General features: G+C 43.6%; 1 protein-coding gene across 1 annotated transcript; it reads right to left on the minus strand.

Moving 5' to 3' along the window:
• Positions 1–93205: 93205 nt before the first annotated feature.
• Positions 93206–213761, minus strand: LOC126292204 (esterase FE4-like). The gene is made up of 10 exons (XM_049986056.1): positions 213530–213761; positions 201725–201862; positions 190812–190971; positions 185199–185384; positions 163991–164190; positions 154175–154349; positions 143845–144017; positions 132595–132760; positions 122626–122758; positions 93206–93564 (listed from the first exon to the last, which is right to left on the minus strand). Exons 1-10 carry the CDS (start codon positions 213677–213679, stop codon positions 93405–93407), a joined length of 1641 nt encoding a protein of 546 aa, XP_049842013.1. The 5' UTR covers positions 213680–213761; the 3' UTR covers positions 93206–93404.
• Positions 213762–241380: the final 27619 nt, after the last annotated feature.

Genomic DNA, 241380 nt, shown 5'->3' on the forward strand with positions numbered 1-241380 from the left:
TTAGTTTCATTCGAATTGTGGTCTGCACAATTGAGGCTGTTAACAAGGAATGATCCCATGTATGTAACGGTTTGTTTGTGTCCAATTTTGTGTGGCCCTCAGCATAGATATTTTTCCAAATCATGGAATTACTTCAGTAAACAAAATATAAGCTGCTTTTGGATAAAACGAATTGTTAGATGCTGGTTACATGTGATGGATACCTCAAAATATGTGTATGGCATTTCATTGCAGATGTTCCTCGAGGTCTCATATCAAAGGTAATAGTTGAATCCATGCTTATCTGTTGAAGTATTCCTTATTCACGTCCAAGAAGTAATGTCACAGCTGCATGCTCAGAAATGATTACAGCTATCTTATCAGCATAATGAATGGTGCAGGAAATGTCGGCATACAATCTGAAGTTGTATTTGTCTATATCCATGCATCAACCATGTGACTATTTCTATAGCTACCTGTATCTGTCAAACTGTTGAAATCCTATGGCATGTGAGACAATGGTGTGAATTGCTATTTTATTTATGTCTACTTTGCTATCTTTGTTCCATATTGCAGATGTAAGTAGTTGCTTGATTGTATGTTAAAATTTGTTCATTTCACCATTTTGGCTGTAATGATGCTTTCTAATGTAACACAATTATTTCAATTTCAGTGCAAGTGAGACAAAAAAACATGGCCTCAATCCAAAGGCGCCAATTTTCGTGAGGTACGGTATACTCATTTTGATACAATTAAATCTCCTCTTGTCCACCTAATACTCATGCTTGATGCTGTGCTAGTCTTCAAATGTAATTGTAGTGTGTCAACTGCCAATAGAATTTTCTGTTGGTAAACTGTCTCAAATTAATATCAGCAACTTTTATGTCTTTTCAGTGCACTCAGCGAGACAGGTCCACAACTTGTGGACCTTTATCCTGCGTCTAACTTAAATCCATGGGCACCGGTATTCCACGGGTAGAGTATAATTGTGTTCAATGCATCATTGATAGTTGCTCGTCAAACTGTATCCTAGTCTTTCAGTAAAATAACTGAATCAGAAAGTGACTTTTCAAAGTAGGTACTGATAATTCAGACATTGGGACTCGGGATGAGGTGTAAATGTGAAAGACCATTTTAACAAGGAACCCATATTTCAGAAGTGAGACAAGAGATACAAAAGGAGACAGTTGTGACAGGCTAGTCAGTGACTGGCAGATGTGATTATACTACTGATGTTGCAGTTTGCTGGGCCCATTTGGTACATGACCATTATTGTTGGTGTGTGTGCATGTACAACTGAGAGCTTGGAACCCGAGAAACAGAGGGGCAGTTTTATCATTCTGCTGCATTATTGTAAACCTGTACTGAGGGTGGTGGACTGTCAGCTTAACGCTGTTCACTGACAATACCTATATTAGCCTTATTTGATATGTCTGTTCAACTGGATGAGTAATTGCTGCTTCTCCTTTGTAGCTTCATACCTCCAATTCTGCTCCACCACAGTGAGACAGTGTTTGAGACTGATCTGTCTGAGATACCAGTGGGATTCATAAATTTAGTACACATTACTTCTTGCACTACATTAATAATTTATTATCTACACTGCATGGTGATGGTACATTAATGTATCATGTACAATGTTTGTCAGATGAAAAGCCTATAATCATCAACACGAATGAGTTAATGGATGGGAGTCATTAGAATTCAGTAAATTGCTCTGTCTTCAAGTAATAATTATGACTACAACTGATAAGTGGTTCCTAGTTGTATCGAAAAATTGTGAGATAAAACATGTACTAAAAAGGTCAGACCATTCTTAAAATAGGTCCTGCATCATTAGATAGCATGATGGATGGATAATAAAATTCTTTAGTACTGATACTTGTGCAGTATGTGAGGATACACAGGGTGGCTAAAACAAATGTGGACTAGAAACTAAATCAGACTGCAATGAAATACATTGATCTAGTCAATGAATGTTACATAGAACATGCCAGAAATTGGCACTGTTTTGAAAAAGCTACCAAACTGGTATCACAAAACTTGCATTGTGATGGTTTTATTTTAGACAGCCTTTATCCTAGTAATAGTCTTGCATTCACCTGCTGTCATATTCTGCTCTAAATAGTGTGCCGCTATGGCAAACTGTCTACTGCACCAGATTGTTGCCAGTAAGTGTGCCACAGTAAAAAGAATTAGCAGAGTGTATATCCTCCAAATTCAAATGGCACAGAATACTCACCCGAACATTAGTGCCATCTTTTCCACATGTTAGACATATAAAAAATTACAGTCTTTAATGTGTTTCAGCCATATCCTGTCGCCCAGGATGATGGAATTATATGAAAAGTTTATTTATTTGAAAGATACGGTATAGTTATTGGTAGTTACTGATTTGATGGCAGTTGAACTAACGAGTGTAGTGTTGCAGGTAAAATGTGGCATCTGTTGGTGTAAAAAGGATTTTGGATTTTCCACCCCACTGAAGCAGAGGATGTGGCTGAATCTGTCATAAGGGATTTACGGATGTGGAAGGGAAGTACTGACAAAGGATGTTAATCCTGAACACATACGGTAAGAATTAAATCGATATGACCTTGCTTTTTGTGCACGATTAGTTACATCATTTTTCTTTCAAATAATGATACTTGACACATCATGACTACATATAGTTCAGAATTACAGTTACATGAATATGTAAATAAAAGAAGGGATTATCTGTATGTTACATAACGTTTAGCTACCAGGTACTGTTACACACTGGATTAAAGATTTTCTTTGAAAACAGCCATATTTTGTTTCATCTTTATGTACTATGGCAGATTACTGTGTAGGTAGCATGTTGGGTTTATGGATTCTGTTGGTCTATTTTAGATGATTAGCTTTAGCATGATTACAATTTTCCCTGTGTTAAAATCATATGTATGTATTTAATAGTGCAGCATACTTACTTTTTACATAAATATTGGTTTCCTTTAAGTGCAGTGATCATACTGTTTATTCTTTAGTAAAATTGCACTTAGTTTTTTGGTGGCCTTAGCATTGTGTACTGATTTTAGTAACAACTATCTTGACAATGAGAACTGAATCTGATGAATCAGGAGTCGCTTGTCAGTAGCTAACCTGAAAGCTCATACCTATATTTAATAGTTCGTCAGTATAGTTAGCTGGTTTTTGTTCCATTACATCAGAATTGAAGTTGTCAGAATTCGAGGCAAACTCAGAAATAAGAAGTGGCAGTACATTATTGCAATGATCAACATCTCTCTTCAGCTGCGCTACATGTCAAGCTATTAGAACTCTCACATTTTCTTGTTGGCTCTCGGTAACTCAGCCAAAGTGTTACTTTCAAACGTAACATAGGCCTCGGGCTATGCTACTGTACTTCGTAACGAAGTACATGAAACATTAAGCAAATCTGCAGTTCCTAATAAACAGATACGCAAAAAATTACTCTAGTGCCCTGCATATCAAAAAGAAATGTAATTAATTTGTGTGTTCCTCTGAAGGAAACCATTCTCATTGGCTCCTGAATACAATCACCTGTTTGGCTGTGACCAACATTCACAATATGCCAACATCTGTGCACAGTGCGGGTGCTGCTGACACTGAAAGTGCCCTTTAGCTTTAATGTTTAGTTCCATAAACATATGTCTTTAAGTATATTTAAGAAGTTATATTTTAGTATATCTTATAGCTTTCATTTTTAACTTCTTATGTTTGTATGAGTGTATTTGCAGAACTTCCACAGGCCACAATACCATAAAATAGTTGTGAATTAAGTAGCCCATTGTACGCTGTTAGTAGCGTCCATGTGTATGCTGTAGTGACATTTTTTCATCAGAAATGTTGTTGAACTCGATTCACGGCAGATGTTATTTATTATTGTCCCATCTTGAGTACATATCCATTACCACATCCAGGAATTCTTTTAGCTCAAAACAATTTTTCAAATTGTTTGGCTAAAATGTATTTGCTTACATGTGGATTTGTTAATATTTTATAAAAGATCAATATTATTTAAGTGACTGTTCAGAGTTCCATATTTTGAGAATGTTATGTTTGTAAGTCGACTGTTAAACTGAAATTACAAGAAGTGAAGCATTTCCACCTACTTTGAGGCACATCATTTGCATGTAAAAAAGAAAGGTAGTAGGTCAAGTACTCGCACACATTCTTGGGAAATGCCTGAAAAATGATGAAACTGATTCTTGTTACTATGTTGATTGTGCTAATATACACAAGCAGAATGTTGTTTAGATAGTATTGGTGTACATTTTAATTGTCCATCATTAATTTCTGGATGTCAGTTTGATGTACTGACTCACTCCATGACTTGGACATTGGCTCTTCCTTTTCGTCCTACAGAACCAGATGTGTAAGACGAGGAACGAAAGAAATTCAAACTTAGTATGGAGAGGATAGATTGCTATTCACTATAAAGATGATATCCTGATTTCGAGGCAGACACAATGAAAATATATATATATATATATGAACAAAACACACAAACACAAACACAGAATTACGAGCTTTCGCAACTGGCAGTTGCTTCGTCAGGAAAGAGGGAGGGAGAGGGAAAAATGAAAGGATGTGGGTTTTAAGGGAGAGGGTAAGGAGTCATTCCAATCCCGGGAGCGGAAAGACTTCCCTTAGGGGAAAAAAAAGGACAGGTGTACACTCGCACACACACACACACACACATATCCATCCGCACATACACAAACACAAGCAGACATATTTAAAGGCAAAGAGTTAAGGGCAGAGATGTCAGTCGAGGCGGAAGTACAGAGGCAAAGCCTCTGTACTTCCGCCTCGACTGACATCTCTGCCCTTAACTCTTTGCCTTTAAATATGTCTGCTTGTGTCTGTGTATGTGCGGATGGATATGTGTGTGTGTGTGTGTGTGCGAGTGTACACCTGTCCTTTTTTTTCCCCTAAGGGAAGTCTTTCCGCTCCCGGGATTGGAATGACTCCTTACCCTCTCCCTTAAAACCCACATCCTTTCATTTTTCCCTCTCCCTCCCTCTTTCCTGACGAAGCAACTGCCAGTTGCGAAAGCTCGTAATTCTGTGTTTGTGTTTGTGTGTTTTGTTCATGTGCCTGTCTGCCGGCGCTTTCCCGCTTGGTAAGTCTTGGAATCTTTGTTTTTAATATATTTTTCCCATGTGGAAGTTTCTTTCTGTTTTTTATATATATATCTCAATGCCGTATATATACGTGTGTGTGTAAGCTTTCAGTCAAAGAATTAATCAGAAAAGAGAAATTTGCACTCATTCACCAAAGCAGACGTGTGTACACATAACTGCTACCTCTGAACTTTTTTTTTTTCTTCCAGTAGTCTCTCTCATACTAGCTGTTTGCGAAAGGATTTTTTTCTACTAACATCGTATTCTAGAAATGAAATGGAGCAAAGAGGCATTAAGTGTCCGAAATCAGGCATACAGTGAAGAAAGGTGTATGCATGACCCACTGTATCCTAATAAGAACATAGAAAATCATTTCTTTCATAGTAGTATGTGTGTAATGTTACATGGTGATTTTCGATTTGTATCATAAGACCTTATCTTACGAAAGCTCATATTTAATTTGATTGCATCTTGTCCTTTATTTCAGCATGCCAGAAAAGAAACTGGCAGTGAAAGGGAGAAAGTCAATGCAGTTTCACCTAGGGTGACAGATGACTGCGAACTTAGTAGCACCCACACATACATAGTCCAAACTTGGAAGAGTAGCACAAGTACACATTTAAGCACTGGTTCTTTAAAGTGTTGCAATCTGCAGTGTATATATCCACAACTACTTTAGAAATAGTGTGCTGTGCTATTCTGTGGCTAAAAGCCAGGCTCTTAGAATTCCCCAGTCGCCAGTAAACATAATGTTAAATCCAGCGTGCAACGTAACAGGGCATTTCTCGGTTTTTATTTGTGATTTAGGTTGGTAAAATAACAAAATGTGTAAACCTATGGTTTTATTGTAATTTCGAGAATGTGAGACAGCCTTCCTCGTGACTGTCACACTTGCTACTTCCATCCTCTATTATAGACAGCAGCTTCTCGGAGCAGGCCATGTTCATCCTGATGAAGCCCTGAAATTTGTGCAGATCTTAGACCCTCAGTTCTTTTGTAAGCAGTGAATATAATCCCCTGCCTTTGCCCCTTCTTTTCGGCCAGGTTCGAACTTGATGACGTCTGGCTTTTTATTTTTATCATCGTTCTGTCGTAATGCAAAGATTAACTGTCACTACCAGGACATTAGCTCCAAACGCAGATGGGTACTCAATGTGCAAAATGTTGTATAAATACATTTACCTGTGCAACAGAGTTTCGTAATATAAAAGCAACTGCTGAGTCTTTAATTCAGAACAGTAGTAACCTACATAAGAGAATAACGATCACTTAATAAATAATGGTACGCATTTTCTTATGAATAATTCAAACGGATGACATTCCAATATGTTTAACAGTCCACCTTTGTTTCATGCAGTAGAACGAACGACATCAAGAGATCAGACAGTTCTGTTCATGTTTAATGCATTACCATTGTTTACTGCGCATGCATGCCGTGTATATCCCAAGTGGTTGCTGTAATGGGTCTTTGTGAACCTGCCTGTAGTTACAGATAGGCACACTTGGGATGCTGGTGCACAGGTGTATGGTTTAGGCACATTGTGGAATCGGGACTTGAGTGTCTTTTCTGATGAAAGTTTTGGCTGAAAACTGATAAGTCAGTCTTTCCATCATGTCTATCTTTATAGGAATGGTTAGTCTTCACAGTGAGTACCAATGTATCCTTTACATAATAATGTTTATATTCTAACCTAGAATTTCCGCTGTTTAAATAAATTTAAAAATTGAACAGATACTTGTAATAGAGCTGTTAACTTTTCTTTCCACACATCTTCATTTTCCATGGATAATTTTATACGAGCCCCTTTCCCCAGTACACAGTCAAGGAGAATATCTAGTAGTATATGTTGTGGCACACACAATGCCCACTGAATAGTCAAGAAATATGCCACAAATGTCTGTTTACCTAGTGCCTTAGTTACAAAAACTAAACAGACAGCTGTTGTTGTTGTTCTGGTAGATCTAAAATCCCTAAACCAATGCTGGGCATATTTCTCCTATAAAATTAACTATTGTCTTTAATTACATTCTGTTGTTTTAGATAATGTTGATGCAATCTCTACTGGTCTGTAATTTCCTGTATCTTCCTGACTGTCGTCTGCAGTGGCTCTATTTAAGACCTGTAACTCTGCTGTAAAGTGGTAAATTGACAATTATATGATCTGTGTCTCTGTAATTTCACTGCACCTTGTAGGGCTGTTCCAGTATCACAGTTGTCTTTCAATGAGTTAATGTTTAGCTCACCTTCTGCCATTATGCAACAGAATTCACTGACAGTCCTGTGTGAAAACATTTCTAGCTCCTTCAGAAACCCTATCCCTGATATCAAACACTTTTCTCTTTTCAGCATTGTCAGTATTGCTGCTAATTCAAATTATATTACTTTTCACTTGTCCACTGATCATGGAATGCAATTCCCCCTTTCATGTGCTGCAGCTCTTCTACACTTCTGTTCATGTCTACAGAAATCAGCCACCTTTTTATAGTTCTGTTTGTTAGAAAATATTTGTGTACTATAATAGTGAAATTTGTTAGTTCTGCTGCTACTGCTGCTTCTGTTTCATCTGTTTCACTCCATATATACCGTAGTGTAAAATGTCAACAGTAAAACATTTGTATTTCTATCTATATTTTTGTTACCCCCACCCCTCCTGAGGCTGGTGCAGAAAACCTAGTCATTTAGATTTTTGTGTTTCTTGGTTCTTTCTCCTCCTTCCCCAATTTCCTGTCATGAGCTCTGTGGATGACAGTGCTTTTTCTGGTGGGATCAGTGATGCCTTCTTCTGCAGGGCTGATGAGGTTTCTCCTTCATTTTTTCTAAGTCAGTGATGGTTGTCGTGGGGATATTGATTACCGTTTCTTTCCTTGTTGACATTGGGATTTCTTAAACAGCTTATACTATCTGGCATTTCTTTGTGCACAATGGTTTTTCAAATCCTTCCTGTGCAGGACATGTTCCATGATATGTTCCTTTTCTGAGCTTGTAGCTCCAGGAAAGAACATAGCAACGTATATTCTTCAACTTTGTTTCTTCTTTCAGTCTTTATTTACACACCAAGCTTCATTTGGACCATGCCCTCTGTGGTATGCTTACAAGAAAAAACACTTGCTGCACGTGGAATTCTTTCTGACGTTCCTTTTACCCTGTTTGCATTGTTTTTCGGATTTTTATAGACACCTTTTTCTCAGCCATTAAAGTTCGTTGAATCCTTTTCACTCCTGTTTCACATGTTTTAGTGCTTCATGTAGAGGGACACCAAGCTTTTTAATGACACTTTGTATTTGATTTTCAATGTAGCCATAACACCTGCAGAGATTCTTACATAGATATCTGAAAATATTTGATTTTGTCACTTCTTATTCATATTTGGTGACTCATTTTGCTGATACACGGTATTTTCTTGTATCTTGAAAACGCACATTTTCTTGGTTGTGTGGTTATCATGGTTTATAGGCCTACTGGGGAACTCACCATCTAAAATATAGAGTAACCCATCAATCTTGGTACCTCTATGGTGATGTGGAAACAAAATGGTGTTAATAAGGTAAATAATTTGTGTAACTGTTTCTCTTCACCTTCATTGTTCACATCTGTATCCTATTGTGTAACTAACAAGCCTTAACTGAAATATATAGCAAATTTTAATTATTAACTGGACTGAGTATTTTCTTGTGACAGTGGCTTCACTGCTGTTCACATGTCAGTATCCACTGAAGTCCCATAAAAAAGTGTATTGTGAACACTGTAATACATTGTTTGTCGCCATTGCAGCTCTATACACTGTACTGCAATGTTGTACTGTAAATTGATCCTATCTTTTAGTCAGATGATGCCATAAATTGTCCTCCTCAACTAGATTCAGTACCACCTCACTAGCTGTTAAATTTATTCATAAAGCTTTCACCATTCTCCAGTAACATTGATCAAAAAGCTATTTCTTACACATTCATAAAGTTAATGATATTTCAGCCTGTGTAAATGATTTTCTTTTTCATCTGCCTAAGTGAATACTTGCATAACATGATGGAATATGTATTTAAAGTACTGCATGGATGCTGCCGGTGGCTTTCTAGACATGATGGATCACCTGTTGGTGCTTTCATTCTGCCACCTGCAATAATAAAGTGAAACAGTTGAAGTAATCTTTGAGTGTTTCTGTATAAAGTGATCAGTGTGTTATGGTTATCTTATTCTGCAGAACCTTCAGAAGTGGTACTACCATCCTCTGCCAGTTTAGAGCCACTCCTGAAAGTCACTGACTGCTGAACTTAAGAAGGGCTATTAATTGAACCAAATGTCTGGATTCACATTGAAGTTGCTCTTGTAGCACTAATGACACTCATGATTAGTCATTTGCATCAATAATTGTTAAGATTATCAGTGTGCCATATTCCTCTAAATCAGCTGTGTTTATTGAAATGCCAGAGCCGAATTAACTTGGGTATCAGAGACTACATGTGGGGTTCAGTGTGTTAGTACTGTGCAGGCTCACTAATTTCTCCTTATTCGTGGTTGTGGTGACAGACCAATCTATAGTTCAGACCTAGGTATAGATAAGTTTGAAAGGTGAAAAAAATTGTTGCACAGCGAACAAATCTGATATGGAAGTAATGATTGTGGTTACAAATTGCAAATTGGTTTGTAACCTAGCTTGATGTCTACATTTATACCATATCCAATGCACTTGCTCATTATAAAAACTGAAACTGCCAGGTGAATTGAGTAAACCTGTATAGAGTAGAAGAGGAGTTGCAGAGAAGTATTTTGGTGGATATACAGAAGACATGCATAAACTCAAGGAGGGGTTGGAAATCACTTTCAACCCCGTGTAGGAAGAAATTCCAATTTATTTAAGGGCAATTTGTTAAGAACATGAAATTTAGTATAACACTGCTCATACCCTCTACAACAACTGAAATTTTAGGTACTGTAATAAGGGTCCATTTTTTTCACTTTTGCTGTTTCTGCTGCAAATGCACAGACAGATAAATGCATTGGTGCAATAACCATATAAGTCAAATTTTTCATACTTCCAAATAAAACACTAATTCCTGCAATAGAAGAACTTCATTAACTGGTGTTGTCTTCTTCCAACCTTATTTAGACTACCAACACAATTATAATTGCCTACAATATAACCAAAGAATTATCATATTTATTGAATTGAAGAAATTGGACTAATATCACTTTTGCACCAAAAATTTCTCTTCAATGTTCAAAAATTAAAGTAAATAAAAGAAACAACTATTGGCACTTGAAATCTTACTGAATATTATGGGCAGTATGAGGCTTAAAAAGAATTGATACCCTAGTGAATCGTAAGTATGTATGATACACACGTTCATTATGCTTCCCTTTCTGACAAACTGCAAGTGGCATCTGTAACTGTTCCGTCACAGAGGACCTCGTCGTATAATCCATCTGTGATGATGGCAAGTTCTTGTCCAGCCTCGTGATCTGTTTGTCTGATTTAACTATCAGAGGCACTTCCTAAACGTCCTTCTCAAGCAATGTAGCTGAGGCTTCCTGAATGACGAAATGATGATTGACAGGTTGTCATAATGACACACTACAGCAAACTACATGCTTATTTGCAATGGAGTACTTACAGACGCTTTATTTTGGAGAAGTAAGCTTCTCGTTATCAGCCATCTTAGTGTTAAGCTGATACAGCAGTTCTGAGGGAGACAAGCAGTGTAACACTACATCTCGTATAACATCAACCACAGTGAACTCCTTGGATGTATTTCAAATGCCAGAATGGCTACTGTTTGTTGCAGTGACAGTGCAAGCTATTGACATTTATGGCTCTTGCCCCAAGACTCAGTGTCAAAATCTCCGTTTCCTGTGCTACTCTGAATTGGTTACATGGAGAGGTCTCAATCGTGCATCGTGTGATGGAACGATTTTCCAATGTTGTAGTGGTACTAAAACTGTATTTTTGGCCAAAACTGCTCATTCCTGGCTGATGCGCCATTGCCTTCATGAAAAGGGAGACAGTCAAATTTCAGAGGCAAGTGATACTAAGGTCTTAATACATTGCGTTTATAACAGGTTGCAAAGCTAGGTACCAAGAAACAGTTTGAAAGAACTTTTACTTGATGTAAGCTAATTGTAATTAAAAAGTATGGTATGGTACTCAAATATTGATGTATACAATCATAATTTGCTAAATGCTAGTTATTAAGCGTATTATCCTACTTCAATTCTTGCGATACAAATTTGACTTGATCCATAAAATGTATGTTGTATATGGATCCAATGAAAATAAATAAAGCAAATAAGATACTGTGTCTACCAAGAGAAGAAATGCTCCTGAAAGCAGCACTGGTATCTTTGTCTCAGTAAATCATTTTACTGACAGGATCCAGATCTATTGCAATCAAGGATCTAGGTGCAGCTGTAAGTACACACCCCGTATGATAGGAGACAATGTAGCGAATGTGGATGGCTCATTATTCCTGTGACCAATAAATATTGTCTTTTGAAAGTGAAACTGATGGTGATTACATGTTGATCAAATGATTAGCAAGCATGAACTTTAACAAAAATGTTACTGTGGTGAATACTAAAAACTTCCACAAAGACATGTGTCAACATTTTAGGTTACTGACAGAGGTTGAGGCTAGGAGGGTTGCAGAGACACAGGGGATGTTGCAGGAAGAGTTCCCACCCATGGAATTCAGAAAAGCTGGTATTGGTAGGTAGAATCCACTTGGCAGAGACTGAGGCAGTCCTTGAAATTGAGGTTTTGTTTGCAGCATGCTCACAATTGAATGGTCCAGCTGTTTCTTGGCCATAGTTTGATGGTGACGATTCATGAAGACAGGTTGTTGCTTGTCATGTCACCATAGAATATCCTTCCCACTACAGCATTCTCTCCTACAAGTGTGCACAGTCTTCTTTCTTCTCCTTTCCTGCTGCTCCTGCCCCCGCGCCTGCCCCACCCTGCCCTGATCCCCATCTAACCTCCTGGCTGCACCTAGTTGTACTGTCTTTTCTCCACCTCATTCTGGTCGTTCAGTCCCAATAAAGACCTCACTTGTTTCCTTTTCTTGTGCCTACCTGTGACTCATCTCTACTGTAAGGTGAGTAGCAACATCCTTTCCATAAAACTGTCAATATACCATCCTAGATTTTGCATTGTTAAATACAGATGAGCAGCTCATTACCTCAAAAATACTTTCTGGCTCATCTTGATACATGGTATGGGTTGGCAAGGGGCATGTCAGTCTTTACAAAAGAAACATTATGTGCTCTGAAGTTGTCTGCATGTTCATCTTGAGATTTCAAATATTGTTTATGTGAAATCCACTTAGCCTTGCCCTCAGGGGGCTCAGCATTTTGTTGCTGCATACGGGCTTGGTGGCCCCGGGGTCCCTAGCTGGGGACTGGGAAGCGCCCCCAGTTCTTAATACCGTAAGCTCTGAGCGTGCTTAAACGACCACCATAGGGTGCGACAGTGGAACATTGAACGGTACAGAGTTGGGGATCTTGGCATAACTGCCTGGGTCGTGAGGATGGTATAAATCTCTATTAAAAAAAAAACTCAATCTCAAGGTGTGCTGCACACCAAGGAGACGCATGGCTGTTGAGGTAGAACAATTGCTAGTGCGCGACCTCTGGGAACATGCCTCCCAGCCCTCCCCCTCCCCCCCTCCCGCCGCCCTCCCCCTCCCCCCCTCCCGCCGCCCTCCCCCTCCCCCCCTCCCGCCGCCCTCCCCCTCCCCCCCTCCCGCCGCCCTCCCCCTCCCCCCCTCCCGCGTGACATATTCCCCCAGGTTTTTTCATGTCTCATAGTCGGATACCATTATCCTTCAATGGAATTGCTGTGGTTTTATCCACCACCTTACTGAGTTGAAACAGCTTTTGTGCCACTTCCCTTCCACTTCTGTGGCTCTACAGGAAACCTGTTTCCCTGTTCGGCAGACCCCCTCCCTTTGTGGCTAACTATGAGACCCACGTGGAATAAGACAGGGTGTCTGGTGGTGTTTGTGTTTATGTTCTTGCCATTGTTCCTAGTGCTCCAGTGCCACTTCACACGGCTCTCAAGATTGTGGCTGTTAGAATCTGGGCAGGAATGGAGCTTACCATCTGTTCCGTCTACCTTCCCCTGGATGAGGTTGTCCCTCTTGCTGGCCTAGCTGCCTTGTTCGCCCAACTTCCCCCACCATTCCTCCTTTTGGGGACTTTAAAGCCCACCATCCATTATGGGGTGGGGCCCATATCTCGGACCAGGGTAGGACCATTGAGGCTCCCTTGTCACAGCAGGACATTTGCCTCCTTAACACTGGTGCTCCCGCATGTTTTAGCTTGGCTCATGGCACATACTCGGCCTTTGACCTCTCTCTTACTAGCCCAGGTCTTCTTCCATACCTCAGTTGGAGGGTCCACGACGACCTTTGTGGTAGCGACCGCTTTCCTATCCTGGCTTCTTCAATCTCAATCCCCTGAACGGCTGCCACAATGGTCTCTTTGTGGAGCTGATTGGGCAGGTTACAGCTCAGCTACTATGGCCACTGCTCCGCTTCCTGGTGACATTGGTTTGGCAGTGGAAGAGGTCAATATGGCCACTGTTTCTGCTGCCGAGGCAACTGTCTCCTGCCCTTAAAGTACCCTAAGGCATAAGTCCGTCTCTTGGTGGACACCAGAGATTGCAGAAGCTAACCAGGACCGCCGGTGAGCCCTGGAACGAGACGGGCATCATTCTTCCCTAGAGAATCTGGTTGCCTTTAAATGGCTGCAGGCCTGGGCTCGGCAGTTAATCCGGCAGAGCAAACAGGGCTTCTGGGAATGATATGTTGCCACCATCAGTTCTCACTCCACCCCATCTCAGGTGTGGTCGCAGGTTCGGCGTATTTTTGGCTTTTGCTGTCATGTGTCTGTCCCTTGCCTTTCTCTTTGGGCTACACTTTGTGCTGACCCAATCGTCATCGCTGAACATCTGGCAGAGTACTTCGCCCGTAGTTTCACGACAGCAGGTTACAGCGCAGAATTCCGCGCCATTAAAGAACAGGCTGAGCATACGCAGTTGTCATTTTGCTCACACTGTTGGGAACGATACAACGCCCCGTTTAGTGAATGGGACTTCCAAAGTCCCCTTACAGCTTGCCCCGATACCTCTCCAGGTCCAGACCGAATTCACAACCAGTTTCTTCGCCATCTCTCGGCGCACTGTCAGGGCGAATTACTCGCCCTGTTTAACCGCATCTGGATGGAGAGAATTTTTCCAACTCGTTGGGAGGATAGCGATGCTGAAATCTGGTGCAGATCCACTGGTGGTAGACAAGTATCGCCCTATCAGCCTTACCAATGTTATGTGCAAACTCCTGGAGTGGATGGTGAGTGGGCGGCTCATGTGGATCCTTGAAGCTCGGGGCCTCCTGGCCCTGCAGCAGGGGGGCTTCTCTCAGGTTCGCTCAGCGATCGTCAGTTCAGTCACGCTAGAGTCGGCTATTCGTACAGCTTTTACTTGGTGAGAAAGTCTAGTTGCTGTTTTCTTTGATCTTTGGAAGGTGTACGATACCACCTGGCGCCATTATATCCTTGCTACGCTTCACAAATGGGGCTTATGGGGTCCCCTTCCGATTTTTCTACAGAATTTTCTCTCCAATCGCTCCTTTCGGGTTAGAGTTGGCACTTATTTTAGCTCTGCTCATATTCAAGAGAATGGTGCCCCACAGGGCTCTGTTCTCAGTGTTCCCCTCTTTTTGGTGGCATTTAATGGTCTTGCGGCGGCAGTGGGCTCATCGGTCTTATTACAGTTCCTCAAGCATTAGGGTCGCTGAACGGTGGCTGCAGGGAGCTATCCATAAGGCACATTTTTGGGCATCCAGGCATGGTTTTCAGTTCTTGGCCTCAAAGACCAGAATGATGCATTTATGTCGTCGTCGAACGGTCCACCTCCATCCAGAGCTTTACCTTGCCAATGAACTGCTTCATATTGAGGAGACGCATCACTCTCTTCGCATGCTGTTTGATGCTCAGCTCACTTGGACACCTCATCTTTGTGCGCTTAAACAACTGTGCTGGCGGCACCTCAACATCCTTCACTGCCTCAGCTACACTGTTTGGGGGCTACACGAACAACTCTCCTACCGCTCTATAAGGCCTTAGTCCAGTCCCATCTCGACTACGAGAGCGTGGTGCGAGACTCAGCAGTACCTTCAACGTTGCAGATCCCCCTCCTAGGGGGTCCACAACTCTTTTGTGGATACGTGCGTAGTGAGCACGGAACAACAAGCTAATGGGGCCTTCATTCCTTTTCCGGGCTGCATACCTTCCCTTTCCACATTCTCCCCCATCCCCCATCTTCGCCCCCCCTCACCTCCGCCTCTTTCCTTCCCTTCCCTTTCTCCCCCTCTGGGAGTATGTTTTGTGCCTACGTCCGGAGATGGACGCTCTAAACTGTAATGAATTCTTTGCTTACTCCACTTGCAAGTCTTAGTCCTTCTCTTTGCCCTTTTCTCCGCTGCAGCGTTTTGAGACCTCTCTTATTTCCTTTCCTTTTCCCTTTTTCCCCCCCTGTGCGTGTCTGACGGCCGACCCACGCATTTCCATGCGTAGCCGGTGACGGGGTAATGCGTAATTCCCCGCCCGGGTAGACAGATAGGACACGTACGTACCCCCTGCTAATGGCCAGGCCCAGGGAGGGGTGATTACCCGAGCTGATACCTTCCGAAAGTGCCGATTGGTCCCTCCGTCTGTTTTTTGGGATGTGTGACCTGAGGTGTGAACAATCACCTAAGGTGGGAGTGCCCTCAGAGAGGGCCCCCACACGGAAGGAGCGCGCCATCTGAGACGCCGGTAATCATGAGGGATTCTTCCGCAATGGTTTCCTCATTTTCTACTATGTCGGCTAGCAAGCGTAAGTTCATTGGATCTCAGCCACAGACAGTTCTTCCATCATTGCCACAGTTCCTTGTTGTTCCTCGGTCTGACAAAGGTCACGACTTCTCCATGGTCAACCCTTTTATTATTCAGAAAGGTGTCGACACAATTGTAGGTCCTGTAAAGTCGTGTTCCAGATTACGAAATGGCACCTTGTTGGAAACAGTCAGTGCCCTCCAGGCACAAAAATTGCTGCGTTCTTCGCTGCTATGCACCTTCCCTGTCCAGGCGGAACTGCACCGTACTTTAAATTCATAACGTGGGGTCGTTTATACAAGCTCCCTCGACGGATTTTCCGATGAGGAAATTCAACACTATCTGTCTGACCAGGGTGTAACGGCTGTTCATAGTCAGGAAAAGGGTTGACACCAACATCATTCCAACCCGTACTGTCTTCTTGACATTTGACAGAGTTCAACTCCCATCGAAAATCAAAGCAGACTATGAAAATTTCCATTCGCCCTTCCAGCCCAAACCCTATGCGTTGCTATTGGTGTCAGCGGTTCAGTCACACTAGCAAGTCCTGTTCCAACCCAGCCAAATGTGTTACTTGTGGCAAGGATGCCCATGAGGGTGCTTGTCCACCTCCATCCCCTCGTTGCATCAACTGTATGGGTGACCACGCTGCTTCCTCTTGAGATTGCCCCATTTTTAAAGACGAAAAGGTCATTCAGAAAATCAGAGTGAAGGAAAAGATGTCGAACTTTGCTGCCTGAAAATTATTCGCAAGTCGACAGCCCGCCGTGCCTCAGACAGGAAAATACACCACTGTCCTTGCCTCTCCTTGGCCAACAAAGGAGGTGGCCACGCAGAATTCTGACCTCACCTTTAGTGACACGGTCGTCAGATCAGCCAGCGCAAAGATCGCCCGTTCAACCTCCCCACTTTCGCCTGCCCACTCTATGGCTCACCCTTCATCGGGTTCTGCTAAATCTCGAGCCCACAAGTCAGACACCAAGACTTCCAAAAAAGAGCATACTCGTGAAGATTTTTTTATGCAGCCCCACTTCAGAACCATCGGTTCCTCCTTCATCTAAACATCATGTTTCCAATAGGGCTAATAAGAAACCCAGTTCCTCTCCTTCTCCTCCACGGCGAGTCTCATCTACAGCACCACCTGGCGGTAATCGCCCTCGGCTGTCTTCGGTGTCGCCGGCCGATCGTTGGTGGCAGGAGCTGCTCCTGAACAACCTGTGAATCAGAATCTTCTGCCTTCGGCTGAATGCCATTCCACGCTGCCGGTCACAAGCTCTGAGCAGTTGTTGAGTTGATGGCAACCTTGGTCACATTCCTCCATTTTCTGTTCACCCTATGTCCATTATCCACAGGAATATCCACGGCATTCGAGCCAATCGGGATGAATTGTCAATCCTCTTAAGATCCTACTCGCCGGTCATCTTCTGTCTTCAGGAAACAAAGCTGCATCCTCACGACCGCTTTGTTCTCCCCCATTTTCAGTCCGTCTGATTTGATCTCCCCTCTGTTGAAGGCACTCCAGCACATGGAGGACTCATGATTCTTCTCCATGATACTCTCCATTATCAGCCAATCCCCTTAAACACTTCCATTCAAGCTGTCGCTGTCCGTCTTTCCCTTTCTGGATATACCTTTTCTCTTTGTACTGTACACATTTCATCGTCCACACCAATGGCACGAGCTGATCTCCTTCATCTTCTCGGTCAGCTTCCACCCCCTATTTGCTCGTTGAGGACTTCAACGCCCACCACCTGCTTTGGGGATCTCCACATCCTTCTCCGTGTGGCTCACTATTACTAGACGTCTTCCACCAAGTGGATCTAGTTTGCCTCAAAACACTGGTGACCCTACATTTTTGTCTGCCTCCACGACAACTTTCTCTTATTTGGACCTTTCAGTCGGTACTGTTCCGCTAGCTCGGCACTTCGAATGGTTCGCCCTTGATGATACACACTCGAGTGACCACTTTCCTTGTGTCCTTAGACTGCAGACTCAACTGCCATATATGTGCCCGCGACGCTGGAAGTTTGCCCAAGCCAATTGGACACTTTTTTCCTCTGTAGAGACATTCGATGACACTTTCCTAGTGTCGATGATGTCACACAAATTACAGACGTTATTCTTACAGCTGAGAAACATTAAATACCTCGCACCCCCGAATTGCCCCGGCGCCCCCCAGTTCCTTGGCGGACCGAGGATTGCTGTAACGCAATACGTGAGCGGCGACATGCCCTTCGCGTTTTCCGCCACCATTCTACTTTGGCAAACTGTATCCGCTATAAGCAGTTCTGTGCACGATGGGTCAACACTTTGCTGAGATTTCGAGCTCTTCAAATTACCCACCAGTGTTTCTCCTGAAGAAACGTGCAGCAGAAGTGCAACCTCTTGCTTTCTCCTCTCAAAATCGCAAAATCTATAATACTGTCTTCTCCATGCGGAACTCCAACATGCATTCTTTTCTTCTCGCTCCACCGCCCCAGGACCGGATGGTATCCACATCCAAATGTTGCTGCATTTATCATACCATAGTCTGCCTTACCTCCGCCTTTATAATCGAATTTGGACTGACAGTACTTTTCCCAGACAATGGCAGGAAGCTGTCGTCATTCCTGTTCTGAAACTTGGAAAGGACAAACATCTCTCCTCTAGCTATCGCCCCATCTCTCTCACGAGCAGTGTATGTAAGGTTTTGGAGTGTATGGTGAATTGCCGTTTAGCTTGGTGGCTGGAGTCCCGCAGTCTTTTAACACCTGCCCAATGCGGTTTCGGAAGCATTGTTCTGCAGTTGACCATCTTGTTGCTCTCTCCACTTATATCATGAACAATTTTCTCCGGAAACACCAAACAGTAGCAATATTTTTAATCTGGAGAGAGTATATGATACCTGTTGGAGTACAGGCATCCTCCGCACACCGTTCTCCTGGGGCTTCCAAGGTCGGCTGCCCCTTTTTCTTCACGAATTTATGGTAGAGCACACATTTAGAGTGCGGGTGAACACCACTCTCCCGTACTTTCTCCCAAGAAAACGGGGTACCCCAGGGCTCCGTGCTGAGTGTTGTACTGTTTGCCATTGCCATAAATCCGATTATGGATTGTCTCCTTCCCAATGTCTCAGGCTCACTCTTTGTGGATGATTTTGCAATCTACTACAGCTCTCAACGGACCAGCCTTCTTGAACGTCGTCTTCAAGGCTGTCTTGATGGCCTCCACTCTGAGTCTCAATCTCCCAGTAAGACCGTTTGTGTTAATTTTTGGCGACGTAAGGAGGTTCTTCCACCCTCCTTACATCTAGGACCTGTCAATCTTCTGTTTTCGGACGTTGCTAAATTCTTGGGTCTTATGTTTGACAGAAAACTGTGCTAGTCCTCCCACGTTTCCTATCTTTCGGCTCGCTGTCTGGGATCCCTCAACACCCTCTGTGTCCTGAATGGTACCTCCCGGTGAGGGGACCGAGTGGTCCTTTCCCGCCTCTATTGCGCCTTAGTGAGCTCGAAATTGGACTATGGAAGCATAGTTTACTCCTGCTAGGCCGTCTATTCTTCGGCATCTCGATTCTATCCACCACTGTGGATTACGTTTAGTGTCTGGAGCTTTTTAACCAGCCCTGTGGAAAGCCTTTATGCTGAGCCTGCTGAACCTCTGCTGTCCAATCGGCGAGCTGTCCTGAGTCGTTATGTTATCCATCTGTCTTCCATGCCTGCTAATGTGGCCCATGACATTTTTTTCGATGCCTCCTTGGAAGTAGGGTATGCAGGCCGCCCTTCCTCCCTACTACCACCGGGAGTTTGCTTCCGTCAAGTGCTCCATTCTCTTTCCTTCCACTTTCCTAAAACATTCTTGACAACTTGGAGTACAGCACTGCCTTGGGTCCGTCCCCAGATCTGCCTGCTCCGTGACCTTTGTCAGTTTCCCAAGGATGGTACCCCTTCACTTGTTTATCGTTGAGCATTTGCTGCTCTATGTGCACAAATGAAGGAAGCCACTTTTATTTACAATGATGGCTCAAAAACATCGTTAGGTGTAGGGAGTGCCTATATTGTTGGCGACACCCCAAATCTATTTCAGCTTCCCGACAAGTGTTTGGTTTATACTGCGGAGCTTTACGCTGTTCTCCAGGCTGTCCAATACTTCCACTGCCATCAGCGGATACAGTATGTTATCTCTTCCGATTCTCTCAGCTCTCTCCTCAGTCTCCAAACTCTCTACCCTGTCCACCCTCTGGTCCACCGGATTCAGGACTGCCTACGCTTGCTCCATTTGGGGGGCGTCTCGGTGGCGTTCCTCTGGCTCCCAGGACACGTTGGTATCTGTGGAAATGAGGCAGCCGATATAGCGGCCAAGGCTGCCGTCTCTCTTCTTCAGCCAGCTATTCGATCGATTCCCTTCGCTGATCTATGGAGCGTTCTATGTCGTCGTGTTGTTCTTTTTATGCACGCACATTGGTTCACACTTCCCCATAATAAATTGTGGGATGTGAAAGCTCTTCCCTGTGCTTGGAGGTCTTCCTCCCAAACGTGTTGTCGGGAGGAGGTAGTTTTAACTAGACTCCGGATAGGGCACTGTCTTTTCAGCCATCGACATCTTTTAAGTGGCGATCTTCCCCCACTCTGTCCTCACTGCTCTCAGCTGTGGACGGTAAGACACCTTTTAATTGAGTGCCCCTATTTTACTCTGTTATGCGACCATCTACAGCTGTCGCCTGATATATCGTCCATTTTAGCAGATGACACGCGCTCGGCCGATCGAGTTCTCGAGTTTATTAGTGCCGGTGAGATGGCATCAGTCATTTGAAGCTCTTTTTGAGGACAACCAACCCCTGTCTGTAGTGGATTTTTAAGTTTTCCTTCTGCTTTTAGTTTCTCCAATTTTTTTGAGCTACGTCCCTAATGCTGCTGCTGCTGCTTTTCATTTTCATTTTTTCCTGTTTCCTAAGCCACAGACCAGGTGCTAATGACCATAGCAGTTTGGCACAACAAAACCAAAACAAAAACATTGCAGATCCTCAATCCGATTATCCATTGTGGCATCAGACTGAAGACAGGTGCCTTCCGCACTAGTCCAATGACTAGCCTTCTTGTAGAAGCTGGAATCCCTCCCCTACGATTCTGCTGACAACAGTTGCTTGCATCATACATTGCCCGCGTCCATGCCTTGCCCAACCACCCAAACCAGAGGCTCCTTTTTCCATCTTCTGCACTCCCCTCCCCACGACGGCGGCCTAGGTCGGGTCTCCCGATCGCTGTCTGCGTTCGTTCCCTTCTCTCTTCACTAGAGTCCTTTCCCTTTCCTCCATCCTTCCGGCCCTCTTTTTCTACCCCTCCTTGGTTCCTCCATCACTTGCGGCTTTGCTTGGATTTGTCCTGTGACTCCAAGTCATCCGTTCCACCCACCGGTTTTCGTCAACAGTCCATGGCTCTTCTTGCCTTTTTTTGCAATGCAGATGTAGTCTACACCGATGGTTCTGTGGTCGATGGATGCACGGGGTTTGCTTCCACCCTTTGCACTCCAATGTCGAGTGCCACTAGACATCGTGAAATTTCTTTTCCGCTCCGATGTCGAGCCTCATTCGACACAACTATTTGAAGCTCTCAGATATATTTTGAGTCTACTAGGCATTATTGCTTGCAGTGTGCTGTCGTCTAGGAGAACTAGTGTTAACTAGGTGTCTAACAGTAGCAGATGTGTTATGTCAGATTGTAATTATTATGTTAAAGTCCACGTGCTCGAAATGGCTAGTTCGTCACATACAGTCTTTTCTGAGGAAGGGATTTTAGATCTTTTAGAGCAATCTCTAAGTGAAAACGAGAGTGAAAATGATTTTGATTATGATAGTGATTCATTTCAAAACAATTAGTGACAATGGCGAAGAAAACAGTGACAATGTTGTGTTTCTTGTGATTGAGCAGAGGATTCGTGGCTAATGTGGAGCGACACTGACACTGACTTCACAGATTTTCCTTTTGACAAATCAGTGTGGTTTTATAACAGAAAGTAGCTCTGTTCCATCATCGCCCGTCGGATTCTTTCAATTAATTTTTACAGATAACCTATTTCAACAAATAGCAGGTGAAACGAATAGGTATGCTACATCAAAAATACATAAAGTGACACCACTTCCACAACATTCTGCATGGTGGGACTGGAGAAATGTTATCATGGAAGAAATGAAACGCTTCCATGGTGTGCTACTCAATATGGCATTAGAAAAGTGTAAGAACTTGCAGGACTTTTTTTTTTTTTTTCAAGAGAATGGTTACAATCATCCAACTTCTTTCCAGACTGTTTGGCGCCGACGATTTATGCAAATTTTCTGGGCACTTCATGTTTCTAATCCTACAAGTGCTACACATGTCAGCAGTCGGGTTCAATCATGCCTGAGTAAAGTGACAAATGTACTGAATTACTTGCGTGGCACATTTCTTGAAACTTATAGACCATATCAGTATTTAGCTGCTGATGAATCTACAGTATTGTTCAAGCGTCATGTGTTACTCAAAATGTACAATCCTCAAAAACCAAAAAAATGGGGTCTCAGAGTTTATGTAATTTCGGATTCATCAAATGGTTATATCTGCAGTTTGATACCCCATTTTGGCACCGTAACAACTGAGTCATTGATTTGTCCACACTTAAATTTTTCTGAGAGAATAGTTCTTCAGCTGCTAGCTAATATCAGAAATGTTACAGGGCAATCAGGGTATCATTTGTACACTGGCCGTTTTTATACAAGTGTTGCATTAGCTGATGAGCTGTTGAAACAGAACATTTATCTCACAGGAATGATTCAGGCCAATCGCAAGAACCTTCCGGCTGCAATCAAGAAAGGAGCTCTGCGTCTAAGGAAGCAGGAAATAAAATGCCTCCGTAACAACAAAATGATGGTTCTGGCATGGCAAGATAAACGAACAGTTCCCATGCTTTCTACAAAAGCCAATAACTCAGTGTCACTTATAGAAAGGAGAAACAGAAAGGAAAGGGAAGAAATAAAGAAACCAAATGTGATTATTGATTGTACTTCAGTACTTCAAAGATGGGTGTAGTTGATCGATCTGACCATTTTATTTCCAGTTATGGTTTTCTAATGAAAAGTCTCAAGTGGTGGCGAAAACTTTACTTCTGGCTGTTGGAGGTAGGACTTTTAAAAAGCTATCTATTGTATAAGAACCACTGTGAGAAAAACAACTTAACAATACTGTCTCACAAAGCATTCCATAAAAGTGTTAAGAGGATTAGTTGCCGAAGAAAGATCTCAAGGACAGAAATGAGGTCACGTTCAACTTCTGATGACAAGGAATGCTTGAATGGAAAGTTGCACATTATCAACAATCTTACTGGGAACAAGCATAAGGATTGTGCAGTGTGCTCAGACAGAAAAAGAAAGGTGTCAGGCGTGAAACTGTGTATTACTGCGAAATGTGCTCACGAAACCCAGCTCTCCACCCTGAAGAGTGTTTCAAAAAATACCACACAATGGAAAGTTTTGTACTGCAAAAGCTTACATAAATATATGAATGAAAGCACACATTTTGTTTTAATGTATACCCCAATTATTGGCCAGTGGCCATATTGTTTCCACAAAGAGATCCGTGCAAATGTCTGTGGTGCACTGCTGCCCAGGCAGCGATTTAAATAAGAGCACGCTGAGCGGCCCTGTGTCTGCCTTATGGAGTGCAAAGGGTTCATCCACGGCGACTACGTTGAGCAGCATTCCCTGCCTTGTGGGAGCAGTGTTTTCACTGAGGAGCTGGTTGTTCTTTATCATGCACTCGCTCACCTTTCCTCCTACCCTGGGGAGTCATTTGTCATATGCAGTGACTCCCTGAATGGATTGCAGGCACTTGACCACTGTTTTTCTCGGTACCCTTTGGTGCACGGTATTAAAGGTGCTGTTTTTGCTCTCGCCGAGTGTGGTCATTCAGCGATGTTTGTGTGGACCCAGGCCACATCGGCATTCCAGGAAACGAACGTGTGTATCAGTTGGCCAAGCAGGCCACCACTTCGCCCTCCCTGGAGCTTGGTCTCATGGAAAGAAATCTCCCGTCACCCCTACATCGCAAGGTCCATGATGTCTGGCGCTCTGAATGGTCTGTCTAGAACACGTCAAATAAGCTCCGCATGGTAAAGTCGTCCATGGCCGTATGGAACTCATCCTTAGGCATGCATAGGGACTCAGTTGTTCTCTGCTGTCTCCGAATTGGACATATGCATTTGACCCACAGCTATCTTCTTCGCCGTGAGAAACTGCCCAAGTGTCGCTGTGATGCAGGACTGACAGTGGTCCATCTTCTGATGGCATGCCCCCTTTTAGTCCCCTTGCGTCAGTCCTTTAATTTACCAGCTGCACTTCCTTTAATTCTAGGTGATGATGCCTCTATGGTAGACGCAGTTTTACGTTTTATCCGTGCAGCTGGGTTTTATCACTTGCTCTAGTGTGGGGCTATTGCATTCTCAGGCTACACCCACTTCAGCGACTTTTAATTGCGACGTGGATACCAAAATAGTGTCTTTCATGGTAATAAGTTGTTGGTACCTCTATCCATGCTTTCCGGCTGGAGATTTTTTGTTTGTCGTTGAGTGGTTGACCTTTTACCTGATCCATCAACCACTGTAGTCTGTTTTACTCTAGTCAACTATTTGCTGTGCTCCTTTTAAGTATTCCCTATTTTGTGTTACTGTGGTGTTCATTTTAGCTCTGTACCCCTTGGTTTTCCCTCCCTCTGGGTGCAGAGGTTACGCTTCTGCTGTATATGTCTGTTTGGAACAGGGGACTGATGACCTCAATGTTTAGCCCCCATCAAACCCCAAAATCAACCAACCTGCCTTTCGTACTGACGCCAAATGGAGAAAATGCTAGACATTGTAAAATAGCCTCCTGACTACAGTTTTGATCCAAAAAAATCTACAAAAAATTATTTTATCACTTTCTATTTATGTACTTTCTTACACCAAATTTTTACAAATATCTGTGATATGATGGCAAAGAGATTTCTTTGTTTTGGGTGATTTTAATGAAATGAGCCTATTTAGAAATGGGCTTCATGGAGACAAAGGAGGGTAAAGCTCAGTGTATAATTTTTATGCGAGTCCTTCTGAATAGTTCAGTGGTTTCAGTTAAATTGTGCCATCTTTTTGAAGGTACTTAACTGGATTTACAGTATAAAGACATAAGATTTTTCAAAAGGAAGAGTGATGAGCTAGCGTGCTTCTCAGCATTTGCATGAAAACTCATGCAAAAACAATTAATGAAAATTCATTAAAAGCTTCTTTCTTGGTTAGTTATCAAGTGGCAAAAACAGGCGAAGCTCATACCATTGCAGAAAATCTCATAAAGCCGTGTGTTAATGCTATTGTTTCTTGCATGCTAGACGAAAAGACACCAAAGCTTGTATCTTTGGTGCCATTATAAATAAAATACTGTCAAGAGACGCATTGTTGACATGTCAGATGATGCGAAAGACACTCGTTTCTCGCCTCCAACACAATTCATTTTTTCTGCACATAGATCAATCCACTGATGTCGAATGATTAGAGATTTTATTGGCTTCTGTCCATTAAGAATATTCTGGATGTTTTGAGGAGGACCTCTTTTTGTGCAGACCACTACCTGCCAACACAACAGGTGCAGTAATATACCGTCTATTGGATGATTTTTTTTAAGGTCTAACAAAGTTTCATCATCTAATTTCATAGATTAGTGCATGGATGGTGCAAAAGCCATGATGGGTCCTACAGTCAGAGCAACAACGATGATGAAAGAAAATGCCAAGAATTGCAGCAGTAGTCATTGTGCTCTCCACAGATACGCTTTAGCTATGAAACAAATGTCTTTTTCATTCAAGAAAGTTTTAGACGAATACTTTCAAATCATTAACTACATAAAATAAAGGCCGTTGAAGTCAAGACTTTCACGATACTGTGTGAAGATATGGGAAGCTTTCATCGTTCCCTGCTTCTCCACACAGAAGTGAGGTGGCTCTCATGTGGAATGCACTCTCTTGGTTGTATGAATAAAGATTGGAAGTCTTAGCTTTCCTTTTGAAGCATAACACCAAATTAGCAGACTTTATTAATGACGAAAATTGGCAGTGTATACTTGCCTATTTGTCAGATATTTTCTCCAAAATGAATGAAATGAGTATTTCACTTAAAGGGCAAATTGAAACAAAGGTCACTGCTACCAACAAAGTTTGAGCATTCAAGAGGAAAATCTATTTTTGGGCAAAGAGTTTAGAGGATGGGGAGGTCGAGTGTTTTCCTCTTCTCAAGGAGTTTTTGAAAAACAAAACATTGGCGCTTGGGAAGAACCTGTTTCATCAGATCCCGGAGCATCTCTGAAGCTTGATGTCATTGTTGGAGCATTATCTCCCAACAGCTGAAGAGTAGAAGCTGCAGAAATATGAATGGGTGGTTAACCCATTCACTGTATCCAAAAAGTCGAACATTCTATCATCAAATGAATATGAGTTGTTGATAGAAATTGCCACAGACCCTACCTTGAAATCAAGTTTTGACATTGACGGTTACTGACACTTTTGGATCCGTTTGTATAACAAGAAATACTACCCCCTTGTTGAAAAGGCAAAATGTGTACTTCTTCCGTTTGCCACAACATACATGTGTGAATCTGGATTCTCGATCTATACTGTCCACAAAATTAAGTACCAAAGCTGTCTAGGTGCAGAACCAGACATCTATCTCCAGTTGTCAAGAACTGAACCCAACTTTTCAGAATTGTCAGCAGAAGCACCCTCAACCATCACATTAGGATTCTGTTAATATTCTTAGAGACTCATCTACAGTAAAGAAGAAAGCATTTTTCTTTGCAGATGCTCAGTCAACTTGCCTGAAATATAGCTGTGTAGGAATTTTGTTTCTGTCTTCTATTATTTACAAAATAATTATTAATTGAATTCTGTTGGCATTGATATTTTTCTTAGGAAAATTAAAATGATCTGGCACTTGGCTGCGAGTGTAAACAAATGAGGACTTTGACGTGCCACCTTATAGCAGGTAAACTGCCTCTGCCACAATTATTTCCTTTGAGAAAAAGGTCTTACGTTCTGCGAGATGCTTTGTCGTCTTATATAGAAATAAGTGTATGTTCCCCTAATTTGTTTACAGTCAAGGCTGACTGCCAAGATATAGTGTCCAAGTAGTAGTCGAAGTTGGCAACTACCAACTGACAGTACACTGTTGCAATGCCGCCTGCTAGCTGCCGGCTGTGGACTTACAGCTGCCGTTCAGTAGGGCGATCACGGCACTTACGTTAAGAATCTTTCAGTTCCCGTGGGAATCACTCTGAAATTTAAAGTTGCTGTGCTCTTGACTGACTATGGATTCGCCATGGATTTTTGACTGAAGTAGTAGTTTGCCAGCTGAAAAGGTTGGGAAGTCCTGCTCTAGGCTAAATTCCTACTACTCTGCTTTCTTTTTCTTTCCTTTCTCTCAATCAATGTTTTACTATTTTCCCATCTCTTCCTACTATTGGATTCAAATCTTCTATCATAGTTCAAATTTTTGTATCATGGAACTATATGAATAATTTCTATTTCATCAAACATTCTTTCAATCTCATCAGCACATTTAGTTGGCATATCAACTTGTACTATTACTGTGTGTGTGTGTGTGTGTGTGTGTGTGTGTGTGTGTGTGTGTGTGTGTGTGTGTGTGTGTGTGTGTGTGTGTGTGTGTGTTATTGGACTAGCTCGTGCATTATTACTTTTTATTTTGTGGTACTCACCTGTACAAAAATCCTGTTCTTCCTGGCACGGCACTTAATTAATTTCCACAATGTGACTTCTGAAATTTTCCCGGCGTATTTGTTCTTCTAATAATTTCCGGGTATGCAGCCGGATCCCGTCGACATTCTGCCACGATATTTCGGCCCAGAGACGTCCGGCCATCATCAGGTGAGTACACAACTACTGAAGAGCCCAGGTGCAGTCGCGGTATTTATACCGATTCTCGCGCACGTGTTGACATGCGCGGCATAGCCGAGTTGTACGTGCTGCCCTCGGTGGTGAAAGTGAAAGATCATCTAGTCATTGAGTATCGAATGACGCTGTCTATTCCGCTGTGAATGTATAATTTTAATAACAGGATTCCAAGTTTTATCCAGTTGAAAGCCGTTGTCACGATTTATAAGATTATCGGCAAGATGTATTTCCACTGATTCCTTGATTACGGAATCCCAAAATCCGGAAACCGGAGCTAAAATTTTTGTTCCATTGTATTCCATTGAATGTCCCAATGAAATACAGTGCTCTGCTACTGCCGATTTTGACGGTTGCCGCAGACGGGAGTATCTTTCATGTTCTGTACATCGTTCATGGACAGTTCTTGTCGTCTGGCCAATATATGCAGAGCCACATTCACAGGGAATTTTGTAGACGCCTGCTTTCTTCAGTTGTAAATCGTCTTTAACGGATCCAACCAGGGCCCAGTTCTTTGCTGGTGGACGGAAGATAACCTTGATTTTATTCTTCTTCAGTAATCGGCCTATTTTCGACGACACATTCCCGGCGTATGGAAGAAACGCAGTTGATTTAAAGTCGTCATCATCGTCCTCAGTGCGCTGCTTCTTGTTATGACAGTTGCGCATGGCCTTTATTATTTGGCGTGAAGTGTAGCCATTCTCTTTAAAAACCTTCTCTAAGTGTTCTAATTCTGCGTGGAGGTTTTCATCGTCCGATATTACATGCGCTCGATGTATTAAGGTACTGAGAACACCGGCTGTTTGTGCTGGGTGGTGGCAGCTTGACGCCTGGAGATACAGATCTGTGTGAGTCGGTTTCCTGTACACAGAATGTCCTAATGACCCATCATTTTTACGGCATACTAGGACGTCTAGAAATGGTAAAGTGCCATATTTTTCACGATGGAGATTGAAAAAGATGGCACTTTACCATTTCTAGACGTGCTAGTATGCCGTAAAAATGATGGGTCATTAGGACATTCTGTGTACAGGAAACCGACTCTCACAGATCTGTATCTCCAGGTGTCAAGCTGCCACCACCCAGCACAAACAGCCGGTGTTCTCAGTACCTTAATACATCGAGCGCATGTAATATCGGACGATGAAAACCTCCACGCAGAATTAGAACACTTAGAGAAGGTTTTTAAAGAGAATGGCTACACTTCACGCCAAATAATAAAGGCCATGCGCAACTGTCATAACAAGAAGCAGCGCACTGAGGACGATGATGACGACTTTAAATCAACTGCGTTTCCTCCATACGCCGGGAATGTGTCTTCGAAAATAGGCCGATTACTGAAGAAGAATAAAATCAAGGTTATCTTCCGACCACCAGCAAAGAACCGGGCCCTGGTTGGATCCGTTAAATACGATTTACAACTGAAGAAAGCAGGCGTCTACAAAATTCCCTGTGAATGTGGCTCTGCATATATTGGCCAGACGACAAGAACTGTCCATGAACGATGTACAGAACATGAAAGATACTCCCGTCTGCGGCAACCGTCAAAATCGGCAGTAGCAGAGCACTGTATTTCATTGGGACATTCAATGGAATACAATGGAACAAAAATTTTAGCTCCGGTTTCCGGATTTTGGGATTCCGTAATCAAGGAATCAGTGGAAATATGTCTTGCCGATAATCTTATAAATCGTGACAACGGCTTTCAACTGGATAAAACTTGGAATCCTGTTATTAAAATTATACATTCACAGCGGAATAGACAGCGTCATTCGATACTCAATGACTAGATGATCTTTTACTTTCACCACCGAGGGCAGCACGTACAACTCGGCTATGCCGCGCATGTCAACACGTGCGCGAGAATCGGTATAAATACCGCGACTGCACCTGGGCTCTTCAGTAGTTGTGTACTCACCTGATGATGGCCGGACGTCTCTGGGCCGAAATATCGTGGCAGAATGTCGACGGGATACGGCTGCATACCCGGAAATTATTAGAAGAATTTCCACAATATCTAACTTCAGCCTATGGTTTGTATTTGAATTCTCTAACCTGTACAGCTGCATGCTCTTCGTAAAAATAAGTTTGCCAACTATTCCCTGTACCAGCATAGCAAGGACATTTGTGTAATTTTACAAGACCAGATCAGTCAGTCATGTAGAATCTTGTGCCCCCTCCCCCCCCCCCCCCCCCCCCCATGCAACCTGTGAAAAGGCTGTTGCCCCATTTCAAGTAATACACATTAGACTTTCACTTCCACAGGTACACTCCCAGTGTGGTTGTGACCATGGTATGGCAATTTGGTGAAGTAAGCAATCCTCCCTATATTGGCAAGGTCACCAGTTCCATAGTTACATAACAAAAAAAAGAACACAATCAAAATAAAAACTTCCTCCATCTACATGCACTCAAATAACCACCCCTTCCCCACCCTAACTAAACCCCTTCAACACATTACCATACACCCATGAAATTAAAATCAAATGTAGTTAATTATTTTTTAACCACCACCACAGGTCCCACTGTCTGCCACATACAGTTAGTTCAAAACTCACTTCTGTGCAACGCTCACTAGTGGCGATCTTGTGATGAACCCATATATAAAAAAGTCAAATAAATTATATTTTGGTTCACCTGTCTCAATTTTTTGATATCATGTTCCACCCCATATGAACATCCACAGGTTGTTTTATGCCACATGGAATTGTCATTTTCTTTACTTCTCAATACAGTAACACTTAACTGCAGTGTGCCAAAATGCTATATTTTTTCAGAAAACTTACTGTACATGGCACATCGCCTGTCACGTGGTTCAACAATTGAATGTATTTCATTAAAATGAATCTCTCTTACAGTTAGAAGATGTTACACCTCCTCCACCCCACCTCCCTCAAAAAAGTGTAGGCAGAGTCTCTCCAATAGCAGGAATTCTGTTGTGTATTTGTGGCTCTTTTGCCTTCACACCTAAGGCTGGTATTACACTATCAAATTTCTTTGTCAAAGATTTGATGAAATATTTGTCACATTTGACAAAGATCCTCGCCTTGGTGCTAAAAAGGGGTATTACACTGTCATATTGTTGTCAGCCATCTTTAACTTTGACAAAAAATAACTTACTAACCGCAGCAGTTGCATATACCACAATTGCACTGTGTGCACATGTGAGAGGCAAGCAGAGGGAAAAGAGGAAACATACCTGGGTGAAGCCGTGGGTTTTACGGCAAGACTATAAAAGCATTCAACAAAACTTGGTACATGAGCTTGTAGGGGAGGATGTAAAGTAATACATAAATTACTTAAGAATAGATGAGCATACATTTCAGTATTTGCTCAGTGAAGTTTATCCTCACATCACAAAGTGCAGTACTCACTTAAGAACTGTTGTATCTGCAGAAGACAGGCTCACTGTAACCCTCAGATTCCTTGCAACAGGAGATAGTTAGGTTAGCTCTTCAACCTTCATCTGTTTTTGTATTCAGGATGCCTCACATTGTAAAGTGCCTCATCAGCTTGATACACCTATTAAGTTTTGTAGTTGCCGGTACACACCAATTGTATTTACCGGCCATGTTTATAAACACACTACAGATGACAACACGCTGCAGTGATGCTAGTGTTCCATGTGGTAACATCACATTGCAGTGAACAGAAGACAAGCAACTTTTCTGATAAAATCTATAGTGAGGCCCTAGATTTGATCAAATTTGATGACAGATGAGATTTGACAAAATGCCCTATTACACCCTCAAACTTCTTTGACACAAATATTTGACATATCAACAATGAAATTTGATAGTGTAATAACGGCCTAACAAATCTACTAACCTGCATTTCACCCTCCTATTAAAGTGTAGTCGATGCTGTGTGTGTTACCATCTGCACAGCTTGGCACTGATCCGAGGTTAGCCTTTTTCTAAGTCACTCTGTTAAATTCCCAGGTATTTTAGTATAATGCATTATTGTGCAGCATAATAAGGTACCTGCAAATTGAACAGGGTGACTTAGAAAAAGGCTAACCTTGGATCAGTGCCAGATTGTGCAGGTAGTAACACACAGCAGCCAAGGCCATCCATGCCAATGCACAATCTCAAAAAATTCCACACTTCTGAGTACAGTAGTGTGCTCCTAATTTGTCCACATTATTTGAGATAATGTATCTCAAATTCTTGGCTAAGCTGATACCTGTTCTTGATTATTAGTGCCGCATCTTTATTTGAATATCTGTTTGGTGGCTAGGTACCTGAGAAAGGCTTAATTCCACAGTGTGTGTTAGTGGGATCTGTGAGCCTATTTTTCTTGTAGATTTTGCCTACATACAATTACTAGCTAGCAGCAAGAGTTGTAATTTCTCATCTTGTATCAGATAATTTGATGCATGCATGCATGTATGAGTAGTTTTTCAGCAAGTCCTTACAGCAGTATTTGCTCTATCTTTGCTGTTATTAAAATCAGTTAAAATCAGTTGTAGGTGGTGACACTATTTTTGAATGAAGCAAATGCTACTGCAGTACAGCCATTTCTTTATGCTTGCATACCTCCCCTCTTTTTACACCCACTCCTCCATCCCTCTCACCACCACCACCACCACTACCACCACCAAACAGTTTATAATTTCTGATAGTTCTCCCTGCAACAGACGAGATCAGCTAAAAAATAAAAAATAAAAAAATTGGTTTGGTTGGGATGTCTACTCTTTAATGTTCTTTCAGGTTAAATAAATGTTGCATAGCAAAGCCAGCCCAAGTGAATTGGATGAGCTACAAATGACATTTTTAGAATGCTTCTTTAATGGTAGTAGTCAGTTGGTGAACAACAGACTTTCAGAGCAAACTCAACTTTGACAGTGTCATAATGTGTCTAGATTACTCAGGATAATGCATCTCAAATTCTTGGCTAAGCTGATACATGTTCCTGATTGTTAGTGCTTCATCTTTTTTATTTGAGTACACTAGTCGTAGTATTTTTGTATGTTATTATGCACAGATGAATTTCTCCCCCCTTCCTTTGTTAGAAGCCATAATTCTTCTTTAAATGTGGAAAAGAAGAGTTGGCTGATTCGTTTAAAGTATTTGGCCTGGGTGTTGGCCTAGTTTCTCTAATGAAGTAATATCCTTTGGAACACTCCTGTGATTCAACTTCAATATAGCTAATTCAGGGTACTTAATAAATTGAAATTAATGAAAGAATCGATAAAGTTCACAGAAAAAGATGTGCAGTTCTTGACATGTACAAAGGCCTTCATAAGACCATGACAGATAATTAAGACTCATTCAAGAAAGTGTGTTTCCATCACATTAAAAATTACAGGACTATTTCTTCACACATTAGCCAAGGAACACACATTTATCTGCCATTCCTTTACTAATGTATAACATTTGGATCAGTGTTAAAATCAGTTTGGGGCATTATTATTGGCGTTAGTTATTCCTTTTCAGGATATGTAAATGGATACAGAATGGGCTAATAATTATTTTGTGCCTTTTGCAATCACCTGATTGCTTGTGAATTTTTAGTAGATGTAGTTCAGTCATTCAGAATCTCATTTCTTTATTTTGATTTTCTTTCAGTGTAGTACCATTCATTCTCTTAAGAGCAGATACTAAATACTAAAGCTAGCAGAAAAATATCTCAGATTAGATGCTTATGAAGGAGAGTGTTCTTCAGAAACAAAGCAGATTTAAGTGTTCCACAGTATTTGGTATTGTAGAGGTCATTGCCTGGACAATATTAGAGCACGAAGCAGTAAAATAGTATATGTGAGAGAAAAATAGATCTGTTAAGGTGAACTGTCATCTACATTAAGGCATCAGCAACCTATAGAAACTGTGTATGAACAATTGTGTTGGGTAGACTCCAGAATGAGACTAGAGATCAGTTAATTTCCATAAACTGTGATGCTCATACCCTACAGTCTTGAAGATTTTGTGTTGCATAATAATATGATGGTTGGAAAAAAACTTTGATCAACCCATTGATGATGCTAAAATCAACAAAGTACACAACCAGTGAGTTGTCAAATATGCTAGTTTTTAGTATAAATATTTGGGTAATTTGACAGCTGCTCATGTGAGTTGGACTTGGATACCTCCATTTCACTGTTGGGTATGCTACAATTGAACAGTGTAAGTTTGGCACGTACACTACCTGTACACTGTAACTTGTCACTGGCTTCTCAACATTCCTTCCAAACATGGTAAGGGCTCCATTGTTACGATGCTTATATCCTTGAGGGTAGTTTTAAGATATGTCTTTCAGAGCAGTCACAAATACTTGACAGCTTTGAGCTAACACATTTTACAGAGTTGTCATAGATACTTATAATAATGTTCATTTCTGCCACATTTATTTATCAGGATGGCTTGTGGACCTGCAAGTAATTTGTAACAAATGCCAAGTTTGGAAGACCTAGCTTTTGAACCAGAAGTTAAATCCAGTTCTTCACAAGAAAATTCTAATGGTGCTCAGTCCTCACATAAGAGTTGGGACAAAGTTCCCAAACTTAAAGTAGCTCTTATGCAAGGTATGTACAGTATAACCTTGTTAGCACAAAATACGAACTTGTAGTTAAGTCAAAAAAAAATATATTGGGCCCGCCAGGAATACATTAGTTCTTATGGTATGGTTTATCAGTTAACACAAATTTCTGTTAAGGCGAGTTACGAACTCTGTTTTAGTTCGTAGCATAATTAAATTTCACTGTAACACAAACTTCCGACCTTACAGTATTCTAAAGTGTATTTTTTTCCGAAATGAATGTAGGAAATTAGGTACAAAGCTAATTATACTTATTGTTGACTCGTTTTTAACGTATTGTAGGTCGGTAGCTGTGATTATCACCTCAACAATCAGTGTATGCTGCACATTGTAAGACATTCAATAATGTGTGCAGCCGCATTTAGGAATGTACTCAGTGCCAAGTTTGACATGTGTTCTGTTAGTTACAGCCATATAGAGTTGGAATACTGAATAAAATCTACAGTTACAACCAGTACTGTAGCACGCGAAAATGGCAAAGAGGAAGCAGACAGCTCTAATTGTACAGTTAAAGCTTAAGATTCTAGATGAAGTGGACCATGGTACCAAGAAAACAGCAATTGCAGAGCAGTTTGGAATACTGAAATCTACTTTATCTGTGATTATTAAGAATCGAGAAAAAATTATTAATGCTGAGACATCAGGTTCTGGAAACAAATCTAAATGACTTTGTACTGCCAAGTATGATGACATAGAGATGTTACGGCTAGAATGGTTCAATCATATGTGTGCATCTAACCTAACTTTAACTGGCCCTGCGATTCAGTAAAAAAAAATGTTGCTAAAGGTATGGGCATCGAAGGCTTCAGTTGTTCTGCTGGTTGGTTGTATCAGTTCCAAAAGAGACATTCAATTTCATCTGTACAAATTTGTGGTTCAGCAAATAAAGTTGATGAAGAAAGTGTGAACAGCTTGTTATATGAATTAAACCGAGTGAGGGAAAAGTATGCCTCGTGTGATATGTTTAACATGGATGAAACTGGATTTCTCTACAGTATTTTTCCAAATCGCACCCATCTTTGGTGAGTCCTCTTTTCAATCCTCCATTTTTCTTTGTATTCTTCTACTATCCTCGTCGTACAGTGTGATTGCAGTGTCCTTCTATATGCTTTGTTCTTTTCTTCAGTTTCTATTTCGCATTCAGTATCTAACCATGATGGTCTTACTTGTCTTGTCCCAATTCCAAGTATCTCTCTTGCCGATGTCTCCACCGTCGTTTTTATCGCTTCCCACTGATATTCAATATTGTTATATTCTCCAGCATTTTCCAGAATCCGAGTTATCTTCTCCCAATACTGTTCACATACTTCCACTGATTCTAAAGTTGTTATATTTCTGTGCCCTGGGTTGGTCTCCTTTCGCTGCATTAGATACCCTTGCCCTCACCCGTGCCCATACCAGAAAATGATCTGTATCTATGTGTGACCTCTGAGACTCCTCAAGTCCAATAGGTCCGATTTGTGTCTCGCATCTATAAACACGTGGTCGATCTGTTTTACTGTTTCCATCCGGTGAGTTCCATGTTCCCTTATGACTTTATGTGGGAATGGTGTCGATCCTATTACCATATTTATAGATGCTGCGAGCAGTATAAGCCTTGTTCCGTTATCATTACTTGTTGCATGTTTGCTGTGGGGGGCCAATTATCAGTCTATAAATCTGTTCTTTCCCCACCTGAGCGTTTAGGTCTCCAGCTATTATTTTAATATCGTGCCTTGGGCACTCATCATATACTCTTTTCAAAGATTCATAGAATACTTCTTTCTTTTCTTCTTCAGATTCTTCTATTGGTGCATGGGCATTAATTATGGAGTAGGTAAAGAATTTCCCCTTTATCCTGAGTGTTGATAATCTTGGACTAATGGGTGTAAACCCTATTACCAAATGCTTTAATTGATGATGTACAACAAATCCTGTCCCCAGCTAGTGATTTCTTTCACTGCAGCTATACAATATATTCGCCTCTTTTTTTTTTTTCTAAAACTCCACTCCCTGGCCATCTAATTTCTTGTAGTGCTATTATACTTTACTTCAGACTCGTTATTTGATCCAGCATTACTTTCAGTGCTCCTGGTCGATATAGGGATCTCACATTCCAATATATAGATCTCATCTACACCTTATATTTCTCCTCTTCCCAATTTTCCCTCCTTCACTTACTTGTATTCCATCTTCTTTATCCTTTTCCATGCCAGGTCCATCTGCCTTCATCCGTCCGACTTCAGTTTGTAGAAGTTTCGCAACAGCTGTTTTTTACAGAGCGGCCTGTCAACCCTGCGTACAACCCCTACCAAGGGAAGGGTGATTTTTAACCAGGGTTTCCTTCTCTTAACCTTTGGAGACCCAACTCCCAACTGCAAAGCAGCAGTTATTGTTTTGCTAGTTTTGGTCCGCCCCAGATATTTTATTTCCCCAGTGTCCACCATATCTGGTGAACATTCCCCAATCCGCCACCTGAGGAGGCACCCGATGGGAGACTAGCAACTCCACATGGGAAAATTGAAATGTGCTTGATGCAATAAAAGGCATCGCAGCAGCCTGGAACTCAGTATTGTCACATCATATAGGGAAGTGCTTTAACAGAGCTTGGGGACATGGCAACACTGAAGATGTCTCTGAGTCAGATGATGTCACCTCACCTGATGAATGGGCAGTTCTGCAGGACATTGCTAACCCTGGGATTAGTTTTGAAGAATTCATTAGTGTAGATGACGATGTTGCTGTATGTGCTTCTGTGGAATCGGATGTGGCAAAAGCTGTGAACGAGGTGCAAGAAGGGCCATCAGAAGAAAGTGAAGAGGAAGAGTGTACAGATACCATTCCACATACCCATCAGGAGATGTTTACAGTCTTTGACTGTTTAGAACGGTTCGTTTCAACATCCGACGTCACTGCTGGGTTTACGGACACTATCATTACAATTGGTTGTGAAATTACAAAATATTATCATTCCCATGAACGTTAGCGAACAATGACCGAATTTTTGCAAGAAAGTAACGTGCATAATTTGTGAGTACTTGGATTTTACAATCACTTTATAGTGTTATAAGTCTACAATAACGTGATTGATAGTGTTGTGTATTACGCATTAGTGTACTGTTGTACATGTATACTTATTAAAATCTGTGTTTTTTCGCTTAACACAAACTTTTTTAACATGAACTCCTGATTTTTGGTTCCTTCGAAATCGTGTTAACGAAGTTTTACTGTATATATTATTTGTCTCGCAATATTAATTTTTGTGTCTGTGGAAATAAATAAAATTTGAAAATTGTTGGAAGGTGACTATCAACAGCTGTCAAGTAATGTACAAAATGTGTGTTTGACCGCCAGCTGTCATTTATTTTAAACCTAAATATTGACCAGTTTCAGTCGCATACCATATTCACAGATTCTATATATATTAAAAATTACATGTAGTATACAGGAAATGTTACAAATTCTGTCCCAAGGAATGAATACTTACAGGTTTAAGACAGTTTAAGCCTCATCACCACATCTGTCATTACTTAAACAAGGGCCATGTCTCATGTATAGAGCAAGTCACGAACTCCAGTATACGATGTTGGATTTTTAGAAACAAATATACCAATAACAAGTGTAAACAGAGCAGTACTGAAGAGATCAGAAGTATAAGTATTATAATTGTACAAAATATTGAGGAGTTTAAGATCTTTAGAAAGTATTTTCGTCGTAGGATATTAAAATACCTCAATGACAAAATGTCTTGCTAAATGCAGAGGACTAGACTATCTTTAGTGAACATCTCTGGTATAGCTTCATATGTATCCCAATACATAGAATAACATCAATCTTACTATGAGGAAAAAAGCATTATAGAAACCTAAAGTTAAACAGTATTATAATCATTGCATACACTCGATGAAATGTGTATAAACAATGCCAATTGTATCATAAATGTAATGAGAACAATATCATTAACATATAAACAAGCTAAAAAACAGTGCTCAGAAATAGATTGAAATGTCACTCAGCATTCATGTGCATCCAAGTTTTAGTAGTGGAAAAATTACTGTAAAATATTGACTACATTTACATAAAAACATCATACGTAAATAAAGGTTTGTTAAGTGCTTAATTAGAAGCCTAGTATGTCAGTAAGGGGTAAATAACACAGCATAACCAATCTGTTGTCCAAATTTGTCTTTAAGGAATATTGACAACACATTGCCTCCCAAAATATTTACATAGTGACTGAGCCTCTAGCCTTTTAGCAAAATGTTTGCATTGGTTAAAGTGTGTAACTCGCCACTGCCACCATGGGTTGTCTAATACTTACACTCCTGATCTTCTCATTGGTACTGGTCTGTTTACACTTGTTATAAGTATTTTTCCTTCTAAAAGTCCTGTGTTGTATTCTGGAATTCATGATATGCTTGACATGAGACATGGCTATTATTGAAGTAATGACAGACGTGATTTTGCAGCTAAACTGTTTTAACCTGTAAGTATTCATGTATATTTTGCACTTCCTTGGAACAGAATTTCTAATACTTCCTGTACACTAAATGTAATTATTTTTTTATTATTTGGGAGAATCTGTGAAGATGGTCTTTGACTGTTTGATATTGGGGCTTAAAATAAAAATAGCTGATGGTCAAACATGCATTATGCGAATATAATTTGTTCCGTGGCTTTGTAGTTTTGTATTAAAATTTGTTTACATTGAGTCCAAAACATGTTCTGCAATGTTGTTCACAACTGGCATAGTCCATATCAATTCAGGTAGACTAGGAGAAAACTCCACCTTCATAGTCTCGGACGTTAGTGAATTTAGCATATATTATAATGGCAAACTAAGTAAGGAAATTGCCCCCACCCCCATCCCCCCCCCACCCCCCTTCGTGCTGATTTTTACCATGTAGTTATACATTCCCTGAAAAGGAAGGTTCAACAAGTTTTATAAACAATTGAAATTTTTGCCATACACAAAACCTGTTTTATTACCACATTATCGCATAACAGGCTCATAAAAATCAAAACCTAGCCCTATTTAACATAATTTAAGTTTTGAAAGATGAGTAAGAGACTTATTTTTGGATTATTTTAAATGGTTCTAAAATGTGTGTGAAAGGTCCAATGACTTAAAAGGTTTCAATTTATACAACTTCTGTGCACTCAGTTTTGTACTGAAATTAGTCAGCCAATGAACTAAAAATGAATTCCACTGCTTCAGTATCATCCTTTGATACAGTGATGCCTTCCAGTTGAATCAATAGGAACTGGAGCACTTAGACAATCTTCAAAACATTGTGAACAGGAAGGAGCACTGATGACAATGTTGCTGTCCTACAGCTGGAAACCTATATCCAGCAGCTGGTCCATGTGGTCGTTTAATTCATAATTGGTGTCTATAATCTCTGCAATCCACCAGTCAGTCACACACACATCACAAACATTCCCCTTCTCAGGTTTTGAATCTGAATATTATCCTGCTGTTTCTGAAGTGTAGGCCGAACGAACAAAATTTCTTCTTTCATTGCTCTTTAAAGTGTGTGCAATATGAGTTAACTCATCACTTAGTCTAAAAATATCTTCTGAATTCCTCTCACAGGAGTAGTTTCTTTGGACCATTCTTATTTTTTCTGCTCACAGAATTCTCAGATTTCCTCTTCGGGTAAAAGTGAGGGCTGTGGTTGTGTAAGATATCACGACTCTCAAAAAAATCCACTACACTTTAAATCACAACTGTATTTTGTCTGGAAAGATTGTTTAGAAGCATGGTGCTTCAGAAAGCCTCCTACACAATCACAAGGCCCTTTCCCATGACCAGTAGCACTGTATACCCAGTCAGTTGACCCACTGTGGGTCTGGGAGGTTAGAAAAGGCCTGAGGTATTCCTGCCTGTCGTAAGAGGTGACTAAAAAGAGCCTCACACATTTCGGCCTTTATGTGATGGTCCCCTGTGTCGTTAGACTTCCATTTTTCAAAATTTTCCCATAGTGAGTCAATTGGGGAGGGTTGCTGTACATGGTGCATTATGTCCATCATGAATTGAGATCCATCCCATCCTTCGTTGACGTGGATCTGCACTTTCGCTCATTCTTCAACTGTTGTGCGATGTCACATTCCTAGGTGCATATTTGCCCATCAACTGTGCAGTATCGTTTTCTACTCTAGCAATGATAATGGACTTGTTTGCTTGATTGCACCCGATATCGTGCATGATAGCCAGTCTGTTGTGGTGGGGCCACCATGTAACCTGTTGGTTTTAGCCCCCTGACCACACAGGGATCGCTCTGCTGATGCCTGCACTGTTAACTCCCCACATACGCCGAGGAGTAGATGCCCATCATCCTGGTGCATCGGGACTCCCAGCAATGGCCATCCTACCAGGTGGCCTTTGCTGCGGCTGGGTGGCACCCATGGGAGGCATCAGGGTGGATGACATGCGATGAAGCATAGTACATCATCTCTTGTTGGTGGTCAAACACCGACAGTCTCTAAGTGATCAAGGGGTCAATTCAATGCACAGAAGTAAGACCCCAAATTGTTCCCCTCCATGGCCACAACATGGGAGGAACGTCACACTAAGGATGGCAGCACAGTCCCCCCCCCCCTCCCCCCACTCCTCCAGTACCTTCATCCTCATCTACATCCATACTCCGCAAGCCACCTGACGGTGTGTGGTGGAGGGTACCTTGAGTACGTCTATTGGTTCTCCCTTCTATTCCAGTCTCGTATTGTCGGTATGCCTCTGTGTGGGCTGTAATCTCTCTGATTTTATCCTCATGGTCTCTTCACAAGATAAACATAGGAGGGAGAAATATACTGCTTGACTCCTCGGTGAAGGTATGTTCTCGAAACTTCAACAAAAGCTTGTACCTAGCTACTGAGTGTGTCTCCTGCAAAGTCTTCCACTGGAGTTTATCTATCATCCTCGTATCGCTTTTGCGAGTACTAAATGATCCTGTAACGAAGCGCGCTGCTATCCGTTGGATCTTCTCTATCTCCTACATCAACCTCATCTGGTATGGATACCACACCACTGAGCATTCCTCAAGCAGTGGGTGAACAAGCGTACTGTAACCTACTTCATTTGTTTTCGGATTGCATTTCCTTAGGATTCTTCAAATGAATCTGTCTGGCATCTGCTCCCAACTACCAGTAAGCCCACCCTCTGTGACCGCCCAGATCTTTCAGACTGAGGGGCAACCTCTGGAATACGACAAGCAGCCATGTCAGGCCGAAGATCAGTATCAGCCTGAGACAGAGCCTGAAACCGGTTCATCAGACAGACCGGAGAGGCCTTCCGTTCAGCCCTCCGGAATGTCTTTCGCCCCCTGCCACACCTTTGAGACGACCTCCCACTCTACCACAGGTGAGGGATCAGCCTCAATGCGGGCAGTATCCCGGGCAACCACAGTATTAGTCCGATCGGGGGATGCGTGGGACGAGCTGGCCGTCCCCGACAAACCCCCATCCGGACCCCCACAGTGATGCCCATTGGCAACAGCCTCAAGCTGTGTGACCGAAGCCAACACAGCCTGAAGCTGGGAGCGAAGGGATGCCAACTCGGCGTGCATCCAAACACAGCAGTTGCAGTCCCTATCCATGCTAAAAACTGTTGTGCAAAGAACGTCTGAGCTAATCTACAGAGAGCACAAACAAATCAACACAAAATTTAAGCGGTTATTAAAATACAAGATTTCCTAGTAAATGCAGTAATGCTGCTACTTGCGCACTGCTGACACTGCTCGGCGGCGGTAGGAGACTACGCGATTTTACACTATTCAGATACTAAAACGCGATGTTACAACTCTCAAATACTATAATACACCCGAAATTTATGAATTAAACAATGCAGGTGCCAAAAACACACAAAGAAACTAAGAATTAAAATATGTAACAAATGAGTGAGCTAGGAGTATACGACTTGCTGCTGCAGCTACTTATCCAACGGCGGCAGCGAGCCCACTCTTTATGTATTCACAGCACATTACACTTATCTACCTTGAGATTCAATTGCCATTCCCTGCACCATGCGTCAATTCACTGTAGATCCTCCTGCATTTCAGTACAATTTTCCATTGTTATACCCTCTCGATATACCACAGCATCATCTGCAAAAAGCCTCAGTGAACTTCCGATGTCATCCACAGGGTCATATATGTATATTGTGAATAGCAACGGTCCTACGTCACTCCTCTGCTGCACACCTGAAATTACTTCTAAAGACTCTCTCCATTGAGAATGAGATGCTGCATTCTGTTATCTAGCAACTTTTCAATCCAATCACACAATTGGTCTGATAGTTCATATGCTCTTACTTTGTTCATTAAATGACTGTGCGGAACTGTATCGAATGCCTTGCGGAAGTCAAGGAACACAGTATCTACCTGGGAACTCGTGTCTATCGTCCTCTGAGTCTCTTGGACGAATAGTGCGAGCTGGGTTTCACACGATTGTCTTTTTCGAAACCCATGCTGATTCCTACAGAGTAGATTTCTACTCTACAGAAAAGTCATTATACTCGAACATAATACGTGTTCCAAAATTCTACAACAGATAGACGTTAGAGATAGGTCTATAGTTCTGCACATCTATTTGATGTCCCTTCTTGAAAACGGTGATAACCTGTGCCCTTTTCCAATCCTTTGAAACGCTACGCTCTTCTAGAGACCTACGGTACACCGCTGCAAGAAGGGGGGCAAGTTCCTGCGTGTACTCTGTGTAAAATTGAACTGGTATCCCATCAGGTCTAGCGGCCTTTCCTCTTTTGAGTGATTTTAATTGTTTCTCTATCCCTCTGTCATCTGTTTCGATATCTACCATTTTGTCACCTGTGCGACAATCTAGAGAAGGAACTACAGTGCAGTCTTCCTCTGTGAAACAGCTTTGGAAAAAGACATTTAGTATTTTGGCCTTTAGTGTGTCATCCTCTGTTTCAGTACCATTTTGGTCACAGAGTGTCTGGATCCTCCTCCTGCTTTGACATAAGACCAAAATTTTTTACTATTTTCTGCCAAGTCAGTACATAGAACTTTACTTTCAAATTCATTGAGCGCCTCTCACATAGCCCTCCTCACACTACATTTTGCTTCGCGTAATTTTTGTTTGTCTGCAAGGCTTTGGCTATGTTTGTTTGCTGTGAAGTTCCCTTTGCTTCCGCAGCAGTTTCCTAACTCGGTTGTTGTACAACAGTGGCTCTCTTCCATGTCTTACGATCTTGCTTGGCACATACTCGTCTAATGCATATTGTATGATGGTTTTGAATTTTGTCCACTGATCCTAAACACTATCTGTACTTGAGACAAAACTTTTGTGTTGAGCCATCAGGTACTCTGAAATCTGCTTTTTGTTACTTATGCTAAACAGAAAAATCTTCCTACTTTTTAAAATATTTCTATTTACGGCTGAAATCATCGATGCAGTAACTGCTTTATGATTGCCGATTCCCTGTTCTGCTTTAACTGTTTCAAATAATTCAGGTCTGTTTGTCACCAGAAGGTCTAATATGTTATCGCCATGATTCGGCTCTGTATAACTGCTGAAGGTAGTTTTCAGATAAAGCACTTTAAAAAATTTCACTGGATTCTTTGTCCCCGCCACCATTGTGAACGTTTGAGTCTCCCAGTCTATCCAGCAAATTAAAATCTTCACCGGGAACTATAACATCGTGGGGAAATCTACTTGAGACATCCAATTACCATGTCTGAGCCTGCTTTAACTGTGACCTTAACCCAAATTTTTTCACATTTTGGATCTCTGTCAATTTCCTTCGATACTATTGCACTTTTTATTGCTATAAACATGCCTCCCTGTGTAGCCTGTCTCTGTGGTATACATGCCAATCTCAGTTTAGAATTTCATTACTGTTTACATCTGGTTTCAGCCAACTATCTGTCCCTAGTACTATGTGGGCATTGTAACCGTTTATTAATGAGAGCAGTTCTGGGACCTTTCTATAGACGCTCCTGCAGTTTACTATTAGCAGATTAATATTGTTATTCCCTATTCCATTTTGCCTACTCCTACCTTGCCGCGTCTCGGGAGCCGTCTTGTCGGGCCTAGGGAGGGAATTCTCTAACCTAAAAAACCCACATGTGCACTCCACACATACTCGGCTACCCTTGTAGCTGCTTCCTGCATGTAGTGCACGCCTGACCTATTCAGGGGGACCCTACATTACTCCACCCGATAGCGGAGGTCGAGAAATTTGCACCCCAGATCTCCCCAGAATCGTCTGAGCCTATGGTTTAAGCCTTTCACTCGGCTCCAAACCAGAGGACCGCGATCGGTTCTGGGAACGATACTACAAATAGTTAGCTCTGATTCCACCCTGTGAGTGAGGCTTTCCACCTTCACCAATTCCGCCAACCGCCTGTATGAACTGAGGATATGACCTCTGAACCCAGACGGCAGGAGTCATTGGTGCTGACATGAGCAACACTTAGCATACAGGTGCACCCCGTGCTCTCTATCTATCGCCGCTGGCAGGGCCTCCTCCACACCTTGAATGAGACCCCCCGGCAAGAAGACAGAGTGAACACTGGCCTCCTTCCCGCTATTTCCCTAAGGAGCTCCATCACCCGCCTAACGTTGAAGTTCCCAATCACTAATAAACCTCTCCCCCTGTGTGCCTGCTCGGACCTAGCTGAAGGAGCATCCACATGTCCACTTAGTCAGTGGGCGATGCCACATGGCCAGCCTCCACATTGACCCTCCGCCTTGTGTGCCGCGAATGCCTCTGAACAACCCGCCACTCCCCTTGGGGAGAGGTTGGCCCAACCGCACCAGGTACCTGCAAAGATCTCTCGACAGCAGGGACAGTGGGTGAAGCATGTAACACCTGGGGTGTACCATGCGATGCACCAGAGTCCCCACTGTTGCTACACTCTGAGGCAGCAGCCTGAAGACGGCTGACCACGGACGGCCATCAGCACGTTCCACTGGTTGCGAACAGTGGCCAGCTCCTCCTGCGTCCGTACACAGCAGTCACACATCCTATTCATCCTAAGAAATCAATTTACTGTAGAGAGTTAATCATCTTTTAACTAGACTGCTAATTCACTAAAGGCGCTAATAGCTGACTAAACTGTGGTTACTAGACACCTCTCATTGAAAACAATGAAAACAGCTCTACCTGTCTCTGGACTGTATTCAAAACAAACACGAAATCTATGGAACACTATTAATAGTACTCGACAATTAAAGCTTCCTTAAAAGAAAAAGCACATGGAAGTAGCGACAAGTAAGAAAAATACTTGACATTGACTTAATTCCTTTGTCCCCTTTGGGGGCATAGGGCATCCAGGAGAACACGCCATCTGTCTCTGGCTTTTGCCATTTGCCTCAATTCTGCCCAGGTCTAACCAACTCTTTTTGCTTCCCATTCCACTGTCCTCTTCCATGTGCCCCTTGGTCTTCCTCTCTTCCTTGTTCCCTGGGGATTCCATTCCAATGCTTTTTTTCTCGATGGCTCCATCTGGTTTTCTCAAGGTGTGCCCCCAACCAGCCCCACTTTCTCTCTCATATCTGGTCTTCTATAGGTATCTGGTTTGTTATACGCCAGAGCTCCTCATTACATATTTTTTCTGGCCACCAGATATTCATGATGCGTCAGACATCTATTTATGAAGCTTTGTAACTGGGTTGTTATCTTTTTATCCATTTACCAGCTTTCACTGGCATACAGGACAGCCTTCACATTTGTATTAAAAATACGTATTTTTGTTTTGTATGTGATATTTCTATTTTTTCATATTGGATACAATTGTATGAAGGCAGCATTTGCCTTTTTAATGTGGTTTTAACATCATCTCCAGCTCCACCATGAGTTAAGTCTCCACTTGTTGCTCACCTATTAACAGGGGCTCCTCCATGTTCCCTGAATTTACTCTCATTTCCTTTGTTTTGCCTTTATTTATCTTGAGGCCAGCAGTATCTGCTTCTTCTTTCAGCAAGTTTAATTTAGCTTGCATATCAGTCAGCCTTGGAGCTAATAAAACTGTCTGCAAAATCCAAATACTCCAGACGCTCGTGGATCCCCCACTGGATTCCTCATCTCCTGCCTGCTGTGACTCTTCTCATAACAGTCTAGAATGAGTAGAAAAAGTGTTGGTGACAAAATGCAACCCTGCCGGACTCCAGTTGTTACTTTTATGGGCTCTGTCATATTTCCCTTGTGGAGTACGCAGCATTCATAGCCATCATATAGATCTTTTATGATGATAAAGATCTTCTGTGGTATGCCATACTTCCGCAACATCTGCCAGAGCACTTTATGTTTCACGGAATTGAAGGCCTTTTGGAAATCAATGAATGCCAGGTACATGGTTGCTTGGAATTCTTTGCTTTGCTCTAAGATGATCCTAAGAGTGTTAATAAGATCAACACAGCTGCGTTGTGCCCTAAACCGGCCTGTTCTTTACGCAGTCTCTTTTCAAGGGATTCTTTTATTCTGTTTAAAATAATTCTGGTGAGGACTTTACTGGGCAGTGACAACAATGTAATACCACGCCAGTTATTACAGTTTGACAAATTTCCCTTTTTTGGGAGCTTTACCACCAAGCCATTTTTCCACTCTTTTTAAGATTTCTCTTAAAGCCAAATATGCTTCGGCAAAGGATGGAGCATTTTAACAGTACTTTCAATATCGGCTTTAAAGAGATCTGGTGCTATGTTGTCTAGGCCTGGAGCCTTTGTATTTTTTGGTGTTTTCAAGGCAATCCTATTTTTGTCCATTGTGGGGCACTGCAAATTTATGTCTTGATCTTCTTCAACTTCCTCTGGAACATCTCTTACCTGTTCCTCTTGATTGTCTTCAGAATTTAACAGTTCCCTGAAGTGCTCCTCCCATCTCTGTAGCTGTGCCTGTTCAGTCGTAAGCATCACACCATTCTTGTTTTTAACTGGCCCTTCATGTCTGAAGTTCTTCATTGACAACTGTTTGGTAATGTTGTAGAGCTCTTTCATATTTCCTTGTCTTGCTGCCTCTTCTGCTTATTTTGCTTGCTCATCTATCGATTTCCTTTCATCTCGAAGTAGCAATGTTTTCACTTTTTTGTTCACCTCCAAGTATTCTTTGTGTTTTGCTCTTTTGCACTCTTGTCTTACAAAAATTTAACTCAAGTTTTAGTTCTTTCCTGTGGCTGATTTCATTCCACATAGCATCGGAGATCCATTCCTTCCTTTAATGTGCATTAAATCCACAGATTTTTTTCTCCCACAGCTAAATAACTGTTTTTGATTTTTTGCCAGCATGTTTCAATTCCCTCTTCCATAAAGTTTTCTTCAGAGAGGACCTGGAATCTGTTTTGTAGTTCAAGGGCAAATGTTTCTTTGATATGTTGGTCTTCTAATCTTGCCACCTCTATTTTCTTGCACCTATGATTGAGCTTGGTTCTATTTGCCACTATCTTCAGTCTGAATTCCGCCAAAACTAGGTGGTGGTCACTTCCAGCATCTGCCCCTTTCCTATTTCTGACATCTAACAGTGTGTCGGAACTTGCGGCTTATGACTATGTGGTCTATTTGATTTTTGATAACGTGGTCTGGAGAAACCCATGTTATCTTATGGGAGTTACGATGTGGAAACAATGTGCCTCCAATGACTAGGTCATGTTCAGCACATGTATCTATTAACAGTTCACCATTTACATTCCTGATCCCCATGCCATGCACGCCCAAGATATGTTTAAGCCCTTCATTTTCTGAACCAACTTTTGCGTTCAAGTCACCCATTAAAATTTTTATGTCCCTAGAATTTGTTTGTCTAAGGACTCCGTTAAACTCTGTATAAAATGCTTCTTTTAATTCTCCTTTAGCTATTTGAGTAAGTGCATATCATTGAATTAGTGACATATCGCACATTTGTTTTAAAGCGTGCAGTTATTATCCGTTTCCACTCCAGTAAGCTGCTCTTTCTGCTTTTAGATACTAAGAGCCCTGCACCATTCCTATGCATCGTGTCTTCACCTGTCTGACCCCCATACGTCCTTACATTCCAAAAACCGATACGGGTTTTCCTTTTCAGGCCAAAGGTCATATCCTTAAGATCCATCCGGCTGTTTCTCCTTCTACTTTCTGTGATGTGTTTTTTGGTGATGTGGGTTATCAGCCCACAGCCTCCCCGAGTGTCCTGGTAGGGCTGCCATCTCATGGCCTGGACACCTGCCGAGGTTTTATTTCAGGGCCTTACCCCTTAGACAGCTTGTCTTCACCGCGGCTACAGAACGCTATCCATCCCTTCGCATTAAGACCTATGTGCATCAACGTTGTCCTGGTTTCCGTGGATCTTCCGCTGTCCACATTAGGGGACTGTGTCTGCTGCCACACAATCACAAGGAGGAAAAGGAAAGGAAGGGAATGTATAGGATGGGACAGAACAGAATAGGATAGGACAGGACAGGACACTAGACGGGACGTTGTAAGACACACTTTGTCTGGATCCTCTATGGAGACCTGTCCGGCTTGGGAGGCCCTGCTGGTAGTTACACCACTGCTGGCATAGCCCTCCACTTCATTGGATCACACAAACCCCCTCGTCCACATGGATAGTGTTTTGCTAAGGCGGTGTCTCCTGAGGGGGAAGAAAAATACAGTTAATACTTAAATTAACGTAGCTTGCTGCACAGCAGACGAGACACAGATGGCACTTATGATGACACTGACCTTGTATGTTAAAGAGCTGATCGGGAATCATTCGTGATGATGAAGCTTCAGTTTTTTGTTGAGGATTTAGAGGACAACTTTTGGGAGGTGGAGGGCTAGTCCAAAATGAGATCTGAGTCAGTCCTGACCAAAACAGCATCATCTGCCCAGTTACAAGCGTTACTCGCTCGTGACAAATGTGGGGGGGGGGGGGGGGGGGATGGTTCTGTAACCATCACACCCCATAAGATTTTAAATATGGTCCAGGTTATCATATTTCACAGGGACCTTCTTTTGCAGTCTGACAATGAGTTGCACGCCAATTTAGGGCGGCGAAGTGTACAATTTGTGCAGTGTGTCCACCGGGGTCCAAGGGATCATCAGGTTGACACAGGTGCCTTCATCTTGGTTTTCAAAGGTGATACTTAACCCGAGAAGGTCAAGGTGATGGTCTACCACTGTGATATAAAGCCTTATATCCCTCCCCCAATGTGGTGCTTTAAATGCTGGAAGTTCAGCCATATGTCTTCCTACTGTACTTCCAGTGTCACATGTTGAGATTGTGGACGCCCATCACATCCCAGTACTCCATGCGCCCCACCTCCCATCTGTGTCAACTGCAGAGAGCACCATTTGCCTTGCTCGTCTGACTGCAGGATTCTACAGAAAGGAAGGAAAATCATGGAGTAAAAGACCATATACCAAATGAACTTCTCTGAGGCTAAGAGGAAATTTGAATGCCTACATCCTGTACATATGAGATCGTCGTATGCCACTGCTACAACAGTTGTAGCCCCATCAGCTCTGCCAACCCCTGTCACCTCTGAGCAGGAAGCTACACCTGCCCCCTTGATTGTGGGGGTCACTTCCCTCCCTGTTGCTCCTGCACCACCTACTTCGGGAGCAGCAACCACCCCCCCTCAACCCCAACCATCAGAGATATCAGTCCCCACTTCTGTGCCAGAGAAATGTAAGTCTTCTTCGGCTCCTCTTGCTACGAGGGGGACTCTTCGGTCACTCCCTTGCCAGGTTTCTGCTAGTGGGAAATATGACACCCACCAGTGGCTGAAGAGCCCAAAAACAGCTGGTAGTAGGGCTTCACACTCATCCTCAGTCCTGGAGACTGAATCAGTGAAGTCTTCCCAGCCAGACAAACCCAAGGAGCAGCGAGAGAAATCCGAAAAGATCTCCAATACCAAGGGAATTGTGGTGGCACCCACACCACCACTACCTACAAGCTCTAGTCTGTGGATGAGGTGGAGATTCAGCATCTGCTGAGGACCTAAATCTCACTGGACCCTCACACAATGGATATAGACTGCGCAGGCAAAAAGTCAGTGGCAGCAGGTGACCCTGAGGTGTAAAGTGCCTCCTTGAATGTTCCATGCCTTCCCAGTCTCACAGTGATATCATCCTCCAGTGGAATTACGGCATTTTTTCCACCGCCTGGCTGAGCTACAGCAACTGTTAAGCTTCACACGTGCTTCCTGCATTGCCCTCCAGGTTACCTGGTTCCCAGCAATGTGGACCCATGCCCTGCGTGGCTATAAGGGATACTACAAGAACCGTAGCGACTATAATTGTCAGGTGGAGTTTGCGTTTGTCCTTCGCTCAGTCTGTAGTGAACCTGTGCCCCTTCAAACCCCTCTTGACGCTGTGGCTGTCACGGTAAGGGCAACACAGGAAATTACTGTTTGCAATGCATATCTTCCTCCACATGATGCTGTATCCCTGAATATATTAACTACACTGATTGACCAACTCCCTAAACCTTTCCTACTTTTGGGAGATTTTAATGCCCATAACTTGACCTCTGCCTCCTAAATACTGGGGCTGCCACACATTTCAGTGTTTCTCATTTATCACTTTGCAGCCCATGACTTCTCCCATCTATCCACTGGAGAGCACATGACATCCTATGTGGTAGTGACCACCTCCCCACCATCCTGTCACTGCCCTGGTGTCAGGCCCATGGCCACCTGCCCAGATGGGCTTTAAACAAGGGGGACTGGGAAACTTTCACCTCTGCTGGCAGCGTTGAATCCCCCCTCACACGGTAACATTGATGGGATGGTTGAGCAGGTGACTAAAATGTTTCTGTGGCAGAAAACACGCACCCTCACTTTTTAGGGTCGTCCACCCCCCCTCTCCCCCCTCCATCTCCGGCAAAAGGCAGTCCCTGGGTTGTCACAGGAAGTCACTGAAGCAGTTAAGGAGCATCGGTGAGCTCTATAGTGGCATAAGTGGCACCCTTCCCTGGAGCACCTCATAACCTTTAAATGGCTCCATGCCTGTGTTTGCCATCTTGTCAAACGATGGAAGCAGGAGTGTTGGCAGAAATAAATCTTGACCATTGGGCACCATATGTCACCTTCCCCGATCTGGACAAAGATCAAACGTGTTTTCGGGTAGCACACCCCAAGAGGCGTTCCTGGTGTTAACATAAATGGTGTGTTATCTACTGACGCAAACACGATTGCCGAGCACTTTGCTGAGCACTATGCTCAAGCCTCTGCTTTGGAGAATTACCCCCCAGTCTTTCACACTCTCAAACGGTGGCTGGGCTGGAAGGGAAAGTCCTCTTGTTCAATACACACCACATTGAATCCTATAATGCCACATTTATGGAGTGGGAGCTCCTCAGTGCCCTTGCACATTGCCCTGACACTGCTTCTGGGCCAGATCAAATCCATAGTCAGATGATTAAACATCTCTCATCTGACTACAAGCAACTGTATCTGGTGCGATGGTGTCTTACCATCGCTTTGGTGGGAGAGCACCTGGTTGCCATCTTTCTCGATTTACGAAAAGCGTATGGCACGACCTGGCGACATCATATCCTTGCCACATTATACGAGTGGGGTCTCCGAGGCCCACTCCAGATTTTTAAACAAAATTTCCCGTCGCTTAGTACTTTGTGTCGAAGTTAGTGCCTCCCATAGTTCCCCCCCCTCTTCCCCCCCTCTTCCCCCCCTCTCTCTTCCCCCCCTCTCTCTTCCCCCCCTCTCTCTTCCCCCCCTCTCTCTTCCCCCCCTCTCTCTTCCCCCCCTCTCTCTTCCCCCCCTCTCTCTTCCCCCCCTCTCTCTTCCCCCCCTCTCTCTTCCCCCCCTCTCTCTTCCCCCCCTCTCTCTTCCCCCCCTCTCTCTTCCCCCCCTCTCTCTTCCCCCCCTCTCTCTTCCCCCCCTCTCTCTTCCCCCCTCTCTCTTCCCCCCCTCTCTCTTCCCCCCCTCTCTCTTCCCCCCCTCTCTCTTCCCCCCCTCTCTCTTCCCCCCCTCTCTCTTCCCCCCTCTCTCTTCCCCCCCTCTCTCTTCCCCCCCTCTCTCTTCCCCCCCTCTCTCTTCCCCCCCTCTCTCTTCCCCCCCTCTCTCTTCCCCCCCTCTCTCTTCCCCCCCTCTCTCTTCCCCCCCTCTCTCTTCCCCCCCTCTCTCTTCCCCCCCTCTCTCTTCCCCCCCTCTCTCTTCCCCCCCTCTCTCTTCCCCCCTCTCTCTTCCCCCCTCTCTCTTCCCCCCTCTCTCTTCCCCCCCTCTCTCTTCCCCCCCTCTCTCTTCCCCCCCTCTCTCTTCCCCCCCTCTCTCTTCCCCCCCTCTCTCTTCCCCCCCTCTCTCTTCCCCCCCTCTCTCTTCCCCCCCTCTCTCTTCCCCCCCCTCTCTCTTCCCCCCCCTCTCTCTTCCCCCCCCCTCTCTCTTCCCCCCCTCTCTCTTCCCCCCCTCTCTCTTCCCCCCCTCTCTCTTCCCCCCCTCTCTCTTCCCCCCCTCTCTCTTCCCCCCCTCTCTCTTCCCCCCCTCTCTCTTCCCCCCCTCTCTCTTCCCCCCCTCTCTCTTCCCCCCCTCTCTCTTCCCCCCCTCTCTCTCCCCCCCTCTCTCTCCCCCCCCTCTCTCTTCCCCCCCCTCTCTCTTCCCCCCCCTCTCTCTTCGCCCCCCCTCTCTCTTCCCCCCCCTCTCTCTTCGCCCCCCTCTCTCTTCGCCCCCCCTCTCTCTTCGCCCCCCCTCTCTCTTCGCCCCCCCTCTCTCTTCGCCCCCCCTCTCTCTTCGCCCCCCCTCTCTCTTCGCCCCCCCTCTCTCTTCGCCCCCCCTCTCTCTTCGCCCCCCCTCTCTCTTCGCCCCCCCTCTCTCTTCGCCCCCCCTCTCTCTTCGCCCCCCCTCTCTCTTCGCCCCCCCTCTCTCTTCGCCCCCCCTCTCTCTTCGCCCCCCCTCTCTTCGCCCCCCCTCTCTTCGCCCCCCCTCTCTTCGCCCCCCCTCTCTTCGCCCCCCCTCTCTTCGCCCCCCCTCTCTTCGCCCCCCCTCTCTTCGCCCCCCCTCTCTTCGCCCCCCCTCTCTTCGCCCCCCCTCTCTTCGCCCCCCCTCTCTTCGCCCCCCCTCTCTTCGCCCCCCCTCTCTTCGCCCCATATCCAGGAGAATGGGGACCCGCAGGGCTCTGTATTGAGTGTGTCTCTGTTTTTAGTAGCCATTAATGTTCTTGCAGCGGCTTTAGGGTCATCTGTCTCACCTTCTCTGTGTGCAGAAGACTCCTGCGTTTTGTACTGCTCCACCAGTACTGATGTTGCTGAGTGGTGCCAACAGTAAGCCATCCTCAAGGTGCAGTCATTGGCTCTAGGCCATGATTTCCAATTTTCGGCCACAAACTCAGAAGTTATGCACTTCTGTCGGCATTGTTCCGTTCATCCAGAACCAGAACTTTACTTTAATGATGATCCACTCACTGTAGTGGAGACACATTGCTTCTTAGGACTGGTTTTAGATGCCTGATTGACTTGGCTTCCTCACCTTCATCAGCTTAAGCAGAAGTGCTGGCAGCATCTCAGTGCTCTCAGCTGCCTGAGCAACACCAACTGAGGTGCAGATTGCTCTACGCTGCAGCTCTATGGAGCCCTTGTTCAATCCTGCTTTGCCTCTGGGAGTCCGGTATATGGTTCAGTAGCACCCTCGGCATTGCGTTTACTTGACCCAGTGTACCCTTGTGGTGTTCATCTAGCGACAGGAGCTCTTAGTACATTGGATGAGGATAGAAACTGTCAGGATGCGCCATATTAAAACTCGTCAGTTTCGCAAGTGAGTGATTATTTTCAGCTACACTGCCTCCGTTCCTCTCGGTCTGCGTCACCGGGTCCTGCACTGTTGTGGACACCACTTGGCTGCCTGCGAAATGGCTCGGAATGGCTGCCTCGGTGACCTGAGCAATGCCCTGCTGTGTGTCAGCCTTGTGCAGCTGCGGAGTTGTGACAGTCAGAATGCGCCAGCAGTCAACTCGACAGTATTCTGGTATGAAAAAATGAATGTTCCTCAGTATTGCTGAAGCTATTTGTCCGTTTTTCATCTCCTCTCTCTCTCTCTCTCTCTCTCTCTCTCTCTCTCTCTCATTGGTAATAGTTTTTTGGTTAACTTAAGACAGGGTGTTTTAAGGGAAATTACATGTGGGTTTCTTTAGTTTAAAGATATTATGTATGCCAAATGAGTACTAAAATGTTTTCTGCAGCTCCTTCAGAGAGGGATGCATGTGCTGTGGTATGAATTTCTTTTTCTGAGGAGAGTGGAGTGAGATAGTGAGCACAATTTTTTATACGCTTGTTGAAGGTATTTCATGATAATTAAAAATAACAATCCAGCATTATGATACCATGAATGTGTGTCAGAAGTACATTTTTAAAATGTGAACTTATTTATATCATATTAGAAGTTATCAGAAACTCAACACGGTATCTCTTGCTAAATGTTTTAATGCTGTTTAGGGTAGTAACTCCCTTCAACCCTTGCCTGTCTTATCATTATTTGTTCATTAAACATCATTTGCCAGTGTTTTTGTGCCCTTGCTTTAAATTAGTGATGGTTGCAATGGACAAACATCACTCATCACTTATTTTCTTTCAAAACACTAAAAAATAATGCCGTAAAAGAAGACAATGTTGAGTAACAAGGTGTACGTAATACTGTTTGCAATATTTGGCATATGTACACTTTAGATAAATACTTCAGATTTGTGCTGATCCTGACCTGTGGAGCAAGAGATCAAAATGGGGGTGAATACTCTGGAGAAATGAGCATTTTAAGCAAGAAGGTTATGTATATTTTCTAATCAGAGAATAAATACTTAACTGCTGGGACCTTTACTGTAAGATCCCAGAATTACCATCAGTTCAGGCTGAAACCGGAAATTTAGCAGGAAAATATTTTTGAATTGTATGTGCATAGAAAATAGAGGTTAGATGCCAATAACTATGGTGTATTTATTGTATTAAAAACTGCAATCTTGAGTCAGGAAATAAATAGTGATTTAGAATATGAGATATTCCATTTGAAGTTAGACATTAAAAATGGGCAAATGCTACTGATCAATTCCTTCTCCTACCCATCTTCATCAAGCATTCAAGGCATTGGACACATTGGAGAAAGCTAAACATATTCTTGTAAACAGTGTGAGCTACAGTTGTAAATGGAGACTGAAATTTGCAGCAGCGGTGTGAAAAGTGCACATTTTCATTAATAATGCTAGGGGTGAAAATTCACATAGTGCCTAAACAACATATTTGCTATGGTAAGAACTCAAATATCCTGACAAGAGCCGCACACGGTGAATTTAGTACAATTTCATGATTGTATCACCAACTATATCAGACTACTGCAGTTGTCGAGGGGATTCTTAAGAAAGGTATAAAATATTTCTGCTTAACAAGTGTGATACGAACCTAAGTACTAATTATTCAGGCAGCTGGCACTCTCATGGGAAGGGGAATATACATAAAGAATCAACAACAAAAACTAAATTATTCCAGGACATGTTAGATAATTATGTATCGAGTAAGGTAGTCATGGATAGAAAAGGTCCACCCTTGGCCAGTACAGTAACGAAGTTGGTAAGCTAATATGAACTCTCACATATTTTAAATGCAGTTTCAAACAAAACTGTATACAGCAGAGAATCAAAAGCTGAATGAAGTGAGAGTGAGTAAGAAAGCAAACACTTTACCTGCCAAATTTTCAGGAAAAGAAATAAAAATCCAGTAATGTGTTGTCCTATGTAGTCAGTCAGGAAATTAAAATCTGTTCTTCATGTTGCTTGTTCGTCACACTGATGTGAAGGTGGAACATAATGAAATGCAACCAAATAAACTATATACTGTCCTCTGAATTGATGTCTCCTAAACAATGGTGATCACAGTTCTTATTGAATGCCACATGGGCACAAAAATGATGGACTTAAAGACTACAAATTCAAAAAGCAAGTTCATTGCTACAGGAAAAGTATGGACATGATGGAATATCCATTAGAAACATATTGATTATGCAAAATAATCAACTACTGCTCTAGCAAGTGTTTATTGTATTTATTATAGATCTTCAGATCAGTAGTGTGGCCAATAATAATGGAATAAAACACAGTTTATCCATTTTAAGGAGTGTTGACTTTTGGTGACAAGGATCAACTTACTGTACAATTATGGATTTTGGCTGTGTATTAAATTTTGAAGACCAAACTACTACTCTGTTGGAAGCAATGTGATTCTATATATGAGGAAAAGTCCATTGCAGTTAAAAAAATTGTTAGAACCTTCAGAGAAAGTAATTTATCCATGAACGAAGTAAGATAAAATGTTAATGTGTTGGTCTTAAAAGTATTGTCTGTCAGTTTACAAGCTCTACCAAGGTGGACTAATTGAAGATAGGTAGCAATTAAGACCTTCAATTTGTTTTATTTATTTATTTACATTTTATAGCCTTCATTGGACCACTCTAGCCAACTTTATACAAAGAATTTTTCAGTTTCCTGGCAGCCTAGTACTTTATTCTCTCTGATCTCTTCATCAGAAATCACACTTCCCATTGTCTGTCTGTTGATTCTCTTTTGCATTCTGGTTTGTCTGTCTGAGTTTCCTGATTTTGTCAGTTTTGTTTCTTAGTTCTTCAAATATTTAGCTCGTCCATATCTTCCGTGATTTCTGTAATCCACTTAATGTTGCATTTACTATTCCACAATTTTTCTATTATTCTCCTGATGATCCTGTTATCTGGTGTTCCGATTAGATGTTCGAAAAATGAAATACATTTCTTCTTGGTTGTACTCTATACAGGTTCTATTTCCTTGTAGACTGTATCATTTGTAGCTACTCTCCAGTGTCCATCTTTCTGGTACGATTTGTTGATGCACATTCTGATGATTCTTCTCTCTATTTTGCGGATTTTGTCTATTTGGGCAGTGTAAGTTGTTTTGAAGATTGTTTCACTTGTGTATGTTATTTCTGGTTGAGTGACTGTTTTGTAGTGTTTTAATTTTGTTGCTATTGAAAAGGTCTTTTTATTGTAGGTGTTCTTGGTGATACATTGTGCTCTAGTCAATTTGTTTATTCTGTTATGCCATGTCGGCTTTTCATTGAGGTTTTATGTTATGATTTCTCCCAGATATTTAAATTTATCTACAATGTTCATTTCTTGGTTTTTATGGCAATTTTGTTTGAGTTGTGAGTCAGATAACATGACTGTTTCTTCGAAGGATATTCCAAGACCAATTTTCTGTGCTATTTCCTGTAGTGAGATAACTTGTTGCGTTTCCTGAATAATGTGTAACAAGAGAGCAAGGTCATCAACAAATCCTAGAAAATTTAAACTTATGTTGTATTTGGGTCTTCCAATTTGGATGTTCTTTATGTTAATCTTGCAACATTCCCACATTATGCATTCTAAAGCACAGTTGAACAGCAGGGGTGCCAAGCAATCTCATTGTCTTAAACCTGTTTTTATAATAAAGGGCTCACAGAGCCCCCTCTCCCCCCTTCCCCCTGAACCTGACTTTTGATACAGTGTTGGTTAAGGTGAGTTCTATCAGTTTGATTAATTTTGTATGGAGCCCAAAATTTAATATTTTTAACATTGAAGGTCTATGGATACAGTCATACACTTTCTTAAAATTCCACGGAGGTTATTACAAGACGTTTATTTCCTTTCTTGTAACATGTATGTCTAATTTTAAGGTGATGATCTGTTCTGCACAGCTTCTCCAAGGTCTGAAGCCTCCTTGATATTCACCTAATTCTTCCTCTTGTATAGGATCCTGGAGAAAATCTTGTATGTGCAATCTGAGAGAGAGAGAGAGAGAGAGAGAGAGAGAGAGAGAGAGAGAGAGAGAGAGAGAGAGAGAGAGATACCTCTGTAATTATCTGGGTTGCTTTCATCTCCTTTTTTCTGGAGTGGGTGGATTGTGGCTGTGGTCCAATGTTTGGGAAACTTTTCTGTTATCCAGATTTTTTTTAGGGCTATGAATAAGGATGTTCAAACTGTATCACTGGCATATTTCCACATTTCTGCAAACTCTTGGTCTTCTCCACATGCTTTAGAATTTTTCATCTCTCTGAGTGCTCTTGGATTGTTGGAGTACTTATGGGATCAGATGGAGTCTTGATGGATGTGTCAATATTAATTGCTAAAATTCCTGGGTTTCTTCACAATTCAAAAGTTTACCAAATGCTTTTGCCATGATTTTGGCACTTTCCTTGTCATTATGTGCCATTCTTACATCTTCCCTTTTCAGCATTAATGCAGGAGAGGTGAATTTATGTAATCGTCTTTAAAACATTATGTAAAAATGTCTGGAATTGGTTTTATGGTAATTTTCTTCGATTAAATAGATTAGATCTTTCTGCAATTGTCTCTTGGTTTGCCTGATAATTTGTGTGAACTTTTTCCTGATTTTTGAGGTTGGCTGCATGTTCTTCTGTTTTGTGTGTTTGAAATTTTAACTATGCATGATGTCTTTTTTCATGAATTTTGTCACATTCTGAGTTCCACCAGACATGTCTTGTATGTGGGTTCAATGGAGCTAAATTTTCTCTGAGAATTTGAACCAGTTCTCCTAAATTATAGGTCAGTTTTATGTTTTATGTGACTAGTCTAAATTTATAATTTCTAATTAACTGATGGGGATCGAAGTTCCTCATTGGTTTGTTGCATTTTGGTTTCTTTTTTAGTGGTGTGAACTTAATTTTGATTTTGACAGTGTAATGTTCTGAACCTGTATCTACCCACCTTAATACTTTAACGTTGTAGATTTCTTTTATTGTGCTAAAGTAGTTACATTCATGCCTTATATTAATGTATTAAACTATCTTTAAGAAAATGGGAATTGGTATTAAGTGAAAATATCTCTGTTCTTGCATAACACTGTAGCAAGCAGTGGTAAAAAAGGTGACACTAAAATACCAGTAATGAGATTTCAAAATCGAAGCAGTTCAGCCACAGCTCTGCCATCCACACAGTTGAAGATCAGTGGAAAGGTATGTGATGCCATAATTTCACTGAGCTGCCAGTTCACTGTTTAAGCATTAATGATGTCGACAATTTCATGTTTTTCAGGTTACAGGGCACCTTCCTCGCCTTGCAAACTTGGAAACCTTTGTTAATCTCCTTGTTAGTATATTGAACAGTTATCTCAATTTAAATGCCATCTTGTTTCTGTTTAGAATACAATTATTTTAACTTTTATCCTCAAACTACTTGTACCACAAATGTTGTTGTAGGACATGTCATAGATATATTTTATTTTTGCAGGTTAAACATTCCATTTAGAAGCGAAAATATAGAAACGACTGGATTCACTATAAAATTAGACCATACTGCCTCGTGAGGAAGGTTATATAGTGCACTGTAATGTGCGTTTTGTCATTTTCTGTAGGTTCCAAATAAGTAGTTAATTTTACATCTTTTTGATCTGTCATTCATAGTAATTTTCCAGTCACATCTGCTTTATGCTAGACACCCTAGACAACAGTATTTTCAAACAGGTAATTAGTATCCTTGGGAAATAGTATTAATGAATGGTACACACACACACACACACACATGCAGTGTACTGTTGACCACATATCAGAAATATCACAAGGTTAGTATGTGACACTTAACCAGAAAACAAACTACACGTTTCCAAAAATTGCAAGATGGGAAATATAGTTTCTGTGGAGTCAGTTTGATCATAGTGGCTCCAATTACAGTGACTACTGCATATTATCTGCTTCTGCACCAAGGTGACAAAAGTATAAAATACCTATCAACATTGTGCCAGACCTCCTTTTGCACAGCATAGTGCAACAGCTCAATGTGGCATGGACTCAACAAGTTGCTGGAAGTCCCCTGCAGAAATTCTGGGCGAAGATGTGTCTATAGCTGTCCATAAATGCTGGCGCAGGATGCTGTGCACGATTGTGTCCCATATACTCGGTGGCAATCATATTGGGTGATCTGGATGGCCAAATCATTTGCTCATATTGTCCAGGCGAGTCACAGACAGTTGTGGCCCGGTGACATGTTTGGGAACACAAAGCCCACGAATGGCCGCAAATTGTCTCCGAGTGACCTGACTTGACCATGTCCAGTCGGTGATCAATTTAGTTAGATTAGACATAGCCCACACCATTATGAAACCACCATCAGCTTGCTCAGTGCCTTCTTGACAACTAGGATCCATAGCTTCGTTGGTTGTGTGCCACACTCAAATCCTAACATTGGCTCCTACAAAAATTGGGTAACTGTGGCCTGGTCAGGTGAGTCCTACCTGGGGTCCAACTGAAGGTCATGAGCCCAGGAGAGGTGCTGCAGGTGATGCTGTGCTGTTAGCAAAGCACTCACATCAGTCTGCTGCCATTGCCCATTATTGCTGAATTTTGGTGCACAAACCTAACCAATACGTTGGTGGTACATCCCACATTGATTTCTGTGGTGATTTCACACAGGGTTGCTTATCTGTTAGCATTGACAGTTCTACATAAACACTGCTGCTCTAGGTTGTTAAGTGAGTGACATCGGTCACTGCATTGTCTGTGGTGAGAGGTAATGCCTGAAATTTGCTATTCTTGGTACACTCTTGACACTGTGCATCTTGGAATATTGAATTCCCTAATGATTTCCAAAATGTGATGTCCCACGCATCTATCTCCAATTACCATTCTGTGTTAAGATCTGTTGTTTCACGTTGTGCACCCATAATAATGTTTGAAACCTCTCCACATGGATCACATGACAGTTTTGCCAATGCACTGCCCTTATATACCTTGTGTACACATTACTACTGTCATCTGTGTATGTGCATTTTGCTGTGTCATTACTTTTGTCACCTCAGTGTACACGTGTGTTCAAAACATGAAGATGAAAGTAAATTTTGCATCATGTCAGTGCCATGTAACATAACCCAATGAAACTTGGATGATACACAAGATGATCTGCTACAGTATAGTACAAAAGTTAACTGAAAGAAATATCCAGTGCAGTTAACAGAAATGACACTTTCAGTAAGAGATAATTATTATACTGAAGTCTTTATCTACATCAATACCCTGCAAACCACTGTGAGGTGAATGACAGAGGGTACGTCCTTCAGTTGTACCAGTTACTCCTGTTCCATTCACGTATGGAGCATGGGAAGAATGTTTGAATGCCTCTGCGCTTGCAGTAATTATTCCGATCTCATTTTCACAATCTCCGTGAGAGCCCTTTGTGAGCTTTAGCTTGGTCTTCAAACTTAAACTATCCTGAGAAAGTCTATTAACTCTCTTAGTCTTCCAGTTCAGTTCCTTCAGTATCTCTGTGCCTCTCCCATGGATTGAATGAACCTGTGTAAATTCATGCTGTCCTTATCTGTACACGTTCAATACTCCCTGTTAGTCCTATCTGGTATATGTCGTACACACTTGAGCACTATTCCATAACTGGTTGCATGAGTGATTTCTAAGTACTCTCCTTTGTAGACAGATTGCACTTCCTTAGCATTCTACCAATAAACCGAAGTCTACCACCTGCTTTACCCACAAATGAACTTATGTGATCATTCCATTTCATATTTCTACAAAATGTTACACCCAGGCATTTGTACAAGTTGGCCAGTTCCAACAGTGACTCATAGATATTATAGTCATAGGATACTATATTTCTTTTTCGTTTTGTGAAGTGCAAAATTTTGTATTTCTGATCATTTAGAGGAAGTTTCCAATCTCATCATCAAATTGAAATCTTATCGAGATGTGACTGAATATTTATGTAGCTTGTTTCAGATAGTACTTCATTATAGATATGCAAAAAGCCTGATTTTACTATTAATATTGTCTGCAAGCTCATTAATATACAACATGAACAGCAAGGGTCCCAACACACTTCTCTGAGGCACACTCAAAGGTACGTCTACATCTGATGATGACTCTCGATCTCTCCATACAGGATAACATGCCATGTCCTCACTCCAATCACAAATTTCATTTGATACACCATATGATCATACTTTTGAAAATAAGTGTAGGTGTGGCTTAGTTAAAATTGAACAATTTCAGCTGTTTCTCAACACCTCTGAGACTAATACCTATTTCATCCATGTTTTCAGTGGTATGGCCTTTAAATTGGGGCAATTCTCCTGGGTTTTCCTTTTAAAGGAACATTTGAAAATGGAGTTCGGCGCTTTTGCTTTGCTATCCTCAGCTTCAGTTCATGTCTCATTCATTAGGGTTGGGCACTAAGTTGGGTGCCACTAACAGCCTTCACATAATGACTAGAATTTCTTTAGATTTTGTAAAATGTCATTTGACAATATTGTGCTGTGTTAGTCATTGAAGGCATCACACATTGCTCTCTTGACAGCCAAACACATTTTCCTTACAGTGGCTGTATCATGGAGATTCCCTCCCAATATGAACTGTTGTACTGGCACATATCAATCCAGTGCAGTATTACTAAGATTCACCCAGGAATGGTCTCTTCGACATCATAAAACCAGAGACATGGCTCTTAATAGGGTGTGTGTTCATTGTGGACAGAAGTGCATGTTCTGCAGTGTACTCCCAAGTTGGCCACAAGGTTGGTAAGGAGTTCTTATTTGTAGGGTATTTCATTTTCCACCAGCACAGCTGTCAAGTAGTGGATGGTCATTGGCACATGTGGACATGCTGCAATATGTCTCCTGAATGTACCCCACTCATCCACGCATGCTCAGTGATATTTTAGTTGGGAGGGTTTGCAGGCTAATCCATTTGCTGAACATCTCCTCATTGAGAGCTCTGCTTAACCTGCACTGTTCAATGCAGTCGCACATTATCATGACTAAAATTTAAATAGGGGCCAAACACACCCTTGGAAAGATGCACATGTGGAAGTAGTACAATGTCATAGTAAGTAACGTTGACTGGTGAGTGTACATGTTCAAAGATTTGGAGATTGGTATGCCCATGCAACATTATGCCTCCCTACAGCATAACACCTGGACCACCAAAACGATTATGTTCGGCTGTGCTGGATGCGTCCTCATGTGGAACGAGAAGTTTTACGGTGTGGGGGACCATAATATTGCACGAGAGATTTACTGACCTCCAAACTTTTGAGCACAGTATACTCACTGGCCAATGTTATTGTGACATTGTACTCTTTCCACATGTGTGTCTTTTCAGGTGTGCATTCAACCCTGACTTCATTTTTATGAACAACAATGCCTGACCACATTGAACTGTAAAAGTGGGAGAAGCTCTGGGAACGAGAGTCTATTTGGCAAATAGACTTACTTGCCTGTTCCCTTGACTTAAATCCCAACCACATCCACATGCACCAATGACTGTGCAGCAGTTCTTAACTGCACTGGTGAAGGAATGGAATGCCCTATCACAAGAACTCCTCGCCAACCTTGTGCCCAGTATTGGAGCATGTTCTAGAGTGAGGATTGCTGTCCGTGGTAATCACATGCACTATTAAGAACCATGTCCCGTCTTTCATAATGTTCAATGGACCATTGAGAACCACAGTAACTGCACTGTAATTACTATCTTTGAATAAAAGTGTCATTTCTATTCACCTCGTTGTAAATTACTTTGTTACCTTCAGTACTGTACTGTAGGGCTTCTATGTATGCCCAGTTTCATTGAGGTATGTTACTTGACAGTGACACATCATGCAAAATTTACTTTCATCCTTAAGTATTACACACCATTATTACCATTTCAGTAATATGTTACTTAAATTGAAATTTAAATATTACTTGCATAAGCACATTACAGTGCATCTTCTCACTTTAATGAAAAAGTCACAATCATTATGACTTTGTAGCATTCATCACCCTTAATGTAATCTTCAGATAACTCTTCAGATAACATAGCAATACATTTAAAGAGCTAAAACTCTCATTGGGCTGGATGTAATGTTTAAAAAATCATATCTTCACCATTATTTTATTTTCTGGGCTGCTGAGCTGGCTACCACTTCTTTTCTTTCAGAATGTGTGAATATGAATGATTTAATCTCTGTAATGTAGGCCACACAATTATAAAAGAAACTTAAATTTCTTTTTTTAGCTTTGTTCTCTGTCCAACAGCTCCAATTAATTTTACATCAATTATTGGTAATGTTAATATTTTCTTTTGTCTTAGTCTACAGAATCATACTGAAATCTGCACCTGCATCCAGCAGCTGTGACCGTTATCTCATTTACATTAAACACTCAGTTGTTTGTTTATTCTGCTTTGACTTGTTACTTCGTTGTGTGGTAATAGTTGTCACTGCATTTGTATCTTTGCCCAGCGATTTGCAATGAAACTGACCATTTTTTAGTTTTTTCTGTCCATTTTGTATATGTCCACCTTCATTCCTATTTGTTTCATCATTATCGAGTTCTTGTCCATTATTTCTGTTGTTGTTCTAACATATTTTCAGTCCACATCTCCAATTTGTGTCGTTTCAAACAGGTTGGCGTCTGTGATTACATTTTGACGGTCAATGTCTAATTCTGTTATTCAAGTGTTCAGTGGTTTCTCTTTGGTTTCTGTCTCTGTTCTCATGTCACATATCACTTCTGTTTGATCTTACTGTGTCACACTTTTGTTGATTCCATGATTTACTGTGTCACCTTGTGTTGTGTCAACTTTGAGTATGTGTGGCTTTGTGATTTTCCTTTGGCTAGTGTTGTTGAGGACAAGTAAAACTGTCTGTCATGGTCTGGTACCATTAACAATTGTTGTCATGTGTTTAGTGGAAGTTCATTATTCAGAACTCTAAAAGTGACCAGTTTTGATATAACTTGGTGTCCTTGTATGGCCTTGTTTGGATATTTTTAACAGTATCTGCAGAGGACGGAACTTTACATATGACCTTCGACAAGTGTAATTTTCTCATTATCGTTTAGTTTTGTAGCAGTCCATTGTGGAATTACTTTATAAGTATCGCTGGGTGTACCTTGCATCTTCCAGGTATAAATGTAGAAAATGGATGGTTTAGTTAGATCATCTTGTAGCACATACGTCAGTAGTTGCTTCTGCCCACATACTGCCTGTTAGTTCTTGGAAAATCTCCCACATTTATGCCATTTTTTTACTTGTTTTAGTTGAGATGGGTGTTCAAACACCCATTTCTTTTACTTGGGCTGTGCTTTCATTTACACCTTTTTTGACATTTTCTGGATATTGATAATTTCCATGACTGTTTTTAATTCCTTACAAACTGTTCATTGCACCTTGTTCATATTTTTGTAAATTTCACATGGGTATTCATCTGCTTTTTTCTTATGCATAAATTTGCTATCTGATTAGTGCTATAAGATGTAAATCTGTTTGTGACTTGAAAAGCTTCTAGACCCTCACCCTACAATTCTTTGGCTTGTGATCCTGTCCATTTGGTGTAATTTTGTCATGTGGGTCATGCCATTCTTTGAAGTTGCAATTGAACATTTTTACAGATGGATTGTACTTCTGAATCTCTGCCATTGTTACAGTTAAATCTTTTGTTTGATCAGCTTACTTGTCCACTTGAAATAGTGTTTTCCAGTTAACACTTAACTTTCAAACAAATTATGTAATTTTAACTGTTGTGTGCTATTTCATTTCAGTTGCAACAAATAAATATTTGTAGATTACCAATTTGTATAATTAACATAGCTGCAGTTCAGTAATGTTTGTGATTGCATGCATGGTTGCTCATGTTCTCAGTTCAGCATCAACCATTACTTGAAGTGCATGGTCTAGCTATATCTTTTCACTCATCAAGGAATAAAAATTTCTACCATAGTCCATGCACTATCTCCATATATTCCATAATTGATTTGCACATTTTCATTCATGTGGTGGTTGTTCTTCATTGTTGCTCGTGGACTGCTTCCATCTTTGTTGAAGTAAAAAAAAGATTAGTTTTACATAAATTCACTCTCATTATATTCTAAATTTAATTCTAGTTGCAAAACTATTCTTATAAATCCAAAGTAACAGTGTTTTGAAGTTCTTGTCTGTTTTAAGATATAATATAAAAGAAATTTCACTCTTTCTGTTAACCTGAGCCAGCTGCTGTTACTTTTTGTTCAAACTATGTAAATATGAGAGTTGTCCAAAAAGTGTTCCACAATTTTTGTCAGAATGTTTGTTCTTAAGAGTTAAAATTCGGCAACAGTATAAGCATAATTTATTTTGCATGTTGTCTTTTATAACGTGCTCAAAAAAAGTGTTGAATACTTTGAGAGCTGGTAGTACTCATTGAAACAAGAAAAATAAGTCCAATAAACATGGGCTCAGAAATGCATTCATCATGCAATAAACACCTTTAAAGAAGGCGTTAAACATGGCATCTGTTCATGACAATGAACCTCTCTGTCCTCCGGCATAAGGAATGATGCACCCACTGAAGTACACCCGGTTGTTGTTGTTGTTGTTGTTGTTGTTGTTGTTCATAAATGAAAAAGTCCAGAGCATGTGCCCCAGTTAACCTTTGTGGTAGTATATATGGCCCTATTAATCTATCGCCAAGTACTCCTGCCCATTCTTTCATTGAGAATCAGTGTGGATGCCCCTTGCCTGAATTGCTTAGGAATGTACATCTGGGCATACATGCCGGTCATTTGACATACATTTATATACATGTAAATTCAAAATTATAGTTATTACTGGTGTGTACTTATGTTTAAGCTGTTGTAACATAAATAATGTTAATACTTTTTCAGAATGTTGACAATATAGAAGAAGAATTACGGAAAGAATCAAGTTTTGAAATAATTGAAAAGCTAAAAACATGGATAAAAAGCTGGATGAAATATTAAATGAACTGGCAAATTTGAAAGAAATTGTTAAAAAGTCTTCAAATCAGGAAACTGTTTGTAGAAAATGTTCATGTCACTGCCACTCCACACAAGCAACTGCTAGAAAAGCAGTGGCAGTAAAGAAACAAATAATTTGGAACAGATAGGAATTAAGGTCAGCGCTTGAGCACCTTTGTTGTTTAGCCTTCAAGCCCTCCTTAGTGGAGGTGCTCAGGCCTGACCTTCATTCCTATACCTTAATTCCTATCTGTTCCAAATTAGTTTCTTTACTCAGTATGCATTTGAGTCTTAGGGAGAGTACAAAATTGTTTAAAACTCCTCGACATGGATCTGCTAAAAAAGACGAACACCCAAGGAAGAATTTCCCGAAAATTCACTCTCCAGTTGATACATTGACATGTGTAAATGGCTGAAGTTCTTGAAAAGACTTGTATTTTATTTTTTTACCATTTTTAGCTCTTGTATATTTATAATGATCATTGTGTAAAATAATTGTGAAAATCGTTGATGGAGGTTTAAATGCTTAATTTAATTTTGTAAATATGTATGAAAGGTTTAATAAAACTCACCTTTATTAAAGAGAAATGCTTTGTTTATATAATTTTAGATTGTACCCTTGCTGAGGAGGGGAGCAGGATCATTTGTAATTTTAAATACCTTTCCTCCTATGTTACACAATATAATGCAGTAAAAGCCTAAGCAGTCACTGCGGTAAAGTCTGTGTTACATGTGTTCATACAGCAGGCATTAGTCAATGATAGGTGAGTGGTTGCCATTCCTTCCATCTGTTTGTCATCTCCATCGTGGAATTTCCAGTTCCATAGAATACAGTTAAAACTACTCAGACTGACATACAGTGACAAATGTTCAAATGGGTATAGTTTTTAGTAGAGCAGTTTTACCCATTTCCAATCTGATTTAAACAGGTTGTACATGTTGGATGTTCATTACATCGCAGTGTGATTGAGACTGCAGGCTCACACTTTTGTTATTCAGTGGTCTCCTTATCTATACAACATATACTACATCTTGCTGTTTGCACTGTGAGATCTTTATTCTTAAAACACCACATAGCAACTGTTATTGGAATAAGTTTGTTAATTAAACTCATCTGCACTTGCTATTTGTTTAAATTAAGTCCAGTATATGCACTGTCTAATCTGAAAGGGCAAAACTTGTCTTCGTTTTAATGATACCAAGATTCAGGAACACACGATTGCTTTTTTCCTTCTTTTATTTACATTGTTTATGTTGTATTTCTTTTCACTAGCGTAAACAGTGAACATAGAAATTTGGTATGTCATAAGGTAATGGCTGGTGATTTTTTTGGGAGCTGTTGAATCATGATAGTTAAAACTCTTTCCAGGGTAGTTAACTGGAAGTGAAATAATCACATGCTCTTCTGAGATAAATATGCAGCCATATATAATTTGGCTAAAATTGCAACATGAACATTTGTTTTTACATACGAGAATGCTGCTGGTTGATGTCCTCAGTTGACCCGGTGTAGTGTAACACGGGTCATTTGCGAGAATGACTTCTGTGCCATTGAAGATGCTCATGTCTTTTATAAACATTTTATGTAGTGTTTAAAATATACTTATGCGCCACGGTCTGTGATTGATAATTGGATCTTTATTCACAACTGATGTTATTAGTTGAATCAATACAACATGTTATCATTGAAAAAGTATTCATCATTCAGTAGTGGGAAATAGACCCACACTTACAGTATCACCATGCCTGGACACAGTAAAGAAGAATAAGTTCACATATGGCCTAGGTATGGGGTAGCTGGACCACAAGAATAAAACAGAGGTGACTGTAATTGGAGAACAGTCAATAGGTAACCTATCCCAAATCAAGCTGACAGATCGCCAATTCAGTGTTCCCTATCCATGGTTTTACATACCTACATGTGCATATATTATTGATATTGGCTGTAAACATGTTACTTACCACTATGTGCTTCCATTTGATGTCACACAAAACACCAATTCAGAATAGAATGATTACCGTAATTGCTACTAGAGTCATTCACATTTGATTCTAGATTTTCACACTTTGACATCTGTTGACCACAAATTCTGTGTAGCTGTTGGTGGAAAGAACAGTGCTTTAATATTCCAGCAATTAATAGTGTGTATCTTGTGAATATAACTGTAATAATACTATTTTTTTGCATCATATTTTCTATTAAATTTCAAATAGTTAAAAACGAAGTCCAGCACGTGTTGGTTTAAAAATCATAACCTCGTAAAATTTATATTCGTAGTTCAAACATGCCCATAATGTTGCTACTGAATCGCTATGTTTGATTTAATAGCGTTTTCTATGAGTAATTATTGAAGTAATTTGTTACTGTGTAGGGTAAAGTCGTTAATGCTGAGCATCAGTGAAAAATGAATGTGCCTTAAATACTATTTCACAGCTTCAGTTCCTTTCACCCATTAAACAACCATCTCAGCTATTTCCAACAACTTTCGTTTTATTTCCATTCCCATTTTTCTGACATAACTGATCATTTTTTAGCAGCTTCCCACAGGTTTGAACGTTCTTATTTCTTCGTCAAACAGTTGTTAGCCTCATTCTCATAATCTGCCAGTACATAACCAGTCCTTTGAATACATTTACACACAGTTTTTTCGAAATTTTCCTGAATTTCCCCACCCTTCGTGTTTTGGAGACAACACAACTACCTTACCTTTGCACCCATTGTTGTTCACCAACCTGAGTTCAGCACAGGATCAATCAACATAGCTCATCTCAAACCAACACTACCATATTTTATTTACTCAGGCTTGTCTGACATTTGGCATTACCCCCAAAGGCCTCACACTTAAAGTTCCCATCTCTGGCTGCAATCCTTCTTTCCATCAGTCCTTATACCAGTTCCAAAGTGCACAATCCATAGCCCTCACCCGCCCAATCCTTCACCTATACATCGACGCGGCCAATGAACACACCCGTCAACTCCTATCCCAAATCAAAGTCATCAATCTTTCCTCTCCCACATCCACACCGGCTGTTCATAGCATCCTCCTACAGGCCAACAGCAAATTAGAACAGCATGACACCCTTCACCTCAAAAAAAAAAAAACTATCCAATCTCCTGGTTTCCCACCTCCGGAAAGGCAACTCACTCACGCTCCACAACCTTTCCAACAAACGTCAACCTCCTCTCATTGCACACAGACCCAATCTCTCCCATCTACTCAATCTCCCACTTCCAGCTCCACTCCCCCCAACACCTCAAAATTCTAGTCAACACAATCTGGAACCACAACACCCCAATTCAGTAGTTAACCTTTCCTCCAAACCTCTCTCCCAATCCGAAACCTCTGTCCTATCCAAAGGCCTCACCTTCAGCCCAACTCCCAGATTCAACCAAACTGCCCTTGTCAAAGATTTACTGTCCTACACTCGTCTCTGCTGGAAATATCACTTTGCCACGAAGAAAAATAATCCTGATCCCACTCCTAATGATCCAACTACCCAAGACACTATGCAAATTGAACCCTGCCTGGAACAGTTCCGTCCTCCATCACAGCGGGACCCACCTCCTCTTCCTCAAAATCACCCTCTCCAAACCTTCCAGGAATTTCTCACTTCCAGCCTTGCCTCTGTCTTTCTTAAAAAACCTTAATCCTACTCCCAATATCACCACAGCCGAAGCCCAGGCTATCTGTGATCTGAAAGCTGACCGGTCCATCATCATTCTTCCGGCTGACAAGGGTTCCACGACCGTGGTACTTGATCGTCGGGAGTATGTGGCTGAGGGACTGCGTCAGCTTTCAGACAACTCTACATACAAAGTTTGCCAAGGTAATCCCATTCCTGATGTCCAGGCGGAGCTTCAAGGAATCCTCAGAACGTTAGGCCCCCTACAAAACCTTTCACTTGACTCCATCAAACTCCTGACCCCACCGACACCTCGCACTCCTACCTTCTACCTACTTCCTAAAATTCACAAACCCAAACATCCCGGCCGCCCCATTGTAGCTGGTTACCAAGCCCCCACAGAACGTATCTCTGCCTACGTAGATAAACACCTTCAACCCATTACATGCAGTCTCCCATCCTTCATCAGACACAAACCTCTTTCTTGAACGCCTGGAATCCTTACACAGTCTGTTACCCCTGGAAACCATCCTTGTAACCATTGATGCCACTTCCCTATACGCAAATATCCCGCACGTCCAGGGCCTCGCTGCAATGGAGCACTTCCTTTCATGCCGATCACCTGCCACCCTACCTAAAACCTCTTTCCTCATCACCTTAGCCAGCTTCATCCTGACCCACAACTTCTTCACTTTTGAAGGCCAGACATACCAACAATTAAAGAAAACAGCCATGGGTACCAGGATGCCCAGCTCGTATGCCAACCTATTTATGGGTCGCTTAGAGGAAGCCTTCTTGGTTACCCAAGCCTGCCAACCCAAAGTTTGGTACAGAATTATTGATGACCTCTTCATGATCTGGACTCACAGTGAAGAACAACTCCTGAATTTCCTCTTCAACCTCAACTCCTTTGGTTCCATGGTCAGCTTTACACATCCGTCCACATCAAACCCACCAACAAGCAACAGTACCTCCATTATGACAGCTGCCACCCATTCCATATCAAACGGTCCCTTCCCTACAGCCTAGGCCTTTGTGGCAAACGAATCTGCTCCAGTCCTGAATCCCTGAACCATTACACCAACAACCTGAAAAAAACTTTCACATCCTGCAACTACCGTCCCAACCTGGCACAGAAGCAAATAACCAGAGCCACTTCCTCATCCCCTCAAACCCAGAACCTCTCACAGAAGAACCCCAAAAGTACCCCAATTGTGACAGGATACTTCCTGGGACTGGATCAGACTCTGAATGTGGCTCTCCAGCTGGGATAAGACTTCCTAAAATCCTGCCCCGAAATGAGATCCATCCTTCATGAAATCCTCCCCACTCCACCAAGTGTCTCTCCGCCATCCACCTAACCTTCGTAACCTCTTGGTTCATCCCTATGAAATCCCCAAACCACCTTCCCTACCCTCTGGCTCCTACCCTTGTAACCGCCCCCGGTGTAAAACCTGTCCTATGCACCCTCCCACCACCACCTACTCCAGTCCTGTAACCCGGAAGGTGTACACGATCAAAGGCAGAGCCACGTGTGAAAGCACCCACGTGATTTACCCACTGACCTGCCTACACTGTGACTCTATGTGGGAATGACCAGTAACAAACTGTCCAGTCGTATGAATGGACACAGGCAGACAGTGTTTGTTGGTAATGAGGATCACCCTGTGGCTAAACATGCCTTGGTGCACGGCCAGCACATCATGGCACAATGTTACACCGTCCGGGTTATCTGGATACTTCCCACCAACACCAACCTATCCAAACTCTGGAGATGGGAACTTGCCCTTCAATATATCCTCTCTTCTCGTTATCCACCAGGCCTCAACCTCCGCTAATTTCAAGTTGCTGCCGCTCATACCTCACCTGTCTTTCAACAACTTCTTTGCCTCTGTACTTCTGCCTCGACTGACATCTCTGCCCGAACTCTTTGCCTGTACAAATGTCTGTGTGTGTCTGTGTATGTGGGGATGGATATGTGTGTGTGTGTACACCTGTCCTTTTTTTTTCCCCTAAGGTAAGTCTTTCCGCTCCCGGGATTGGAATGACTCCTTACCCTCTCCCTTAAAACCCACATCCTTTCGTCTTTCCCTCTCCTTCCCTCTTTCCTGAAGAAGCAACCGTCGGTTGCGAAAGCTAGATATTTTGTGTGATGTTGGTGTGTTTTATTTATTGTGCCTGTCTACCGGCGCTTTCCCGCTTGGTAAGTCTTGGAATCTTTGTTTTTAATATATTTTTCCCATGTGGAAGTTTCTATTTTATTAACATCATTAATTTGAATATATGTTGTCAGCAGCTGAAGCTGTGAAATTGGGTAATATGAGAATCGGAAGGGCTTCTAATGAAAATGCTGTGCTATATAATACACTTGACAGAGTTAATAATAGGCATCCTTGTAAGTTATGGGTGGCAGACAGTGTTAACCTGTGATGAATGACATTTGGTGGAGGTATTTATGACATTTGCCGAGTGGGGATTCCATATGACAGACATTTGTGACTTAGGTCAAGATTATTCAAGTAATAAGGAAGATTTATAGATAACAGACCAGGAAAGAAATCGGTAAATATATTCATTTCCACTCTGCAGCGGAGTGTGCGCTGATATGAAACTTCCTGGCAGATTAAAACTGTGTGCCCGACTGAGACTCAAACTCGGAACCATTGCTTTTCGCGGACAAGTGCTCTACCACCTGAGCTACTGAAGCACGACTCACGACCGGTTCTCACAACTTTACTTCCGCCAGTACCTCGTCTCCTACCTTCCAAAGATACTGGCAGAAGTAAAGTTGTGAGGACCGGTCGTGAGTCGTGCTTCGGTAGCTCAGGTGGTAGAGCACTTGCCCGCAAAAGGCAAAGGTCCCGAGTTAGTCTCGGCCGGGCACACAGTTTTAATCTTCCAGGAAGTTTCAAATGTATTCATGTTACGGAATAAAATATTAATGGCCGACTATTAGAGATTGTACAAAGATCAAGATGTGTCATAGCGAGAGATATGGGACTATTTTATCAATCTAAAGGAAACCCTCCAAGACGTGCCACCATCCAACATATTTAACTTTGACAAACTCACTTTTACTGATGACCTGGGAGTCAGCAAATTTATGATAAAACATGTGGAGCAGATTGCAGACACCTGTAAGTCAAGCATCAGTTTCTTGATTTGTGCATCGGCTGATAAAGTGGGTCCTTCCACCTTGTATGGTGTGTAAGGCAAAATACATATACCGGAGACGGTGTGACAAGAGTAGTCTACGACTGAAGTGCTAGTGGTTGGTTTGACTTGCGAGCAGTTATACAGGAAACTTTAGCTCCCATTTGCAAGAAAATTAGCTTGTGTAAAATTGTAATTTGAAACAATCTATCCAGTCATTTGTCTTTGGAGGTAGTTAAACTTTGTGAAGGAAAGATATATCTTTTGTTTTACCACCTCCAAACTCGACACATCTGTCAGCATTTGGAAGTAGCATATTTCAGATGTCTGAAGAATGAAGTCGCGGGGTCCAAACGATATGTATCCAATGTGCGATTGTAAATCGATCATGCGACTGGTGGCGGGTGTTATGATCAATTATTTTTGATTGTCATTTTTGTCTGTTTTCGTCGTTCCCTTAGTTGCCCTAAGTTACATTCCTCCACGAGTTATTTGTGAGTCGCTAGGGAAACCCAGACGATTTATGTCGGTAACGAGTGGGCTGTCTGGTGTTTCTTCAGTGGATTCTCTCACATGGAAAAATCTAATTCCATGCTTATCCAGCGTAGAAAATTCTTTCACTTTTTGTCGCAAATGTGGAGTACTACCGCATGAAGCAAATGTGGAGTACTACCGCATGAAGCAAATGTGGAGTACTACCGCATGAAGCAAATGTGGAGTACTACCGCATGAAGCAAATGTGGAGTACTACCGCATGAAGCAAATGTGGAGTACTACCGCATGAAGCAAATGTGGAGTACTACCGCATGAAGCAAATGTGGAGTACTACCGCATGAAGCAAATGTGGAGTACTACCGCATGAAGCAAATGTGGAGTACTACCGCATGAAGCAAATGTGGAGTACTACCGCATGAAGCAAATGTGGAGTACTACCGCATGAAGCAAATGTGGAGTACTACCGCATGAAGCAAATGTGGAGTACTACCGCATGAAGCAAATGTGGAGTACTACCGCATGAAGCAAATGTGGAGTACTACCGCATGAAGCAAATGTGGAGTACTACCGCATGAAGCAAATGTGGAGTACTACCGCATGAAGCAAATGTGGAGTACTACCGCATGAAGCAAATGTGGAGTACTACCGCATGAAGCAAATGTGGAGTACTACCGCATGAAGCAAATGTGGAGTACTACCGCATGAAGCAAATGTGGAGTACTACCGCATGAAGCAAATGTGGAGTACTACCGCATGAAGCAAATGTGGAGTACTACCGCATGAAGCAAATGTGGAGTACTACCGCATGAAGCAAATGTGGAGTACTACCGCATGAAGCAAATGTGGAGTACTACCGCATGAAGCAAATGTGGAGTACTACCGCATGAAGCAAATGTGGAGTACTACCGCATGAAGCAAATGTGGAGTACTACCGCATGAAGCAAATGTGGAGTACTACCGCATGAAGCAAATGTGGAGTACTACCGCATGAAGCAAATGTGGAGTACTACCGCATGAAGCAAATGTGGAGTACTACCGCATGAAGCAAATGTGGAGTACTACCGCATGAAGCAAATGTGGAGTACTACCGCATGAAGCAAATGTGGAGTACTACCACATGAAGCAAATGTGGAGTACTACCACATGAAGAAAGGAGGGGCTGAGTAGACCGTGGTGTTGCAAAGTGTGTAAAACTTTGGAAGAAGATTTTTGATGCTGAAATACCATTACGATTTCATTGTGGACAGTGCGGAAAACAAACGAGTATCAGGAAGAACACATGGTTCGACTTTTCCAAATTATCCACCCAGACCATCGTAATTCTTCTATATTGCTGGATTCGAAGCTGTACCTTACAAGCAACAGCATCGGAGACTGACTTATCTGCTACTACCGTGTGCGACTATTTCGGGTTTTGCAGAGAAGTGTGTTATGTGGTAGTGACGAGTGACAGTGTACCTATTGGTGGACCGAGTAAAGTTGTTGAAGTGGGCGAATCTCACATAGCTAGACGGAAGAAGCAGAGAGGACGAGAATCAATCATATTTGGGTATTCAGTGGAATAGAACTAGGAAGTGTTTGTCACAGTATTGTCCATAGACAAGATCACTTTAGTGCGTCTGATCAAGTACTTCATACTGCCTGGTAGTAAAGTTATTAGACAGGTTTCAGTCCTGCAAGACACTCAAAGCAGGAGGATTCGACCAATAGTTCATCAACCACTCCGTAGAGTTCGTGTCTTCGGTTAACCCCAGTGTGCACACTCAGAACAGCGAGCGGCTATGGAAATCTGTGAAGCCTTCCATTAGAAAAAAAAGGGCGTCCAAGACAAACAGATGAACTATACTTGTTTCAGTACCTCTACTTTCTCAACTTGCATTTGCAGGTAAAAGTTAATGCAAGTGACTACTCGTATTTTTGCGGGATATTGAGAAGACTTTAACTAGGCTATGGCAAAAAGGGAATTGTTCCCTTAGCGTACACATCACACGGACTTTCACATGACGACAACACCGACGACTAGTAAATTCAAGTCATCTCCTTTGTAATTACAAGTATTTTTGTAACGCTCTTCTATTGCCGTTGCTTCAGTGACCACTGTAAACATACTCAAACGCTTGCCACCAGAGTCGCATGATCGATTTACAGTCACACGTTCGATATTCATCGTTTAGACCCCGCGACTTTGATAGGCATAGGAAATTGCCGTTTTGGCGAAGAAGCGGTGCAAAGCTGGATTGCGAACTTCACACTTGTCTTACTACTGGATGTACTGCTGCGTCAATCTCCACAACTTCTTCTCTGAAGAAATAATGCTGGTTAGAGCATTGATAACGCACGCACACGCACACGCACACGCACACGCACACGCACACGCGAGAAATAACTCGGTAACCTCATACTTTCAGTTCATTTTTCAGGTACATTTTCATCTCCACAAGTTTCACATAAACATAAAAGTCCATGTAAGCCAACTACGACGACACCCGCTAGATACAATTAAACATAATCACATTTGCCTGGTTTTAGCAACCAAATAATTTGTAGACGTCCACTGCGTCTCGCTTCGTTCAGAGCTTAGCTATGAAGTAAGTTAAAAGTCTATAGCCAAATGTTCGTTTTTCGTTTTTTTTCATAACAATCACATTCACTAACACAGCAAAGAGTAGCATTTAATTAGTCCGTGTCTTCTCCTACAGCGTCTGTGGCGCTTGTGGCGGTTCCACCTGATTTTTATTTCTTCGTTTGATGTCCTCAGTGTCGTCTTACTGGTTGCACTCTGTCAAAGTTGGTGGCTACAGTAACAACATTGTTGTCATTCCAATGTACAATGGAAATCCTGGATGCTGAGTCAGAACAAACTTCATATCATCCTCTATTTTCTTTTATCATTTTATCTACAGATGACAGAGTACAATTCTTAACTCTCTTATTGTTCCTGTTGCTTCAATGCCCCTCTCTTTTAGGTCATGTAGTAGTTCAATGCTGGTAAAGAGGTTATCAAAGTATATTCGATATGGAACATGTGGAAGTAACTGGTCAACATAAGTCATTACCTCACTGTACCCCATACCTTCCGTTTCATAACCATTACTACACGTGCCAGCTCTTTGATAGGGTTCGAGCCAAAAAATATATCCACCACTTGTACCTCCACACCAAAATTTGAATCCGCATCGGAATGGTTTCCCTTTTATGAATTGTTTGCACCCCTGACTTCCAAAGTATGGGGCCATTGATTCATCGACAGAATGATGCCGCACGTGATGCCCAAATTGTTTGAATCTATCATTCAGCATACACATTAATGGGCGGATTTTCCCAAAACGGTCTGATTTATCTAAATTGTCAATGTTGTATCCATGCAAATTGGAAAAGATAAAGTCAAATCGATCTCTGGACGTGGCATTTGTTACGAGGTCGTTGTGACAGTCTTTATCTGATTGCCAGTACATCTTAATGTGTGACCTTGTTACATATCCACTTAGCAGAAGTATTGCAATAAACACCAACATCTCACCTTCTGATCCATCACCTAGTCTATTTCTCTTGGTTGCGTACTGATTCGTGTAAGTGATCATCATATGAAGCACTTCGTTATCAAAACACTGTTGGAAATATTCAAGCGGTGTTCGCCCTTTCTTCACTGCAACTGTGAACATTAGAGGCCATGCAGGTGTTGGATTAACTGTTTCACCACTTTTCCAGTTATATTTCTTAAGGTTTAGAACTTTATTCTTCGATTCTGGTTTGTTTGTTGTTATTGTTGCTGTTTTTGTACTGCTGGAGGGTCCTGGATCAACATCAGAGGTAAAGGATTGTTTACTTGTTGCATTCACAGCATTACCAATGGTAAAAATGGCCAAATTACAAAGCGCAGTAGCGTTGAGCTGACTTGCTGGTAATTTATCTACACTTGGATTTTCTTCAGCACCCGAATCTTCATCTGTTACGTCATCAGTTGAATTTAGAGGAGGGTGTAATGTTGCATTCACATCAGATTAGGTATTTCCTCATCTTTTGATTCTAACATGTCCAAAAGTTCCATCAGTGTACATCGTTTTCTGTGAATACAAAATGACATATTACCCTGACGTCCTTCTGGAAGGACAGTTGAAAACATTATTGGATTACAACTGACGAAAACTTTTAATATGAACCCATAAGTAATATACACTCCTGGAAATGGAAAAAAGAACACATTGACACCGGTGTGTCAGACCCACCATACTTGCTCTGGACACTGCGAGAAGGCTGTACAAGCAATGATCACACGCACGGCACTGCGGACACACCAGGAACCGCGGTGTTGGCCGTCGAATGGCGCTAGCTGCGCAGCATTTGTGCACCGACGCCGTCAGTGTCAGCCAGTTTGCCGTGGCATACGGAGCTCCATCGCAGTCTTTAACACTGGTAGCATGCCGCGACAGCGTGGACGTGAACCGTATGTGCAGTTGACGGACTTTGAGCGAGGGCGTATAGTGGGCATGCGGGAGGCCGGGCGGACGTACCGCCGAATTGCTCAACACGTGGGGCGTGAGGTCTCCACAGTACATCGATGTAGTCGCCAGTGGTCGGCGGAAGGTGCACGTGCCCGTCGACCTGGGACCGGACCGTAGCGACGCACAGATGCACGCCAAGACCGTAGGATCCTACGCAGTGCCGTAGGGGACCGCACCGCCACTTCGCAGCAAATTAGGGACACTGTTGCTCCTGGGGTATCGGCGAGGACCATTCGCAACCGTCTCCATGAAGCTGGTATACAGTCCCGCACACCGTTAGGCCGTCTTCCGCTCACGCCCCAACATCGTGCAGCCCGCCTCCAGTGGTGTCGCCACAGGCGTGAATGGAGGGAAGAATGGAGACGTGTCGTCTTCAGCGATGAGAGTCGCTTCTGCCTTGGTGCCAATGATGGTCGTATGCGTGTTTGGCACCGTGCAGGTGAGCGCCACAATCAGGACTGCATACGACAGAGGCACACAGGGCCAACACCCGGCATCATGGTGTGGGGAGCGATCTCCTACACTGGCCGTACACCTCTGGTGATCGTCGAGGGGACACTGAATAGTGCACGGTACATCCAAACCGTCATCGAACCCATCGTTCTACCATTCCCAGACCGGCAAGGGAACTTGCTGTTCCAACAGGACAATGCACGTCCGCATGTATCCCGTGCCACCCAACGTGCTCTAGAAGGTGTAAGTCAACAACCCTGGCCAGCAAGATCTCCGGATCTGTCCCCCATTGAGCATGTTTGGGACTGGATGAAGCGTTGTCTCACGCGGTCTGCACGTCCAGCACGAACGCTGGTCCAACTGAGGCGCCAGGTGGAAATGGCATGGCAAGCCGTTCCACAGGACTACATCCAGCATCTCTACGATCGTCTCCATGGGAGAATAGCAGCCTGCATTGCTGCGAAAGGTGGATATACACTGTACTAGTGCCGACATTGTGCATGCTCTGTTGCCTGTGTCTATGTGCCTGTGGTTCTGTCAGTGTGATCATGTGATGTATCTGACCCCAGGAATGTGTCAATAAAGTTTCCCCTTCCTGGGACAATGAATTCACGGTGTTCTTATTTCAATTTCCAGGAGTGTAGGTTAATTCTTTAAGACATTATATGACAAGTTTTTGAATTATTGACGCAATATGAATAAAATATACATACCCATCGATGACAAGGTCAGTCAGCTCATCCATGGTAAAATCGGCCTTATTTTCAAGACACAGTTTCTCACTCACTATGAATGACAGCGTCAAACTGACTGTCGCAGCACGCAACTGACTCTGCCTGCTTCATTTAACAATGCGTCATAGTCTGTTGCAACAATGCGTTATTCGCAAAAATAAATAATTTCAACAGTGAGTTACGTCGTCCTTTCAGAAGGCCATCAGGGTTAACTGGTTTAATAAAGCTGTTCAAACTTACTTCTCGTGCTCGCATATTGCGTACCTCAAGGACCCACTGCTCACAAATCCTGACAAATATTTCGCCTAATTATCGTCCGCAACAACAACTAAAAAAAAAAACCTTATAGAAATGGTTTCAGAGTGGGGATAATTATGGAAAATCTGCAGTCCTGAAGAGGTGCAGAACAACATGAACTTCGAGCAGCATGAACATCTTCCGACTAGGTGGGGACATCCAACGTTGGAATTCAGGTTGGTGTACTCCAGTTTGGCTAGAATATGAAAGGCAGTGATGGGTTTTTATTTTACATTTGAGTGACTCATTGGCGTTAAATTAGACGAAATGTCGCAATCCTGTCAGAGTAACGTTGTCGATCTACAAATTGTTATTAAAAAATTGCAAGAAGAGATTCGGCAGTTAAAAACAGAAAGAAGCGAGCATAACATTCGGAAAGACTTGTCAGATGATAGTTCATTCAGTCCAGGTACACCTACGATAAAGAATTTTTCATTATTGCCATCAGTACCAGTGTTTAGCGACGTGAAGGTGTTTTTTCGTAAAATTGAAGGTGTGTCTACTGCTGACAAAGGCCTTAATGGCCGAAAGGTATGATTGTGTGAATCTTTTTATTGTGCCCATCGCAGCTCAGCATCTCCGTTATATGGTGAGTAGCAACTTTCCTTCTCTCGTATTGCTATATTCCATCCCAGATTTTCCATTGTTTGGTTAACCATGTTCATTTTTATTCTAATGTTTGCTATGATAGCGTATTCTGCTAATGCTGTAGTGGTAGAACCACAGTGTGCAGGTGTTTTGTTTGAAGCACGATCAGACATGCCAGTTTCAACAAGCAATGCAAAACTTATCCTCAAGTACAATCTGGGTGAAATCCAGCAACAGCTCAATTCTGTAAAGAAGCAAATTGATCTAATTCGTTGTGTTAAGGGTAATGATACAATTTTGGAATTGGGTACACCTTGGTATAATAACTGGATCAAAGCCAAAATCCAGGTAGAGTCTACATTTGCTAATTATGAACAAAAGATTTACTGTTTTTTTGAAGCTTTTGCCACACAAAACTATAATTAGGCATAAACGTGCCTGGTTTGATTTTAAAGGGAGTATCCTTCATACTGTATTTGGTACTTTAACTAGCCGTGATCTACTGGAAATTAAAGGCAAAATATTAGCTCTTGAACAACAGTCTAGTACAGATTCAACTAACCTCTCTAATGAAATCATCGTATTAAAGAATGTGCAAAAAACCACTACTAACCACTCAGTTCTCATTGAACAGATTGTAAAGCAATTTATCTCACATTTCCATGCAATTCGTAATGAAACGAACGCAAATATCCAAGAACTTTTCGAAGGATTAAGTGCTGTTAGTGCACACTTAGATTTAAACACTCTTTCGTTAAGAATTACTGATAGTTCATCAAATGCTAGAATTGATGCCCTTAACACAAGAACAGCCTTAGAAAGTAGTTCAAATGATTGATTGAGCAGTGTACTACTACATCCAGAATAATTTTTACAGATCCTAATATAAATTGAACGAAAGCTAGATGCAACATATACAATTTACCCTGCTAACTCTTACAATTTGTATGCTTACTACAAGTTAACCACAATACACTCTTTAATGAAGATGAATTAACTGTTATTGTTTCTATACTCGTTGCTAGATCAAAGAATAATTTTGAAATGTATTAGATTTATACTTACCCTGTGAAATGGAGACACGCATGAATTCATGTAAAGTACGTACTGAATGATTATCTACTGATCAGCAAGGATCGAAGATATTTTGTGTCCCTAAATGAAAGTGATTTGCAAATGTATAAACGTTGTCATAAGTTAATTTCCTGTGAATCGGCAGTATTCTTAGACAGTAGAGTGTTCAGCTGTGAGAAAGAATTGTTTATGAATCATCCCCCAAGAGATGATTGCCCTATAATTTTAACGCATCTTTATCATCCATTTCTTAAACAATGTTCTGAAGGTATAATTTTCTCATTTAACTTCACCCTTGATGTGACACTTACATGTAAAAATTATGATACACATGAGCTACCCTTAACACTCAAATTGAATAATAGTGGATTAATCTTGAATGCCACACATTGTGATTTATTATGTTAACTATTTCATATGCCTAGGGTATTGCCAACTACATTTCATGCAACTGGACATTTGCCATTAATGAGAGTGCTATCTGTTTATTACAATGATTCATACATATTAAATTATGGAAAGCATTCCTTATCAAGTTTTTCTGAAGACAATAATTTAATTAAGGACATCCATAAAAATGTAATCTCTTCCAATAATGAGTTAAACTTCATTGAAGCAGGGAACGGAATAAAGTCCTTCGATTCATCCAGTAATGTTGATGCGTACTTGATTGTCAGTATTGTGTTTTTACTGCCTTTATTAATTTGTCTTTTGTCAAAAGCATTTGTCATGTATGAAATTGTCATCCTAAAGGCACGCTTCTCTGCACTGAATGTTACTGTGTCTGCAAATAAAATACATGTTGCAATGCCTTCTCATGCCACAAATGGCGAAATAGATTCATAACGCCCAGGATGTCGTTTTGGTTGTTCTTTTTCTCTGGAGAGGAAGCTGTAGGGGTCTACAGGTTGCACGCAGCCATATGGTACGTAACACGTGCTCGCCAGCCGACCTGTGTGGAATGCTGACAGTTTGCTTGGTCAGCACATGTGCAACTCGTGAGTAAGCCACTGTCCGCTGTCCGCAGCGCGTCATATTAACTAGCGTGGCATCGGGCGCGAATATGTCTCTGTCTCTTTTTTAGCTTACCATGGAGCCTTTCGACACGACCGTAATTAGGATGTCAGACACAGTGATAATGGGTAGTGTCCATGTTTTATAATCAGCCTTTGTTAATAAAACTGTTCAAACTTACTTCTTGTGATCGCGTATTATGTCCCTCAAAGACCCACCGCTTACAAATCCTGAAAAATATTTCGCCTAATTATCATCTGGGACAACAACTCAGACAACTCGCTTTATAAAACGAAACAATTTATAACAAACAACTGATATGTCACGACAAAACAAAATATGGAGATGTGCACATGGCCATCTATCGGGTGGGAATGAGCTTAGGGATCACGAGATCAACAACTAGCAGTTGAGGTCAGCCGTCAAAATTTTCTTGCGGATAAACCTGGATGGGATGGGATAGGCAGTGTGGATGCTGCTATCTGAAGTCCATTTCAGAAAGTTTTGACGAGATGTGACGTGACGTGACAGGCAGTGTGAATTGGCCACGAGTATGAAGTTATTTGAATATTTCCTACAGTTTATAATCAATAAATAATGTACTAGTTAATAATAATAATAATAATAATAATAATAATATGTTAGTAAAGGTTTTTAAGTGATTTTTATTATGTATTTGTTCAACGAACTTTAGTGTCAAAAACTTCTGCAAGAACTTCCTGTGTTATTTCAGTGGTGATCGACTTTGGCAGCCTCCTTTACTACACTCGATCACTGCTCCATCGCTTAATATGTATCGATGATTGCAGATATAACTTAATTTTTATTGTGTTATGAAATAAGAAGGATAGAAAATTAAATTATATTTCCTACATTTTAATTAATTTCTGAAAGAACAATAATGTAAAGAAAATCGTAAATTTTGATTGGCTTTAGCAGCAGTAACGGCATCATAACATTCATGCTTGCAAACTACTTTCCTGCCGTGCACTGCTTACATCGCGTAAGTTATATAAAAGTGATGAGATTCAGTTGCTTCATGGTGTACTCTGAAATTTATTCATAACTACAAAGTGGCCCACAAACAAAATACACTACGCCATACAAGTCGTCTCGCCAAAGATACGAGGGTCAGTCAAAAAGTAATGCCTCCTATTTTTTTTCTACGTTTAATTGTCAGGAAATTTAAATGCAATTACATAGGTTGAAAACCACAACATTGAGGATCATTTTGTCATTTTTCAATGTAATCTCCGCCCATCTCTACAGTTTTGGTCCATCTTTGAACAAGATCATGTATCCCAGCACGGTAAAAATTACAGCTCTGCTTTCTAAGCCATTGACGCACAGATGTTTTGACGGCCTCTTCATCTTCAAAATGAATCCCACGATGAGCTTCTTTTAGTTGCCCGAATAGATGGAAGTCTGACGGTCACCACGAATGATGTCATCAACTTGCTGAATGTTGTGTGGAGTCACTGCACTCACCGGCCTGCCGCTCCGCTTTTCGTCAGTCAACGGTGTTTGCCCTTCAGCTTCCTTACAACGACGAACCCATCGTCTAACAGTGCTGACATCCACTGTCACAACACCATACACCTTCTTCAGTCTTTCATGAATGCGTATGGGCGTTTCACCTTCTGCATTCAAGAATTCAATCACACAACGCTGTCTCAAACGAACATCGATGTCGGCCATCTTACAAACTTCTGCTGTGCTGCCACCTGTTGACACAGAAAGTTACTACTGCAGTGGATTGCAGAAGAAGGTTTGAGGAATGGCGCCAAATTCAAATTTTTCACTTAACTTAATTTTTTTAAGTAGAAAAAAATGGGAGGCATTACTTTTTGACCGACCCTCGTACATAATGCTACCCATGCGAAGCTGGGATGGGTTGCTAATTTGTCATGTATCGACAAACTGATTGTTCGAGAATGTCTTAAAAGTTTATCAGTTAATGTTTTATTGACTGATAATGTTTTAAGGTTGCCACTACTGTTTCTGATCTGAGATATATACACCTCCCATTTATGTGAGTCCAGTCTTAGTTCATTTTGTATTGCAGTTGATGATATTAATTCTTCTGTCCACGCAGTAGTTCATTCCTAATAGAGGATTTTTTTTCCACACTCATGGTTTTGTCTGTCCGTACACTGTAGTGAAGTTGAAATGTTGAATTAAGCGTGCATATATTTCCTTTATCTTCTGTGTGTTTATCTCCATATTCATCTTCATTCACTGTGATGAGCAGGCTTCATAGTAGATGGGAAATTAGAATATTGCATAATTTTATTTATATATTTATCCACTAAAGTGGGAAGGGTTGAGCAAGTTTGTAGAAGTAAAAACTGAGGAGGTACTCCTGATCTTGGCAGTTAACAGCCGGTACACTAAGATAACAAGGGAGGATGTATCGAGCAGTAATGATATGCCCAGCTAGGGTGATAAGCACCAATCCGGACCTGTGCACAGTGCAGTTATTTTTAGCCAGGAGGAAAGAAATAGACTGTCCAAGGGACATCATGGAGCCAAAATTGAGCTTGCCATGGGTCAGGATGCATTGAATCTTCTCCACCTACGAAAAATCGATAGTAGTAGCAATTTGTTTTGTGCAGGGAGTATTTGCCAAAGCGAAACGTATAGAGCTCGAGGAGAGCGGAATTTTAATCAATGGAACTAAGTGTTAAATAATAGGATCCACCTTCCATCTGCCAGCATCAATTTCAAGAGTCATGCAAATGAATGTTACACAGCCATAGTTGTACTGGCCAGAAGAAACTACAGAGTTTTCGGCAAGGCAGAATCTAACCTTGTTAAATCAAACATTAGCGTCAGGTCTGTTGAGATCCACAAACCAGCTCATTTCAGAGCAAGAGGGGTGCATATCAGCTGAACAGCTTGTGCAGCATGTCGCTCAATGTAGGAAAAAGCAACTGAGCCGTGACTGATTCGCATCATGCCTTGTTTTTTTTGTTTTTTTTTTTTTTTAATCATTGATTGCAGTCCAGTGGTGTCTCATTTGTTCTTCAGTTACCGCCATAATGTTGCTGTCTTCTCCCAGTGGCAGCAGCAGCGTGTATCAATACTAGTACTGCTGTACTATCTTTCATGTGCCGGATATATTTTCCAGCTGTGCTGTGTGTGGCAGTTGGTCTGTTGGGGCAGAGTAGCAAGAAAGTCTCCATGGTGCGTAGTCAGGCTGGAGCCGCTGGTGGCGTGCACGTGCAGTTGCGGTTGTGAGGCGCTTCTTGCGAGGGTTACGAAGTTCGTCGTCCACCGATTCCGAGTGCTCTCTCAACCTACTATCAAGCCTCAACTGCTATCTCATCTCTGCATTTGATCCTGGTTGTCGCTTTCTGGGAGATTCCTGCGAGCAACAATATGTGTGCATTGAAGTCAGCTAGAATACAGCCGTCTTCCTGTGTGGTGTTTAATTTAATTCATTCCTTCATTAATGAAGTGTACCAGCGGTATCTTCTGCCTTGTGGCCGTTGGCGTTCCGGTTATCTGCCCTGGTCGTTGACGTAGTTTTCGGCAGTGTATTTTCCTCATTGTGTCGATGCTGTCCAGCACAGCATGTAGTTCGACAGCTGAGGTGTTGTTGGTAGTTTTGGGCATTTATTCTGACTAGGCTGGATTGGGCACCAGTATCCAGAGTGTTGCGCTATTGACATCTTGTTGTCTTGCTGGTCGGGTGGAGCAGAACTGATCTTGTTGGTTGGTTCGTTGGCTGGCTTTCGGTTGGGTTGCCTTCCGATTAAGAGGTTGTCGATCTGGCTGCCTGTCTCTACCTAGACATGCGTTAATGGTACCTTCCCAGGCTGATCCTTGAAACCTTCTGAGCGCCGGTCCTTGTGTTTTACATAGTGATTTCCTTTTTTAGTCTTAAGTACTCTGTATGGGGTTTGGTTGAGTTGCCTTCCAATTAAGAAGTTGTCGGTCTGGCTGCCTGTTTCACCTAAATATGCGTTAGTGTCACATTCCCAGGCTGATCCTTGGAACCTTCTAAGCGCTGCTTCTTGTGTTTTACACAGTGATTTCCTTTTTAGTCTTCAGTACTCTGTGTGGCCTTCAGCCGAATTTTAGCTTATTAAAATTGCAAGACTTTTCTTCTTAGACCTTAAGCTATAAAAAGTGTTTCTTGTTTGGTATGTGGCCTTCAGCCGAGTTTCAGCCTTTCAAAATTAAAACTGAAAATTCCTTGTGCCTCGGCCTTAAACTGTAAATTTGTTTTAAGCTGGTATGTGGCCTTCAGCCGAGTTTTCAGCCTATTTAGATTAAACATTGTTCTTGATTAATGTGAGGCCTTCAGCCGTGTTCTACAGGAAAAATTTAAGCTAAGGCTTTCAGCCTATATATATATTGCAGATAATTTTTTTTCTAAAGAAGTGAAACCTCCAGGATAACTCCAGTACCTCAATTCCTTGCTTAGGCCTTGTGCTTTGGATTTTTGATGTGTCCTTCAGCTGATCTAAATTAAATCAAAGGAGGACTTTCGTTAAAACCTTGAGAGTTTTTGATTCTTGCTTGTGTGATTGTCTGTGTTAAGAAATAAAGTTTACATGTTGAGTGCAACTGACAGTAACTTATTTTGGCCCCTTTCCTCAAGTATAACCTCATCTGCTCTGTCCTGCTAGCCCAGGGATTTCAGCAACGACAAGTAACGATCGTTTTGAGCACCTCTGTACCAAGTGCCATCGCATCTTTACCTTTTTTGCTTGTTTTTTTTTTTTTTTTTCATCTTGATCAGGCGGAGAACCAATTTCCAGAGGGAACCGACGGTAGTCCAAATCCCAGTGGATTGGATACCAAGAGTGTAAGATGGGTAAGTAAGGCGTTGATCGAGCATTAGGTGGAGTGGTCATCCAGTAAGGAATTTTTACGTTTTGTCTCATGTCATGTTTTTTTAGGAGGATAGGTCCACATCAAAGTTTCGTAATCATAATAGTAAATATGTCATAAGTATGTGCCAACCCAAACAAGTTTAAGAGCAGTTAGAGGTCGACGCTAGGACCGGGCCTTTCCAAAGGGGCGAATAATGTAGTTGCACCACCGTTTAATATGGGAAAAGGCTAGCTTTGGTGCAATATTTCTGAGTGCACGAGTTACAACCAGGTGCGGGCCTGTTGACAGTAAGTTACGCTACCAGCGGTTGTGAAGTAGAATGGAGGCCACAGGGTTGTATACCTACTGAAAAGAGTAAAGACAATCGTGTGCATGTCGCAAGTTACAGGCAGAAGGGGACCCCTGGCCCAACCCAGGTGTTATGAGTATGTGACTCGGAGCAGTGCGTCAGCAAAACAGAGGCGCACAGCCACGTATAAATAGGCGCCTGGTTCACTAACAAGGCATTCAAGTGTGACAGGTCTCCTGGATGGCGGGGCATGTCACACCACCGGCTACACACAGCAACAGATGGGGCACTAGCATTCCAGTCCACGGCAGGTCGCTAGTTCGACCCTCTGAGGCCAGTATGGGCTCTGTAACCAGCCAGTGGGGGGCCACGCCACAGCTCGCTACTGAGGGCAGTGTTGTTTGCTCCTAACACACGCCGGAGGCATCTAGACACAGATTCGGATGGCGGACCTTGGGCGCTTGTTGTCGCCGCAGTATTAGCCACACCGGCGAGGAAGCACGCCGCGGGCCACTTTGCAGCTTCCAGCAGGCGGCGCTGAGATGGCTGGGATGGAGACCACTGAGTCGACTGCCGGTGCATTCTGACGTCGTCACGACTCTGTGACCGTACAAGGCTGACACACAGCAGGGCATTGCACAGGTCACTGAGGCAGCCATTCCGCACCAAGCCGTTTTGCAGACAGTGAAGTGGTGTCCTCAGCATTATTGGACCCAGTGACACAGACCAAGAGGAATGGGGGCACTATAGCTGGAAATAATAAATCACTTGGGAAATTCGGACGAGTTTTAATACGGCACGTACTGATAGTTTCCATCCTCGTTCAACATACCTCTACAGTACACTGTCGCATTGACGTATTGAAATTTTCCACGAAAATAAGAGAATTTTCACGTCAAATCAAGACACCATACCATTGGACATATACATCAAAGAATCAAATTTAGTTAGCCACTCAGCACTATCCATGCTGCACACGTGATGTCAGAAGTCTCCATACGATCTGAGAATGGAGAAAGGTGACATGCGTACAGAAAGTGGTTGAATGTATGTTGGACAACTTGTGGCAGAACCATCCTCTGAATTATCACGTTAAGATTTTCCGATTTCTGCTACAGATCCAAAACCAATTGAGTTTTCACCTGCATTTCTGATGCATACTGGTGCTAGTGATACAATGGCTTGTTATTGTTTGCAAGAAATCTAATTCTTCCTTCCGCTTCTCCTGTGCTTTACGAAGCCGAAGAACGACTAAGCACTAACTGTGAAAGGTTTTCATGGCCATAATAGTAACAGTCTGATACCTTTCAAGTAATTTCACGTGTCTAGCGGTACTACATCTTTCAAATATGCTATGTTTACATATTTAGCTGTTGATACACCTTTCAATTCTTTGGAAGTTTCGGCGTTTTACGCCTGAACTTAAACAGTATGCAACAGTAACGTTGAAAACATGAACAGAACAGAACACTAGATCACCACAATCTCCCCCTTTCTCTCCCTCTTTCACATAATTAAAGGGTCTGTAGGAGACAAAATTTGGTCTTCTCTCCTGTCCAGGAAAATGTGCTATACTAGCTCATACATACAGATAACTGAATTGCGAAGTAGTACTCAGTATGCATTGGGTTGTCTCTGTGATCGCGTATTGCATGTATTCTCTGTATAAAATTCAGCGATTCAGTATCAGTCACTGCCAAGTGCTGATCCCGGTCATATTGGTAACATCCGATTTCCTTCCAGTCCAATCATCTTCGGATGCCTTCCACAGCCAGGGTGGTGTAGTCTGGCATATACGCACGTCCACGACTGTGGCAGGTTTCTCCGGCCTATGAGAGTTGGTGATGTACCAGGGGATGTTCGCTTTGCATTTGGACATCTGGGAGGTCAGTTGATCAATTTACTGTTTCCAATAGTTGTATTGCATGCGCGCACACCGCTCCAGCGCCTCCCACAAATTGTTTAAGGGGACCACGCCCTGCCTATCTAACTCATGTTAATTAAGGCAAATATTTGACCCATTTCTGAAAGAACTATTTGATGAAGGACCTTAATATTTTTACTGTATGTTACATGATGCTAATAGAGTTAACTGTACCAAAATCTACTTTATCCATTTTATAGTTTTTAAGACATATGTTTTTGAATTTATTAACAAAAAATATTAAGTTTTTTCTGTAGAATATATTTTTTTAAACTTCCTAATGGGGGAATATTAATGAATTTAGTACCAGAGGTGGCTTTGTATGTTATGCAGAGTCTCTGAATATTTCATTCATTTATCTATGATAGTTTCTGATGTAATGGAACATATGTATTGGAAATTTTAGTTTGTGGGAAATTGACTTTAAAGAAACACTTTTGAAATTTGTTACTTACAGTTAATTAAAACTGCCCTGCTACATATGATGGCCCTTCTTTGTGCCCTAGCAGGTGTTCCAGCTTCTTTTTCACCTTCCTGGATGTTTGTCTTGTTTTCTTTGCCATATTAGATGCAGACCTATCTGCATCAGCTATCCTCATTTTATCGCAGTGTTGCAGCCCAGTGATCATATTTTCACCAGGATTAATTCCCAGCTTTTTCAGTACCCAAAACTTTCCAATATTACCACAATTGAATGTAATAACAGCATCATGAACTCCTAGTTTCATTGTATGAATGCCTACAAACACTGTTTCAGGAAGGCGGTTCCTAATTATGCTGTTGAAACATTCATTTGGGTTCTGTGTCTGCCCATGCAGATATTTCCTTAGAAGGCCAGGATGAGCCAAGTCTCTGAAAATAGGTTTAATTTCTGTAATAACAGCAGCAGGAAGAGAATGCTGGTGAGAATAAGATTCTCTAGTTGCCTGAGCCCTATTGTATTTGCACCACGAATTTTCTCCTGATGGACACAATCCACGACATGGCTTATCATCAGTAGAGGACTTATGGAAAATATGACCCAAACATCTCTCTTCATTGCCTCCAGATTTTCTTTATTTCTCCTGATTGCTTCTCCATAGTATACCTGCAAGTTTTCTATTTCTGTTTCAGTTAACTGACCCTGTCTGGTCAACAATTTTCTTCTAATTTTTTTAATCTCATATCAACAGTTAGTTTTCTCAGCCTTGTTCCCAAATTCTAGTTTGCTAATAATGACATATTCTTATGGCTCAGAGTTCACCACAGTGTTGTATGCCTCACTGTCACAATCCTCAAATATTTGGTGTAACGTACGCCTCTTGTTTCTATGGAATGGTGAAATATTTGTTGTACTCGATGAACTTCCATACCACCACTTGTTCCTCTAAAATTAGCCACACAGTTGTGTTCTTCATGTTCATTGACTTTACAACATTTGCAATATTTAGACATTATCTCCACATCTAACACTTTACCGGTGTCTACACTCATGGCAGTCACTACTCCATTCAGAGAAGTATGTCCTCTTTTCTGCCAACTTCCATCAAGTGCAACTGCAGTATCCGAATACCCATCATTTTCTTCCACTGCTTCCCAAGCAGACAGTTTCATGGAGCTTTCTCAAATATTGCAGTCAGGTTTTCAAATTTATTTGGTGGTTGATGTAAGTTCATCACTGAACAAAATGTTTTCCCTGCATCCATGCCCTTGCCAATGGATCATAAGGCATAAACTAATCTAGTATTGATTTCATAAGTGCCACTTGCACCTGGTTTTGAAGAATTCATAAATGAAATCACAGCTAAGTATTTAGTGCAAATTAAATCCAAAGCAATTGCTAGGCCTCTTCTCCCGCTGGCACTCTCACAAATTTTCACACTCTGTGACTCACCACACTGTCTACATTGTACAAATTTAGAAATTACATTTGATAATACTCTCAAATTTATAATAATGTTATTGCACCCCTTGTCACTTACAATAAATTCGTTGTAACTCTCTTGAAATTGTGAGAGCTTCTTTGATGATGAACTTGTTGAAGAATTACAATTAGAAGCATCTTGTATAGAAAGATTTTTAAACTTGTTTCCTCTAAATTGTCGTTTCTTGAAAATGCCTTTACGTTTCGTCATCTTCTATAAACACAACAAAACACACTTAAAGAACCACTGCAAACGCAATCACACTTGAACGAAACTAACGACATATTTGAAAGTGTGTTGTTTACAAACAGCATAAACAAAAGAATACCGACCGTTGAGTTCCAAGGATAGCCAACACACTAGGGAGTAAAAAAATCCCTAACGTTCAATGTAGGGGATATAAAGATCTAAAATATATGCAGAAAAGTGAGTGACAGAAAAGTGGGCGTGGCACATGAACACACGTGGTATGAAAATGCTCTTTAAATGCTCGAAAATATTTTTTCCCAGCAAAATACTTTTCAGAGTACTTAAATAAAACCTTAACCTATCGAAATATGATGAAAACCGAAAATCAATTTTTTTCGACCTGATCCACGGTGTGGTCCCCTTAAGAACATAGCCTGAAAACTGAGTTGAAATTTCAAATTTTCAGCTACGTCTAACGTAATGGACTTCCTACCGAATGACCTATCAGTGCCAGTATCCTCTGATAGGTGGCAATGAGAAAAAATATAGTAGGCTTTGGAAATCAGGTGGTTGCTGGACCGAATCCCACCAAATATTCCAATATAATTCTTGGAGAAGCTGTTCCACACAAAGTACCGATTTCATTAATCTGATAAAGTGCAGGGATATTTCCAAAACATCCAAGACCGAAGGTCCTGGATCATTTATGTTGATTACAAAGGATTCATAGAAGGAATTGATAGAAATTTGTCTGATATCGTATAAAAAGCCACAATTATGATTCTATCAGGCAAATCGTATAACAAATGATTACATGCTTCTTACCTCAGTACATCAGAAAAAGGAAAAGAAAGATTTTAATTCATTAATTGGTTAAACAATACCTTTGATAGGAAGGAAGTGAGATATTTTTAAAGAAATTAAAATTTTTATGGAATTAAATGTGTGAGCATACATTGCCCCTGAATACTGCCTTAGAAAACTAGAAACAAAAATGTCATTGTCCGTTTACGAGTAACTATAACAAGAATACTTAATGGCTGCAGTTTGCTTAATCCAGATTTTATTTTACATTAACAGTACTTCACAAATCGTATTCTATGAAATATTCGTTGGATTTCTGTGTCTGAGGTGTGGATTAATCACAGAATTTTTGACGGTCGTGGTCGAAGTATGGGAAAATTCTCTCTCGTAAAAGATTTCGGCGATTTCCCTTGATGCTGCTGGGTCTGCGCTGCTGCTAGCTGCCATATCGGTCGTAGAGTTTCTCCCAGAAGGCCACCCGCTCCTCAAACGGCCGCTTGGCTATGGACAGTCCGTCGCTGGTGACGTGCAGGTAGGATTGGTTCTGCTCTGTGAAAGGCGGCCATGACACCTCCACCTTCGGGTCTGCTGGTTGACTGCACACACAAAAGGAAAGGTTCCTCACAAGAAGTAAACAATGCATTTAGTTTGTTCAAAACATATTGCACCAAAATTATACAATCTGTAGAAGACTCCTTATTTACAGATCCGCATCCAAGATTCGGTTTTAGAGAGGGAGGTGGGTATATTTTGTTACAATTTCCGTGTAGCTCCACCTTAGTCCTAAAATATATATTGTCATCACCCCTACTAGTAATGTACCACAGACATGCTCAATTTTACTAATAAGAACGATGTGTATATTAAACGTTTTAATACAGGGTGGTTCCGCGATGTTGTTGAAAACTTTCAGGAATGATGGAGAAGAGTAATCTATCAGTTTAATGTAAGGGAAACCTGGTCTGGAAGCGAGCGAGTCGAAAGTTGTATGTGAAAATTGTTGTGATACCTATGACATCTATAACACAGGAGAGATACCGACAGACTTCCAGAAACGTATCATTGTTCCTATACCGAAGAAGGCAGCAGCTACAAAATGTGAACAGTACCGAACTGTAAGCCTAATGTCACATGCATCAAAAATTCTCATAAAAATAGTTCTATAGAGAATTGAAGAGAAGGTGGAGGATATGCTGAGTGAAGATCAGTTTGGCTTCAGAAGGGGATTGGGAACAAGAGAGGCGATTCTGGCACTGAGACTCGTTATCGAAAAGCAATTACAGAAAAATAAACCAACTTATATTGCTTTTGTAGACATGGAAAAGGTATTTGATAACGTTACCTGGCAAGAGATGTTCTGAGTTCTGAGGAAAAGTGGAATAAAGTACAAAGACATCCGTGTGATACTCAGTTTCTATAAGAATGAGGTAGCAATGTTTAGGAACTGTCACCAGGAACAAGAAGCAAATATTAGAAAAGCGGTAAGGCAAGGATGTGCTCTCTCTCTCCTCTTATATTTAATGCTTGCATCCAGGAAGCTATAGACCAAGTTCGAGAAACTACTGAGGTGGGGATCAAAATTAATGGGCAGAAGATAGATATGCTACGTTATGCAGATGATAATGCTGTAGTCACGGAAACAAAACAAGATCCAGAGGAAGTCCTCAGAACAATGGAAAAAATCTATGCAATCAGTATGGAATGAGAATAAAGAAGAAAACGACTAAAGTGATGGTATGCAGTATAGGAGCAGAATATGAACCTCTGAGAATGAGCATTGGAAGAGAGGAGGTGGAAGTGATAGAGGAATTTACTTACCTGGGAAGCAAAATCACAAGGGATGGTAGAGGCTGGAAAGAAATTGCGAGCAGAATACAAAAGGATAAAATTGCATTTAATCGGAGAAGGAACTTACTCATCAGCAACAACATCAGTCTGAAAATAAGGAAACATATCATGAAAGGTTTCGTTTGGAGTGTGGCCCTATACGCATGAGAAACTTGGACAATTGAAAGAGAAGAGAGAAGACAGCCAGAGGCCCTGCTGGTGCTATAGAAGGATGAAGAAGATCAGTTGGGTAGACAAAGTAACAAATAAAGAGGTGCTTAGAAGAGAACAGGAAACCAGATCTCTGTGGAGGCACACCAAAACAAGAAGAGAGAAACTTGTAGGGCACATCTTACGACACAACAACATCACTGGAGCTGAAGGAGCTATTGAGGGAAGGAATCGGCGGGGGCTATCATACATGCAACAGATCATGAATGACGTTGGATCTAAAACATACGTGGAAATGAAGAGGAAGGCAGACAGAAGAGAGGAATGGCGCTCTGCTGCGAACAAACCTCAGGGTTGAACAGAAAAAGAAGAAAAAGACCTATGACAGTGGATTACATCTTAAATTCCTCCTGAGTGCTGAGTAATTTGGGATATCCCACATTTCAGGCAGTTCGTGGTTTGTCTCCACCTTGCCCCCCACGACACATTTACACTAAGCTGGCATGGGGATACCTTAATATCGTGTGGAACCTCCTTTTGCCCAGTGTGGTGCAATAATTCGACATGACATACACTTAACAAGTCGCCTGAAGTCCCCTGAAGAAATATGGAGCCATGCTGCTACTGTGGCTATCCACAATTGTGAAATTGTTGCCAGCGCAGGAATTTGTGCCGGCACTGACCTCTCGGTTATGTCCCATAAATGTTTGATGGGATTCATGTTGGGAGATCTGGCTTGCCGAATAATTCGCTCGATTTGTCCAGAATGCTCGGCTAACCAATCACGAACAATTTTGACCGATAACATGGCACATTATCATCCACAAAAATTCTATCACTGTTTGTGAACATAAAGTTCATGAATAACCATTTCCAATCAAAGATCTATACAGCTGGACCAGAGGTCCCAATTCATTCCATGTAAACACAGCCCACACCAATATGGAGCCCCTATTAGCTTGCACACGCCTTGTCGACAACTTGAGTCCATGGCTTCGTGGGATCTGCACTACACTCTAATCCTACCATCAGTTCTTACCAACTGAAATCGGGACTCATGCCATCGGAGCACGGTCTTACCGTCGTCTAAGTTTAACCAATATGATCACGAGCATTGGAGAGGGGCTGCGGGCCTTGTGCTCTTAGCAAAGGCTCGTGTGTCGGTCGTCTGCTGCCACAGCGCATTAACGCCAAATTTGGCCGCACTAGTTTAACGGATGAGCTCTGCGGTAATTTGACGCCCTGTTGCTTGTCTGTCAGAACTGACAAACGCCGCTGCTCTCGGTCGTTAAGTGAAGACTTCCGCCAGTGGTTGTCCACGGTGAGAGGTAATGCCTGCAATTTGGTATTCTCAGCACGCTCGTGACTCGGTGAATCTCGGAATACTGAATTCCCTAACAATTTCCGAAGCGCTTGAGCTCACATAAGGGTTACACAGTGATGTTCGAGTACACCACACATGCGCCAGAGGGTCTCGAACAGGGGAGCTCAGTATACTTTTGCCAGTACACATCAAAGTTGAAGAAGTAGACCTGGTGAGGAATCAACGCTGCAGAGGAGGCTTTAGCTTCATTCAGTGCAGTCCTGACATCTGGAGTCTAGCCAGAAGCGTGGAACCAAGCAGAGGGCGTGGCAATCTCCGAACCTGGGAACGACACACGATGCCCTAGGAGCTATAGGCCCATAAACATACTTCTTATTGTTCTCAGCTTATTTGAGTGACTGTATCTGAAGAGGCAGCGACACATCCAGGTCGATCGGTTCCTCTTCATTGAGAGCCAGGTCCTGATGTGCAGCTATTCCATGACGCACCAAGTGCTATAATACCCCACAGAGACTAATGAACGGTGAGAGTATACTACTCGATGTCCCCAGAGTCCCTGGCGGCCTGATGGCATCCCACTCAAACCTCTGCTGCTTGGAATCCCTATGTCAGTTGCTCCCTTTCTATCTTCTGGGGCTGCCCTTCCACGACAGCGCTGGATTGCGTGTGTCGACTAGTCGAAACAGTCGCGCCACAGTTCCAGGAAGTCCTATACCTGCCCAACTGTTGTATGTCCGTTACTAGAGCGGTATGCTTCAGACCAGAAACACCTAATTGGATCTCTACGCTGACGATACAGCTTCCCTGAGTAACAACAGAAGCCCCTGCATCGTCCAGCGCCAACAAGACCTGAACTGGAGGAACTTACCATGTTGTTGTTGTTGTTGTTGTTGTGGTCTTCAGTCCTGAGACTGGTTTGATGCAGCCCTCCATGCTACTCTATCCTGTGCAAGCATCTTCATCTCCCAGTACCTACTGCTGCCTACATCTTTCTGAATCTGCTTAGTGTATTCATCTCTTGGTCTCCCTCTACGATTTTTACCCTCCACGCTGCCCTCCAGTACTAAACTGGTGATTCCTTGATGCCTCAGAAATGTCCTACCAACTATCGCTTCTTCTAGTCAAGTTGTGCCACAAACTCCTCTTCTCCCCAATTTAATTCAATACCTCCTCATTAGTTATGTGATCTACTCATCTACTCTTAAGCATACTTCTGTAGCACCACATTTGAAAGCTTCTATTCTTTTCTTGTCTAAACTATTTACCGTCCATGTTTCACTTCCATACATGGCTACACTCCATACAAATACTTTCAGAAACGACTTCCTGACACTTAAATCTATACTCGATGTTAACAAATTTCTCTTCTTCAGAAACGCTTTCCTTGCCATTGCCAGTCTACATTTTATATCCTCTCTACTTCGACCATCATCAGTTATTTTGTTCCCCAAATAGCAAAACTCCTCTACTACTTTAAGTGTCTCATTTCCTAAACTAATTCCTGCAGCATCATGCGACTTAATTCGACTACGTTCCATTATCCTCGTTTTGATTTTGTTCAAGTTTACCTTATATCCTCCTTAAAAGACACTATCCATTCCGTTCAACTTCTCTTCCAAGTCCTTTACTGTCTCTGAATGAATTACAATGTCATCGGCGAACCTCATAGTTTTTATATCTTCTCCCTGGATTTTAATACCTACTCCGAATTTTTCTTTTGTTTCCTTTACTGCTTGCTCAATATACAGACTGAATAACATCGGTGAGAGGCTACAACCCTGCCTCACTCCCTTCCCAACCACTCCTTTCCTTTCATGCCCCTCGACTCGTATAACTGCCATCTGGTTTCTGTACATATTGTAAATAGCCTTTCGCTCCCTGTATTTTACCCCTGCCACCTTTAGCATTTGAAAGAGAGTATTCCAGTCAACATGTCAAAAGCTTTCTCTAAGTCTAAAAATGCTAGAAACGTAGGTTTGCCTTTCCTTAATCTTTCTTCTAAGATAAGTCGTAAGGTCAAAATGATTCAAATGGCTCTGAGCACTATGGGACTTAACATCTGTGGTCGTCAGTCCCCTAGAACTTAGAACTACTTAAACCTAAGTAACCTAAGGACATCACACACATCCATGCCCGAGGCAGGATTCGAACCTGCGACCGTAGCATGTAAGGTCAGTATTGCTTCACGTGTCCCAACATTTCTGCGGATCCCAAACTGATCTTCCCCGAGGTCGGCTTCTACCAGTTTTCCAATTCGTCTGTAAAGAATTCGCATTAGTATTTTGCAGCTGTGATTTATTAAACTGATAGTTCGGTAATTTTCACATCAGTCAACACCTGCTTTCTTTGGGATTGAAATTATTACATTCTTCTTAAAGTCTGAAGGTATTTCGCCTGTCTCATACATCTTGCTCACCAGATGGTAGATTTTGTCAGGACTGGTCTCCAGGATAAACGCTATTAAATAATTCGATGTCATGTCACACACACAAATCACGCGGAGTGATCATGTCGAGCCTCCTGGCTGCCCCACTATGGGACACTTGCACCAATTATACCCACTTCTACCTCCCCACTCGACGTTGTCACCAGATTTCAGTTTCACTGCCTACAACGTCAGATTCGGAGGTCAGTACGCCCACGCAACATTGTGCCTCTCGACACCATAACAACAGGGCCATGAAAACGATTTTGTTCGACAGCGCTGTATGTACCTTCATATGGCGAGAGATGGAAACATGTAATACATCCAAGGAACATTGTCAAATATGATCATTAGCAGGTGCTATGTTGTGGGGTTCAAATTCAAAATGGTTCAAATGGCTCTAACAGCTGAGGTCCTCAGTCCCCTAGACTTTTTTTTTTTTTTGGTCATCAATCTACATCAATCTACTGACTGGTTTCATGCGGCCCGCCACGAATTCCTTTCCTGTGCTAACCTCTTCATCTCAGAGTAGCACTTGCAACCTACGTCCTCAATTATTTGCTGACGTCTGTCTTCCTCTACAGTTTTTGCCGTATCATCCTGTCCCTTCTCCTTATCAGTGTTTTCCACATATTCCTTTCCTCTCCGATTCTGCGTAGCACCTCCTCATTCCTTACCTTATCAGACCACCTAATTTTCAACATTCGTCTATAGCACCACATCTCAAATGCTTCGATTCTCTTCTGTTCCGGTTTTCCCACAGTCCATGTTTCACTACCTTACAATGCTGTACTCCAGACGTACATCCTCAGAAATTTCTTCCTCAAATTAAGGCCGGTATTTGATATTAGTAGAATTCTCTTGGCCAGAAATGCCTTTTTTGCCATAGCGAGTCTGGTTTTGATGTCTTCCTTGCTCCGTCCGTCATTCGTTATTTTACTGCCTAGGTAGCAGAATTCCTTAACTTCATTGACTTCGTGACCATCAATCCTGATGTTAAGTTTCTCGCTGTTCTCATTTCTACTACTTTTCATTACCTTCGTCTTTCTCCGATTTACTGTGTACTCATTAGACTGTACATTCCGTTCAGCAAATCATTTAATTCTTCCTCACTTTCACTCAGGATAGCAATGTCATCAGCGAGTCGTTTCATTGATATCCTTTCACCTTGTATTTTAATTCCACTCCTGAACCTTTCTTTTATTTCCATCATTGCTTCCTCTATGTACAGATCGAAGAGTAGGGGCGAAAGACTACAGCCTTGTCTTACACCCTTCTTAATACGAGCACTTCGTTCTTGATCGTCCACTCTTATTATTCCCTCTTCGTTGTTGTACATATTGTATATGACCCGTCTCTCCCTACAGCTTACCCCAACTTTTTTCAGAATTTTTAACAGCTTGCACCATTTTATATTGTCGAACGCTTTTTCCAGGTCGACAAATCCTATGAACGAGTCTTGATTTTTCTTTAGCCTTGCTTCCATTATTAGCCGTAACGTCAGAATAGCCTCTCGTGCCTTTACTTTTCCTAAAGCCAAACTGATCGTCAAATAGCGTATTCTCAATTTTCTTTTCCATTCTTCTGTATATTATTCTCGTAAGCAGCTTCGATGCATGAGCTGTTAAGCTGATTGTGCAATAATTCCCGCACTTGTCAGCTCTTGCCGTCTTCGGAATTGTGTGGATGATGCTTTTCCGAAAGTCAGATGGTATGTCGCCAGACTCATATATTCTACACACCAACGTGAATAGTTTTGTTGCCATTTGCCCTAATGATTTTAGAAATTCTGATGGAATGTTATCTATCCCTTCTGCCTTATTTGACCGTAAGTCCTCCAAAGCTCTTTTAAATTCCGATTCTAATACTGGATCCCCTATCTGTTCTAAATCGACTCCTGTTTCTTCTTCTATCACATCAGACAAATCTTCACCCTCATAGAGGCTTTCAATGTATTCTTTCCACCTATGTGCTCTCTCCTCTGCATTTAACAGTGGAATTCCCGTTGCACTTTTAATGTTACCAACGTTGCTTTTAATGCCACCAAATGTTGTTTTGACTTTCCTGTATGCTGAGTCTGTCCTTCCGACAATCATATCTTTTTCGATGTCCTCAGATTTTTCCTGCAGCCATTTCGTCTTAGCTTCCCTGCACTTCCTATTTATTTCATTCCTCAGCGACTTGTATTTCTGTATTCCTGATTTTCCCGGAACATGTTTGTACTTTCTCCTTTCATCAATCAACTGAAGTATTTCTTCTGTTACCCATGGTTTCTTCGCAGCTACCTTCTTTGTACCTATGTTTTCCTTCCCAACTTCTGTGATGGCCCTTTTTAGAGATGTCAATTCCTCTTCAACTGTACTGCCTACTGCGCTATTCCTTATTGCTGTACCTATAGAGTTAGAGAACTTCAAACGTATCTCGTCATTCCTTAGAACTTCCGTATCCCACTTCTTTGCGTATTGATTCTTCCTGACTAATGTCTTGAACTTCAGCCTACTCTTCATCACTACTATATTGTGATCTGAGTCTATATCTGATCCTGGGTACGCCTTACAATCCAGTATGTGATTTCAGAATCTCTGTCTGACTATGATGTAATCGAATTGAAATCTTCCCGTATCTCCCGGCCTTTTCCAAGTGTACCTCCTCCTCTTGTGATTCTTGAACAGGGTATTCGCTATTACTAGCTGAAACTTGTTACAGAACTCAATTAGTCTTTCTCCTCTTTCATTCCTTGCCCCAAGCCCATATTCTCCTGTAACCTTTTCTTCTACTCCTTCCCCTACAACTGCATTCCAGTCGCCCATTACTATTAGATTTTCGTCCCCCTTTACATACAGAATTACTCTTTCAATATCCTCATACACTTTCTCTATCTGTTCATCTTCAGCTTGCGACGTCGGCATGTATACCTGAACTATCGTTGTCGGTGTTGGTCTGCTGTAGATTCTGATTAGAACAGCCCGGTCACTGAACTGTTCACAGTAACACACCCTCTGCCCTACCTTCCTATTCATAACGAAATCCTACACACGGACCCCTACTATATCTAGATTGAACCTTTGCATTTCCCTTTTCAGATTTTCTAGCTTCCCTACCACGTTCAAGTTTCTGACATTGTACGCCCCGACTCGTAGGACATTATCCTTTCGTTGATTATTCAATCTTTTTCTCATGGTAACCTCCCCCTTGGCACTATTCCGGAATCTTTTGCCAATGGAGAGATCATCATGACACTTCTTCAACTACAGGCCACATGTCCTGTGGATACACGTTACGTGTCTTTAATGCAGTGGTTTCCATTACCTTCTGCATCCTCATGTCGTTGATCATTGCTCATTCTTCCGCCTTTAGGGGCAATTTCCCACCCCTAGGACAAGAGAGTGCCCTGAACCTCTATCCGCTTCTCTGCCCTCTTTGACAAGGCCGTTGGCAGAATGAAGCTGACTTCTTATGCCGGAAGTCTTCGGCCGCCAATGCTGATTATTTATCAAAATTAGGCAGTGGCGGGGATCGAACCCAGGACCGAAGACGTTTTGATTATGAATCAAAGACGCTACCCCTAGACCACAGGTACGATTTAGAACTACTTAAACCTAACTAACCTAAGGATATCACACACATCCATGCTTGAGGAAGGATTCGAACCTGCGACTGTAGCAACAGAGAGGTTCCGGACCAAAGCGCCTAGAACCGCTCGGCCACAGGGGCCGGCTATGTTGTGGGGAGGAATAACGTTGCATGGATTGACTGACGTCGAAGTCCTTGAACATGGTGCAATCACCAGTCAATGTTATTATGACACTGTACCCCTTCTACGGGTGTATCTTTTCCAGAGAGCATTTGGGCCTTTTATGGATGACAGTATGCAACCCCATCAAAGCGCGCAGGTGGCGAAACTCTTGTGACGAGAGGATATTCGGCCAATGGACTGGCCCGCACCCGTTTTCTCGTCTTAAATTGGGATGCTTTGGGGAGACGTAGCGGAGCACGTCCGCGCATGCACTACCGGCGATCCAGCTGGTCTCAACCAAGTTGGCAGAGCAATAGAACTCCCTGCCTCAAGAACGCCTTACCAACGTTTATGCCAGCATGGGAACACGTTGCAGAGCATGCACTGCTGACCATGGTGACCGCACACACTATTTTAGGAACCATGTTCCGAATTTCTAATGATCTGGGCACCATCATGAATGGTCATGACATCAGTGTAATTATTATCTCTGAATAAAAGTGTCATTTCTGTTTCTCTCATTCCTTACTGCTTCCAGTTATATTTTACTAGTCCTTTCGATGTATGGTCCAAGTTCCATCGAATTATGTTTCTTGGCAGTGACTCATCACGCGAAAGTTTCTTTCGTTGGAAGGTGCTTCACACCAGTGTGTATACATTGCGCAATAAAATTAAAGGGTCACTTTTTCGAAACACCATAATTATCCCCCATTGTGACGTGAAGTTCGAAATTTAGCTCATAGATACCTCTTCGTCGTCGGGACGTGTGGAAAACAGGCCACGGCTCAAGCGTTCATGTGAGGCGTAAGATGTTTTAATGATGTCACATTGGCACCAAATTTCACCGCAGTTCTGCCCAACGCACAGTGAACGTGCTACACGATGGGAAGGTCATCACACCCCCTCTTTCCCATATTCCATCCCTTCTTTTCCGCCTATGCGATGGAAGTCAGAATCGCGACGCACAGCAATGATATCAGGCGGTTTTCATTCGGGTAGGTAAGAAAAATTTTCAGAAATGCCGCGAAACAACGGCAGGGGTTTGCGTAAAGGATACCAATGCAACCACTCCCCCAATTGGGCCTCGATTCGCACATATTTCGCGATCGAAAACGAAAAAACCTTATGTGGGGGCATAAAGGGTATCAATGAAATCGCTCCTTCCCACGGGGCGTTGACTCCCGCATATTTCGAGATCGGAAAAGTGAGTTGGCAATGTGAGGAGCAACCGGATAACGACTTAACCCTGCTCCAAAGACACCATCGGCCAGCAACCCCAATGAACGCGAACACATGCCTTTGTAGTCCAGTGCGAAGCCAGATTTTTCTCTGCTACACGGGATGGAACCACTAGGTAACTTTCAAAACCATACGACGAAACCTGAACGTGATCCAAAGCAGTGGAAGGATGGTTGTGCTTTTCCAGCTCTTCTGTTTCACGCGCTCCATTGGCGTGATCTGGGAGCGATGCGACATTGACACACGTGTGAATAAAATTGCAAAGGGTCTCTTTATTTGTGTTGCGGTTCTAAGCGCTACAGTCTGGAACCGTGCGACCGCTACGGTCACAGGTTCGAATCCTGCCTCGGGCATGGATGTGTGTGATGTCCTTAGGTTAGTTAGGTTTAAGTAGTTCTAAGTTATAGGGGACTGATGACCACAGCAGTTAAGTCCCATAGTGCTCAGAGCCATTTGAACCATTTTGAACCGCTAATCGCATAAGGAAGGGGGATATGTTTGTATAATTTTATTTAAAAAAATAAAAAAAAACGTGATAACCCCCGCCGTGGTGGTGACAGCCACCCCAGAGGCCTCCACCGCGTTGTGAGGGGAGGGGGGGGGGGGGGGTAGCTGGACTTCGTGATGTTTGAGGGACGCCTTGACATAGATGGCCGTCCGGCCATCGTGGGTTTGCCGCCGATAGTTGGCCGCCGTGACATGAATTCCCGGCTTCAGGAATGAATCGCACACGAGGCAAATGTCAATTGCCTCGTCGCGCATGAATGCCCCGAATTCCCCCTGCCGGGGGACCGAGCTGTTCTCGTTGAAGGCGCAAACGGTGAGGCCACGGATGTGGCGATCATCCGTGGCGGGGAGAAGTAGCAACGCCGGTCCGGAGGGCCGTCGTGACGAGCACCGGGAGTTACACTAGCAGCTGGCTCAACGACTGCAAAAGCGATCGGAGCTCAGCTGCGTCGGGAGCAGAGGGGGCGGCGGGGGCGGTGGGGCGGCTTGTTGCAACAGCTCCGTAGAAGGCGACAGCCGTGGAACATCGGCCGCTACTTTCGGTGGCGGCGCAGCACGAGTTTCCGGCTGCCGCCGCGGCAGAGTGTCAGCAGAAGTCCGTTCCGCAGCCGCAGAGGTAGCCCGGAGCGCGTGCCGGAGACGCCTGCGTGGGGCGGCATCCCGCGCGCCAGGCGGAGTGCAGCGGTTGCCAGCCGCCCGGGCGAAGCCGTGGACAGCGCAGTCGGCTGCTGCCTCTCGCCAGCGGACTGCTCCGATCGCTGGGTGGAGGAGGCAGACGGTCCGCCCTCGGAGGATGCAACAAAGCTGGTCGACGGGTGTACTTGACGAGAAGGACAGCCCTGCCCCGTTGCTGGCTTCGGCCCTGTCTGAAGGCCGAACAACCGCAGTTGCAGCCCGCCGCAGTTGCAGCACGTCGGTGTTCCTTCTCGGGTGAGCCCGCAGGATGTGCTCTCGTGCTGTCCCGCGCACTTTACGCAGCGGGGCAGCACGGAGGAGTATCGGGAGACGTGGTCCAGCCTCTGGCATGAGAAGAACTGGGCTCCCTTGCCTCTGGCCCAAAGCGGTTCCACCTCGAACTTTACGCGGCCGACTCGACGCACCTGGAAAATCCTCCGGTTTTCCGGGTTGTCCACGAGGTCAACCTGGTACAGAGGCATGCATATCTCGGTGAGTTCGAGGGGACTTCATCAGGCCGGTGGACGGGATGCCAAAGCCCATGTCCTAGAGCTCCTCGCGGAGCTCCTACTACTTTACCCCTTTAGGGGTTGAAGTTCTAAAAATACTGAAATATATATATTCCTGACTGATAAATCAAATACCAACTTTCGTAATTCTGGCTTCAAAATTGCGTTACTAGCCACATATTTTCAAAAAACCTTTCATCCCTTAATTGACCCTCTTAGATGTGGAATTTCGAAAAGTTCCTTATCAAATGACGCCTACGGTATAAGATCAACACCCGCGCCACATTCCAAGTTACTATCCTTAACGGTTTGGGCTGGGCCACGATGAGTCAATGAATGAGTGACATTCGGAAAATTGTCTTTTAGGTATATACAGGGTGTTTCAAAAATGACCGGTATATTTGAAACGGCAATAAAAATTAAACGAGGAGCGATAGAAATACAACGTTTGTTGCAATATGCTTGGGACAACAGTACATTTTCAGGCGGACAAACTTTCGAAATTACAGTAGTTACAATTTTCAACAATAGATGGCGCTGCGGTCTGGGAAACTCTATAGTACGATATTTTCCACATATCCACCATGCGTAGCAATAATATGGCGTAGTCTCTGAATGAAATTACCCGAAACCTTTGACAACGTGTCTGGCAGAATGGCTTCACATGCAGATGAGATGTACTGCTTCAGCTGTTCAATTGTTTCTGGATTCTGGCGGTACACCTGGTCTTTCAAGTGTCCCCACAGAAAGAAGTCACGGGGGTTCATTTCTGGCGAATAGGGAGGCCAATCCACGCAGCCTCCTGTATGTTTCGGATAGCCCAAAGCAGTCACACGATCATCGAAATATTCATTCAGGAAATTAAAGACGTCGGCCGTGCGATGTGGCCGGGCACCATCTTGCATAAACCACGTGGACATTGGCGTCATTTGGACCGCAGCTGCAACACGGTGAACGGAAATCCGAGGCCGCTGTTGGATCACCTGCTGCACTAGCTGCGCGTTGCCCTCTGTGGTTGCCGTACGCGGTCGCCCTACCTTTCCAGCACGTTCATCCGTCACGTTCCCAGTCCGTTGAAATTTTTCAAACAGATCCTTTATTGTACCGCTTTTCGGTCCTTTGGTTACATTAAACCTCCGTTGAAAACTTCGTCTTGTTGCAGCAACACTGTGTTCTAGGCGGCGGAATTCCAACACCAGAAAAATCCTCTGTTCTAAGGAATAAACCATGTTGTCCACAGCACACTTGCACGTTGTGAACAGCACACGCTTACAGCAGAAAGACGACGTACAGAATGGCGCACCCACAGACTGCGTTGTCTTCTATATCTTTCACATCACTTGCAGCGCCATCTGTTGTTGAAAATTGCAACTACCGTAATTTCGAAAGTTTGTCCGCCTGAAAATGTACTGTTGTCCCAAGCATATTGCAACAAACGGTGTATTTCTATCGCTGCTCGTTTAGTTTTTATTGCCGTTTCAAATATACCGGTCATTTTTGAAACACCCTGTAGATGTGTATATATACTTCATAAAAGGGTCATCGTTATTAGGAAAAATCTCGAAATGTTCTTGGCCAATTTACTTCAGATTTTTACAAGACACTTTACTTTGATGTAAACAGGACTTATTTTTTTAAACAACAATGTACAAGTTTCCTGTCAAAGGCGACTGCGAGAAAGAAAATACTGTGCAATTCAGTGCTGTGAAAAGTTGGGAATTTGTTTAATTTTCCGCAGTCCCCTTCGCAAACACCAAAGGACCGCTGAGAATGACACACCCATCCAAAGGAGGGGCACCATCAACACTCAACAGCGACCCATGCCCTCACTTCATGGGAAACTGAGGACAGGAAGTCAATCCAGAACATTGGCGTAAAAAGACTGGTGATCAGGGAGTTTACCAAACTTGAGGGGAAGGTGGCGGAATACCACCTTCAGAAGTTTGAGAGGCTCGGAAGGGTGCGTGTAGCACGGGAGGTCTTCCGACCAGATGGTGTCCATCACCGCGCGGTACTCTGCAGTGGACGTGACTGTGACCTCGTAGAGGTCACGGTTGGCGGCCTTGACAGTAGTGGTAGTGGCCACCCCGTCAAGTTTCTGTTGCAATTCCTTGTAGACGCCGTCCCATTGGAAGACGATAGGCGGCGGGGGCGGCGGCCTCTTCTGGGGCGGCGCCAGAAGCGCGTCGCCGTCCTCCGCCGCGTCTACGCTGTCGCCCGCAAACGTGTTGGCGGTCGGCAGCTGCGGTTGCCGCCTGGGTGGGGCAACAGAGCCGTCCGCATCAGGTTGCCGGGAGGCAGCAGACGAACGAGGGGGTCGCTGCGGTTTCGTTGTCGGTCTCGGCTTGGCGATGCTCCGGGAGGAGCCCGCGACCATCTTCACTGCCTCTGTGGTCGAGGCGCGGGAGGCCCTAGACCAGGCTGTTTCAACCGAGCTCGATGGAGCCGGAGCGCTCCGGAGCGCTCACTGCGGCAGCTCGGAGCCCGCGTGGAGGGGGAAAGCGAATTCACTGCCCCCTGGCCGCATGCAGCCGCAACTGACGCAATAATCAGTGTTCAATGACAGATATGACTAGGCGCAGGAGCCCTGTACCTCTGTTGGAGGATACCTTCCTATTCATTGAGAGGGTTGGTGGTCAGCAGTGTCTTGTATGTTATAAAGTATTTAATTCTGCGAAGAGGTACAATATACAACGACATTATACACGTCTTCACGCAGCGCACTACGATCAGCTAGAAGGCGTTGCACGCAGAGAACTCGTAGCCAGCCTTAAGAACGACATACCAGGAGACATAAGTTTAAAAACGGTTTCGTAGTACGGAGGGTATCAAAACGTGCAACATAGTTCGTATTCTGTAATGCGATTATAATTTTCAGGTGAATGAGAGCGGAGAAAACACTACTGAATCTGCAATTCGAGCAAGCTACAGGGTCGCTCACATGATTGCGACGAGTGGCAAGCCGTTTTCGGTGGGACCACTCGTAAAATCGTGCATGGTAGCACTTGCAGAATGGTTGTTTCCAAGGGAGGTGTAGGCAATTGAAGGGGTTTGTCTGTCGAAGCAAACAATGTGTCGTCGAATCCTGGACATGGCAGCAGATTTCGAGACACAGCTCAGGAGAAAGGCGGAGAGCTTTGTTGCATTTTCGCTAGCGCTTGACGAAAGTACCGACATATCGGACTGTGCTCAGCTTGCAGTCTTTGTGCGTGGTGTCGACATGGAGCTGCAAATAACCGAAGAACTCTTGGATGCGGTACCACTCGATTACACCGCAACAGGAAGCAGTTTGCGAATCAGTGGACAATATGAATTTGCCGTGGAAAAAGCTCCATTCTGTAGCGACAGACGGTGTACCACAAATGATCGGGCGTCACGAAGGTTTTGCTTCTCGTTTGAAAATTAAACTCAGGAATGAATTCGGGAAAGACATTTTGACTCTTCATTGTTTTATTCACCAACTGGCACTGTGTGCTGAAACAGTAGAGCTAGGTGGCGTAATGAAAGATGTCGTGAAGTGTGTGAATTTTGTGCGGCGTCACGGTATGAATCATCGCCAATCCAAAGGATTCCTGAAAGATATGGAAACGGAGTATGGGGATGTACGTCACCACAGTACAGTTCTTTGACTGAGTCGGGGTAAAGTTCTTGATGTTTTCTTTGCCATTCGTGAGGAAATATCCCTTTTTCTCGAAATGAAACGGCAAGAAATGCGTTGTCTGAAATATATAAAATGGATGTCAGACCTGGCGTTCCTAGCTGACATAACTATGCATCGGAATAATTTAAATCTGTCATTGCAGGGCAAAGGGCAGCTAATCGTTGACATGCACGACCAGATCAAATCAATCATGGGAAAGGCAGATGAGTAATGGACATTTAACGTTCTTCAATCGTCTTGCTTATTTAAAACTGCCTGAAGGTACGACTTTCGGCGAATACCAAGCAAAGTTAAAGCAGCTCATCACGTCGTGTGAAACACGATTCCGAGACCTCACTAGTTTAGAAATGGAACTTAAGGTGCTCAGCACTCCTTTTTCAGTTTCCCCCGATGACTTGTCATCGTCACTTCGATTATTGATTTTCAAAATTCAACTTTGTTGAAAGAGAGGTACTACAACACATTGGATTTGTCACGATGGTATCGTTCATTACAGCAAACAACATTTCCCGAGGTTCACAACAATGCCGCTCAGATCATGTGCATGTTTGGATCTACGTGTTGTTGTGAGCAGCTTTTCTCAGCAATGATAAGAGTAAAAAGTTAGGAACGATCTTTTCTTCAGGATGCAACAATGAAGGCCATCCTCCGCATTAACGCTTCGAACACTTTGACGCCAGATATTTCCGATCTTGTAACGAAAAGAAAACGTCAAGCTACAGAGACCCAATAAATTTAGTGTGCAATTTCTTGTAGAAATCGTCAGGGTCGATGTCTCGACGCTCTGCCTCGGCAATAGCCTCAGCGAGGTTTGCGTGCGGCAGTTCGATGGCCTCCGTCTCGGTGGCCTCTGCAGCTGACTGTGCCCCCGTCCAGACCTCGCGGTTTCCCCTAGCGCAGGACGGGGCATCAACTAGCGCAGCCACGGGCTCTTCCTGTGTCTCTGGGGCCAGAGGGCAACCGGGGGCACATCACCCTCTCGGGTGGTCGAGTCCCGCGGCACAACACCCCCCGAGGCCGCCGCCGCCCGGCCCGCAAACTCTTGCACCGCGACCAGCGAGGCTCTCGGTGGCACGTCCTAAAATATTCGCCATCCGCGGATAGGAAAATCTCAGAGTGTGAGTTATAGCGTTTTTATTTAAACAAAATTATTTCGTCAAAATTTACAAAACAATATTCGTGAGGTAGGACTGATCCTCCAAGCCTACCAATGACTAGATCAGAGATTCTTCCAAACATAAACTGTCTGTAGTAACCATACAACTTCACTAAACCGAGCCTCGGGCGTCTCATGAAGAACGGCGCGGAGTCCACGTTGCCGTCACCTAAGTCCCCTGCGGGGATGGCTCCGGTACGCTGAAGGCGGTGGACGATGACGCGGCGGCTACGGTGACACCAGTGGCCTCGCTCGGCGTGAACTGCCTCTCCAGGCTCCTGCGCCAGCCTAAAATACTGCCCGGCGCATGGATATGGCTCGCTCTAGTTGCAGTCACGTGTCGAGCGCAGGGAATGAGGACAGCGACTGTAGTGACCTCTTGCGGCGCCGTGGACGCCTCCTGGTGATCTCTGGAAAGCGTCTATGTTTCCGGGACGACCGGCCAGGCTGAGCACTACTTGGACAGGGGCCCGCTGTACCGGTCTGCTTCGCTGGAAGCGAGAATTGCAGGCGCTTAGTCTGAACACAGTACACCCGACTCTTGCTGACCCGTGTGCGGTAGTGCAGTAACCTTCCGAATATTGCAGGAGGCTAGTATGGCCGCCTCATCGTCTTCTCGGTCAAGGTAGGAGCCCCTTGCACGAGCTTGTTCATAATAATGAACGCTCGGTCACGAGAGTGCAAGGCAGAAGTAAAAGAGTCGTCAGCCTTGTCATAGTCAGGAGTCGGTAGCCGCTTCGTCATAAGGGGGGGGGGGGGGCAAATGGGGCTGCCACCGGGATAAGCTCGGTCGCCTGAGCTGGCCCCGACGATCCGCCACACCGTTCACATGAGAAGGCATATCGAGCAGCACTGCTCTGCGTGCGTTGCCGGCAGTGCGCCGCCTTATAAAGCTTATCAACCCCGTTGGCGAATGTATCTGCCAGAACTATTTACGATCACGTGCCTGGCGTAGCGAAGTAGTTCCTAGCCTAGCTGTTGTACAGCCTCCGCGAACGGGTAGCGGTCCCTGATGGCCGTTGGTGGAGACCTAGTGGTGTGTTGTGTTGTGGCCACCGGTATGTCTTTGTTTTGAAAACACAGACGACGTAAGTTTTCCTGGTGAATATACACCCTGTGATGCAGGCATCCCGTGATGTTTAACGTAAAGTGGGATGCCGATACAGTAGGCGCTACGACGTCCGAAGTGAGCGGCCACAGCAACGATGATGAAGACAACTCAACACCTAGTTCCTGAGCGCTGACCTCTCTCAGCTATCGAAGCGGACTCACGGGAGATAAGGAAATGAAAGCTACTTTATTTCAGTTTCGATAATAGAAGGTTACATCACTAGAAACTCGATCTCCTTTAAACCAAACAGCAACGAACTCGTCTTAACTGCAAAGAGTATGGTACACGTAAAATACGACTGTCCCACGTCCCGACTGTACACTTCGTTCACTTGAAATATGTAATAAGGAATCACATCTTGTAACGGCTTTCATGGTATTACCAGGATACCGCACAACTGCAGCAGTGATCCAACCATTACCATGAGAAGCTGCATCATTGCATTCGTAACTGTAAAGTTACTCACTCGCAAAACACGTACGGCCGTTGCTGAATCACTTGCGCTCCGACGTTACTACTCGAAGTAACTTCAACGTTATTAATGGCCTTATACACAACAGGCCGAGAATGCCTAAATCTCCACCTGTAGCGAGGCACCTCTGTTCGCCGTCCAGTGCTGTCGCACGCGCAGCTGCACAGTAACTGACGCCGTCTTTCCAGATTATTTACTTTTATAGCCTCGCGCCGGCCATCAGACTCATCAACTTCTGCCTTGGCCGGATGCACAATAAAATCGCGCGAGACTCTCACAAGGGAAATTCCCCATCGTCCTTCACTCAGATTTACCGGTAAGGGAAACCTGTGGACAGCCCCTTGAAAACCTGAACACACATCAAGCATGACAATAGGAAGAAGGTGTACCGAACTGTGCAGAAAATCAAAACAGAAACAGTGAACGGCCCGAGAACAGAAGTGTAATACGTAGTAGGATGAAAGAATAACGCCGTTGTGGGTAATTGGTGGCGGGCGAGCTGTGTTCAAACCTCCCTCGTGCCAATCCATCCCGCTCTTCGCTGTATTCAAATTTATATATGAGGCGTAAGGATCTATAATAACAGTTGATTTCGCACAACTACTCTATTAGCAGCCGAAAGGACGTGGGTTTCGAATGGGAACCGCAAACGTTTGATACGTTGACTGTGGTATAGCATGTCAGATACAGTCTGAGGCGCAGCGCCTTTGCATCGCTCCTGTCACTTGTTAGGACGATAACGTTATAGGCATGAGTCATCGACAGATGTCACCAGCTGACTTGGACCTGAGTTACAGAGCGGCACGTAGTTGTACTAGTAGGCGGCAGAGGTCAGCAGTTGAAGAACCTTGCTAGCAGTCATGGTCAAAACAATGTTGTAAAGTTATGTTTGACTAATATTTAATGTATTTGCATAATTATAATTGTTTATATGTGTAGTAATTAGCAGTGTGAGTGTTGTATGAGTGAAGAAGAAAATTGTTTTGTTTATTCACGAAGTACCAGTTAAAGTATACAGGGGATTTACTATAAATCGTGAGTAGAACACAAATTAATCGGTAATTTCGGAAGGAGTGAATTTATATTCGATAATTTTCGAAATTTATTTATTTAGCAATTGCTATTGAAAGAAATGTTTTACTATGATTGGTCATTGAAGTAAATCGCGGTTTAGCGCGGGATAATACTGCAATCTGATCTGCTGTTTGTGATATCAGCCAATCAGAAAAATGCAGGCTCGCGCCAATCTATGCTGGGAACAAAGCCTTTCGTGTGATCCAGGAGAGTCGGGGCTGAGGGTTCGAACTAGCAGGATCTCATTGAAAGCAGCTCCGACGAAAGTACTGGAAAATCGCGGAAACGTGCTAATTACGAGTTCGCGGAGTAGTACAAAGTGTATTTAAGTGAACGGTATAGTGGAAGTCGTGTGGAATTTCGGACGGAATATCCAAATTATTGCTTTTGACTGTTAGTTAAAACCGCGTGGCGTGTTGTGCGGTCTAAGACTGGACCAGGCATTACGTGTAGAGCAGAGTGCACAACTTTTGAGCGAGCATTTTCATAACTAAACGATCCAGTGAAGTCTATTAACTTCGGTAACGGGTGTAAATACCATAAACTGGCTACGTGTGTGATTGCGGTGTGTGTGTGAACTTTACATTGAAATACACCTGAAAATTTACATTGCCAAGTTAAAACTTTTATTTCAGTACTAGCCACATCCAGTTTACCGGACAATTCTGTGTATGTTGCGAGCTGCAGTAGACAGTAGTGGTCTAGTATTTTCTACTACACCTTTTAGCTAGACAAATGAACATTGCTGGACACTGGCACGGCGGTAAAAAGAAACGTGCCTCGCCGCAAGTCCCTTTGACTGTTCAGAGAGGGCACTAAACTTGCCCAATGATGTAAACAACCATGATGAGCAGCACCTATCAGACGGAGGGGGTCCGATAGCCGATCAGTTCCAGTCATTCCACCAGGAAGGAGGTACACGGCTGGTCTGTAGTTCAACCATGCCTAGATGGCCAAAACCGCGGTTCGATCGAGCCTGCATTGTTACCTTGTGTCAGGAAGGGCTCTCAACAAGGGAAATGTCCAGGCGTCTCGGAATGAACCAAAGCAATGTTGTTCGGACATGGAGGAGATACAGAGAGACAGGAACTGTCGATGACATGTCTCGCTCAGACCGCCCAAGGGCTACTACTGCAGTCGATGACCGCTACCTACGGATTATGGCTCGGGGGAACCCTGACAGCAACGCCACCATGTTGAATAATGATTTTCGTGCAGCTACAGGACTTCGTGTTACGACTCAAACTGTGCGCAATAGACTACATGATGCGCAACTTCACTGCCGACGTCCATGGCGGGGTCCATCTTTGCAATCACGACACCATGCAGTGAGGTACAGATGGGTCCAACAACATGCCGAATGGGTCGCTCAGTATTGGCATCACGTTCTCTTCACCGATGAGTGCCACATATGCCTTCAACCAGACAATCGTCAGAGACGTGTTTGGAGCTAACCTGGTCAGGCTGAACGGGGCGCAGGTTCGAATCCTGCCTCGGGTATCGATGTGTGTGATGTCCTTAGGTTAGTTAGGTTTAAGTAGTTGCTAAGAGTAGGGGGCTGATGACCTCAGATGTTAAGTCCCACAGTGCTTAGAGCCATTTCAACCAGGCTGAACGCCCTATGGCGGGCTGGTGTGGCCGAGCGGTTCTAGGCGCTTCAGTTTGGAACCGCGCGACCGCAACGGTCGCAGGTTCGAATCTGTCTCGGGCATGGATGTGTGTGATGTCCTTACGTTAGGTTTAAGTAGTTCTAAGTTATAGGGGACTGATGACCTCAGATGTTAAGTCCCATAGTGCTCAGAGCCATTTGAACCATTTTTGAACGCCTTAGACATACTGTCCAGAAAGATGGTCATGTAAGGCGCCGTAACGGGTGTAAAATACGTGAATGTCGTCCTCCGACCGATAGTGCAACCATATCGGCAACATATTGGCGACGCATTCGTATTCATGGAATTCAATTCACACATTTTGTGAATGATTTCCTTCAGGATAACGACTAGAATGCCACGACGTGACCCACCAACCGCTCTGAGGGATCTACGCCGAATCTGGACCAAAAGTGCTATGATTAACATGTGGATAGTGTGCCACCACGAATACACACATGCATCGATGCAAGAGGACGTGCTACTGGGTATGAGAGGTACCGTTGTGTACAGCAATCTGGACAACCATCTCTGAGTGTGTCGCTGTATGGTGGTACAACATGCAATGTGTGGTTTTCGTGAGGGATAAATAGAGCGGAAATGATGTTTATATTGACTCTGTTCCAGTTTTCTGTACAGGTTCTGGAACTCTCGGAACCGAGGTGATGCAATTTTTTTTTTTTTGACGTGTGGAATTTGTCACATATGCTGCAAAAAATGAACGCTACAGTTTCACAATGATACAGTTTTCCCTGTGATTCGTCAAAACGTATGTTTTGAATGTTTTTGAAGCTGCGTTCCACTTTGGAAGTTTCGATTCTTGAATTCCTATGTTGTAACATAGTTCGCACGCTTTTATTCGCTGTTTTCATTTTTGTGAGACGTCTATGTGGTATCTCGCTGCTCTCGCTATTCATCACATTTAATTGCGAAGGTAACGTTTCTTACGACGTGCATATTCTATAGCTAATGTATAGTACGACAACTGCCAAGACTACAGAAAGAGAACAAACATTTCTGTGATCGGACGGACAGTTCATAATGCTATGAAAATAAAAGGCACCAGAGAGTTTTGAACACGAACACGGTTCATCAGCTTCGTAGTCCAACACGGTGCCCACTTTTTTGGTTGATCTCTGACCACGACACCACAGCCATTCACATTCACTCAATATTGCACTCGTTAGGCTTGGACAGATCACTGTTTCTATTTTGATTTTTTTTCACAGTTCAGAACAACTTCTTTCTGTTTACATGCTTGATCTGTGTTCAGTTTTTGGCGGGCTGTCCATTGGACCCTCTTACCACTAAATGTGACTTGGGTGCGATGGGAAGTTTCCCTTGTTAGTAAAACCAGAGAGGCGCACGTAAACCACACCCAAAGTGACGTCAGAGCAGTACTGTAATTACAGCTTAAATTCGCACGCCCAACGGCCTGATTATCTTCAGTGCTAATTAACTAAGAAACGGCGCAACGTATCCAATTTTTTCTGAACAATCATTTCTCAGCCCAGTCTACCCAGCAACGCCCTCACGAGCTTTTTAGATTGTTTCTGATCGCCTTCTATCCATTATGTGGCCAAAAGTCAATCGGTCGTCCGTTGCTGAAGCATGTGCGTTGCATTTGTGTCCGTCGCGGTATCAATGGATTCCTGACGCCCCACACTCATATCGGCTGGCGATTTGAATCACAGTGGACCGTCGATTGCCCCGTTTGGCTACATGGAGGTGACGTCACCTCAGACACTTGTGGTCGTCCCGTGTGGCGATTTACTGTGTGAGGAAACATAATTTCTGCAATACCAACTATGCAGCTTAGACCCTGCTGACCTCGGAAAACCAAATTCTGGCGCAATCTCTGATGTGCTATGACCCATGCGTGGTGCACCGATTATCACCCCACGTTCGAATTAGGTTACGTCGCGCTGTTCAGTCCCTTCGATAGAAATCCGTCTGTATTCAGGTGTCACGTCTACACTTCCAGCACAAGCCGCGTCCAGCAGCAACACTCCTTCGTATGAGGCACATCTTCAGATTCAACAATCGTGATTTTTGGCCCCGCAGATGAGTATGTTTGAGGCATTTACTGCATTTTCCTTATTAAGGAGTTCCATTCGTTTCATTAAAACACAATCAAATCGGTGTCATATGGTAGTCTTCCGATGACTGAAAGGAGTAACCGCATTACGGTATTATCCCAAATATAATGTAGAACTGAACACTGATCCGATGGAATGAAAAACAATACGAAATTGGGTTAAATATGTCTGCCTCGGTAGCTGCGGGGTCAACATGGCTGAATGCCGATGAAAGGGGCCCGGGTTCGACCCCCCGGCCGGATAGGAGATTTTTGGTGCTCGGAGACAAGGTGTTATGTTGTCGTCATCAACATTTCTTCATTACTGACGTGCAAGTCGCCTGTATGGCGTCATATACTCGGAAGCGCCAAAGAAACTGGTATAGACATGCGTCTTCAAATACAAAAAATGAAACAGGCAGAATACGGCGCTGCGGTCGGCAGCGCTTATATAACTTAAGTGTCTGGCCGTGTTGTTATATCGGTTACTGCTGCTACAATGGTAGTTTACCAAGATTTAGGTGAGTACGACCATTTCACGAGTGTACCGTGAATATCAGGAATCCGATAAAACATCAAATCTCCGACATCGAGCGGTCGGAAAAAGATCCTGCAAGAACGGGAGCAAAGACGACTGAAGAGAGTCGTTCAACGTCACAGAGGTGCATCCCTTCAGCAGATTGCTGCAGATTTCAGTGCTGGGCTATCAAAAAGTGTCACTGTGCGCGAACCATTCCACGAAACATCATCGAAATGGGCTTTTCGGATCCGCAGGATCACTCGTGTACCCTTGATGACTGTGCGACACAAAGCCTTACGCCTCGCCTGGGCCCGTCAGCAGCGACACTGGACTGTTGATGACTGGAGTCATGTTACCTGGTCGGACGAGTCTCGTTATAATTGTATGGAGCGGGTGGACGTGATATGGATATGGAGACAACCTAATGAATCCATGGACCCTGCATGTCAGCAGGGGACTGTTCAAGCTGGTGCAGACTCTGTCATGGTGTGGGGCGTGTGCAGTTGCAGTGATGTGGGAAACCTGATACGTCTAGATACGACTCTGACACTTGGCACTGTCTGATCAACTACATCCATTCCTGTCCGTTGTACATCAGACGGATGTGGGCAATTCCAGCAGGACAATGCGACACCCCACACGCCCAGAATCGCTATAGAGTGGTTCCAGGAACACTCTTCGGAGTTGAAACACTTACGATGGGCACCAAACTCATCAGACACGAAGAGTGTTGAACATTCTTCTAATAATTTCCGGGTATGCAGCCGGATCCCGTCGACATTCTGCCACGATATTTCGGCCCAGAGACGTCCGGCCATCATCAGGTGAGTACACAACTACTGAAGAGCCCAGATGCAGTCGCGGTATTTATACCGATTCTCGCGCACGTGTTGACATGCGCGGCATAGCCGAGTTGTACGTGCTGCCCTCGGTGGTGAAAGTAAAATATCATCTAGTCATTGAGTATCGAATGACGCTGTCTATTCCGCTGTGAATATATAATTTTAATAACAGGATTCCAAGTTTTATCCTGTTGAAAGCCGTTGTCACGATTTATAAGATTATCGGCAAGACGTATTTCCACTGATTCCTTGATTACGGAATCCCAAAATCCGGAAACCGGAGCTAAAATTTTTGTTCCATTGTATTCCATTGAATGTCCCAATGAAATACAGTGCTCTGCTACTGCCGATTTTGACGGTTGCCGCAGACGGGTGTATCTTTCGTGTTCTGTACATCGTTCATGGACAGTTCTTGTCGTCTGGCCAATATATGCAGAGCCACATTCACAGGGAATTTTGTAGACGCCTGCTTTCTTCAGTTGTAAATCGTCTTTAACGGATCCAACCAGGGCCCGGTTCTTTGCTGGTGGACGGAAGATAACCTTGATTTTATTCTTCTTCAGTAATCGGCCTATTTTCGACGACACATTCCCGGCGTATGGAAGAAACGTATGGAAGAAACGTCTCTGGGCCGAAATATCGTGGCAGAATGTCGACGGGATCCGGCTGCATACCCGGAAATTATTAGAAGAACAAATACGCCGGGAAAATTTCAGAAGTCAGTGTTGAACATATCTGGGATGCCTTGCAACGTGGTGTTCAGACGAGATCTCCACGTTCCCGTAGTCTTATTTATGGGCAGCCCTTCAGGATTCATGGTGTCAGTTCCCTCAATCACTACTTCAGACGTTAGTCGAGTCTAGCCCACGTCTTGTTGGGGCACTTCTGCATGCTCGTGGGCCCTAGTCGATATTGGGCAGGTGTGCCAGTCTCTTTGTCTCTTCAGTGTATAAAGAATTTCACCTGGTGGGGACCCACCACATGGAAGACAGAGAGGGGGAAAATATGAAATAATCTTCAGTTCTGCAATTGCACAGTGACAATGAACTTGATTTTACTTTACTGTTCGCTACACACTGTTGACTCCTAACAGGTTAACTACTGCCTACAGCGAGATAAAATGCATGCAAATCATACACACTAACAGAAAAGAAATCGCAGCAATAAGTAGTTGTTCGACATACACTAAACTTGGTAGTCGTGTATCTACCCATGGAAAACGATATCTATCGAAATTTAGAGCCAGTTGAATAAGTGTGGCGTTAGTAGCACCACTACGACGATGCAAATCAGGTTTGCTTGAAATACGCTCTGTAACGGTCGTCAGCGTTACTTACCTTTAAGATTAGACGAGGTGCGTTGATGTTAGTGAAGAATGCTTTTAAGGCGACAAAGATGCCATTATCAACACCACACTGAGTTTGAACGAGATGGTGTAATAGGGCTACGAGAAACTGGATGTTCTTTCTGCGATATTGCAGAAAGACTTGGCAGAAATGTAGTGCACTATATATGATTCCTGGCAGCAGTGGTCACGAGAATCAGTCGCAAGAAGACAGGGCTCTGGACGGCCACGTAGCACAGCCGCGTGGTAAGACCGTCGTGTTCGGCATAGGGCTCTATCACATCATACTGCATCTGCAGGAGCATTCTGAGCAGCAGTTGCCGCCACAGTGTCACAACGACTTGGTACAAATCGATTACTCGGCTCCGAGCCAGACGATGGTCCCCAGTGAGAGCTCATTGGAAGGCAAGCTGAAGGTCTGTTGTGTTTTCTGATGAAAGCTGGCTCTGCCCCAGCTCCAATGTTAGCCGTCTGTTGGTTAGAAGGAGACGAATGGAGAGTCTGCAATCACACTGTCTGTGTGCTGGACTCACTGGACCTGGAGTTACGGTCTGAGGTGTGATTTTCTATTTACAGTGGTTTTCTCACTGTACATTTGTACATGAATCTGGTAATTCGACTTGTTATGATGCCATTCATGACCAGCATTCTAGGGGCTGTTTTCCAGCAGGATAACGCTCACCCACACACAGCTGCTGTAACCCAACATGCTTTACACAACGTTGGCATGTTTCCTTGGCCTGCTCAATCAACAGATCTGTCTACAATTGAGCACGTATGGCACATAGTCGGGCGATAACTCCAGCGTCGTCCACAAGCATCATTAAACATCCCTGAATTGAACGACCGAGCGGAACAGGCGTGGAACTCATCGCACCAACTGACATCCGGCACCTGTACAACACAATGAATGCACGTTTGCGTGCTTACATTCAACATTCCGGCGTTTACATCGGTATTAATGTACCAGTATACCACATTTGCAATGGCTTGTCTCGCGCTTACATTAAATTGCTATCCTGCAACGTTAATCACTTACATGTGTTACGGAGACAAACATATTTCCTAAACTTTATTACTCTGCATTAATTACCTTCTGGTGAGGTTTTTTTTTTCGTTAGTGTATACAAGCAGAACATGGGCAAATGTAGAATCATTCTACTAGTATGCGTAAGTTTCTGCAAATGGAGTCTCAATAGGCGACTATGAAAAAATGCAAATTTTTATGGCCCAGTGTCTGATCGTGAACACGTCGGAAACTGCGGATCTGGTCAGAGGTTTTCGGGTTACGAGGGTGGTTTGAAAAAATGGTTCAAATGGCTCCGACCGCTATGGGACTTAACTGCTGTGGTCATCAGTCCCCTAGAACTTAGAACTACTTAAACCTAACTAACCTAAGGACATCACACATATCCATGCCCGAGGCAGGATTCGAACCTGCGACCATAGCGGTCGCGTGGTTCCGGAATGTAGCGCCTAGAACCGCTCGGCCACTCCGGCCGGCGAGGGTGGTTTGAAACGTTCTCGGAACGGAATAGAAAAAAAGTACTTACATCACTGAAACTCTTTTTTATTTTTCAATATAGTCTCCTTGTAGATTAACGCTTTTGGTCCAACGATGTTCCAGTGCCTTGATCCCATCTCGAAAATGAATTACCTCCAGGCCTGCAAAATACTTATCAACTCCAGCTATCAATTTTCGTTTGAAGTGAATCTTCGTCCACCAAGAAAAATATTCAGTTCTGGGAAGAGATGGAAGTCTGACGGAACTATATCAGGTGAATAAGGCGCATGTGGCAACAATTCCATATCTTGGTTCTATAATTTTGCCATGGCGACGGCACATGTGTGCGGGCGCGCGTCAAAAGTCGCGGCAACCATCTTGCAGATATTTTTTTTTCATTTCTAATTCTTCAGTTAAAATGTGATACACTGTTTCAGATGACATCTGGCAAGTGTAAGCAATTTCATACACTTTTAATCGCCGATCCTTCATGACCATTTTGTGCACTTTTGCAATGATTTCAGGAATAATGACGCATGTTGGCCGAACACTGCGCGGATCATCATCTAAGCTCCCGTGACCAAATTTAAATTGATTTTTCCACATGGCAACAGTTGAATATGAAGGAGCAGAGTCCCACAGTGTATTCTAGAAATCGGCATGAACATTCTTTGCTTTCAGACCTTTCTTTATAAAGTACTCAATCACTGCTCGAATCTCGATTTTTTTCATCTTCTCAAATCACTACGCTGCAACAAGAACAGAGCCACGTCACCACCACACCTCTCTTCCAAGAGCACTGACGTGGCAGGTTTTTACAGGCAACAGTACAGTGAATATCACGTGACCAACTCTTTGTGCTAGCGCTGACCTCTCGTGATGATTCCGAGAACTTTTGAAACCATTCTCATACTGTCGTGACTCTGTAGCAGGTAACCTTTACATGTTCCTAAGCTCTCACTTCTCAGTTAGAATTGCAGTAGGCACAGGATCGTCGAGATGCGACCGTCTAACAATAGAAACGTGTTGCCTGATCGGATTATCACATTTCTTGTTATAACGACTCGATAGTCTTGTCCCGATACACAATCATTGCACTCAGCCCTAGTGAGACAAACTGAGGAGCTACTTGATTGAAAAGTAGCGGCTCCAGTCTCGTAAACTGACATACGGCCAGGAGAGCGGTGTGCTGACCACATGCCCCTCCATATCTGCATCCAGTGACGCCTGTGTGCTGAGGATGACACGGTGGCCGGTCGGTACCTTTGGACCTTCCAAGGCCTGTTCGGACAGAGATTAGATACACCACCATTATCCAGCTTAACGGCCGTTGGAACATGTGTCATCCCACTACTGTGGACAGAGTTATGCTGTGAGGGACATTCACCTGGACAACTGTGCACACAGTGAACTTCATTGCGAGCCATCTGCGTCACTTCATATGTGAAATCTTCTCCGACAGCAATAGCATCTCAAAGCAGAATAGCTGCCGTGTCACGAGACCAGTAGCGTGCTACAGTGTTTTCAGGACCATGGTAGTGAGCTCAAGTTGATATCTTGGCTTCCAAATTCTGCTGATCTGAACCCGATCTGGGAGACTATTGGGTGACAGCTCTCCGCTCACAAACCACAAGGCCCATAATTTACGGGACTAGCGTGACCTGCGAGTAGTCACCTGGTAGCACCTACCACTGGAAACCTAACAAGGATTTATGGAAACAACTTCCAAAATCGCTGCTGTATTCCGTTCCAAAGGCGGACCAGAATGCTACTAATCAGGTGATAATAAGATTTAGGCTCATCAGCGTATGCTGCACTATGCCTTCTACGTACCCTGTCTTGGCGAAGTTGGTCCAGAGGCGCGTCAGCTGATCAGTGAGTCTACCTTCGAAGGACTCTCTTGGTGGTGGGTCTCCGAACATGGTTCCTTGGCTAATGAACCCAAAGTCCCCACCGTGGCCAGCGCCTGAAACATGGTAAAGAAATTCCAGTCGGTACTGCAAAGCGCACAGCTCTTTGTACAAGGCTACCTCTGATGGTACAAGGCGTAATCGGGAGGAAGCAATCTGGAGATTCACATTGTAGAGAAGAATAGTTGTGCACCCTTGGTCTAGAATTAGCATCATTGATTAGTAATCAAAACGTCTTCGTTCCCCAATTCGAAACCTGCCACCGCTTAAATTTTGATTAATAATAACATAATAGTAATTAATAGATAACATTCCATCAGAATTTCTAAAATCATTGGGGAAGTGGCAACAAAACGACTATTCACGTTGGTGTGTAGACTGTATGAGTCTGTCGATATACCATCTGACTTTCGGAAAAGCATCATCCACACAATTCCGAAGACGGCAAGAGCTGACAAGTGCGAGAATTATGGCACAATCAGATTAACGGTTCATGCATCCAAGTTGCTTACAAGAAAAATATACAGAAGAATGGAAAGGAAATTGAGGATGCGGTAGATGACGATCAGTTTGGCTTTAGGAGAGGTAAAGGCACTAGAGAGGCAATTCTGACGTTACGGCTAATAATGGAAGCAAGACTAAAGAAAAATCATGACACCTTCGTAGGATTTGTCGACCTGGAAAAGCGCTCGACAGTGTAAAATATTGCAGGATGTTCGAAAATCTGAAAAAAAGTAGGACTAATTATATGGAGAGACGGGTCATATACAATACGTACAACAGCCAAGAGGGTATAATAAGAGTGGACGACCAAGAACGAAGTTCTCGTATTAAAAAGGGTGTAAGGCAAGAATGTAGCCTTTCGTCCCTATTGTTCACTTTGTACATAGAGGAAGCAATGATGGAAATAAAAGAAAGGTTCAGGAGTGGAATTCATGGTGAATAGATATCAATGATATGATTCGCTGATGACAGTGCTATCTTGAGGGAAACTGAATAAGAATTACATGATCTGCTGAACGAAAAGAACAGTCTAACGAGTACAGAGTATGGATGGAGAGTAATTCGAAGGAAGACGAAGATAATGAGAAGTAGTAGAAAGGAGAACAGCGAGAAACTTAACATGAGGATTGACGATCACGAAGTAGATGAAGTTAAGGAATTCTCCTATCTAGGCAGTAAAATAACCAGTGACGGACGGAGCAAGGACATTGAAAGTAGACTAGCACTGGCGAAAAGGGCATTCCTGGCCAAGATAAGTCTACTAATATCATGTATTGACCTTAATTTGAGGAAGAAATTTCTGCGAGTGTAAGTCTGGAGTACTTCATTGTGTGGTAGTGAAACATGGACTGTGGGAAAACCGGAACAGGCGAGAATAGAAGAATTTGAGATGTGGTGCTACAGACGAATGTTGAAAATTAGGTGGACTGATAAGATATGGAATGAGGAGCTTGTGTGCAGAATCGGAAAGGAAAGGAACATATGGAAAACACTGATAAAGAGGAGGGACAGGATGATAGGACAGCTGTTAAGACAAAAGGGAATGATTTACATGGTACTAGAGGGAGATCTAGAGGGCACAAACTATAGAGGAAGACAGAGAAAGGTAATACATCCAGCAGATGACCGAGGAAGTAGGTTGTATGTGCTACTCTGAGATGAAGAGGTTGGCACAGGAGAGAAATACGTGGCGGGCCACATCAAACCACTCAGTTCATGAAATTCAAGTAAATACTGAGTGATCCTAGGTTTTCCTGGCGTAGGAAAATCCTAAATACTTATTTGGTGCCGGTCGCGGTGGTCTCGCGGTTCTATGCGCGCAGTCCGGAACCGTGCGACTGCTACGGTCGCAGGTTCGAATCCTGCCTCGGGCATGGATGTGTGTGATGTCCTTAGGTTAGTTAGGTTTAAGTAGTTCTAAGTTCTAGGGGACTGATGACCACAGCAGTTGAGTCCCAAAGTGCTCAGAACCATTTGAACCATTTTTTTATTTGGTATTCAGAATATAGATGTTAATAGCTCCATATTGAAAACATAAATATTAATAGCTCCTACGTAATTTAAAATATACTTGAATTCTGTTAACCCTACCAACAACAATGCATTCTACTCCGGCAATAGGCAGTATGAAACCTTATGATCACCACAAAACAGATAAATAAATAAATTATAATTTCCTTAATTGTTGTTGACTTTAACTAACAACACAAGTTTTGAAGACCTACTGATATGTAAGTAGAGTACGGCAACTTAAAATGTCGAATATGATATTTTTTTTTCAAAAGTATCGTTTATTGCCACCTCTGCCAGATTTACATTTTTGGTTAAGTTTAAGAGAAAATTTTTAAAAATTATGGAATCTGGTGGAAAGATTCATTAAAACGAAGAAATGAATTTCAGATTTTTAAAATATTAAGTACATGGCTATATTACATTAATTACATTCCCCCAATTGATATTATTACGGTTAAGGTAGTCGGAACGTTCCTGTTGTAGTGCGAGTGTGTCTATAAGTTGTGAGTAGCTCTTCGGTTTGTATTTTGCTAATGATGATGTCATTGCGGAAGGACTTGGGGATGGCATGTACTACTTTGTTATAAAGTAGGGCAGACAATACCATAAGGGGGGTTTAACTATTAATTTAGAAAAAAACGGAATATCTAGTTATTTGAAGAGTGAGCGGAGACCCAACATTATATTTTGGGGTGGTGAGGTTTGAGGACTGCTAAAAACTATTCGAGACATATTATTGACGAGGATGATTATAGTAAATGAGAATCGCATTTGCCAACGTAGGCAAGCAACGAAACGATTAAATAGAGTCTTATGAAGCTCACACAACACGTTAAAAACGAAGAGTAGCCTATTTAAAATGTGATAGAAGGTGTTACAACGTATGGAGTAGAAACATAGGAAATAACTTCACGGAATTAGGAGGACTTTATTGTCAGTGGAGATGGGATACTTGAGGAGCTTCTTAAGTCCACACGACGGGATAAAATTAGAAATGGAGACATACTCGTATGTAATGGACTGAACCTGGGCGCAAATGTAACAGATACAATCGTAGCAGAATAGAGGAGGTGGTATTGCCGTGTATGGCTTATGGGTGTGGGCAGATGGATTAACCCTAGCAATATCTAGGCGTTTTCCATAACACGAACTACCAAGGAGGCAGGAGAGGAACATCATGGCCACTCGAAGAAAAAAAACAATGAAAACGCGAAATCCGTTAATTGTTGTTGAATTATAATAGCAACAGACTTCTTAAAGATATACTAATCTGTAAGTAGCGAGAAATAAAAATGCCTTTTAGCACGCTCGTGACAATATCAACTCACTTTCAGTAACATGTACTCCCGTCTTTGTGTCCAACGAAAAAAAATTAAACACACATTTTGCTCATAGTTGTTGGCTTTTACTCTCAACATTCTTCTTAAAGTGTTACTGGTACGCAAGTAAGGCCATTATCCTGGGAACATCAAATGGGTCTGAACACTATGGGACTTAACTTCTCAGGTCATCAGTCCTCTAGAACTTAGAACTACATAAACCTAACTAACCTAAGGACATCACACACATCCATGCCCGAGGCAGGATTCGAACCTGCGACCGTAGCGGACGCGCGGATCCAGACTGTACCGCCTAGAACCACCCGGCCACTACGGCCGGCTTCGGAACATCGAAGACAACATATATTAAGGAAAGTGACATCTACTACTGAGATTTAAATTTTTGGGTTAACTGAAAAATTTAGTAGATATATGGCACAATGGGATAATTCATTAACATTTTGGTGTTGCAAGGTTTAAGAAGACGGTGGGGTGGATTGTAACCAATAGAAGAAGAAAAGGACACCCGTAAAGAAAACAGGAGGAGGGACTCAGCAGAGCTGTGTCCGGGAGGGATTACACGCAGACAATTAGAATGATGGGAAACTTTGGAAGCTGGCATGTGCAGGGTGATCAAAAAGTTGGTATAAATTTGAAAACTTAATAAACCACGGAATAATGTAGATAGAGAGGTAAAAATTGACACACATGCTTGGAATGACATGGGGTTTTATTAAAACAAAAAAAGTTCACAAAATGTCCGACAGATGGCGCTGGGCAGCGTAACTGCTACCGTGGCGGGTGAGAGGTACGCTGATATGTTACAGAATCGCATCTGCCCCGCCTCGTTGATAAACACCTGCTGGAACGTACGATGTTTATGCAGGATGGCGCTCCACCCCATATTGCTAGACGCGTGAAAGATCGTTTGGTGATGATCGTGTGCCCAGCCTTCGCATTCGTCATGCTTGGCCTCCCAGGTCCCCAGACCTCAGTCCGGGCGATTATTGGCTTTGGGATGACCTGAAGTCGCAAGTGTGCCGTGATCGACCGACATCTCTGGGGATGCTGAAAGACAACATCCGACGCCAATGCCTCACCATAACTCCGGATATTTTTTATAGTGCTGTTCACAACATTATTCCTCGATAACAGCTATTGTTGAGGAATGACGGTGGACATATTGAGCATTTCCTGTAAAGAACATCACCTTTGCTTTGTCTTAGTTTATACATCTACATCATTACTATGCAATTCACATTTAAGTGCTTGGCAGAGGGTTCATCGAACCACAATCATACTATCTCTCTACCATTCCACTCCCGAACAACGCGCGGGAAAAACGAACACCTAAACTTTTCTGTTCGAGCTCTGATTTCTCTTATTTCAATTTGATGATCATTCCTACCTATGTAGGTTGGGCTCAACAGAATATTTTCGCATTCGGAAGAGAAAGTTGGTGACTAAAATTTCATAAATAGATCTCCTCACGACGAAAAACGTCTTTGCTTTAATGACTTACATCCCAACTCGCGTAACCTATTTGCCACACTCTCTCCCCTATTACGTGATAACACAAAACGAGACGCCCTTTTTTGCACCCTTTCGATTTCCTCCGTCAATCCCATCTGGTAAGGATCCCACACTGCGCAGCAATATTCTAACAGAGGACGAACGAGTGTAGTGAAGCTGTCTCTTTAGTGGACTTGTTGCATATTCTAAGTGTCCTGCCAATGTAACGCAACCTTTGGCTCACCTCCCTCACAATATTATCTATGTGGTCTTTCGTAATTTTAACACCCAGGTACTTAGTTGAATTGACAGCCTTGAGAATTGTACTATTTATCGAGTAATCGAATTCCAACGGATTTCTTTTGGAACTCATGTGGATCACCTCACAATTTTAGTTATTTAGCGTCAACTGCCACCTGCCACACCATACAGCAATCTTTCCTAAATCGCTTTGCAGCTGATACTGGTCTTCGTATGACCTTACTAGACGGTAAATTACAGCATCATCTGCGAACAACCTAAGAGAGCTGCTCAGATTGTCACCCAGGTCATTTATATAGATCAGGAACAGCAGAGGTCCCAGAACGCGTCTCTGGGGAACACCTGATATCACTTCAGTTTTACTCGATGATTTGCCGTCTATTACTACGAACTGCGACCTTCCTGACAGGAAATCACGAATGTAGTCGCACAACTGAGACGATACCCCATAGCTCCGCAGCTTGATTAGAAGTCGCTTGTGAGCAACGGTGTCAAAAGCTTTCCGGAAATCAAGAAATACGGAATCAACTTGAGATCCCCTGTAGATAGCGGCCATTACTTCGTGCGAATAAAGAGCTAGCTGCGTTGCACAAGAACTATGTTTTCTGAAACAATGCTGATTACGTATCAATAGATCGTTCCCTTCGAGGTGATTCATAATGTTTGAATACAATATATGCTCCAAAACCCTACTTCAAACCGACGTCAATGATGTAGGTCTGTAGTTCGATGGATTACTCCTTCTACCCTTCTTAAACGCTGGTGCGACCTGCGCAATTTTCTAATCTGTAGGTACAGATCTATTGGTGAGCGAGCGGTTGTATATGACTGCTAAGTAGCGAGCTATTGTATCAGCATAATCTGAAAGGAACCTAATCGGTAATCGGTGTACAATCTGGACCTGAAGACTTGCCCGTATTTGAGTTGCTTCGCAACCCCTAAGGTATCTACTTCTTGACTAGGAGCTGTTAGTGTTTCAAATTCTGGAATATTCCATTCACCTTCCCTGGTAAAGGAATTTCCGAAAACTGCGTTCATTAACTCCGCTTTAGCGGCACAGTCGTTGGTAACAGTACCATCGGCACTGCGCAGCGAAGGTATTGACTGCGTCTTGCCGCTTGTGTACTTTACATACGACCAGAATTTCTTCGGATTTGTTATGCTAATTATTGCTATTCTGACCAGATGAAGCGCCATCTGTCGGACATCTTTTGAACTTTTGTATTTTTTGGTTCTAACAAAGCCCCATGTCATTCCAAGCATGTGTGTCAATTTGTACCTCTCTATCTACATTATTCCGTGATTTATTCAGTTTTCAAATTTATACTGACTTTTTGATCACCCGGTAACTGCTTCGAGTGATTGTTGTACAACTGTTTAATCATACGCTGGTGTGTCTTTCTGTGTACGAGGTCGGTTCAAAAAAACTCCGGAACTTTCTCCACAAAATTTTTCTACGCATTGTTGTTTCCTTCGAAATACTCTTCTCCACAATGATTCCCCGCGCCCAAAGCAGTTTCCACTTCCGGAAGCAGTCTTTGTGCGGCTCTTATTAGATCGGACGAAGCGCCGTCTGCGACTTTTGTTCTATCTCGTCCATCGTTGCAAATCTTCGTCCTTTCAACGGAGTTTTCGGCATTGGAAAAAAAGTGAGCAGGAGCCAGGGCTGGAGAGTTAGGAGGATGAGGCAGCACAGTGATTTCGTTCTTTGTGCAGCAGTCACACACCAACAGGGATGGACGGGCGGGTGTGTTATCGTGAGGAAAGAACCATGAATTCGTCACAACGCTTTCCGATAGTGCCATCGACTAGCAGTTCGTCCCTGTGGCACGAATTCATGATGAACTAATCCTTCAAGGTCAAAGAAAACTATCAACATGTCTTTGACATTTGACATGACCTGACGAGCTTTTTTTGGTCTTGGAGACCCATTCTGAAGACTGACTCTCGGTCTCAACATCATAACTGTAGCGCCACGTCTCATCACCAACTATCATACTCTTAGGGAACATCTCGTTATTATTTTCGCTATCCAAAAGGCGAAGGTCTTTCTGCTCTTGGCTCATGGACCGTGGGACGAAATAGGCGGCAACGCGATGCATTCCAAGATGCTGTGTCAGGATTGTATGATATGATCCAACCGAAATGTTACCTTCTCCTGCAATCTCTTCGACAGTCAGCCTTCGATTGGCACGCAACAATTTCGTTGATGTTCCTGACATGAGCATCATTGCTAGACGTCAAAGGACGTCCTGAACGACGGCCATCTTTAACTTCGGTCCGGCCATTTTTAACACGTGTGAACCATTCGTAACACCGAGTAAGGCTTAAGTACTCATCACCGTAGGCCTCCTGAATTATTTGGTGTGTCTGTAAAGGTTTTCTTGTATTTCACGCAAAATTTAATGCAGACGCGTTGCTCCTCTATGCTATACCGAAATGTGCAAACTATGCGCCACAATACAGCACTGAACAATAACTAACAGATATACAACAGTGGAACCGTCAGTCACACATTAAGGGATGCCAACCGCATTTCGTTCCAACATCTATTGGCACGAAATTACGAATGTTCTGGAATTTTTTGAACAAACCTCTTACGTATACGCAGCACGATACGATTCTTTATATTGACTGCTAATTTCTTCTCCCTGCACCAAGCATCGATTCTCTGCAGGTCTTCCTGCGTTTCGCTTCAATTTTCTAGCGCCGCATATTCTCTGTACACAACAGCAGCTCTCGCAAAATGCGCCATGGAGCTTCCGATGTCTATATTAGCTAAAAGAATGTGGAAAGTCAGTAGAACTGAGTTGATAGCCCCTTGAAAATGGTCGCAAGACGGAAAGAGTGAAGTAAAACGGAAGTGAGTTAATGTAGTGTAATTAAGTGATTCTGGGGTAAACAGAATAGGAATTAAGACGTCATTCGTTGTAGATGAGTTCTGCTCTTTGGACAGCAGCTAAAATATATAGCGGCAAAAACAAGAAATGCTTTTTTGAGAAAGAGGGAGTTTTTTTGTTCCTTCGACAAGAATATCATTAGGGGAGGAAGACAAGCTCCGATTAGGGAAGAAATTTGTCCGTGTCCTTACCAAGGAACCATCCGGGCAATTTCCTTAAGCGATATAGGGAAACTACGGAGAAAGTAGATGTAGATGGCCGGACGGGGATTTGATCCGATGTTCTCCGGTATTATGAGTTCAATCACTTCAGGACCTCGCTCGGCTGAAGACAAGGTACATACTAATACCAAATATAAGTGCTAGGAAGGCGTTTGAATTGTGTGGAGTGACGATTAAAAGTACGAATGACAAAAGGATGGATGCTATTGAAATTGGTGTAATAGAGTAGTACTGAAATTTCATGAATAGATCAGGTAATCAATGAAGAGGTACTGTATTGAATCTGGAAGAACGTGTTAAGAGAAGAAATCGTCAAGAACAATAGCTAATTGGTAACGGAAGTGTAGAGGCAGGGGGCAGTGGACGAATTGTGGAGGCAGAGCAAGGATAGAATACAATAAGCAGCTTTTTGTAATGGTACTTGAATTACGTAACCATTACGGCACCTCAACTCAACCTCTCGATACGAGCAATGTTCTACTGTGTTTCTGTAAAGTAGTTGTCACATTTCTGAGACAAAATTCAGATTTGATTTCATTAATGTAGAGGTATTTTGATACATCGATATGTTTATATTGCAATGATGTTATTCTTATGTGTATTCTTTCTTTTGGCACTATGATCTTTGACGTACTTGTAACTCTGATTTTTGGGAACGTAAGCGGTTATTAGTTAGAGAGTCGGACCTCGAAAAAGGTCAGGTCTTGGAAGTCATGTTGGAAAGACGCGTATTGTAGTCAGCTTATAAAAAGTGAGCTTTAACATTGAGGAAGATGTTTTCAAGTATGTTTTGCATTGTGAAGTGATTTTTTGTGTGTTGCGTGATATTGCAGCAAAAGTAATAAAAAAGAAGTGTAACTTAAATTCGGAGTGCTGATTATTTTTTTACATCACTATTGTCCTGTAAAAGTGTAATCTTCAAGAATGGTTTGTGAAACACATGTATAAAACTTTTGAATATAGAAGAATAAAACCTAGGCCTCTTTGCATCCGAGCTTGAAATCATCACCACCTAGATTTTCGACGATTGAGCCATGATTTTACAACGAGACCAGCATGGGAAACACGAAAAGATGAGTGCCTAGGTTATTCATTATTACATGAAATGACTTTATTAACTGTGCTCTAATGACACCTGCCACATAATAACTTTGGTGGTGCCCGAAAATGCAGTATTTAGCAAAATGGTTCAAATGGCTCTGAGCACTATGGGACTTAACATCTATGGTCATCAGTCCCCTAGAACTTAGAACTGCTTAAACCTAACTAATCTAAGGACATCACACAACACCCAGCCATCACGAGGCAGAGAAAATCCCTGACCCCGCCGGGAATCGAACCCGGGAACCCTGGCGTGGGAAGCGAGAACGCTACCGCACGACCACGAGATGTGGGCAGTATTTAGCATTATTAAATTTTGACCTTTGTTGTGGTAGGGTTGTTAGAAACTTCATACAGACTGCAGTCCTGGTACCAAAAGATTAAGAAACTCACGTAGTCGAGACTAGCGTGAAGGGTTACCGTCTTCTGATTGCAGGCTACAACAACTACACATCGGAACTGCGTCTGGGAAAAAAGCTCGTTACAATTACACATGAAAATATCAAATCTGACTGAATCTAGGATACAATGAAATTACCAAATATTACAAAGGATACTGTACCGTTATACTTCTCCCTGATCTTTCGGAACATCTCCCCCATCGGGCCTTCGGGAAGTTTCTCCCTCACGTAATGGAAGACAAAGAAGTGGGCCGGAACTGCCGACTTGGAGCTGTGTAGTTTGGCCACACGCACTGCGTGGTACGTGAACATCAGGTCGCCCAGAAGCTGAAAAGAAAGAAAACTGAACTCAGCATAAAGATGAAAGATGAATTCATTCTACCGAATCTATTCAACAATTATGCTCTGTAAACATAATGTGGTGGCGGAAGGTCTATGTGTTCCTCCGTTTGAAGTTGTGACAGCGCCGGTACTACGCTCAGCTTCCGAAAAAAGAGAAGACCTTGAACGACAGAAGGTAGTGAGCCGTGACGGGACCGGTGCCAGTGGTATGACATGAGTACGATCGATTTCCTAGTACAGAGGTTTGTCTTGGGTCTTTGCCCGGATCGGGATATAAGCGAGTGCCAACCGCGAGTTAAGGGGAGCAACGCTTTAAGAACGGAAGGCGGCGGTGCGCGAGTCGGCGATTGGCTGGCGGGCAGAAACGAAGACGGTTATCACGTGGTTACACTGGAGGCGGCGGGAGTTGGCCGGCGCTGTGCATTCTCCGGCAACCTCGTGAGCTGTGGATGTGCCCGCTTCCTTGGAGGGACATGCTGTTAAGGTCCTGCGAAGTGATGGTCTGACATCTTCGCAAAATCACCCCAGCATCAAGACACGCAGTTACCCCTTCGTGAGCCGTGGGAAACATGCTTCCCACTGCAATGAACTCGCTCCTAGTCCCTTGGGATTCACAGTTCCCACCTCTGTACGGTGCTACCACCTAGTGAACAGTATAGGGTACTGCTTCCAATCGGAAGTTCCCGCCGTTTTTGCTGTATCTTCGCGCAGAGGCATTTTATAGCAGAGTGTTGCTTTGTAGAGGAGCTTTTCAGTGCTGTTTGCGTGACATTTTGTGATTTTTCCCTCAAAGCTATAGCATAAGGTAAATACTTTTGATTTACCCAAGTTTATGAAGGAAAACGTAAAAATCGAGCGAGGAGAATTTAAGTTTGAAACAAAAGCCATTTCTGCAGTAAAATGGATGGGTAACCGTCCAGTCACTTTCCTGTCCTCAGTTCATGACCCATGAGAAACAGCAACAGTGAAAAGGAAAAATAAGGATGGTGCTAGTACAGAGATTTCTTGTCCTGAAGTTATGGCAGAATACAACAAAATAATGGGTGGTGTCGATAAATCTGATCAATTACGAGAAAGGTATGCTATTGGCAGACGTTCTGTAAAATGGTGGCACAGAATATTTTATTTCCTGGTGGATGTTGCTGCAGTGAACAGTTTTATCCTGTGGAAAATAACTAAAAGAGAAAGTGGACAGCATGATCAGCTCACATACAGGATCCACCTAGCCAGACAAGTGATCGCTGGCTTCTCATCCCAAAAAAGGCGAGGACAAAAATGTCTTTCTGGCAAAAAGGGGTAAAGTACCTGAAGATTTTCGTCATGTGGCTGTAGGAAAGCTTCAACCCACTTTAGGAGAAACCTACTGGCCGTGCCGTTATTGTAGTACCAAAGCTGCGCAAAAGAGCACTCGCTGTGTTTGTACATATTGTCAAATACTACTTTGCAAAGACACATGTTTCAGAAAATTTCATGGCAAGTAATTGTGAACAATCATTGTAACAAGAGCAGTAAATTTATCAAATAAATGCGACATATATTGAAAAAGTTATTTTTGTCATTTAACTCCAAGGAAGGGCAGTGGGAAGAATACTTCCCACCTTGTTGTGTGACCTAACTTTCACAGTGGGAGCAAATTTGATATTCTGTATGATAAATATACCTATCTGTTAACTACTATCTGCTCTCCATTCGTTAAAAAAAACTGCCCAATAATTTTGCCCACGAAAGGGTTAAGTACTGTAATCACAAAGGGCGCTTAGTTAACTGTGATTGTGACCGCTCTTGGTAGAGTAAAACGTTGCCGGACGCGTGACGTTATGTGTGTTCAATTTCATTTGGTGCCTCTTACTATTCGTGTGCTCTGCTTGCGCATGATATTGATGTATTTATAGAATGTTAGTTCATTAGCTATTAGGAGTAAGTGTTTAATTTGCTTACGGTATCGGTTAATCCATGTCCTCTGCGGGCAATCTGAGTTTTTATTTCTAAAGGTCACCGTGTTGAGCTTTGCAGGATAGTTAAGCTGGCCAATATGTGTGCCATTAAGTTCTAGAGAGTGTCGGTTCTCGTGAGGTAGCTCATTTCCCACTCTTAGCGTTTGTTTATCAGGTACTGTTTCACTTAAAGAAAGGACTTACGAGTCAAATTAGTTGTTGTTTAGCCTTGATGTTATAGTGTTAATTTACTGGTAAATCTTGAATGTTTAAGTTAAGAAAAGTACTTTGGCCTCCTATTGTTGGGTGTGGTCTTCGTTTCAGTGAGCTGAGGCAGCGTGCAACCGAAGGGCAGAGCTTCCCTTTAGATTAGAAACTTGGCTTAAGGGCGGTAGGCTTCACCTGAGCTCGTGTATTCCTCTTCGGTAGCGTTTGCTGGGTTCATATTTCGGTGACCTACTCGATCTGGGGTTGCAAACGGAGCCACATCTCTGTTCGGTTAAGTATTACTTCCCTCATTCGGTTCCACAGTTCGTGGTTAAAGCTTGGGCTTTACTTCCGTGGTTACACATTTATAATTGTACGAAGTTGTAACTTTATATGCCCTAGAAGCCCATCTTACAAGCAATTGGACATTTGATTGATTTCGTGGTTCGCTCTGTAAGGTTCACTAGTCTAATAATTTGCAAAAAAAAAAAAAAAAAAAAAAACCAAAGTTACGTTTTAATAAATATGTTCTAAGTATTTGTGTTAAAATTGAGGTTGTGTGCCCACTGTTATTTTCCATGTAATGTTAAAATATTGGAATTGAAAGGGTCTTAAATAATGTGTCTTAACTAGAATTGTTTTGTTAAAGTTATGGTCAGATTCAGCCTTAGTGGCTACTGTCCATTTTTATATGAGATCGTTGCTAATGGTTTATTAGTTTTTAATGATTTTATGCAATGAGAGAGTTACTTAAATATTTTGCCTGAGGGGCGTCTCTCAATGTTTATGGGAGATCGTTGGCTAATATTTGCTTATGACTTTATGTAATGATTGTTTCGTAAATAATCTTCCCCGAGTGGCATCTGCCAGTTTTTATGTGAGTTTGTTTTTGGTAGTTAATAAATACTCTGGAATTAAAATGTTCACTTTATTGGGTCCGCCCTTCCACTCCCTTTAGATTTAAAGGTTAAACAAAGCAGGTGTTAAGTAAAAACGTTCCAGGTAGGACGTTCAAATTCACAAGGCACTTATATTAGTATCTCCTGCAGAAATGGTTAGCATTTCAGTCACCTCGGTTCAGCATGTGTCCTGTTGCCCAGTAAGCACAGCTTCCCCCATGGCCCCTGATGACTTGTTCCAAGGGTGATGGCACCGACGGGTATAAAGCGCGAATGGTGTCCTTTGGTTTAGCAATCCATGCTGCATTCACCCAGTTCCAAAGTTCGTCTGTGGTGGTTGGCATTCGGTCACAGCATTGTACCCGACATTCCACCGTATCCCACACATTTTCAACTGGCGACATGTTTGGTGACCTGGCGGGCCAAAACAAAAGGCCGACACCCTGTGACACCAACAACACACGTATTCGTGCAGGAACATGTGGTCGTGCATTGTCTTGCTGAAAAATGTCGTCTGGAGTGTTGCGCGGGAAGAGTATGGCTAGGGGTGGCAGGACGTCATTCACGTAGGTCATACTGCTCACAGTGCCCTAGACACGCACCATCTGTGTGATTTGTGGCTGTAGCCAACAGCGCCCCACACAATGAGGCTTTGAGTTGGCGCTGTATGTCTTGTGTGAATACAGTCGTTGTGATGCTGCTCCCCATGTCTGCGGCGAACCAAAATGCGGCCATCATTTTCAAACAAACAGAACCTGGATTCGTCCGAAAACACTGTCTGATGCCATTCCTCTCCCCAGTGCCGTCGTTCCATACTCCATCGCCGTCTAACATATTTCTGCTCATTCGTTAAAGACAGGAGGAGAAATGGACGACGCGCACTTAACCCATGCCGTAATAATCGGCGACAGACTGCCAACCCTATTAGTATACGATGTATTACACTGCTCCTCTGTTACACCATAGCCGAGGAGGACGCAGGTCTGTCCTGCAATGACGTTCGGATGAGGTGTCGGGACATAGTCTGGGTGGTGCGACCTGAACCATCTCGTCGTATTCTACGGCTTTCCTTGAACCATTCTGCAAACAACCGTTGCACTGTCGATACACTCCGTCCCACATGAGAAGCAATTTCACGGATGGATGCATCACATTCTCTCATGCCAATAATGCTCCCTCAGACTCACTGACTTGACGGTACGGATTGTGCATACGTCTGCGAGGCACCCTGCAAGTCTGCTCAAGTCACACTAACTCATTACCTTCGGTTTATATCGACGACGAGAGCCCCGAGCACATTTTGCCGGTACAAGGTGTTTCGCAGCTGTCGACCCTGAACTCCCGGGCCGACATGTTTCAAGTGCTATTCATTTGATCAGAACATAATAATGTACATATTCTGTGAATACGATCGCCCTAGCTTTAGTCAGTCATGGTGTTCTGTGCTCTCTTACCATAAGTGTATGTACAAATAGCGTGATTCCTTGATGATTTCCGAATTTTCTAGGATGATGGAGAAGGATATATGTATCAATCTGAGGTAACGGACCCTGTACCGAAACGAACGAACCGAAAGTTATAAGAAGAAACCGTTGTGTTACCTCTGACAGTGCAATACATGTACAGTTACTGTTGTTGCTAAGAATATAGGGTACGCAGCTTTTAAAAGTAGTAGTATGGACGAAAATGAGAAGAAATGTCTACTAAACATAGGCTCTAAAATGCATACCTTAACAGCTATTAGCACTTTTGCAGTAGAGGAGGTATATTTCACATTAGCGAAGATGGACAAGTACTCATAGTCCCTCAGGTATGAATTTTAGAGCCCATATTTACTGGACGTTTTTCCTTGTTTTGGTCCATACTACCCTCTAATTTTAGCAACAACAGTACACACGTATTCCACTATCAGACATATGAGAATTATTTTCGAGTATAACTTTCGACTCGTTCGTTTCTGGTACAGGGACACTCACCTCATCATTATGACTGTTGTATAATCATGGTTCCAAGTTATTCCTCTGATTTAGCGCCAGGGCTCAAATGATCCAGGTGTAAAATATTATTATGATTGAAACTTAAAGTTTGGAGTTGGTGTAACGTGTTATATAAAAGTCAAAATAGGTGCTAAAGAAAAGGACAAACATCTTCACGCCTCAGGCGTAGGTGGACCTCTTACATGGCTGTCGGAAACTTAAAACTTTCATTGTTCGAGACGTGATTGCCAAGTTCCTGGATTTTGTAAGCCTATCGGATCACTACAAACGCTACCAACTGTTTTGGAAGAGGGCGCGAAGATATCTCAAATGCAAAAAAATAAAAATTTTCAAGGGCTCAATACGTATGGATTAGAATGAGTACCATACAGAAAAGTATAACGCGATTCTAATATACACTCCTGGAAACTGAAATTAGAACACCGTGAATTCATTGTCCCAGGAAGGGGAAACTTTATTGACACATTCCTGGGGTCAGATACATCACATGATCACACTGACAGAACCACAGGCACATAGACACAGGCAACAGAGCATGTACAATGTCGGCACTAGTACAGTGTATATCCACCTTTCGCAGCAATGCAGGCTGCTATTCTCCCATGGAGACGATAGTAGAGATGCTGGATGTAGTCCTGTGGAACGGCTTGCCATGCCATTTCCACCTGGCGCCTCAGTTGGACCAGCGTTCGTGCTGGACGTGCAGACCGCGTGAGACGACGCTTCATCCAGTCCCAAACATGCTCAATGGGGGACAGATCCGGAGATCTTGCTGGCCAGGGTAGTTGACTTACACCTTCTAGAGCACGTTGGGTGGCACGGGATACATACGGACGTGCATTGTCCTGTTGGAACAGCAAGTTCCCTTGCCGGTCTGGGAATGGTAGAACGATGGGTTCGATGACGGTTTGGATGTCCCCTCGACGATCACCAGAGGTGTACGGCCAGTTTAGGAGATCGCTCCCCACACCATGACGCCGGGTGTTGGCCCTGTGTGCCTCGGTCGTATGCAGTCCTCATTGTGGCGCTCACCTGCACGGCGCCAAATACGAATACGACCATCATTGGCACCAAGGCAGAAGCGACTCTCATCGCTGAAGAAGACACGTCTCCATTCGTCCCTCCATTCACGCCTGTCGCGACACCACTGGAGGAGGGCTGCACGATGTTGGGGCGTGAGCGGAAGACGGCCTAACGGTGTGCGGGACCGTAGCCCAGCTTCATGGAGACGGTTTGCGAATGGTCCTCGCCGATACCCCAGGAGCAACAGTGTCCCTAATTTGCTGGGAAGTGGCGGTGCGGTCCCGTACGGCACTGCGTAGGATCCTACGGTCTTGGCGTGCATCCGTGCGTCGCTGCGGTCCGGTCCCAGGTCGACGGGCACGTGCACCTTCCGCCGACCACTGGCGACAACATCGATGTACTGTGGAGACCTCACGCCCCACGTGTTGAGCAATTCGGCGGTACGTCCACCCGGCCTCCCGCATGCCCACTATACGCCCTCGCTCAAAGTCCGTCAACTGCACATACGGTTCACGTCCACGCTGTCGCGGCATGTTAGTGTTAAAGACTGCGATGGAGCTCCGTATGCCACGGCAAACTGGCTGACACTGACGGCGGCGGTGCACAAATGCTGCGCAGCTAGCGCCATTCGACGGCCAACACCGCGGTTCCTGGTGTGTCCGCTGTGCCGTGCGTGTGACCATTGCTTGTACAGCCCTCTCGCAGTGTCCGGAGCAAGTATGGTGGGTCTGACACACCGGTGTCAATGTGTTCTTTTTTCCATTTCCAGGAGTGTATCTACATACTTACCTCGGAAGGCACCGTACTTGTGTGGCAGAGGGTACCCTGTACCGTTGCCAGTCATTTCCTTTCCTGTTCCTCTCGCAAATGGAACAAGGGAGGAACGGCTGTCCACGTGCCTCCGGATGAGCTCTAGTATCTCGTATCTTATCATCGCGGACCTTACGCACAATGTATGTTGGCTGCAGTAGAGTTGTTCGGCAGCCAGCTTCAAACGCCGGTTGCCTACAATTTTCTCAGTAGTGTTCCTCGAAAAGATCGTCGCCTTTCCTCCAGGGATTCCCCTTCGAGTTCCTGGAGGATCACTGCAACACACACGTGTTGCTCGAATCTACTGCTAACAAATCTAGCCGCCCGTCTATGAACTGCTTCGATGTCTTCCTTCAGTCCGAGCTGGTACGGATTCCAAACACATTTAAACGACTTGACCGTTTCAAGGAGGATACTACTAATAATGTGTCCTTTCATTACTGTTTCGTTCTTTCTACCCATCCGCATTAACTCACATGTTTCCACATGTAGACCTAGCTGCCATTCATCACACCAACCAGAAATTTTGTCTACGTAGTCTTGTATCTTTCTACACCCACTATACTTTGACACCTCACCATACACCACGGCCTCATCAGCAAACAACCGTATATTGCTGCCCACGCCGTCTGCCAAATCATTTATGTGTATAGAGAAAAAAAGCCACCCTGTCTCACTTCCCTGGGTTACCCCTGACAACACCCTTGTATCTGATTGTTGTCAACCCCAACAAAAAAGATTTGTAGGCATTTCTCCTAAGCCTCCGAAATTATGTACCTGCACAGGTTAGAGCAGCAAAGCCAGTGCCATACAAAAAGATGCAAGACATAAAGAAAGTTCTTAAATTTGTTCCAGCAGTTCCTGATCTATTTTATCTATCAGTACCGTATGTACCCAGAAAAGGAAGGGATGGTGAGGCCCGGGAATAGGAAAACATGCTGTCCTCCATATTTGCAGATGATTTTGATTACCTCCTTGGATCTTCAGTGTTTTGATGTAAAGCAACTGCAGTTTCATTATTTGTTTGTAACAAAGTGAATCCAGTGATCTATTTAATACAGAAACTAAAGCTTTTGAATCTTTCAATAAAAAGATTTCAATAATGCATTTTTATTTATTCTAACATGTTAGTCAACATTTCATTAAAGAACACACAGTAAAAAAGATATGTTTTCTTAAAACAAGCACAAACGTTTTTCCCTATTTTCCTTGAAATGATGAGAATGCCACTTGGATCAGTATAGTTCTAGTGTTACCAATTGTTCATGTAGTAACGCTCCCTCCTCTGCCCCTCACCATGTTCCCCTAGTTCCATGTCTTTCGTCCAGCAAATGTGGCACAGGCTCCTCCACCTGTAATGTGCGGACTGTCTAAAGCGTTCCACTGTTCCCTTGTGGGGTGGTAGAGAAACTCTGTCTCTAAGACGCTGGGAAAGTCGAGCGAAATGCGCGGTCTCAGGCGCCTTGTCACGGTTCTGGCGGCTCCCCCCGTCAGAGGTTCGAGTCCTCTCTCGGGCATGGGTTTGTTTGTGTGTGTGTGTGTGTGTGTGTGTGTGTGTGTGTGTGTGTGTGTGTGTGTGTGTGTGTGTGTGTGTGTGTTTGTGTGTGTGTGTGTGTGTGTGTGTGTGTGTGTGTTGTCCTTAGCGTAAGTTAGATTAACTAATGTGTAAGCCTGGGGACCGATGACCTCAGCAGTTTTGTCCCATAGAACATACCATAAATTTCCAAATTTCCAAAAGTCGGATAAATAGCTTGTCCGATGGTACTCTGCGACGCCGATATTTTTTTGCATAGTGGATAAGGGCTCGCAGGTTCCTTGCATTTGCTAACTCGTGTAAAAAAAAAGAAAAAGAAAAAACAGCACATATCGCCATATCGTGTGTCACGTGTGGAGTAATACACTTCTGTTTGTAGCATATGGAAGGCCAAAAAAAAATGTACTGAACCACTCGTATACAGGAAACTACAACTACCACAACACTAAATATAACAATTCAGTAATTTTTGTAATTAGTTACGACATTATGATACAAACCTAGTGTTGCATGTAATGTACTGCACAGTAACTCACGCTAATAAGACTAAAGCTAGAATACCTTCAACACAATCCAAACGAAAAAGCTGCCCGCAGACTATCCAATGTTCAGACTGATGTGTACACTAGACTGCAGAGCGACATGTTCAGTAGTGCTTGCTTACTGTTTACAGATCGCCGAGGTAACGACTCAAACTGTACAGTATTTGTTTCTCCGACTTTGCCTTGTTTGTCACGGAAATAGACATATTCATCAACAAGTGTCTTCAACCACTATCGACAAATGTACAGATTTGTTACAACGGAGCCAAGGTAGCACCTGACGGCCAGCAACCCACATTACACCATAGAGGACGAGGTTGTCTATGCCCAAAGCGTACTAAAAGCACCGTGGTATACACCGGCTATTTACATACAAGATAATGGAAACAGACATTCCGAGCACTACTTCTTGCAGGGTGAGCTCGAGCCACGGCCTACAGTAAGTAGGCAAAAACCTGATTGGCTGGAGACAGCTATTTAGGGGCTAGAACCAGCTCCAAAGTTCAGTTCACGTCGGATGCCGACCTCATGTACTGCGACCGTTGAAGATTACGTCTTCATCTGTGAATTGGACTGTTGCTAGTGTATGTGTGTGTGTGTGTGTGTGTGTGTGTGTGTGTGTGTGTGTTACTATGAACCTTTGTGGAAAATTAGATGTGAACTTTTGTTTACCTCAATTAGGAGACTTTTGCTGGAATCGTTATTGTTACCTTTCGTTTGTTGTTCAGTCATCAACCTTGTGAACTTAAATCAATAAAAGTTGTGTTGTGAAAAATTGCGAATTGTCAGTCACAACAACACCTAAGAGAGTATTCATTTCCGAACCCATGTTTATTACACTTTAAAAATTTTTTTTTTTGATGGTTATTACCATCTCTTAACATGTTAATTGAATCTTCCATATGTTCTTGATGGGGCAAGATTATAATAAATGGAAAGAGCTTGTTTGCTTTTGTTCTACAGAATTGCTTTTATTACCAATTTTCGGCTTACAAGGCCATATTCAAACATTACTAACTATTGTCGGCAAAGAAATTTTCAAACAGCATCGCAAAAGTAGTTACACATCTAGACTGAAGCGGAAATATAGAGTAAATCACGTTTGATAATGTGGAAGTAATACTGTGCCAGCATAAGCTCTCGCCAGCACACCAGTCGCCAAAGATGAAACGCGAAGATCAAGCGCGCCTGTCACGAGAGAGGCCAGAGACACACTCATTAGCAACACGCCGCCAACGCCCTCTCGACAGCATGTATTTAGGCTGCCGCCGCTGACGGAGGGACCCCCTCAATCTCTCACTGCATCATCCAGCCTACTGTGACGGTTTACTCGCGTCACAGGTTTAGCTCATTACAAGTTAGGACAGTACATAGCGACCACATTAGTGAATATAGTGGGACTAGTTTACCTGAACCAGAATTGTACTTTACTAGTACTAAATACTGCCATTACATCAGTCTGCAAGAGGACTATTACTGATGAGCTTGTACCACAACACATGGATTCCATTCAAGTTAAGTAATACTTCCAATTCGTGTAAATAAAGAACTGTATTAATCCACGTATGCATTTGTGTTGTAGAAAAGGGGTACCAGCCACCCGTAACAACATCCTCTCCCTTGCTTCCTTGCAGTACAAGACTCTACAAATACAATGTTAAAAGTATAAAGTTGAACAGTTAATAAATATAATTGAAGTAAACAGCAAGCCTACATAACACTTTACATTAATAAAGAGAACCAATAAAAAAAATTAGTGCTTGACAAGGCTACGTATAAAACATGAAGAGTGATTCATAAATCAATTTAAAGAAAGAATTATTAGTATAACCACAGAAAGTATTAGGAACTTCAGCAGAGAAATGAATAAATGTAGGAAAATTGAGGGGTGTGAGGGAACATACAATAAATGCCATCGTTGAGAGCTTTTTAAAATGCAGTAAGTACCACATCGAGACATGTACAGTAGACTTAAAACAGATTAATAATCGACGTTGTACAAACCCAGGGACACAACGAGCCAGAAGGCACCACGTTGCCGCATCTTCAGTCGAAACCCACACACATACACAGATTTGCAAGTAATGCAAAATTAATTTTGGTCAAGTTATGAGGTTACTCACGGTGCAGAGATCCATCCGCGTGTCGGGTCCGATGTCGCTGTCACCGAAGTAGAAGCGCCGTATCTGCTCGGCCACGGCGTCCTTGTCTGCTTCAGGGCAGCCCAGGTTGGTGGGGATCAGCAGGCGGGGGTTCTCAGCATAGCTGGACGTGCGGACTTTGTCCGGTATGGGCTCTGTCCACAGAAACGTACGTTGACTGTGCAACAAGGGAAGTCCGGGAAAATTGTAAAATTATGTCAAGGAGTGGCCATGCCTCCACGAAATAAACTTCTCAGTAATGCCGACAGATATGTGTAAAATTACAAGAAAAATATTGTAGCTTTCGAAACCACTAATTGCCTTCTCGGAGAGAAAACAGAGATAGTTTGGGAAAGCCTCAAAACGAAGGACAGGCCATTCACAAGGAACCCCTTGAGTCCCATGTCACAAGTACAGTCTTTAGTAAATTCTTCCAACCCATATGTGGCATACAGCAAACCAGTGCTTAACAGTTTTGGTTAAAAACAGTCTTGGTTGCAATTTTAGTAAGCATAATGCTTACTACCTGAGCCCCCATCTTGCTCTGATACTCGCTCCTGTGAACGGGAACGCGTTATGCAGATCTTGGTGCCTCTCGCGCCGCACCTAGAAAAGATAACCTGAGGACCCCCAAATAAGGCGAAACGCGTCGTTGAAAAATAAAAAAAATAAAACTGCATACAAGACTGTTTTCAACCAATATAGTCTTTAGTAGCGTTCGTTTGAAAGTGTTGTATTAACACTTTGCCGTCCGCACGTCTCGTACAAATTTATTCGCTTGGCGCCGGCAGCGCTAATTCGGATTACTTGGCTTGTCGCCGGCCGCTTGTCATCTTTCCGTTGATGACAAGCTTCAAACACATTGACTTATGAGCGCCTTAATTTTCCCGGAAATGCTCTATTTCGCCGTCTATTTCCACAAACTCGAATTTCTTTTCAATGAACTTCTCTGCAACTTCTACACTGTTATAATAATTATCTATGTAGAGGTGATGCCACTTTCCATAAGAAGGTGTCAACAGTTCCGCCACTGTTTCTGCTAAAGGTTGTACAGCGCCGGAATATATCTTGAGTGAGGAAATGTCACCCGTACAGCATCCGAATGAGTATGCCATATTTCGTAATTTTCGACGGATTGTAAACTTTATAATTTAACTGTCCACGCCACGGTATCATCCCTTCATCAATTGAGATGTTTTGATTTACATTAAACGTTTCATTAAACTTTTCGGAAAAATAATCACTTATACGAATTGCACTTTTAATAACCGGTCGGCATTATCCGGTTTATTTTTGTTGTCAGAAAAATATAAAAATGACAATCTTTTCCTGAATCGGTTGCGGGACGTCGTTTTGCGGAATATAGGTGTGTCTATCAACGGATTAGTTGACCAGTTATAATCGATCTTTGGTTTTTTGTACAATTTACATAAGGATAGCAAGCCCAAACCATTTTCCTAGTTCGGGCCCCGTAAGGTCGATAAATATGGCATTTTTTGATCGGTTTTCTTCTATTGCAATTTTGACTGTAACACTTGTTGCTTTCGTTGCAAATATATTCATATAGATCGTTCCCAATATATACGACATCCACGACGCTCTGCGTATCTTTGGGAAATATGTGTGTACGCGAAGATCCTTCAAATTTATTATTGGTCCTCAGTAAATCATAGTTTGTCTTCTTCGTCTGATTTATCCAAATCAGTTGGCAACCGTAGCGTTCGCCGAATTCTTCTTGGACGTATTTCATTATCTTCCGACGATTCTGCTTCACTTTCATTTTTTTTTTTATATCCAGTGTGTTCTTCCCAATAGGCCAAGTCGTCCAGAACATCAGACAAGACGTTCGCGCATTCATCGCAAATAATCGTATCGTCTCTTTCGTCTGCCACGATGAAAGTGCACGAGTACTTATAAAAACAAAAAGCTAGTTGACCTGTGTAACTTATTGTTGCCCAAACAAAACACCAGCAGAATGAAACAGATACTAAAGTGCCGTCACCGGGCACTTCGCGATTCTATGCTCACGACAGCACTATGATGTCGCCGGCCATTGAGCGGTTCTATGCAGACGACACCACTGTGCTGTCGCTGGACGGCTAAGTGTTAATAACTGTGGAAGGAAAAATATTAGCTACTAGTGACTCACCATGTGCATCAGGATGTCAACAGAAAATGAGTGTCTGGGAGACACAGAGATGAACCTTCTATGGTATGTGTGTACTAGACTCCTCAAAATGGACATCGTCGACATTCAAGAAATCTTCAGAACTTTCCATTAACTTGCAACACGAACACCTAACGAGAAAGAGCGAACCTCAGCAATCACAAAGGTTCACACCATGTAGATCGAATGCGAACTCTTTGGGAGATACAAGCCATGCGGAATGTTCAGTTAGGTATCCACTCTTAAGGAATGCATACAGGATCTTATTGGTGTAACCTCATGGTCAGAACTGATGGAATGTGAGCGCATGAAACCGATTGCGGAACAGTCTGTCATGGAGCTTATTGTGAAACTGGTTATCTTTTAAGGCGTACCTGCCGGTAGTGCGATAATATGTATTATAGGCACGAAAAAAATAAACATTCAAGGGCTTAATTTGTCCAGTGCTTTCACGTGGTACGAACTGCAATGTCACACGTTTCTCAGTACGTATAGTTTGCTCTAAAGGAATATGAGTTTTATCAAATGAAGCGAAAACAAGATATTTTGATCAGCTGTTGGCCAAAAGCAGTGCTCATACCATGGTTGTAGTTGCCTTACACTTTTCCCCACTCTTGCTTGCTGTACGCAAACATACCATTCCCCACTGCCCATCCAAGATCACACCCACGAGAACGAATCGCAGGAGGCAGAGCACCTCCAACGTCTTGCAATGAATAACTTTCCAGCCAATTTACCACCCAGATTAAGAGTTGGCATAATTGTATGCGAATGCGTTAAGGCACTGATGTTACTTTACCTCCGTACAACTGTCTTGGTACCTCTAATTTCAAGAGTTCCTTTCACCTGCATTTCCTCTTCTAATATCGATTGGTCGGAGCTGGAAACGAACTCCTTGCCGAACGATGGGTTAAGTTTATCTCATCTACAATTTTCAGGGCGACTCCACGATTTACTGTGCATCGCCAAGTTGACGTTTTGTTTGAAATTTCGTTATCTTATTTCTATCAATTCTGTGGACTGTTTGAAGTAATGAAACCATGCACTGATTCTCCTCTAATTATTGCGGTGTATGTCGCGCTCAGTTTGATGTGCATAACGTATTAGGTCACTATGATCCAGATCCTGTGAACTGTCTCGAGCATCCTTGAAACACGCAAACACCAGTTCTTGTAAGAAGTGTGCCTTGTCCTTCCTCTGATATCCATACGTTTTCTTTGCACTACATGGTCATATTGCTGTAGACTTATTGGAAATCTGTTCATAATTTTTTTTATTATGCTGCGGATGGCCTTCCACGTACGTAATTATGGTTAGTACCCACTACTCGGACAACGACTGCCATTTACTACGTTTCACTTTCACGTGTTAAGCACGCATCGCAATCATTGTACTCATGTAAACTATCTGCACAGCCAAGCGTGAGCAACATCACACATTCAACTGACTCATCTTGCACTAACGCTAATACTTCATCTGCCACTTCTTTCTCCTCTGCGAAATTCCTTGGGTTCCTTTCTGACGAAATGTCAACTGCGGCAGCTGTTGTTGTAGATACACTATGTGATCCAAAGTATCCGGACACCTCCAGAACATACGTTTTTCATATTAGGTCCATTGTGTTACCACCTACTGGCAGGTACTCTTTATAAGCGACGTTAGTAGTCATTAGACAAAGCAGAATTGGACGCTCGGCGGAACTCACGGACTTCGAACGTGGTCAGGTGATTGGATGTCACTTGTGTCATACGTCTGTACGAGAGATTTCCACACTCCTAAACATCCCTAGGTCCACTGTTTCCGATGTGATAGTGAAGTGGAACGTACAGCACAAAAGCATGCAGGCCGACCTTGTGTGTTGACTGACAGAGGCAGCCGACAGTTGAAGAGAGTCGTGTAATAGGCAGACATCTATCCAGACCTTCACACATGAATTCCAAACTGCATCAGGATCCACTGCAAGCACTATGACAGTTAGGCGGGAGGTGAGAAAACTTGGATTTCATAGTCTAGCAGCTGGTCATAAGCCACACGTCACGCCGGTAAATGCCAAACGACGTCTCGCTTGCTGTAAGGAGCGTAAACATTGGACGATTGAACAGTGGAAAAACGTTGTGTGGAGTGACGAATAACGGGACACAATGTGGCGATCCGATGGCAGAGTTCGGGTATGGCGAATGCCATGTGAACTTCATCTGCCAGCATGTGTAATGCCAACAATAAAATGCGGAGGCGGTGGTGTTCCAGTGTGGTCGTATTTTTCATGGAGGGGGCTCGCACCCCTTGTTCGTTTCCGTGGCACTATCACAGGACAGGCCTACATTGATGTTTTAAGCGCCTTCTTGCTTCCCACTGTTGAAGAGCGATACGGGGATGGCGATTGCATCTTTCAACATGAGTGAGTTCCTGTTCATAATGCACAGCCTGTGGCGGAGTGGTTACACGAGAATAACATCCCTGTAATTGACTGGCCTGCACAGAGTCCTGACCTGAATCCTACAGTTCTTTACGTATTTCGTTTTCGTCTAAAGGTAGACGAAGGAGACGATAAACCATGGAAGAGAAGAAAGCTTTTTTGGATCTGGGAGGATGGCATGAACTGGCATTGATGATACTGTCTGTACAAGTTGGTTTCCTAAAAATCGAAAACTTATGTTTATTATTAACTTTCTTAATAGTGATATCAAGGTAGTTTATGCCGCCATCTTCTTCTATTTCAGTGGTAAAAGTTATTTTAGGGTGCATGCTACCTAATGCTTGGGTGAAAGTGTTGACCTCACTGGTGTCACCTTCTATCAGTAATAAAATGTCATCGACATACCGTTTGTAATAAATCGTTTGTAATAAGTTATTTTAGGGTGCATGCTACCTAATGCTTGGGTGAAAGTGTTGACCTCACTGGTGTCACCTTCTATCAGTAATAAAATGTCATCGACATACCGTTTGTAATAAATCGTTTTATCTTTTAGTTTTGGATACTTGGCAAAAAGTTTACATTCTAAATCATTGATAAAAATGTCTACTAAAGTGCCAGCCAAGCTGTTACCCATCCCAAGCCCGTCCTTTTGATAATAAATTTTGTCATTAAAGGTAAAAAAATTGTAAGCTTAGTTCAGTACACTATGCAGTACTAATCTTGTTGTGTGAGAGGAGATTGCGTCTAATATTGTCAATAGTTTCTTTAATTGGGACATTACTGTAAAGATTTTTTATATGTAGGGATGCTAATATTGCATTAATTGGTATATGTGTATCCTTAATTATATTCGCTAGCTCAGCACTGTTTTTGACCCCAAAATAATTCTTGAACGTGTAAACCGATTTAAGTTTATTATTAAGGAACTTGTTTAATTTATAGCATGGTGATGTCATATTATTAACAATCGGACCAACCGAATTTCCATCTTTGTGGATCTTAACTTGAGACCTGAGCTGGGGAAGGTTGACACTCATCATTTTGAGCGATTTCTTTTCATATTCATTAAGAAGGAACTGTGAGCTATCAATCTTTCGCCGCAAATTGGTCTGAAACTTATCAGTTGGGTCTTTCTGAATTTCTATAATATCGTTTTCTGCAAAAAATTCCTCTGTTTTCTTAATGTAATCATCGTCATATATAAGAACTGCCGTGCTCCCCTTGTCAGCTTGAATGACCATTGCTTTCCCCTTGTCTAACTTGGTATTAAGACCTTTTAAAATTCGGCATTTTATTACTGTAACACTTTTTACACTTTATAAGCGTATTACAGACTATAACTATTGTATCCCCCTTTTATTTTCGCTGTTTCAATTAATTATTGAAAACTAGTGTATGCTGACATTAGCGACGTCTGGTCAACTTTCTACACAAACAACTTGTGGCTACTATACGGCAGTTTGTTTTAAACACTAGTTTTACTGACAACATGACTCGTGCATGTGATGTGATTTATATGTATTTGACTTTGCCAATATGGCTACAGTGCATTAGGTCTTTGTTTTTATGAGACAGGCATTCCTCTTCACATTTAAAGCGCACAAATGTAAATTTTGTCCGTACTACTTTTCAATATGCTCTACGTATTGTTCTTAAGCTGTATACAGTTTGCGAGTGTATTTATATTTTTCCTATTTTTGCTGCAGATCTGATGATGGTCATTAAAGACCGAAACCGGTAATCTGTTAAACAGAAAAGATTGTGACCATAGACGTAAATTAAAGGAAACTTATTAGATGCCTTTTGACAAGGTGAGTTCTGGAAAAAGCAATTTTATGAAGACTGCATCAGCTAAGAAAGCTGGGAAATGAATATATGATTGGAAAGAAGGATGTACATGGGTGATGAGTGTGTACGTGGACAGTGGTAATCAAATGGTTAAAATGGCTCTGAGCACTATGGGACTTAACGTCTGAGGTCATCAGTCCCCTAGAACTTAGAACAAACCTAAGTAAGGACATCACACACATCTATGCCCGAGACAGAATTCGAACCTGCGACCGCAGCGGTCGCGTGGTTTCGGACTGAAGCGCCTAGTACCGCTCGGCCACGCCGGCCGGTGACAATGGTAATCCTTACTGTTACTTCAGTAGATATGTCATAAACTGTCCTCCTTAGCTGGAGATGTTATCCACTTCTCTAATATAATGCTGGAGGTTATTCCGGAGTCGGCTTCCTGCTACTGAGAAGTACGTCGAGAAAGTGGCTGAACGGTGGAGTGGGACAGGCTGTTATGGGCACGGGTGTTTCTACCGTGTTGTTGAGATAAGAGAGTTAAGGTCGAGGAAAGATATGGGGGACTGTGATCACTGATAAGACAGTAGAGAAGACGGAGGGTATGGAAAGCTCTGCGTTTGTCTGCACGCAGCCAGGGCAGCTGTGCATATAACGGTGAAAGAGTCGAACATCACAGATATTACGAACACAGGTATTCATAGACAGTTCCAGGTGCTGTGAGCTTTCCTGAGAAACGCCTTGCACGGTAATATCTCTGTAATCCAAATAATTGTAAGGATTGGTGTCTGAACAAGTTTCTTTTTCTGATGAAGAGGAAAGAGCATTTCTTATTTTTGTAGTCGGTGATGTCTCCTTTCACTCTGTAGTTACATGCTGAATATAGTTTAGATTCTCACCTATTACTACTTCTGGATCTTTACTGAAGGAGAGAAGTTGATATCTGTCCCACTTAAAGTAAAAGGTAGTAGAGATTCCCAGTATATCGGGCTAATGATAGAATGACCAAACAGTTCCGCTTGCGTTTAGAATTGGTTGAGTTTTAATCCTATATCCTGCTCCCATTCTGATAGTGCACACATGTCACTGTTGAGATTCTCGATAGGTGACTTCATGTTTATTACTTTTGCAATGAGATACAACTGCAGCATCAGCGTATATGTGGTATCTCCAGTGTGACAAAATTGACGAAACATCATTTACGTACAATGAAAACAGTATAGGACCTAACACCGAACCCTTGCGTATGGCTGATGCTAACTGCCTCCACTGTGACTTTATGGTGCCGGACATAACGCAGTAGAGGATACGACGACTTTATGGCACCCTTCCCTACAGTCTCAGCGCATGCATCCAGGTCAGAGTGGGCGTATCGTCATAGTGATAAGTGGACTCACACTAATACGTTGTTTGTAAATCTCACTCCATCAATAAGCATTGCAATTACATCACATACCCACTCAACCGGCAATGCGTCATTTTGTTCCGTTCTCAATCTACGGGTGCTTCACGTTTTTCAGGCAGTGTGTTTCAGATTAGTGCTCTTTAAACACTTCCCACTGATTTACACCATTTCATTATTACCCGCGTACCTGTTCTGTACATGGCTGTCACGAAACAAGTTCCCAGATACTTCAACCTTCTTCGTCCTTTGCAGCTATTGTCTGCAATGCTCCTTACAGAACTGCGTTAACTACTCGTATTTGTTAATTTTTCCAGGTTCAGTGGTGCATTTTGTATCTCTGTTTACTCGTATACTGTACAAGCCAAATTAAGGTGTGTGGCAGAGGGAACTTCTGGAACTATTTTTTTGTTCCATTCATTTATTTGTCTGGTTCCGTAGGATTTATTTGTCTAATGCCGTATGACCATGCAATCTAGAGTTACACGGTCATGGGGGGAGTCAGTACATGAGTTACGGAGCTCTGATTACAAAATTTATGAACAAAAGGATTAAAGACTGAATAAAAGATGAAAAAGTATTGAGGCACTATACTGTGGTGTAATCACCTTGAGGAGGATGAATGTTGTCAACATTTAATAATCAAAAGTAAACGTCTTTACGAAATATTAATTTGGTCAGTTGTAACTGAAAATGTTACCGAAATTAAATGGGATGTAACTTAGTTTGTTAATAAAAGTTGACCAGAATTTATCTTCATTTCGTTGCTTCGCTAAAGCTGATGTTTTCTTCAAGTTTCTTAAGTGAAAACCGGCCGGAGAACACCATATTTCTCGAATGAAGTGAAAAGTCAGTTATTGTTTAAGGCATACAATTTATTACGTCACAAAGTGCAGCTTAAGATTTTACGTAATACTGCCACATTTCTTCCCCCCCTCCCACATAGTGTGAAATATTCTTTCTCTAGGGCAAGTTTTCGCTTTGTTTTATTGTTGGAAATAGATATTTTCACTATGCTGCATTCTCAATACAGTATCCCCAAGAGGGTGCATATGTTTTGGAAGCAACACCATACACGAAATTTACTACTGTGTCATAAAAACCACACCATCATGCTCGCATCCAATACATGTGCTCACTTGTAAGTTTTTACAAAAACAATAACAGAAAAGTTCCGGCTTTGGTCCACATTGCATATGAATTTCACAAAATATTCACCTTTGTATTGTATATACTTTCTGCTTGTATTCGAACCAGTTATGGAAACATTTAATTCTTTGTGACACTGATACTCCGAAAAAACGATTTTAGAAACATTTAGCAGCTGCTTGTGGTGTTTTGAAATCACTTTCCACGAATTTTTTGTTGACATAATGAACAACAAATATTCATTTGGTAATAATCATATAATTAATTTTGTGGTTTCATGCAGGTAGACTGAAACATTCGATTTACGTTTATTTTCCAGTATGTGTGAATAAATCCTAGTGTTCATTTCAGGTTAAAATGATCTATACGAATTTTGAATTTACTTAGACGTGTTTTTGAGCACTTCCTTACATCAACTGACACTAGGCTGATTTCGAGCATCAATTAAATTGTGCAGAATTCACTGGAAAGAGTTTTCATCAGCAGTTATGGTAAAGTTGGCGAAAGAAGATCCCTGACTGCTGGCAGCACTGTTGCCAACGTCCAAGTACAGAATGCAAAAGGCATCAGGCACGAGATGTTGCCTTAGAGATATAAACAAAATTCCATTACATTACTCGTTGAAGCAACAAGCAAAGCAGCTACATCAAACCCACTGCAGCTGTCAGGGATCTTCTTTAACTGACTCCAGTACTATAAACTGTTTTGCAAAATAGAATGTAGCACAGTCTTCAATATACGTAACGATGGTCGTGTCTCACAGTGAGACTCAAGCCAATGCTCTGCAGCCATGCTGCGTTTGGGACTAGAACCGATTTTCCTCACATTCACGAAATTGATCGCTGATGGAAACGTGAAGACAACGAAATTCTCCAGTCCAGTGGTAAACAGTTTTCCTCTGTAGACTATTATAAACTGTTGAACAAAATAATTGAGGGCACTCTTGTTGAGTTACACCTTTATGAAAACTGTAAAGAATCACACTTTAAATTCCCATTTTTCTTTCCCAAACATCCATTCTATAAACAGTAACAGTGAACAAAGTACACTGCCAATTTCTGAGATTTTTTTGTTTTCTTAATATCAGATTTAAAAAAAATAAAGCATGAACATTGTTTATGAAAACTGAAAATACAACACTGCCATATTCCAAAAGCATCCACAGACTACAATGGTTTGCTCCTGATCAAAAGGCTAGGGGCCATAGTTTCACTGTGTTCCGCAATCGCCAATTTAGCTGTGCTCTCCCAAAAGTAGAACTAGGCGTTAATGGACAGACAGTTCTCAACAAGGTATGAGTGAAGACAGTCTACTAAAGCAGGTTGTGAGAATAGCCTGACTGGAGAGATTCTGCCGTGGAGTAGTCACCACGTCAGGTACTGACCTGTGACAAAGAGGGATCCCTCGTAGGTGCAGACCCCTGTGATGAGGGGCACATGCTGGAAGTCCCCAGAGTGTAGCAGCTGTGTGGGGTCCCTCGGGAAGAACGCCCCGCCCTCGGCGTCAGCTGGCTCCACTGAAGTGCCCACAAAGGGGAACAGCACGCTGCGGGCCTTGTCCTGCAACAACACACATGTTTCAGCACCGTCTGAGAAGGGATAAATAGTTACAGCCCAGTCTGGGCATGGACAGACTCTTGGCTTCCTGGTGGCTCCTTAATATTCGATTACAGTATCCAGTAATGGAAATGTTTTGAAATGCCTGCTTTTTTGCGTGAATTCTGCTTTCAGCAAGGCAGCTGTTAAGTTCCTCGCCACACATTCTTTGATAAGGCAGACTTAAAGTAATGATCTGAGTGAATCTGACACTTTGTAGTGGTGTGTACACTTGTTTGAAATTCCCATCTAGATCAAAACGGCGCGCCGAACTGGGATTCACACCAAAAACCTTGCCTTTTATGAATGTTGCTGTTAATGACTGAACCATCCAGGCATGGGTTTACAGATATAAGCGTAGTTTCACTTACGTCAGCACCTCTCCCCCACTTTTCCAACATCGTAGAAGCTCTCTTGCATACATTCATTCCCAGTCTTCAAGAAGGGTCGTCGAGCAGATGCGAAAAACTATAGACTTATATCTCTGACGTCGATCTGTTGTAGAATTTTAGAACATGTTTTTTGCTCGCATATCATGTCGTTTCTGGGAACACAGATTCTACTCTGTAGGAATCAACATGGATTCCGGAAAGAGCGATCGTGTGAGACCCAACTTGCTTTATTTGTTTATGAGACCCGGAAAATATTAGATACAGGCTCCCAGGTAGATACCATTTTCCGGAAGGCGTTCGATACAGTTCCGCACTGTCGCCTGGCAAACAAAGGCCTACGAAATATCAGACCAGCTGCGTGGCTGGATTGATGACTTTTTAGCAAACAGAACACAGCATGTTGTTCTCAATGGAGAGACGTCTACAGACGTTAAAATGACCTCTGGAGTGCCACAGGGTAGTGTTACGGGACCATTGCTTTTCATAATATATATAAATGACCTAGTAGATAAGTGTCGGAAGTTCCATGCGGCTTTTCGCAGATAATGCTGTAGCATACAGAGCAGTTGCAGCATTAGAAAATTGTAGCGAAATGCAGAAAGATCTGCAGCGGATAGGCACTTGGTGCAGGGAGTGGCAACTGACCATTAACATAGACCAATGTCATGTATTGCGAATACATAGAAAGAAGGATCCTTTAATTTATGATTATATGATAGTGGAACAAACACTGGTAGCAGTTACTTCTGTAAAATATCTGGTAGTATGCTTGCGGAACGACTTGATGTGGAATAATCATATAAAATTAATTGTTGGTAAGGAGGGTGCCAGGTTGAAATTAATTGGGAGAGTTCTTAGAAAATATAGTCCATCAAAAAAGGAAGTGGCTTACAAAACACTCGTTCGACCTATACTTGAGTGTTGCTCATCAGTGTGGGATCCATATCAGGTCGGGTTGACGGAGGAGATAGAGAAGATCCAAAGAAGAGCGGCGCGTTTCGTCACAGGGTTATTTGGTAAGCGTGATAGCGTTACGGAGATGTTTAGCAAACTCAAGTGGCAGACTCTGCAAGAGAGGCGCACTGCATCGCGGTGTAGCTTGCTGTCCAGGTTTTGAGAGGGTGCGTTTCTGGATGAGGTATCGAATATATTGCTTCCCCCTACTTTCACCTCCCGAGGAGATCACTAATGTAAAATTAGAGAGATTAGAGCGCGCATGGAGGCTATCCGGCAGCCATTCTTCTCGCGAACCATACGCGAGTGGAACAGGAAAGGAAGGTAATGGCAGTGGCACGTAAAGTGCCCTCCACCACTCACCGTTGGGTGGCTTGCGGAGTATAAATGTAGATGTAGATGTAGGTACCCCTAGCAATTTTATGTAGATGATGCTGTTATCTACAAACAAGCACTATCTGAATATAGCTGCTTAAATATCTGTGCAGATCTTGATAAGTTTTTATGATTGTGCACAAATTGGCAACTTAAATGTACAGAAAACTGAAGCTGTGCGTTTAAAGAAACGCCAGAAAGTACCACTACTTCACTAGAATATCAATGATTCATAAATCATGGCTCCAGGCAATCAAATAGCTACAGGCATAGTCTCCTACCCAATATTGCCATACAATCAATATTAATTACAATTAGTGAACGCATATAAATATATAGCTGTAATTATTTGTACCGATATGAAATTGAATGGTGACAAATGTTCAATCATAGGTGGCCAATTTCAGTTCTTTACTGGCATACTGAGACATATGTGTCACTTGCATATCCATTTTCAGAATATTACCATTTTTGTGAGGCTCATACCAAACTGAAATAACAGGCTTATTCAACGATAACGAATACACTGAGGTGACAAGCAATGGGATGGTGATATGTACATATACAGATGGTGGTAGTATCGGGTACACAAGGTATAAAAGGGCATTGCACTGGCGGAGTTGTCATTTCTACTCAGGTGATTCATATGAAAGGCGTCAGACATTATTATGGCTGCATGACGGGAATTAACCCTAGGACGCCCAAGCCTTTTTTTCTAACTTGGATGCCTAAGGAGGTTGGGGGGGGGGGGGTGATTCGGCGAACCCACAGGTATTAAATAAGTTTATTGACGAAAAATTACAACTTTCAAAATGGTTTATGTATTTTAACTAAGGCATCGGTTTATAAATGTTGTTAGTTGTTATAAATATTGGATTGAGTGAATAAAAAATTGACATATTACAATACAATGTGTTCATATAATATAGACTACTCTGAGTCCTTAACTGCAAGGCAAGAGACACACTTCACAATTTTTCTGAATGTGTGTCACACACATGTTTATGAAACTGTCCACAATACTGTTTTGGTTTACTTAGATTGTTGTACTTCTGCTTCTTTGTTTTAGCTTCTCTTACACAAATATGGCACCGACCTTTCCCTACAGGAGGCTGACGAGCTTCTGTTGTCACTTCTTTGATTTTCTTTTGTCGAATAGTCTCCATTGATTGAACAATTTGGTTAGATTACCCTATTGCATTGGCACTTCTTTCTTCTACCTGCAATTTCACTAGTTCCAGCGCCATGTAAACAAGCTGAGCATCTCATCAATGGTGAGGTGGACCCCTGGTTTATATAGTAGTGGAAACGTATCATTCAGTTTGTAGAAAACATCATGGATTGCTGTGAACTTGTTTGCTTCCCTTCTTAGCTGGCGGGTACTTTTGTCATCAACCCATATGATTGCAATAAGTTTCTTGAAACGTTCTCTTGCCATAATACCCTTGTAAACTGGCCGACCCATTAGGTCTGACAAAAGAACGTGTACACTGACAGAATTGTCCTTATTTGCCCTTATAAGTATTCTTTCTCATTAGTCAAAGTAACATTTCGCATAACTGCCTTTTCATTTGGATGTTGGACTATAACTATAACATCCATGATGTCAGGTGTAACTTCAAGGCTTCTCCACGTGAATGGCAAACACCAGCTGGAGTTACTCCTGCTTGCTCTCTTACTGTATTAGCAACAGACCTCCGACGAATTCTAGGCTTTGAGGTTACGTATATTCTTCCAGACTTGGCCACAATTACGTCCTGATGGTCACTGCCTGAAGCTGCGCTATCTTCATCTTCTCTAACATCCACATCACATTCCCGATCTGAATCATACTCCATAACACCATCCTCATATTCACTTTCACTCCCCGAGTCAGAATCTTCACCTAAATTTTCATTCAGAACTCTTTCTAAAGACGAGTCACGTATCCTTTTAGTCATTTCTAAGTGTGGGTGTGAACAGTAGGGAACTGCACTAACTCACTGCAAGTTTACAAGATAAATAACAGCTGACTGACTGACTAACTGACATCAACAATCACTTCCTCTGAAAGTAAACAGATTGTTGTTAATATCAACAATACCAACCAACAAGAAACTAACTGTTGCAGAGATGAGAAATATGAAACACTACTAAGGAATATTTTCTATAGCATGGAAGCCTAAGGGGGGGGGGGGGTTGTTGCACCCATAATAAGTTTATTTATTTTTTCTTCCAAAGCAGGAGTTTTCTATAAAATATATTGACGCTAATGTTTCTTAAAATAGCCAACAAACAATAACTCAAAGGGAATTCGTAGTATGGAAGTTACTTGGGCAAAAGCAGGTGACATAAAAAAATTGTGGGTTCAACGAACACCCCCCCTCCCCCCTTCGGCGTCTAGGGTTAACAGACACTGAACTCAGACTGGTTGTTGCAGCTAGACGCATGGAACATTTTGTTTCGGAAATCGTTAGGAAATTCAAGATTCTGTGAATTCGTGGAGAATGTGGTTCCCCATTGTAGGCCATTCTTTTCTTCCCCTCCGGACAGAGAGGAAAGTTATTGAAAACCCTGACGGATATATTAAACTTGTTTGCTTAGGAGACGATTGCGATGTGAGGGGCTGGAAAGCAATCACTGATCATGTGCTGAAAGAAACAGGTAGATGGCACTTCGTCTTTCAATAAGCTAAAAGGATATGTGTAAACAAAAGCAAGAACAAAAAGATTTGTCTTATACAAGAGAAATAGTTTTCTAACTTAGAGGTCCAAGAACCAGAAAGCATCCTCAAAAAAGGAAAGTCGTTGAAAGATACCGAAATGCCTGTTCTTGTCCTAAAACGTGCAGTAATGAAAATGCTAAAGTAAAGGATGCAAAAGCTTAGCTACCTAAGCATTATGGTGATAGCTGGTAACAACATGATGACCTTAAATTTTATGTTGCAGTCTTTCAAGGTCAACAAGAAATACAAATCCTAAGAAAAGATAGGAGACTTTCGAGTTACTTGACGTGGAGGTATCGGAGATATTGTAAACTTATCTTTTCAACTATGCTTTGGTGCTTTTGTTGGGACTTTTTTACTCGCAGTGATTGTAGACGATTTCTGTAGATAACTGTCAGATTCGATGTGGTTCTTTTATGATACGTATGTTTTTGTTCTACATTTCAAATTGTTGTTTTCGTAATTGAGTGCATTGTGTTTTCCTTCAATAAATCTATAATAGACTTACCGTGCTTTCCTTTACTATTTCGTTTGATTCCTTAAAAATCTTAGCAAATTCAAATTGCACTTCCAGCACTGAGGTTTTACTAAAAAAATTTATTTATTTAATCTTTAGTATTTATTTAATTTTTTCTTCACATATTAATTTCATTTAAAAATTTGCACAGCTACGATACTAGAATGCATATTAAAGCAATTTTACAATGGTTGCAAAATATACTGAAATGGTCCTACGGTTGAAAAACTGCTATTCGGAAATTTTGTATAAAAATATCAAAAATACAGTCAGTCTGAGATTGTACAGATTATTACACTTGAAAAAAGAGTTTTTCCCAACTTTTAAAAAAATTGAATATTTCGTTTACCTTGTAGAAAACACACTGCCCACATTTTTAATGATTTGCTAATTTTTTTTTCGTTTAGCAGGTTTTGCAACTACGCGAGTCAATTTTATTTTCCATTCTTTTGTATGTTATTTTTGTCAGCAACTTGGAAGCATGAGCTGTTAAGCTGCTTGTGCCGTAATTCTTGCACTTGTCGGCGCTTGCGATCTTCGGAATTGTGTGTATGGTGTTTTTCTGAAAGTCGGATGATATGTTGCCAGACTCATACATTCTACACATAAACGTGAATAGTGGTTCTGTTGCCACTTCCTTCCCCCAATGACTGTAGAAACTCCGATGGAATGTTGCCCGTCCCTTATGCCTTATTTAATATTATGTCTTCCGAAGTTCTTTTAAATTTTGTCTCTTATATATGGACTCCTGTTTCTTCTTCTAACACGTTGTCAGTCCACACGACCAACCGAATATTTTTTATCTACTACATTTTAGTGTTTAATGTCGATGCGACCTAACACCCTAAAGGATGTTAAGCACATCAGCTACAGACGTTATAAAAATGTGTAATGAAATGGAGGGATCTTATTCAACATGTGGTGGACGACGGAGTCACTGAATAACCCCAGAGGAAAATTAGTATCGATCGCCAGCTAAAACTGTGGTATGGTCAGTACAGAGTTGTAGCAGCTTATGGTCGGCACCATTCACTTTAAGCCAATATAAGAACATTTCACTGATCGTTAATAGTGGCAGGTATTAAAACTTCTAGGAAATGTGGTACTCAGTGACAAGTGCCTCATATTCATGTAGCAATTTAATAATGTCTGAAAATATACAGTCACATCAGCTACTTAAGTCACTGGAATTATTTTATTTTAAGATGACTTAACAAGCCGAAACTAGCCTGACTGCTTTACATCTCTTCAACCCTACATCTACACCTACATACATACTCCACAATCCACCATATGGTGCGTACCTCGTACCACAACTAGCATCTTCTCTACCTGTTCCACTCCCAAACAGAACGAGGGAAAACTGACTGACTATATGCCTCTGTACGAGCCCTAATCTCTTTTATCTAATCTTTGGAGTCTTTCCGCGAAATATAAGTTGACGTCAGTAAAATTGTACTGCAGTCAGCCTCAAATGCTGGTTCTCTAAATTTCCTCAGTAGCGATTCACGAAAAGAACGCCTCCTTTCCTCTAGAGACTCCCACCCGAGTTCCTGAAGGATTTTCGTAACACTCGCGTGATGATCAAACCTACCAGTACACAAATTTGGATTGCTTCCATGTTCTCCCTCATTCCGACCTGACAGGGATCCCAAACGCTCGAGCAGCACTCAATAATAGGTCTCCTTTACAGATGAACCACATCTTCCCAAAATTCTACCAATGAACCGAAGACAACTATCTGCCTTTCCTACAACTGCCATTACATGCTTGTTCCACATCATATCACTCTGCAATGTTATACCCAAATATTTAATCGAGGTGACTGTGTCAAGCGCTACACTACTAATGGAGTATTCAAACATTACGGGATTCTTTTTCCTATTCATCTGCATTAATTTACGTATATCTATATTTAGGGTTAGCTGCCATTCTTTAAACCAATCAGAAATCCTGTCCAAGTCACCTTGTATCCTCCTACAGTCACTCAACGACGACACCGTCCCGTACACCACAGCATCATCAGCAAACAGCAGCACGTTGCTATCCGCCCTATCCAAGAGATCATTTATGTAGATAGAAAACAACAGCGGACCTACTACACTTCCCTGGGGCACTCCAGATGATACCCTCACCGATGAACACTCACCATCGAAGACAACGTACTGGATTCTATTACTTAAGAAGTCTTCGAGCCACTCACATATTTGGGAACCAAACCCATATGCTCGTACCTTAGTTAGGAGTCTGCAGTGGGGTACGGAGGCAAACGCTTTCCGGAAGTCAAGGACAGCAACTTCAAGGAAATTCATTATATTCGAACTGAGAATACGTTCGAGAATCCTGCAACAAACCGATGTTAAGGATATTGGTCTGTAATTTTGAGGATCCGTCCTTCTACACTTCTTATATACAGGCGTCACCTGCGCTTTTATCCAGTCTCTCGGGACTTTACGTTAGGCAAGAGATTCGCGATAAATGCAAGTTAAGTAAGGAGCCAATGCAGTAGGGTACTCTCTGTAAAACAGAATTGGAATCCCATCAGAACCTGGCGATTTATTTATTTTCAACCCATTCAGCTGCTTCACAACCCCAGGGATGTCTATCGCTATGTCCTCCATACGGGAATCTGTACGAGACACTCAAACGGCGGTATGTTTGTAGGATCATCCTGTGTGAAAGATTTCTCAAATGCTAAATTTAAAACTTCAGCTTTCATTTTGCTGTCTTCCGTTGCCAGGCCAGACTGATCAGTGAGTGACTGGATGGAAGCCTTCGACCCTCTTACCGATTTTACGTAAGACGAGAATTTCCTTGTATTTTAAGCAAGATCTTTTGCTTAGGTATGACGGTGGTAGGGGTTGAATGCTTCGCGCATCGCTCTTTTTACAGCAGCACGCATCTCTACTAACTTTTGCCTGTCGTCATTCTCCCGATCTTTCTTGTACTGCGAGTGCAACTGTCTTTGCTTCCTGAGCATTCTCCGATATGCGCTGTTAAATCACAGTGGGTCTTTTCCGTTCGTAACCCACTTTTTCGGCACATACTTGTCCAATGCGTGATTTACAATGTGTTTAAAATTTGCCCATAATTCTTTTTCATTTACTAAGTGGGATGCTAACAACTGCTTATCTGCTCTTTCCAGTAAGAATACTCTCCTAGCCTTCTTGACCCTTTTAACTTTCGTAAACATAGTCGTAATGACAGCATCATGATCACTAATCCCTGTCTCAACACTGACACCGTTGATGAGGTCTGGTCTGTTCGTGGCTACCAGATCTAAAATATTTCCATTACTCGTTGGATGTCGATTTAGCTGCTCAAGACAGTTTTCGGATAATCTGTTCAAAAGTAATTCACACGACGGCTTGTCTGTACCACCTGTAATGAATCCATAGACATCCCAGTCTATACTAGGTAGGTTGAAGTCGTCTCCGACTAATATAGCATGATCCGGGTACTTCTGCGATTCTAGAACTGTCACGGTGGAACCTGGTGGCCGGTAATAACACCCAACAATTAACTTTTTCTCCTAGCCCTGTTAAACGCGTCCAGATAACTTCACAATCACACTCTAATTCGACTTCTGTAGACACAATATTTTTCTCAACTGCAATGAAGACACCATCCCCTACAGTGTCTACTCTGTCTTTCCGATACACGTTCCAACCCTCACTAAATATTTCGGAACTTCCTATCTCAGAGTTCAGTCAGGTTTCAGTCCCGAGAATAATTTGCGTGCCACACGCTTCCTGATTTCCCTGCCTGCACGTCGACTGGTGAGTGTTCATCAGGACACCTCGCACTCCTGCCTAGCCGAAAAAAACCCATGTGAACGCCACAAGTACTCTGCTACCCGAGCAGCCGCTTCCTTTGTGTAGTGCACCCCTGACCTATCTAGGGGCGCCCTACAATTCCCCACCCAATAGCGCAAGTCTAGAAATCTGCAGCCAAGACCGTCACAGTGGATGAAGCCTCTGGTTGAGACCCTCCACTCGGCTCCAAACCAAAGAACCCCGATCCACTCTGGGAACGATGCTGCAAATAGAGAGCTCTGCTTGAACCCCGCGTGCGAGGCCAGCGGTCTTCACAAAATCCACCAGCCGCCTGTACGAACTGATGATCGTCTCAGAACCAAAGCGACAGGCATCGTTGGTGCCGAAGTGAGCAACTGCTTGCAGACGACTGCACCCCGTACGCTCGATAGCCGCAGGCTCTCCTCTTCCCACCCTATTCCCTCAGGGCTTGTGGTATTGTAAAGGGCAATAGTTTTAATCCATGATATTGATGAAGGTAATTAATTTTGACAGCAGGAACTGCTCAGCTGCTGTCTCCTTTAATGCTGTCTGATTAGACGCTGCGCCACATGATGCTATCCGATTTCATGCAGCCTCGTTTGACCCATGAGATGTAGCACCATTTAACGCTGTCCAGTTTAACCCTATGCCTAACGACGCCTGATGAACTGACGCTGCCCCATTTGACACTGCTTTGTTGACGTTGCCCAATATGACGCTTCCGCGTTAACGTTGGCTGACTGTTAGCAGCTCTGTCGACTCTAATCGAAGCTACGAAGCAGCTGAGCGTCAGAACCAAAACACGTGATGAAGCACTTAAAAATCAGGCAGTATTTTGGATCCTATTGCGGAATATGGTGACATACCTCCTCAGTGCGACCAAACATGGCGTTCTCGATCAGCAGCTGCGCAGGCTGTTTCCTCAGGAAGTCCACCAGCTGCTTAGAGTCGTCGGTCTTGAGGCCCAGGTGGGCGCCCAGCGCGAAGGAGCGAGCCCGCATGCGGTCGGTGCACACGCCGTCCCCCACGGCCACACCACTGTGTGCGATGGCTTTGTGGAACAGGCCTGCAAGGGTCGTAACACAACAATGTGAAAATAAAGGTGTCATCAATGCGAAGGTCTGTCTTAACATTAAAGTGCTTTACTATACACAGTCATGTGGGAGGTGGCACTCATTGCCATCCTCCAACCTTTGAACTGTCTGCCCAGTTAGTTATAGGGAGACATACAGTTTGAGGTGTATTCCAAACTACAGTGCAGCTCGGCATTTTCTCATTAAGAAGCACTGCAAAGGGCGAAAGAAGGGAGAGAACACACGTAAAATTACTGAGACTGAGCAGAGATCAAACCCCCAATATTTGTATAATTAGTCCACTGAGTCACCCAGCTCAAATGTAGAAACATAATCAGGAAACTAAGACACTGGTAAAACTGTAATATAATACTTCTTTTCTCTGACATTCATCCTGTGCTTATCGCCCACTGTTTTCATGGTTTGATAAATGTGTTGAATCCAAATCCTCATGTTGACAGAAGTACCATGCTCAGCTAATGCCCGTTTTCCAAAGATCGTGGCTACTGCTGTACATGGTAAAGTGGTAAATAAAGTGGCCTACACAGGCACAAACATTGTGATAAGAGGGCGAGTAGTGGTGAGGGATCTCTTGTGAACGATCACCACGTGATAGGGAACGTGCAGTTTGACACCGGTAGCTTATGTTATGCATACAGGGTGACAATTATTGAACTACATGAAAAAAGTGAATTAGTTACTAAATCGTGTATACACTTTATTCAACATGTAAACGTCACTACAGATAATAGGATTTAGGTTATGACATCTTCAATATGCGTGCCAACATTGGCGATGATGTGGTGCAGACGATTAGCGAAATTCTGCATGACCCCATGAAGTGTCAGAACATCTATGACCTACTGAGTGGCTGTTTTTAGGTCAGCGGTGGCTTTGCGTTATTGCTGTACATCTTGTCTGTAATACAGCTCCACAAAAGGAGTCGCGTATGTTCAGATCCGGAGAACATGGCGGTTCAATCAAAGCCAATGCCAGTGACCTTTGGGTACCCCAGAGCCAGAATGTGGTCCCCAAAGCGCTCCTCCAGGACATCAGACACTCTCCTGCTTCGATGGGGTCGAGCTCCGTCTTGCGTGAACCACATCTTCTCGAAATCAGGCTAACTTTGGATAATAGGGATGAAATCGTCTTCCAAAACCTTCATGTACTGTTTGGTAGTCACCCTGTCATCAAGGAATATTGTACCGATTATTCCGTCACTGGACACTGCACACCACATAGACACCCGTTGAGGGTGAAGAGACTTCTCGATGACAAAATGCCGATTTTCGGTCCCAAAAATGCCAAATTTTGATTATTGACGAAATTGACCAAATGAAAGTATGGTCCGTTGGTAAACCGGATCATTCAGCGAATACTAATTCCCATCATGCCGCGCAACTTGAACGTCCTAAAATAAACCGTTGCTAAGCTACGACGATTTCATTTCATATTGTTCAACAATTGTCACGCAGTAAATGGTCCATTGCAACAATGGCCTTTAGTGTTTCTTCCTTTTTATATACGGCCCCTGTAAGGATATTTGTTACACTAGACAATGACAGGTGAACCTTCCAAGGTACTCACGTTTTTAAAATTTAAGTGATTCGATGGTGGCTGTATGTACACAATTTCATCAAGTTTAAGAATGAAATGATTTATTTATGTTAAATAAAGTGGTATACACGTGATTTTGGTGCAATGGAGGCATTGTTTGCAGAACTTAGATGATTATCAGACTTTCACATGTTTCAGTATTGAAAGACCATCGCGACTGGAGCAACAATACGGTTGCGAGTAGCTGCAGTGGAAACCACAGATCCAGATGCTGTTGCTGTCTGATGAATGCAAAAAGTTCCAACAAGACACTGACTGGCGTCACGCATTGGTTAACACGGTGGACTCGCGTTCAGAAGAAGTCTGGTTTAAATCGTAGTATGGACATCGAGTTTGAGGTTTTACTTGGTTTCGCTGGACCAGTTACTATACGAGAGACACTGGCGTGAACTTAAATATCTTCAACATTTCGCGGCCCTGTCGGCAGCTGTGTAAATATTAATTTTAATTTTAATAATTAACAGCTTCAGTTGCACCGTTTACCTAGAATAACAATAAGTACCGTTTGTCCATAGTGGACATCGTCAGGCTAATACTTCAAATCCAAAAATCATCGTCAGACTTATCTGGAACTGCCTCGGCTCCACTTCATGACCGCGATGCGGCAGCCACTAGTGCTGTATTGTAACTGACTTATACAATTTTAAAAAACCACATGTATTTGCATGAAGTTTTAGTAAATTTCATGTTATTAGACTACTTGTTATTTTTAGTTAAATTTAATTATTATAATAAACATATTTATAACTGTCGAAAAGTAAATGAAAAAGCGTGTAGAGTTTTCCTGAAAACGTATCCCTGTGATGATTTACGACATTTTTTATACATGCAATCTGGTAAGGTACCCGGAACTACTTTGCACCTGGACGAGCTGCAGACATAGCGGCAGGCACCACTTGGCAGAGAACCTACGTAGCGGCGAGATGCTGCTGATGTAGCAAGAACGAATAGCGTAGGTGCGAATTTTTTGAATATCACGGAGTTTACACTTGTACTGCAGAAATGAAGGTTTGAGTGAGAGTCGAACCGTTGCCTCATACACGTTCGTCTTACGAAGTCCAAATGCTAACCACTTGAGCGGCACCTACAAACAGATATAAAAATGAAACTTCCTAGCAGATTAAAACTGTGTGCCGGACCGAGACTCGAGCTCGGGAACTTTGCCTTTCGCGGGCAAGAGCTTCTGTTAAGTTTGGAAGGTAGGAGACGAGGTACTGGCAGAAGTAAAGCTGTGAGGACGGGGCGTAAGTTGTGATTGGGTAGCTCAGTTGGTAGAGCACTTGCCAGCGAAAGGCAAAGGTCCCGAGTTCGAGTCTCGGTCGGGCACACAGTTTTAATCTGCCAGGAAGTTTCATATCAGCGCGCACTCCGCTGCAGAGTGAAAATCTCATTCTAGATATAAAAACGGTTGAAATGACGCTGAGTACTATGGGACTTAACATTTGATGTCATCAGTCCCCTAGAACTTAGAACTACTTAAACCTAACTAACTTAAGGACATAACAAAGATCCATGCCCGAGGCAGCAGCGCGGTTCGAGGCTGAAGCCCCTACGACCGCTCAGCCACATCGGCCGGCGAACAGATATACCAGTTACATAATAGACGCGTAAAGCTTCTGTTGATAGTTTCGTGGAATTACCAGAGTTGTGCACCTTACTACTAGCACATTATGTTCTTTTAATGGCCTACGAAAGTGCACAAAGACTGAAGTAAATCCGTTATCCCAATATCGTGGTCACCCCTTGTAAGATAAGTAACCCTCAGGAGATATCACGCTGATAGTGAGTTACACCACCTCTAGCTTTGATAGTGGCCTCAATTTGGAGAGGGTGACAGACCACATCTTTCTTCAGATCAGCCATAAGTACAGGAAGTTATTCATTTGTGAGTAGATTCCGTAGAACCACCAAAATGTGGGGATGTTGTTTGCTACGTTTCCCCCCACTGCTTCAATTAGGCGCAGCCATTTTTTAATTGGATTAAAATCACGTGATGTAAGGATACTTGTATGCTCGTCAAACCAGGAACGAATCTGTGGAGCCCTGTGAATGCAGCTGATGTCATCCTGAAGATGGAAGTATTCACAGCATACTCATCGTAAATACGTAGATGAAAAGGCGACATTTGGTTACCGATAATGTTTAAATAAACAATCTGGACCATGTGCACAGTAGTCCGAATGAGTGGACCCAAGAATGGTACCAAAAAAAAGACCCAAAACATTACAAAATCACCTCTACTCTGAACTGAATGCTCCCCACAGCGCTCGTGAAACGACTGATTGGCCCATCACTGCAGTCTGCCACTTGGATAATTTAAAAAGGGCCAAAATCTAGATCCGATGGCACAGACTATACCCTTTCAGTCCAGTTTCCATGTTGTTTTTCCTGCTGAAGACGCTCTAGTTCCACGTGTCCCTCTGAGCAATTGTCTTTGGCGGTGAGCCTAACTCCAGAATTTCTTTTCATGCACTTTATTTTGCGGTATTCACTGGGAAACTGGTTCAAATAACACAAATAACGACAAGCGGAGGTTAGTAGAGCTTCGTGCGTCTGTAAAAAGATCTGTGAGTGAAGCATAGGTCTACAACAACTACCACCGCCATATATTAGCAAATGAGAACGCGAGAAAATTCTGGTCGTATGTAAAATAGCTGAGAGGGCCTGAGCCTTCCATTCAGTCCCTTGTTGGCCAGTCTGGTCTGGCAGCTAAAGAGTGCAAAACCGGTTTTATCGTTCAAGGAAATCGCTCACACAGGAGAATCGCACAAACATACCGTCATTCGACCATCTGACAATTCCGGTATGGACGACATGCTAATAAGCATCGCTGGCGTAGGGAAACAGCCGAAAGATGAAAACAAATAAATCGCCAGGTCCGGATGGAATCCCCATTCAGCTTTATAAAGAGTGCTCTGCCGTTCTGGCCCGTTACCTAGCTTTCATCTATCAGAATTCTCTCGCCCGGCACGAAGTTCCAATGACTGGAAAATAGCGCAGGCGACTCCTGTGTTGTTGTTGTTGTGGTCTTCAGTCCTGAGACTGGTTTGATGCAGCTCTCCATGCTACTCTGTCCTGTGCAAGCTTCTTCATCTCCCAGTACCTACTGCAACCTACATCCTTCTGAATCTGCTTAGTGTATTCATCTCTTGGTCTCCCTCTACGATTTTTACCCTCCACGCTGCCCTCAGATGCTAAATTTGTGATCCATTGAGGCCTCAAAACATGTCCTACCAACCGATCCCTTCTTCTAGTCAAGTTGTGCCACAAACTTCTCTTCTCCCCAATCCTATTCAATACCTCCTCATTAGTTACGTGATCTATCCACCTTACCTTCAGCATTCTTCTGTAACACCACATTTCGAAAGCTTCTGTTCTCTTCTTGTCCAAACTAGTTATCGTCCATGTTTCACTTCCATACATGGCAACACTCCATACAAATACTTTCAGAAACGACTTCCTGATACATAAATCTACAGTCGATGTTAACAAATTTCTCTTCTATAGAAACGCTTTCCTTGCCATTGCCAGTCTACATTTTATATCCTCTCTATTTCGACCATCATCAGTTACTTTACTTCCTAAATAGCAAAACTCCTTTACTACTTTAAGTGTCTCATTTCCTAATCGAATTCCCTCAGCATCACCCGATTTAATTTGACTACATTCCATTATCCTAGTTTTGCTTTTGTTGATGTTCATCTTATATCGTCCTTTCAAGACACTGTCCATTCCGTTCAAGTGCTCTTCCAGATCCTTTGCTGTCTCTGACAGAATTACAATGTCATCGGCGAACCTCAAAGTTTTTACTTCTTCTCCATGGATTTTAATAGCTACTCCAAATTTTTCTTTTGTTTCCTTCACTACTTGCTCAATATACAGATTGAATAACATCGGGGAGAGGCTACAACCCTGTCTCACTAGTTTCCGAACCGCTGCTTCCCTTTCATGCCCCTCGACTCTTATGACTGCCATCTGGTTTCTGTACAAATTGTAAATAGCCTTTCGCTCCCTGTACTTTACCCCTAACACCTTCAGAATTTGAAAGAGAGTGTTCCAGTCAACATTGTCAAAAGCTTTCTCCAAGTCTACAAATGCTAGAAACGTAGGTTTCCCTTTTCTTAATCTTTCTTCTAAGATAAGTCGTAAGGTCAGTATTGCCTCACGTGTTCCAACATTTCTACGGAATCCGAACTGATCCTCCCCGAGGTCTGCATCTACCAGTTTTTCCATTCGTCTGTAAAGAACTCGCGTTAATATTTTGCAGCTGTGACTTATTAAACTGATAGTTCGGTAATTTTCACGTCTGTCAGCACCTGCTTTCTTTGGGATTGGAATTATTATATTCTTCTTGATGTCTGAGGGTATTTCGCCTGTCCCATACCTGTTGCTCACCAGATGGTAGAGTTTTGTCAGGACTGGCTCTCCCAAGGCAGTCAGTAGTTTCAGTGGAATGTTGTCTACTCCCGGGGCCTTGTTTCGACTCAGGTCTTTCAGTGCTCTGTCAAACTCTTCACGCAGTATCGTATCTCCCATTTCATCTACATCTACATCCTCTACCATTTCCATAATATTGTCCTCAAGTACATCACCCTTGTATAGACCCTCTATATACTCCTTCCACCTTTCTGCTTTCCCTCTTTGCCTAGAACTTGGTTTCCACCTGAGCTCTTGATATTCATACAAGTGGCTATCTTTTCTCCAAAGGTCTCTTTAATTTTCCTGTAGGCAGTATCTATCTTACCCCTAGTGAGATAAGCTTCTATATCCTTACATTTGTCCTCTAGCCATCCCTGCTTAGCCATTTTGCACTTCCTGTCGATCTCATTTTTGAGACGTTTGTATTCCTTTTTGCCTGCTTCATTTATTGCATTTTTATATTTTCTCCTTTCATCAATTAAATTCAATAATTCTTCTGTTACCCAAGGATTTCTAGCAGACCTCGTCTTTTTATCGACTTTATCCTCTGCTGCCTTCACTACTTCATCCCTCAGAGCTACCCATTCTCCTTCTACTGTGTTTCTTTCCCCCATTGTTGTCAATTGTACCCTTATGCTCTCCTTGAAAATCTGTACAACCTCTGGTTCTTTCAGCTTGTCCAGATCCCATGTCCTTAAATTCCCACCTTTTTGCAGTTTCTTCAGTTTTAATCTACAGGTCATAACCAATAGATTGTGGTCAGAGTCCACATCTGCCCCTGGAAATGTTCTACAATTTAAAACCTTATTCCTAAATCTCTGTCTTACCATTATATAATCTATCTGATACCTTTTAGTATCTCCAGCATTCTTCCATGTATACAACCTTCTTTTATTATTCTTGAACCAAGTGTTAGCTATGATTAAGTTATGCTCTGTGCAAAATTCTACCAGACGGCTTCATCTTTCATTTCTTAGCCCCAATCCATATTCACCCACTATGTTTCCTTCTCTTCCTTTTCCTACTGACGAATTCCAGTCACCCATGACTATTAAATTTTCGTCTCCCTTCACTACCTGAATAATTTCTTTTATCTCATCATTCATTTCATCAATTTCTTCATCAACTGCAGAGCTAGTTGGCATATAAACTTGTACTACTGTAGTAGGCATGGGCTTTGTGTCTATCTTGGCCACAATAATGCGTTCACTATGCTGTTTGTAATAGCTTACCCGCATTCCTATTTCTTTATTCAATATTAAACCTACTCCTGCATTACCCCTATTTGATTTTGTATTTATAACCCTGTATTCATCTGACCAAAAGTCTTGTTCCTCCTGCCACCGAACTTCACTAATTCCCACTATATCTAACTTTAACCTGTCCATTTCCCTTTTTAAATTTTCTAACTTACCTGCCCGATTTAGGAATCTGACATTCCACGCTCCGATCCGTAGAACGCCAGTTTTCTATCTCCTGATAACTCCTGTGTATAGAAGAGTAAAAGAACGGACCCGCAAAATTACAGACCAAGAATTGGGGAGAAGAGGAATTTGTGGCACAACTTGACAAGAAGAAGGGACCGGTTGCTAGGACATGTTCTGAGGCATTAAGGGATCACAAATTTAGCATTGGAGGCAGTGTGGAGGGTAAAAATCATAAAGGGAGACCAAGAGATGAATACACTAAGCAGATTCAGAAGGACGTAGGTTGCAGTAAGTACTGGGAGATGAAGGAGCTTGCACAGGATAGAGTAGCATGGAGAGGTGCATCAAAACAGTCTGAGGACTGAAGACCACAACAACAACAACCCCTGACTACAGTTGGCTGCACAATCCTGGAACATATTTTCAGTTCGAACGTAATAAAATTTCTTGCGACTGAGAAGCCTATGGTTTTAGAAAGCACCGCTGGTGCGGAACTCAGATTGCCCTTTTCTGACATGATGTACTGCAAACTATGGGTGAGGGGCAACATGTGGATTCCATATTTCTAGATTTCCAGAAAGATTTTGACACGGTGCCCCATTGCAGGCTGTTAACGAAGGTAACAGCATACAGAGTACGTTGAAAGAGATTTGAGTGGCTCGAAGAATTCTTCAATAATAGATGTCCTCGGTAATAAGAGAGATGAGAGTATCGTCAGGAGTGCCCCAGGGAACTGTGACAATACCGTTGTTGTGCTCTATATACATAAGTGATCTGGCAGACAGTGATGGCAGCAGTCTGCGGTTGTCTGCTGATGATGCTGTGGTACGGTAAGCTGAAGAAGTTGAGTGACGGTAGGAAGATACGAGCCGACTTTCACAAATTTTGTAGTTGGTGTGATGAATTATAGCTACCTCTAAATGTGGATGAAAATAAGTTAACGAGGATCGGTAGGTAGAACGTACCTGAAATGTTGGTGCTCTCTGTTAGTAGTGTCCTGCCTGACACAGTCAATTCGTTTAAACTTCTGGGCATGACGTTGAGAAGCGATATGAGGTGGAACGAGAATGTGAGGATTGTGGTAGAGAAGGCGAATGATCGACTTCTTATTGGGAGAATTGTAGGAAAGTGAGATTCATAAGTAAAGGAGACCGCATATAGGCCACTGATGTGACCTGTTTTTGAGTACTGCTCGAGTGTTTGGAATCCATACCAGGTCGAAAGAAATAGTTCAAATGGCTCTGAGCACTATGGGACTCAACTGCTGTGGTCATTAGTCCCCTAGAACTTAGAACTACTTAAAACTAACTAACCTAAGGACATCACACACATCGATGCCCGAGGCAGGATTTGAACCTGCGACCGTAGCAGTCGCACGGTTCCGGACTGCGCGCCTAGAACCGCGAGACCACCGCGGCCGGCTCATACCAGGTCGAACTGAAAGGAAGACATCGAAGCAATTCAGAGGCAGGGTGCCTAATTTGTTACCTATGGGTTCGAACAACACGTAAATGTACGGAGCTGCTTCGGGAATTCAAATGGGAATCCCTTGAGGGGAAGCAACGTTCCTTTCGGGGAACACTATTGAGTAAATTTTTAGAACGGGCGTCTGGAGCTGACAGTCGAATTATTCTACTACCGCCAACGTACATTGTGCGTAAGGCCCGCGAACATATGATACGAGAAATTACGGCTCATCCGGAGGCATACAGACAGTTGTTTCCCGTCGCTCTATTTGCGAATGGAATAGGGGAGGAAATGACTACTGGCGGTACAAGGTACCCTCCTCCACGCACCGTACGATGGCCTGCGGAGTATCTATGTATATGTAGATGGAAGTGTAGAAGTGGACTGGCACTCACCGGCAGTAGCGGTTCCTGTGAGGTTGGAAACTGATTGTCACACACATGGGGTGACACTCTTTACGTTTTCACAACAGGTTACGTTGATACATTAACAAATCGGGAAATGTCATTCACATTGTGATCATGGGTACGCGAAAACACGATTCACCCTTCCCTCTATCCTGCCACACCCCCACGTTCGACCCCCTTACTGTGCCGATTGCAGGGAACCGACTGGCACATGCATACCACTGCACTGTCATCACGTATGCCAGCACTAGATGGCAACGTGATTACTGGTACCAATCCTACACCACCCACAGTTACGTGTGCCGTCCTAATGGACTGAGTAATACATTCATGCTTATAAATTAACGGTAATGCTGCTACATGGTAAAACAACTCCCTGGTGGGCGGTTTGCGGGTTTAAATCACCTCAGGGTATTACCATGCGGTGCATTTGACCTGCGGTCGTCGCACAGTGGCGCTGGCAGCAGTCCATATGCGTAGAGGTGTGTTGGTGCATGTCAGAGTATGGTGCAGCGAGTAAGTGTGCAAACGTTTTCAGATGTACTAATGGTGACTGTGTGTTGAAAATGGCTCAAAGAACACATATTGATGACGTTATGGGGAATAGAATACTAGGGCGGCTGGAGGCTGGGCATACACAACAGGTCGTAGCACGGGCCCTCCATTTGCCACAGAGTGTGATCTCAAGACAATTGCAACGATTCCAGCACACACGAAACGTGTCCAGACACTGGAACAGTTGTCTCCAGACAGTCTACAGACGACAGAACAGACATGGTTAATTCGCCCAGAGACCTGCAAGGTGCATTCTACTGACTCCTGGTAATAGGAGAGCCCGTAAAGCCTGTTGTGAAGAACACAGTACATGGTCATTAGAACAGTGGTCCAGGTTATGTTCATGGATGAGTCGAGGTATAGTCTGAACTGTGATTATAGTCGGGTTTTCATCTGGCGTGAACCAGGAACCAGATACCAACCCCTTAATGTTCTGGAAAGGGACCTGTATGGAGGTCGTGGTTTGATGATGTGAGGTGGGATTATGATTGGTACACGTATACCCCTGCATGTCTTTGACAGAGGAACTTTAATAGTTCAGGTGTATCGGGAAGTCATTTTGCACCAGTATGTCCGCCTTTTCAGGGGTGTAGTGGGTCCCACCTTCCTCCAAGTGGATGATAACGCACGGCCCCACCGAGCTGCCATCGTAGAGGAGTACCTCTTCAAACCCCTCCGACACTTCAGGAGCTCCGACAGGCACTGGTGCAAGAATGGGAGGCTATACCCCAGCAGCTGCTCGACCGGCTGATCCAGAGTATGCCAACCCGTTGTGCGGCCTGTGTACGTGTGCATGGTGATCATATCCCATAATGATGTCGGGGTACATGCGCAGGAAACAGTGGCGTTTTGTAGCACAAGTGTTTCGGGACGGTTTTCTCCACTTCTCATCAATACTGTGGACTTACAGATCTGTGTCGTAAGTGTTCCCTATGTTCCTATGCTACTAGCGCCAGTTTTGTGTAGTGCCACTTTGAGTGGCACCACATTCTGTAATTATTCTTAATTTATGAGCATGAGTGTATTTTGTCCGGTGAACTTAAGATCTCTTCTTCTGACGAAGTTGAGGAATGCTGTGTTGTTCCCTTAAATAATCTGTCATCGAGCAGTGTTCTTTATTCAATAGAATAAAATATGGTCATACCTTTTACGCAATACACGTCACGAAATGTGGTGACATGTATAGTCATGTTCAGAAAAAACAGACCACCTTGAACCACTAGAGATAGGATGTTCATATTCACAGAACGTGTACATTAGTATATTCCGCAGAACTGATTAGCATTTGTCACCTCAGCTCAGCATTTGACTGTTGCCTAGTAGGCACAGGGTCCGCCATGACCCCTGTTAGCTTGTTCCATGCATGTTGGCATCAACGTGTATAAGGCGCGAATAGCGTCCTTTGGCATTGCCATCGACACTGCATTCACGATGTTCCACGCGTGTTGGCATCGAGAGCGTATAAGGCGCGAATGGCGTCCTTTGGTATAGTCATCCAAAGTTGATCTGCAGTAGTTGGCGTAGGGTCACAGGGCTGCACCCGTCAAATGGCTCTGAGCACTATGGGACTCAACTGCTGTGGTCATCAGTCCTCTAGAACTTAGAACTACTTGAACCTAACTAACCTAAGGACATCAACACATCCACGCCCGAGGCAGGTTTCGAACCTGCGACCGCAGCAGTCGCACGGTTCTGGACTGCGCGCCTAGAACCGCGAGACCACCGCGGCCGGCGCACCCGTCACTTCACAATGTCCCACACATATTCGATTGGCGACATGTCTGGTGATATGGCGGGCCAGAACATCCTGTGACACCAAAGAGGCACATGTTTAGTGCAGCAACATGGGGTTGTGCATTGCCTTGCTGAAAAATGGTGTCGCGGGTGTTAGCTTGTTCCATGCATGTTGGTATAAACATCTATAAGTCGCGAATAGCGTCCTTTGGCATTGCCATCGACACTGCATTCACGATGTTCCACGCGTGTTGGCATCGAGAGCGTATAAGGCGCGAATGGAGTCCTTTGGTATAGTCATCCAAAGTTGATCTGCAGTAGTTGGCGTAGGGTCACAGTGCTGCACCCGTCAAATGGCTCTGAGCACTATGGGACTCAACTGCTGTGGTCATCAGTCCCCTAGAACTTAGAACTACTTAAACCTAACTAACCTAAGGACATCACACACATCCACGCCCGAGGCAGGATTCGAACCTGCGACCGTAGCAGTCGCACGGTTCCGGACTGCGCGCCTAGAACCGCGAGACCACCGCGGCCGGCTCATACCAGGTCGAACTGAAAGGAAGACATCGAAGCAATTCAGAGGCAGGGTGCCAAATTTGTTACCTATGGGTTCGAACAACACGTAAATGTACGGAGCTGCTTCGGGAATTCAAATGGGAATCCCTTGAGGGGAAGCAACGTTCCTTTCGTGGAACACTATTGAGTAAATTTTCAGAACGGACGTCTGGAGCTGACAGTCGAACTATTCTACTACCGCCAACGTACATTGTGCGTAAGGACCGCGAACATATGATACGAGAAATTACGGCTCATCCATACAGACAGTTGTTTCCCCTCGCTCTATTTGCGAATGGAATAGGGGAGGGAATGACTACTGGCGGTACAAGGTACCCTCCTCCACGCACCGTACGATGGCCTGCGGAGTATCTATGTATATGTAGATGGAAGTGTAGAAGTGGACTGGCTCTCACCGGCAGTAGCGGTTCCTGTGAGGTTGGAAACTGATTGTCACACACGTTTTCACAACAGGTTACGTTGATACATTAACAAATCGGGAAATGTCATTCACATTGTGATCATGGGTACGCGAAACACGATTCACCCTTTCCTCTATCCTGCCACACCCCCACGTTCGACCCCCTTGCTGTGCCGATTGCAGGGCACATGCATACCACTGCACTGTCATCACGTATGCCAGCACTAGATGGCAACGTGATTACTGGTACCAATCCTACACCACCCACAGTTATGTGTGCCATCCTAATGGACTGAGTAATACATTCATGCTTATAAATTAAGGGTAATGCTGCTACATGGTAAAACAACTCCCTGGTGGGCGGTTTGCGGGTTTAAATCACCTCAGGGTATTACCATGCGGTGCATTTGACCTGCGGTCGTCGCACAGTGGCGCTGGCAGCAGTCCATATGCGTAGAGGTGTGTTGGTGCATGTCAGAGTATGGTGCAGCGAGTAAGTGTGCAAACGTTTTCAGATGTACTAATGGTGACTGTGTGTTGAAAATGGCTCAAAGAACACATATTGATGACGTTATGGGGAATAGAATACTAGGGCGGCTGGAGGCTGGGCATACACAACAGGTCGTAGCACGGGCCCTCCATTTGCCACAGAGTGTGATCTCAAGACAATTGCAACGATTCCAGCACACACGAAACGTGTCCAGACACTGGAACAGTTGTCTCCAGACAGTCTACAGACGACAGAACAGACATGGTTAATTCGCCCAGAGACCTGCAAGGTGCATTCTACTGACTCCTGGTAATAGGAGAGCCCGTAAAGCCTGTTGTGAAGAACACAGTACATGGTCATTAGAACAGTGGTCCAGGTTATGTTCATGGATGAGTCGAGGTATAGTCTGAACTGTGATTATAGTCGGGTTTTCATCTGGCGTGAACCAGGAACCAGATACCAACCCCTTAATGTTCTGGAAAGGGACCTGTATGGAGGTCGTGGTTTGATGATGTGAGGTGGGATTATGATTGGTACACGTATACCCCTGCATGTCTTTGACAGAGGAACTTTAATAGTTCAGGTGTATCGGGAAGTCATTTTGCACCAGTATGTCCGCCTTTTCAGGGGTGTAGTGGGTCCCACCTTCCTCCAAGTGGATGATAACGCACGGCCCCACCGAGCTGCCATCGTAGAGGAGTACCTCTTCAAACCCCTCCGACACTTCAGGAGCTCCGACAGGCACTGGTGCAAGAATAGGAGGCTATACCCCAGTAGCTGCTCGACCGGCTGATCCAGAGTATGCCAACCCGTTGTGCGGCCTGTGTACGTGTGCATGGTGATCATATCCCATAATGATGTCGGGGTACATGCGCAGGAAACAGTGGCGTTTTGTAGCACAAGTGTTTCGGGACGGTTTTCTCCACTTCTCATCAATACTGTGGACTTACAGATCTGTGTCGTAAGTGTTCCCTATGTTCCTATGCTACTAGCGCCAATTTTGTGTAGTGCCACTTTGAGTGGCACCACATTCTGTAATTATTCTTAATTTATGAGCATGAGTGTATTTTGTCCGGTGAACTTAAGATCTCTTCTTCTGACGAAGTTGAGGAATGCTGTGTTATGTTCCCTTAAATAATCTTTCATCGAGCAGTGTTCTTTATTCAATAGAATAAAATATGGTCATACCTTTTACGCAATACACATCACGAAATGTGGTGACATGTATAGTCATGTTCAGAAAAAACAGACCACCTTGAACCACTAGAGATAGGATGTTCATATTCACAGAACGTGTACATTAGTATATTCCGCAGAACTGATTAGCATTTGTCACCTCAGCTCAGCATTTGACTGTTGCCTAGTAGGCACAGGGTCCGCCATGATCCCTGTTAGCTTGTTCCATGCATGTTGGCATCAACGTGTATAAGGCGCGAATAGCGTCCTTTGGCATTGCCATCGACACTGCATTCACGATGTTCCACGCGTGTTGGCATCGAGAGCGTATAAGGCGCGAATGGCGTCCTTTGGTATAGTCATCCAAAGTTGATCTGCAGTAGTTGGCGTAGGGTCACAGGGCTGCACCCGTCAAATGGCTCTGAGCACTATGGGACTCAACTGCTGTGGTCATCAGTCCTCTAGAACTTAGAACTACTTGAACCTAACTAACCTAAGGACATCAACACATCCACGCCCGAGGCAGGTTTCGAACCTGCGACCGCAGCAGTCGCACGGTTCTGGACTGCGCGCCTAGAACCGCGAGACCACCGCGGCCGGCGCACCCGTCACTTCACAATGTCCCACACATATTCGATTGGCGACATGTCTGGTGATATGGCGGGCCAGGACATCCTGTGACACCAAAGAGGCACATGTTTCTGCAGCAACATGGGGTTGTGCATTGCCTTGCTGAAAAATGGTGTCGCGGTTGTTAGCTTGTTCCATGCATGTTGGTATAAACATCTATAAGTCGCGAATAGCGTCCTTTGGCATTGTCATCGACACTGCATTCACGATGTTCCACGCGTGTTGGCATCGAGAGCGTATAAGGCGCGAATGGAGTCCTTTGGTATAGTCATCCAAAGTTGATCTGCAGTAGTTGGCGTAGGGTCACAGGGCTGCACCCGTCAAATGGCTCTGAGCACTATGGGACTCAACTGCTGTGGTCATCAGTCCTCTAGAACTTAGAACTACTTAAACCTAACTAACCTAAGGACATCACACACATCCACGCCCGAGGCAGGATTCGAACCTGCGACCGTAGCAGTCGCACGGTTCCGGACTGCGCGCCTAGAACCGCGAGACCACCGCGGCCGGCGCACCCGTCACTTCACAATGTCCCACACATATTCGATTGGCGACATGTCTGGTGATATGGCGGGCCAGGACATCCTGTGACACCAAAGAGGCACATGTTTCTGCAGCAACATGGGGTAGTGCATTGCCTTGCTGAAAAATGGTGTCGCGGGTGTTAGCTTGTTCCATGCATGTTGGTATAAACATCTATAAGTCGCGAATAGCGTCCTTTGGCATTGTCATCGACACTGCATTCACGATGTTCCACGCGTGTTGGCATCGAGAGCGTATAAGGCGCGAATGGAGTCCTTTGGTATAGTCATCCAAAGTTGATCTGCGGTAGTTGGCGTAGGGTCACAGTGCTGCACCTGTCAAATGGCTCTGAGCACTATGGGACTCAACTGCTGTGGTCATCAGTCCTCTAGAACTTAGAACTACTTAAACCTAACTAACCTAAGGACATCACACACATCGACGCCCGAGGCAGGATTCGAACCTGCGACCGTAGCAGTCGCACGGTTCCGGACTGCGCGCCTAGAACCGCGAGACCACCGCGGCCGGCGCACCCGTCACTTCACCATGTCCCATACATATTCGTTCGGCGACATGTCTGGTGATATGGCGGGCAGGACATCCAGTGACACCAAAGTGGCACATGTTTCTGCAGCAACATGGGGTTGTGCATTGCCTTGCTGAAAAATGGTGTCTGGGGTGTTAGCTTGTTCCATGCATGTTGGTATAAACATCTATAAGTCGTGAATAGCGTCCTCTGGCATTGCCATCGACACTGCATTCACGATGTTCCACACGTGTTGGCATCGAGAGCGTATAAGGCGCGAATGGCGTCCTTTGGTATAGTCAGCCAAAGTTGATCTGCAGTAGTTGGCGTAGGGTCACAGTGCTGCACCCGTCAAATGGCTCTGAGCACTATGGGACTCGCTGTGGTCATCAGTCCTCTAGAACTTAGAACTACTTAAACCTAACTAACCTAAGGACATCACACACATCCACGCCCGAGGCAGGATTCGAACCTGCGACCGCAGCAGTCGCACGGTTCCGGACTGCGCGCCTAGAACCGCGAGACCACCGCGGCCGGCGCATCCGTCACTTCACATTGTCCCACACATATTCGATTGGCGACATGTCTGGTGATATGGCGGGCCAGGACATCCTGTGACACCAAAGAGGCACATGTTTCTGCAGCAACATGGGGTTGTGCATTGCCTTGCTGAAAAATGGTGTCGCGGGTGTTAGCTTGTTCCATGCATGTTGGTATAAACATCTATAAGTCGCGAATAGCGTCCTTTGGCATTGTCATCGACACTGCATTCACGATGTTCCACGCGTGTTGGCATCGAGAGCGTATAAGGCGCGAATGGAGTCCTTTGGTATAGTCATCCAAAGTTGATCTGCAGTAGTTGGCGTAGGGTCACAGTGCTGCACCTGTCAAATGGCTCTGAGCACTATGGGACTCAACTGCTGTGGTCATCAGTCCTCTAGAACTTAGAACTACTTAAACCTAACAAACCTAAGGACATCACACACATCCACGCCCGAGGCAGGATTCGAACCAGCGACCGTAGCAGTCGCACGGTTCCGGACTGCGCGCCTAGAACCGCGAGACCACCGCGGCCGGCGCACCCTTCACTTTACCATTTCCCACACATATTCGATTGGCAACATGTCTGGTGATATGGCGGGCCAGGACATCCTGTGACATCAAAGAGGCACATGTTTCTGCAGCAACATGGGGTTGTGCATTGCCTTGCTGAAAAATGGTGTCGCGGGTGTTAGCTTGTTCCATGCATGTTGGTATAAACATCTATAAGTCGCGAATAGCGTCCTTTGGCATTGCCATCGACACTGCATTCACGATGTTCCACGCGTGTTGGCATCGAGAGCGTATAAGGCGCGAATGGCGTCCTTTGGTATAGTCATCCAAAGTTGATCTGCATTAGTTGGCGTAGGGTCACAGAGCTGCACCCGTCACTTCACCATTTCCCACACATATTCGTTCGGCGACATGTCTGGTGATATGGTGGGCCAGGACATCCAGTGACACCAAAGTGGCACATGTTTCTGCAGCAACATGGGGTTGTGCATTGCCTTGCTGAAAAATGGTGTCTGGGGTGTTAGCTTGTTCCATGCATGTTGGTATAAACATCTATATGTCGTGAATAGCGGCCTTTGGCATTGCCATCGACACTGCATTCACGATGTTCCACGCGTGTTGGCATCGAGAGCGTATAAGGCGCGAATGGTGTCCTTTGGTATAGTCAGCCAAAGTTGATCTGCAGTAGTTGGCGTAGGGTCACAGTGCTGCACCCGTCAAATGGCTCTCAGCACTATGGGACTCGCTGTGGTCATCAGTCCTCTAGAACTTAGAACTACTTAAACCTAACTAACCTAAGGACATCACACACATCCACGCCCGAGGCAGGATTCGAACCTGCGACCGCAGCAGTCGCACGGTTCCGGACTGCGCGCCTAGAACCGCGAGACCACCGCGGCCGGCGCATCCGTCACTTCACATTGTCCCACACATATTCGATTGGCGACATGTCTGGTGATATGGCGGGCCAGGACATCCTGTGACACCAAAGAGGCACATGTTTCTGCAGCAACATGGGGTTGTGCATTGCCTTGCTGAAAAATGGTGTCTGGGGTGTTAGCTTGTTCCATGCATGTTGGTATAAACATCTATAAGTCGTGAATAGCGTCCTTTGGCATTGCCATCGACACTGCATTCACGATGTTCCACGCGTGTTGGCATCGAGAGCGTATAAGGCGCGAATGGCGTCCTTTGGTATAGTCAGCCAAAGTTGATCTGCAGTAGTTGGCGTAGGGTCACAGTGCTGCACCCGTCAAATGGCTCTGAGCACTATGGGACTCGCTGTGGTCATCAGTCCTCTAGAACTTAGAACTACTTAAACCTAACTAACCTAAGGACATCACACACATCCACGCCCGAGGCAGGATTCGAACCTGCGACCGCAGCAGTCGCACGGTTCCGGACTGCGCGCCTAGAACCGCGAGACCACCGCGGCCGGCGCATCCGTCACTTCACATTGTCCCACACATATTCGATTGGCGACATGTCTGGTGATATGGCGGGCCAGGACATCCTGTGACACCAAAGAGGCACATGTTTCTGCAGCAACATGGGGTTGTGCATTGCCTTGCTGAAAAATGGTGTCGCGGGTGTTAGCTTGTTCCATGCATGTTGGTATAAACATCTATAAGTCGCGAATAGCGTCCTTTGGCATTGTCATCGACACTGCATTCACGATGTTCCACGCGTGTTGGCATCGAGAGCGTATAAGGCGCGAATGGAGTCCTTTGGTATAGTCATCCAAAGTTGATCTGCAGTAGTTGGCGTAGGGTCACAGTGCTGCACCTGTCAAATGGCTCTGAGCACTATGGGACTCAACTGCTGTGGTCATCAGTCCTCTAGAACTTAGAACTACTTAAACCTAACAAACCTAAGGACATCACACACATCCACGCCCGAGGCAGGATTCGAACCAGCGACCGTAGCAGTCGCACGGTTCCGGACTGCGCGCCTAGAACCGCGAGACCACCGCGGCCGGCGCACCCGTCACTTTACCATTTCCCACACATATTCGATTGGCAACATGTCTGGTGATATGGCGGGCCAGGACATCCTGTGACATCAAAGAGGCACATGTTTCTGCAGCAACATGGGGTTGTGCATTGCCTTGCTGAAAAATGGTGTCGCGGGTGTTAGCTTGTTCCATGCATGTTGGTATAAACATCTATAAGTCGCGAATAGCGTCCTTTGGCATTGCCATCGACACTGCATTCACGATGTTCCACGCGTGTTGGCATCGAGAGCGTATAAGGCGCGAATGGCGTCCTTTGGTATAGTCATCCAAAGTTGATCTGCAGTAGTTGGCGTAGGGTCACAGAGCTGCACCCGTCACTTCACCATTTCCCACACATATTCGTTCGGCGACATGTCTGGTGATATGGCGGGCCAGGACATCCAGTGACACCAAAGTGGCACATGTTTCTGCAGCAACATGGGGTTGTGCATTTCCTTGCTGAAAAATGGTGTCTGGGGTGTTAGCTTGTTCCATGCATGTTGGTATAAACATCTATAGGTCGCGAATAGCGTCCTTTGGCATTGCCATCAACACTGCATTCACGATGTTCCACGCGTGTTGGCATCGAGAGCGTATAAGGCGCGAATGGCGTCCTTTGGTATAGTCAGCCAAAGTTGATCTGCAGTAGTTGGCGAAGGGTCACAGTGCTGCACCTGTCACTTCACCATGTCCCACACATATTCGATTGGCGACATGTCTGGTGATATGGCGGGCCAGGACATCCAGTGACACCAAAGAGGCACGTGTTTCTGCAGCAACATGTGGTCGTGCATTGCCTTGCTGAAAAATGGCGTCTGGGGTGTTGTGCAGAAAGGATTTGGCCACAGGTCGCATTGTCTCATTCACGTGTATCAAACTGGCCCCGTGCACTGGACAAGCACCAGTTGTGATTTTTTGATTATATCCAATAGCACCCTGCACCACTTCATCTGGTGCTGTATGCGTTGTGCGAATGCAGTCATTGTGGTGCTGCTCCTCCTAAATGTAAATGTCGTGTGACTAGGGCCTCCCGTCGGGTAGACCGTTCACTGGGTGCAAGTGTCTCGATTTGATGCCAATTCGGCGGCTTGAGCGTCGATGTTGATGAAATGATGATGATTAGGACAACACAACACCCAGTCCCTGAGCGGAGAAAATCTCCGACCCAGCCGGGAGTCGAACCCGGGCCCTTAGGATTGATATTCTGTCGCGATGACCACTCAGCTACCGGGTGCGGACGCCGCTCCCCCCGTCTGCGAGATACGAAAGTGTGGCCATCATTTTCAAACTCTCTCTGATGCCATTCCTTTCCCCAGTGACGTCGTTCCATACGCCATTGCCATATAGCGGGTTTCTGCACATTCGTCAAACGTAGTCGGGGAATTGGACGACGTGAACTTAACGGACTATCACCCCTGTTCAGTTGTTGCGCCAGAGCCGAGGAGGGCGGCGATCTGTCCTGCAAAGCCATTCGGATGACGTGTCGAAATTCTCGGAGTGGCTGGGGAAGGGGATTCGGGGGGTGGCGGTTTGGTTGGTGCGACCTGAACAATCTCGTCTTGTTCTACATCTACCCCCCCCCCCTCTTCCCCCACCTTACCCTTCCCCACTGTGCACACACCTGCTGCACTGCCCAAACACTTCGTACCACACGAGCAGGAGTTTGTCAGATGGATGCATCCCATTCTCTCACACCAATAATACACCCTCTTTCAAACTCTTGACGGTACGGTTCGTTCATACGTCTGCGAGGCATGCTGCGCGTCTGCTCAAGTCATACTGATCTATTCGGTTTATAGCGACAACAAGAGTGTTAATGCTAGGTGGTGTCGCGCCGCGATATTGTTGTTGATCTTGTACCCGCGGTCGAACGTGGTTTAAATGCTAATCATTTCTGCAGAAGATACTAATGTACATGTCTGGTGAATAAGAACGTCGTATCTCTAGTCTTTCAAGGTGTTCTGTCCTTTTTTGGTTGTTGAGCGTAAGTGTAGATACATACGTACCCTTGGCCAGTGGAGAGAGGACGAGGGCGTGGCAGGACCACGCCCCTGCACTGCAGCCAAAGATGGTGACGTTGTCGGGGTCCCCGCCGAAGCTGGCGATGTTGTCCTTGACCCAGCGCAGCGCCATCACCTGGTCCTTGAAGCCCATGTTCCCTGGCACCTGCTGGTCTCCCGTGCTCAGGAAGCCTGCGGCACAACACGCAGCAATCATCACAGCTGTTTACAACCTCGTATACCGGTACAGCTACTAACGCCACAGCCATTGTTTTAAACATGATGAAAGAGGAGTGTGGATGTGGTAGCACGCTATGTCGTGAAAATGTTTAATTTCATTTATCTTTGTAACATTACAGGACATATTGGGACATATTGAAGTATTCGATACTTAGACTTTTAGGGGATGTCGATACAGATATGCAAAATGTAAAGGGAAACTTTGGTGATGTTTGAGTGTTGTACTGTGTCAATATTGGGGCGTTTTCATTACCAGATCACAGGTGACTGCTGATGTGAAGCCGTCTGCTTCCCGTCCTCACGAGTCACCCGTGTACGTAAATATCAGCCTTCAAATACCTTCTAACTTCTGTCTTCCGGCGACGAGGCTGCTGCTTACTATTCCATGACAGCGGCGGACTTGGTGCTTCTGTGTACGATGTAGTCTTTTCCTGCATGACGGTCTTTAGCAGTGAAACTGAACTGAAAACTATCGTCGGGCCCACTGCATCTCGCGTATTTATTCACTTCAGTCCACTGGAGGTGAACGACTTCACGGTCATTGCCTCTTCTGTCACGTTGAAAAGCTTCTCGAAGAATCTTCTTAACGTCGGTCATTGGCTCTTGGAATGTAGGCGAGAGCCTGTGATCACATGTGACAACTGAGATACACGTGAGCCGGTCGGGCGATGCCCTGGCGGCTGAATCGACAGCGTCCGCTTATGTGGGGAGGGCGATGGCTTCTCCTGAACGTACTGACTTCACGGTCATTGGCTCTTCTGTCATTGCTACTCTGCCCGCTGTTTGCCAGTGTGTATTTCTTCTAAACTAAACTAAACTAAGTTTTTCATTTATTTTCTAATTTCTACTTCACTTCACATGGATTTCACTAATTTATTTACCTATCTTAAGTACTACTCAACAATATATTCATCTAAGGTATACAACACAGCTGTATCTCGCGACCAAGGCTCACTAACAGTGTAGAGGTCTGAGGCTGCTCTGAGGAAACAGATTCAGTCACCACAAAGCACTCCCAAATAACACTGCGCTTCAATATGGCAAGCACTCTGTGTAAAGTGAACATGTACAGATAAATAGTAGCTACCTGTGCCTGATGCTCAGAATACTCCGTGTAAGCTTCCACCCTTCTTGCCACTTTTCGGTGATTGTTAGCGCTTGCAAATTTAATTAAAGGCAATTGGAAATTATTCAGTTGGGGCATCGGAACTCCCATAGAGAAACTATAGAGAGGAGTAAAAGTTGTGATTCTGTGCCTAGTACCCACCCCATTCCTACGTTACGATCTTCTAAAACAGTGTGATGAATGGTTCATTTTAATAGGATCTAGGATGTCTTTGGTTAATATTCATTAAATATGTAGCATTACTTGTGATTATAATTAGCGGTTTTTAGACAAAAATTGCAACCCCCAAAAAGCCTCATTCGCTTTAGTCACTGTGATTTTCACTCTAAATGTGGAGTTACTAGTGTTATCTTCTTCGAGATGTGGTCTGCCGGCCGGGGTGGCCGAGCGGTTTTAGGCGCTACAGTCTGGAAACGCGCGACCGCTACGATCGCAGGATTGAATCCTGCCTCAGGCATGGATGTGTGTGATGTCCTTAGGTTAGTTAGGTTTAAGTAGTTCTAAGTTCTAGGGGACTGATGACCTTAGAAGTTAAGTCCCATGGTGCTCAGAGCCATTTGAACCATTTTTGGAGATGTGGTCTGTCTACGCAACGAAATAACAGATTGTTTGTTTTTGTGCTCACATGTTTCGCTTCCTTTTCTTTACAAGGCACTCTCAGAGGCCTGTAATCCATGTCTGATGTATGTATATGTTCTTGTTGCGGAGTTCAGTCAGTAGACAGGTTTGATGCAGCTCTCCATACTACAATGGCCTGTGCGGGTCTCTTCATCCCTATATAACTACTGCGACTTACATCCTTCTGAATCTGCTTACTGTATTCATCTCTTGGTCCCCTTCTACAGTCCTCCGCCCCCCCCCCCCCCCACCGCCCACCCCCTCCGTCAGACTACCTTACAATACTATATTGGTGATCCCTTCATGTCCAAGAATGTGTCCTGTCAACCATCAACCAATCCATTCTTCTAGTCAGGTTGTGCACAGATTTCTTTCCCCCAAAATTATATTCAATACCTCCTCATTAGTTACGTGACCTATTCACCTAATTTTCAGCATTCTTCTGTAGCACCACTTTTCAAAAGCTCCTATTCTCTTCTTGTCTAAACTGTTTATCGTCCATGTTCCACTTCTATACATAATTACATTCCATACAAATACTTCGTGAGGAGATTTACTAGCACTTAAATGTCAACAAATTTCTTCTTTTCCGAAACGCTTTTCTTGGTATTGTAAGTCTACGTTTTATATCCTCTCTATATCGGCCATCGTCAGTTATTTTGCTGGCTAAATGACAAAACTTATCCACTTCTTTAAGTGTCTCGTTTCCTAATCTAATTCCCTCAGCATCGCCTCATTTAATTCGACTACATTCCATTATCCTTTTTTTACTTTTGTTGAAGTTCGTCTTACATCCTCCTTTCAAGTGGATCAACATTCTGTTCAACTGTTCTTTCTGTCTCTGTAATTAATTCCTGCTCCAAATTTTTGCTTTACCTCGTTTACTACTTGTTCAATGTACAGTTCGAATAATATCGGCGGTAAACTGCAACAGTGAGTCACATCCTTTTCAACGACTGCTTCCTTTTCGCACCTGTCCACTTTTATAAGCGCCGTCTGTTCTTTGTACAAGTTGTAAATAGCGTTTTGCACCCTGTATTTTGCCCCGGCGACCTTCAGCATTTCAAAGAGTTGTCAGTAGTGTCACACTTTACCTCCAATGTAGACAGCCTGGGTAGGAAGCGTTGCTGTTGCCGGCACCAACCAACCGCTATCTGTAATGAGACCCACACGGAAAGCCGCGCATGCACAGTGTCGCAAACCTTAAGCAACCAGATACTTTGATTGAAACGTTGGGGGCTTGCTGCCACATTTTAAATTACCAGACTGCATTAATCAGAAATGATATACAAAAACATTCTGACTTGTTGTTGTAGATGTAGTCTTCAGTCCAGAGACTGGTTTGATGCGGCTCTCCACGCAGCTCTATCCTGTACAAGCTTCTTCATCTCCAAGTACCTATTGCAACCTACATCCTTCTGAATCTGCTTAGGGTATTCATCTCTTGGCCTCCCTCTACGATTTTTACCCTCCACGCTGCCCTCAAATACTAAATTGGTGATCCCTTGAGGCTTCAGAATATGCCCAACCAACCGATCCCTTCTTCTAGTCAAGTTGTGTCACAAATTTCTCTCCAATTCTATTCAATAACTCCTCATTAAATATGTGATCTACCCATCTAATCTGCAGCATTATTCTGTAACACCACATTTCGAAAGCTTCTATTCTCTTCTTGTCTAAACTATTTATCGTCCACGTTTCACTTCCATCCAGGGATACACTGCATAAAAATACTTTCAGAAAAGACTTCCTGATCCTTAAATCCGCACTTTATGTTAACAAATTTTCCTTCTTCTGAAAAGCTTTCCTTGCCATTGCCAGTCTACATTTTATATCCTCTCTACTTCAACCATGATCAGTTATTTTGGTCCCCAAATAGCGAACGAAACACATCTACTACTTTCTCATTTCCTAATATAAGTCGCAGAGCATCACCTGGTTTATTTCGACAGCATTCAATTATCTTTGTTTTGCTTTTGTTGATGTTCATCTTATATCCTTCTTTCAAGACACTGTCCATTCCGTCCAACTGCTCTTCCAGGCCCTTTGCTGTCTCTAACAGAATTTCAATGTCATCCGCAAACATCAAAGTTTTTATTTCTTTTCCATGAATTTTAATTCCCACTCCTTTACTGCTTGCTCAATATACAGATTGAATAACATCGGGAATGGGCTACAATCCTGTCTCACTCCCTTCCCAACCACTGCTTCTCTTTCATGCCCCTCGACTCGCACAACTGCCATCTGGTTTCTGTACAAATTGTAAATAGCCTTTCGCTCCCTGTATTTTACCCCTTCCCCCTTCATTGAAAGAGAGTATTCCAGTCAACATTGTCAAAAGCTTTCTCTAAGTCTACATGTGCTAGAAACGTAGGTTTGCCTTTCCTTAATCTCTCTTCTAAGATAAGTCGTAATGTCAGTATTGACTCACGGGTTCCATTATTTCTACGGAATCCAAACTGATCTTCCCCGAGGTCGGCTTCTACTAGTTTTTCTATTCGCCTGTAAAGAATTCGTGTTAGTATTTTGCAGCTGTGACATTTTAAACTGATAGTTCGGTAATTTTCACACCTGACAACATGTGATTTCTTTGAGATTGGAGTTATTATATTCCTCTTGACGTCTGAAGGTTTTTGGTGTGTCTCATTCATCTTGCTTACCAGATGGAAGAGTTTTGTCATGGCTAGGTCTCCCAATGCTATTAGTAGCTCTAACAGAATGTTGTCTACTCCCTGGCCCTTGTTTTGATTTAGGTCTTTCAGTGCTCCGTCAAACTCTTCACGCAATATCACATCTTCCATTTCATCTACGTCCTCTTCCATTTACATAATATTGTCCTCAAGTACACCGCCCTTGTATAGACTCTCTATATTCCTTCCACCTTTCTGCTTTCCCTTCCTTGCTTAGAACTGATTTTCCTTCTGAGCTCTTGATATTCATCCAGGTGGTTCTCTTTTCTGACCACATTCGAAGTCCGTGAGTTCTGTGGAGCGACCCATTCTACTCTCTCACGATGCCTAATGACTACTGAGGTCGCTGATGTGGAGTACCTGGCAGTAGGTGACTGCACAATGCACCTAATATGACAAACGTATGTTTTTTGTGGTGTCCAGATACTTTTGGTCACATAGTGTATCTTAGGGTTTATGATGTCATATATCCTGAACAAAGTGTTCCACAATTGTGTAATTTTTCTTGTATATTCAGTGATATATCTGAATACTGTCTGAAAATTGTGTCATTAATAGAGGTATTAGTAAATGCCAGTATGACTGATAATTCGACGAAGTCTCTGACTAGAGTACGTAATGAGGAAATCAGCGCATATGAAGGAGAGACGGCCGTTCTGGCTGACAAAGCGCTTAGCTCAGCAGGCGACAGGAGTCTATGGCGGTCTACCTGTCTGGAACAGAGGGTGGGCTCACCCAGCGCTTGTAACGACATGCGTATCTGCGCAGCTGCCAGGTTACCTTGAGTGTAACGGGGGGAAAACTATCTCGAAATAAGGAGTTCCATCCTCCGCGAACTTCGCAGTGATAGCGGATGTACCTGTGGACCTGCATTCTAAATTCTTAGAAGTGTTCCGAATATCCATTAGCGCGAATGAGCTAGCTGACAGTTTTTCATGTACTCACCCAGCACCCCGAGGCGGTAGTTGAAGGAAACGTAGACGACGCCCTTCTCTATGAGGAAGTCTGGACGAGCGAAGAACTCGTTGCCCGAGAGTAGGGCGAGCCCTCCACCGTGGATCATGAACATCACCGGCAGCAGACTGCCAGAACCCTCTGACGGCAGCTGGGGGACAAACCGTCACACAGTACAAGTCACATTTCACATTAGTAAAGCAAAACAGTTATATCTTCTAAATGATTCCTGTTGAATATTGCCAAAGTGAAAGTATGCCTGAAAAGAGACTCTGTGGCTTTCAACATACTGTTCAAGCAAGTGTGAGCTTTGTGCTGTGACCAGGAAGAACATGTTTAAAAACACACACGTACAGAATTTCACCCATGCGATATACCTTAGCGTCCTGAGCACAGCCAAATGTTTCCAGAATGGCAACGCACCACCTTCCTTCCACTCCTGTCAGCTTCTGAATAGTTCCCTCCAATTCAGCCTGGTGGAATCTCTCGTACTTCAAAATCTTTCGCTTCAATCCACCAGTTTTCCACACATCCATCTACGATCGTCCCATCCATATTACACTCCTGGAAATGGAAAAAAGAACACATTGACACCGGTGTGTCAGACCCACCATACTTGCTCCGGACACTGCGAAAGGGCTGTACAAGCAATGATCACACGCACGGCACAGCGGACACACCAGGAACCGCGGTGTTGGCCGTCGAATGGCGCTAGCTGCGCAGCATTTGTGCACCGCCGCCGTCAGTGTCAGCCAGTTTGCCGTGGCATACGGAGCTCCATCGCAGTCTTTAACACTGGTAGAATGCCGCGACAGCGTGGACTTGAACCGTATGTGCAGCTGACGGACTTTGAGCGAGGGCGTATAGTGGGCATGCGGGAGGCCGGGTGGACGTACCGCCGAATTGCTCAACACGTGGGGCGTGAGGTCTCCACAGTACATCGATGTTGTCGCCAGTGGTCGGCGGAAGGTGCACGTGCCCGTCGACCTGGGACCGGACCGCAGCGACGCACGGATGCACGCCAAGACCGTAAGATCCTACGCAGTGCCGTAGGGGACCGCACCGCCACTTCGCAGCAAATTAGGGACACTGTTGCTCCTGGGGTATCGGCGAGGACCATTCGCAACCGTCTCCATGAAGCTGGGCTACGGTCCCGCACACCGTTAGGCCGTCTTCCGCTCACGCCCCAACATCGTGCAGCACACCTCCAGTGGTGTCGCGACAGGCGTGAATGGTGGGACGAATGGAGACGTGTCGTCTTCAGCGATGAGAGTCGCTTCTGCCTTGGTGCCAATGATGGTCGTATGCGTGTTTGGCGCCGTGCAGGTGAGCGCCACAATCAGGACTGCATACGACCGAGGCACACAGGGCCAACACCCGGCATCATGGTGTGGGGAGCGATCTCCTACACTGGCCGTACACCTCTGGTGATCGTCGAGGGGACACTGAATAGTGCACGGTACATCCAAACCGTCATCGAACCCATCGTTCTACCATTCCTAGACCGGCAAGGGAACTTGCTGTTCCAACAGGACAATGCACGTCCGCATGTATCCCGTGCCACCCAACGTGCTCTAGAAGGTGTAAGTCAACTACTCTGGCCAGCAAGATCTCCGGATCTGTCCCCCATTGAGCATGTTTGGGACTGGATGAAGCGTCGTCTCACACGGTCTGCACGTCCAGCACGAACGCTGGTCCAACTGAGGCGCCAGGTGGAAATGGCATGGCAAGCCGTTCCACAGGACTACATCCAGCATCTCTACAATCGTCTCCATGGGAGAATAGCAGCCTGCATTGCTGCGAAAGGTGGATATACACTTTACTAGTGCCGACATTGTGCATACTCTGTTGCCTGTGTCTATGTGCCTGTGGTTCTGTCAGTGTGATCATGTGATGTATCTGACCCCAGGAATGTGTCAATAAAGTTTCCCCTTCCTGGGACAATGAATTCACGGTGTTCTTATTTCAATTTCCAGGAGTGTAGTTACACCCTAAAATATATTTGAATGACAAAATGGCTCTGAGCACTATGGGACTCAACTTCTGTGGTCATTAGTCCCCTAGAGCGTAGAACTACTTAAACCTAACTAACCTAAGGACATCACACACATCCATACCGGAGGCAGGATTCGAACCTGCGACCGTAGCGGTCTCGCTGTTCCAGACTGCAGTGCCTAGAACCGCACGGCCACTTCGGCCGGCTTTGAATAACACCCTGTTGCAAACTATGTGGGAACTCCCATCTATTAAACACACGAAACAAGGCGACAATACGCGAGGTAGCCGCGCGGTCTGGGGCCTATGCCCGACTCCCCCCGTCGGAGGTTCGATTCCTCGCTCGGGCATGGGTGTAAGTGGGCTTAAGTTAGTTTAAGTTAGATTAAGTAGTGTGTATGATCAGGGACCGATGACCTCAGCAGTTAGATCCCGTATGACCTTACCACAGATTTCCCAAGCCGACAGTAGACTAACAAAGTAAAATCGTGATGTGGGTTTAGCGTGTTTGGAGAGTAATCAACGCCTACTGACTCCCCATTTCCGATCCAGCCACTGCTTCAATTTGGAACACAAATTATCTGCAAAAGTGGGCGAACGCTTCTGGGGTAATGGGTCATTCTCGTTCTGCCAACGGCCTCGTCACAGACTCTGCCCAACGAATCTGTGTTCTTGTGACATATTTTCATTAGTAGGTAACGAAACAGCTCTTTCAAATGAAGCGTTCGATAGCATTCTCTTTCAAATATTCTTTTTTCGATATTTGCATCTCTCATACTGTAACAGGAAGTTTTCGGAATTATTTCGATATTTGGCGACTATCAATTGAAATTTGATTTATCATATTATATTTTTTCTATTATACTTCGGAAATCTGTGTCCCTACATTCCTCACCCGTTGTACAAACATTATATTTACGATTATGAAAACATACATTTTTTTACAAAACATATTTGTGTTTCGAATAGTATTTTCTACATAAAGGTTAACTCAGTCTGATTACTTTGAAATCAATGAAGCTCTTTGTACTGCCGAAATGCAACAGTACTGCCACGGTGCCACGAGAAAAAGACTGAATAACCGATGAAAGGCAAACATTGTACGAAACAGAGGGTGGAATGTGAAAAGTCTGATCGTGGTAGGGAAGCTAGAATATTTGAAAAATCTCAAACTAGATATTGTGGGGACCAGTGAATTGAAGTGGAAAGAGGATGAGAAATTTTGGTTTGACAAATACACATACGGTAACAACAATAGCACCAGAAAGTAATGTAAGACTCGTCATGAACAGGGTACAGTGAACAGTGTAGTAAAAGGGCTGGTCACATCAGAATCGACAGAACGAGCGCCAACGACCGTAATTCAAGTATATATGCTGACTTGTCAAGCAGAACAAAAAGAGGAGAAAGCGTGTGAGGACATTGGTAGGGTGGTAAGAGTAAGACAGGAGAGTGACTAAATGAGTTCTGCAAAAAATTTCAGCTAGTAATAGCGAGTACACCATTCAAAAATCACAAGAGGAGGAGGTGTTACTGGAAAAAGCGTCCAGACACCAAACATTATACAAAATGACACACAGATTGCGAAACCAGGTGGTGAATTGTAAGGCGCACTCAAGAGCAGATATATATATTCAGATCAAAATATGGAAGTGAATTTTAAGAGTAAATGGCAATAACTGAAGTTGGAGACACAAATATAGGTCACAGAAGGAAACAGCATAGAAACCGTGGATAACAAATTAATATTTCAATTGATCTACGAAATAAGGAATCTTAAATCTGTTAGGTGTAAGACATTGGTACATCAATATGAGTCTCTTAGGATTGAAATAAGTAGAGAGTGCTAGGAAGCTAAAGGGAAAAGGTTCCCGAAAAATGTTAAGAAATTGAAAAAGAAATGGTCCCGGATATACACAGCATATAGGAAAGTTAAAATAACTTTCGATGAATTAAAAGCAAAGGCAACGACTTTAAGAGTGCAAGAGGAATTACACTCCTTAACGCAGAACTGATGCATGGAGAGAGTACATTGAAGGACTCTGCGGGGAGAAGAAGCTTCCTGATAAAGAATATGAAATAGGAGTAGGTATAGAGAACATAGGGGATCCGTTTTTGGAGTTTAACAAAGCTTTGGAAGACTTGTGATCAAATTAGGCGTAAAGCATAGATAGTATACCTTCCAAACTTCTAAAATCTTTGCGAGGAATGGCAACCAAACAACTATTCAAGATGGTTTGTAGGTTCTATAAGACTGGGGATACTTTCGAAAAAATATCATAACCCAGTTCCGAAGACTGTAAGCGCAGATATGTGCTAGAACTATCGTACAATTTGCTTTACATTACTATTGCTGACCAGAATTACATACAGAAGAAGAAAATAAAGAGGAGCAGATGACGATCAGTTTGGTTATAGGAAAGATAGAGGTATCAGAGAGAAACTTCTGACGTTGCATTTGATATCAGGGAAGCAGGACTTAAAAATAACTGAGATACGTTCATTGAATTCGCGGAGCAGAACAAGCGTTCGTCAATGAAGACAGTGAGGGAAGTTCTAAAGTCTAAGAAAAATTGGTATAGACTATAGGCAAGATATGAAATATAAGGTACAGGAAGCAAGTCTCAACGGTAAGAATCGTAGAGCAAGTGCGAACTACTCGGATTAAAAAGGGTGTAAGACAGAGCTGAAGTCCTTCGCTAGTAATGTTCAATCTATACGCCGAAAAGCCAAGACGGAAAAAAGTTTAAAACTCAAGTTGCAATGATATCAGTAATAAGTCTCCCTGAGTATACTGGTATCCCGAGTCAAAGTGAAGAAGAATTACAAGACAAGTTGTATGCAATGAAAAGTCTAACAAGTACAACATGTGGATTGGAGGTAAGCCGAAAAACGACTAAAATAACGAGGAGTAACAACTTCGCTGTTGCCGGTCACAGGCTCAGGGCCCAATCCCGCACGTGATAGCGAAGGAGTAGTGGGAGGAGTAACAATCTCGTAAAAAAATATCCGGATGGAGCACCCAGTGAAGTGCCATTGCTAAAGCTACAGGTGAAATCTGGCCAAAGATCTCAAACTTGGAATAAGAATTCGAATTCCTAGTGATGGAGAGAGCCAAATAGCCTAGTGGTTAAAACACGAATAAAATGTCAAATTTCGGATTAACAGTTCTATCTAATGCTGGAACATAATTCCAAACTTTCAATTTGATAGTTGTAGTGCGGAAAATGTATTATCCCAGGTGATAATTCGAAAGAATAATCCATCACTTACAAAATAAAATTTAAAAAAATCTTCTTAGGGACTTTAAAAGTAAGTTATGTACTTAAATCTGGTAAACAAACAGAACTGGTGGTATTTTTAGAGAAAATAAAATTTATATTCTAGAAACTTAAGAAATTAGATTGTCGGAAGAAAATGTAACAGATACTCGTAACTACAGCATCTTCAAAGGAAAACCTGCAATTAGAGCTCTGAAAGGGACGTGACTACTGGATACAGCTTTCGATGTTCAAAAACATAAAATAGGGATTCAACAGAATTCAAATTTGACTAAGAAAGACTATCTGTCCTACCAGTCAAATGCAATAAAGAAAGTAAAAAACAAAGCGCGTGTTAGTCTGTTAAATTTGGGGCATGCAGCCACGCAAATAAATTTTTTTCCATAGATATTTCGGCCGCGTGTCGTCCGGCCATCCTCAGAGTAAGTCGCAAGACTATTCATGTTAGTATCAAATTTACTGTGGGTATAGATAAAGAGGGCTGCCTGCTCTGTTTGGTTGTTGTCGTCTGCCGTAAAGTTGGTGGCTCATTAGGACATGCCGTATATCGTAAACCAACGCATACAAATCTATATCTACATTATCTACATGGCAGTAGCTGCCATCACTCTTCACAGACCATAGATGTTCTTAAGATCTTAGTGCATAGGGCGCACTCTATATTCGACAAAGATAATTTGCAAGAGGAGCTCCCATACCTCATGAACATTTTTAAAGCGAATGGATTTTCTCCACAACAAATTCCGAGAGCATTCAATAAAAAAAACCTAGAATGCAGGTATATGATGGTAAATGCTCAATGTTCATGGTGTCATATCTCCTGACCTATGTATCTTGCAATGATACATTTTTCTTGATACATTTAGCGGCGACATATGTGAATTCCTTCAGCAAAATGCGTAGTACGACAATAAATTAAAACGGGCGGCAGTTTCTTACAGACACCATCTAATCAGAAGTATCTGGACATCTAGCTGAAAATGACTTACAAGTTCATGGCGCCCTCCATTGGTAACGCTGGAATTCGATATGGTGTTAGCCCACCCTTAGTCTTAATGTCAGCTTCCACTCTCGCAGGCATACGTTCAATTAGGTGCTGGTAGTTTCCTTGGGGAATGGCAGTCAGTTATCCATGGAATGCTGCATCGAGGAGAGGTATCGATGTCGGTCGGTGAGGCCTGGCACGAAGTCGGCGTTCCAAAACGTCTCAGAGGATTCAAGTCAGGACTCTAAGCAGGTCAGTCCATTACAGGGATGTTATTGTCGTGTAACGACTCCGCCACAGGCCGTGCATTTTCAACAGGTGGTCGATCGTGTTGAAGATGCAGCCGCCATCCCCGAATTACTCTTCAACAGTGGGAAGCAAGAAGGCGCTTAAAACGTAAGTGTAGGGCTGTGCAGTAATAGTGCCACGCAAAACAACAAAGGGAGGGGGGGGGGGGGGGGGGGGGGCAAGCCCCCTCCATGAAAAACACGAGCATTCTATAACACCACCGCTTCCGAATTTTACTGCTGGCACTACACACGCTGGCAGATGACGTTCACCGGACATTAACCATACCCACACCCTGCCATCGGATCGCCACATTGTGTTCCGTGATTCATCACTCTACACAGCGTTTTTCCACTGTTCGGTCGTCCAATGTTTACGCTTCTTACACCAAGCAAGGCGTTATTTGGCATTTAGCAGCATGATGTGTGGCTTATGAGCAGTCGCTCGATCATTAAAACCGTTTCATCACCTCCCGCCTAACTGTCACAGTACTTGCAGTGGATCCTGATGCAGTTTGGAATACCTGTGTGATGGTCTGGATACATGTCTGTCTATTACACATTACGATCCTCTTCGTCGGCGGTCTCTGTCAGTCAACAGGCGAGGTCGGCCTTACGCTTTTGTGCTGTACGTGTCCCTTCAGGTTTCCACTTCACTATCACATCGGAAACAGTGGTCCTAGGGATGTTTAGGAGGTTGGAAATCTCGCGTACAGACGTATGACATAAGTGACACACAATCACCTGACGATGTTCGAAGTCCGTGAGTTCCGCGGAGCGCCCCATTCAGCTCTCTCACGATGTCTGATGACTACTGAGGTCGCTGATATGGAGAACGTGGCAGTGTGTGGCAGCATAATGGACCTAATATGAATAACGTATGTTTTTGGGGGTGTCCAGATAGTTTTTATCACATAGTGTATCTTAGGGTTTATGACGTCATGTATTCTGAACAAAGTGTTGCACAATTATGTAATTTTTCTTGTATATTCAGTGACACATCTGAATACTGTCTGGAAATTGTGTCATGAATAGCGATAGTAGTAAAGAATTAGTAAATTTGAATGTCATACTTCATGTTTGAGTTTCACAGCATGAACAGTGAAAACATAATAAACGACAAGCTTCTTTCCTTTCATCATTTTGTTGGAGTCATCAACGAGAGAAAGGTTCGTAAAGATTTGCAATTTTGTGTACAGTTTGTTGCAGGTCTCTAAGTACTCTCATTATCAAACACAGGATAACTGAAGCGTGGGTATTCTCGCGCTGATGTCTCACCCTCATCCCACCCCCTTCGATATCTGGGTGGTTGTTATCCCCACAATGATTATTTCCAGACAGTAAATGATATGTGTACCAAGTTTGGTTGCAGTCACTCCGACTGGTTTAGGTTGAGATGTGGAACATTCATACAAATGTATTTATGTATATTTTTGTACTGTGTAATTTAAAAATATGTAGCCTATGTCTGCCCAAATGTTCATTAGGTGATCATGTAGAAATTTGAAGTAAATTGGCCAAGAACTCTAATAGAGATTTTTGGAAACCATATTTCCCCTTTGTGTATTACATACATGTATGTTTGAAATCAGATTACGAAATCTTATCCAGACACTGATCTTTCTCTTGTCCTGAGGGTAAAGTAAGCAAAATTTGATGAAGATCGGAATAAAAAAGTAATAACTGATAAATTGCAGCTCTGCCTTGCCCCATTCTCTACACAAACTTATCCCTCTCTAAATTTTACAACATGTACATAAGTACATCTACATCTACATGACTACTCTACAGTTCACAATCAGGTGCCTGGAGGAGGGTTCTTCGCACCATCTGTAGACTATTTTTCTATGTTCCACTTCCTAACAGTGTGTGGAAAAATTAAAATTTAAATGTTTCTGTACGACCTCTGATTTCTCCTATTTTGTCACGATGACAATTTCTCCCTGTGTAGGCTCGCTACAGTAAAATTTTTCACGTTCAGAGGTGAAAGTTGGTATTGATGTTTCGTGGAAAGATCTCGCCGCAACGAAAACGCCTTTGTTTTAATGATTGCCATACCAGCTCACTGACCATATCCGTGACATTCCCTCCCCCGTTTTTGCGATAATGCTAAACGAGCTGCCTCATTTGGACGGTTTCAATTTCCTCCATGAATCCTGTCTGGTAAGGATCTCACATTGTGCGGCAGGAGAGGACGAAGGACCATGATTTAGGCAACGCCTTTAGCAGTCCTGTTGCATCTTCTAGGAATTCTGGCAATAAAACGAATTCATTGGCTCTCCTTTCAATCAGAATTACCTATATGTTCGTTTCAATGTAAATTATTCATAGTTGTAACACGTAGCAAATCAGTTGAATTGATAGCCATTAAATCTGTGCAATTTATTGTGTAACATGAATTTAGTGAATTCATTTTAGTATTCATGTGGATGAAATTACACTTTTCATGATTTAGAATCAATTCCCGCTTTTCGCACCATACAGAGATCTAGTCTAAATCCTTTTGTGTGTGGTTTTAACTTTCTGGTGACTTTACCATTTGGTAAATAACAGCGTAATCTGCAAACAGTCGAAGAATGTTGCTCCAAATCACGTATTTTCTGAATCCTTGCTGACCATGTGCTAGTAGACCGTTTCCTTTCAGGTAATTTTTGATATTTGAACACAGTATATGTTCCATAACCCTACTGCAAACTGACGTCCGTCATATTGGTCTGTAACTCCTATTTTCTTTCTTGAGTATTGGTGTCACGTGTGGAACTTTCCAGTCCTTTGATATGGCTCTTTCGTCGAGCTCTTTCGTCCTGCATCCTTTGAGAGTGAAGCCCTTTCTGCATTTTCCCGAGACTCTCCAGTATAAGCGCCCAGTCCATTCAACACAACACCCACTACCTGAGTAGCCATCTCCTGTGTATGGTTGACCCGTGACTTATTATGGAGAACCCAAAACCTCGCATTCGGGAGGACGAATGTTCAATCCCGAGTCCGGCCATCCTGATTTAGGTTTTCCGTAATTTCCCTAAATCGCTTCAGGCAAATGCCGGGATGGTTCCTCTGAAAGGGCACGGCCGACCCTTCCCCGTCGTTCCCTAATCCGATGAGTCCGATGACCTTGCTGTCTGGTCTCCTCCCCCAAAACAACCCAACCCAACCCCAAAACCTCACCACTCTATGGCGTAAGTCGAGAAACCTTCAACCTACACGGTAACAGAACCGTGTGAGCCTCTGCTTCAGATCCTCCATTCGGCTCTGCACGAAAGATCCACAGATGGTCTAGTTGACGCTGCTGCAGATGGTGAGATCTGCCTTAATCTCGCGAGCAGGATTGAAAATCTTTACCACTTCAGCTAGCCGCCTGAAACCAGAGAGAAACTCTCCTAATCCAGAACAACACACATTTTTAATACCAAAATTAGCCACCACCTGCAGTTGGCTGTATCCTGTGCTCTTCATGGTATCAGGAACCATTCGTTTCACACCTGGAATGACTCCTCCAGGTGTACACACACAGTGTAGTCTGGATTTGTTCTCCTTGTAGACCACCATAACCTTTACAAGCTCCATTATATGTTTGGCATTGGAGTTCCCAACTAACATTAACCCCACCTTTTGTGACTGACCAGACCTTGCAAGCTTCTTCTGGAACAGGGCGAGTGACGGCATCTGGTTCAGGATTTTTGTCAAGCACATATATAGCGCCCTAAATCTGTTCATCTGATGAATCAAGAAGGACACGCGATCGCCCCTCCACCCTCCGGAGGAGGCCACATCTTGCCACACCTTGAAACGACCGCTCACTTGGCTAGGGTGAGGCGTTATCCTCAATGTCGGCAGTAACCAGGGAGGGTCAAAGTGGTGGACAAATCGGGGGATTCAGTGGGCGTGCTGGAAGTAATTTGCATCCTTACATCACATAGTGAAGCCCACTGGCAACAGCCTCAACCTGCACTGAAACCAACACCACCTGCAGTTGTGGTGAAGCGTTACAAATTCAGCCCGCGTCGGACTGCAGCAGTCACAGTCTCTATCCATACTAAAGCCAGCGGACATATACTCCACAGTGTTATAACACGATGGAACCGTGATGACTGGATACACAAATACACAACAACTTTAACCTGACTAGAATGCGCACAGTAAATAAAAGATAAAATAGTTCTTGTTATTATAAGCTCGTTACAGCTCACAAACTGTGCTCTGATTTGCTGCTGCCTAGACGGTAGCTGTTCCCCAACTGAGTAACTCTTTTGTTTGTCTCTGAAGTCGAGCCTCAATCTTCTAAGAGGTGTGAGGATCCTATTGGTCTTATAGTGCCGTGTTTTCATATAGGTCAGAGTAGCTGCGATTGAGATGTACCTTGGGCGTGCTAACGTTGATGAAGAGGCAGTCCTCGTCGCCAATGTACTTCCCCACCAGGAGGTCCATCTGCGGCGCGACGTTGCCCTCTTTAGTTGCATCTCGGACTCCACTCCAAGCAGCAGGTGGTTGTGGTGGCTGAAACATACAACATACACACGTACTGTCGCAGAGCTCCACCCTCACATTTTGTCTTGGAGGTAGTGATTGACTTTTTCACCGCACACTTAATATCCTGCTTGACATAATCACAGGTAATACTTTATACAGGGTGTCCCAGCTATCTTGTCCACCCAAAATATCTCTGCATCAATAACACCTATTGGAAAACGATTTTCAACGGTATCAATGTAGGCCCATGAATGAACATATTTGGAAACATTCTAAAACGAAAGCGTACGTGTTTTTTAACACAAACTTATGTTTTTTTTTAAATTGACCTCCTATATGTTTTCTTCAGCAATCCATAACATGACAAAGCACATACACAATGGCGTTGATTGCATAGCAATATTCACATTACATCCCGAGATATTGAGACGCGAAGTTGACGCTCGAAACACCCGACATGCGCTGCTAGCGCACGTCCTGAGGCTCAGGCGTGAACCCCATGTTGCCCGTAATCGCGATGTGATTGACATGCGTAATCACACCTCCATACTTATCCAGGGATCCGAAACGAATAATACGGTCTGCTGCCATCCTGCATTAACGTCGTACATTCCAGCAGGTATTTATCCCATAGGCTAGGGGTGATGCGGTTCTGTAACATATCTGTGTACCGCAACGTTCGTCACAAAGTTAACTTCGCTTATCGTTAATCCGTTACTAAAAAGGTAATGCCGTTCAACGTTAAAACTTTACTTTACTGTAGATATAGCGCAAGTGACAGTTAATCATTCACTCGTAATAGTAAAATTCATGTTGATGGTTTTGGTGAAACGAGCAAGCGGACTAAAAGTTTTACCGTTTTTCGGACCTCTTGATAAGTATGGAGGTGTGATTACACATGTCAATCACATGGCGATTACGGGCAGCATGGGGTTCACGCCTGAGCCTCAGGACGTGCGCTAGCAGCGCATGTCGGGTGTTTCAAGCGTCAACTTCGCGTCTCAATATCTCGGGATGTAATGGGAATATTGCGATGCAACCAACACCATTGTGTATTCCAGGAGGTGGTCCATTGTTTGGGTCTGTACGCACTGGTACGTGTCCGTCCCGTCTCGGTGTCCCCCTTTACACGTGTTTACGTTGCATCTGCCCACCCCAGTTCGTCGGCGGTTGAGGGTTCTCCATAATGGCCATTTTAGTTCATTTCCGGAGGCCAATTGTTCGTTGGGTGAGATTAGAGGTGCCTGGTCTCCCGTAGGCAGTTTTGCCTGCCATTGTGACAATCTGGCCTTTTGTTTTGCGGTTTCGAGCGGTTGGACTGAGGTGAAGAAACTCCGTCTCGATTTTAGACGTGTGTGTCGACGGTTTTGTCCGAAGAGAAGGTGGCGGTGGTCGCGCAGCTGCTTGAGGCTCTGCTTCGCTTGCTATAGCTCATCTGATGTTGGGTGGAGCTATGCCACTAAGCAAATAAAGTTGGCTAACCGGGATGGGTCTTAGGCATCCCGCGATTACGCGACAGGCATCGTTCAGCAGAGGATCGACTCGTTTCGCATGCGCTGATCTTTCCCAACCTGGGGCAGCGTATTCAGCAACCGAGTAGCAGAGTGCAAGTGCCGACGTACGTAAAGTATGTGGGTCGGCACCCCATTTTGTGGAGGTGAGCTTACTCAGGAGGTTGTTTCTTGTTGATAGTTTGCCCCTGACTTTTTCTACGTGATGTCTATAAGTAAGTGTGCGACCAAGGGTGACGCCTAAATAACAAGGAGTGCTGCTGAACGCGATCCGTTGGTTGTTCCACGTGATGTTTAGGGTATGTTTGGCGTCTCGGTTTCGAAGATGGAATAGGCAGGATAATGTTTTTGCTGCGTTCAGGCGTAGGCAGTTGGCTTCGTAGTATGGCGTTAGACCGTTGAGGGCATTCGTAAGGCTAATTTCTATGTTGTTGAAGTTCCGACCCTGCAAGATCATCCGCGTAAGCAAAGCTTCTAGTCTCTGGTGCAACTGGTTGATCATTCACATATATGTTGAAAAGAGTGGGTGCGAGGACACTTCCTTGGGGTAGTCCATTTTTCTGGATACGCCAATCGGCTTCGCTTCCCTCCTAGGTTTACGATGAACCGTCTGATGACTGAAGGGAATGTAAAGAAATCTTTAAGGTTGTGTTATTGTAGTCTACTTACGTCGAAAATCCTGCGCCATTTTGTTGCGGTGTTATTTGCTTGAGTTCACGACATCGTCCACAGTACATACATAAACAATTTATTTAATGTATACATCGTGAACACTTGCAAACAATATTACAGTAAAGTGACGTGGTATTTTTGACGTAAGGAAACTGTAACTATGATAGCTCAACATTATAGATTGGTTCACATTGTATTCAATCATTACTAACGATAGTTACGTGTACATAGGTCGTTTCTGCCGTCGTTTTTCGCTGTAGGGCAACACCACCCCAAGAAACGAAGAAGCAATAAAGATTCGTGAACTGAAATGAACGCCAAAGAAATGTGTATTCAGACGGGAAGACCCCTCTGAAGACAAACCCGTTGGTTCGAAATCGGTAACGACGCTAGCTGTGTGAAGAAACAATACCGGCTGGTTTCCTTTTTCTTCTTTCAAGAATCAGTCCTTACAGTATCGTAATGACTGAGAGATGAAAACCATTGAAAATGTTAACCGCGAAGGAAATTCTAGATTGTCACAACCATTGGCATATTTTGAACTTCAACAGTAAAGTAAGTCTTGTGCAGAATTCTACTATTCTTTAGCCTACAAATGTACAATAGACGTTCTGAAGTTTGGCTGTCACTTTCCGGCGTCGAAGTCATTGTCATCTGTCACGGCACGGTGAAGTACATGGTGACTGGGCAGTTTCTAAATTTCGTTTAAAGAGGACTGTATCGATAATGCAGGTTACTGTCGCCGAAGCCAGTGTGGTGACCTGCGCAGAGCACGACCAACAGAAGAGGGAAAAAATTCCCAGCGACCAGGAGGCTCAAGGAGTCGTAAGCCGCCGGCCAAGAGATTCCTCTGCAACAGGGGGCAGTCAGTGGGTACACCTGGCGCGACTGGAGTGACCGAATCTGCTAACTGGCTTTCAGCGACATGGGGACAACATTAAAGTTACAGACCTATGTTGGATACCTAAGGATGTGACAAAATCCTGGCATAGCGATATGCACATTTACAGACCGGGGTAGTACCACGTACATGATCTATAAAAGGGCAGTGCACTGGCGAAGCTGCCGTTTGAACTCAGGTGATTCGTGTGAAAATTTTATGGCCAGACTAGGAGAATTAACAGACACTAAATGCAGAATTGGGACAGTCTGTTTATACAATTTTTAGGGAATTCAATATTCCGAGATCCACAGTGCCAAGAGTGTGCCGAGAATAATTATGTTCAGGTATTGCCTGTCACCATGGCAACGGCGTGACTGGCGGCCTTCACTTAACGACCGAGAGCAGCGACGTTTGAGTAGACTGGTCAGTGCTAGCAGACAAGCAACACTGTGTGAAATAACCGCAGAAATCAATGTGGGATGTACGACGAACGTATCGCTTAGGACAGAGCGGCGGAATTTGGCATTAATGGGCTACAGCAGCAGACGACCGACGCGTGTGCCTTTGGTAACAGTACGACATTACCTGCACCACCTCTCCCGGGCTCATGACTGTACCGGTTGGACCCCACACGATTGGAAAACTGTTGGTCAGTCATATGAGTCCCGATGTCAGTAAGGGCTGATGGTAGGGTCTGAGTGTGGCGCAGGCCCGTTGAAGCCGTGGAAGTAAGGAAGATTGGGCTTAACGTTCCGTCGACATTAGGGACGGAGCACAAACTCGGATCGTGTCAAGGATGTGGAAGGAGATCGGCCGTGCCATTTCAAAGAAGCCGCCTCGGCATTTACCTGGAGGATTCAGGGAAATCACGGAAAACCTAAATCTGGATGGCCAGACGCGCGTTTGAACCGTCGTCCTCCAGAATGCGTGTCCTGTGTGCTAACCACTGCGCCACCTCGTTCGATACAAAGCCATGGACCCAAGTTATCAACAGGGCTCTGTGCGAGCTGCTGGTGGTGTCATTACGGGTGGGCTGCACGTACATGGAACGGACTTGGTCCTCGGTTAGGTTCAGCTTTTTGTAGATCATTTATGGCGCTCATGTTCTCAAACAACGTGGAATTTTTATTGATGGCACTGCGCTATTTCACAGGGCCACAAATGTCCGTAATTGGTTTAAAGAACATTCTGGACAATTCGAGAGAATGATGCGGCCACTCAGATCGCTCAACATAAATCTCATCTAACATTTATGGGACATAATCGCGAGGTCATCTAGTCTACAAGTAATGCACCGATAACACTTTCGAGATTATGGATGGCTGTAGAGGAGGTATAGCACAATGTTTCTGCACGAAACTTCCAACGATTTGTCGACTCCATGCCACATCGAGTTGCTGCACTTTGCCGTGCGAAAGCAGGTCCGACGTGATACTAGGACGTATCCAGCGACTTCCGTCATTCTAGACGACATGCAACTCAGATCCTAACACGACTAGCAATAGCACACAAGGACTTACTGGATAAAGTATTGGAATTTTTTCTTAACTAACGAGAAACTTTAGATCATAAAAGTCTGATAAGAACTCGCAGAAGAACGTTGAAAAGTACCTTTGGATGTCTTAGGTATCCAGCCCTTGCGATTCACCAAGAATGTGGATCAGCGATAAGTGTTTCAGTACCATGTAGAGATAGTAGCCACCTCTCACTGCGATCGAGGGTACTTTGAGGGCTATTCAGCATCCAATCTACAGCCGAGCTCCACAGTCAATATTTCTGCATTTGGTCCTCTTTTGAGGACGATAATGCATGGCCACTCCGTGCTCGTCTCATGAACAGCTACCTCCAGGAAGCAGGAACCAACCAAATGTAACAACCTGCCCTGACATGAAACTAATTGTGTGTTACTGCGACCAACTGAAAGTTGCACTGATTCATCGTAGGAACATCCACTCTCCCTTCCCCACTACCCCTTCCTCTTCCCCTGTACTACGGAAGGGGCTAGGCGCTTCAGTCTGGAACCGCGTGGCCACTACGGTCGCAGGTTCGAATCCTGCCTCGGGCGTGGACGTGTGTGCTGCCTTTAGGTTAGTTAGGTGTAAGTAGCTCAGAGTTCTAGAGGACTGATGACCTCAGATGTTAAGTCCCATAGTGCTCAGAGCCATCTGAACCATTTTACTACGTCAGGACGGATACTTAGAAGATAGCACAGGCTTGAGCGGAAAAGTCTCAACAATTTTGTGGACAGAATTCCAAGCAAGAGCGCCAAGGAGGTTACAAAGTATGGGGTGGACCAGTCCAACACTGAATGCGAGCCACAAGTAGATTTTGATAACACAGATGTGCACTTTTCAGTACTAATATTATGTTTTCTTCTTTAGTTTCAAATCGTCCATCGTTCCATACTGTGTTTCAGTCTAGACCTACAAACGTTCCCAAGCAAGCTGTGAAAAAGGTTTATAGCAGTTTATATAATTTTACCATTAAGTTCACAAACATAGTACTCACTTCCTTGCTGTTTTGTTGACTGATGTCTCAGTTGCATCGGCAAACTGTAATTTAGTTGTTAAAGCGAATTGCATAACAGGTGCTTGTTAGTCCGATAGCATATTTTGTGTTAGTGTGACACGCAGTAGACTCTTTACCTTTTCCAGTGTACTAGGCTGTCCTCCCGTCTCAGTCACGAATACTGGCAGGCAACAAAATGTTCTTAGAATCATCCAGACATTTGGAAAATGTTCGGTTTTCATTCAAGGTTTTGGAACTCAAGTGAAGTCAGGTACCACCTTAAGCTGCTTTCGTGTCTCTAACTGAATAGTGTACCTGTCATGAGAAGACAAAGATGGATCCTGGGTAAATTATAGTTTTAGCAAAGTAAAAAAGCATTTGATACTGTGACAGACATATGTGTCGGTATTGAAAGGATAAATTCTGCCGCAACCAACTGAACGAGAGAAATGAAAAAAATGGAAGTTATTAAAAAACTCAGACAGAAAGAGATGAGGTACATAAATCATTTTCCTCATATCACTGAATTTCTCATATAAGTATTTTCTCTATAATTTATAAAATAATACCTGAAAGGAGTACTTGATAGGTAAACGTGAGAATTGTTACTCTTTCTGATGAGCACAGTTTGTTTACTTATTCTGACGAGAGTTGCAACAATGAGTAGCATTATTTTTTTCTGTTATGTAGCTGACATACTTGAACCAGATGCGTACAAAACAATTTAAATAAAATCTGTATAAATTTCAGTTAGAAATGTTTCAAGATTTGGGTGCAGTAGCAAACTCCTGTACATAACTGGCTGTGTGCAGATGCACGTTCTGGTAGCTGAATATTCATTCAAATAAAGTATGAAATGAGTGGACATTTTCTGAATACACAACTCAGTGCGCCTTTTACACGACGTGTGGACGAGATGTAAAGTTGCTGAAGTCACCGAGCGATAAGTTTCCTCGATGCGCTGCTTTCCAGTCGTGTTTGGTTAGGCGGCAGAATGTAGCCTTACAATGGCGTTCACAAGGCACGCCAGAATGCACACACAAACGAAGTTCAGTCTGCCGCAGATAATAACGTGGAATAAACACGGTATCAGTATCCAACGAGTACGTTGTCATGTAGCCGATGTTTGGCTAGTGTCTGCACCACATAAACAAACCATCCTAGAGTGTCATCCCGAGACACAAGCAACTTTACACGTCGTCTACAGGCCGTCATTAAGATGCGTTGAGTAGTGCTTTCAGGAAAATGATACTCCTTTGAACATCTCATTGCAATAACCATTTCATCACTAAACATCCTGTCAATTACCTACTGCAGGTTGCATCCACCCTTAAGGCTTTGAGCGTTTCTAGCTGAAACACCCTACAGACGAGGGTTCCAACTTTAATAGTGGCAGCACGTACAAAACAGACGTGTTTCAAAGTTTTACTGACCTTCAAAGTAGTCACCAGCATTGTGTATAACCCATTGTCTGCGATGTGGAAGTCGTAGGATACTCTTAGCAGTGCCAGTTCGAGCGGCGCGGTCTATTGCCCGACGAATTTGTAGCAGTTCTGAAGCGAATGTCGTGAAGTGTTTCCTTCAGTTTAGAAATCGAGTTGAACTCACGAGGGCCGACCGGGGTGGCCGAGTGGTTCTAGCGCTACAGTTTGGAACCGCGCGACCGTACGGTCGCAGGTTCGAATCCTGCCTCGGTCATGGATGAGATGTCCTTAGGTTAGTTAGGTTTAAGTAGTTCTAAGTTCTAGGGCACTGATGACCTTAGAAGTGGTCCCATAGTGCTCAGAGCCATTTGAACCATTTTTTGAACTCACGAGGGCGTAAGTCAGGCGAGTGCAGTAGGTGGTATAGCACTTAGCAGCCCCGACCGACAAATCAGTAACAGCTTGCACTGTACGTGCTTGAGCATTGTCCTGCAAAATGATGGTCAGGTCCTGTAGAAAGTGTCAACAATTCTGTCTCTATGCTGTTCATTTTTGGAGCACAACCTACGACCAGCTTAGAAGTGATGACACTTTCTGCAGGACCTGACCATCATTTTTCAGGACAATGCTCAAGCACGTACAGTGCAAGCTGTTAGTGATCTGTTTGACTGATCGAGCTGCTAAGTGCTACACCACTTATTGCACTCCCCTGACGTAAGCCCTCGTAAGTTCAACTCGATTTCTAAACTGAAGGAAACACTTCACGGCATTCGCTTCAGAACTGCTACAAATTCGTCAGGCAATAGACCGCGTCGCTCGAACTGTTAACACAACTGGCACTGCTAAGAGTATCCTACGACTTCCACATCGCTGGCAACGGGTTATACACAATGCTTGTCACTACTCTGAAGGTCAGTAAAACTTTGAAACAAGTATCTATTTTGTACAAGCTGTAAATAAATAGTTGCCACTATTAAGTTCCAATCCTCGTATGCGTATCTGAGATCTCCATAGGCCTTTGACATCCCGGAAATCGTCATTTTGGTGCCTCTCTTTCGCCAGGTCCCACAGTTTCTCTTACCGTCCTGTCCTTCTTCCCAGTTAATGGCGTTAAAAGCGTTAGCAGGTTCAGTTATATTTCTCAGTTGATCCTGCAGTATTTGTACCTATCACTTGGACAAACATTTGCATCACACAGGGTACATCGGCCATAACGAGTAAAACTTCATTGTCCAAGCTGCACGTATTCGAAAGACAAGCTGATGATTCAGCTGTGTGGAGGCGATGGGAATTAGTGTAATTCCCGAACGGAGAAACTCTCATTCTACGACAGAGCGAGCTCAAATCAAACTTTCTGTCAGATTAACCCTCGCAATTACAAGAGGTGGCGGGATGAGGGAGATACTTCATGCCCACTTATTGAAAATATTGTAATGTGGTGAGTTACATTGTATTTTACAGTTTTGAAAAACATGTTTCCCGAATGAAAAATGCTCCTATCACAGCACAAGAAAGGCAAATACGTCCTTGGCAGACTTAGGGATGTAAAAGAAGGGAACAAGCTTTTCGAAATGTCTGGCAGTGTCAAAGATGTCTATGTCAAAATATTTTGCCATATTTGGAATTTTTTACTTCTTACTATTAGCACTCATGTCATGTAGACTCATGTAAGAAAAAAAACCAAATAATTGAAAATGGTTCAAATGACTCTGAGCACTACGGCACTCAACTTCTGAGGTCATCAGTCCCCTAGAACTTAGAACTACTCAATCCTAACTAACCTAATGACATCACACACATCCATGCCCGAGGCAAGATTCGAGCCTGCAACCGTAGCGGTCTCGCGGTTCCAGACTGTAGCGCCTAGAACCGCACGGCCACTCCGACCGGCAAGCCAAAAGAGGTAGGACGCTCATATGCATAGGACATGGACATTAGTGAATTCATCACCCCAGTGTCTTCTCTCCCATCAGCTTCATGTCCTGACTCAAGTTTCTCTGAGTTTATCCTTAACATGGATCTTATTTGAAACCTCTGTTCATGGTAGGTGCCTGGGCAAAGGTAACGCACCGTATGACTGACTGCAGGAAGCTCAACAGACTCTTACTGAGCAGTGTAGCGACTCACAACAGCCTAAGATCGAAATAAAACATCTCTCAATTATATCTGTATAATGTCAAAATAAGTTTGCAGTAACCTACACTGCCCTTGGTCTGCGACTGTGAAAAGACGTCTGTACCCTTCACTAACACCAGCCATGTAAATAAACAATTCTCCATCTCAAGATTATGGTGTGAACCATCTAAACGCTTAGTGGGGAAACAAACAAGTGGCTGACGCAGGGAGTGTTTTATTTATATAGACAAAACGTGAAAAAAAACAGAATATTTGTCCTTTTAGCTGGAGGAAAGTGGATTTTTTTTAAAAAAAATCTCCTACAAAGCAGTAGATCTGAGAACACTGCTGTCAAGGCTCAACTTAACGCCGATCTAGATACCGTCTTTGGGATCGGTACATCAGCGCCACATACTGTGGCACCACGGTAGATGCAGAGTGTTCTGATATTCCTGTAACAGACTTCTACGGCTTTTAGAGAACACTGGACTCGCATTCGGGAGGACGACGGTTCAATCCCGCGTCCGGCCATCCTGATTTAGGTTTTCCGTGATTTCCGTAAATCACTCCAGGCAAATGCCAGGATGGTTCCTTTGAAATGACACGGTCGACTTCCTTCCCTAATCCGATGAGACCGATGACCTCGTAGTTTGGTCTCTTCCCTCAAAACAACCCAAACTTGTAGAGAGGCGTGAGCACATAATATTCTGAATAGGAATGCATGTCAGAAAAGTCATCCAGCGACTTTGCAGAGCGTCAGTCACAGGTGCCGGCGCTTGAAAATATTTGTACATACAGGGTGATTGCGTGATGATGTTACAAACTTTCAATGGCAACGAAAATAAGCGCTTGGCATCATTGGCCGGGAGGCCCCTTGCTGGGCATTTCTGGCCGCCTTGGTGCAGGTCTTATTACATTCGACGCCACATTGGGCGACCTGCGCCACGCATGGGGATCTACATCTACATACATACTCCGCAATCCACCATACAGTGCGTCATGGATGGTACCTAGTACCACAAGTAGCATCTCCCTGTTCCACTCCCAAACAGAACGAGGGAAAAATGACTGCCTATATGCCTTTGTACAAACCCTAATTCTTATCTTATCTTTGTGGTCTTTCAACGAAATGTAAGTTGGCCGCAGTAAAATTCTACTGCAGTCAGCCTCAAATGATGGTTCTCTAAATTTCCTCAGAAGCGATTCACGAAAAGAACGCCTCCTTTCCTCTAGAGACTCCCACCCGAGTTCCTGAAGCATTTCCGTAACATTCGCGTGATGATCAAACCTACTAGTAACAAATCTAGCAGCCCGCCTTTGAATTGCTTCTATGTCCTCCCTCAAACCGACCTGATAGGGATCCCAAACGCTCGATCAGTACTCAAGAATTGGTCGTATTAGTGTTTTATAAGCGGTCTCCTTTACAGATGAACCACATCTTCCCAAAAATTCTACCAATGAACCGAAGACGACTATCCGCCTTCCCCACACCTGCCATTACATGCTTGTCCCACTTCATATCGCTCTGCAGTGTTACGCTCAATACGCCGGGATTCGAACGCGGTACCGTAGGAAGGTAATCCGTCAGGCTGACCACTCAGCTATCGGAGCGGACACTTTCAAGGGTGATGGAGACGGATAAATACATCCGTTTGAGGTAAGGGTCTCTGTACCAGTAACAAAGGAGTCGAAAGTAATTCTGATACCTCTAACAGTGGGATAGATGTGCTGGTAATGTTGTTACTAAGATTGTAATGTAGGGCAACTTTCTGAGGGCGCTGGTATGGACAAGCACAAGAAAAAATGTCCTGTAAACATGGGCCCTAAGATGCATAACTGTGGAGCTATGAGTACCTGTTCATCTTCGCTACTGTGAAACACATCTCTACGGAACAAGTGCTCGTAAGGCTTAAGGTGTGCAGTTTAGAGCCCATGTTTGCTAGATATTTTTTTTTGCTTTGGTTCACGCTACCATCTCTGAAAGGTGCATAGCCTACATTCTTAGCAGCAACAGTACCGGTACACGTGTTTCATTGTTAGAGGTATCACCATGAATCTCGGCTGTAGCCGTAGACTCGTTCGTTTCCCGTACAGGCACCCTTTCCTCAAATTGATACATTTATCCATCTCGATCATGAAAGTTTGTAATATTATCACAGAATCACCCTGTATATACATACATTTACAGGTGGTGGGACCTATAACTTTGGCGTTCTATAGCGTCACTGGATGACATTTCCGAACATGGGCTCCTATTCAAAATATTATGTACTCACTCCCCTCTACAAGTCCTAAAGGTTTGAAACGGGAATTTCCGAACGCCTTGCAGATCCTCCTCATGTGCCAGCTATTTCGTTGTTATTCTTGCGTGAGTGACACCATAAGGCACTGTGAAGCATTGAAAGTGTTGACTGTGGTCGACAATCACCGCAGTTCTTGTTTCAAATATCATCGGACAGTCGCATTCTGGCTGGGTGTACTGATGTTACGTTTGCTTCAACGTATTACAGAGATCACTGACGTCCATTCCCCACTCTGCTTCTACGCCACTCTCGTCTACATAATTTGGACGGGCACTCACCTTGAAGCGGAGCGGTCCGACCGGTGGAGCCGCGTAGGGGATTCCCTGGAAGCAGCAGTAGGGGAACCCCCACACTGTGCGCCGGCGGCGGCCGAGCAGCTCGCCCTGCGAGATGCGCACCTTCACTGTTTCTTGCCCCGCACCTGCCATGCTCGCTGCTGCTTCTAGCGCTACTGCTGAATTGCGTCGCCTAGAAAGCGAGGCAGGCGGTCAGCGGCAGGCGGCTACGTAACCGATGGACTCGCGCGGTGGAAGGATAAGATAACGGCATACTGTACCTCCGCTAGTGACGAGGCAGAAACGGCCGCAGCTAGTAAAGTGGCACCTGTCCTCTGTGACGGATGACGTCAAACGCAATGACGAGCATTTTCGTGATGTGGAAATGCGGTATTTTCCACTGTTCGGTCGCTGCAGGCCGCGTTTCCCAGCGCGCCGCTGCACAGTACCTACACTGAAGAGTCAAAGAAACTGGTACAACTGCCGAATATCGTTTAGGGCCCCCACGAGCATGCAGAAGTGCCACAACACGACGTGTCATGGACCCGACTAACGTCTGAAGTAGTGCGCGGAGGGAAATGACACCATGAATCGTGCAGGGCTGTCCATAAATCCGTGCGACGACGACGGGGTGGAGATCTCTTCTGAACAGCCCGTTGCAAGGCAGATATGCTCAATAATGTTTGGTGGCTAACGGAAGTGTTTAAACTCAGATGAGCGTTCCTGGAGCCACTCTGTAGCAATTCTGGACGTGTGGGGTGTCGAATTGTCCTGCTGGTCCGTCAGAGTTAACAATGGACAGGAATGGATGCAGGTGAATCAGACAGGATGCTTACGTACGTCTCACCTGTCAGCGTCACATATGGGCGTATCAGGGGTCCCATATCACTCCAACTGCACACGCCCCTCGCCATTATGGAGCCTCCACGAGCTTGAACAGTCCCCTGCTGACATGCAGGAGCCATGGATTCAAGAGGTTGTTTCCATACCTGTACACGTCCATCCGCTAGATACTATTTTAAACGAGACTAGTTCGACCTGGAAAGTGATTAAAAGTCCAATGTCGGCGTTGGTGGGCCCAGGAGAGGCATAAAGCTTTGTGTTGTGCGCTCACCAAGGGTACACGAGTGGGCCTTTGGCTCCAAAAGCCCATATCGATGATGTTTGAATTGTTCGCACACTGACACTTATGGATGGCCCAGTGTTGAAATCTGCAGCAATTTGCAAAGGGTTGCACTTCTTTCACGTTGAACGATTGTCTTCAGTCGTCTTTGACCTCGTTGTTGCAGGATCTTTTTTCAGCCGCAGCGATCTCGGAGATCTGGTCTTAAACCGGATTCCTGATATTCAAGTGACACTCGTGAAATGGTCTTATGGGGAGACCACCACTTCATCGTAACCTCGGAAATGCTGTGTCCCAACGCTCCTGCGTCGACTGTAACACCACGTTCAAACTCACTTAAATCTTGATAACCTGCCATTGTAGAAGCAGCAACCGATCTAACAACTGCGCCAGACACTTGTTATCTAGGCGACGCCGACGACAGCGCAGTATTCTGCCTGTCTGGTTATCTCTGTATTTGAATACGCATGTTTATACCAGATGTTTTGGCGCTTCAGTGTATATCCATGATGTTCACAATGGATGAAACTCTTTCTCAATCTATTTTAAATAATCATATATGAAGGCTTGATAGTGGCACCAAAGTTAGTGTTTTCTGTCACTGACGAATAAGACAGGAAATGAAACTGAGTGTAGCAAAGCAAAAGTTGAAATACTTAACTCCGTTTGCAAATGTTTCTTTTACAAAGGAAAACACAGGAGAATTGGCCCGACATAATCGTCACTGAAAAGGAGTATGAAATAAGTATTAGTGTTGCTGAGAAGCAGCTGAAATCTTTGAAACTGAAGCTCCAGCGCCCTATGGAATCCCTGTCTGATTCTACACTGAATTTGCAGCTGAGTTAACCCCTCTTCTAACTATAATCCATCGTAGATCACTTGAACAGACAACTGTGCCCAGTTCTTTGAAAAACACTCGTCTACAAGAAGGATAGTGATCCACAATACTTAGAACATTTCCTGAGCTCAGACATAACGAGGTATCTCGAACAAACTGACGTCCTCCAATGCAGCAAATTTGGATTCCGAAAACATCGATCATGCGAAACCCAAGTCACTTTTCTCACATGACGTAATGAGAGCTTCGGATCAAGGCAGTTAGGAAGATGCAGTATTTCTTGATTTTTAAAAAAAACCTTGGCTCAGTAACAAATCCTCGCTTATTGTCAAAAGTACGATCATATGGTGTGTTTAGCGAAAGTTGTGACTGCACTGAGGCTTTTTTGGTAGGGAGGACGCAGCATGTTATCTTGGATGGAGATTCATCGTCAGTGGTAAAAGTAACTTCGGGAGTGTCCCAGGGAAGTGTGTTAGAATCCTCGCTGTTCGTGTTGTTAAGTTTGTAAGGGTATGGAATGGAATGATCACATTCGCCCAGTCGTTCGTAGAGTAGGTGATAGACTTCAGTTTATGGGTAGAACAATCGGGAAAAGTTTAATTAGTCTACAATGAAGATTGCTTATATATCACTCATGCATATTTCTCAAGTGTGTGGGACCCTTACCAAATAGGACTAACAGGGAATATTGAACGTATACACAAAAGAGCTGCAAGAAACAGCCATAGGTGTGTTTGACCTGCAGGAGAGTGACTGCTCAAGAAACTAAACTGACAGGCTCTTGAGGACAGACGTAAACAAACCGTAGACAGTTTACTAACAAAGTTTCAATAACTGGCTTTAAATGATGGCTCTAGGTATATACTACAACTCCCTTCGTATCGATCACGTAAGGGTCGTGAGGACAAGATTACAGCAATTACAGCATTCAGAGACATGTAAACAATCATTCTTCCCTCGCTCTATACGTGAATGGGACGAGAAGAAATCCTAATAACTGGAACGCTGGGAAGTATCCTCTCCCATGAATTTCACACTGCTTTGCATTGTGTAGGTATACATTTAGATGTAGATGTAGAATCTACTCCGTTAAAAACCCGATAATTCCGCATCTTACAGCCTCACCTCACTACATAACGATGAACTAATTATCTTTTCGTTATTGCCAATAGTTATTTTCCTCTTTCAAATTTAGATATCACTGGTCGACAATGTTTTCTTACGAACAATGTGAATGGTGTAGTTTGATAAGCCGAAAATAGTGAGTTCGAAAATGAAGTCAGGTTTGTGCTATTGAGCTCAGTTCGTTCTACCCTCCATCTCTCGAAATCCTTGAAATGCTGCACAAAGTTTATTCTTTTGTGGTTTAACTGAAATACTGTTGAGATTCAGTTACTGAAAAATAATCGAAATACGAGTATGTACAAGAAAGTATCATATCTGCTGCTTAGGAATATACCACCAGGTACGCCAAAAGTGCCAGTATTGTTTGTTTATGCATAGTGTGAGTGCCTGAACAGCTTTAGTTGATCTGGAATCTTCTGTTTCTTGTTTTTTAGATGAACAGGAAGTTAGCAATTATATTAAATGCCACAGTGAATTAAGTTTTCGTTAGATGTTAATAGTGCAGCTTTTCAGGATAAGTTGCTGTTTAAATTGATTTATAAATGTGTTCCCAGTGGCTAGTGGTTATTGATCTGAACTTGTGTGTTGGCTTTGGCAGAGATTTCTGAAACATTTAAACTATTGGTGAAACAAGAAAGGCGTTCGTGAAATTGATGTTGTTAATGTGTTAATGTTTCTTGCATCTGACACCGAACTGTTTCAGGTAAGTATTTACTCAAGTGTTATTTAAGTATAAGCACAGACGATAATTGATTGTTATTACAAAATTAATATGTAACAATTCCACGTTTGTACTGGAACCGGGTGGATGTATAATAACAGCTGGGTTTCAGAAAGGTTGTCTGTCTTTCAAACCCGGAACTATCAAAGTTCATTATCAAAGGGAAACTACGATTCATTTGTGTTTAATTTTTAACCTAATGTCAGCTTCTGTAATCATTGTTTTAAACATTGGTGTTACTACCATTAAATGGTTTTTTAAAAATACTCTGGTTGTTAAGCATGGTGTTTCACCAGTTGTTAAGCTACTATCAACCCTTTAGATGTTGATGTAAATTACTTGTGAGCCTGGTTTTTACAGTTTTGAGTATTCGAACTGTTTCTGTTTACGAAACATTTTGTGGCGTAACTATAGATGTTTAAGCAATCAATTGCTTGAGTTCAATTTAAATTTAGAGAGTGGAAGATATTTTGCTAATAAGTTCTAAGAAGCGTCGTGTTCAAGATATTGCGATTTGTTACCTATTTCAAAAGTTGTTATTTAAATAAATGTAAAAATTTCTATAATTTGTAAGTCAACTCAGATATAGTCTTCCATTCTATTGCCAAATACCGCCGTGTGGGAAATGAATGTGGTTTAGTGCCACTGACCATGTGTCACATTTGATTGTGTGGTGGTAGTTGTCAGTTGCAAATCACTTACTATTCATTTACTTGCTCATAGATCTAGTTAGATCCCATATAGAAGAATATCCTTCAGCGATGCAGAATGGGTCTAGGTATACATTAACAAAAGAGAAGGTGATTACAGCAACCTGATAAAGTAATGTATTCCCAAAAAAACTGTGACTACAGTGCTCGATGCAAGTTATGTCGGCTGTTGTGGAAGTCAGCACCGACGCAAATAACGCAGGAGACAAGTTGCGGTGGCCAGTGGCAGGAATCCAAAACAATCTGTACATAACACTTGCAGGTTAATAGTAGACTATGTTTCCAAAAAGGAAAGAAACATAAATTAATCTCTCACTTTGAAATTGCTTCCTGTTCCTCCTACTTCCGCTTACTTTTACACATTATTGGTACTCGCAGAACGCAGGCTAAGTGTTACTCAGTACTGATGCTCTCAAAGTCTGCGACAGAACCGGGCCGACTGGGTGCGCTGAACTCTGTCTTCTTGGAGATGTGGCGCTACCTGTTCTCTTCATTGGAGTGCGGGTCGCCGCATTCTTGATGCCGTTTCGCGGCGATGCTCTGACCGCACACGAGTCACACTTACAGCATCAAAATTTAATCGACTAAATCTGTAATACTGGTGCTGCTATGAATAAAGCCTCAATTTTACTGGGTAGCTGCTGCTGGCTACCTTGATATTTTCAAATAAACTGTTCCTCTTTATCCTTAAATATACTACTTCCCATGCAATGTTTGTAACAAATGAATCTTGTCTAAATATTCAGATAATTTGTAGAAAGAGTGGTTCACATGGCATGTTTTGAATCTTCTTTTGAACTGATAGATGTTCTTAATTTCATGTTTTATGTTAGATCTGGACCAGTTCAACACATAACCATCAGAGAAATTTACAACATTCTGAAGCATGTATAGACAGGGAATGTCTGCAGGAAAATTATTTTTGTGTGTAGCATTGTGAATGTTTGCATCAGTTCACTAGAAACTGATTTTTATTACACTGTTCGACAAGGGTTCTATATCTGATATTAAAATGTGTGCTTCTGAACCAATTTACAATGGGAAATTCAAATATGTAAACAAAATATGGATAGTACATTCAAAACATTCCACGTGAGCCACTGAGCCACGTGAGCCACTGAGCTGTCGCCGTTCGAGTTAATGAGCTATTGCAGGTGGTCTTAATGACATAGCTGAGGTGGGGGATAACCCAATGACAACCGAATTTTCCCACCTGCTGGTGTACACGAAATTGTCACGTTCCATCACTACTGGATGTAACAAACTACCCGTATTTCTCTACAACGTCCCCGTGTCTGCCATGAATATATACACTACTGGCCATTAAAATTGCTACACAACGAAGATGACATGCTACAGACGCGAAATTTCACCGACAGGAAGAAGATGCAGTGATATGCAAATGATTAGCTTTTTAGAGCAATCACACAAGGATGACGCCGGTGGCGACACCTAAAACGTACTTACATGAGGAAAGTTTCCAACCGATTTCTCACACACAAACAGAAGTTCCCCGGTGTTACCTGGTGAAACGTTGTTGTGATGCCTCGTGTAAGGAGGAGAAATGCATACCACCACGTTTCCGACTTTGATAAAGGTCCGATTGTAGTCTAAGGCGATAGCGGTTTATCGTATCGCTACATTGCTGCTCGCGTTTGTCGAGATCCAATGACTGTTAGCTGTGGTGTCACCGCTAGACACCACACATGCTAGGTGGTAGCCTTTAAATCGGCCGCGGTCCGGTAGTATACGTCGGATCCGCGTGTCGCCACTATCAGTGACTGCAGACCGAGCGCCGCCGCACGGCAGGTCTAGAGAGACTTCCTAGCACTCACCCCAGTTGTACAGCCGACTTTGCTAGCGATGGTTCACTGACAAATTACGCTCTCATTTGCCGAGACGATAGTTAGCATAGCCTTCAGCTACGTTATTTGCTACGACCTAGCAAGGCGCCATGATCAGTTTCTATTGATATTGTAAATTATGTACCGTCACGAGCGATGTCCATCATTAATGCATTTACGTGAAGTATTCCACCAGCTACGTCCATTTTTCTCAATTCTAATTCCCTTGTCATGTTCCAGACCTCACGCCAGCCTGAGTGAGCTAAAACGCGTGCATTTCGGCCTCCTTTGGTAACACGGTTGGCTCTCCTGCCAACCACAACATTGGCGACGAGAGTAAAAGTGTTCTTATCTAAATTGCCCTGATTTACTTATGTAATGGCTTCGCCACAATCTCCAGATGTAGTGTTCGAATTTTATCGCTTACGGAATCAGCAGACGCAGGCTTTACTGGACGCCCTTGGACAGCCCGTCCAGGGTCAACGTGAAATGCAAAACGATGCGGCAGCCGCCGCTTCACCGCTAACGCAGCCACAACACGCTGTTGCACCCACTTTTCGACCTTTTGATGCTGCGCTGGAAAGCTGGACGGAGTAGTCCCGCCAATTTGGATTCCATCTCGGCGCCTACAGAATTCAAGGTAACGAGCGGCAGCCTTTTTTGTTGTCCTCAGTAGGCGTGACCACGTACCGTGTGATAGTCAAATTATTTCCCCGACGCGACGTAGCATCTCTGTCCTACGAAGAAATTTTGTCTGCATTAGATGCATATTTCAAAGACTCAGTCGCTCTTGTCGTCAGCAGGGCAATAAACGTTTTGTAGACTTGGACGTTAACGGCAAAGTGATACCATTCCAGCTCGATACCGGAGCTGCAGTTTCCCTGATCAATCAAGACACTTACAAACTGCTGGGAACACCTCCGTTGCGTGCCGCAAATGTTCAATTAACTAGCTATTCAGGACAAAAGATCCCTGTGTTAGGACAGTGCAGCCTTCTTGCAACATACAAAGGACAAACAAAACTTGTGTCATTTTCCGTCCTTCGTTCTTCTTCTGCAGTGAACTTGTTTGGTTTCTATTTATTTCAGTTGTTTAACTTGTCTATAGTAAATCAGGTCCTCTCAGTGAACCAGACGGTGCCTACAGACAGGGTTTCTCGTCTGTGTGTAGAATTTGCAGACATTTTTGCACCGGGCCTCGGTTGCGCTAAGAACTATAAAGCACATTTGGAACTGAAAGTCAACGCGCAACCGAAATTTTTCAGAGCGCGCAATGTTCCCCACGCATTGCGTGACGAGGTCGCAAAAACATTACACGATTTGGAATCACAAGGTGTAATTGAACGTGTGCAGGCTTCTCTCAGGGCGTCACCCTTAGTAATTTTGCCGAAACCTTCCGGAATGTTGAGACTTGGTGTGGACTTCAAGGCAACAGTGAGTCCACAACTAGTGATTGCAACTTTTCCTTTACCCCGCCCGGAAGATCTTTTTGACAAACTGTGCCCGGGTAAATATTTTTCGAAGTTGGACATAGCAGATGCATACTTGCAAATACCGGTGGACGACGAATCCCAGTGCGTTTTGGTGGTTAACACGCATCTTGGTTTGTATCGATTCAAACGACTGCCATTCGGGTGTGAATCCGCCCCTGCATTGTTTCAGCAATATCTATAAACTGTTTGTGCGTCGGTCCCTACTGCAGCTAATTATCTGGACGATATTGTGATCTCTGGAAAGACGGAAGAAGAACATTTGGCCAATCTCAGAACATTATTTCAGATCTTGCGACAAAATGGTCTTCGCTTGCGGAAGGACAAATGTGTGTTTTTTGCTCGGGATTTGCCATACGTGGGACATGTACTCAATGCCCAAGGCATACATCCCAGTCCAACGCACCTTCGTGCCATACAAGACTTGCCTCCGCCACAGAATTTGAAGCAGCTCCAGAGTGTGCTGGGAAAAATAAATTATTACCATCGCTATATGCCGCAAGCCTCTTCCATTTCAGCTCCGCTTCATCGCTTACGCCGTAAAGGTGTTCCGTTCGTCTGGACGACGGAATGCGAACGCGCCTTTCGCCAGTTGAAATCGGCGTTGCTTTCCAATACTTGCCTTACGCCATTCGATCCCCAGAAACCCCTTTTGTTGAAGGTGGATGCATCGGATTTCGGAATCGGTGCTGTGCTTGCGCACAAAGATGGATCGCACGATCGCCCTATTGCCTTAGCCTCCAAATTGCTCACGTCTGTGCAAAGGAATTATTCACAGATCGAGAAAGAAGCATTGGCTCTCGTATTTGGTGTTACAAAGTTTCATGATTTCTTGTATGGTCGTCACTTTACCATAATAACAGACCACAAACCATTGACATCGCTTTTTCATCCGACCAAGCCTGTACCTCTACGTACAGCGCAGAAATTCATTCGCTGGTCTATTTTCCTCTCGCAGTACCGCTATGATATCTTGTATCGGTCCACTGCTAAGCACGGAAACGCCGATGCGTTGTCCCGCTTGCCTGTTGCTGAGGATAAGGCATTCGATTCCTCCGAACTTGCTTGCATGTTTATTGATGCGGAAACCGATGACGTGGTCGAATCGTTTCCGATTGATTTTCGTCGTGTAGCTACAGCCACAGCTGCCGAGCCTGTCCTTGCTCCCGTTCTGCGTTTTGTTGCTACGCAATGGCCCTTGTCAAAGTCACGGATCGGGGACCCGTTGGTTCGCCGATTTTTTGCTCACAAGGAGAGACTTTTTGTACGACGTGGTGTTTTGCTGTTGCGTTCTGACAATGGTCAGTCCAGGGTCGTGGTACCACGTTCGTTACAGTCCTCTGTCTTACAGCTTCTCCACCAAGGACATTGGGGTATAGTGAGAACGAAACAACTTGCTCGTCAGCACTGTACTTGGTTCGGAATCGATGCCGCGATTACGAATATGTGCTCTTCTTGCATGGTGTGTGCCCAACAACAATCAGCACCACCGCGGAACTTTGTTTGCATGGCCAAAAGCCACTTCCCCTTGGCAACGCTTACACATCGATTTTGCTGGTCCATTCTGGAATGCTCGATGGTTGGTTGTGGTAGATTCATTCAGTAATTTTCCTTTTGTTGTCCGGATGTCTTCCACGGCGTCATCTGCCACCATCCACGCGTTATCCACTATCTTTTGCATTGATGGTCTTCCACAGACTATCGTTTCCGACAATGGCCCACAATTCTTGTCCGCAGAATTTCAGTCATTCTGCAAGACCAATGGTATTCAACATGTGACGTCCGCGCCGTTTTCGCCACAGTCAAACGGTGCCGCTGAACGATTGTTCAGGACTTTCAAGCACAGATGTTGAAGTTGAAAGAGTCGCATTCTCGGAAGGACGCATTGTTGCTCTTTTTGGCCTCGTATCGCTGTCGGCTCCGAGATGGTCGCTCGCCGGCTGAGTTGCTCCACGGTCGTCATCATCGAACCTTGATGTCTTTGCTACATCCGCCGCATCAGGTTCCTGTGCAGCGGCAGAAACCTGCTTTTGCTCCCGTCGGCGTTGTCTACTATCGCCACTATCGAGGTACACGGCGTTGGCTCGAAGGGCGCATTCTTCGCTGCCTCGGACGCGCTATGTATCTGGTTTTGGGGGCCTCTGGTGAGGTGCGTCGGCATCTCAATCAGCTGCGCCTCTGTTGTCGCACTGGATCTGCCGCTCGCCGTCTGCTTTCAGCGACGGTGCCGTCAGGTCAGCGCCCTGGGGACCCATCTACTGGCTCGCCTCAGCTCCAGGTGTTACCGACGCTGCCTTCCATTTTGCCCCATGGCGACGCGCCGCCGCCGCCGCCGCCGCCGCCGCCTGTTCTCCCGCCGGCGACGCCCGCAGTGGATGCGTCGCTGCAGCCGCCGGGCGCCACCCTGGGTCACGCGCCGCCGATCGCTTCCCGTGACCAGTTGTCCTCCGACATGGACCTCTTGCCCGCTCCTGACCATATGTCGTCTTCGCCCGTCGGGTCCCCCCTCCGGATGGAGGTCGACCCTTCGGCCCCTCCTTTCTCTCTACGGGCGCATAAACCGCATGTTGGCGTGCACCATGGAGCAGGTTTCCAGGCGTTTCCTAGCTCCCCGTAGTCCGAATGGCAGGGTGCGAGTGGCACAGCCTCGCCTGTTGTTAGGCTCCCCACCTCGTCGCATACGTCAACATGCGGTCCTCCCCGCGGCGGGCGGATGCCTTATGCCACAACCGTACGCCGATTTGCGGGGGAGGAATGTGGTGTCGCCGCGGCACCACACTTGCTAGGTGGTAGCCTTTAAATCGGCCGCGGTCCGGTAGTATACTTCGGATCCGCGTGTCGCCACTATAAATGATTGCAGACCGAGCGCCGCCACACGGCAGGTCTAGAGAGACTTCCTAGCACTCGCCCCAGTTGTACAGCCGACTTTGCTAGCGATGGTTCATTTACAAATTACGCTCTCATTTGCTGAGACTATAGTTAGCATAGCCTTCAGCTACGTTATTTGCTACAACCTAGCAAGGCACCATGACCAGTTACTATTGATATTGTAAATTATGTACCGTCACAAGCGATGTCCACCATTAATGCATTTAAGTTAAGTATTCCACCAGCTACGTCCGTTTTTCTCAATTCTAATTCCCTTGTCATGTTCCAGACCTCACGCCAGCCTGCGTGAGCTAAAACCCGTGCGTTTCGGCCTCCTTTGGCAACACGGTTGACTCTCCTGCCAACCACAACATTGGCGACGAGAGTAAAAGCTTATCTAAATTGCCCTGATTTACTTGTGTAATTGCTTCGCCACAATCCCCAGATGTACTGTTCGACTGATGTGTAACAGTAAGGTCTTTGAAGGTCATCGAAGGTCACAAAGGTAGCATGCACGTCCAATTACAGAAGCTGTTCGAAGTGATGACCATTGGTATCAGTGTAGTGCTGCAATCTCCTTATCATGGATTGAATGATATTTCTTATCACTTCGGCACTTATCGAAGCACTTTATAAACAATGTCTTCTACGAACCCCTACAAGGAAAAATGCAGAGGCGCCAAGTTTGGCGAACGAGCCGGCCACGACACATCTCCGCGTCCAATATAACGATTTGGGAATTGGATTCGCCTCGATAGCCGCTATCAAAAAATAAATACCGAACTACAGCGTCCGATAAAAAAAATGACCATATCTCTGATGCGACCCCACCCAGCTACAAAAAACCAACGACATTTTATGGTCCCCGTTGACCCATGCAACTTCTCTCCCAGAAACTTTTCAGCTCTTATCATACTTTCGGAGCTATTCTACGTGGCAATAGATCGTGACTCACGTTGTATATGTAATTCCTAAACATCAGAAAATTGAAGACCTCTCTAAACTTCGTCGTGAATTATGTGATTTGCTGTAATGCTGGTAATAAAATGACTAGAAATTGCTAGTTAAACAATTATTGTAACTTGCTTATTATGAAAGTATGACATTTCGACGCAACTACGCAGTGAGGATCCATAAGAAATGCAATGTCAACGGTACAATTTATTATAGTTAAATGTCAATTAATATCTACAATTAAAGCAATCTGTAGACGGTAGGATGCTAAGTAGGGTCGTATAAGAGTCTTGGTCAGGTTAGAGCAATGGATAGTGTCGTAGCTTGGTAAAGTAATGGCTGATGTCTTACTAGACTTCACGTTTTCTTTATTATTAGTTTCATAGAAGTATGTTCTGTAATGTTCAATGTTATGTAAATATATGTGCAGTCTTTCTGAGGAGTGAGTTTGTACGATTGGATTTATCTACTAGACCACTTGAAGTATCATCATATTTTCGTAAAATATCATCCACACAATCCCGAATATAGCAAGAGCAGGTAAGTGGAAAAATTATCGCACGGTCAGCTTAAAATCGCATGCATCAAGGTGCTGACAAGAATAACACAGAGAAGAGTGGAAAAGGAAACTGAGTATATGTTATGTGGCCGTCAGTTTAGCGTCAACAAAGGAAAAGGCACGAAAAGACAGTCAAGATGTTGTGATTTACCACGGCAGGAAGTCTGAGAAAAATGAAGACACTCTTATAGGATTTGTCGATTTAGAAAAAGTGTCAAGAGTGTAAAATAGAGTAACATGTTTGGAATTATCAGGAAAATAGAGGTAAGGTAGAATAAACAACATGTACAACAACCGAAAGACGACGATAAGAATGGAAAACCGAGAACGAATTTGTCCTATTAGAAAGCGTGTAAGACAGGACTACGATTTTTGACCCCTGCTGTTCAATCGCTACATCGAATATATATTGATGGACATGGAAGGGATGTGGAATGGGATAGAAATTCAGCATGAAGGGATATGAACGAGTAGATTCACTGATAGTGCCATGCTCAATGAAAATGAGAAAGATGTTGTTACATGGAACCAACAGTCTAATCAGCACACACTATGGACTGAGATAAACTGAAGAGAGACGAAAGTAATGAGGAGTAGCAGAAATGAAGTTGACGATAAAATTAACATTAAAATTGGGGACCACAAATGAGACAAACTGGTAGAGTTCTGCTACATTGGAAGCAACATAACACACGGCAGACGTTGCAAGAAAAACATAAAATGCAGAGTAGGACAGGCAAGGGGGGGGGGGGGGGCGTTCCTGGGCAAAAGAAGTCTACTAATATCAAACATCGGTCTAAATTAGAAGACGAAATCAAACTAGAACAGAGGAGAATAGAAGTGCCTGACGTATGATGGTGCAGAAGGATGTAGAAAATTAGGTTGATTGATAGCAAATGAGGACGTTCTCCGCAGAATAGTAAAGGAACAGAACATATGAAAACTTGTGACAAGAAGCAGAAGAGACAGAATAACAGGACACGTGATGAGGCATTCCAGGAACAACTTCCACTCTACTTGAAGCTGTAGAGGGTAAAAACTGTAGGAGAAGACAGAGACTGGAATATATCCAACAAATAATTGATGACGTTCGGTGCATGTACCACTGTTCAGATTATGAAGTTGGTTCCGGGTCGTAAGTCCACGACTCACAGTCCTGGAAAGGAACTGGTAACATACGCCGACTCTAAAGTAGAGATATGTCGGATAGACGTAGCACGACGATACCCAAGAGTGATAGATGTTTTCAGTAGAAATGTAACATGAAGACATTTGTTGCAGTAATAGTCCAGGCCGTAGCCATGTAGCATTATTTATTTATTGACTTAACCTGACGAGATTAGGGCGACGAGATCCTGTCGTAGAAACAACCACGCATTGCACGTATTTTAGGTTACATTCTTTAATATAAGCATTTTATGAACTACATTTAATACAGAACACCATTTAAAAACAGTGCAGGATAAAAGTGACGGTTTACATTCGTTTATGAGACGTCCATAGATTAAGACAAATTTTAAGAAATCAGACTTACTCCCAGGTGACAAACGTCATGGTTTATCTCCTAATTGCGGCCGGGATGGCCGAGCGGTTCTAGGCGCTAGAGTCTGGCGGGCGACCGCTACGGTCGCAAGTTGGAATCCTGCCTCGGTCATGGATGTGTGTGATGTCCTTAGGTTAGTTAGGTTTAAGTAGTTCTAAGTCTAGGCGACTGATGACCTCAGATGTTAAGTCCCATAGTGGTCAGAGCCATTTGAACCATTTTTGAACCTCCTAATGTCGTGTCGGACCTCCTTTTACCCCGTGTAGTACAGCAACTCTACGTGGCCTGGGCTCAAAAATACGTTGGAAGTCCCCCGCCGAAATACTGATCCACGCTGCCTCTACGGCCACACGTACTTGCGGAATTGTTGCCGATGCAGGATTTTGTGCAGGATCTGACCTCCTGATTACGCCCCACAAATATTCGATGGGATGCATGCCGGGCGATCTGGGTGGCCAAATCATTCGCTCTAATTGTCCAGAATGTTCTTCAAATCATTCACAAACAACTGCGGCCCGGTGACATGGCGCAATGTCATCCATAAAAACTCCATCGTTGTCTGGATATATTAAGACCATTAATTATCTGAAATGGTCTCCAGGTAGCCGAAAATAACCATTTCTAGTCAATGATCGTTTCAATTGGATCAGAGGATGCAATGAATTCCATGTGAAGAACAGCATTATGGATCAGCCACCAGCTTGCGCAGTGCCTTGTTGATAACCTGGGTCCATTCCTTCGTGGGGTCCGCGCCCAACTCGAACCCTGCCACAACCTCTTGCCAACTGAAATCGTGACTCATCTGACCAGTCCACGATTTTTCAGTCGTCTATGGTCCGACCGACACGGTCACGGGCCCGGGAGAGGTGCTTCAGGTCACGTTAAGCTGTTAGTAAAGGCACTCGCGTCGACCGTTTGCTGCTGTAGCTCCTTAACGCCACATTGCGCCGAACTGTCCTGAAGGATACGTTCATCGTACGTCCCACACTGATTTCTGCAGTTGTTTCACGCAGTATTGCTTGCCTGTTGGCACTGACAACTCTACACGAACTCCGCTGCTCTCGGTTGCTAAGTGAAGGCCGTCGGCCACTGCGTTGCCCGCCGTCAAGGCTAATGCCTGGAACACTCTTAACACTGCGACTCTCGGAATATTAAATTCCCTAGCGAATTGCGAAATGGAATGTCCCATGCGTCGAGGCTCCAAGTAACATTCCGTGTTCAAACTCTATTAAAACCCGTCGTGGGGCTATAATTATAACGTCGGAAGCCTTTTAACATGAATCACATGAATACAAATGATAGCTCCGCCAATGGACTGCCCTTTAACCCATGTGTACATGATACTACCGCCATATCGCTATCGCATGATTTACGTCACCTCAGTGTCAAGCTGTGAATGGACATCAGAGATGATTGGTGGATGGGGAGACAGACGAACTTGGTAAAACACAATTGACGAGGAGAGGGGAAAAGAAAGTCAGGTGACTGATTATGAAACCAAAACGGGAAGGATGGGAGCTGGGAGAAGATGGCAGTATTTTCTTTACTGTCTGACACAGGGAAACTGTAGTGTTGGCAGAATAGCCAACATCGTGTTACTAGAGGAGGCTGAAATGCACGCGTTTTAGCTCACGCAGTCTGGCGTGAGGAGGAATGAACCATACTGACGTGAGGTCTGGAACATGACACGGAATCAGTATTCAGAAAGCGGACGTAATTAGTTTGATACTTAATTTTAATCTCTTAATGATGAACGTCGCTCTTGACGGTACATGATTCACAATACTATCTGTTCAAAATACATTCTCGAAGATAGTAATTATGGTAACTGAATATGGCGCCTTGCTAGGTCGTAGCAAATGACGTAGCTGACTGCTAAACTGTCGTGAGTGTATGTGTGTGGTTTGAGGTTTTCGGGCGCTAAACGGCATGGTCATCAGCGCCCACTAAACTGTCGTCTCGGCAAATGAGAGCGTATGTAGGCAGTGAACCATCGCTAGCAAAGTCGGCTGGCCAATTGGGGCGAGTGCTAGGGAGTCTCTCTAGACTAAACCTGCCGTGTGGCGGCGCTCGGTCTGCAATCACTGATGGTGACGATACGCGGGTCCGACGTATATTAACAGACCGCGACCGATTTAAAGGCTACCACCTGGCAAGTATGGTGTCTGGCGGTGACAGCACAGAAACTAGCTGTATATGTTAATTTATGTCGAACCATTATGAGGGTGATGACGTGTTGGCTTGAGATCAGCTATATTAGGTATAGGCCTATTACCCAACAGTGTCATGTGGAAATTTTAGCGTCACCGAGACTCATACACGGATGTCCCACTGACTGCAAAGGTCGCCTTAGGCACTACTGCCAGCCGTACACATTTCCCAGATAGACCCAAACTCCCATATATCACACTGTCTACATCCTTACATCGCAGCACAGTGAATTCACCTTATACTCGCCTAGACAGGCAGACACGGACAACAACATTGGTCTGCATTCTTCGTTGCCTCGTTCTAACTGTTGCGTCAATCTGAATAAGGTTGTGAGCATTACGTGATGAATTTGCTGCATCACGATATAAGGATGTAGATAACGTGAGGTATGGAGATGTGAGTCAGTCCGCGGATCGTGTACAGATAGCAGAAGTGGTTAAGGTGACGACTTGCGATAAGCGTGAAATCCGGGTTCAAGTCCTATTCCGAAACAAGTTTTCATATATCGCTATAGGGGTGTCGATCTATACATAATACAGTTGATACCAACAAATTCGTAAACAGGAAATTAATTTCGAATGTATTTCGCACAGCTATGGGTCGTCAATTATGTACTTTTTTTCGGGCTTGCTTTTAAGCTTGAGGTTCTCCATAAAGGCAACAGGGCAGTGGGTTGTGTACAGTGTGCGGGGTAGCTGCTTCCAAAGGGGGACACCTGCCACAGAGGCGTTTGATGTTCTACGGATGGGCACAGCTAGGACACTAGACATGTGAGATCATGCGTTTCGACTCTAATTTTCAACTCGAAAACATTAAGGTACGACCACAAACCGCGCGAGGGAGTTTCTCTACATACTCTGCCTTCAATGCGATACGTTTTTAGCAACGATGAATGACTTGGCGGAAACCTTAGTTGCAGGAGTCGGCATTTTGGCTATTCAGGAAACTTTCCACCTGGAATGTTGTTGTTGTTGTTGTGGTCTTCAGTCCTGAGACTGGTTTGATGCAGCTCTCCATGCTACTTTATCCTGTGCAAGCTTCATCTCCCAGTATTTACTGCAACCTACATCCTTCTAAATCTGCTTAGTGTATTCATCTCTTGGTCTCCCTCTACGAGTTTTATCCTCCACGCTGCCTAAATTGGTAATCCCTTTATGCCTCAGAACATGTCCTACCAGCCGATCCCTTCTTCTAGTCAAGTTGTTCCACAATCTTCTCTTCTCCCCAATCCTATTCAGTACCTCCTCATTAGTTATATGATCTACCCATCTAATATTCAGCATTCTTCTGTAGCAGCACACTTCGAAAGCTTCTACTCTCTTCTTGTCCAAACTATTTATCGTCCATGGTTCACTTCCATACATGGCTACACTCCATACAAATACTTTCACCTGGAACATCATCTTGTAATGCTAGAAAAGCCTACCACACCATGCTCATTCCAGGAGAGGCGGAGATTATAATGGGTACCACGTCAAGAAAATTTGGGGGCTATGGCAATGTGTGCATGAGCTGGAGCGTTGTTGTGAAGCAGGAACTCCACTTTGGAGGTATTCACATGACGCTTTGTCTTGAGAGCATCGCTTAACCCCGTCAAGGAGATTATGGGAGTACACATTCCTTGGCAGTGTTCCATTATAATCTGACACCACCACACTGAGGCAGACACATAAATCACTCAGCATCACCTTGCCCAATTATGCTTGGGTCTTCACTGTTGTCAACGTATGTTCCTCTGTTGCTCTGCGCCTTTGTACCGGTCTCACAGTGTGGTATCGCCTATTGACTCCCCCCCACTGGCATTCTGCAGTTGGTAACGGAATTTAATATTTCCTTTAGGCGCCAATAGCGATTCCACACAACTGGACAGACTGCTGCGTCACACCTCCAGCGGCTCCGTATCACGAGCGCCCTCTGCCGCCACAACGTAGGATGGTCGGGGACAGCCGTCCAGTCCACTCCCAGTTGGAGCCTCTTCGTCAAGGGTCACTACACTGACACCGCATAGTAGCCTCGACCATGTTGACACTGATATCTTGCTGCATTATTTCTAATGCGTCTTCGTTCTCTTCCAGAGATAGAACTAAACCTTCTGCTTTCTGTCTTAACTTGTACACTAATCATTTCCACTGCTGTCCAGCTTTCCTATGGCGACAGTTGCCACCCAACTCTATAGTCCACCTCCCCTTACCACTGTTTGCGAAGATATACACAACATATAACGAAAAGCCCAGCATTAGACCTTCGTGACCTGGCAGATAATGAAATCAGCTGGATTGGTAATGTCACCACTCAAAAGCCAGCAACACCTCTGGAATTGTCTCAGTTCGAATGGATGTCAGCTGTTGTGGAATCCAGTGTCTCACGCGGATTCGTGACAGATTTTTCTCTTTCGCCACTGTTGCTTCGATAGTGATACACATGTCTTTGAGCACCAGGGTCTCCACTCTTGATGCGATACCGAGGTCATCATATTGAATGGTCTGCTACTTTGTTGTCGACTTGACTGAACACACCGACAGCGTGTGCCGCCTGAACATTGCGTCATACTGTGTCACACGGTCCTGCACTGTCGCCGTTCACATGCAGAAACTCAGCGTGGAGTACTGCAGCGTTGTTGTCCTTCAATGCAGGAAACGAAATCCTGAACGATCCTGTACAGGGTGCCCATAATTTATATTTACAGCTTGAGACTTTAATACTTTCAAAACTTGCTAGGTGGTAGCTTTTAAATCGGCTGCGGTCCGTTAGTATACGTCGGACCCACGTATCGCCACCATCAGTGATTGCAGACCGAGCGCCGCCACACGGCAGGTCTAATCTAGAGAGACTCCCTAGCACTCGCCCCAGTTGTACAGCCGACTTTGCTAGCGATGGTTCACTGTCTACATGCGCTCTCATTTGCCGAGACGACAGTTTAGTGGGCGCTGCTGACCATGCCGTTTAGCGCCCGAAAACCTCAAACCACACACATACACTCACGACAGTTTAGCACTCAGCTACGTCATTTGCGACGACCTAGCAAGGCGCCATATTCAGTTACCATAATTACTATCTTCAAGAATGTATTTTGAACAGATAGTATTGTGAATCATGTACCGTCAAGAGCGACGTTCATCATTAAGAGATTAAAATTAAGTATCAAACTAATTACGTCCGCTTTCTGAATACTGATTCCGTGTCATGTCCCAGACCTGGCGACAGTATAATTCTTCCCTCCTCACGCCAGCCTGCGTGAGCTAAAACGCGCGCATTTCGGCCTCCACTCGTAACACGCTGTTGGCTCTTCTGTTAACACAAAAATATCAGCAGGTGATTTTTAACATGTGAAAGATAATTGAAAAATTTTGTTTCCTCATTCATACACATCCACTTGTGCGACCTTAGCGGCACAGATAATATCTGCTTGGAATGCCATTTCTCTCGTAACCTTCGTTCGGTACACCAGATCCCTCATGAAACGCACAGCCAGGAGTCTAGTGGTGTGAAGTCAGGGGATCGTGGCGGACATCGAATTGGGACATCTCGTCCAAAACCATCTTTCGTCTAGAAATTAATGGATATTTAGAGGCTATTAGATTGGTGTCCTCCATCATGTTCGAATATGAATCAGGTTACAGGGGTTCCAATTGTAACACAGCAAACTCTTGTAAAACGTCCAGATAATGACCGCCGTTGACGGCAGACTCGTTGAAAAAGAATGGACCAATGATGCAATTGTGCATTAGTCCGCACCATATATTCATCTTGGGGCTCTATTCTTCCATTTGATGTGCAGCATGAGGGTGCTGTGAACCCCATATACGAAACTGAATAGTTTACAGGATTGAAACCTTGCCCCATCTGAGAAACAAGTCTTTTCCAAAAAGTCATTGCTATCGTTAGTCTTGCTTAGCACATCCACTGCAGCCTGTTCATGCTGAGGCCTTAATGCCTGAAGCAGCTGCACATCTGACGCTAGAGATTGTGCACTGTCGATCGTCTCGTTTCCACCTCTCTGGGCCGGCCGTTGTGGCCGAGCGGTTCTAGACGCTTCAGTCTGGAACCACGCGACGTTCGCAGGTTCGAATCCTGACTCGGGCATTGAAGTGTGTGATGTTCTTAGGTTAGGTTTAAGTGGTTCTACGTCTAGGGAAATGATGACCTCAGCTGTTGAGTCCCATAGTGCCATTTGAACCATTTTGAACCACCTCTGTGGCGGCCGTACGCGTCGATTTTGTCGAGCTCTTTGCAGCCACCTGCCGTGCACAGTCCACGTTGGCGGCTGATACAGATGGGCGACTCGCAGCCTTTTTATGGGGACCACTACCTGTCTCCATAAACGACGTGGTGGTGGTTGGTTGCCCCCCATACCGTGTTCGAAAGTTTCGCTGCGCTTGGGTGTCGGACGTCGTCTGTGTGAACCACTCCACACACTGATCTTTCTCGTGTAGCGTCCACATTATGTCAGGTTTTCGGGGTCACTTCTGCGCCAAAATTGCATCACCTGGAAGATGAGTTATTTTATAACATGATGGAGACCACTTATTAGTATCTAGTATAGTTTTGTAATTGTTTAAGTCTTTAACTGTAAAGATAATTTATGCACACCCCGGGCTATAACATTGGGATGCTCTAAGAGATTCTCCGACGCAATGATTCCAGACATGCAGCTGCAGGCATGAAGAAATTAATTACCTGGCCCTATTTTTGCAAGGTGATAATTAAACTGCACAACTTTGGCACTGAGAGACGATTATTCTGCATCGAAAGTCATTGTTTTCTGATGAAGTAAGCAAAAGCAGCGTACAAATTTGGGTGGAGGAATTTATATGTAAGCGTCCAATTCGTCGAGCTTGTGCAAGTAACACGAATTTCAGCTTCAGATTTCCGTAGCATTGTTCGAAATCCTTGCACATAGCTCGGTTGACGTTTCTCGCTGGCTCCTAATTACCAAGCCAGGAGAAAATTCCAAAGGTGAGCACTGATTGCCGACGACCAACATCAAGGAAAACTGCTATTTCCTCTCTGATTAGTAGCAACTGCAGACGTATCCCTTAGAGGATGTATCATTTGAATGCGTAGTGTCTGTTCCTTCGAAAGAACAGACGCCACGTAGATCCCATAGCTGTAACACACTGTATGAAACTTGAACGAGGATCCCTGCTGTCAGCTGCAACAGGCCATTAAGCGGAATCATCGGCGACGAGTGAAAATGCGTACCCGACCAGGATTCGAACCTGGGGTCCCCTGCTTACTACGCACGTGGGGTAACCTCTGCGTTGTGGGAGACACGGCGCTGTAGTAACTGCACGAACTGGTAAACAGTTTTGCTCGTCAGCACTGATTCCGCTTAATGTCCTGCTGCAGCTTACAGCAGGGATCTCCCTTCAATTTGCGTGTAGTGAATGTACCGTATTTCTGTCTCAGATAGCTGCTAAAGGCCAATAAATGGAAATGCCGTGTGCTTAGGGCTTCCCGTAGGCCTGGTGCAGGTCTTTCGAGTTGACGCCACTTCCACGACTTTCGTATCGATGGGGATGAAATGATGATGAGAAGGACAACAACCAGTAGCCGAGCGGAGGAAATCTCCGACGCAGCCGGGAATCGAACCCGGGCCATTTGGTAGGACATTCCGTCGCGCTGAACTCTCAGCTACCAGGGACGGACAAAGGCCAAATCGTTTAACCAAAAAAAGTCTGAGATAGTCTCTAAACTCTCCACTGAAGTATGCGATGCGCGTCAAACATTTTACGAAATTTCATAGAGCGAAGAAAATGACAGTAGTATATGAGGGATGAAAAGTGAAATACGAATGTACACACCAGCAGTCACATATAATGGATAAAATATGCTATATAGTATGTCACAGAGCAGGTGGACTGATTAACGATAAACCATTTATATGTACAACAATATTCATGAACGCAAGCAGTGATAATGATTACATCTTCTGTATTTTTTGATACAAATAACCATACCAGACGCATACTCGTTTTTTTTTTACTTTCAAGAAAATTTATTGTGATTTTCCGTTTTAACGAAAAGAACTACAGTGCTTTCTCTTATTCACTCCGTACCTATCCGACGCAAGCATCTACTGATTTCTTACTCACATCCGTAGATTGACTTTCGCCTGTTCCGGCAATTTTCTACCAATCAAATTTGCTTTTCTATTAGCATTTGTGCTATCTGTCTGTTGGATTCCATAACCACCTATGACATTTGATTTATTCTATCAGCAACATTACATTCTTTTCGGGCAACTATGCTGTTGACGCAGCTCATGTCACCAAAGATAGCCGAGTCGTAAATTGGAAAGAACACATAGAAAATGTAATGAGGAAGGCGAACCAAAGACTGCCTTTTATTGGCAGAACACTAAGATGATGCAGCAGGTCTACTAAAGAGACTGCCTATACTAGGCTTTTCCGTCATTTTTTGGAGTACTGCTGCGCGGTGTTGGATCCTTACCAGGCACGAGTGCATGGAGAAAGTTCAAAGAACAGCAGCACGTTTTGTGTTATCGAGAAGTAGGGGACAGGGTATTGCGGCCATAATACAGCATTTGGGGTGGACATCATTAAAAGAAAACCGTTTCTCGTTGCGGCCGGATCTTCTCACGAAATTTCAATCACCAACTTTCTCCTCCGAAAGCGAAAATATGTTATTGAAGCCGACCTACATAGGGAGAAACGATCATCACAATAAAATAAGAGAGATCAGAGCTTGCATGGAGATGTGTAGGTGGTCATTTTTTCTGCGCGCTGTTCGAGAGTGAAATAATAGAGAATTGTTGTGATGGTTCGATGAACCCTCCGCTAGGCACTAAGTGTGATTTTTTTTCAGAATATCAATCTATATGCAGGTATAGATGAAAGTATTCTGAACTGCCAGCGCCGAAGTGGAGGGTTCGCCAACTGCCTTCTTGGTTGGCTAAAAGACCACCTAGCGGAACACGAGGTTATTCTAGCAAATTCGTTCACATCTAATGCAAAAGATCCAACCGATTTGCTGAATTCCCCAGGGCTGGAGGAAGTGTAACTGTTTAAATTTTGGTCCTGTCCTATACGGTAGCTACAATATGTCCATCGTTCCGATAGGTATACAAATGGTCGCTAGGCCTAGACCTGTCCAAGCCATTTGACTTCTCTGAGTTCAATAGAATCCACCGGGAAAGGGGGTGGCACAGCGATTAGCACACTGGACCCGGTTCCAACCCACATCCGGCCATCCTAATTTAGGTTTTCCGTGATTTCCATAAATCGCTTCAGGTAAATGGCGGGATCGTTCCTGTGAAAGAGGATGGGGCCGATGACCTCACTGTTTGGTTCCCTCCACCAAAGCAATCAACGAACCAGTGAACACAACCCGAGGCATGAACCCTAAATAATCGCATTTTTGCGGGTGGCTTTTTGAAACGTATTGGTAACGTGCGCTTTGTGCGCGGAACAACTGTAAACAGGACTCAATATTTTAGACGTAAAAATATTTTATTTCAAAAAACTCATTCGTAATCAGGTAAACACCAAACTACTTTCAACAGTTGAACAGAAACTATGTAGTATAACTGAGAAGCCAGAAGCATCTTCCAAGCGGCTGCCTTACTAGCTTTTTAATTTGATGTGAAGTTATGAGAAGTGATGGGTCATAGCGAACCTAACATTGTTTGTGCTGAACTGAAACACAAATTTGTACCGTAGTCCTCACTGAGGGCTGTTTGTTATGGTATACACTTCCAGCTCATAAAACTGATGGACTGACATCATTTAGCATAGCTTCCTCATCTTTCTCTCTCCTCTCTTGTCACAACTGGTGGCCCCCACTCGTCATAGGGACTGAGAGATCAGCTGTTCCTTTTTAATTTCCCATAACCTATGCCTCTCTACTTTCCGAAGAAAAACCTAATAGTTTCGACAGATAGCCCTTAACTTACGAACTGACTGTTCTGTAGCGTGCATTACAAGGTGTGATCTCTGGGACCCCAACGTTTAAACTGAGATTTAGGGTATAAATCATTTGAAATTTTTCGTTTAAGTTAGATAAAATTTATTTTATAATAACTTCAGTGTTGTTTAAATACTCCACATTGACCATATTTCATCAAGTAAAGTCTGTAGTATTTACTTTTTGTCACATAAAATCTTATACTTTTGTGCGTTTTTTAAATATTATACGTAAATAAACTGTTAGAGAACTAAATTATGCACTCAGAAAAAATATTGTACCTTTGCGTAGCAGGTAAATTTTCACGTAAAATTACACTCCAGGGTTTAAATTTGCACATAGACATTGGACAAAAAGAAAGTCTGTTAAATGGGGATTCACTACTGGGATCTACATTTCCCCTTACCACCACTCAGAACATGTCCGATTTTAACTAGTACTTTAACTATTTCATTGAAGAAACAGGAAGGTGTCCATCACCATTGTCCTGAAGTTGCTCCTGTGAACGATACTCTCGTACATTAGCAGAATTGTGGTCGCTGGCTAATGAAATCTCGTAGTTCTTTTCGTATGTTTCTTGAAATATGTATCTGTGACGTGTTCCTCTATACACTGACTTCTATCTTCGGATCGACAAAACTGTCAAATTTCTTAGAATACATTTCTTGCTATATGTTGTGTTCATAGTTCCGCGTAGTCAGCGTGTACACAACTTTCCCACTTGAGCGCGCCCCGCTAAGCACAACAGCGCAGGCGCAGCGCACGTCCCTCTCCGCACTACGAGATGGCGCTGCCTTAGAGACGGACCAAATTCTGCTTCCGCCGATTCACGAATTAATATGTCAAGCAGCCAATGAGACTGCTGCTAACGTAGAACGTTTTCTCCTTGCGGATCACACTCGCGCAGTGATACCTGAACGCTCGAGGTATTATGACGAGTGTGCAGACCTCCGATTAGTCAGCCTGCATTTGTCTGTACCAGTCTATAGTCAAGGTGCAGTCTGCGCCTAGTAAGATTACCATATTCCTGTACATAGCCAGAAGATAAATGAATAGACTGTCAAGTATCAGAGATATGTGAGAATAAGATTAACATACCAAGACCAAAGGAACTTCAGATTGTCAATTGTAAATAGCATCCAGAATCAAGATATGTAATTTCTATGCTTTTTATTATTTTAATAAATGTGTGTGAAAATTAATCAAGTTCTGTTTAAAGTTGGTCACCGTCAATCTGCTACTCTAAGCGTGCAAGTGGCATTTCTATCGTCTGAGCTAACGGCAGAAGATAAACACGCCACGATAAGACCACGAGACATATTGCTGACACTCGCCTACTTCGTTAGAGCGACAAGTCAAATAATCTGATGGTGTGTGTACCGAAGGTCTTACAGTACGCACACCATAGTGTCATGTTAATGTATACCTTGATTCGCTCCACACACCTGATGTGTCACCTTGTTGATGGGATCTACGGAACACGACGAATAAAAAAAAAAATGAACACCGGCATCTTGCATAGCGTGGGTACCACGTGTAATATTACTTTTTAGGAGGAAGGATTGCTTCATTTGTCATTTCATTGCGTCGTCCGCAATTCTGGCCCTCAACAAGTTGCAGTTCTCCTTTCGCAACGAACTCGTCGTATTTGTCTTCCTATTTCTTACTATTAACTCGTTTTAGATAATATACCTCTACTTAGCACGCCAACGTACAGGGAGATTTTTTCCACCGTGTACAAACTCTAGGGATTAATCAATAAGAGGATACGGAACAAAAATGGTCTAATGAACGTATTTCCGGAAATGCATGGTTTCCATGCTAGAGACCATTTATTCAATCTTACTTTGTTACAGAGACTGAAGTCTAATATTGCTGTACCATGCAGGCACAGCTACAGTATGCGCGGTCTCCTCCTAGAGGGTGGTACTGTTCCTCGTACGTCATGCCCTAGCGCACTCTCTTTTGTCTGATTCCCTTGTCTTTCTGACTCACCTTGAAGTGGCTGTGATACAGCGTTGTACACAATGGTTCCGTTTTCAAATCGAGAGCTTACAGATATGATGTTTACTTACGAAAAGGCAAATGGCGACGGGCGGGGGGCAGCAAGATTGTATCAGGAAACAGGAAATCATGAAGTACGTACCGGAAATATTCGGACACCAGACTTGGAGGAAAATGTGATTATCGCTGTGGAAGGCGACCGCCGTGTCAGAACCAGGCAGTTGGGCCGCAGGTACATGGTAAGCCAGACGAGCGTGTGGAACGTTCTCCACGACAACTGTTACTTACAGCGTGTGCAGGGCTTATTAGCGACAGACTTTCCGCATCAGGAGCAATTTTATCACGGATTTCTTCACCAGGAAAACCACGTTTCCGGGATTTGTGTCATCCATGCTATTCACAGATGAGGCGAAGTGGTATCTTCAACTTTCATAACAGTCATCTGTGGAACTATATGCGAATCATCAGCATCGGTGCAGCCAGTATGTGTGGGCCGGGATAACTGCCGAAGGTGTTTTGGGACCAGTCTAGCAGGCCGGAACTATCGGCGTTTCTTGCGAGTGACTTTGCCTCCCCTGCTAGAAGAAGAGCCATTGACGATACGAAGGGCTATGTGCCTGCTACACGACGCTGCTCGAGCCAACTTCGTCGTTAACGTCCGGAAACATCTCAATTGAGTCTTCCCTGGTCAATGGACCGGACAAGGGGATCCAGTTACACAGCCTGCTCGTTCACCGTATCTCAACCCGTGCGATTTCTGGTTATGGGTCCATCTCGCGAGTATCGTGTATGTAGACCCCATTCCAGATGTGGAGACACTGGAGCAGCGTATTCATGCTACCTTTGGCGATGTTCGGGTGCAACCTGGCCGATGTGAACCTATCAGACAGAACATGCTACGGCATGGCGACGCACGCATTGAGGCGCATGGAAACGATTTTCGACACATACTGTTAACTATGGCTGCATGGTACAGTGCATTATAGACCGCAGTCTCTTTAACAATGTATGACTGAATAAATGATCTCTAGCCCGTAAACCATGAATTTCCGGGCAAAAGTTCATTAAACCTTCTTTTGCTCCGTATGCACTCACCGATTAATTTATAGAATTTGTAGATGGTGGAAAAAATCATCCTGTTTAAGCGAGAATCATAACTATAGATATTGGATGTTTTTTATTGATACTATGGCCAATCAATGTTCAATGATTTTTGAAAACGTATTCATTCATCCTTTAGCTACGTTTCGAGCCGCAGCATGACCTTCAGACGGTGGGTATTTTCAGAAGTTTTATGTTGTGCAGATGGTCCAGAAAGCCGCAGGACTCGTGATCTCGGTGAAAGTAGGTGCCTTTTATATTAATCCCGTCGTTTCACACAAAAAATAATCGATTGTGATGTTGTTTTGTTAGTTACACGTTATGCATACTTGCAAAAATGAACTCACTGTTTTTTTGGTACTACTGGCGGCGCACGCAATTAACGCTTGATAGATGAGATTTCGAAGTGAGATGTAACGATGAGACAGATATAAGCGTAAGCACTGTAATATTTACTATTTAAAACAGATGTCACAAGTAGCGGAAGCCATGCTATAATGCCATATCCCGGTAAAATGGCACAGCAAGGCTGTGGGCGAAACCAACTGAGTGGGGCCTGTATAGAAAGGCCGACAGCCCTGTTCCTACGTGTGGCCATGAGCCGCCAGTTTGGTACTGTGAACGAGAGTAGGTAAGCCCCCAACTTCATTACTTTTGTTCACATATATAAACATTTATTAGTATTGTAGATAATTACGTGTTTGAGAAAAGTATACGTTACCTTGTAAAACTATATTTTGGGAAGTAGGACTTTCTGCTAGAGGACGCAGTAGTTGAACGTTTCTCGAATGAATCAAAGAAGGCGTTTCAGGCTGAAGTGATATGTAATATACCATGT

The sequence above is a fragment of the Schistocerca gregaria genome, chromosome 9, assembly GCF_023897955.1.
Source record: "Schistocerca gregaria isolate iqSchGreg1 chromosome 9, iqSchGreg1.2, whole genome shotgun sequence".
NCBI lineage: Eukaryota > Metazoa > Arthropoda > Insecta > Orthoptera > Acrididae > Schistocerca > Schistocerca gregaria.

Excerpts from the sequence above, each read along its gene's own strand:
- LOC126292204 (XM_049986056.1), bottom strand. The coding sequence starts at position 213,679 with ATGGCAGGTGCGGGGCAAGAAACAGTGAAGGTGCGCATCTCGCAGGGC. Across the intron at positions 201,863-213,529 it reads TCGGACCGCTCCGCTTCAAG|CCACCACAACCACCTGCTGC; the intron begins GTGAGTGCCCGT and ends TGTATGTTTCAG. Across the intron at positions 164,191-185,198 it reads CCTCTCTCCACTGGCCAAGG|GCCTGTTCCACAAAGCCATC; the intron begins GTACGTATGTAT and ends CGACCCTTGCAG.